Source organism: Diceros bicornis, chromosome 4 (genome assembly GCF_020826845.1).
Source record: "Diceros bicornis minor isolate mBicDic1 chromosome 4, mDicBic1.mat.cur, whole genome shotgun sequence".
Lineage (NCBI taxonomy): Eukaryota > Metazoa > Chordata > Mammalia > Perissodactyla > Rhinocerotidae > Diceros > Diceros bicornis.
Window position 1 is genome coordinate 92,589,375 of NC_080743.1, and position 288,358 is coordinate 92,877,732.

The window sequence follows — 288,358 nt, forward strand, 5'->3', positions numbered from 1 at the left end:
TGGGTTGAGACCTGAAAGATTGCCATCAATCCGGGTAGAAAGCTGGGAGAAGAGTGTTTCAGGTAGGGTGAATAGCAAGGGGAAAGGACATGAGGCATAAATAAGTTTGTCCTGTTCAAGGAACATAAAAACGGGTCAGTATGGCTAGAAATAAAAGTATGAGATATGAGATAAGAGAAACAGGCAAGAGCAAGACCATATATTGTCTTTCAGGCTATTGTAAGAAGTTCAGATTTTATTTTAAATTCTGTGGAAAGGCTCTATATAAATGGAGATATTTCAGCTCAATTTAGGTTTTACAGTTGATTCCAAATTCAAAACCTTAGAAAATTAAAAGAAAGACGAAAATGTGGATGTTCCATATTAACTATAGGGACAATCACATGTGGGAAAGAATACAGATCAATATTTCCAGAAATATTCTTGCTATAGTTGGTGGAAAATGACGGCTGATTTTATTTTATTAAATTGGGGACTTTAATAAAGAAATTTTTCCTTGGTATAATTCAGTCATACAATTAATTAATGATTATCATCCAACAATGGCTGCCTTCCACATCTAATCATTTGGCCCAGAGTGTGTGAGTGACTGATAGAGGGACAAAATGGAGGTACCAAGATGCCTTCAGTTCTTACTTTCTCATCTGAAAAGTTCAAGTAGACTTCAGATGCAAAGTAATGAGACTAAAAAAACCAGAAAGAGGTGAGTTTTGAGTTAAGCATAGTAAATCCTAGGGATTTTTGGGAGGTCAGGATGGGTGTGTGATTGGTTTTAGGTAGATTTAATTTAAGTTCATGATTTAGCAATCATGAAGTTGGATGTCTTGTGCAAGCAACAGACAAAAATTGTGCTTTTATAACCTCCTCTATACAATGGAAAAAACGTTACAATATTCATAGTGCTATCGAAAGTATTGGATAATAATCACCACAAATTCTAGAAAAATAGCTATGTTGCCTTTACTAACATACTCTAATCTTAAAAACAAAAACACCAGGAGATAGATGTTATCCCCACTCTATAGATGAGGATGCTGAAGCACATAGTCTTAAAGACTGGCTTAAGATTCTGCAGCTAGGGCCAGCCCCATGGCTTAGCGGTTAAGTGCACGTGCTCCGCTACTGGCGGCCTGGGTTTGGATCCCAGGTGCGCACCGACGCACCGCTTCTCCGGCCATGCTGAGGCCTCGTCCCACATACAGCAACTAGAAGGATGTGCAACTATGACATACAACTATCTACTGGGGCTTTGGGGAAAAAAAGGAGGAGGATTGGCAATAGATGTTAGCTCAGAGCCGGTCTTCCTCAGCAAAAAGAGAAAGATTAGCATGCATGTTAGCTCAGGGCTGATCTTCCTCACACACACACAAAAAAAGATTCTGCAGCTAGTTAGCTTTAAACTAGTAAGTGTTAAAGTCTAGATTTAAAACAAAATCAAATCTACTGCCACTACCCCTCATCTTAAAATTTAAAAAATTTATCACCATAAATTGTAGGGGAAGCTTCTGTGAGCAAAGGAAACCATCAACAAAATGAAAAGGCAACTTACTGAATGAGAGAAAATATTTGCAACACATGTATCTGATAAGGGGTTAATATCTAAAACATATAAAGAACTCAAACAACTCAATAGCAAAAAAACTCCCAAAGAATCCAGTTAAAAAATGGGCAGAAGATCTGAATATACATTTTCCCAAAGAACACATACAGAAGGCCAACACGTACATGGAAAGATGTTCAACATCCCTAATCTTCAGGGAAATGCAAATCAAAACCACAATGAGATATCACCTTACAACTTTTAGAATGGCTATTATCAAAAAGACAAGAGATAACAAGAGTTAATAAGGATGTGGAGAAAAGGGAAATTTTGTGCACTGTTGGTGGGAGTATAAATTGGTGCAGCCACTATGGAAAATAGTATGGAGGGTCCTCAAAAAATTAAAAGTAGAAGTATCATATGATCCAGCAACTCCACTTCTGGATATGTATCTGAAGAAAATGAAAACACTAACTGGAAAACATATCTGCACCCATATGTTCATTGTAGCCTTATTTGCAAAAGTCAAGATATGGAAACAACCTAAGTGTTTATCAATGGATGAATGGATAAAGAAAATGTGGTATCTATATAATGGAATATTATTCAGCCACAAAAAGAATAAAATTTTGCCGTTTGCAACAACATGGATAGACCTTGAGGGCATTATGTTAAGTGAAATAAGTCAGAGAAAGACAAATATCATATGATATCACTTATATGTGGAGTCTCAGCAAACAAACAAAAGCAAGCTCATAGATACAAAAACAAATTGGTGGTTGCCAGAGGTGGGGGCGGGGGGGTTAGGCAACATGGATAAAGGGGGTCAAAATGTACAAACTTCCAGTTATAAAATAAATAAATCATGGGGATATAATGTACAGCATGGTGACTATAGTTAATAATACTGTATTGCATATTTGAAAGTTGCTAAGAGAGTAGACCTTAAAAGTTCTCATCAAAAGAAAAAAAATTTTTTTAACTATGTGTGGTGATGGATGTTAACTAGCCTTATTGTAGTGATCATTTTGCAATATATACAAATATCAAATCATTATGTTGTACACCTGAAGCTAATATAATGTTATATATCAATTATACCTCAATAGGAAAAGAAAGACCACAAAAAATCACTTTTAGAAATTAAGTAGAGCAAATCTTAAATAAAATAGTATTGCTTTTATCTTTAAAAATATATATGAATTGTAGACAAATATGTTAGTTTGAATGGCTCTGTATGTGATTTGTTTGAATTATGCTCTTTGAAAACTATAATCTAATTATATTCCAACCTTGCTTAAAATATAATGTAGACTCTCAGTTATATACAGGATAAAATTTGGACCCATAATGAAAATTAAGCCCTATCAAAATCTACAAGACTAGTCAGCACTGATTTCAGAGGTTCTTAACCTGAGGTCTATGTATTATTGACTGCAGTATATTGTGAGCCATCTGCACTTAAATGTGAAGGTATGTGTATGTGATTGCCTCCAGAATCCCATTGCCTTCGTTAAGGAGAAAGTGACCTAAATTACCTTAAAATCTCAGATCTGTTCCCTGCGTCTGCTAACACTCCAGTCATATGATAAATAAATCATTAGATAAGGAAAAGCAAAGTTATTTCACAAAATGGGATTATTTTGTGGTATAGAGGCAATCTAACATTTAAACAACACTAATGACCTAAAATTGGGTACCGTTTAAACTAATTACTAGTGGCTTATGAGATAATAGGAAATTGAGATCCATAAAAATGGAGGCTGCTGTGTTTACTTCAGACTTTAGAGCTATTCCCAGATGTGGAGAAATGGAAGGGTGAAAGACAAAAAGGAGAATTCTAAACACGCTGTGAACGTATCACTGAAGGAAAACATAGGCAATCCCTTAGATGAGTTCTAGTCAGATACTAGGTTCTCAAAACTGCAGATTCCGAGGAAGAGTGAGAAATTCTCTGCTAAGGATGGCTACAGATCTGAGTTTTTCACGGTGTCTTAATACATCTAATTACAGTCATGCCACACATAACAACATTTCAGTCAGTGATGGATTGCGTATATGACAGTGGTCCCATAAGATTATATTGGCGCTGAAAACTTCCTATTACCTAGTGATGTCACGGCCATCGTAACATCATAGTGCAATGCATTACTCATGTGTTTGTGCGATCCTGGTGTAAACAAAGCTGTGCTGCCAGTCATATAAAAGTATAGCACATACTATTATGTACAGTACATAATACTTGATAATGATAATAAATGACTATGTTACTGGTTTATGTATTTACTATCCTATACATTTTATCATTATTTTAGAGTGTACTTTTTCCACTTATATAAAAAAAATGTTTAGGGACCAGCCCTGTGGTGTAGTGGTTAAGTTCAGCACACTCTGCTCTGGTGGCTCAGGTTCATGGGTTTGGATCCTAGGTGCGGATCTACATCACTCATCAGCCATGCTGTGGCAGTGACCCACATACAAAATAGAGGAAGATTGGCACAGATATTAGCTCAGGGTGACTCTTCCTCACCAAAAACAACAACAACAACAACAACAACAAAAGTTTACTGTAAAACAGTACACTGTCTTACACCTGCAGCAGCCTGATACATCTTGTGTTTACTGAGTCTCTTGATTGCATTATTTTCTCTTGTGCTTGATTTAATCTGGCATTGTTTTGTTCAGCATGGCCCCTAACTGTACAAACTGCTAATGTTGCCAGTAAGAGGCTACGTCAAGTGATTGACCTGCAAATGAAATTAAAAATGATTAAGGACTATGAAGGTGGAAAATCAGTGACAGTTATTGCTCACCGGTCAGGAATGTCCCATTCCACTACAGCTACAATCTTGAAGAACAAGAACAAAGTGATGGAAGCTGTTAAAGGATCGGTTTCATTGAAGGCGACGAGATTAACAAAAATTCGAAAAGGGCCTATATCAGATATGGAGAAACTTCTAATGACCTGGATTCAAGACCAGACACAGAAGAGTATCCCTCTCAGCGTGAAGATGATGACAGCCAAAGCAAGAAGATTGTTTGTGATGTTGAAAGAAAAGGCTGGACCTGACTGCGATATTGAATATACTGCTAACTCTGGGTGATTTAAATGATTAAGAATTCTTATTGATTACATAATATGAAAGTGAATGGTCAATTTGCAAGTGCTCCTGCGAAGGCAGCTAAAGAACTTTTGGAAAAGTTGATTGTGCAGAAAAGTTACTTGCCAGAGCAAATATTCAATATGGATGAAACCTCCCTATTCTGGAAATGGATGCCTGAAAGGACTTTCATTTATAAGGAGGCCAAGTCAATGCCATGTCTCAAGGCTTTAAAGGACAAGATAACGTCTTACTTGGGGGCAATGTTGCAGGTTACAAATTGAAACCCTTTGTGATCTGGCACAGTGAGAACCCCAGGGCCTTCAAGCATACCAAAAAGCACACACTGCCAAGAACAATAAGAAGTCGTGGATGACCCAGATCCTCTTCCAAGATGTCCTCCTGAATTGCTATGCTATGCCAGTGAAATGGAGAAGTACTGTTTGGACAATAACATACCTTTCAAGATTTTTCTTGAAGGATGCTCTAGGACATCCTTCTTTTATTGGTGATCTTCATCCCAATATCAAAGCAGTGTTTCTCCCTTATATATACATGAAATAATTTTTTTTAAAGATTTTATTTATTTATTTTTTTCCCCTCAAAGCCCCAGTAGATAGTTGTACGTCATAACTGCACATCCTTCTAGTTGCTGTATGTGGGACGTGGCCTCAGCATGGCCGGAGAAGCAGTGTGTCGGTGCACGCCTGGGATCCGAACCCGGGCCGCCAGCAGCGGAGCGCGCGCACTTAACCGCTAAGCCATGGGGCCGGCCCAAATGAAATAATTTTATTTCACAGTAGCATTTAGTAGTTAAAGATGTAAACTATAAACCCTAAAGCAACCACAAAAAACCCCAACAAAACAAAGAGGTATAGCTAATAATCCAACAAAGGAGATAAAATGGAATCATAAAATATACTAAATTTATCTAAAAGAAGGTAAAAAAAAAAAAAAAAAGGAAAAAGTTGGGCCAGTCCCATGGCTTAGCGGTTACGTGTGTGCGCTCTGCTACTGGCGGCCCGGGTTCGGATCCCGGGCGCACACCGACACACCGCTTCTCCTGCCACGCTGAGGCTACGTCCCACATACAGCAACTAGAAGGATGTGCAACTATGACATACAACAATCTACTGGGGCTTTGGGGAAAAAAAAAAAAAAGGAGGAGGATTGGCAATAGATGTTAGCTCAGAGCCGGTCTTCCTCAGCAAAAAGAGGAGGATTAGCACGGATGTTAGCTCAGGGTTGATCTTCCTCACAAAAAAATAAAAAATAAATTTAAAAAAAAGGAAAAAGTGAATGAAGAATGAATGAGACAATTACAAAACAAATAGCAAGATGGTGGATTTAAAACTCTACCATATCAATATCACAGTAAATACAAATAGGCTAAACACTCCAATTAAAAAGTAGAGATGATCAGATTGGATTAAAAAATAGCAAGACTCAACTATATGTTGCCTACAGGAAACTTACTTTAAATATAAAAATATGTAAAGAATATTATAATAAATACATCATACCCACCATCTAGTTTAAGAAATAAAATGTCACAACTACAAGTGAAACACCCTATATACACTTCCTTGATGCTTTATCCTCTTTTCATCACAAGGTAAACAGCATTCCAAAGTTAAAGCTATTGCTTTACAATTCCTATGCATTTTCTTTGTATTTATTTTTACCACATATGTATATGTAGTGTCTGTGTGTGCATATATATTCTTAAACTTTATATAAATGATATCAAAGTGTATGTAGTCTCCTGCAACTTGCTTTTATCACTCAACATTATGTTTGTTAAGATTTATCCTTCTTGATCAATGAAGGTCCAACTTAGTGATTCATGAAATGTGCTCCTGGACCAGCAGCATCAGCATCACTTGGGAAATGCAAATTCTTGAGCCCCACCACTGACCTCTTGAATCAGAAACTCTGGAGGTGAGGGCTGATAATCTGTGTTTTAACAAGTCCTACAGGTGATTATAATGCATGCTAAAGGTTGAGAACCATTAAAATAATTTATTTATTTTCACTGCTATATAGTATTCCACTGTATGAATATACCACAGATTTTTAAAAATCCATTATCCTGCAGAGGGATATTTTGACTGTTTCCAGTTTTCCCTATTACAATGCTACTTACAATGTAAATTCTTGCATATGCCCCCTGTGTGTACACCTGTAAGAGTTTCTCTAGGATACGAAGTAGGAGTAAAATTGCTGGGTTGTATGCTATGCTATCTTCAAATTTACTAGCACTGGCCAAATTGCTCTCTAAAGTGGTTGTTCTGTTTTAAAACTACTACTACTACTGCTACTACTACTAGCAAATACTTACATAACATATACTACATGCCAGACATTGTTTTAACTGCTTTTCTTATATTAACTCATCAATACTCACACTAGTCCTCTTGAGGTTGGGGCTATTATTATCATCATTTCAATTTTACAGATGGTACCAAGATGTTAACTAACTTGTCCAAAGTCAAGCTGAGCCAAAGAGGCAGAGCCAGGACTTGAAATCATGCAAAATGTCTCTAGAGTCTGTGCTCTCAGCCACAGTGCTGTGCTGCCTCTCCTGCTAGCAGTGTAGGAGGGTTCTTGTTGGTCTATATTATCATTATGCTTGGTGTTTCCTAACTTTAAATTTGTTTCCCCAATTTGATGGGTATAAAAAGGTAATTCACTGTGGTTTAGATGTACATTTCTCTGATTAGTAGTGCAATCAAGGCATCTTTTCATAAGTGTAGTTGGCGTTCAGGTGTCTTCTATAAATTGTATGTTGTAAAAAATATCTTCAAAGTGACCTTTTGCCTCTTCCATAACATGAGAAAATGGTAACGAGGAAGGTATAAAAATGTTAAGGAAGGCTGCCAGCCAATGACTGCATTTTTAATCCCTTGGCCAGGATAAGAGCAGTCCCCCTATTTTTGTAAAGCTATGATTCATTCTCCAACCCAGTGCAATCTGGACTGTGCTTTTGCTAATTCTATTTCTTTTTGAAGTGGAACACTTCAATGTAAATCAACCCTTTCTATTTATGTCAAGGTCTAGAGAACTCCATTTAGAAACACAAATACAATAAACCTGGTATTTACAACAACTAGAGGATTTTTGTCACTGCCAGTAGGACTATGCCCTTGGGGAGCCTGCATTTCTAGTTGAAAATACCCCTAAAATAGATTTTACCTGGATTGGGTGTGAGGCACTAGCAATAGTCAAGGAATTCATCCGGGGTTGCTGAGTTTACCTTATAGTCTTTCAATTAGAAATTTGTCTCATTTGCCATATATTAAACATTATGCTTGGACCCAAGGTTTAGCAGTAAACAAGACCCATAGGGTTCCTTGTTTTATGGGATTTTCATTCTCAAGGAGACAGACATTCTAAAATTAAACCATGAATTACACAATTAATATTTTAATTACAATTGGTATAATTGTCTGAAAGAGACCTACAGTGGGCTAGAGAAGATATATAGTAGGGATCCCAGACTTGGTCTAGAGGGTAAGGGGAGGTGTGGTGGGCAGCCTCTAAGATGGCCTCTGTCTTAGTTCAGGCTGCCATAACAAAATACCACAGACTGCGTGACCTAAATAATAGAAATGTATTTCTTACAGTTCTGGAGGCTTGGAAGTTCAAGATCAAGGTGCCAGCTGATTTGGCTTCTGGTGAGAACTCTCTTCCCGCTTGTAGATGGCTGCCTTTTCACTGTGTCCTCATAGGGCAGAGAGAAAGAGATAAAGGAGGGGTGGGGGGAGAAGGAAGAAGAGAAGGAAGGGAGAGAGGGAGAGAGCTCCTCTCTGGTGTCTCTTCTTATAAGGATATTAAATCTGTTGGATTAGAGGCCCACCTTTATTACCTCGTTTAACTTTAATTACCTCCTTATAGGCCCTATCTCCAAATACAGTCACATTGAGAGTTAGAGCTTCAACATATGAATTGGTTGGGGGGACACACAATTCAGTCCCTAATAGCCCCCAATGTTCTCAACCTCATGGTATTCATGCCCTTGTGTAATTCCTTTCTTTGAGTGTGGGCTTCACCTGGTAACTAACAAATAGAATATGGTAAAAGTGATGGAATGTTACTTCCAAGATTGGCTTACGAAAGGACAATGGTTTCTGTTGTGGATGTCATCTCCCACTTGCTTGTTCTGAGGGAAGTCAGCTGCCATATTGTGAGGTGCCCTATGGAGAGGTCCTCTTGGCAAGGAACTGAGAGAGGCCTCTGGCCAACAGTCAGTGAGGAACTGAGGCCCCCAATCCAGTAGCCCATGAGGAACTGAGACCTGCCATCAGCAACAAGAGTGAGCTTGGAAGCAAATCCTTTCCCAGTTGAGCTGTCAGATGAAACTGCAGACTTTGCCTATAGCAAAGACCTTGAGGCAGAAGCATCCCGCTAAGCCATGCCTGGATTCCTGATCCACGAAAATTGTGAGATAATAAACGTTGGCTTTTCTAGTAACTAAATTTTGGGTAACTTGTTATGCAGCAATAGATAACTAATACAAAAGACTTTCTTGAGGGCGTGACTCTTAGGTAGGAGCATGAAAGACTATGGGAGTTACTAGGTGGCAGACTTGGAAGGGAGGGAGGAGTGTTCTAGGCAAAGACACTGAAGCCAGAGGGGCAAGGACCGCTTGGCAAGAGTGCACTGAAGAGAGCGGCATGGGACAAAGCTGGTAAAATGGGAAAGGGCTTTGGTAGGGAAAGGGCTCAGGAACAGAGTAGGAGGACTGAGCACAAATCAGACCATGAGAGAGTATCTTCCTAGATCCTTAGATGCATCCAGAGAATTATAGGGTGGTAGAGTGGAGAGCACTATGGTGGAGCCAGGAGACCTAAGTCCCAGGGCTAACTCTGTGATCTCAAGCAATCACTTGGTCATTCTGGTCTTCATTTTTCTCATCTGTAAGATGAAATCTAAATCCTTTACAAGTCTCAGTTAAGAGTTATTAGTTATATGAAACCTATATGAGGAAAACTATAAGATACTCCTGAAAGAAACAGAAGTAGGCTTGAGCAGAATGAAAGACATTCCACGTTATTGGATAAGAAGACTCAATTTCATAAAGATGACAGTGCTCTATAAGTTAGCAAATTTAATGCAATCCAAGTAAAATCAACATCAGAGTTTTGACAGAGCTAGATAAATTGATTATAAAATTCATATGGAAGAACAGGCAAATGAGAACAACCAGAAAGAGCTTAAAAACAGAAGCGGCAGGGGCCGGCCCCGTGGCGTGGCGGTTAAGCGCGCGCTCCCGCTGCTGACAGCCTAGTTGGGATCCTGGGCGCGCACAGATGCACCGCTTGTCAGGGCATGCTGTGGCGGCATCCCACATAAAGTGGAGGAAGATCGGCATGGATGTTAGCTCAGGGCCACTCTTCCTCAGCAAAAAGAGGAGGACTGGTATGGATGTTAGCTCAGGGCTGATCTTCCTCACACACACAAAAATAACAATAATAATAAAAGAAGCAGCAAAGGGGAGGGCTAACCCTAACAGATATTATTAAAACATGTTCTAAAACCTCTATAATTAAAACTGTGGTTTTGGTGTATGAAAGATGAATGCAGTGGGGTAGGAAATCCAGCAACAGACCTAAGAACATGTGGAAATTTAGTATGTGATAAAGGTGCTACCTCAAATCAGTGGGGAATATATGGACTGTTGCATAAATGATGCTGATACAACTACGGAAAAAGATAAAATTGGATTCATTCCATATAAGGATTTGGACTCCACTGCAGTCTCAGCAAAGGCCTCTGAAGACCCCATGGGAAGCTCTGAAGCTGGGTTGGCCCCTCAGAGTTGTCACAAGTTAGGCAAAGGGGTTGGGTCTTTATACCCCACAACTAAGTGTATCAGAAGTCTAGATGCAAATAATAAAGCATAAAAATAGTACAAGAAAACATGGATGAGTTTCTTTATTAAAAGTGGAGAAAAACTTTCCTGACTATGTCTCAAAATCTAGAATAAAAAAGATTGATAAAGTTGGCTGCATAAAAAATTTTCCATGGGAAGAATATTACTAATGAAGTAAAAAAAAATGACAATTAGGAAAAAAGTACTTGCAATATACATCACAAAAGATTTATAATGTAATATATACATGGCTCCCAAAAATGGAAAAAAGACAAATAATATAGATAATTGGGCAAAATATATGAACAGGCAGTTCACAGAAAAAGACATGGCCCTTAAACACTTGAAAATATGTTCAGTCTTGCTCATAATAAGATAAAGGCAAATTATAGCTATAATAAGACCTATCAGATAGGCAAAAGTCCAAAACTGGACAACCTGCTTTGTTGACACGACTGTGGAGGCATTCTCATTCATGGCTGGTGTGTGTGCAAAATGATAAAACTTCTATGGAGAGGGATTTGACAAGATATAGCAAAATTACATCTGCATTTACCTTCTGACCCAGCAATCTCACTATTGCAAGGATATACTTGAGGAAATAAAAAAAGTTATGTACAGAAATAAAAAAAAAAGTTATTCACTGCAGGACTCCTTGTAATAGCAAAAGAATGGAAACAACCCCAAAGCGTCTCAATAGGGGACTGATTGAATAAACAATGGGATAGCCACATAATAAGGATTACACAGCTATAAAAAGAAATGAGGATGATCTCTGAATACTTACACAGCACACTTTTCAGGATATATTGTTAAGTGACAAAAACTAAGTAAACAGTGTTTATAGCATGCTAACTTTGATTAAGAAAGGAAGAGAAATATATATAATGTGTGAGTGTATATGTGTATATGTGTATTTACTTATATTTAAAAAAATGGGAAGATAAACTGTGAATTAATAAAAATGTTATCTAGAGGGGAAAGGAGGGAACAGAGAGGTTAATGATAGAAGCCAGATTTCTCTGAAAGTATTGAATTTTTAATTTTTATTTATTAAATGTTCTTAAAAATTAAAAAATTCACTTAAGCAAAATCTATTTTTATTTAAATAAAATTTTATTTACTTAAAATTTATTTTTTATTTCAACAAAATTAAAGGCATTTTATTTAAATGTCTTTAACAATTTTAAAATAAATTTTAACCAAGAGAAAAAAAGCAATGTCTAAATATTGAAAAACAAATGGACCTAACTGCAAGTCAAATTGGTGGCATATGAATCCTGTAATGCGCCAGCCAGACATCCTTCAGGAATGAGGGACATAAGCCACCAGCCACTAGAAATGCTGTTGACAGATCTCAGCTATCAGCCTTTTCTGGGAAGCACTTTGGTTGAAGAGAGCTGCCTGCCCATGGTCTCACTCCCTTCCTGGGATAGCCTGTAGCCAGTGACTGATGCAGGGGTACAAAGGCACTTGGGACAATTCTGAAGGGCCATCCCAACTTCAGAGCTCCCCAGAGGGCCTGCCTAGGCCTGTGTTGAGACTACATTGCAGACAACTTCTCCCTCTGCCCTGTTTCCTTACTTTTCTTTCTGGCTATTGATCCCAAGAGCACGCCCTAATAAATTTCTTGCATGCTAAACTCCATCTCAGAATGTGCTTTCTAGGGAACCCAACTATAACAGTTGGTGCCAGGAATGCCAGGAGTGGTTCAAGAAGCAGTCACTAAGATGGGATTTTTGGTGTTGGGTCACCTGCTGCCAGGCTAGCAAAGAGGATATCATCACTGGTGGTAGAAAGAGGACAGATGGTCACTGACACAATTTCAGTGCAACTGTTAAAGCTTTCATTATTCGCAATATGTATATTCTGGTGGGAGGAAACACTCTAGTGGGTGCAATGTATCAGGTGTTAGAGATATACAGAAAAAATATGGGTGTGATACCGAGCAATGAGCTTGCTCTGCTTGCTCCATCTGAGCCAATTAATCACAATGAGTTAGAGATCGAGAAATGAAGTTTAATTAGATTAGCCGGCAAATCAGAAGACAGGTGACTAATGTCTCAAAGACCTATCTCCAAAGATTACAGAATCTTGAGGCACTTATATAGGGAAAATAGGCAGTAAGGAGAGGGTCCAGGATGTTGGTCTCCAGGTGTGATGGGCTCCAGGCATCACATTGTTCCATTCTTCTGGCAGCTGTGATGGATATCTTGTAGGTGTGTTTCCTGCCTGTGGTCAGCCTGTTCTTAGAGAGAAACTCATAGAACACAGTTTTTAATTTATCAAGCTATTGGGGAGTACATATGGAGGCAGAGGCCATAAATCAGGAGAGCATGTGAATTTTTTAGAGTACATGCAGAGCAGCGAGTAGTTACATGGAGGAGGAGCTGGGGCCATTTGGTGTAACAAGATGGCCTCACTTATGCTCACTTACAGGTGGGTTGTTGCTAAGCTCATTTGGTGCTATCTAATGAAATACAGAGAGCGATTAATTGGCTATTAAAAACTAAGTATAAAAGCCAAAGGATTTCCTAGGTAACAAATACAGAGGCTCTCATCTTCTGCAACTGGAGAACAGGAAAAGCTGAGGACCAGGTGCAGGACTTAATCATAAGAGTAACAGAGCCTCAAAGAACATTAAACTCTCAATATCGGCAAGTCTGCTATGCCAAGAACGGGTTGCTAGTTGGGAAAGAATGGGACCTTGACATACAGAATGGGGACATCTGGGTTCATGCATCCCAAAATCTTTAATTCCCAAAGATCCCTGAACCCTCTGAGCCAAAGAAGTGGCCCCCTCCTCCCTAGGGCTAGAGTTCTTCCCTTGCCACAGGACAACATAAACCCTTTTCTAGCAGCAGCCCTACCTTCCCTTGGCTAGGCTTACCACTAGGCTAATAACTAGAATTAAATCACTAACTAACCTGGCTGGAGATATGCTGGGCCCGATAATGAAGGAAAGGAACTATAACCCAAGGAGCTCAGGATCTGGCTGAGTACACACGGGACTGAATTCAGAGGGTGCTGGATCAAGGAGGATAGAATACAAAGTTGAATATGGGAGATTTAATTAATTTGGAAGCACTCTCCTGGGATACAGGGTTTAACAACCTGGCAAGGATCTTGGAGATGGTGCAAACCCACTGCTAGAATGGCTTCATAATCATGGAAAGTGATGGCCCATGCTGAATGAGGTAAAGATAGAAGGCAGTGGAACAAAGGATTAAAAAGTTCAGAGAAGTGAGCATGCTAGAGTGGATATACTGTGTAAGCCTGGAAAACTGACCAGGCAATTATATTCCACGGGAGGGACCAGAGAATACACCATTTACCAAAGGAAGGTGCTGGTGAGAGGGGTACCCAGAATCACTAATAAGTTCAGTAGTAACTCTCCTCTGTAGACCATATTGATGGTAGGAGATGCTGATACAGAGCTGGGCTCACTGATTGCAGTGGGGATGTTAGGATGGCCCCACTTCCCCTACACACACAATAGAGGCCAGGTGACATAACTTAAATCATCAGAAGTCAGGCAGATGCAACTATTAGCATGAGTGGCAAGGTCAAAGTGTAAGGAGGGGATCTATTAGAGTTACAGAGATAGTTAGTCTCCAGCCCCTCCAGAGCTCCAGCTGATGCTGCATGGCCTAAGGCCCCACCATAAATCACATTGTTAGCATAGACTGTGTAGCATAGCCCAAGGCCCCCAGGTAAACAAGACAGGCAGGACATTCCAAGGACTTAGAGATTACCTCCCAGAAACTGGGGGAAAAGGGCCAACCTTTCTTTGGACTAAGTTAATCCTTTTCTATTCATTTTCTCACCAGCACTTGTCATCTGCATAAGCCTCTATCCTTCATACCCACTTCAGATCAAGCTGGGTGTCTGAGCATTGCTGGAGAAAATCACTTGACTGTGCAGGTTGGGGTCACTTCAAATTCGTGGTCTTCAACCTCAATCACCTCTTCAATGCCACTGAAGTTTTCACTTGTTTTGCCAAATCTTCATGCTATTCTCAAGCCCCTCACTTATCCCTTCCTCCCTCAGTTTAAGCATCCTTAGTTCAAGGCCATCAAGCTTGGTTTTCTTCAACTTCCAATCCCATTATCTAGAAAAATTAATATATCCACACCACTGTTACCTTTTTCACTTCAGTATTAGAGGACCAAGTGAAGTTCCTTCTGTTTGAGGCCAACCTGCCCATCTACACCTTAATCTTTTACCCTCCAGTTTCCTTTAGGATTTTACCTCATCAGTCACCTCCTTTCTTTTTTATTTTTTTTTATTTTATTTTTTTTCCCCCAAAGCCCCAGTAGATAGTTGTTTGTCATAGCTGCACATCCTTCTAGTTGCTGTATGTGGGACACGGCCCCAGCATGGCGGGAGAAGCGGTGCGTCGGTGCGCGCCCGGGGTTCCGAACCCTGGCCGCCAGCAGCGGAGCACACGCACTCAACCACCAAGCCATGGGGCCGGCCCAGTCACCTCCTTTCTTAATCTTCTCTTTCTACTAGTTCCTTGCTACCATCCTATAGGTACACTCAGGTTTCTGTGATCTTCTCCCTGCCAAGACACCTCCCTTGACACCTTGTCTTTCTTCAACTTCTGAGCAATCTCTTTCCTCCATATCCTATTCAAACTTCTCAAAAGAATAGTGTATACTCACTGCCACCACTTCCTCATTTCCAATTATAGTTGTTAAATCAGTTACCATGATGTTATATCTGACAAATACCAAAATTAACTTACATTAAAAATAAAGATATTTCTGGCATTTAGAGAGTCTTAAAAAAGCTTTTTATTCTAGCTTCTTCAAAGCTAGACTATTGTGTACTCAGTGGTTCTACTTTCTCACCTCTCTCATTCACTCCTCAGTCCACTGCAATCTTGATTTTGCCTACCACCCTTCACTAAAACTGATCCCACAAAGGTTATTCCTAAGGGCCAAATTCCATTGTCATTTTTTTCAGGTTTTTTTGAAACTATTTCCTTGGTTTCTATGTTGCCACACTCACCTGGGTCTGTTCATTCTCTGATCATATCTTCCTCTGCCAACTCCTTAAATGTAGTTGTTTCCCAGGGCTCTGCCCTCAGCCCTCCATTCCTTTACTCACTCACCTTAGATGACTTCATCCTCTTGGAAGGTTTTCGATAACATTTTATATGCTGATGACTCCCAAATCTATATTTATATCCCAGTCTTGTCTACTGAGCTTTAGATTTAAATATATTTTGGCTGGAGGCACACATATTTCTACCTCTACTTGTCTAAGGCTGAACTCATCATCCTGATTCTAACACTGCTCGTTTCAAAAATCTCTCCTAGTTGGGAAACCACAAGCCACCTTGTCACCCAAGATAGAAACCTGGGAGTCATTCTTGACTTCTCTTTGTGCCTGCAGTCTTGTCCCCCTCCAAACTATTCTTCACGTTGCTGTCTGACCTTTTCCAATCCTTCTAACCACATCTCTTGCCTCTCTCTCAACCACATATTCTCCTGCTATTTTAATATACTTAGGTATTCACTAATGTACTTTGCTATTTATTTTGTGCCTCCATGCCTTTTTACAAATTTATTTTGGAATGCCTTCTTTCACTTCTTTGCCTGTTGAATTTCTAGGTGTCTTTTGATTTGGGATTTTCACTCTGCAATCCTCTATCATATTATTTATTATCCCAAGCTTTGGGTCATCTTATAAGTATGCCTTATAGAATTATATTTAAGTCATGGACACAAAGATGTTGAAATGGAGAGGATGACAGAACACTAGGGCATCCTACTAGAAACCTGCCTCCAGGTTAACATTGATCCGCTAACCAATAATATTCAAGCACAGGTGTTCACAAGCACAGTGAAACACCTAACAGCAATATTATCCAGCCCAAATTTCATGTATTTACCCCTAGGGATAGCATGTTTCTAAAATAAAGTCATACTATATTTCCTCCTTCCACATTATGAGGCATTGATGTTACAAGTAACAGAAATCCAACCCTTTTTTGGATTAATTTAAAAAAGTAATTTATTGACTTACATAATTGAAAAAGGAGGATAAAAAATGTTTTCAGGCATGTCTAGTGGCTCCAGGGCTCAACTTATGGTATCAGGATTCAATCTCACGTTTACTTCTTGGCTCTTTCATTGCTCTCTCAAGCTTTCTCCACATGGTGGCAAGATGGCTACCAGCAACTCAGCCTGAGCTCCTCTCCTCATCAACCCCTGCTGGAAAAAGAATGCCTATTTACTGACTGCTCTGACAAAAATTCAGGATTAGGTTTGATTATACTGATCTGTGTTCCATGTTTTTTCCTGACCCAATCACTGTGGCCCAGAGTGTAGAAAACACTGCCTGGCCAGGACTTGATTTGGAGTGGGATCGGCCCCACCCAAACCACATGGGCTCAGAATGTGCCAAAGGGGTTCCCTCCTAGAAAACTGGGTGCTGTAACCAGAAGGGGAATGATGGGCAGGCAAAAACAATGGATGCTCAGTACCTCCTCCTCTACTTCTCAACCGTGGAGATTAGCTATATGTAGAAACAGTTTTTTAGTCACACACTAGGAATGGTGTTAATAGAATCTAATTACTGCCAAAAGAACGGCTCAAGATAGATTATTTTGAAATTAAATTATCATTTTAGACAGGCATCCTCTAATATTTATTTAGTTTATAGTTAACCAGTGGCAATCCTGTGATGATTTAAACCAGACTGACCAAGGTTCAAATCCCAGTTCAGCCCTTTCCTAGCTGTGTAGTCTTAGGTAGTTGACTCAACTTGGCTGAGCATTGGTTTCAAGAATACTAATACCGGGGCCGGCCTTGTGGCTTAGCGGTTAAGCGCGCGCTCTGCTACTGGCGGCCCAGGTTCAGATCCCGGGCGCGCACTCACACACCGCTTCTCTGGCCATGCTGAGCCGGCATCCCACATACAGCAACTAGAAGGATGTGCAACTATGACATACAACTATCTACCGGGGCTTTGGGGAGAAAAAGGGAAAAAAAGGAGGAGGTTAGCTCCGGGCCAGTCTTCCTCAGCAAAAAGAGGAGGATTGGCATGGATGTTAGCTCAGGGCTGATCTTCCTCACAAAAAAAAAAAAAAAGAATACTAATACCACCTTCACAGAGTTGCTATGAGAAATAGAGATTATTTATATGAATCACTTAACATAGTACTCAGCATATAATAGGACTTCAGTCAATAACATGTAATTATTAATATAGCACATTAAGTTACCTTGGAGTAACTTTCTCAACTAGTTTATCCTGTTATTTCATTAGAAATTAACATTGTATAAAGAACATGATTCCTTGTCTATAAACTATGGAATTCAAGAAATATAATAATAATGAAAATAATTTAATTTCTATTCGGAAGCCCCATTCTCCTGGAGTGGCAAAAATTAATTTCGATCAATTTGGAAACCTCTCCCCTGACTATAATTTTCCGGAGCTGACCTAATTTCCGGGGGCTTGCATAGTGCTTATCTCATCTGCTCCTTAAGTCATCTGTACACCAGGACTGTCTTATCTGGACCTCCATCATTAGTACTCACAGGTTGTTGCTGAGATGTCACTTGTCACATCCATTTGGCCCCTTCAGATCCAATGGCTCTTTTCAATACTCTCATGCCAAGCTGGGGGTGGGGGGGGCGGGGGGATGAGAGTTAGAGGGGATCATGGGAGTCTATCTGCTGCATCTGGGCCACACTTGGGCCAGGAATCTCCTTCATAAAGCTGTTTCTCACCTAGTCTACCTAAACGAATCATGCAGTTGTTTCTGACAACGGAGTTAAGTAGAGAACAGAGCCCCTTTGCTTTCAGGTTTCTCAGACCTGTTTAGTGTCTTCCCACCCTTTCTAGCACTCAGAAAACTAAAAATAATCTTTAGGAACTCTAACTTTTAGTTATTTAATTCCATTTAAGACTTTCAAGAAACAGTTGTGTTTGGGAATTCTTCACATCCAATGAAGATTAATTAAAAACAGAATCAAGCACAATCATGAATAAGTCATTTTCCATGCAGATGTTTAAAAAAAACCCCAGAACCAAAGACTATGAAAAACAGACCATATTAAACGTGAAATATCTAAAATGTCTTGTTCTTCCACCAACTTCAGTAGGAAATGAGTGTTCAGTAGAGCAAATGTGTGTATGGTGATTGCAGGATCAAGCTAGCAGCTGACAAAGCTTCTAGACTATTGTTCCTGTCTATAATGTCAAACTCTAAAATTTTGACTACCACAACTTATTTGAATAACAAAATTTTAATGATTACAGTTTTAAAAATTTTCAAATTTATTCTTGTATTCCAGATGTTCAGATCTATGATAGTGATATTTTGCTTGGGCTGTAGGCCAAATATTTATTGTAAAACTAGGCTATTCAGCCTTCGCTCAAATGTTCAGAGCTCCTCTAAAATATTACCTCCCCCTTAACGATTTCCTTGTAGAAATAGGAAAGAAACGAACGTTTGCCTTCACATTTGTCTTCAGTACAAAAACTTTCCGGTCTTCGCTCTGTGATGGATGTGAACATTTACATAATTCCTGGGTAAGCTCAGCCCTTCTCTGCTGGTTTCTTTCGATGTCCCTGTCCCAGCTCCACCCGCTGCTCCCTTTTTAAAAGTCTATTTTGGGTCTTAAAAATTCCCGAATCATGAGAGAGATGGTTTCCAAGCTCCCTCCACGCCTGCCATAGTTGGCACTTGTGAAGTCTCAGGAAACGCTACTTGTTGGTGACAATGACCCTAAACCATAGGAGAAAGATCCCCAGTAGACTAGAAAATTAAGCAAGCTGTCCGTCATAATTATAATATTTCATAGTTTTAGAATGCATTTAATGCATTTCGTTTAAGGCCCAAAGATAACAGTAAGATGGGCCGGCAACCAATCTACATACCTTATTTTTAAATTTTATTTTTCAAAGTGTAAAATAAATATAGACCATATTGCACAAAACTTACAAAATAAAGAAAAAACCCGCACGCCACCGTTCGAACACAGCGATGTTAATCATTTTGGCGGATCCCTCCCTGTTTGTCCCCTCCCGCTTCCCGCACCTTGCAACCTTGACCTTCGCGCGCAGCCGGAACCGCGGCGCTTGGGGCGGCGCTCCCGCGCGCGGGTGCGCCGTCGCCATGGTAACCGCGGGAGCCGGGGGCCTGGGGAGCGGTGAGTCCCGGGGTCCCCGGGTCGGGGGCGGGGTGGGCGCTGCGGGTAGGGCTAAGGGGCGGCGTGGTGGGGCGATAGGCGTCTCCCGGCCAGGCTGCTCGGCAGGGGCGGGAGGGCAATGGGCTTGCGCCGCGGCGTCCTCTGGCTTTGCCTTTGCTCTGAGCTTTGCGTGGCGGGCGCCCGGCGGACAACCTCGGGGGCTCCCCGAAGGTCCCTCGGGGCTTCGACCGAAAGACGACGAACTCTGGTGCCCAGAGTACCAGTGCCCCCTCCGCCGGACCTCCTGGGTCCCGCGGCCGGGCCGCTTCACCCTGTATCCTCTTCCTCAGGCCTTCCCTTTGTTTAAGCCTGGGCACCCAGGGCTGCCCTTGGGTACCATCTCCTTGAGCTAGGACTTAGAATCCTCAAGGGACTACATTTTTTGAAGAAAAAATTCAATTCGCTTAAAAGGCCGTTAAGATTTATTCCTCTACCACAACTTCACGCTGCCGTGCCTGCCTCCTTGCTCTTTATTTATGCTACTCTCATTACCTAGATTGCCCTTTTCTCCTTTTGAGACGCCTACTCTTCAATACTGAAGTGTCACCTCTTCTGGGAAGCCTTTCCGGAAGCTCCCCACCCCGAGTCTAATTCAGATGTCCACCCTCTTGACTCTCAAAGCACCCTTTGCTTCTCTCCATTGTATCCCATATCTCACTCTGTCATTGCTGATTTACTTGTGTCTTCCCCACTAGACTGTAAAGGCCAGTGGGGTAGGGACCATATCTGTGTGATTTTCTATTTTTAGTGCCTTAGCAGCCTCAAAAGAGTTCATACGTCATAGTTAAAAGGAAAAGTTCATGGACTTGTTTTCTCACACTAATTCAGTAAGGCAGAGCTGGTGCTCTTCTCATTTCACAGATGAGGAGAGTGACTTCAGAAAAGTCGCATAATAAATACACACCCAAATCAGGACTTAAAGCATGGGCCTTCTGACTCACAGTCCGCTATGCCATTCTTCCTTTCCTCTCCCCTCTCCATGCCCACGTTCTATATGAACTTTTGGTTATGTGTAGTGGGGTTGCAACTTTGATTCATATTATAACTTTTATGGGCAAAGAAAATGTAATTTGTTTTTGTCTGTCACTGATCTAGTTTCGTGAGCACTCACTCCTTGATTATTAGGAAAAAAATAATTGAAATGTTCAATTGGTTTTAAAGTTTGGCTCAATCTGTAATTGGCTTCTTTGGCTGATGTTTGATTTCTCTTATACAAAAACGTTTAGGTTCTCAGATAACTTATCCCATGATTCTTTCCTTGAGACGGTGTTCTGGTGTGTGGATACATGTGGATGGCTGACGAGATCTATAGGGAAGTGTCTGGGGTCCCTCTGCCATGTGTGAGCTCATGTGCCTTGTGAACAGGTCTCTCCTGGTTTGGTCAGAACTCAGTAGCCCTCCCTGGCTCATGCAGTTGCACTGAGCTCTTGCTGTGACTTCCTTTCTGCCCTGGCTGGGGTGGTTTGCTCCCAGTTCTCCCTCCCTACAGAGCTTCCTCACTCTGCTGTAGCAGCCAGGCGTGGGGTGCAAGCCCTCTCAGCCAGACCTTCTGCTACTTCTAGGTCTCATATAAGTCCTAAAGCAGCGGTCCTCAAACTTTTTGGTCTTAGGACTCCATTCCACTCTTAAAAATTATTGATCCCAAAGAGCTTTCCTTTATGTGGGTTATATCTATCCATACAGTAACCATTATAAATATGGTAAGAATTAGAAATTAAAACTGAGAATTAAAAAAGTGTTTATTAATTCTTTTAACAAAAATAAACCTATTGTATGTTAAACATAAATTACATATTTCTCATGGAAAAGAACTATTTTCTAAAACAAAAATATTAGAAAGTTGAGTTAAATTTTTTCAATATGTAGAATATTGATAAAAAGAAGAAAGGAAAACATATTATTATGATCATCCTATTAGTACTCACAGTAAATGTACTTTAAAATATTCTAAAGCTTCTATGTTATAAGAAGAAAAAAACCCATAGAAAATAGAATTCCTTTGCTCTGTCTTCAAAAGACAGAATATGATGAAGGACACAATCAGCAATAGACCACCAAACACATGACAGGAGAGTTTACTTTTATTTTCCTAATTGCATAATGTCTTTTAAAAGTCAGGCCTAAGGATGAATGCCCTGGGAGACTTATTTTGTCCTTTTATTTCAGAAAGGCTGATCCCAATTCAGTCTACATTTGGCCTGGAACAGTCTTGAGGGTTTGACTGTAGACTGGAGTGGCTTGAGGGTTAGCCCTAGTCCAGAGGTTCTCAGAGGTGGTCTGAGGAGTCCCTGGGGATTCCTAGACATTTTCAGGGAGTCTGCCTGTCCAATGTCTTCATGTTAATTCCTAGATGTTATTTGCCTTTGCACTCTCCTTCTGTCACGTTACAGTGGTTTTCCAGAGGCTACATGACATGCAGTATCACAGCCTCACACGTCATCACAGTGAATGCAGAAGCAAATATGAGAATCCATCTGTCTTCTATTAAGCCAGACATTAAAGAGATTTGCAAAAATGTAACTCCACCCTTCTTATGAATTTTTTCTTTGTAAAATAGTTATTTTTCATAAGCTATGTTTTTTATGTTACCATGTAATTGTTTTAAGATGAATTAATAAATATTTTAAAGATTTCTCAGTTTTAATTTCCAATATGGTAAATATTGGTAGATATAACCCACATAAACAAAATTTGGGAGATTCTCAATTTTTAAGAGTGTAAAGAGCCCTGAGATCAGAGAATTTGAGAACTGCTGCCCTCATCATGCTAGTTCTGGGCTGATATGGAAATTAAGCTCCATTCAAAGGTGTATCAAGGGTAGCTTTGAGTATTTTGGTCTGAATCGTATTTCCAGATTTGATCCAGTTTTTCTCCAAATCTCTGAATTAACCTGGATCAGACTGATCTCTAGATGCAGAATAATCTGTCTATAATCAAGTGTTTGGTGGTAGTAGAGTAGAAAATCATTTGCTTAGACTCTACATAGGAAAACTGTGTATTAAAAAAAAAGAAATAGCATTACCATCTTTTGCTTCATGGATACTTTTGCTGGAAGATGGATGATGTAATGATGATGGTAGGTTCTGCTTACTGAGTGCTCACCATGTGCTTGGCACATGCATCCTCTAATTGATTTTAATTCTCAGAACAATCGTATAATCTAGGTTCTAGTGTTATTCCTACAAGAGATTAGGTAAATTGCCCAGTATTATGCAGCTAATAAGTTGCAGGGTTGGATTGCGAACTCAAGTCTTTCTGACTTCAAAACCTGTTGGTCTTGGCTGTTAAGAAAAGCAGTGGGAATTGCAAGCCTGGTGTTAAAAGTTATTGAACACATGTGACATGTCAAGAATTGTAGTAAGTCTGAAAGTGACACGAGAGAGACATAAGGCTTGCCCCCATCCAGTTTACAATCTAATTGACTAGATGTCTTACATACTTGAAACAAATAGAAAATAATATAATGCCATATTTGGCAAGTTGTATGGTACAGACTATATATAATTGCCTGTGAAGTTCCAGGGAGGGAGAGGCTCAGGTGCAATCTAGAGTGGAGTCAAGGCAAGTTTTAGGAAGAAGGTAGGTTTATAGTTTGGCCTAAAGAGGATTTGGTTAGTAGGAATGGAGGGAAAAAAAGCTATTTTAGGCCTCGTAGCAAGAATATGTATGAAATACAGATAGGATTTTCTCAGTATCTTCAAGGTCTCATGTCTGGGCCCCTGCTAGGCCAATGAGGGAAGGCATTCCCAACACATCCTGCCTCTATTCTCCAAGGTTTCAGTATGCGTATTTTTAGCAGGAATGTTCCAGAATATTACAACAATATTAATAGGGTGACAAAATAATTCATTTTGTAATGGACACTTTTGAGAGTGAAAGAGGATGCTATTAAAAATTAGACCAGGGGCACAGATGTAACTGGAACTGTCCTGGGTATGTTGGGACATTTGTCACCCAAGCTATTAACCATAAACATATGCTGTCTAACTTCTGTTAGAGCCTCTCTTGTTGATTTCCTGGTATAGTCTGCATAGTGGTTATTCAAGATTAATGAATGTTCTTTCATATTGTGGTTGCAACCCATTAGTGGGTCATGAAATCAACTTAGTGGGTGGCACCCAGCCTTAAAAAATAGAATGGGAATAAAAACATCAGTATATTATATGTAATAAGGATAAATGGTATTTTGCTTAGTTATATATATGCAAATATATCCATATATGCAATGTATCCAAGACAAAAGTGTGCATTACTACTGAACAATAAATTATTTGGTCACTCTATTAATAGAAGTTATATATATTTACATATAGAATTAAAATATGGTATCATAAACTAATATATTCCATATATTATAATAGAAATATATAATACAATATATATAATATATAAAATAATACATATATATATTTGGACAGGACATCCACCTCGTGGTCTAAATTAGCTGTGCAAGCTCCAGCCGTCATGCTTGTAATCCAATGAGAAGAAATTATACTTTACTATACTACATATCTACTTACATTTTATTGTCTACTACTTGGACGTATGGGCACACTATGTTGCAAGAGAGACTGGGAAATGGTTTTATTCCAATACAAATGTTGGTTTAAAAAAAGTGTGGTTAAAAGAGAAGGGAATGGGATTTTCTTCCTAATGACGGGGAGATTAGATTTTGGGGCAGACAGCTGTGTCTGAGTACTGTATGGGACCCACCTGATCATTGGGAGGCTGGAGATGAGCAGGAACCAAGGGAGCTCTGGAGAGTCAGACCACAAACCCCACAGCCTGTTCTCACAGCAGGAAGTTTGATCAGTACACTGCTGCTGGCACTTCTGACGAATGACCTTCAACTAGCCTCATGTCCTTGTGTCCCTTGTTCAAGAGTCAAGATCCTGGTCACTTATGTGTGGAAGTGAAAAAAACCGAACTCATAGATACAGAGGAGAGATTGATGGTTGCCAAGGCAAGGGTTGGGGGACAGGCAAAATGGGTGAAGGTGGTCAAAAGGTACAAACTTCCACTTATAAGATAAGTACATTCTGGGGATATGCTGTACAGCATGATCATTATAGTTAAGAATACTGTATTGAACTGAATACAATACTGTGTTGTAGATTTGAAGTCGCTAAGAGATTAGATCTTAAAAGTTTTCATCACAAGAAAAAAATTTTTTTGTAACTATGTGAGGTGATGGATGTTAACCTAACTTATTGTGGTAAGAATTTTGCAGTATATACAGATATCAAATCATTATGTTGTATACTTTAAACTAATACAATGTTATATGTCAATAAAAAAATGATGCAATGATTAATAACAACAAAAAAATAGTCAAGATCTTGGGATTGAGCAGCTGATGGGCTGAGCCTAACTTGCATGCTTGCTGCCAAGTTTGTGCTGAGATGGAAAGAAGGAGGCTCTTGCCTCTGTGGCTTTTGTAGTGGGAAGTCAGCTTTATCTTCCATTAAAAGAATTCTTTAAGAGGAGAAGTCAAGATGGCGTCGTAGGCAGACTATGAACTCACCTCCTCCCGCGGACGCAGCCAATTTACAACTACTCGTGGAAAAATTAACCCTGAGACAGAACTGAAAACTGGATAAGAGGAACTTCTGCAACAACGGACAATCCTAACTGAGGTAGAAGAGGCAGAAACTCCCTTCTGGAGAGGAAAAATGCCGCCTTCACAAGCCGCAGCGCCTCACGGCTGCCCGGGAGCAGCCCAAAGGTACGCAGCCCTCCCTGGAGGCTCAGGGCCCTGAGCTGGGGAGGGCCCCCACTGTGGGCATTTTGTGGACCCAGCACAATTGAGACGAGTGGCATAATATCGGACTTTGCCTGCTACTAAAACATTGGGGAGTACCCCCAGAAAAGCTGGTTCACAAAGAAATTAAAACCGGCTCTTAAAGGGGCCATGCACAAACTTACCCGTTTCAGAAAGCAACCTAAAATCACCAGAAAGAAAGGTACACAGTGCTTTGGTGAAAAGAGACTCACTTAATAGGCCCTGTGTGCATCTTGGTGAGAGGTGAGACCTCTCCAGGGACTGGGACATTGGCGGCGGCCATTGTTGTGGCCTGGTGTGGGCGTGCTGACACAGACACCGTTGGAGTTCTCCCTGGGGCCTGCTGGCCCAGGGTCTGCCCTACCCGCTAGAGCACCGATTTAATCCAGCTCAGCCAGAGTGGGCAGCCCACCCTAGAGACTGGCCCCACCCAACAACAAGCCCTCAGGCAACTTGTGGGCCTGCATAGATTGGTGACTGGATTCTCTGCAGCCTGGCAATTGAGCTGACTTCAGTGGGGCAGGGCGTGCACAAGGAGCAGGTGGAGAGTGTGGGGCAGTGGTGGAGTGTGTGGGGCTCATGCTGTGGAGAGACTGGGTCTGCTTGGGGGGGTTGGGGCGCGCACACGGGGCAGGACTGTGTTGACTGTGTGTGTGGACCTGTGGGCGGCAGGGCTTGTCAGCTGCATAAGACTTGTGCTTCTCAAGGACCCACATAGGGGGTTTGCTCCACCTTCCAAAGCCTGAAACAATTGGGTGCTCCCGTGCCTGAGGCCAGCCCCACCCAGCTGTAATCCTCAGAGAGCTGACAAGAGACTTCAAGGCTAGAGGCTTATAGCAATTGTAAGGCCCTGAGCCTAACAACCTGCCACGCTGGGGGCCTACTCACTTAAAAGAAATACTGCAACACAAATGTGATATTAGAACTTGCAGCCAACTGTGCTGGGGCTCCCCACACCTGATAAAGAGACTGAAGGGCCCACAACAACTACAAGCAGCTGAGCATTACAACAGCTGGCCAGGAGCATAACTCGGCCTCCCTGGGCACCTACAGGGAGAGCAAACAGGCCACAATAGAAGGACACACGTAGCCCACATAGGGGTCACCCCTGGAACATTGAGAACTGAGGGAAGCACACGGCAGGCCTCCTAAGCCATCACTTACATAAGGTCACCTATCCAAGAGCAGGAGACGTAGCTGACCTACCTAATACGTAGTCACAAGCACAGGGAAAGAGGCAAAATGAGGAGGCAAAGGAATACATTCCAAGTAAGGGAACAGGACAAAGCCACAGAAAAGGAACTAAGTGAAACAGAAATGAGCAACCTACCTGACAGAGAGTTCAATCAAAGAATGTTAAGGATGCTCACTGTTGTGGGGAGAAGAATAGATGAACTCAGTGAGAATGTCAACAAAGAAATGGAAGATATAGAAAAGAACCAATCAGAAATGAAGAATACAATACTGGAAATGAAAAATTCACTAGAGGGACTCAAAAGCAGAGTAGAGGATACAGAAGAACGGATCTGTGAGCTGGATGAAAGACTAGAAGAAATTACCCAAGCTGAACAGGTAAGAGAGAAAAGAATTAAAAAGAGTGAGGACAGTCTAAGGGACCTCTGGGACAACATCAAGCACACTAACATCCATGTTATAGGTGTCCCGGAAGGAGACGAGCGAGACAAAGGGGCAGAGAATCTATTTCAAGAAATAATAGATGAAAACTTCCCTAACCTAAGGAAGGAAACAGAAATCCAGGTACAGGAAGCACAGAGAGCCCCAAACAAGATAAACCCAAAGAGGCCCACACCAAGGCACATCATAATCAAAATGTCCAGAATTAAAGATAAAGAGAGAATCCTAAAAGCTGAAAGAGAAAGTCCAGTTACATACAAAGGAAACCCCATAAGGCTATCAGCTGACTTCTCAGCAGAAACCTTACAGGCTAGAAGAGAATGGCATGATATATTTAAAGTGCTAAAAGGGAAAAACTTACAGCCAAGAATACTCTACCCAGCAAGGTTATCATTCAAAATGGAAGGAGAGATCAAAAATTTCCCAGACAAGCAAAAATTAAAAGAGTTTGTCACCAAGAAACCAGTGCTACAAGAAATGGTAAAGGGACTGATTTAAGGGGAAAAGAGAGGACCACAAATAGAAAAATTATCTATTTCCATGGTAAGAGGTTAATGGATACAAATGCACAAAAAAGAGGTTAGATATGATATCAAAAACATAAAAGGAGGGAGGAGGGGAGTTAAAGAGTAGAGCTTTCAGACAGAGGTCAAACTAAAGTGACCATCAATTCTGTATAGAAGAAGGAAGGAACAGAGAAGGACTACTAAAACACTGAGAAAAAAAAAGTTAAAAAATGGCAGTAAGTACATACTTATCAATAGCTACTTTAAACGTCAATGGACTAAATGCTCCAATTAAAAGGCATAGGGTGGCTCATTGGATAAAATAACAAGACCCATATATATGTTGCATACAAGAGACACACTTCAGACCTAAAGACACTCACAAACTGAAAGAGAAGGGATGGAAAAAGATGCTTCATGCAAATGGCAATGAAAAGAATGCTGGGGTAGCAGTAAGCATATCAGACAAAATAGACTTTAAAACAAAAACTGTAAAAAGAGACAAAGAAGGTCATTACATAATGATGAAGGGAACAATCCAACAAGAGGATATAACACTTGTAAATATCTACGCACCCAATGTTGGTGCACCTAAATATATAAAGCAATTATTAACAGACATGAAAACAGAAACAGACAGTAACACAATAATAGTAGGGGACTTTAACACTCCACTTACACCAATGGATAGATCATCCAAACAGAAGATCAATAAGGAAACATTGGCCTTAAATGATACACTAGAACAGATGGACCTAGTAGATATATACAGAGCATTCCATCCAAAAACCGAAGAATACACGTTCTTTTCAAATGTGCATGGAACATTCTCCAGGATTGATCACATATTAGGCCACAAAACAAGTCACCATAAATTTAAGAAGATTGAAATAATACCAAGCATCTTTTCTGACCACAACGGTATGAAACTAGAAATCAACTATAGGAAGAAAATCAGAAAAGCAACAAATACGTAGAGATTCAACAAAATGCTACTGAACAACGACTGGGTCAACGAAGAAATCAAAGAAGAAATCAAAAAATACCTGGAGACAAATGAAAATGAAAATACGACATGCCAGAATTTATGGGATACAGCAAAAGCGATTCTAAGAGGGAAGTTTATAGCAATACAGGCCTATCTCAACAAACAAGAAAAATCTCAAATAAACAATCTAACAATGCACCTAAAGGAACTGGGAAAAGAAGAACAAACAAAGCCCCAAATCAGTAGAAGAAGGGAAATAATAAAAATCAGAGCAGAAATAAATGAAATAGAGACCAAAAAAACAATAGAAAAAATTAATAAAACCAAGAGCTGGTTCTTTGAAAAGATCAACAAAATTGACACACCTTTAGCTAGACTCACCAAGAAAAAAAGAGAGAAGGCACAAATAAGTAAAATCAGAAATGAAAGAGGAGAAATTACAACAGACACCTCAGAAATACAAAAGATTATAAGAGAATACTATGAAAAGCTATATGCCAACCAATTCGACAATCTGGAAGAAATGGATAAATTCTTAGAATCATACAACCTTCCAAAACTGGATCAAGAGGAAGTAGAGAATTTGAATAGACCAATCACCCGTGAGGAGATCGAAACAGGAATCAAAAACCTCCCCAAAAATAAAAGTCCAGGACCAGACGGCTTCCCTGGTGAATTCTACCAAACATTCAAAGAAGACTTAATACCTATCCTTCTCAAACTCTTCCAAAAAATTGAGGAGCGGGGGAAGCTCCCTAACTCATTCTAAGAAGCTGACCTTACCCTGATACCAAAACCAGACAAGGACAACACAAAAAAAGAAAATTACAGGCCAATATCACTGATTAACACCAATGCAAAAATCCTCAGCAAAATACTAGCAAATCGCATACAACAATATGTTAAAAAGATTATACACCATGATCAAGTGGGATTTATTCCAGGTATGCAGGGATGGTTTAACATTCGCAATTCAATCAATGTAATACACCACATTAATAAAATGAAGAATAAAAATCACATGATCATCTCAATAGATGCAGAGAAAGCATTTGACAAGATACAGCATCCATTTATGATAAAAACTCTGAATAAAATGGGTATAGAAGGAAAGTACCTCAACATAATAAAGACCATATGTGACAAACCCGCAGCTAATATCACCCTCAATGGTGAAAAACTGAAAGCTATCCCTCTAAGAACAGGAACCAGACAAGGATGCCCACTGTCACCACTCCTATTTAACATAGTACTGGAAGTCCTAGCCAGAGCAATCAGGCAAGAGAAAGAAATAAAAGGGATCCAAATTGGAAAGGAAGAAGTGAAACTGTCACTATTTGCAGATGGCATGATTTTATATATAGAAAACCCTAAAGAATCCACCAGAAAACTTTTAGAAGTAATAAACGAATATGGTAAAGTTTCAGGATACAAAATCAACATACAAAAATCAGTTGCATTTCTGTACACTAACAACGAAGTAGCAGAAAGAGAAATTAAGAATACCATCCCATTTACAATTGCAACAAAAAGAATAAAATACCTAGGAATAAACTTAACCAAAGAGGTGAAAGATCTGTACACCGAAAACTATAAAACATTTCTGAAAAAAATTGAAGAAGACGCAAAGAAATGGAAAGATATTCCATGCTCTTGGATTGGAAGAATTCACATAGTTAAGATGTCCATACTTCCTAAAGCAATCTACAGATTCAATGCAATCCCTATCAAAGTTCCAATACATTTTTCACAGAAATAGAGCAAAGAATCCTAAAATTTATATGGAACAACAAAAGACCCCGAATAGCTAAAGGAATCCTGAGAAAAAAGAACAAAGCTGGAGGTATCACACTCCCTGATTTCAAAATATACTACAAAGCTATAGTAACCAAAACAGCATGGTACTGGCACAAAAACAGACACACAGATCAATGGAATAGAATCGAAAGCCCAGAAATAAACCCACACATCTATGGACAGCTCATCTTTGACAAAGGAACCAAGAACATACAATGGAGAAAAGAAAGTCTCTTCAACGAATGGAGTTGGGAAAACTGGACAGCCACATGCAAAAAAATGAAAGTAGACCCTTACCTTACACCATACACAAAAATTAACTCCAAATGGATTAAGGACTTGAATGTAAGACCTGAAACTATGAACCTTCTAGAAGAAAACATAGGTAGTACGCTCTTCGACATTGGTCTTAGCAACATATTTTCAAGCACCATGTGTGACCGGGCAAGAAAAACAATAGAAAAAATAAACAAATGGGACTACATCAAACTAAAAATCTTCTGCATAGCAAAGGAAACCATCAACAAAACGAAAAGACAACCTAACAATTGGGAGAAGATATTTGCAAACCATACATCTGATAAGGGCTTAATCTCCAAAATATACAAAGTACTGATGCATCTCAACAACAAAAAAACTAACAACCCAATTAAAAAATGGGCAAAAGACCTGAACAGACATTTCTCCAAAGAAGATATACAGATGGCCAACAGGCACATGAAAAGATGTTCAAAATCATTAACTATCAGGGAAATGCAAATCAAAACTACAATGAAATATCACCTCACGCCTGTCAGAATGGCTATAATTAACAAGACAGGAAACAACATGGGTTGGAGAGGATGTGGAGAGAAGGGAACTCTCATACACTGCTGGTGGGAGTGCAAACTGGTGCAGCCACTATGGAAAACAGTATGGAGATTCCTCAAAAAATCAAGGATAGAACTACCATATGATCCAGCTATTCCACTGCTGGGTATTTATCCAAAAACTTGAAAACACCAATGCGTAAAGATACACGCACCCCTGTGTTCATTGCAGCGTTATTCACAATAGCCAAGACTTGGAAGCAACCTAAGTGCCCATCAAGGGACGAATGGATAAAGAAGATGTGGTATATATACACAGTGGAATACTACTCAGCCATAAGAAACAATGAAATCCAGCCATTTGTGACAACATGGATGGACATTGAGGGTATAATGCAAAGTGAAATAAGTCAGAGGGAGAAGGTCAAATACCATATGATTTCCTTCATTAAGTAGTAGATAACAACAACAATAAACAAACACATAGAGACAGAGATTGGATTGGTGGTTACCAGAGGGGAAGACGGGGGGAGGGAGGAGGGCGAAAGGGATAATTCGGCACATGTGTGTGGTGATAGGTTGTAATTAGTATTTGGGTGGTGTACATGATGTAATCTATGCAGAAATAGAAGTATAATGATGTACATCTGAAATTTATACAATGTTATAAACCAATGTTACTGCAATAAACAAAAAATTAAAAAAAAAAAGAATTCTTTAAATTGGAGATTGGGATTCTTTAAGGAATTGTGTGTGTGTGTGTGTGTGTGTGTGTGTATGTGTGTATGTGTGTATGTGTGTTGGGAGGGTGGAAAGTTGGATGCCAGGCACTCAAAAGGATTACAAGTTTCCTCTCTATTTATTCTGTAAAATGCAGGAATTGAATGAAACAATCTCAAAGATAAGATAATTTGGACCAAATCTTATGGTGGAGTCATAGTTGATTGGCTAACTCAACTCCCATCCATTCTCAACCCCATCTACCTTGTTTGCTTCCATTATAGAGGCAGGAAAATCCAGAAACTTGCTTTTTTTTTTTTTTTTTCTTTGCTTCTCTTAAATATAAGGGCACAATCTGGCCTTTGATGTATAATTGGAAGTTGGGGCTTGTTAGGAAAGGTTTTATTTTGCTTTCCTCTTAAAAGGGATGGATGCCACTAGTATCCTCTGGGAGGATTTCCCGTGTTTCCCGCCGTGAACGCAGATGCGATGGCAGGAATTATGACAGCCATCTTGTCAACATGAGGCAACAGGCTGATGAAAGTCTTACACGCTATGATGGAATAGGAAGATAGAAAGATCTTGGATCTATATTTTTGAGCTGCTGAACCATCTCCACCTTTAAATTTCTTGTTACGTGAGAAAACAATCTCCTACTTCTAAAAGTCAATCTTTTTATTTTTCTGTTATTTATATTTCTATTATTATTTCTATATATTCAATCAAAGAATTCCTAACTTCAACATCTTACATGTATTATACACAGTTAGTGAGGGAAGAGATTAATGTAGGGCTATAGTAGACAGAGATGTTATTCTTTTTAACTAGATTTCTCTTCCTTCTGACTTCTGAATGACCAAATCTTGCCCATTCTTTATGGCTCAGCTTAAATGCCATATTCTTTACTAAATGTATGATTCCGTTTATCCCATTTCCTGCATCTTTCCTCCCCACCTTGTAAACACTATCCTGAATCTTGTGTTCAATCTTGCTTTTCTTCTTTTTTTAAAAATAGTGCTAGTCCATCCACTTGTATTCCTAAAAAGTCTATTTTAATTTTAATTGCTTTGAACTTGACAAAAATAAATCTTTACATGTATAATCTTTTGGATTTACTTTGTTTTGGTTAATATTATGTTGCTAAGATTCATTCATGTTATCGTGTGCCTTAGTTATTGATTGCTGTCAACAGCGTACATTTAGTACCTCACAGTTTTTCCTGGTCAGGGATCAGGACACAGCTTAGCTAGATCTTTTACTTCAGGGTCTCTCAGGAGGCTACAATCAAGGTGTTGCCTGGGGCCATAGTTATCTCAAGGTTCAACTGGGGCAGATCTGCTTCTGAGCTCCCTCAGTGGTTGTTGGCACAGTTAAGTTCCTTGTGGGCTATTGGACTGAGGGCTTTGGTTCCTTACTGGCTGTTGGCCAGAGGTTGCCCTCTGTTCCTTGAAAAGTGGCCCTCTCCATCATAGCACATGAGAAGAGCCAGGGAGAAAATACCAGCAAGACAAAAGTCATCTGTGGGAACCGAATTATGGAAGTGACATCCCATCACTGTGGCTTTATTCTCTTCCTTAGAAGAAAGTGACTATGTGTAGCCTGCATTCAAGGGGAGAGAATGACACAAGGGTGTGAATACCATGAGGTGGGGTGAGGGGCATTGAGAGTCATGTGAGAAGCTGCCTAGCACATGGTATATCCCTGTAATTTATTCATTTTAACTACTACATACTATTTTGTGTGGATATGCCATAGTTTATGCTCCTATTCATGGGCATTGGCCCCCTGCCCCCCAGGATTTTTGCTGTTATGAACAGTGATGCTACAAACACTCTTATACATATGAGGGGACCATGCTACTCTTCTCTGAATCATTCCTAGTTTAATATGTGTTCTGCCAGTGTGAGCACTATTGAGACTTCCTTGATTAATTCTACCTGGAATTAATCTCCTCCCTTCTAAACTCCCATAGCACTACATCTCTTATGATACTTACCACCTGTCACCTTTTACTACACTTATTTTGTGCATGTCGTATTTTCTCCTTCGAAAAAGTTGTCAAGGGCAAGAAGTAAATTGGATTCTTCTTTGTAATTTACATGGTGTCTACACAGCACTTAGTATATTAGTAAGCTTTCAGTAAGCGTTACTGAGTGAATGAAGTCTGTCTAAATGTCAGTGCCTAATTTTAAAGGTCTTAATAATCTGGCTCCAATGATCCAACTGTGTTTGTCACTTCTCCCGAACATGGACCCGTGTTTAGGCAGGTGAATCTCTTTAACCTGCTCTTTCAATCTTTTCCTAATGAATTTAGCCCACATTGATCTCTTTCTTCTCCTGTTCCTATTGAATTTACTGTTTACATCACACATTCAGCATTTTAGTATATATTCAGGTAGTGTATTGACTTATAGTAGGTGCACAATAAACTTTATTGATTGAATGGATGAAGTATCTTATTTTATAATTATTTTCAGCCAGTTAAGTATTTTCATTCCATCTATATTGTCAGTTGACTGATCAAATAAATAAATAAACATTTATTATTACTGATTTGTTTGAGTAGATTTCTATTACTTTTTGTTTTTGTCTTAGATATTTTTGGAGTTAATGGAGTCAGAAGGACCCCAAGAGTCAGAGAGTTCAGAAAAATCAGTGTTTTTCTCACAGCTAGAAGAAGAAGATGAAGAAGATGAAGAAGATGAAGAAGAAGCCAAAGAGCCAGAGGAAACAGGCGCCTTGAATCCCCTCTTACAACCTGCTCTAACGGGAGATGTAGAAGGTTTGCAGAAGATTCTTGAGGATCCTGAGAACCCTCATCATGAACAGGCCATGCAACTACTCTTGGAAGAAGACGTTGTTGGGAGAAATTTGTTGTATGCAGCTTGCATGGCTGGGCAAAGTGATGTGATTAGAGCTTTGGCGAAATATGGTGTGAATCTGAATGAAAAAACCGCCAGAGGTATTTTGTCTTTTTTCTCTCGTCAGTATTACCTATGACTACCTAAAGATGCTAGTACTATCTTTAAAGTTGGGTAAATTTGATTTGCCTGCTTTATATTTTGCATTTATTGTATATGTACACATATACATGAATGTATGTGTGTGTATACATGTTGATATAGTATAGCATAGTAGTTAAGAACAGAGACTCACTGTTTATTAACTGTGTGACTTGGGCAAGTTACCTAATCTTTTTGTGTCTTTGTTTCTTCATCTGTAAAATGAGGTTAATAATTGTATTTTCCTAAGGGGTGTTATGAGGATTAAATAAGATAATAAATATAAATATCACAGTACTTGGCACGTAGTAAATTGGTATACAGTAGATGCTCAGTCATATCATTATCTCTTTCCTTTGAAGATTTATTAGTTTTTGCAGTCATTATCTAATTAGTTCTTTTAATTCAGTGACTTTTTTTTTTCAAGTTGCAAATGTAATACATGGTCATTGTAGAAAATAAAAGAAAACAATGATCTTTAGCAAATAGGGAATATACATTTTCTTCACACTCACATGAAACATTTTTAAAAATTGATGTTAGGCCGTGAAGTCTTAGCCAATATCAAAGAATCTGTAGCATGCAGTCTTTGGTCTCTGACCACAATAAAATAAAATTAGAAAATAGTAACAAAAAGATGACTGAAATCCCCTATAATCTTGGAAACAAAATGCTTTAAATCATCTGTTGGTCATAGACAATATAATAGGAATTATGAAGTATTTAAGTGGCAACAGGATCACTATGTCAGAACCTGTGGAATACAACTAAAATTAAAATTCTAGTTTAATGCGTACATTAGAATATAAGAAACACTGAAAATCAGTAAGCAAAGCATTTAACTCAAGGAGTTAAAAAAAGAACAACTGAGTAATCCAAAGTAAGTAAAAGAAAAGAAATAATAGAGTAAAATAATGACACTGAAAATAAAGAAACAATAGAGAGGATGAAGAAAACCAAAATCTGGTTCAATGAAAAAGACAGAATTGAAAAACCTTTGATAATATTTGATAATTTTTTATATAATGTCAGAGAGAGAGCATAAATAATATTTGGAATTTTAAAAGTGGAGCATTTGCATAGGAAAGACTAAGATTTAAAAACATTATTAGAAAATGTTATAGAGCTGGCCCCGTGGCTTAGCGGTTAAGTGCGCGCACTCTGCTCCTGGCGGCCCGGGTTCAATCCCAGGCGCACACTGACACACCGCTTCTCTGGCCATGCTGAGGCCGTATCCCACATATAGCAACTAGAAGGATGTGCAGCTATGACATACAACTATCTACTGGGGCTTTGGGGGAAAAAATAAATAAATAAAATTATAAAAAAAAAAAGAGGTAAACATTTAAAAAAAAAAGAAAATGTTATAAACAACTTCATGACAATTGAAAACTTGGATGAAATGGATGATTTTCCAATAAAATATAAATTACCAAAATTGATTCAAGAAAGAATTAGAAATCTTGACTAGAACAATGGTTATTTAAAAAAATAGATTAAGTAATCAAAATTTGCCTCCTTTCCCCACTCCCACCTAATTTCAGACTCAAATTTTTTTTATTGTTTTTTGTTTTTGTTTTTATTCTTTTTGTAAGGAAAATTGGCCCTTCGCTAACATCTGTTGCCAATTTTCCTCTTTTTGCTTGAGGAAGATTGTCCCTGAGCTAACATCCCTGCCAATCTTCCTCTATTTTGTATATGGGACACTGCCACAGCATGGCTTGATAGGTGGTGTGTATGTCTGTACCTGGGATCCGAACCTGCAAACCCCAGGCCGCCAAAGCAGAGTGCGCAAACTTAACCACTATGCCACTGGGCCAGCCCCAGACTCAAATGTTTTTAAAGATAAGGTCTACTAACACTTTAAGGGAAGGGTGATCTGTAGCTTATGCAAATGTTCCAGAGAAGGAAAAGCTGCTTAATTTATTTTATGAGATATAACTTTCATAGCAAAACTAGTTAAGGACAGTACTAGAAAGGGAAATTATAGGCCAATCTTATTTAATACCATAGATGCAAACATCTTAAATAAAATATTAATGAATCTAAGATTCTGTATTAAAAAATTTGTTGGACTAGGTTGGGTTTATCCTATCAACTCAGGATGGTTTATTTTTTTTATTTTTTTTATTTTTTTTATTGCAGTAACATTGGTTTATAACATTATATAAGTTTCAGGTATACATCATTATATTTCGATTTCTGTATAGGTTACATCATGTTCACGCAGGATGGTTTTAACATGAGAAAAAATATTAGTATAATTCACTACATTAAAAAATTAATTGAGCAAACCACATGATCATCTCAATAGATGTAGCAAAGTCTTTTGAAAAAAATGTAGTACTCATTCATGATCAAAGTTCTTAGGGAGATAGGAATAGAAGAAACTTTCCTTGAGGCTCTCTATCAAAAGCCTGAAGCAAACTTACCTGGTATTGGATCTTTAGAAGCATTCTTTAAAGTCAGAAAAAAGACTATGATATTCACTATTATGGCTTCTATTCATCATTATAGTGGAGGTCCTAGCAAGTGCAGTAAGACAAGAAAAATAAATAAGGGAAATACCACAGTACTGTGTTGGAGCTGACTTTTACCAGGTCTTGTGAGCTGAATGTTAAATTTTTTTTTTTTTTTTTAAAGATTTTATTTATTTATTTTTTCCCCCCAAAGCCCCAGTAGATAGTTGTATGTCATAGCTGCACATCCTTCTAGTTGCTGTATGTGGGACTTGGCCTCAGGATGGACGGAGAAGTGGTGCCTCGGTGTGCGCCCGGGATCCGAACCCGGGCCACCAGCATCGGAGCGCGTGCACTTAACCACCAAGCCACGGGGCCGGCCCTGAATGTTAAATTTTCAAGAGTTTTGTGAATTGGTTGATATCACATTGGTATTGTCAAGCTATTGGTGGCTTGAAGTTGGCCATACTAGGAGTACAGACATCATGGAAATTGGCTAATAGTACAAATCAGGGCTTTCCCTTCAAAGAACTGTTTGTTAAACATTTACCGGCACATTAATGGATATAAGGATTAGAGTGAAAGAAACATGACTCTCATTATTCATAGGCACATAGATTTAAATCCAAGGGTATCTACTAACTATTGGTACTAATAGAGTTTAGCAAGAATATGAACATAAGATCAATATCCCAAATCAGTAGCTTTCTATATACCATCAACTATCAGAGAATGTAATAAAAATAAACATCTTATTCACAACAAACCTATAAAGAAATTACGAATAAATCTGACAAAAAAATTGCAAGACATTTATAGCAAAAAGTATAAAACCTTATTGAATTACATAAAGAAGACCCAAATTATATCTGTTTCAGATGGTGAACTGAAATATGGTAAAGATGGCAATTTCTTCCAAATTAATTTATCAATCTGGTTTATATCCCAGTTGGTTTTTTTTTTTTTTTTAATGCAAACTGAGAAGCTGACCCTAAATTTCAGTGGAGAAATGATGAACTATTTAATATATGTAGAACATTGGTTATTCATCTGGAAAAAAAGTTAAAATAGATACCTACAATGTACCATGCACAAAAATCAATTACAAGTCCATGCAAGATATGAATTGGAAAGCAAAATTTTGAAACTTTCTGAAAATAAATAGAGGAGGATTGTAATATTCTTGAAATTTTATAGGATTTCTTAAAATGAGTCACAAGAACATAACCATTAAAGGATAAGACACCATTAAAAGATAAGACCCAGACTAGAGATGTTTGCAATACCTTCTCAACTGCCAAACAATATATCTATATAAGGACAGCCTACTAATAAGAAGAATTCATCCCAATAGAGGAATAGGGAAAGGATAGGCGCAACCAATTCATGGAAGAGAAGCTCTCATGGCCAATAAATATGTGAAAATGTGCTCAACTTCACTATTAAAATGCAAATTTAAACAATGAACTACCACTACTCATCAGATTGACAAAAATTTAAATATCTGACAGCATTAAGTATTGGTGAAGAAAAGGGAAATGGGAACTCTCTTACTCTGCTAGAGGGAGTGGAAATGTAAATTGGTACAACCACTTTGAAGAGCGTTTATACAAAGTTACAAATAGACATACCCTATGATCCAGAATTCCACTTCTAGATATATATCTTTGAGAAACTCTCACACATGTTCACAAGGAGACATGTCCAAGTATTATTATTCAAGTATTGTTTGCAGTAGTGAATAATTGGAAATAATCTAAAACAATAGAGAGATGGGTAAATACATTATCATCTATTCATACAATGGAATATTACACAACAGTTAAAAGGAGTGAACTAGCTCTTTGGGTATAAAATGGATAACACTCAGAAACATAACATTGAGACAAAAATCAAGGAACAAAAGGATTCTATAATGGATTGGTTAATACTATCGATTTTAGAGCCTGGGTTCAAATAGCATCGATTTTAGAGCCTGGGTTCAAATCCTAGCTTTGCCACTAACTTAGCTATATGACTTGGACGAATTATATAATCTTTCTATGCTGCAGTTTCTTTATCCATAAAAATAGGGATAATAGTAATATCTAAAAACAATACTACATAAAAGAAAAGGAGAGCCCCAAATCAGTATATGACAGTGTGCCTCCAACACTGTTCAAGGGAGGTGATGTTCTGACTAGTTGACATGAGTATTGCCATCCTTTTGTTAGGTATTTTCCAATGTGTGGAGATAGGTGTACAGTCTTTCAGAGTACTTTTGATGAAGTATTCCAAGATAATCCAATTCTTTACTCTGATTTCATGCTCACCATGAAATCTTTTCATTTAGCAGACGAGATTCCCAAGTAAGTGTTCAAGATGCATCCTGGTTTCTTCTTGCTACATATAACAAAATGCCAGAGGAGAGAGATATATTGAGATAAGGACTGGTAAATTAAAAGGAACAAGGACTTGATGATTTGGAAAATTCTAAGCTCATCTAGATAGCAAAGACATTAAAATTAAGAGATTCTGGTGCTGGCCCAGTGGCGTAGTGGTTAAGTTCGTGCACTCCGCTTTTGTGGCCCGGGGTTCGTGGGTTTGGATCCCGGGTGCAGGCCTACACACCACTCATCAAACTATTGCTGTGGCAGCATCCTACATACAAAATAGAGGAAGATTGGCACAGATGTTAGCTCAGGGACAATCTTCCTCACCAAAAAAAAAAAAAAAAATTAAGAGATTTACTGTCAGAAAAGCATACTCTAGAGAAGAAGCTGAGTGTCTGACTCTACAACCCTTTGTTGACATGTTGGAAAGATCAAAAGGTCATAGTATTTAGGCACAAGAGATTAAGGGCATGGCGGAGGGTATCCCTTTAATCAAACCAGGGAGCATCTAGAAACTTAAGTGCATTGTCCCTCAGCCATCTCAGCAGAAGCCAAAAATAGACAAAGGGATATGTCAAAAGAATTTGTGAACTTGGCTTCTGTCTAATGGAGTGAATCAAATCGCTTTCACTTCCATGGGAGACCTATAATTTCTTGAGAATTTTATAACAGCAGAAACACTGCCAGCTTGGACTGAAAGGGACAGAGAGAGTAAAAATGAAGGAAGGCTGTTGGACCCCCAACATTCTACTATCAGGAAGCAGGCTGACAAACTATTCAGCTGCAAACATGTGCTACCTTTCGTGAAAAAGGAAGGACAGCTCAGAGGGCTGAGAGCTCAGAGGATGAAGCCAGGAGCCCAGAAGGCAGAGCTGAGAACCATGGAGAACTATCCCCAGGTTTTGAAACCTAATGGAGTTTACCTGGCTCAATTTCACAACTCCTTTGGACTGCCGACTATGTTTTACCTTCCATTTTCCCACTGTTTGAACCAGAATGCCTATATCTTTTATCCTATACCTATCCCACTGCTGTATGTTGGGAGAAGACAACTTGTTTCTTTAATTTCACATATCCACAGACGGAGAGGAATTGTGCCCCAGTAATTATGTTTAATGGATTATATCCAGAGCCTCATCCACACATGTTTTAGATGATTTTGACGGTGAGATTTGAGGCTTTTGAGCTGATGACATTTAGATGAGATTTTAGACTTTGAGTTGATGTTGTAATGAGATGAGACCTTTGGGACTGTCGGGGGAAGAGGGAGAATCTCCCTCCGCCCTTTCCCTTAAGGTTCTTCTGGCTGGCCAAATAATCAACAAGACGGGTTAGCAGGAGAAAATAATACCAAGTTTAATAACATGTATACATGGGAGAAAGCAGGGACACTGTGTTTCTCAACACAATAGCAGAAATTCTCGTCTTAAATACCATGTTCAGCTAATGACAAAGGAGGATGTTGGGGGGGGGAGTCAGTTACAGGAGATTACCACTAAAGCACAGTAAACAAGAGTAAGGTTATTATGCAGATTTAAGTCATCACCTTCCACATTGATAAGTCACTAGAAATGAGCTCATCCCCCTCTCTTCTCCAAACAGAGAGGGAGATACCTTTACAAATGGAGATTTCCCTTATAAATGTAAATGTCTGTCTGGCAACTCCTTGCAGGGCCATCCAAAGAATGTGGCCAGAGACAGAACTTCTGATAAGAAGGGCTTGTTGGTGCTTTTTCTATTCTAACATCTATTTTACATTACAGCCATCAGATGGAAGATCTGTTCCAGGAAGGAGGCACCATGTCAAATTCTTTAGGCAGTTAGTGGGGGAGGTCAAATGTCCTTCAGAGAAAACAATCAAGGTAAAGAGATATATTTCAGGGTGGCCAAATTTTGATCTCCCACAGGACCTTGGGCTGGATTGAATGTATTTTGCATATGGGAGGGTTGTGAATCTTTGGGGGCCAATAGGTGGGCTCTGGTAGGTAAAAAAAATAGCTCACTCCAAACATGTCCATGCCCTAGTCCCTGGAACCTGTGAATATGTTACATTACTTGGCAAAGGGACTTTGCAGGTGTAAGTAAGATTATGGACTTTAAAATAGAGAGATTAACCTGGATTATTCAGGTAGTCCCAATCTAATTACATGAGCCTTTAAAAGCAGAGAAGTTTCTCCAGCTGGGGTTAGAGGAGATTTGGCAAAAGAAATCAGAGAGGTTTGAGGCGTGAGAAGGACTCTTGTGGTTGCTGGTTTGAAGGTAGAGACAATGAGACGAGGAATGCAGGCAGCCTTAAAGAGCTGAAAGAGGCTTCTGGCTCACAGCCAGCAAGGAATCAGAGACCTCAGCCCTCCAGCCTCAAGGAACTGAATTCTGCCACCGGCCTGAATGGTCTTGGAAGCCGACTTTTCTCGAGTCTCCAGATAAGAGCCCAGGTTGGCCAACACCTTGCTTTTAGCCCTCTGAGACTTAAGCCAAGGACTCAGCTGAACTATGGTGTACTTAGACTTCTGACCTACAGAGCTGTGAGATAATAAATGGCTGTTGTTTTTAGCTGCTGAATTTGTGGTAATTTGTCTTGGCAGCAAAGAAAACCAATGCAGAAATCTTCACAGCTACATCTTCTGATGCTATTTGTTTCCAATGTACACTTTTTAATAGGGAAAGGAATGAATCAAGCAGTACATTCCATGAAGACAGTTCTCTAATGGAAAGTATGCATGAACTGGTCAACCTAATTATACCAATCAATTTGGCAATTGTTTTAGTTATTACTGAATCATTTAATCAATAATGAATTACATTAAAGTTTAGCAGTCAATTTCTTGTTTGGTTGGTATGATTCAGTTCCCATGAGATTGTTCACTTGAGAGAACAGATCAAATCGAGGGTGTGTGTGTGTGAACATTTAAGTTCTACTCTCTTAGCAAATTTCAGTTATACAATGCAGTTATCAGCTGTAGTCACCATGTTATATATTAGATGCTCAGGCCTTATTTATCTTATAACTGAAAGTTTGTACCCTTTTACTAACCTCTCCCTATTTGTCCCACCCCCCAAGCCCCTGGCAACCACTTTTCTACTGTTATGAGTTTGACTTTTTTTTTTAGATTCCACATACCGTGCAGTATTTGGCTTTCTCCGTCTGACTTATTTCACTTAGAGTAATACCCTGTGGGTTCATCCGTGTTGTTGCAAATAACGGGATTTCCTTCTTTTTTTAAAGCTGAATAATATTCACTGTGTGTGTGTTTGTGAGCACTAGTGATCTATTGGAGCATAAGAAGCCATTGGCTTAGAAGTAAAAGACTTTTAGATGAAGAACTGCAGTATAGATGTTTCTATAAAAGATGTTTGTTATTTATTTGTGGATGATACTCAGGTATAGGAATAGGAAGGAAGAAAAATGGTTTTCAAGGTTATTGATTATTCATGTTTGCATTCAGGATTTCCTTTCCTTTTAAATACTGGGGAATTGGACACTTTTGATCCAAAGGAGGGAAGATGAAACAGTTCTTACAGTCTCAGCTCTCTGTACTCCTGACTTCTGGCCCCTTGGGAAGTGCATTGTTTTCTGACTGAGCCGAGGAGAGGCCTCCGCAGTTTGCAGTTTATTGATGATGGAACCTCCTCTGGTTCTGACAAGGCTTTGGTCACTAAATCTGGCCATACTCAAACAGGCATGATCAGAACTAATTACTGTTTTCAACTCTGTCTTTCTATACAACCAGCAAATGTTTATTAAGGGTGGAGGAATAGCCAGGCCTTGTGCTGGGAACTGAGGGTAGAAAGATGAATGAATTCAGCCTTGGACAAGTTCACAGTTTAGCAGAAAACAGATATGTGAATAAATAATTACTTTGTGGTAATTATGGTGGGTACAGGGATAGCTAAGAGGAGAGATAAGTCCACTTTACCTGGAAGTGTTGGACATGGTCAGGGAAGGTTTCACAGAGGTGGCAACATTTATACTGAGTCTTGAAGAATGACCAAGAGTGACCAAGGGTTTACCAGACAAAGGAGAGATGAGGGATAGGACGTGGCAGGCAGTATAGTAATTGCAATATCAGATTTTAGTGTTACAATATTGCTGGTATTCTGCTATATTTACCCACTATTTTAGGTAACTTAAATACTGGTCTTTTTATAATTATAATAGTATTATTTGGTATTCTAAAAAATATGAAATCTGAGTCATTTATGGGTTGAGAACAATATCAATGATTTAATTGCTCAATGTATACAAAAAGACAAACTGAAATCTATAAATTTAAATGGCCCGTATTGTGATATTGCAAAGTTTCTGTTGTAAAAATAATGCTTAAGTTCAAAAACTTCCCAAACAAGTAGGATGTGAATCTCATGGTCTTGAAATTGATCAGGAAATTGAAATGAAATCTCCTTCTGTACATAAGGAAACTAAAAAAACCAAAAACGACAAATATGAACCAGCAATGTTTTCTTTGGGGAAAAAAATTACAGCTTATTCTCAATAAAAAGATTCCCTACCAGCAAAAAAGCAAAAAAGCTGTTCAAAAATATCTGTGTCTCTCTTTTCAAATTAGAGATGAAATAATTTGAAGGAAAATATTTGGTGTTAGTTTATAACTACTTCCAAAAATGTTGATTGAGAAAAACTTCAATAGCTGAAAAAATTTGTACAAAAATATCCTGGTGATACCATTGACACACTTTAAAAAAAAGCAAATAATGTATCATTTGCAATTTTCATGATTCATTACATTTTCTTCATTGTTATAGTGTTTGGTTTTTTATCCTTAATTTTTATTAGTTTTGTCTGACAATTTATATTGCTAATAGAATGACAATGTATAAGTAACATTTCTATTTGATTGTTATGCTTTTGTTTGATATTTTATCTTTATACATTTTCATATTTAAAATGTATTAAATAGTTTCAGTAATTAAAAAGATAAATTCTGAATGTAGTTTTAAAAATAACAATATTAATACTAAGTAAACATAAAATTTATACTGGTATTATTTTATTCCGCTATTGTAATTACTGTTTCAGGCAGAAAAAGACAGCATGTACGCAGTTATCAGAGGCTTGAAATAACATGATTTAGGGAATTCAAAGAGTCTGGCACTGCAGGTGGTAGGCAAGTTGTGAGAAATGTTCTAGATAGGTAAGGATTTTTGCTCCATAGCCTGTTACTTGTTCTTGACTATCATCATCTCAGTTCTTGGATTTTGACTTTATATTTGACCTTTATTAATTTATAGCAACCTTGAGAAAAGTACTTATCCTCTTTGTGCTTTTGTTTCCTTATCTATAAATGAGAACAATACAGTGCCTACTTCATAGGATTATAGTGAGGATTAAATGAGTTGATACTTGTGAAACACATAGAACAATGCCTGCATAGAGGAAAAGATTCCTTTTCTTCTTGTCTGATCTTTTGCTTTACTATGAACTACCTGTTCAGTTGACTCTGTGTTTAGTAACCAGTAGTCTTCCACAAAGAGGTTATTTTTCTCTTAAAATCAACCTCAGTCCTTCCCAGGTCCATTTATGGTTTCTTTCTTCCTGCTGGGATTTCCATCATGTAGCCTCCTGTGTCCCTTCCTGGGATCCAAAACTCATTGCCAATGTTATAGAGAACTCTGGGAAAATCTTTTTCTGGTCTGGATGCTTTTAAAATTATCTTATTTATTTATTTTTATTGAAGTAGAGTTGACATACAATATTGTGTTAGTTTCAGATGTACAACATAGTGATTTGACATTTATATGCATTACAAAATGATCACCATAAGTCTAGTTACCATCTGTCACCATATAAAGTTATTACAATATTATTGATTATTTTCCCTATGCTGTATATTACAGATCCATAACTTATTTACTTTATAACTAGAATTTTGTACCCTTAACCCCCTTTACCTATTTCGCCCAACACCTCATCATCCTTTTCTCTGGCAACCGCCAGTTTGTTCTCTGTATCTATGAGTCTGTTTCTGTTTTGTTTTGTTCATTCATTTGTTTTGTTTTTTAGGTTCCACATATAAGTGAAATCATATGGTATTTGTCTGTCTCTGTCTGACTTATTTCATTTAGTGTAATACCCTCTAGGTCCATCCATGTTGTCGCAGATGGCAAGATTTCATTCCTTTTTTATGGCTGAGTAATATTCCATTGTATATACATATACCACATCTTCTTTATTCATTCTGTTGATAGACACTTGGGTTGCTTCCATATCTTGGCTATTGTAAATAATGCTGCAGTGAACATAGGCATGCATATATCTTTTTGAATTAGTGTTTTTTTTTTTAAATTTTTTGTTTATTGCGGTAACACTAGTTTATAACATTGTAAAAATTTCAGGTGTACATCATTATACTTCTATTTCTGCATAGATTACATCATGTTCGCCACCAAAATACTAATTACAACCCATCACCACACACATGTACTGAATTATCCCTTTCACCCTCCTCCCTCCCCCCTTCCCCTCTGGTAACCACCAATCCAATCTCTGTCCCTATGTGTTTGTTTATTGTTATTATCTACTACTTAATGAAGGAAATCATACTAGTGTTTTTGTTTTCTTCAGGTGAATACCCAGAAGTAGAATTGCTGGATGGTATGGTAGTTCTATTTTTAATTTTTTGAGGAACCTCCATACTGTTTTTCATAGTGGCTGTACCAACTTACATTCCCGCCAACAGTGCTCGAGGGTTCTCTTTTCTCCACATCCTCATCAATACTTGTTATTTGTTGTCTTTTTGATGATACCCATTCTGACAGGCATGAGGTGATATCTCATTGTGGTTTTGATTAGCTTTTCCCTGATGATTAGTGATGTTGAGCATCTTTACATGTGTCTGTTGGCCATCTCTATATCTTCTTTGGAAAAATGTTTATTCAGGTCCTCTGCCCACTTTTTAATTGGATTGTTTGTTTTTTGATGTTGAGTTGTATGAGTTCTTTATATATTTTGGATATTAACCCCTTATCAGATATATGATTTGCAAATATCTTCTCCCACTCAGTAGGCTGCCTTTTTGTTTTGCTGATAGTTTCATTTTCTGTGCAAAAGCTTTTTAGTTTGATGTAGTCTCATTTGTTTATTTTTGTTTTTGTTGCCTTTGCCTGAGGAGACAGATCCAAAAAAATATTAAGACAGATGTCAAAGAGTGTACTGCCCATGTTTTCTTCTGGGAGTTTTATGGTTTCAGGTCTTACATTTAAGTCTTTAATCCATTTTGAGTTTATTTTTGTATACAGTGTGAGAAAGTGGTCCAGTTTCATTCTTTTGCATGTGGCTGTCCAATTTTCCCAACACCATTTATTGAAGAGACTGTCTTTTCCCCATTGTGTATTCTTGACTCCTTTGGTGTAGATTAATTGACTATATAGATGTGGGTTTATTTCTGTGCTCTCCATTCTATTGCACTGATCTATGTGTCTGTTCTCATGCCAGTACCATACTGCTTTGATTACTATAGCTTTGTGGTATAGTTTGAAATCAGGAAGCATGATACCTCCAGCTTTGTTCTTTTTTCTCAGTAATGCTTTGGCTATTTGGGGTCTTTTCTGGTTCCATACAAATTTTAGGATTCTTTGTTCTAGTTCTGTGAAAAATGCCCCTGATATTTTGATAGGAATTGCATTGAATCTGTAGATTGCTTTCTGTAGTATGGACATTTTAACATTAATTCTTTCAATCCATGAGCATGATATAATCTTTACCTTTATTTGAAATTAACTTATTTAAACGTTTTTATTCTCCTGGGAAGGCAATGGGGTTAATGTACTACAAGGATCTGTGTATTTCTTTCTAGAAAACAGACCATCTCCAACAAGGGGAAAAACATGTAAAGGTTGCAAATTCCTTGGTAAAAGCCTGTTTGTTTAGAAATCTTGTTTTAAAACTATGTATATTAAAAATAGGGAAAAAAATTAGATGTTACGCTGTCCCATAACTTAAGCCTTGAGGAAAGCAATATAAGGTGCCAGAACATCTCATTTGGAATGGGAGTGTCTCGCTCCCCCAGCAAATCAGGGGTCTTGGACCATTCAGCTGATCAAAGACTTCCGTCTTCAGGCAGAAGGCCAGAAGGCAAGAACAACAAGAATGGTGTCTGGGTATTTCTTGGCCCCCCATTTTGTAGGGGATAAAGGCACAATACAATTCTTGGGTTAGTCTCTGTCTCTTGGTATTTTGAAATTTCTCACTTGTTATCATATTGAAACCGGCAAACAGCCATTGATTAAGCAGCTAGTAACTATGGGGGGTCAGAATTGGCCCCCACCCCCACTAACTAACCAAAGAAGTTTGAGGTGGGAGGTCTGCCCCCAGAACAGGCCATTACCATCTCAGGTGTCTGGGTGGATCCATGCTTATAAGCCCATTCTTAGTTCTGGTTGCCCTCTATAAACGACATTTATATTTGTAAAGAAAATCTCCATTTGTAAAGGTATCTTCTTCCCTGTACCACGAAGAAGGGGGGTGGCCTTACCTAGAAACTTATCAGAATGGAAAGTGAGGACTTAAATCTTATATAAGATTATAAACTTACCCATTGTTAACTGTGCTGTTTAGGCAATATGCTATCTGACTCCCACTAGGTTTCTGTAGGTAACATCCCCCTGGAGCTGGGGTCACCATGATAATGGGTGTTTGAGCTATTTTTTTTCAGGAACTGAACCACTTGTCCACTTCAGGCTAGATTTAGACCACCAACACATCAATTGGGCCCTTTTGACGGCAAGAGGTTGGAACTCCAGCCTCAGGGTACGCTAATACCGCCATTCTGTGCGCATGTGTCCTTCAAAGAGGCATGAAGCCTGACTACGCTTGCGCAGATCATCAATTACCTCATCTCTCCTCATCTCCAATCATTTCAGACCACCTTGCCCCCTTCCCCGTAAATACCCCTGAGTCTCTATTTTCAGGGAGGTGGATTTGAGACTTGTTCTCCCGTTTTCCTCACTTGGCTGCCTTGTGATTAAACCCCCTCTCTCTGCAATCTCATTGACTCAGTGATTGGCTTTCTGGACGGCGGGCAAAAATGGACCTGGTGCAGTAACAATATTAAAAAAAAAAGTTGGGCCAAAGAGGGGAGGTAGTTCTAATTTGGGCTGATCCTGTAATAGTTCACTTCATGCTCCTTTGATTCCTTACTCCTTTATTATCCCTTCTGGTTATGATATCCTCAGGACAGAGAGTTTACAACTTGGTCTAAGACAGACGCAGGATTGTGGGAATGTGGCAAATAGGGAGCCAAGGAGAGGTTTCTGGAAGGAATTGGAGGAATCATTCTTTTTCCCTACCCTAGCCAGTGGCAAACAGTTGGGTGCTATTTCCTTCTCCTTATAAACCCTTTATTTGGCAACAAACCTGGGTTTGAATCTTGCTTTGGCTACTTACTACCAGTGTGGTCTTGGGCAAGGTATAGTCTCTCTGGCCTTCACTTTCCTTTGTATCTTTTAATGGGGCTAATAATACCTACCTCATAGGGTTATGGGAAGGATTAAATGAAGCAGTAGCACATAAAGTACCTAGTACTTAATAGATTCAATACTTGCTAGTTCATTCTTTTGCTCAAATCTTACTGTAGTAGTAGTACATGCCTCTCTGGCCAGTTAAATGAGTCATAAATATATCCTTGTGGGTAAGTTAAAACAATGAACATTTTTTTTAAAAAACAAGTTTTTTTTTTTGAGGAAGATTGGCCCTACGCTAACATCTGTTGCCAATCTTCCTTTCTCCCCACAGCCCCAGTACATAGTTGTATATCATAGTTGTAGAGTCATAGCTCTTCTTTATAGGACACCACCTCAGCATGGCTTAATGTGGTGTGAGTAGGTCCGTGCCCAGGATCCGAACCGGTGAACCCTGGGCCACTGAAGGAGAATGTGCGAACTTAACCGCTATGCCATGGGGCTGGCCCCAAAACAGCCCAGTGGCGCAGCGGTTAAGTGTGCGCGCTCCGCTTTGGCGGCCCAGGGTTCGCAGGTTCGGATCCCGGGCGTGCACCGATGCACCGCATGTCAAGCTATGCTATGGCGGTGTCCCATATAAAGTAGAGGAAGATGGGCACAGATGTTAGTCCAGGGCCAATCTTCCTCAGCAAAAAGAGGAGGATTGACATTGGATGTTAGCTCAGGGCTGATCTTCCTGACACACACACAAAAAAAACAATGAACTTTTGACTTGATTTTTCAAAACCACTCTGAAAAAAATTTAAAAACACCTCCCATGTTTTTCCCCTTTACAATTATACCTCATGGTAGTCGCCTCAGTAAGTCTAAGATATAACTTTCTAATTTGATAGGTCATAATTTCAGTTTTAATTCAAATGATGAATTGCCAAACCAAAGGCATATGCAGTTGTAATCATTTGTATGATTGTGTTAACGATAACGCTAGAATAATTAGAGCTTGATGAAAATTCCTTAGACCAAGTCATGGGTATAATTGTGTTCCAAAATAGATGACTGCTGGGGGACTGCCGTCTCCTAGAAGATGTTGAAGAGCTCAGGCTTCAGACTGCCTGTGTTGGTCTCTTGCGTCCATCACTTACTGACTGTGTTCCTTGGGCAAGTTTCTTAACCTCTCTGGACCTCAGTTTCCTTATGTGTAAAGTGGGGGTTATAGTAGTTCTGACCTCATAGGGTTTTTATGAACTAAATGAGTTTGCTATATGTAAAGCGCTTAGAATAGTGCCTGGCCCGTAGTAATTGTTCAATACTTGATTGCCATTATGATCTTCTGCTCCATAAAATAGACTAAACAATGTAATTATTTGACGTGACCATCTTTTTACTATTTGTTAGGTTATACACTCTTACACTGTGCTGCAGCCTGGGGTCGTTTGGAAACTTTGAAAGCACTTGTGGAATTGGATGCTGACATAGAAGCTTTGAACTTTCGGGAAGAAAGAGCTCGAGATGTTGCTGCTCGGTATTCCCAAACTGAGTGTGTTGAATTCCTGGACTGGGCAGGTAAGGAAGCTCACAAGATATTAGCAAACTGACTGATGCATTTTCCTGCTGAGTTATATACAGGCTGTGTCTTCAACAAAGCAAAGAGGTGATTAACATTTTCACCTATTAAGATGTTTTATTTGTAGATGTAACCACAGTCACTGTTGGTGATAATATGTGAAATCTGCCTTTTTTTTTTTTTTTCTCTATTTACAGTTGACCTAAAACATTGTACTTACTAGAAACTGTACATATTGGAAGCTGGTTGATTTACCAACTTCTAACAATTTCACCAATAATTTTCTATAGGAACATATGTATAATATATGTTCAAGACCATTTTCTGAGAAACCTACTGGAATGGACCATTCCTTAAATGTTTATTTTTTATTTTATTTTTTTGAGGAAGATCAGCCCTGAGCTAACATCCGTGCTAATCCTGCTCTTTTTGCTGAGGAAGACCAGCTCTGAGCTAACATCTATTGCCAATCCTCCTTTCCCCCCCCCCCCCCAAAGCCCCAGTAGATAGTTGTATGTCATAGTTGCACATCCTTGTAGTTGCTGTATGTGGGACGTGGCCTCAGCATGGCCAGAGAAGCGGTGCGTAGGTGTGCGCCTGGGATCCGAACCCGGGCCGCCAGTAGCAGAGCGTGCGCGCTTAACCGCTAACCCATGGGGCCAGCCCTTTTTCCTTAAATGTTTAAAAAAATGCCATATTTGAGTAATATATTTGATTTCCCAGGTGGAAACAGTTGTAATAATTTAAAATTATTTGCCAGGCAAAATTAATCTATGGTGTTAGAAGTCAGAATAGCAGTTACCTTTATGATGTGAGGGGGACTTCTGGGGTGTAATGTTCTTTTTCTTGGTCTGCTTGCTGGTTACATGATGTGCTCATTTGTGAAAATTCATTGAGCCGTACATTTATAATTTTTACCCTTTTCTGTATGTATGTTATGCTTCAGTCAAAAGTCAAAAAACCATGTGCTATTTTGAGTTTTACTAATATGTTGCTTATGTCATTTCCACAGCCTTGTAAAATATAGCTTAGAGATTTCAGGAAGATATACCTTTATAACTATGTATGTATACAGACATTGGTTAAAAAACTAGTACTTATGAAGTTCATGGCATTCATTTTGCAGTTATCTGCATTTGTGTTTTTAGCAAGCATTTATTAAATGCCTGCTATAAGCATAGCATTGTTATAGGTACAATTGTTGTTCCTGCCCTCTGGACATTTGTTAGGTGGGAGATGATAAGCTATAGACACATCCTACAGTTAACAATATCAGAAAGACTATGATTAAGGCTTAAAATCAGCAGAGCAGGTGGTACATGCTGTGGGGTGGTCAGAGAACATGAAGTCAGAGCATGCTGGAATTGAGCTGGGCCTTGAACAATGGGTGGGATTTGAATACACAATGGAAGGGGAAAAGGTGTGAGCAAAATCTCAGAGCTGGGAATGAAAATGTCATGTTGGGGAACAGTGACAAAATTGCCTTACTGGAATAGCAAGTCATAATTTGCACAGGTAGGGTACAGCACAGGCAGAATAGAGTAGATACATGCGCTCTTGAATCAGATTGTTTGAGTTTAAATACTGGTGTCTCCACTTGAAACCTATGTTTGGATAAGGTACTTAAGTTCTTTATGCCTCAGTTTTATTTTCCAGAAGGGGAAGCCAATAATAGTTCCTACCTCTTGGGGGTTGTTGTGAGAATTAAATGAGATGATATAAAGTACTTAGCACAATTCCTAGTGTGTGATCAGCACTTGAAAAATGCTGTTATTATTATAGCCAGATTATACCCTTAAATGCCAGGCTAATGTGTTTTCATCTCATTTCTGTAGACACTGAGAGCCACTGACAGTTTTTATGTAGAAGAGGAAGAGGATGAAAATGATATTTAGGAAGATTCATCTGGTAGCAATAAGGAGCTTGCTTATCAGTAAAATGTGGAGGAGACTGGGAGAATTAATAGAAATAAGGAAATTGAAGAAAGATAGCACATTTGGGAAGAAAAAGATGAGTTATACTTTGTGGATTATTTTATAGGTAATTGTCTACTTGTACTGCATATTTTCTAGGGGCAATATTTCTATCAATACCTTCAATTTTTGATTATGTCTATAAGCAAAAAGAAAAATTGCAAAGAATTTAATTGATCCCCCCATGTATAGTTATTGTAGGTGAAATTCACGTTATATAATTTAAAATCCATTTTTGAAGAATGACCCATGGTACTTAAAAAACACAATCCAGGGACAAATTTTGCTGTAACTCTTCTGAAAAGAAACAGTTTGGGGCTTATAGGTTTGGAGTTTCACTGGTTTCCTTCTCCCTTTTATCCTCCTGGTTAGTTTGGGTCCTTAGTTTCTTGGGGGAATTATATCTAACATTTCCTAGTGATGAAGATAAAAGAAGACTATGAGGTCATAAACTAGTATGCTGTTTCTGGATCAGTGATGGAATTGTAAGGATTGGAGCTTCATGGTAATGTCGCTATGGAGTGTAACACAAACTACTCAACGTAAAAGTTAACATTTGTTGAATTCAGACTTAGCGAGAATATAAACCACTTCCATGTGTTGTTCTGGTGATTAGAGTAGGCGTCACCTGGAGACTTTTAAGGGGCTGAGGACTCCCTACATCAAAGAGTCTCCTCCATATTGCTAAAAATTCCACTATTAGAGATAAATTTCTTTGGGTTTTCAAGGTTTGGAGACTTTATAAGTATTCAAGAGTCCTCCATTAAAAGAAATAGATATCAGTGTTCTCTTAGAGGAATTGGTTGACAGTTCAGAACTCCGAAGGGATGGAACAAACATTTATGGAAATATGGGAGTAGGACTGTGCTAAGGAAGAGTGGAGGTAAGGAGCAGAGTCTGGAAAGTGGAACCATAAATAAATTTTTTAATAGTCCACAATAACTCAGAGCAGGCACTATTCTTTTCTGTTATAAAGACTGTAGAGTTACCTATTACTGTTTCAAGGATTGTTTTCTAGAAGTTTTTTTCCTCCCTATACTGATGAGAGGTATGTTATAGCTCTGGTATATTTTTCTGGGATTTTTCAACGTTTTTAATCAAATCTTCCGTCCTAGTCTCAGACAAGTATCCCAGTTTTTGTTTGGAAAATATGGTAACTGTACTTTTTAAAATTGAGGTGGCTGATCAACGAAAGTCTGGAAGACTTTTTAAAAATTGAGGCATCTTATCAACAAAAGTCTGAAATTTAAAAAATGTTGATACTTAATTCATCATTTATCATACAAAAGTGGAAAAATTTATACTTTAAAAAATTAATCTATTCCATGCTATTTTAGCAATCTGAGATGGGAAATTACAAGTCTCCTTGTGGCCATCAAGTTTGCTCAGGAACATAAGAAAAATCACGTTATTTAAACTAGAGATTTATTGAAACACTAAACCAAGATTCTGTTCTACAGATTGGTTAATGGTTAGTAATCTAACATATTAAGAACAAAATACTTAAACATGAAGCCATGATAGTATACAATCTTTTCCCCATTACTTTAGTAAGTATGGATACTTATTCTTTTTAGCTGAATAGAAATAACTTTTCAACTCAAACTTCTTTGAAAGTTTCAGTAAAGAATGTGACAAAAAATTACAGACTCTCAAAGAACAATTTTTATTCTTATATAAGTTCTATCAATAGGTTTGTTGTGTAATCTTCATATGGGACTGAGCTACCTTTGCGTATGGATATCTTCTGGCTACTCTCCCTTCAGTCTTCTTCCTCTTTGGTTTTCGGTGCTTGACTTTCTTAGCTGGCAGATAAGGGGATGACTGATTCAGATATGTGGTCATCATTGATGTTTTAGCCATCAGTCTGCAGAGTATCTGGTCAATGTCATGGAAGGACTGGCTTTCTAGATCATTACCAAGTGTATCTAAGGAGGCTTGTTTTTTCAGCTAAAAGGAGAAAAACAAACGATATAGATTTTTTTCTTACTGTAGTTCAAATTAAATTTGTTTTCTGGATATATACACTTAAACTCCAAACACAACACATTACTTATTTATACAAAAAAGGAGTTATTATAGAAGAAAGGTATAAGTGCAGAAAAAAATGCTCTTTTGTATATGCCCCCATATCAGATTATAGTGATCATTATCATCATCAGCAAATGTTTAGTAAGTGCTTATAAGCTTTCTGTAGGGAGAAATTATTTGCATATTAGAAAAATATTTTCCTTTACTAAAGAGTCTCAAGGTATAATGCAACAAAATCATAGTCATTTTATAATTATCTAATTGTTGTGAAGGTCAATGAACTTTTAAGATTGCTTCAAAATTTGGTGTCATTGGCAAAGTGGGAAATTAGTTTGAGTGCCATTTCGCAGAAAGTTATCTTAACATTAGAAATTGGTTTACAGTCTATTTAAAAAGTACATGCCAACTCTTGTATACTTAGCTTTCTTAAATAGATCTGGAAGGGATCTAACAGATTATTTGTTCCAGATCCTTCATTTTATAGATGAGGCAGCTGAGAAAGATCAAACAACTTACCGAAAGGCCCAGAGAGATAACTTCATTTCCTATACATTCTACTCATTCTACTTCCTTGATGTGTTTTGTAACTTGAAATGGAGAGGTTGGACTAGATTATTCTAAGGACCTTCTAATTCAATACGCATTAGTTGAGCACCTAGTATGTACAAGACACTGTGCTGGGGGTGAATGGTGGGGGTGGAGAGACGTTACAAAGAGGAATAAGACATGGCACTTTCCCTCAGAAAAGCTGATAATCTTAAGTTTTAAACTCTTTGATGGTCTATAACTATTACTATTTACATCACTAAACTCACCTTTTTTTTGTGTTTCTTCCATTTCATCCACATGTAACGCACAGATAAAACAGAAAGGATTAAAGAAAGAGCTTGCACTAAAGTATAAGTGAGATGTAAACAACCCTGAAATATATCCATATTAGCAAAATTGCAGCATAGTTTGTTCAGAGGGTAAGGTAGACAGTAAGATGGAGAAGGCTTAAATTTCAGATACTGCATTTCTTCTGGAAGAATTTCCCATCCAACCTTTGTCCAGATGGTTCCATCACAAATGCAGAAACTCTCCTTGAAGAAGCAGATAAACAACAAAGGAAAAATCAGGGATAGTCCTTGAATGGACATCTTTCTTTCTCAATTGGGAAAAAAAGTCTACAGCCAAAAAATTCGTCAAAGACAGAGCAGAAATGCCTAGTACTAGTTCACGTGGTGTGCCAGTAAAGGCATTGAAGATAATCTTCCTAGTCAGCCAGATATAGACTGATGATCATTGTTACATCATCAGGCATAGTGATTCAGGGATAAATCCAGTGATGTCATAAAGAACCACATTGGGACTAAAAGGTGTCACCTAGCCAATCACGTTGGGTTTCTTAGGGATTCTTTTTCTTGCTTTCTGCCAGAATGGTTTGAGCTTCTTCAATTTTCTGAAAAATGAAGACTTTACTAATATTTTACTAACAAATTCAAACTGTAATCATATTAATAGACTTTCATGGAAAGAATTTACCTATATTCCTCTGACCCTTCTGAAGTATGGCAGTTTTACATCTACTTAAAAAATAGCTATAGTTATACCATTTCACACAACCTAGCGTCTGCTTCTATTTTTTCAGGCTGGAATATCCTCCCCGTCAAATGGTTAGGCAAATATTGAGTGTCTCACCCTTTTAACCTGTGTCCTTTTGGTGGCAGTGTGGTATTATCAGGTAGTGGGTGAGGGGTGGGGAAATTGGCATGGTATGTGAAAAAGATGAGATGGTGAGGTGGCATGGTATATGATAAAAAGATGAGACATAGACCCTGCCTTGAAGGAGCTTACAATCTAGAGGTAGAAGAAAAAACAAGATAATAAAAATTACAAGATAGACTAAAATGAGAGCTAAATCAAATCATAATCATGTAACAGTTGATAGAGCAGTGAGTTCTACCTGGGGGAATTAGGAGTTTCACAGAAGTATGTATAAGTAAGCTTTGAAGAGTGAGTAGAATTTGGTAGGTGGCAATGTGGAGAGGGCATCTTAGGTTGAGGAAACATAATAAGCAAAGAAATTTTGTGTAAGCATTCATACAACAAATATTTATTGAGTATCTCCTATGTGCTAAATGCTGTTCTAGGAGCTGAGTCTACATACATAACAAGGCACAAAACAGAATCTTTATGTTCATGGAGTTTACCTTCTAGCAGGGAGATGCAGAAAATAATATCTATCTAAATCTATATATAATCCTTGGCGTGCTATGGAGAAAAATAAAGCCGTGTGGTAAGGGGGTTATGAAGTTGCCAGCAAGTGAATGAGTGAATATGTGCCTTATTTCATAGAGGGCAATCAGCAAAGGCCTCTCTGATAAGGTGATGCTTGAGCAGAGACCTGAGGAACTGAAGGAGTGAGCCATGTTGACATCTGGGGGAGAGGGAACAGGAAGTAAATGATGGATGGACTCCTTGATGAATGTTGGAAGGAATAAAGCTGGAAAGATAGTTTGTGGCTGTATAGATTTTGGAGAGCCCTCTATTTTATTCAGTAGTCAATAGGGAGTTATTTGTAGAATTTTGAGGAGAGGAGTGACATAATTATAAACTTATTGAGTGCTTTACTGTGTGCCAGGCACTGTGCCAAGATATTTGCATGCATTGTACTACATTTTGTTTAATCCTTACAACAACCCTATGAGGACTTCCATTTTATATATAAGGATACTGAGGTTAGAGGGGTTAAGGTATTGCTATGGTCTGAATGTTTGTGTCCCCCCCAGAATTCATATGTTGAAATCCTGATGCCTACTGTCATGGTATTCGAAGGTGGGGCCTTTGAGAGGCGCTTAGGACATGACAGTGAAGCCCTCATGAATGGGATTAGTGTTCTTATAAAAGAGTCCACACAGAGTTCCCTAGCCCCTTCCACTGTGTGAGGACACAGTAAGAAGGTGCCAGATATGAAGGAAGAGGGCTCTCACCAGACTGAAACCATGTTGGTGCCTTGATCTTGGGCTTCCCGGCCTCCAAAACTGTGAGAAATAAATTTCTGTTGTTTATAAGCTACCTAATGTGTGGTATTTTGCTATAGCAGCCTGAATGGACTAAAACAGGTGGCGTTAATAGGATGCTTGCAATAAGCTCCTTTCTCTACCAAGCCACCCAAAATAAATATGTGCTCTCAGTAAAATCAGAGTGCTGATTATACAAATGCAGTTTCATGACAAGGCCCTTAGTCCCTTCTTCCAACTAATTCCTCCCCTAGACTCCATCCTATGTTGAAATTCTGGAAACACTATCTACTCCAAGTCACCCAACTAGTGGAGCCCAAACCTAAACCTTGGATTCTAGTTTAGGTAATTAATTCTTCTTGCAATGTGAATGATGGGTTTGAAGCTGTGAAGGGCTGGAAGCAAGAAGATGGTTAACTGATCTGTATATGTCAATACTATCCTAGGTGTGGGTCTGAATTTGACTATGGAAGGTACTTGTATTATGTCTACTTTACAGGTAGGCAGATGAGGCTGAGAGAGATTGTTAGGTACTACAGAGACGCAAGTGAGCTTTAGAGTGATTTCACTAAGTCTCTCAAAAATTGCTGTTTGGAGTTTCATGAGATTATGTATACTGATTATAGTAGGCTGGATAATGGCCCCCCAAAATATCCAGGTCTTAAACACTGGAACCTGTGAATGTTATAGGGCAAAAAGGACTTTGCAGATATGAGTAAAGATCTTGAAATGGGGAGATCGCCCTGAATTATCCAAGTGGGACCTAAATGTAATCACAAGTGTCCTTATTGTAAGTGAGAGGCAGAAAGAGATTTGACACAGAAGGAGGGAAGGTGATGTGATGATGGAAGTAGAGATTGGAGTGATGTACTTTGAAGAAGGAGGAAGGAGCCACCAGTTGAGGAGTACAGGCAGCCATTAGAGGTTGATAAGGCAAGAAAATGGATTCTCGCCTTAGAGGCCCCAGAAGGAATCAGCCCTGCCAACACCTTAACTTTAGCCCGGCAAAACTGATTTCAGACTTCTGGCCTCTAGAATTGTTAAGAGGATAAACTTTTATTGTTTTAAGCCACCAAATTTGTGACAGTTTGTTATAGCAGCCACAGGACACGAATACATCAGCCTGAAATTAATTTGGGGCTAATGTACAATTTACAATATTCAGTTGTTCCATCTAGGAATATGGTCAGTCTTTCAATTTATTTGTCTTTTATTTCTCTCAAAGTGTTGTAATTTTATTTAAACAGGTCTTGCAAATTTTGTGATGACATCACTATGGGTGCTATAGTGAATGGGATTATTTTAAACACCATGTTTTTGTTTTTTGTTTTTGAAGAGGAAGGCTATTTTCAAATTTATTTTGAAGGATCAAGAGGGGTAAAGCAAGTGATAGTTTGTCTATTGGAAATGGTTTTTTTGTTTCTTTCTCCTGAGTAGATGTGTTTATAGAATATGGTCTCTCTGTGATCAGGTGTCATGTTTTATGTTTATTTGTTCTTGAAAAATTTTAGCACAGTTCTAGGAACACAGTGAGTGCCCCAAAGTGCTGTGCTAGTTGAGTGTTATCTTTCTTCATTGAAAACAACCGCAACAAATTTCTTACACACAATCTTTATAAAGCTCTGGATAGATAATAGCACATTACAAAAAGCAGAGCATATTTTTTGGTCTTTGTCTTATTATTGTGCATTTTGCTGTCCTATTCTCTCAGATGCAAGGCTGGATCTGAAAAAATATATTGCAAAGGTCTCTGCAGCTGTTACAGACTCAGAAAAGGGACCAAGGAAACTCTTTAAGGAAGACAAGGTACTGCATTGTGATTATTGCTTGTTCTGAAGTCTTTTGACATTTTTGCCTTGTATCTTTAATTTCTACACTAATGCTCTAGAGGTAGGTGGTGGTTCTTACTGCTGTCTTTTCCCTCTCTCCCTCCTTTCCTTCTTCCTTGCCGTCCTTTCTTTCTTAATAAACTGCTGATAAGAGATAAACTGATAAAAATTAAATGAAATAGTATTAAAGAGTAACATAGAGATGTACTAAGTTTCACACCCAACAACATGAGTGAATGTTAGAAATGCAGTGTTGAGTGAAAAAAAAAAATCACCAAAGACTACATAAATTTTTGTAAAGCTCAAAAGCAAGCAAAATCAAACTATATTGTTTAGGGATGCCTCCGTATGGGGTAAAACAATTAAAAAAGAAAAGCAAAGGTATAAGCACAGATTGTGATTATCTTTTGGAGGCTCGCAGGGGATGGAATAGGGGCAGGGCACAGAAGTGGTGTTAATAGTACTGGCAGTGTTCTGGTTCTTCTGGTGACTAGTGGGGTCCACTGAAAGTCATTTCATTATTTTGCTTCGAAATTTAGATATACATCATATATTTTAGTATATATGTGTACATTCATTACATATTTTTTTTGAGGAAGATTAGCCCTGAACTAACATCTGTTGCCAATCCTCCTCTTTTTTGCTGAGGAAGATTGGCCCTGGGCTAACATCCGTACCCATCCTCCTCTACTTTGCATGGGATGCTGCCACAGCATGGCTTGATAAGCGGTGCATAGGTCTGCGCCCGGGATCCAAACCTGTGAACCCTGGGCCACTGAAGTGGAGCATGCAAACTTACTATGCCACCGGACCAGCCCCCACGTATTTTTTAATGTATCAAATTTTACATAATGGTAAAAAAAGATACACAGATATAAAGATAGCTAATTGTAATTATAAGCCAGCTTGCCACATTTACTGTATACTAAGTACTACATGTGGATTAGTTTATTGCTTTGGATGTATACACACACAAAAGATATATTCAAGGTATCAGAAATGTGTTTTGGTTTTAAATTATTTCCTGCATTTCTGTGCATGATGTTCTATGAATTTTCTGTGACTTATAATTCTGATGAAAAAGAATTAGCTGTTGCTAAAATTGTAAGACATCACAGGTCTGAGAGCATGATGAGTTATACATTTCTCTTGTGGTTTGTCAAACACTTTGCAAAATCTCTTGTGAAACAAAATAGAGGCAAAATTCTATTAGAATAGCTGTTGCAGCTCTTAGATATGCAAAACAAAACATTTCTGGCACAAACAGTACTTTATTGAACTAGTTACTACAAAAGTTTTAATTTCAATTTTTAAATATTTGGTTATTTGAACTAGAAAATATTATGTACATATAGTAATAAATAAAATTGAAATGTCTTAAGCAAACAATAGTTTTCTCTTTGCCATTTCCAGTCTTATTACCCTGTGTTCTAATAACAATTTTGTGTTAATTTCACCATGCTTTTCCCTTCACTTATATAAACACATGTATGCACACACATAGTTTTATGAGAGATTTTGTTTTTATAAAATAGGATCATACTATACATATTCTTTAATTTGCTTTTTTCCTTTTAATAATATATTATAGACAGCTTTCCAAATCCACTTCATTCTACATACTTCTGCATATACTACTGCTTATTTAATAATGTGAACAGAACATACAATAAATGTATTCATTTTTGTTTTTTATTACAAACCATAGAACAATTAACATCTCAAATCAGACACCAGCAGTTTGCTGCTCAGGTGCAAAGAAATGGTTTTGCAGTGCAAATTGAGAGGGTTTCAGTGAGGTGGAGCTCTTGCATTTCTTGTACCACCTCCTCCTGTGAACCATCTGGGAAGGAATAAAATATCAGCATTGCCTCTTGAATTGCCTGCAGCTCATACTATCCGCCTATTCTTTTCCAACCTTTGCAAACACTTCTCTATCACATGGCTCAATGAAAATAAAGAATTAGGGAGAGCTTGTAGACTGGGCCAAGGCTTCATGACCCTAGATTGTGAGTTTTATTATATTCACATTCCACTAATGTTAGAGCTGCCCTGTCCAATATAGTACCCACTAGTCACATGTGACTATTTAAATTTGAATTAATTAAAATTAAATAAAATTAAAAATTCAGTTCCTAAGTCACACTAGCCACTTTTCTGGTGGTCAAAGGCCATGTATGTCTAATGGTGACCATATTGGACAATGCAGATATAGAACATTGCCATCATCACAGAAAGTTCTGTTGGACGGTGCTGCTTTAGAGATACTATAGAGTTTTATTTTTCAATAAATAAGTGGAAAGTAAATTCTCTGTTTCTATCTCTAGAATACCATCCTCAATGCATGCCGTACAAAAAATGAGTGGTTAGAAACTCATTTGGAAGCTTCCATTAATGAGATTTTTGAGCAGAAGCAACAGTTGGAAGATACTGTGACTCCTATCTTCACAAAAATGGCTACACCACGTAAGTTTTGGATAAAAAGTAGTTTGAATGTCAGAAAGGATGAAAATTAGGCTTTAAGCTGTTATTTCTGGGATATTCTGACTTTAACAATCTTCATTAAGTCGTCATTAACCTTGTTACAAGCACTAATCTGTAATATAACTCCCTAATTTCATTAATAGTATCAATATTAATAACTAAAAATAATAACTGAATTCTTTCTATGCAGAATATCTAATACTAATCTTATTACCATCATTAATCATTTAATTTTATATAATTTACTGTGCCTTTGATTTTGACCAATGATTTTCAACTAGGAAGGCATACCCTCCTAGGAGATTGAGTGGCAGAATTTGAAAAAGCATTTTCAGTATTATAACTCTATATTTTGAAAAACCTATTGTGGGAATACTGTTCTGTGAATGGGGAAGGTGCACTATCAGAATCTTTGTGGCAGGTGTACCTAAGATTTCTAAAAATATCAGCTTTTTTGAGATATAATTCTCATACCATAAAATTCACTATTTGAAAATGTATAATTTAGTGGTTTTCAGTATATTCACAGAGTTGCATAATCATCACCACTATCTAATTTTAGAACATTTTACCACCCCAAAAGGAAACCCCATACCCAGTAGCAGTCACTTCCCATTCCTCCCTCCCACAAGCCCCTGGCAACCACTAATCTACTCTCTATCTCTATGGATTTGCCTGTTCTGCACATTTCATAAATAAAATCGTACAGTCTGTGGCCTTTTGTGTCTGGCTTCTTTCATTTAGTGTAATGTTTTCAAGGTTCATCATGTTGTAACATATATCAGTATTCTTTTTTATGGGTGAATAATATTTCCTTGTATGGATTCAAATTTATCCATTCGTTAATGGATGGACATTTGAATTTCCACTCTTTTAACTATTATAGACAATGCCACTATGAACTTTCTTGTACAAACTTTTGTGTGGCCACATGTTTTCATTTCTCTTGGGTATATACTCAGGAGTAGAATTGATGGGTCATATGGTACCTCTATGTCTAACCTTTTGAGGAACTTCCAAACTGTTTGCAATTTTCTATTCCCACAAGCAGTATATATGAGGATTCCAATTTCTCTACGTCATTATCAACATTTGTTATTGTCTTTTTTAAATTTTACGTTAGCCATCCTAGTGAGTGTGAAGTGGTATCCTAATGTAGTTCTGATTTGCAATTCCTTAAGTATTAATGATGTTAATCATCTTTTCATGTGCTGACTGGCCATTTGTATATTTTCTTTTCTTTGGGGTAATGTCTATTTGAATCCTTTGCCCGTTTTTAATTTGGGCTAAGAGTTCTTTATGTATTTTGGATACAAGTTCCTTATCACATATATGATTTGCAAATATTTTCTCCCATTCTGTAGATTATCTTTTCATTTTCTTAATTGTGTCCTTTGAAGCACAAAAGGCTTAAAGTTTGATAAAGTCAAATTTATCTGTTTTTCCTTTTGTTGCTTGTGCTTTCAGTGTCATATCTAAGAAACATTGTCTAATCCAAGGTCACCAAGGTTTACTTTTATGTTCTTTTGTAAGAGTTTTGTAGTTTTAGCTCTTACATTTAGTTCTATGATCCATTTCGAGTTATTTTTTGTATATGATATGAGGTAGGGGTCCAACTTCATTCTTTTGAATGTGGATATCTAGTACCTAAGATGTTTGTGTTTGTCAAAATGGGCTGTGGTTTTTTAAAGGTTAAGACACTTAATCTAGTCTAGGTAGTATGGCAGAATATCCCTGGCCATCTGTACCTAATGTCTACTGAGCATACACATAGTACTCTTTTAGGTCCTTTCAAGGGAGATAGATACTTTACACTGTTCTTGTCTTTAAGGAGTCTGCCACCAGTTTGTGAGTAAATACGCATACTTGAAAAGATAAACTAAGTGCTGTGTGTGTTCAGAGAAGCCTAAGTATAAAGAGAAAGCATCATGAAGCAAGATGAATTGCCTGAAAGGATGGATAGCCAGGGTGGAATATGAAGGGAATTCTGGAATGAAAGCACAATATGATGATGAATGGTTCAAATGTGGGAATAAGGAAGTGGTCAGTATCCATCTGGCTGGTTGTAGTTGAGTGTGTTAAGGAACAGTAGAAAATAAGGTTAGAAAGTTAACTTGTGGTCATTTCATTAAAAGTACTGAATTGTATAAGCTTAGAAGTTTAGGCTTTATTTTCAGGGCAGTGGTTTGCATTAAAGGCTTTGGGGTAGGAGAGAAGAGGGATTAAGTAGGGGAGAATAATCGGGCTTTCCTTGTGAAATGGATTAGAGAGAGAAGAGACTAGAAGGAGTGAGACACCAGTATAGTCCAGGAATGAGATGATTAAGACCTGAATTATGTGGTTATACAGTATGATTCCCACCTTCTCCCCCTGCTCCACCACTACTGTTAGCCTGGCCCAATAACATCCTTCCTTTCCTTCTCACCTCTGAGGAAGAACTGCCTCTCTCCCCAAGTCCCTTATAGCCCCTCCAGGCACCCCTGTATCTTGCACCTTCATATTACAGAAGTGTTAGATCTTGATGGAACCTCTGAAATGACCTCTTCATTTTACAATGAAGAAAGTGAAGACGAGAGGTTAAGCAGTTGATTCAAAGTTACTCTATTCAGTGGCAGAATTAGGAACAATAATATTGATTATATGGGAAACGTGACCTCAAAGCTTTAAATATTAGAAAAAAAAAAAAGGGAGAGGGGAGAAGACTTGAACTGACTGATGTACCAGCACCAAGGTTTAGTTAATGATTGGTTCAGGCTAAGACATTCTGATTTATTTCACACCCATTGTTTTTAAAAACTGGCTTCATTTTTGTTTTATATTGCAAGCTAATTAAATGTAATTTTAAAATCTGCTTCCTTTCAGGTCAAGCGAAAAGTTCCAAAACTGTAGTCTAAGCCATGGTCAGAAAAGAAGTCAAGGTTGTACCTTCTACTGAACATATATTTTATAAAAGGCCACATTTTCTTCTAAGATTTGTAAAGGCAAATTCATTCATGCCAGTTGAAGTTAAGAAAATAGATGTGGGGTTTTATAAAAATGTTTAAGTATGAAATTAAATCACTCTTGTTTTACCCTATTCAGCATTCTTATGTCCAGACTCTCTGGCCTTGCCTCTGCCCCCTCAAGTGCAGTCCCACGTGAGTTCCGCGTGCTGCTTCCATAGAGCACTTGGGTATGGGTCACTCACAAAGACTATATGGAAGCTTTAAAAGCTATTTAGAACAAGGGAAGTCTCTGTTGCCACAGTCGGAGGCCTGCAGCAGCCAGGACCCCCCGCCGCTGCCACCGCCCCTGCCCAGCCTCCTGCGCCATGCCCTGGGAGAAGACCTTCAAGCAGCGCCACGCCTTCCAACAGAGTAGAAGATGTCCGACTTATTCGATAGCAGCATCCTACCAAAATCCTGGTGATAACAGAACGATATAAGGGTGAGAAGCAGCTTCCTGTCTTGGATAAAACCAAGTTCCTTGTACCTGATCACGTCAATGTGAGTGAACTCATCAAGATAATTAGACGGCGCTTACAGCTCGGTGCTAATCAAGCCTTCTTCCTGTTAGTGAATGGACACAGCATGGTGAGCATTTCCACACCGATTTCTGAAATGTATGAAAGTGAGAAGGATGAGGATGGATTCCTGTATGTGGTATATGCCTCTCAGGAGACACTTGGGATGAAATTGTCAGTGTAAGACTGGAAAAATGCTCCTGTTCTAGAATTTTTTAAACCCTTACCAAGGAAAAACAAAGAGATGTTACCAACTGAGATTGATCAGTTCATCTAATCACAGATCAACAGAACAGTAGTGTTCCTGCCTAGGAGTTTTAGGAAGTTGTTTTTGTACTTCAAGCAGAAAAACTGAGCTCCAAAAGAGCACATTCAGCTTTGGAAAACTGTTATTATTTGACCTAGGCTGTCTTGTTTTCAAATTTAGAAGTTTAAAAGTAAAACACTGCATTCTGAGTTGCCAATAAAATAGTCTTTGAAGTTATTTTAATACTCTTTCCCCAATAAGAACTTGCAATTTGAGCATTCAGAGACATTGTCTCCTCTCTAGGTTCACAGAACCTGCCAACTTTTTATAGAAGGGTTTCTACTCAACTAGAGAAATCTCCGCAAGAGGATCTTCGAGCATAAGTTGTCAAGCGTAGCCCCCACAAAATGCATTTGCCATAATAGTTGGCAAAAAGCGGGGTAAATGGGGGTGTCTGAGAAAACTCTGAACTGCTGCCTGAGGTTCCTGATTCCTAATAAGTATACCGCACATCAACGCTCTTGCAGTGTTAGTAAGTTCTTCTTTGATTTGTTCTCTAGATGGTTACACGCAGAAAAGCACCGCTGCTCAGTAGGAACCCTGAATAATTTATAATTTTGGTCTAGTTTCTCAAAAGGCCCAGAGAAAAAAAAGAGTGACCTTTCTTCTGTTTTGGGTGTTCTTTAAGAGCCCATACTAGTGCCTGCTTGGGTAAATAAACAAGCAGTTGTATCAGTTTCATGCTTTAGGACAGTGGTAGAAATTATAGAATACCAAAACTGAAAGCATTAACATTCAGATGCACTTCCTCTCCCTTTTGGCTTAAAGCTGTAGATGATCCATGTTTTATGTTAAGTGTGTGATTAAAATATGTTATTAAAAAGTTACCACATTTTTAAGAGTATTTCAGTTATCACTGTTAGGTCGAACAACCATCACAATTCCCCACTAAGTGCATGTCAGTTGTAAAGAAAACATAGCAGAAGGAGCCATACGCTCTTCCAGATATTCATGTCCAGAGTTAAACATTCTCCAAGTCCAGCTAGAATAAATGACCAATGCTTCCTACTACTTGCATGGGGTTTGTATTTACTATTTTCGCAGGGGTATCACAGACCACTTAGACTGTAATGTAGCAGGTCACGATTTACCCTTGTCTACGATTTACCCTTGTGTATTTAGATGTGTGGAATGCCTGTATCTGTTGGTGAAGGTTATTTTCTGTAATGGAGGGGAAAGCAATATTACTGCATATGGGCCCTCAACCCCCAACCTCCCGTCAACTACTCTTCCTGCAGCCCGCATCTGTCCACATGGCTCACTTTTAATATGTATATTTTTACATTATGTAAATTCTTAATCAGCCCTTCTTGTTTAGATTGTGTACATCATTATATCTGACGTTCTTGTAAATACTGTTTGATCAATACGATTCCTGTAAGAAATTCTGCTTTTTTAAAAAACAAAAATACCATGCTGAGAGGGGTGACTTACATCCCACATTAGTGGGTGATTACTGTATTTATAGGATCTTTAAAACAAGTACATTTTTAATGAACTAAGGTGAATAAAGGCACAACTAAAAACTCTAAAAAAAAAAAAAGCTCTTTAGAGAATCTAACAATTTTCTGTGTAATTGAGGCGGGAAATTTCCATTCAACTGAGGAATTCTGTTGAAAAGACATATTGGCTATTTCCAGAGGGAAAAATTGTTCTCCTTCTCTCACAAGGAAAGCTATGGGATGACACTCTGGAGCAAGGAAATATTAAGAATGGTTTGAATCAGGTCCTCTGCTTATATAACTATTACTTTTTATATCCAAATTACAATTCACCTGTAAGGTGGGCTATAGTCTCTTAGTAAACGTTCTTATTTGTTTATCATTAACCTCCGTCTGTCTTTAAATTAGTACACTAATCTGTTTAGTTTTATATTTAGATTTCCCCTATTCTGCAGGTTTGCAATACAGATATTGTAACTGGACTCCATGCCATTTTTCCTTCTGATCTGTTTTATGTTTCCTAGGTTTAAATATCATTGTTGGTTTCATATTAGTGATTTGGAATGTCTTTTTTTCTAGTTTATCTAAAAGCCCCTGAACCTTCTACTACTCTGTGACTTTCTGGAAAAGTTTTATAGAAAGAAAATGTTAAAAAAAAAACCAAACACATTTATTCGTTGTTCCTATGACTTTTTCTTCCTTGCCATGCTCTGAAAGCTAGTTTTTTCTTATGGAGGGGAAGGCAAAGAAAGGAGCGATTCAGTAATTCCTTGACAGCTGACATTCTCAACCATGGTTTTGAGATAACTGTTTTAAATTTGTCTCACAAATTTTAAAGTTTTGAGATCTTTTTAATGTATGAGCAATAAGCAAAAGCACAGGGGGTAACTCTCACTCTTCTCTCTGGTAGATCCAGTGGGTGTGTATAGGGTTGTGCAAAGAAGGAGATCTGTGTTTGTTCCGAGGACTGTTAATACTATGCACTGTGAAAAGTCCATTATCTTTAGGCACTGCAGTTAATTTGGGAAAAGGCCAGGTGCCATTTTTGTTCTTTCTACTCTAATTCTACATTTTCTGAGTCTTGATCTTGAATATGACATTACTTTCCAGGCATGTGGTCCTGGTGATTAGAGAAGGATTCCTGAATCTCACTTCAAAGATCCCTAGATAAGACAGAGGCACTTCTGGAGACCCCTAGTATGAAATAAACCTCTCTCCTTTATTCTTCTTTCAGTCCTTATCTTCAAACTTTTTGTAGCTTTTAATATATTTGCACTTGCTGTCTTCTTGAAACTCCTTATATTGGCACTTTTGTGTCATTATGGTTCCTTTACTTTCTTACAAACTGCTTTTCTAACTCTTTCACCAGGTGCTATGGTCTGAGTATGTTTGTGTCCCCCCCAAATTCATATGTTGAAACCTAATGCCCGTGTGCTAGTATTAGGAGGTGAAGCCTTTGGGAGGTGCTTAGGTCACAAGGGCAGAGCCCTTATGAATGGGGATTAGGCCTTTAGAGAAGAGGACCTAAACAACTCCCTTGCCCCCTGCACCATGTGAGGTTACAGCGAAAAGACAGCTGTCTAGTCTAGGAAGCGGGCTTTCAGCAGACACTGAATCTGCTGGCACTAGGATCTTGGATTTCCCAGCCTCCAGAACTGTAAGAAAGAAATGTTTGTTGTTTATAAGGTACCTGGTTTATGGTATTTTTGTTATAGAAGCCTAAATGGACTAAGACACCCAGCTCCTCTTCTTGATCTTGCCTCCAGCTGTGGTAACTTCTCAAAAGTCAATCCTATCTTACAATTTTATATTTCAATTATGCCTTAACAAAGCTGGCGGGGAAGAGTCAATCCTGATCCTTAGTGATGCAATCTGTGATTCTCCATCCCATGACCTTTTCTATCCCCATTTTTAGGAAGAACTAATCCCTCCTTTGAGGCACCCATAGTGCTAATAGCCTTGTAATATTCTATTTAATTGTTTACATGTTTGTCTCTCCATGTGAACTGTGAGCTTTTTGAGGGTAGGCGCTTTGTCTTGTTTTTCTTCATACCTAAAGAGCCCATAAGATAGCAAGTTAGTACATAGCAGTTGAATGAATTCTCTTTTGGTGCTCCCTTATTTATAGAATTTGCTCATCTTCATTCATTTCTATAGCTTGTTCACCTTCATAAAAATGACTCCTGGATCCTATCTCCATATCTTGCTTGTACCAGTGCCCCATTTCAACTCCCACTCCTCCAAGAGACGTCTCACGTATCCAGCATTATGTCTGTGTAGCTAGTTTCTTCTCTGACCTATTTTCTGATCTTCATCTTGAATGCCATATTACTTTTTAGGCATGTGAACCTGGTGATTACCAAGGGATCCCTGGATCTCCCTTCAAAGATTCCATTGATGTGAGAATCTGAATATAGATTTATATCTACAGATCTATAACTTTAGTATGTTTTGAGAGATATAGTACTTCTTGTGACCCATTGTTGCATTGCGTTATAGATATATTCATAAGAGAGTTAAAATGCCCTATGCTTTGAGTTTGAGCTGTTACACAGGTAGCTGCATGACTTTTTCTGAACATGCAAAGAGTAATTACAAAGTGTATACTAGTAAATCAGATCATTATTTGAGAGGTGCTCAATCAAAGGCTAAATTCAGTGTTATGGTAACTTCTAAATAGTGGTTCCAAGATGTTTGTATTTCATTGACTGGAAAAATGTAAAAAAATAAAAGGAGGAGATTGATGTGACATCATTAAGAAAACAACTGCTATCTGCTATCACTATCATTTAATAAAAGACATTTTAACACCACAAAAGAAGGGAAGGTATGACCAGTGTAAGTACCCTTTAAGTTGAATAAATTGTTTTATTAGGGACTTTTATGTTGTATTTTTTCATTGTGCCATCTATGGTGGGACTTTTATCATGAATCACAACTGGCCTATGATCCAGCCTTTACGAACTTCTGCTCTAGATTAAGCTAAAGCAGGCAGACTGCTACTTAGGTTAATGTGATGCCCCAAATTGTAAAAGGCTAACAATCCACCCCAGTGTTTGATCTAATATGTGATAGATAGATTTTGTTTTCCAAGATAGCCACATCTCCTATCCCACATGCTTTTCTGACAGTATGATCATGACATTCCTTACATAGAGAGGTGGGTCTCTGTTCTCTCCTCTTGAATCTGGGCAGGACTGTGACTACAGTGGAAGTAATTCTATGTGATTTCCATAGATCATAAAAGATCATAAAAGGTGATGCCTAACTCTCTTGAGATGCTCGCTCTTGGAAACCAGCCTGTGGAGAGACCCATGTGGACAGGAACTGAGGTCCCAGCCCGCAGCCCTGGCTGAGCTCCAGCCAGCAGTCATCCCCAACTTGCCAGCCATATGAATGAGCCATCTTGGAAGTGGATCCTCCACTCGAGCCACTGCAGCTGACGCTGTATGGAGCAGAGACAAACCTCTGTTGAGCCTTGTCAAAATTGTAGATTTAACCTAAATAAATGATTGTTGTTGTTTTAAGCTACTAAGTTTTCTGTGTGTTTGTTACACTGCAATATATAACATACACGTTTTGGAACTTGGAAGTGAGAAAGTGACATAAGAAACCCTAAAATATGTGGCATTGCCTTTTTGGGATTGGGTGGCAGGCAGAAGCCAGAAGAGCCTAGAGGAGAGAGTTAGTGAAAACCTGCAAGGCCTTAAGTAGATTATTAGCAGAATCTTTAAGGGCCTCTAGGTGGCCATTAGTACGAGTTTAAAGGAAAGAGAGGAAAATGTTATTAGAAGCTGGAGAAAAGGGGCCCTTGTTATGTGATGGTGTTAAGTTTGGCCACACTGTTGTCAATGATCCTGTTAAGGATATTTCCAGACAGTGTTCAAGTGCCACCTCTTCTACTAAAACGTGAGAGGAGAGAGATGAGCTGAAAAGGAACAGTTCAGTTTTCAAATAAAATTTAAAAGAAATATAAAGAAGCCAATACTTGCTGGGTTTGAAAATAAAATAGTTTCTCATTCCTAGCCTTTCTAGATGGCACAAAGTTCTCAAACTAAGAAATAGCCTCTGAGAAAAGATAAAATCTCAGGTGGGATTGTGAGGTCATATGTTAGGCCTCAGAGATATCTAAGGTGGTGCCTCATGGAACCTTTCAGACTTGAGGTGGGCTTGCTCAGTGCAACTGGGAAGATGGCCTCCAGCTGCTCCAGGAAGTCATCATCACAGCTAAACCCAAATGGAAAGCCAACAGCTTTCTCCCAATAGATGTATGTTTATCAAGCTGAGGAACTATCTGATTGGTCCTGTCTGAGTCCTGTGCCCATCCCTGAACCAAGCATAGTATTAGGGAGTTGGGAAACTATGACTAACCAACCTGTGTTATGTGGCTGTCTCAGTTGGATAGGATAGTTTATTATCAGAAGATGGGGTTGGGGGGAAACACACTGGGCAGCCTCTCAACCCTCAACTCCCAAAGCTACCAGAGTCTACTCATCTGGCTCTACCGAAATATAAATTTGAAATATAAATTTATTATTATGCTTTTTAAAAAATTTAGCTCTATGGGAAAGATTGTAATGTAGAGAAATTTGATCATCTCTGTATTTTATTTATGTGCTATCTCTAGCTCTTGTCTATATGTAATCTAGAACTGACTGAATTTTGTCCAAATTTTCTTGAGGGATGGGAGTTTTTCTAAAAACCATGGAGACTCTGAATTTTGAAATGTAAAACTGCATGAGTCTTGCCTGTAGGGTCTGGGTGAACCAAGTGAGCCTGAGAAGACAGCAGGAGGATGGGAATTAGATAGAACCTGCAAGGACATTACTCAAAATGATCTTAGGCAGTGTAGTTGAGGAGAGATATCAAGGTGGCAAGCAGTACAGATAAGGTGAAGATGAAAATGGGAGAAAGGGTAGCGAACCTGGTAACTAGCAGAGTTAAGTAAGGGCAGGATGGGAAAGAGTAAGGAATAGGTCTCTCAGGAGATAGCCTGTGAATAAGACAACTTATTTTTTTTTTTGACACAGTCCTTGGGATTTATGGTAGGGAGGGGCCCAGTGGCTTAAAAGAACCGTACCAGATAACAACCATCACCAACAAAATGTTGTGAAGCAAATATTTGGGGGAATGGTGTGTGGGTGCCAAAGGTGGTTGTTGCAGTCAGGAGCAGATATACAGCTGTTAACTGAAACTGTATCATCTCAGGTAGGAATTGGGACTTTCATTTGTCAAAGGTGCCTTGATATGTAGTGATGGAGAAGGTTGAAGATAGATTTAGTAATCTCACTGCTATAGTGTTATCCTTGGTGCCCTGGGGAAGAAGATTTGATTAGTGTGGGATAAGAATGAGAGAGTAGAATTTCATTGTCACAAAATAACTTCCTTGAAAGTAAACTACAAATTAATGATGTTTGTTTAAGTTTACACTGTATTTGTTTTTAGTTGATTAGATTTGAGGCAAAAATATCTTATGTTAGGCATCACACAATTTGGGATGCATTTGTCCTCCTATGAAGAATGAGTGATATTAGTTCTTCAAATTAAGGACCAAAAGCCAATCACAAATAGGAGTTAAAGAGGAAAATCGGAGTGAGAAACTCCCATTAAAAAGAAAGGAGAGGTAGAAAAAGAGACAATGGAAAGGATGAATGAAAAAGTCAAAGGGGAAACAAGGCAGTGTTGAAGAGGGTTAGGGTTGAGGAAAGAAAAACAGAGTATGTATTTAAAACAACTTGTAAGAGGAGGTTCTGTCTACGTAGACCATTTCAGCTATTATGTCGGGCCAAGAAAAATCAGTTAAAACAGTTGGGAGTATGGACACAGCTTGAGCATTAAGAAACGCAAGCTTCCCTGGAACTGGGATCACTTAGGTTCTCCTGGATTGGGGATGGGGATAATGTATGTAGCCAATCAGAATGAAAGTAAGTTGTCAAGAAACCAATAGGAATTAGGCATGGAAATGGCTTTCGGTGTGATATCAGTTGGCAGTTACTGTCCCTGGCAAACTGACGCAGAGCTGAGCATTATTCTTTGTGATTTCGAGCATTATTCTACCTCCTTAAGGTAGGTAAGGAGAATAAAAGACATCATCTTGATTTCAGCTCTGAACAATATCTCCTTGGCAGGAGATATTGCTGGTCTTGGTAGTTTGGAGAACTTCATTTGAGAGTGATGCTGTAATGACAAGTGGGGATAGCAGGATTTGAAGATGCCACTTGAGGGACAGGTGAAGTGACTTGAAGATGTAACATTTTGAATCTCATTTCTGGCCCACCCTCTGCCTCACACCAGAATCATTGTGGCTCGTAGACCAAACAGGTATAAAACGAAGAACGAAAGATGAGCTCTAAATATTATTGGGAATATTTCAGGAAACTCGAGGAATTTTTAGGTTAAAGCTAGCTGCAAGGAAAAATAAAACAATGAATCCTTCTCAGGACCACCACATAGATTTATGCAGGCTATGTCCTACACAAGGACACCGGCTGAGGGTGGGTATGGGGCTGAAATCCAGCCTGTTATTCACGTGCTGAGCCACCCTGTTAGGAAGAGGGACCTTTTCTTATTCACTTGAAGGCACCATATGATCAAACCTCAACTTTACTCTTTTTCTTGGTTTTTAGGTTATTCACCCCCCTTCCCATCCCCAATCTTAACTGGTGTGACTCCACTTTGACCTCATTTCCCATTTGCCCTTTTGGATTTGGAGGGGCCTGAGAGAGGAAAAAGGGGTCATGGGATTGCAATAGTAAAAGGGAATTCCAGCATGACTTGTACCCATGGAGAAAGAGTTCCTCCTCAGGGAGTTCAGTTCATGAAATATTTATGGAAAGCCTATTTTGTGCCACATACTGTGTGCACAGCCTTGAGGAAAATTAACATTTAGCCCTGGCCCTTGAGAAACTCACTGTCCAATGGGGAAGGCAAACATGATCATATCATAATGGTGAGTGCAAAAATCAATGCAATCCCTCCCCCATACACATGTAGCAGGGTGAGGAAGAAACACTGCGGTTAGTGTTTCTGTAAAATATTCTTGGAGCAAGGGTGGAACAGGAGGTGTTAATGTGGCAATAAGAAATGCGCTCAGATCTGAGTGTGGTACAATCTTAGGTAGAAAGAATGTGGATGCATTGGGTCCCACCAAGTCTCATTTTCTCCTTTTTGCGTATTATAGCAGGTTAGTCTGTAGTAGTGAAAGTGTCAATAATAACTCATGTGAATTCATCAAATTGGACAAGAAGAGCAGTGGCAAAATGAACTCTTCCTTCTGGGCTCAGAGAGAAGGCAACAAACCTGATTTACTCTGCGGAAGGTCAGCTGACTATACTTTTAGAAAGGAGCATTTCATAACGCTTCTATGTTCCACTGTTGCTTTGGGAGGTAGGTGGTTGTTCTTAAATCTCATCTTTCCTCTGCCCTCTGAACCTTTTTCAGTGCAGAAAGTGATCACAACTACGTTAAAAGAAGGGGTCCACTGAAATGATAAGATGTGAGTGAATGCTGTCAGTCTAGCTTCATGTAATTATAAGTAACATCTATACTGTGTTCATTCAGTGACATTTGCTGAGCACAGCAGTGTGGTAGGCATAAGGAGGAAAAGACAGTCCTTAAGGTGTGTAAGGAGAATAAGACAGGCCTTAATCTCAAGGAGCCCTCTCATGGGGGAGACAGGCAAACAAATAATTACAATGCAATGTTGCCACTATAACTCTAGAGGCCACGAATCTCTAGTAACGAGGAGGAGGGAGAGCCTTCTGCTGCCTGCCTGCCTGCCAGGCCTAACTTGACCAAAATATCAGATGGGGGAGGGCGATTAGGGCACATAGAGCCCAGACATCCAATTCGCAATTTGCTTAGTTGACGTCATCAACTTTACCCATTCTATCATGGCCTTGGATGTGACTTTTCTTTAGGGAGGATGCACCACTCACCCACCCCCTAATGAGGCATTAGGAAAGGCTTCACTAGTAAGGGCCTCTTAAACAATGATGAAGAATTCAGTAGATTTGGTGAATGATATTCATGCAGATAAAATAACATATTCAAACGCAGGTGTTTTATTCTATAATTCAATGCTACTGATTAGAGAAAAGTTTCTAATCATCTTTAAAAATTTTTTATTTTTAATAAAATAAGGGAAAAATGCCAGCTGTTTAAAAATCCTTTCTGAAACTAGGAAGACTATAAAGAAACAAACAATGAAACAAACATGCATTAAAATTTTACTCATTGTATCAGGGAGTGAAATTGCTTTCTCGAGAGTCTTTAAAATACTCACTTAGTGACCTCAGTCCCTTTTGGTACTACGAGATGCTGGTGACTGTGTTTCCCTGGCTCTCGACCCTTGATGATTACGTAGAGACAAGTGCTCCGGCAGTAAAGCGCACTGCAGAAATACTTCCAGAAACATTTCTGTTTCTGGCCTTACACATAAAAATTAGTCAATAAATATTTACTAATTTGGCTTGACCTATAGCTGGAACGCAGGAAATACAGAATCTGGGATGCATGTAGACAGAGAATAACAAATATCTTTTGTTACTTGTCTGGTGAAGGCAGTTTTTCCTATGGTTAGAGCTCAGAAGTACTTCTGATTTTTAGGAAATCTAGAGAATATATGTTGCTGTAGTTTAGGATGAGTAATTATTAATATAAGGTGTACTATGTAGATAGAAGGTTTGACTTTTCATAATCTCTCATCATCAGATCCATAGGTAAGATCCGTACAGTGATCCTAATGTGCCACTGGGTGGGGCAAATGGGAGGTTGTTGGAACTTCAGTATTTTCCAGATTCAGCTGGGAGTCATTCCTCATTATGTGTGTCTTACACTGAGAGACAGCGTTTGTTACAGCTGTCAATTAATTAGTTGCAATGATATGACACAGAGAGGAAGTTTAAAATTAACTAGAAAGAAGTGATATTAAATTGCTTTGAAACTATACATTAAGTCTAAACAACACATTCATGTATTTCTTTAGGACTTCTGAGGGCGTGTTTGAAGAATTCTGAAGTCATTGTCCTGACAATTCTTTCCCTCTCAGGATTTGTGATAGGATATCTGGCCTACAATTTTGTCGAGGTAACATACGTACAATAAATCACAGAATAAATTAAAGAATAATGAGCAAAAACAAGATCCACTCCCACCCTCCCTCCTGAATGTATGGAATTTTTTTTTTAATGTAAATAGCTCCTGAAAAAAATTTGTCTGGTATAAAAAATTTTGAAAATGAAAAAGCATACGATAAAGGAGACATAAATTAGAGAAGCTTAAGATAAAGCACTAATTTGGAAGTGAGGAAAATTTGATTGCATTCTTGTGTTCATCATCTGCCTTTGGAGCCTGCTCCTTTTCCGTCCCCTGCACACATACTGGCTGCTTCTGTGCTATTGTTTTCAACACCTGTGGAGACTCGAGTTATAAAAGGCAGCAGTTATTGTCACGATGAAGCCTGGTTACTCTTTTCTAACTGCCAGAGTAAAGGGAAAACATGCATCATATAATATGTAATATGGATACAAGAAAAATTTCATAAATTTATTAACTTATTAACTCAATTTCAAACACACAGCAGTGTGGTCAATAACCATTTGTCTCCACTCATTCTTTTATTTTTAGAAATGGAGACAATGCTTGTACCTCGCTAGGATTGTCAAAGCCTCCTGTTATTCTTCTGAAACACAGCCACTACTACTAGCTAACATCTTTTGAGTGCTTACTATGGGCAGGCTCCCTTTTAAGTGCTTAGTATTTATTATTCTGTTAACTTATTATTAACTCGAGTTAATTCATTCATCCTCACAGCAACCCAATGGAAGTAGTTACTCTATTCCCATTTTATAGATGAGAAAACTGAGGGACAGAGAGGTTAAACAAGGAAGATTAAACTATTAATTGGCCCCAAAACTTTTTAGGAGGCTATATTTACAGCACTTCCATCATCGTTGCTGTGTTTTCCATTCATTTGTGTACAGCCTTCATGATTTATTTCCTATATACGCAATCTGTACTATTATCTGCATATTATTTTTCTCTTCTTGACTCACTGACAGACTTTAAAATCCTAAGCAAATATCTGTGAAATCACAAGTACCTGTGCAAGTTTCTCTTTTCCCTCTTAATGCAAATTATAATAAATATCTAACAGTCAAATAAAAAATACTTATCTTGTGAACTACCTAAAGTCATCTCAGGGATCACCAATGGTAGGGGTACCACTTTTGCAAACACTGATTACTGACCACAAGCAATGTTCATGTAACCCAAACTCACACCATTCTCTGGTGAATAGAGGACTATACATATAACTTATTTGGACACTTAGATCAAGAAATCTACCACAACACAGTCAGGACTGGCCTCGTAGATAATCTCTCATCAGTTGGAAATTGGAGTATTCTAAAATTACGATGATTGACATAGCATCAACCTAATTGCTAATACCACAAATGGCAGCAAACTAATTTCTTGTTTGCCTTTGTTACTTTAGGTGCACCAAATTGTCTACCCTCTTCTAAGAACACCAAGTTTTTCACTTTATTGTTATTTTTCACCTTTAATTATATTTATGGCTGCTTTGGATGTGGACTTTTATATACTCAAGAATATGCTTTGGCAGGTAAGAACACATTTTAAAACAAATTGTGATCAATTTTTGCTTATTCATGTTGACAGAGAATGTGACTGTCTATAAAGAAGATTAATAATTCACAAAACTCACATTTTCCATTGTTTTACCCTCCTCTTTCTGCAGAACCGCTAATGAGAGAGAGTTGAGGGGAGGGAGAAAGAAGGAATATTTGCTGAGTGACCACTGTGACTAGGCATTGAGTAAATATCATCTCTATTTTACATATAAGCAGACTGTGGTTCAGAGTCACAAACAAGGCTGATAAATGGCTGAACCTGGATTCTAATCCCACATCTGACATCATCTCCACTGTATCTGTCGATTTGCCCATTTTGACTGCTAAGGTTGTTTTATTTGTGCCTTCTCTTTCTTTTTTTTTTTTTAAATCGTGTATGCCAGACTATATTATTTTTCCTTTCAAAGAACGTTTTACTTTCTTTGGTTTTATTCTGTTCTTTTTCTAACATCTTGAGTTACATATTAGTTGATTGATTTTTAGCTTTTCTATTTTTCGCATTTTGTCCATTTGAGGTTTTATATTTTCCTGTAACTACTCCTTTAGTTTCATCCGACATATTTTGATTTTTAGTGTTTTCATTATCATCTCAATTTTATTTTATTGTAAGTAAATTTTATTATACTTTTTTCTTTGACCCACTAATTATTTAGAAATTGTTTAAAAATGTCCAAGTGTGGCTTTTTATTTTTATCACATTGTGATGATAGAATGTGCTTTGTATATCAACTCTTGTGATTTGTGGAGATTTTCTTTGTGGCCTAGTAAGTGATCAGTTTTCCAAAATGTTCTATATTTGCTTTATAAGAATGTATATTCTCTAATTGTTGAGTGCAGGGATCTAAATTTGTTCAGTAGATTGTTTGCTTCCTGATGAAGTTTGGTCCTCTATATCTTTGCCAACATTGTTTTTCAGCTCAGGATAACAAGCTTCCATTATAATTGTGGATTTATCAATTTCTCCTTGCGATTCTGTCAGGTTTTACTTTATATAAATAGAGGCTCTGTTATTAAATGCCTACAAGTATTCTTATTTTCATAGTTAATTTTTTTCACATTATTTAGTTACCCTTTTGTCCCAAATAATGCTTTTTGCCTTAAGTCAATTTCATCTGGTTTTACTATAGTTATACTAGCTTTCTTTTTGTTAGTATTTGCCAGCTATAATTTTTCCATCCCTTCACTTTCAAGATTTTGCTGTCCTTATGTTTAGGTGCCTTTTTGATAATATACAGTTGGATTTTGTTATTTTATCCAGATTGAGAATCTCTACTGTTTTTAAAAACTAGTTTGATATTTATTGTGATTAAAAATAGATTTAGAAGGGCAAAAGATTTTAACAGATTTGAGGTACCAGGGAGGGTATATGGATGGAAAATAAGTAGTTGGAAAGATGCTCAGCATCGTAAGTCATGAGAGAAATACAAATTAAAACTGTAATGAGATACCACTACATACATTAGAATGGTGACAGTAGCAATGGTAACAAATCTGATAATACCAAGTGCTGGTGAGAATGCAGAGAAACTAGAACTCTCGTGCATTGCTGGTGAGAATGCAAAATGGTATAGCCACTTGAGAAAGCAGTTTGGAAATTTCTTATGAAGTTCGACATACGCGTGCCATATGACCCAGCAATTCCACTCCTATGTATTTACCCGAGAGAAATGAAAAACTTGTGTTTACACTAAAACCTCTGTGTGAATCTTTATAGCAGCTTCATTGATAATCTTAAAAAATCTGGAAACAACTCAAATGTTCCTCAACCAGTGAATGCATAAACAAATTGTGGCGCATCTTACAATGGGATTTTACTTGGCAATAAAAAAGGAACAGATTATTGATAGGCACAACATGGAAGAATTTCAAATGCATTATGCTGAGAGAAAGAAACCAGACTCAAAGGCTATGTATTGTATAATTCCATTCATAGACCTTCGTTCTAGCAAAGGCAAAGCTATAGGTTTAGAGAACAGATCATTGGTTGCCAGGGACTGAGGACGGGGGAAGAAATTGACTACAAAGTGGCAGCATGAAGAAATTTTGGGGGATGATGGGTCTGTTTTTTTGTTTTTTTTTTTTGCTAAGGAAGATTCACCCTGACCTAACATCTGCTGCTAATCCTCCTCCTTTTCTGCTTGAGGAAGATTAGCCATGAGCTAACATCTGTGCCAGTCTTCCTCTATTTTGTATGTAGGTCACCACCACAGCATGGCTAACCGGTAGTGTATTTCCGTGCCTGGGATTGGAACCCGCGAACCTGGGCCAGAGAAACGGAGCACACCAAACTTAACCACTATGCCATGGGGCTGCCCCTGTTTTGTTTTTTCTGTTTTTGTTTTTTTGATTGAAGTCATAATAGTTTATAACATTGTGAAATTTCAGTTGTACATTATTATTTGTCAGTCACCATATATATGTGCCCCTTTACCCCTTATGCCCACCCCCCAATCTCCTTCCCCTCTGGAAACCCCAGATCTGTTCTCTTTGTTCATGTGTTTGTTTATCTTCCATATATGAGTGAAATCATACGGTGTTTGTCTTTCTCTATCTGGCTTATTTAACTTAACATAATACCCTCAAGGTCCATCCTTCTTGTTGCAAATGGGAAAAATTTGTCTGTTTTTAATGGCTGAGTAGTATTCCATTGTATATATGTATATATACCACATCTTCTTTATCCATTCATCGGCTGTTGGGCACTTGGGTTGCTTCCATGTCTTGGCTATTGTGAATAATGCTGCAATGAACATAGGGGTGTATAACTCTCTTTGAATTGTTGATTTCAAGTTCTTTGGATAAATATCCAGTAGTGGGATAGATGGGTCATATGGTATTTCTATTTTTAATTTTTTGAGAAATCTCCATACTATTTTCCATAGAGGCTGCACCACTTTGCATTCCCACCAGCAGTGTATGAGGGTTTCCTGTTCTCCACATCCTTTCCAACATTTTTTGTTTTTTGTCTTGGTAATTATAGCCATTCTAATAGGTGTAAGTTGATATCTCAGTGTAGTTTGGATTTGCATTTCCCTGATGATTAGTGATGTTGAACATCTTTTCATGTGCCTTTTGGCCATCTGTATATCTTCTTTGAAAAAATGTGTGTTCATATCCTCTGCCCATGTTTTGGTCGGGTTGTTTGTTTTTTTTGTTTTTGAGTTGTATGAGTTCTTTATAGATTTTGGAGATTAACCCCTTGTTGGATATATGATTTGCAAATATTTTCTCCCAGTTAGTGGGTTTTCTTTTCATTTTGTTCCTGGGTTTCCTTTGCCTTGCAGAAGCTCTTTAGTCTGATGTAGACCCATTTGTTTATTTTTTCTTTTGTTTCCCTTGCCCAAGTAGACATGGTATTCAAAAAGATCCTTCTAAGACCAATGTCAAGGAGTGTACTGCCTATATTTTCTTCTAGGAGTTTTATGGTTTCACGTCTTACCTTCAAGTCTTTAATCCATTTTGAGTTAATTTTTGTGTATGGCAGAAGATAATGGTCTACTTTCATTCTTTTGCGTGGGGCTGTCGAGTTTTCCCAGCACCGTTTATTGAAGATACATTCCTTTCTCCATTGTATGTTCTTAGCTCCTTTGTTGAAGATTAGCTGTCTATAGATATGTGGTTTTATTTCTGGGCTTTCAATTCTGTTCCATTGATCTGTGTGTTTGTTTTTATACCAGTACTATGCTGTTTTGATTACTATAGCTTTGTAGTATATTTTGAAGTCAGGGATTGTAATGCCTCCAGCTTTGTTCGTTTTTCTCAGGATTGCTTTAGCTATTCAGAGTCTTTTCTTGCCCAATATGAATTTTAGGATTCTTTGTTCTATTTCTGGGAAGAATGTCATTGGGATTCTGATTGAGATTGCATTGAATCTGTACATTGCTTTAGGCAGTACGGACAACTTAACTATGTTTATTCTTCCAATACACGTGCATGGAGTATCTTTCCATTTCTTGATGTCAACATCAATTTCTTTCAATAATGTCTTACAGTTTTCATTGTATAGGTCTTTCACCTCCTTGGTTAAATTTATTCCTAGATATTTTATTCTTTTTGTTGTGATTGTACATGGGATTGTATTCTTGACTTCTCTTTCTGTTAGTTCATTATTAGAATATAGCAATTGCACCTGATTTTTGTAAGTTGATTTTGTGCCCTGAAACTTTGCTGTAGTTGTTGATTATTTCTAATAGTTTTTGATAGATTTTTTTAGGGTTTTATACATATAAAATCACGTCATCTGCAAACAGCAAGAATTTTACTTCGTCATTGCCCATTTGGATTTCTTTTGTTTCTTTTTCTTGTCTAATCACTCTGGCCAAAACCTCCAGTACTATGTTGAATAGGAGTGGCAAGAGTGGGCATCCTTGTCTTGTTCCTGTTCTCACAGGGATGGCTTTCCATTTTTCCCCATTGAGTATGATATTGGCTTTGGGTTTGTCATATACGGCCTTTATTATGTTAAGGTACTTTCCTTCTATACCCATTTTGTTGAGAGTTTTTAATCATAAATTGATGTTGGATCTTGTCAAATGCTTTCTCTGCCTCTATTGAGATGATCATGTGGTTTTTATTCCTCAATTTGTTAATGTGATGTATAACATTGATTGATTTGTGGATGTTGAACCATCCCTGCATCCCTGATATAAATCTCAATTGATCATGGTATATGATCCTTTTAATGTATTGCTGTGTTTGGTTTGCCAGTACTTTGTTGAGGACTTTTGCATCTATGTTCATCAGTGATATTGGCCTGTAATTTTCCTTGTTTGTGTTGTCCTTGTCTGGCTTTGGGATCAGGGTGATGTTGGCCTTGTAGAATGTGTTAGGAAGTGTTCCATCTTTTGTGTTCAATTTTTTGGAATAGTTTGAGAAGGATAGGTATTAAATCTTCTTTGAATGTTTGGTAGAATTCTTCAGAGAAGCCATCTGGTCCTGGACTTTTGTTTTTTGGGAGGTTTTTGATTACTGTTTCAATCTCTTATGATTTACTATTCAGATTCTCTATTTCTTCTTATTTTTTATATATATATATTTTTTTACTTATTTATTTTTTCCCCCAAAGACCCAGTACATAGTTGTATGTCATAGCTGCACATCCTTCTAGTTGCTGTACGTGGGACGCGGCCTCAGCATGGCCGGAGAAGCGGTGCGTCGGTGCGCTCCTGGGATCCGAACCCAGGATGCCAGCAGTGGAGCGCGTGCACTTAACCACTAAGCCATGGGGCCGGCCCTCTCTATTTCGTCTTGATTCAGTTTTGGGAGGTTGTATGAGTCTAGGAATTTATCCATTTCTTCCAGATTGTCCAATTTGTTGGCATATAGTTTTTCATAGTATTCTCTTGTAATCCTTTGTATTTCTGTGGTATCTGTTGTAATTTCTCTTCTTTCATTTCTAATTGTATTTACTTGAGTCTTCTCTCTTTTTTTCTTAGTGAGTCTGGCTAAGGGTTTGTCAATTTTGTTTATCTTCTCAAAGAAAAATCTCTTAGTTTCATTGATTCTTTCTACTGCTTTTTTGGTTTCAATTTCATTTATTTCTGCTCTAATTTTTATTATTTCCCTCCTTCTGCTGACTTTGGGCTTTGTTTGTTCTTTGTCTTGTTCTGTTAGGTGTAGTTTAAGATTGTTTATTGGAGATTTTTCTTATTTGTTAAGGTGAACCTGTGTTACTATGAATTTCCCTCTTAGGACAGCTTTTGCTGTATCTCATACCAGTCAGTATGGTGTATTTTCATTTTCATTTGTCTCCAGATATTTTTTGATTTCTCTTTTAATTGCTTTGGATGATCCATTTGTTGTTCAGTAGCATGTTGTTTAGTCTCCACATCTTTGTCACTTTCCCAGCTTTTTTCTTGTAGTTGATTTCTAGTTTCATAGCATTATGGCTGGAAAAGATTCTTGATATGATTTCAATCTTCTTAAATTTATTGAGGCTTGCCTTGTTTCCCAGCACATGGTCTATCTTTGAGAATGTTCCATGTGCACTTGAGAAGAATGTGTATTCTGCTGTTTTTCAGTGGAGTGTTCTATATATACCTATTAAGTCCATCTGGTCTAGTTTTTCATTTAATCCACTATTTTCCTTGTTGACTTTATGTCTAGATGATCTATCCATTGATGTAAGTGGGGTGTTGAGGTCCCCTATTTTTATTGTGTTGCTTTTAATTTCTCCTTTTAGGTCTGTTAATAGTTTCTTTATATACTTTGGTGCTCCTGTGTTAGGTGCCTATATAAGTGTTATGTCCTCTTGGTGGAGTGTCCCTTTTACCATTATATACTGCTCTTCTTTGTCTCCCTTGCCTTTTTTATCTTGAAGTCTGCTTTGTCTGAAATAAATATGGCAACACCTGCTGTCTTTTGTTTGCCATTAGCTTGGAGTATCGTCTTCCATCCCTTTACTCTGAGCCTGTGTTTGTCTTTAAAGCTGAGATGTGTTTCCTGGAGGCAGCATATTGTTGGGGTTTGGTTTTTAATCCATCCAGCCACTCTATGTCTTTTGATTGGAGAATTAAATACATTTACATTTAGAGTGATTATTGATATATTAGGACTTAATACTGCCATTTTATCACTTGCTTTCCAGTTGTTCTGTATTTCCCTTGTTTTTCATCCTGTGTGTTTCCGACTGCCAATTGAGTTTGGTGGTTCTCTATGATGGTTTTCTCAGTTTTCTCTTTATTTATCATTTGTGTCTCTGTTCCGACTTTTTGTTTAGTCTTTACTGTGAGGTTTGTATAAAAAATCTCGTGGATGAGATAGTCCATTTTCCGATAGCCTCTTATTTCCTTTGTCTAAGCAGGTTCTATCCCTTTCCTCTTCCCCATCTCTTATTGTTGTCACAACTTATTCCATTTTGTATTGTGAATTTGTGGTTAAAATGAAGTGATTATAGTTATTTTTTGTTTTCCTTCCTTTGTCTTTACTGTTATAATTAAGTGTTTGCTAACCTGTTCTGATAGAGGGCTTCAGTTTTCTGATTTTGTCTTTCTATTTATCTCCTTGCTCTAGGCTTTGTATACCCTTTTTTTTTTTTTTCCAGGTATGAGGGCCTTCTTGAGAATTTCTTGTAGGGGAGGTCTTGTGGTGATGAACTCCCTCAGCTTTTGTTTATCTGGGAAAGTTTTTATTTCTCCATCATATCTGAATGATATTTTTGCTGGATAGAGTATTCTTGGCTGAAGATTTTGTTCTTTCAGAATTTTGAGTATATCATTCCACTCTCTCCTAGCCTGTAAGGTTTCTGCTGAGAAATCTGCTGAAAGCCTGATAGGGGTTCCATTGTAGGTTATTTTCTTCTGCCTTGCTGCCCTTAATACTTTTTCTTAGTCATTGACTTTTGCCAATTTTACTAATATATGCCTTAGAGAGGGTCTTTTTACATTGATGCAATTAGGAGTTCTATTGGCTTCATTTACTTGAATTCCAGCTCCTTCCCCAGGTTTGGGAAGTTCTCAGCTATTAGTTCTTTGAACAAGTTTTCTGCTCCTTGCTCCCTCTCTTTTCCCTCTGGAATACCTATAATCTTTATGTTGCATTTCCTAGTTGAGTCAGATATTTCTTGGAGAATTTCTTCATTTCTTTTTAGTCTTAGTTCTCTCTCCTCCTCCATCTGAAGCATTTCTGTCCTCTAAATTACTAATTCTGTCCTCCATAATATCAACTCTGTTATTTAAGGACTCCAGATTTTTCTTTATCTCATTCATTGTGTTTTTCATCTCCAACATTTCTGATTTGTTTTTTTTTTAACAGTTTCAATCTCTTTTGTGAAGAATTCCCTCTGTTCGTTAATTTTATTCCTGATTTCATTGAACTGTCTTCCTGAGTTTTCTTGTAACTTGTTGAGTTTTTCTGTGATAGCTATTTTGAATTCTCTGTCATTTAGATTGTAAATTTCTGTGACTTTAGGATTGATTTCTGGGTACTTGTCATTTTCCTTCTGTTCTGGAGTGTTAATATACCTTTTCGTACTATTTGATGGGGTGGATTTGTGCTGTCACATAGTGGTCGTATCTTGTCACAGATTCCACCTGCTGCCACTGGGTGGGGGGCAGTAGCTGTGTATTCTGAGCCCACTGCAATCCCTGGCAGCTATTCCTGTCCTTTGGAAGCTATGCTGACAGGGACCATCTGCGTTTTCCCACTGGCCATTGCTGCTTTGCACACATAGGCACGCAGGTGCTCTGGCAGGTGTCCCTTGATCTGGCTGACTGGCCAAGCTGGTGAGCCAGGTGAGAGGAGAAGCGTTCTTTCTCATGTCTGATCCCAGGAGTGCTCCCACTCTGCACTCACTGTCTGCCCTCCTAGGCTGCTCAGCTTGGAGAAGACACCCCTGCAAGTAATTGCTTAGCCTCCTCAGTGTGGAGTGTTCCCAGGGTCTGGGAGGCAACTCTGAGAGCGAAGGTGTTTCTGCAGAGGGCTAGTTCCTCCCCTACTCCTCTCAGAGCCATGTGCGGTCCCATGCCCTAGATCGATGCCATTCGGGGAGGGAGAGGAGATCCCCTTACCTCTTCCGCTGCCTCTTGGGGTGTCCAGCACCTCCACCTTCAGATGGCTATGTGGATCTCTCAGATGTCCTTTTTGTTCTGTGGATGTCCTCTGTGGGTTTATGAATGTCCTTGTTGTATCTTAGTGGGGAGAGTATAAGGGAAGAGCTCACTCTGCCATGATGCTGGCGTCACTCTCCCTGTTTTGTTTTTTAATTGTGGTCATGGTTACATGACTGTATGCATTTGTCAAAACTCATATAACTGTACACCAATGAACAAATTTTACTGTATGTAAATTAAAGATAAATTAAAAAAAAGAAATAGATTTGGATGTATTTCTTCCATATAACTTTATACATTGTATTTACCATGATTTTCCTTTGCTTTTTCTCATTCTTTTTTCCTTTCTCAAGCAATTAAGTTGATTCAGTTTTTGTTTTTTTTTTTTTATCCTTTTTGTTCCTTCTCCTTGTTTAAAAGTTTTACATTCTATTTCTATTTTTGAGACAGGCACTGCAGATTGCCTATCCAGTAGTCATTCTCCCTTTCTTCCTCACTAACAGAAACTTATTATTTTTTGTTTGGTATGGTAGTGGGCCCAGTGTGAAATACTACATTTCTCAGTATCCCTGACAGATGTGGTAACCTCAGAAAACAGTTTGGCCAATGGAAAGTATAGAAAAGTTTTCTGAGTAAGGCTTCTTCTAGAAATCCCTTAATAAGGGGGTTAAATCAGCCAGCATGTGCTTTTTGCCCTATGTTTACCTCTCTTTCTGCCTGGAGCCCTGCCGATCAACACTGAGGAAACCAGGAAATATTTTACACAGAAGCAGGAGAAATATGTATTCTCTTTTAAGAGCATTTTGATGTTGAGAACTATTCAGCTGGAATAGCAACAAGAAAGATTGGTGAATTGGTCTTTTAACAACAAAGGTAGAATCTTATTTGTTTGGAAGGCATGATTTCTTTGGGGCAGGTAAACTAAAATACCTTTTAAAGTTATCTTCCAGAGTATAGTAGTCCCCCCTTATCTGAAGTTTGCATTCCACGGTTTCAGTTACCCGTGGTCAACCATGGTCTGAAAATATTAAATGGAAAATTCCAGAAATAAACAATTCATAAGTTTTAAATTGCATGCCATTCTGAGTAGCATGGTGAAATCTCTCTCTCTTCCACTCCGTCCTGCCCAGGGCATGAATCATCCCTTTGTCCAGTGTTTCCGTGTTTCCACACTGTATATGCTACCCATCCATTAGTCACTTAGTAGCCAACTGGGTTATCAGATCATCTTTTGAGATATCACAATGCTTGTGTTCAACTAACCCTTACTTTACTTAACAATGGCTCCAAAGTGCAAGAGTGGTGATGCTGGCAATTCGGTTATGCCAAAAAAGAAGCTGTAAAGTGTTTCCTTTAAGTGAAAGGTGAAAGTTCTCAACTTAATAAGGAAAGAAAAAAAATCATATACTGACGTTGCTAAGATCTACATAACTTTTATTACAGTACATCGTTATAATTGTTCTATTTTATTATTAGTTATTGTTGTTAATCTCTTACTATGTCTAATTTATAAGTTAAATATTATCATAGGTATAATAGAAAAAAACATAGTCTGTATAGGGTTTGGTACTGTCCATGATTTCAGGTATCCATTGGGGGTCTTGGAACATATCGCCCCTGGATAAGAGGGGACTACTGGAATTATATAAAATATATAACCAAGATCTGATTCTTAAGTAAATGCAGTCACGTCATCTTTAGATGTTAAAATCTAATACCAAGTTATGAATTGATTTCACAGGTCTTCCTAACTGGATTAATTAGCTTTTCTACTGCACTCATCATAATTGGATATGTGGTTCTGAAATTCAACAAGGATTCATGGGATTTGCAGTCTTGCCTACTCTTTAGCATGACCCTTGGCATTACAGATCCTATTAATTCTGTGAATTCACTGAAAACTCTTGGTATGTCAGATTAATTTTTCTCTCTTATCTTGAAGATATGAGGATAAGTTATTTTCTTTTGCTTATATTTTTCTTGCATGAATTGTGCATCCAGCATAGTAAATATTTGTGCTGTTTTTCTTGGAAATGGAGCATTGATTGACTTGAAGGATGCAATGCAAATAAGTCAACCCAGGATCTGGGATAAATAGTGCCAAGTATAATCTCAAAGGATTTTTTTCAAGAAGAAAATGTAACCTTTCCAGAAGGTAGTAAAAATTAGCATTCTTATTCCATTCCACTGAATTCTAAGCCACAAAGCAGAGACTCTGTTCTACGCCTAATGAAACTTTTCCGAGCCTTGCTACCTCTTGTTAAAACTGCCTCCATTTTGGAGCAGCTAACCTTGGGCAGATGGTGGAGGAGGTTGTAGTTTATTTAAAAGAAATGGGGTAAGAGTATAGTCTGGTGAATACGTTATATGAGAAAAGCTTATTTCTAAGAGGGTTTGGGGTCCTGCACTATTTCCCATTTTATTTGGTAAAAGATGATTTCACTCTAAATTATCCCCCTGTTGTCACGTTTTATTAACACAGCAGTAAAATCATGAAATGGTTAGATGCTATGGTGTCTGTTTTTGACTCAGAGATATTTTCCTAACCAATTTTAAGATATCGGTTATATTTAGTGAAAATATATTGCTTTGTGATTGGAGTGGGAATCCTCCAAACTTTACAGCAAGTGATATTCCCATTTTTACACCCATTTATACATATAGCTGGGAAAACATAGGAAGTTTTAAAATGCTTTTGGGGTGATATTCCAAATTGTCACAAGATATTTCTCAAGGACTCTGATCCTGTCCTCTTTTCTTGCTCTCTCTGTTTTTCCTAAGTACAAATTTTTCCTATTTTTTCTTCATCTGTCTTTCTGTTTTAGCTATTTGTATTTGCTACTGGTTTTATTCACCTCATTCTCTTCCTGCTCCCTTTTCTGCAGTCTCTTGACTGCACGCGGCTATAATAAACTATAAACTTTAATTATCTGTTGCAGTTTCTATATTCAAATTTTTTTTTCAAAAAAGGTGTCAAATAAAAAGTCTTCTATTTCTTGGAAAGAAATCTAGCCAAAAGATATTAGTTGATGTTTTCTTTATGTCAAAAACTCTCAGGTGGTACATGTGTCCTGGATCTGATGACATTTTTTCCTAGTAAGACAAATTTGATTCATTTTTTGGGGGAAAATCACTCTCACTTATTATTAAGTGGCAGAGCCACCACATAGGCCCTACATGTGAATTAGGTAAATGGTTCTTTCTTCAAAATGGTTTACTTCTGATTGTCATAATACGTTAATTTTTAGGGAAAATATTTTTTGCTATATGACTAAAATTATCATAATAATGTACAAAACTACAGTTCCTACAATGAGAATGGTGCTTCTTTTGATGTGGTGCCCATATGTACTGTAAAACCTGCACAATCTAACTGGAGGTGGACTGACCCACTGAAAAAAGTAGTGGATGTTCACATGCAAGTTAAAAGGAACTTATCTATTCATTACCTGTTTTAAAAGAACAAATTGAGATCAAACTGATACCGAGCAATGGGCTCACTCTGCTTGCCACAATCTGAGCCAATTAATCACAGCAAGTTAGAGATTGGGGGGCTCCCATTTGAGTCTTTGGGTGAATACTCATTAGTGCAGTCGTGAAGAAAATGCGCAGGGCTGAGAAAGGAAAATGCTTGAAGGAGCAGAGGGAACAGTTCCTTTCCTGTTTACTACAGCCAGAGTGGAAAAGCCCCATAATTCATGACCCATCAGGTAGAGGCCTCAGTAGAGAGGAAGATTAGCCTTAGACTAAAGGCTGCTCTGGCACTACCTCGCAAAGCTTAAAAGCAAGCCTCAAAAGGGTCTGCATCCCAGAGCAAAGCTCAAGAACATGTATAGGAATACACAAATATACAGCACCTAATAAGGCAAAATATACAATTTGTCATCTGTAATTAAAAATTACCAAGCATGCAAAGAAGCAGGAAAATATGACCCATAGGTAGCACAAAAATAATACATAGAAACAGACCCAGCAATGATGCAGATGATAGAATTAGTAGACAAAAATATTAAATTGGTCATTGTAACTATATTCTGTAGGTTCAAAAAGTTGGAGGAAAGATTGAGTATGGGGTAGAACCTGCTCCTATCAGCTTATGAGAGCCAACTGTTAAATAATCAGGACTTTTGCAAGCCAGTTGTAAAACCATTGGTAGCTTCAAATTGGTTATGGTGGAAGTGTTTACATATGGAATTGGCAAATGTTACAAATCGGGCCTTTTTTAATTTTGAAGAGCTAGTTCATCAGCACACCACTGGATATGGTAGATATAAAAGACACCTAAATCAAACTTATAGAGATGTAAATCACAGTATCTGAGGCGAAAATATACTGGATGGAATTAACATCAGATTAGACACTGCAAAAGAAAGGATTAGTGAATTTGAAGATGCAGCAATAGAAACTATCCAAAATGAAGCACAGAGAGAAAAAGACAGAAAAAAATTAACAGAACATTAGTGAGCTGTGGACAACTTCAAGGGGCTTAATATACAAGTCTCTAAAAGAGAGGAGAGAGAGAGGGAGGAACAAAAAATTATTTGAGGAAATAATGGATGAAAAATTTCTAAAGTTGATGAAAAGTATAAAGCCACAGATTTAAAAAGCTCAGCTAATCCCAAGTCTAAGAAACATAAAGAAAACTGCACCATGTCACGTAATAATCAAATTCCTAAAAATCAGTGATAAAGAGAAAATTTTAAAGACAGCCAGAGAAAAAAAAGACACATTATATACAGAGAAACAAAAATAATAATGACAACAGACTTCTTTTCAGAAACAGTGCCAGCCAAAAGATAGTGGAGCAACACTTTTTTTTTAATTTTTTTTTTTTGGAGGAAGATTGGCCCTGTGCTAACATCTGTTGCCAGTCTTCCTCTTTTTTCTTTTTCTTTTTTTTTTTTTGAAAGATTTTATTTATTTATTTTTTCCCCCCAAAGCCCCAGTAGATAGTTGTGCATCATAGCTGCACATCCTTCTAGTTGCTGTATGTGGGACGCGGCCTCAGCATGGCCAGAGAAGCAGCGCGTCGGTGCGAGCCCGGGATCCGAACCCGGGTCTCCAGCAGTGGAGCGCGCTCACTTAACCACTAAGCCACGGGGCCGGCCCCCTCTTTTTTCTTTTTTCTCCCCACAGCCCCAGTACATAGTTGTGTATCATAGTTGTAGAGTTGTAGCTCTTCTATGTGGGACACTGCCTCAGCATGGCTTGAGGAGTGGTGAGCAGATCTGTGCCAGGATCTGAACCAGCGAACCCCAGGCCACCGAAGCAGAATGTGTGAACTTAACTGCTATGCCACTGGCCTGTGGAGCAACATTTTTAATGCACTAAAAGAAAAATACTGCCAGCTTAGAATTCTCAGTGAAAATATCTTTCAAAAGCAAACATGAAATAAAGACTTTCTTAAACATATGAAAGCTGAAAGTATTTATCACCAGCAGACCTACACTACAAAAAATGTTAAAGGAAGTCCTTCAGGCAGAAAGAAAATAGTATCAGATGGAAATTTGGATCTATATAAAAGAATGGAAAGCACCATAATTGGTAAACATATGGCAAATATAAGACTTATTTTCAATCTCTTTAAAAGGTAATTAACATTTAAAGCAAAAATGATAGCAATCTATTGTGGAGTTTATTTATCTGCCTCTCTATCCTTTATGTATGGCTTACATCCTTAGGATCATGAGTTGGCTGCTCAAGTTCCAGCCATCACATCCATATTTCAGGCAGAAAGGGGAAGAAGGGCAAGGTCCAGAAAGGTGCTCCTTTCAGCTAAGTCACCTCTCCTCCTAAGAAATTTCCCAAAAGTCCTACTCAGTTACTTCTACTTATATCTCAGTGGCCACTCTTAGAAGCCCTGGAGTTGGAGAAAAATGGTTGTTTAGCCTGGCACATTGCCACCCTGAATAAAACCAGTTTTGTTACTAAGAAGAACAGAAGATGATACTGGATGGGCAACTACCAGTCACTATCACCCTACTCATAAATTATACATCACTAGCCAATTAATTTAATTATGTTTTCCATTAAACCTAACTATTAGTGAATGTTAAGTGCCAATAAGATTTTGTACTTAATTTTTTTATAACAGCTTTATTGAGATACAATCCACATACTAATAAAATTGATGCTTTTAAAGTGTACAATTCAGTGGTCTTTAATATATTTACAGTTATGCAACCATAATCACCATCTAATTGTAGCACATTTTCATAATCCCCAAAAGAAATCTCATACCCATTAGCAGTCACTCCTTCCTCCCTCATCCCCCAATCCCCTGGTCACCACTACTCTGTTTTCTATCTATGGATTTGCCTATTCTGGACATTTCATATAAATCAAACCATATGTGATTTTTGTGTCTGGCTCCTTTCAGTTAGTATAATGTTTTCAAGGTTCATCCATGTTGTAAAATGGATCAGTCAGTACTTCATTCCTTTCTGTGACTGAATAATATTCCGTTGTAGGGACAGACCAGGTATGTTTATCCATTCATCAGCTGATGAACTATGGGTTGTTTCTACTTTTTGACTATTCTGAATAATGCTCCATGAAGATTCATGTACAAATTTTTGTATGGACATACATTTTCAATCCTCTTGAGTATATATCTAGGAATAGAATTGCTGGGTCATATTTTATAGTTATTTCTAAAATGTGATTCTTTTGGAGTCTAACGATTCATGCTTATTTAAGCTAAACTTAGTGTCCTGAGAAGTGTTTCATCTCATTCTGAAGCTCAAGTATGGTTTGAGGTCATGAACACTTCAAGGAGTGCTATTGTCATGCACCTTTGCCATTGGAGATATAGGAGGCACAACAGAGAAGTTAAAAAGTGGTGATTATGATTGTCTTACAGATCCATCCCAGTCATGGCTGCCTTCTTTTTTCCTAGCATATTCCTTCTCTTCTATTTTTGTGTTTCATGTGCAAGAGCATCATTTGCATGTACTGTATTAAATTATATTTTATATTTCCTTTTCCAGGCATTTCCAACATACATGCTGATATCATTAGAGGAGAATCAATGATCATCTGTGGCCTCACATCCATTGTTTTTGGAATTTTTCGGACCAACTTATTTCACATTTCCACGTTTGGGGGTAGGAGCATTCTTTTGTCTGTATATTTTCTAAAATCATTCTTCTTTGGTGCATTTCAATTCATACTGAAATTAAAATACATTTAAGATGTCTTCACTTTACTGCTTTTCCTGTACTTTATTCTTGGACCGATTAAAACAGTATATCAGGTAACAAGAAAATAATTACCATCTATGTGTTTTTTTGGACTTTAAGGGGGGAAAGAATGTTAAAGAAGTTATTTAATTTCCCTCAATATGCATGTGCACATGTGCATGTATGCACATACACATGTGTCATCTGGCTCAGATTTACTTCTTTCCTGGATCGATCTGGACCTCAACGAGTGGATGTTAAGAATCAACTTGGTTCTGGATTTGAGTCTGAGGGTGAAAGCAGAATGGTTCAAGCAGTATTGGAGAGTCAGGTCCTGGAACTGACACTAGTCAGATTCATGTGGTTAAAGTTCACCGGGACATGGAGCCTGTTGCCTTGCGACGTTTCCAGATGTGGTGTAGTAGAGAAAAAAAGGGGGAAAAATCACAGTATGAAGAGGGAAAAAGTGTCCTCCTGATATGTTTATGTGATAGTTGTAGGAGAAGAGAAGTACTAAAAGGAGAAAGAAATATTGGTGATAAAGAGAAGTTGGCAGTTCTTCTCAATGGGGGAGCCATAGGCATTTGGGGTGGGACAATCTTTGTTATTTAGGACTACTCTCAGCATTGCCTGATACCTGCTTACTAACTGCCACTGTTGTCCCCAGTTATTGTGTCTACAGAAAATTTCTCCTCTCCATTTCCGAAATGCCACCTGGGCTGGGGGCAGGGGTCACAAATGGACTGCAGATTGGTAGGGACTCTGGACACAGTTTGCTTGGCCTTGGCATAGTTTGTAAAAAATTTGAATTTGGAGGTGCTTTGGTTGGACGTTCACTCTCCAGTTTGTCACAGGCTTTTCACATTTATGGTCCCTGCCAGGCTCCTGAGGGCAGTTGAGTCCGCTGTCCCTGGATTGGCAAACCTCAAGCTGCAGACTGTAAGGGAAGTATATCCCCAGAGAGCCTCTTTTGCCAGGCTTTCATGGGAAACTCCCGTCTGCTGAAGAACAAGGTCCCCACTCGAAATCTGAAGAGAAAACCAAAGTACATAGACCCAAATGTCGTCAGTGAAAGAATCAATAAACTTATAGTTCAGCTTCTTTTTCTTTTCTTATTTTCTTTGTCTAGAGTTACACATAGTTGTGAGCCTTTCCTTGGACATTTTGGGAAGCATAATATGTGGATATTGGTGTGCAAGAATCATTGAGTTTATATTGACTGACTATTTTAGCAATACACGGACTAATGTCATTCTTTGCATTTCGATGGTGTACATGACTTTCTACATTGGTAAGGCAGAAACAAATACAAAAGTGAACTTTATGCATCTTTGTTTTCCCTTGACCTCAAATCCAGTTGCTTCTTTCCAACTACTTCCCCCTTGTTGTGGTCCCTCTGTGCATCTTGTCGTATTATCTTTCTGCCACCTCTAGCTCTTTCCTGGTTTGTTAACATCCCCTTAATTTCAACTCCATGTCCCTTTTCTTTGCATTTCTCCTATATGTGCTAGCTCTCTTATTCTTTCTTGAACCCCATCTTTTAACCTTACATTTAGTCACTGGCAGTCCCCTGCAAGAGGAATCAGCACTGAGCTGATTTCTGCTCTGACACTTAGCAGCCCATCCCTGAAACAAGAAAGTTGGGCGAGATGCTCCTGAGGTCTTTTCCAGCTCAACGGTCTTCAATTCAATGGGTACCAAATTGAGGGTAGAAATGGCAGCCCTTCCCTGAGGCTAGGAGGCAGGAAAGGAGGGGAAGAAATGAGGGGTATTTGTATTTGGAAGAGAAGCAGGAGGGTGGACTAATAGCAGGTGTCAGAGTGCCCAGCACTGGTAGACCTTCAACAATCATTTGCTAGTTTAATCCAGTGATATTGGGACTTAAAGTTTTTACTGGCTTAAGGTAACCAGTCCCCAAGAGCCATGATAACTACGGCAAAATGGTCAAATTCTGCTTCTTCTCTCACCTCACACAGTGGAGCAATTTCCTTACATGAAAGACCCCAGGTTTCAAGAGGTTAATTACTCCTCTTTTCACCTCCGGTTACCTAAAAGCACTGCTTCCTCTACAGATAAATTGCCACTGGGTGTTGTCCGCTGCCCTGAATCAGCAAAGCTATAGAAAACATTCACTGAAGGGTCATTTCCTTCAACTTTCTCCTTTTTTTTTTTTCCTCCCCTGCGAACCTTTAATGAATGCCTTAAATGTCTGAAGAAATTTTTTGAAATTTAATATTTGCATTTCTTCCACTAGACCATGAGTTCCTTGAGGGGAAGGCTGTCTCTTATTCATCTTTTATTTGTTCTCTTTTCTGTGTTCCCCTAGCCAAGCCTAGCACTTGCCATACACCCAAAAGTAATTTAACACATGTTGGTTGAATAAACCGATACTAGTACTTGAAAAGCTTTGGAGTTAAGCAGACATGAGTTCAAATCCCAGCTGCACAATTTTTTAGTTTGGTGACCTTGGAATATTACTTAACCTCTCTAAAGTTCAGGTAGTTTCCTCATTTATAAACGTAGTATAGGGGCTTGCCCCATGGCCTAGTGGTTAAGTTCGGCGTGCTCTGCTTCGGCGGCCTGGATTCACGGGTTTGGATCCTGGGCGTGGACCTACACCACTCATCAGCCATGTTGTGTCAGTGACCACGTGCAAAGTGGAAGAATATTGGCACGAGTGTTAGCACGGGGCTAATCTTCCTCAAGCAAAAAGGAAGACTGGCAACAGATTTTAGCTCAGGGCAAATCTTCCTCAGCAAAAAAAAAAAAAATTAAAGTGATATAAATTTATAGGGGTATTGCAGGCATTAGTGAGATAATGTGGGTTATGTGACTCATGCTGGTGTGCTGGAGACAGCACTTACTGGCTCACAAGAGCTGATTGTGCACATCTCTTCCCAACACTATGCTGAAGTGGTATAGCGATTGGTAGCTTGAAATTGGCCATTGTGGGAGTATTTACACAATAGAAATTGACAGATACCTCCAATCAGTGCTTTTTTTTTTTTTTTGTAACCCGCAGAGAGCTGGTTTTAAACATTTACTAGCACGCCACTGGGTTCAAGGTAGGGCCGCCAATACATGTTGATTCCCTTCCCCTTTCCTTCTAAAAACTGGAGGTGCTTCCAGTCAGTGCTTGAGAAGCCTGGTAGAGATTCTCCTTCACAGCTCTCAGAAGGAGACACTGCTGCCAAAGCCTTGACCTTGGACCTCTAGCCTCCAGAACTGTGAGGCAGTAAATTCCTGTTGTTTAAGACACTTGTGGTACTCGGTGACAGCAGCCCCAGGAAACTAATACCCCTCCTTCTTTCATTACAGTTTCCTCTGCTTCAGGAATTAAAAAACAGCTTTGGACAGTCCTTTACTCTTACACTTAATCAGTTCCTAACAGCAAAGTCAGTAACAGGCACCATTATAAGGGGAAGTTCCATTGCCAGAAAGCTAAACATAGATAAAATTCTCATTTACACATTCTCTTATGTTACGTTTCTGTCATGTTATCTAATTATATTTTTTTCATTCACTAATGAACACACCGTCACCTGGCCTAAGTCCAGGGAGTGTCTGATTGAGGTTAGAGAGTCACCTTTTTGAGCCTATATAGTGATTTCCATTTTTGTCTCTATTGTCTTAAATTCATGAAATCTGGACTTTTAGAAATCACTTGTATTGGCACATTCTTTCTTTTTCATGAAATAAAACAGTCAAAAAATTGCACAGACATTGCTACAAGGACAAAGGATGCAATGCTTATGGAACATTGTTGGTTGACAGGTAGTGCGGCTGGAAATATTAATGTATCAACCCATGGAAGAAAGTTTGAATTTAGTGTATGAAAGGCACTTTAAGAGAGTCAATGTATAATTCATGAAAGACAGGGGGTTATATAAAAGTCTAGGCCAGAGGCATGCCAAGAGAGGTGATGGGAGGGGTCTATCCTAGCAGGAGGATTAGTTTACCAAGTGACATTGTTCAGAATTTCTGGGGAATGGAGATAATAAAAAGCAGACAATTTTTAGTCAGTTTTCTTTGTTTTAAAACTCCCTACGAACAATGCTTCCCCTTCTTGCCTGCTCCTGCTGTCTCTTCTTCACGGTGTCATTGGTCTAGGCTACAGATGTCCAAGGCCTGTAGTCATCACCCTAGTTAGTATATTCTAGTTAGGAAACATCCCTTCCTGAATGCTGTTGCTTTTAAGGAAACAAAAATCTCTTTGATTCTCCTAGAGGAGGACATTCACTTTTTCTAGACCGGAGAGAGACAGAGATTGATTGAAAGAGCCACTTGTCTGCAGCATCAATTTTCTGTGATGATTTCTTTCCATTGAGTCAGAAAAACTTTACAACTCTATTTTTAACTCCTTGGGTTTATGCTAATGAAAATTACTTCCTTTATAACATGTTCCATGACTTTTCCCCCTCTTCTGGAACATTTAAAATACAATTTAATGTAATAGCATTTGTAATTTTTTAAAAACTTTGTTTTTCTAATTATAAAAGTAATACATGCTCATTGTAGAATTTTGGAAAAATTCTGAAAAGTCAGAGAAGACAAAAAAATCACCCATAAACCTCTGTTATAAATTTAACCACTGATACATTTTGGTGTATGTTCTCAGCCTTTAAAAAAAATACATACAGATATTAATGTATGCATTCACCCCACATATTCCTATAACATTGAGATTATACTAAATAAGATGATGTCGGTTTTAAAATAAAGTTATTTAGTGGTTTCCTGATAGGTGTTGTCTCTGAGTGACTGTTACTGAATATGATAAGCTTTAAAATTCAGTAATTCTAATTATAGGGAATTGGAAATAAGATTTCGAAAGACAGTTCCCAGCGGTACTAGTTTTATTATCGTTGGTTATTTATATTAAATTCAGTTAAATAAGTAGATAAAAAGACATCTAAAGTGGACTTGAGTGATTAGATAAACCAAAGAATAAAAAAATCCACTTCAAATTAACAAACAGTATTAATTTACTAAGCAGTAAAGTGAACATATAAAAACAATTAAGAGCATAAGGATAATGATTATTTTAAAAACGTACCGAGCACTTTTCATGTTACCTAATTTAAAGGCTTTTTTCTTTTGAGGAAGATTGGCCCTGAGCTAACATCTGTTGCCAATCTTCCTCTTTTTTTTTTCTTCCCAAAGCCCCAGTACATAGTTGTAGTTCCTTCTATGTGGGACACCACCTCAGTATGGCTTGATGAGCGGTGACTAGGTCTGCGCCCAGGATCCGAACCAGGAGCCCTGGGCCACAGAAGTGGAGAGTGCGAACTTAACTGTTATGCCACCGGGCTGGTTCCCCATGTTACCTAATTTAATCCTCACGACAACTCTATGAGGCATTATTCTTTTACACCCATTTTACAGAGGCAAGAACACAAATGGAGAAAGGGGAGGTCACATTCCCAGAGTAACCAGCTCTGCCCTGCTCCAAAGTGCTTCTGTTCCTACCTTGCCTGTTCTTTCCCTTCCTTTCTGTCTGTTTATAATATGCTATTTGAAGGCTCTGCAGCCTGGGACTGTTGGTTTTTATGATATTCAAACTTTTGTCATAGTTGGTTTTCCTGCCTCAGACTACATTTGTTCAGAGCCAAAGGAGTTGCAATTTTAGGGGAGTCTATATCAGGCAAAAGGACAGCAGGCTGCAGGACCTGCGGTCACCATGGAAGCACTGAGTATGGACCACGACCCCTAGGACATGCAACACAACGTCCCTGAGGGGCTGGGCAGAGGCTGTGAAACTTCTTTTTCCATCAGCCCTAACCGCAGTGATGATCTACAGCAAAGTTGACAAACTGTGGCCCGTGGGCCAAATATGCCTATTTTTATACAGCCCGTGAGCTAAGAATGGTTTTTACATTTTAAAATGATTAAAAAAAAAAAACCCGAAAAAAGAATATTTTGTGGCATGCAAAAATTATGTGAAATTCAATTTTAGTGTTTGTTATTTATTTGACACTCATTCATTTACGTATTATCTGTGGCTGCTTAGGCACTGCAGCGGCTGAGTTGAGTAGTTGGAACAGGGACCGTATGGCCTGCAAAGAGTACATATTTACTATATGATCCTTTACAGAAAAAGTTTGCCGACTGCTGATCTACAGGATTAGGCCAATCCCTTGAGGCAACTTTCCAAAAACTACTACTCTTAAAGTTTCCCGCCAATTATTCACTTAAGATAAAGTACTTCAGTATGCAGATTTGAAAGCAACTAACTTTATTCATATTTTTTCTCCACAGTGGAATTTTTGGGAATGTCAGGTATGGTTGCTTTAATCGCAGTAGGACTGAATTTGGATTCCTTAAGCTTTAAACCGAGGATGGAGTTCATAATTACTAAGTAAGTGTTCTAGTATGTATTTGGTATAGATCTCATAGAATTTTAGTGCTTAAATGGTTCTGCCTTCACGGACACTAATAAAATTCCCTTTTTATAACTTTTTTCTGCCTTTTAATATTTAATCTCACTACCAGTTATATTTGAAAAGAACTTAAGGTACCAAAAATTATTGACATTGATATTTCTATTATGAATAATGTGTCAGTGGCTCAGAGACCATACTGCTTTTTATGCATATCTCTTTGATAAAAATTTACTTTGAATTGTGGGAAGTTTAAAAAATACTATATTCCTTTGTTTCCTTCATAATGACCTGAATGACAGTATCCCAATATGGGAAGAGCTAGAAAAGAAAGGTAGCAGAAAGATTCAACACCAGCAAAACTCTTACCTCCCCTTTACACCTGGTAATGCAAGGTGTCATATGGACATCTCTGGACAGACGGAAAACCATTTGCCTGTCTTCTCAGACAAATGAGTTAGCCTTTCTCTGAGAGACTGGGCTAAATTACAGAATTGTTTCAGAATTATTTAACACTGAATCATAGTCTAGTGTAGAAATTCTCACATCAGAAGAAAGCAAATGTTGAAATGAGAAAACTAAACCATAATCTTGAGTTTTCCCATGAAGATTCATTTCTTTACTGTAAAGGACTATCCATTCTTCTGAAATTATGTCCTTCCTACTTTTTGAGTGTTTAAAACGATATTTCTTTTATGAAATTCCAGTGATAGAAGATGGTACTTTTTTTTATAACTCTACTTGGCAAAAGAAAAAGATTGGCACCTGTAACTATACTAGTTTTGAGGATATGTGAATGACAATTTACGAGTTGTTGAAATCCAGAAGCTTGGGAAGAACCAGTTCATAGAACATATACTTTTTGTCTGAATTTGGACAGTTTCCTAAGCTCAGTCATACTGTCTGTCAGCATCATTATAACTTACTATTCAATCCATTCAATTGTTTATTCTGTCACCTATTAAACCAATCCTTTCTTAATGTCTCCTGTGGCCTGGACATTGTATCTTAGGTTTGGAGCCATGAAAATAAGTCCCTTCTCAGAAGGTGCTCATTGTTAAGTGGTGGACATGTTTATGTGAGAAACTAATACTAAGTGTAAATAATTATATGTTTATTGGGATACTACTATATGTAAAGCATTTTTTTCAGGTCCCATGGAGACATTTAAAAAAGTATTCTACTCAGTCAGTTACTCATCATTTGTGAATTTTCAGGAAATGAAGCATTGGGGTTTGAGACTCATACCTTTCCCTTCTAGGAGCTCTGAATCAATTGAATCAAGAGATAGGATTCAGAGTATCTTCTTGACTGGAGTAATGCTGTATCAGGGAACATGGTTTATATCTGCAGCTAAAATGAGGCTTCCTAACACTTCTGTCCAAGTGTAGATTTTGAGACCCACCTATAAGGAGACTGGTTTGTGGGACAGACACGCTCACCCAGTCAGCTGAAAGGGAAAGTCTCAATAGAAGGGACCAGGAGGAGGCGGGACTTGAGAGCTGCCTGTAGAAATCAGACCTGGCCCTGACCTAGGCCCGTTACCACATGGAACCAGAACAGCCCCAAGCCCTAACCACTGTGTTCTGGGCTACTCAGTAAGAGCCTTTGGGGGTGGGGCTAGGCGTGTAGATTTTTGGAAAGCAATCTGGGTGGTTCTAATGCTCTTCTCTGCTTAAGAATCATGGTGGTGTAGACAGTCGGCACTGTAGGGATTCAGAGGAAGATCATTTCCAGTAAGAGTGCTTTGGATGGTTTTGTGAAGAGTATGAATTAGAGTTAGCCTTACAAGGGTGTTAGGAATTCTGTAGATGGGAAAGCAGACAGGAGAGACTTTCAAGGTAAGGGATTTTCCTGCAAATCACAAAGGGAGAAGTTGTGCAGAGGGTGTTGAGGTGATCCAGTCACCTATCACAAAGTCAAGGTTAGCTAGGTGGATCCTTGCAGCAACCTCAGCTCTGGGTTTAGCTGTGGCAGGACTGACAGCTGATATGATACCAGCTGATATCAGTGAAACTGTCACATCACCAAGCTGGGGGCGTGGGGATCCTTATTTTTCTAACTTGCTCTTGCTGTTCTGTTGTGAGAGGCAGCCCCCAGGTTGGTGTGATGAGGGTAATGGGCAATATGGAACTGGGTGTATCTTAATTCCAACAAAAGACTTGTAAATGTTGATTGTAACAGTGATGGAGGCAAAGACCTCTGCTAAGGCAAGAACGGCAGATATGTGGTACACGCTTTTATATGAAAAAGAAACTATTTAAAAAACACATTGTTGAAAATGTGATTTCCTTTCCATTCATCCTAGGTTCCTCATAATGTTTTCATCTGTATATCAACATTTAATATATACTTTCTTTGGCATTGTAATTGGGTGTGGAGAAATGAAGTATTTTGGATTTCACACTGTAGTTTTCATGCTCATCTTATTTACAACAGTGAATCTTGTAAGGTAAGAATTATATTTTAAAGTTTGCTCACTGGACTTAGGTTCTTGAGCCCGGAATTATAATTGGGAAGCAGTGGGTTATAGCAAAAAGAGCTCTGGACGTGGAGTTAGGAAACCTGGGTTGTTGTCAAGGTCCTGACAATAGCTTGCTGCGTGACTGGGGTAAAGTCTGTTTACTCTTCAAGTTTCATCTGTTAAATAAGAAGGGGCAGAACAGCAGCATCAGGATAACACATGAGCTTGATAAAAATGAAAATTCATGGGCCCATCCCAGTTCGCTGAATTGAATCTCTGGAGATGAGGTCCAGGACACTGTTTCAACATGCTTGTTAAAGTTTGAGCATCACTGGACTAGATTAATGGCTTCTAACACTTCTGTTGACTTTCCTCATCATTTATTATTATCATAGCTATGATAAAGCCATTTATTAATATGTATTATGTCATTAATATTAATACAACTCTGTGAGGTAGGTGTTATATTATATTGCATCATTTCACAGATGAAGCCCAGAGAGGTTAAAAACTTGCCTAGAGTCACCCAACTTGTAAGGACAGAGTTTGCATTTAAACTTGACTCCAACAAACATGCTGTTTCTAGAATGACATTTCCCACTCGTGGTAGTTGTGTCTTCCATAAGAATTCATGACAGTGTCTCCAAAAACATTGTCATTTCCACTCAGGATAGGCCTGGCCAAGGGAGCTTACTTTATAAGTTGTTCTCATGGAATATTGCTTCTATTGACTCTGAAGGCACTGCGTGCAACTCAGATAGTCCGTCCCACACAGAAAGATGTGTATGCAATTTATGTTTCTTTCCACTGTGGGAGCTCATGTGCAAGTTGAGATTGATCACAGAGAATGAAGAAAGATATAGGGCTTTCTGCACATTATTGGACTCAGCTACACATTCATGATCTCATTTCATCTTCATAACGACACTAGGAAATAAGAATTATCATCTTCATTTTATAGACAAAGAAACTGGCCAAGAAAGGCAAAGTACCTTGCCCAAGGTCAAATGGTTAGTGAGTGCCAGAGATTTTGTGTGAACTTATGGTTCCATCTCACTAGAGGAAAGGCTTTAATGGAGGTAGTCATCCTAAGGGGCCCTCAAAGTATGGGTGGGCTTTCCATAAGAGACTTGTTGAGAAAAACATTTCAGAGAGGATGCGCCAAATAAAGGCCTGGACATAATAATCATTTCTAACATATACTGGGTGCTCACTACATTCAAACATCATTCTAAGCCCTATGAGTGTTGCCTCATTTACTTGAGTCTTCATGATAATCCTTTGAGGCAAGTACAATTATTATCTCCATTCTGTAGATGAAGTGATGGAAGCTTAGGTTAAATAACTGGCTTAAGTTTACATAGTTAGTAAATCTGAACCCAGGTAGACTGACTCCAGAGCCTTTGCTATACTACTTCTCTGCTTTTGGTATCAGGAAACGACATAAGTTGTTCTATTTTGGCTGGACTCAATGGTATTTTAGAGAAAGATTCTTTAGTAGGGCTGAAAGTGTTGGTAAGAATTACTTTGCAAAAGGCTTAAATGCAAGGAAGAAAAGTTTGCCCAAACGAATTGTATACATTATAGATGGTAATTGTAGATTTTCTGTTTCTCAATGACAGGAATTCTCAAATTGTCTTGTGAAGTTCTCAACTGAGCAACTGATATACACTGTATTTTTTGAGGCTGAGAACACGTCAATTTTATTTCTGCTGAAATCTCATTTGAAGGACAGCACTGATATTCTTTTGATGCAGGCCCCCCAAAGATAGATTCTAAATTTTGGCACAGCATCCTGTAGAAAAATGATTTATAGAGAAAGATGGCATAAATTGAAGTTATTTATGTGATATTTAGTGTATGATTCTTGTGGAAGCTCAAGAAAAATTTGGTTGAGCTAAGATTATTAACATGTCTACAATAAGTTTACTTTTTGGCTATGACATGCATGTCCTCTCAGCCTAATTTCTGAATCCAGTCATGGCCTTCCAGTGACTAGATTGAGCTTGTCAATGTTATTTGAAGAAGTTTCCTTGCAGGAATTTACTACCAAAATCCAAACAGTACGCAGTAGTGTTAATGAAAATTCCTTATATTTGTGTAGAACTTCTAGCATGATTTTTCAAGATTTGAGTATTATATGCAAAATTTAGACAGTAGATTTGGTTAGTTCCAGAAAGTTTGAACAACAGATCAATAAACTGGATTATTTTATATGAAATTAAAAATATGAAATTTTATATGAAATGTAATATTTAGTGTATAATTTCAATGTGAATAACATTAATACACAAGGTGTGATTTAAAAAAAACGTTTTTTTCTCCACAGGTTGCTAACTGTTGTGTTAGTGAGCCCTATTCTGATGCATTTGAGTTATGACTATAATTGGAGATGGGGAGTTGTGATAGCATGGTCTGGAATTAAAGGAATTTTTAGCTTACTCTTGGCTCCTGATATTCATAATCTGGCTGAACAAAAAATAGAGTCACCACAAATGGTAGGAAAACATCATGTCTCATGATTATTTATATTTATTTATTTTTATTTATTTTGTAGCACTTGTCATCTTACCCAATAATAAAGTTAACCTTTTGTTTTTTGGTGAGGAAGATTTGCCCTGAGCTAACATCTGTGCCAATCTTCCTCTATTTTGTTTGGGTCGTCACCACAGCATGGCCGGCAAGTGGTGTAGGTCTGTGCCTGGGATCTGAACTGTGAACCTGGGTCGCTGAAGCAGAGTGTGCCCAACTTAACCACTAGGCCACAGGGCCAGCCCCTAAAGTTAACCATTTTTTAAATTAGATTTGAAAAATGCATTCTTTTAAGTAGAAAGCAACTTTCAGAGGAAAGTTTATTTATGATGACAGTGTGAATGTGACCAAAAATCAAGTAATTGTTATGGATGTGGGAGTCAGATGGACTTGTGATCGGATCCTGGCTCCACCATTCACAGGCTGAAAGACCTTGGACAAGTTTCCCAGACTTGTGGAACCTCAATTTCCAGTTGGGGATTGAGGTGATGCTTAGTCAAATATCTGACATTTAGTAAATGCCCAATAAATGTTATTGAGCATGTAAATGCTGTTTTTTGATAGCTGTCAGGAAGCATGAAAAAATAATACCCTATCTAGAGCATTCCAATCCCTATAGCTATTAGAGCAAAAACTGAAATGCTGGTTAAATATACTAAGAGAAGAAAGATTTTGTAAATTTTTGAATTAAGGATCTAGTTATATTTATGTATTTAGGCCTAATTTTTAAAAATTAATTTCTTGAGAAATTTTGGCAGAAGATTACAGATACTGTAATCTTCTGCCAAACCAACAAAATCTTCTGTAACCAACAAAACTTGGTTTCCTTTCCAATCTCTCAGAGCCTTTTCCCCATGGCTAGCTGGTGGATTTCTGGGCAATCTGGTGGTGGCAGCGTCTTGGTGCTGAGACGCCAGGGAAGATCCAAAGAGCCCGGTGCATCTGCTGACAGCATTAGGGCACCTCGTCATTTGTGACAGTACTGTGTGAGCTAGCTGGAGAAGTTGCTAGAAATCCCCAGAACACCCCCACCACCTCCCAGTCAGATGAATTCCAAACCTGCTTCTAGGAGGGAGAAAAAGCGCTTGAATAATGTGATTTAAGAACACCTGCACACCTCCTGAGGAACTTTAATCTGGAGGTAGACGTACAGAGTTTCCTGATATTATCCAATTTGCAGCTCAGGATTTTCTCTTCTTTGCTATTTTCCTCCTGTCCTAGAAGACCCCAGGAGTACGGTATTTTTCAAATATCTTCTTTTTGGGAGCAACTATTACCCTCTCCATCTGGCATGTGGAGAAATCAAAACAAAGAGAATAGCATGTTAGGTCAGGGAGTCAGATGCCCTAACTCCCAAAAGAGAAGTCCTCTTTTTAATGGAGTATCATATTCCTCACCATCTTTCCTGTGGATTTACACTTTACACCTGTGGACGTGGTCTGGGAATTAAATTTGGAGTTCAAACAAACCTGTGGTGTTCAAAGACTTTGGGTCCTTCCATGCTCCAAAGGAAAAGTATAATAACCAACATCTGAGCTTCTTCAGTTTTTGTTTGTGCAAAGAATTGGCCTAAAACCAAGTCAATGAAATATTAGCTAACATTTGACTATGGTTTTGTAGTGTTTCCCAAATCTGTCTGATGTTAAGAATCCCTTTGATGTCACCCCAGACCTACACACACAGAATCTGTGGGGAAGAAGCGTGGGAGGCAGTATCTTAACGAAGCACTTCAGGTGCTTCTAGTTTTCAGTCAAGTTTGGGAAACACTCTCTGAAGGACATACTGCTATTAACTCCATTTTTCAGTGAAGGACACAAGGCTCAGAGTGGTTAACTGGCCCCGAATTACCTGGCTAATAAATGGAAGAGCCAAGGCCTACAAATGTGCTAGTGTTTCTGCACGGCATCTCTCCAGACCCCACCACAGTTCCTGCCTGCTTCTTCAGAGCCTCTTGTGCCGCTGTAGCAAATGCTTGTGGCAGGTGCACACTCCTGTCCCACCTGTGGTCAGCACCGCCTGCTGTTGCTGAGGTTTCTCCCCACCCTGCAGGTTCCACAGCCAGGCCTGTGATGGCTGCCACCTTGCTGGCTTTGCGTGGCTGCTGCTGAAAGCAGCAGCTGTGGAGAGCTCTTCTCTTAATGCTCTTATCCCTCCCAGAATCCACAAAATCTATTTTTTTCTCATTAAGATTGAAAACTAATTTCCACCCCAGTGTATTACATTCAAGCAATATCTACAAAACAACTACAAAATTTGCCTCAATTTGGACAACTGATTAATGTTTTGGTTCTAACTATTTGTATGTTTTGTTTTTAAGTTTATATTGTATATACAAGTAATATCGTTAATGACTATGGGAATAAATTCATACATGATGACTTATTCAGCCAGGACATTAGGTAAAGTATATCTATCTTTCATTAGTTAACTGGGGAGAATAATGCAAATAGATTATTGTTGGGGGTCAGGGGGACATTTCTTATAGAGCTCCCACCTGTGGTTATGGAATTGATTATGAAATCATTCATTTTCATTCACTCATTATTTATGGAATATGTATTAATTGGGATATTAGTTCAGCCAGTTTAACAGAAATCACATTAACAGTGGCTTAAACAAGATGAGGGTTTTTTTCCCCCCTCCATTGAAAAGTCTGGAAGAGTGGGATGGTCTGCTCCATAAAGTTGTCCAGAGATCCAGGATCCTTCTCATTTGTTGCTCCTCTACTCCCTGGAGTGTTGCTCATATCTGCTGGGTACAAGCCAGCTCACTACCACTATATCTTCAATCCAACCAACTGGAAAGGGAAAATGGGGGAGGTGGCAATGGAGGGTAAGCAGCTTCCTTTTAAGGGCACAATCCAGAATTTGTATATATCATTACCACTCACATCCCATTGGCCAGAACTTAGTCATATAGGCACACATGGGCAAGGGAAGCTGGGAAATATTATCGTTACCTGGCTGGCCACGTGTTCAGCGAAAACTCAGAGATTCTATTGGTAAAGGAAAAAGAGGAGAATGGATATTGGGAGACAATTAGCAGGCTCTGCCACAGTTGCCTATTTCTAGAAGAAATTTGAGGCTATTGATAATAAAATGCATAAATATGATAAAATAACAAATAGATACATGGTCAATAGAGAAATCCAGGATGAGATAATCAGTGGCTGTGGGGTCAAGGGGGTAGTGGGAGGGCAGGGGTGGGATTACCCAAAGTCTTAGAGTAGGACCTTAGTATCATCCCATATCCCATGGCCTGGTCCTCAGCTTTGCTGGTGCAGAGAGCTGATTCTGTCAGGGTATCCAGAATTGATTGACTGCTGGAGATTTACATACACTGCACTCACAGGAGAATATGGATAAAGCAGAAAATCAATTTATTAATTTATAATGAGGAAATTTCTTTCTATGTCTGAAATAATTGTGATCATTATTCAGGGTATTCACCTTTAACACCAATTTCCTTGATAAACCAAATTAGTAATTAGAAGGTTTCTTGGAAAGCATGGAACTAATGAGAGGTCAGTGGAAGTATAATGTTGAAGGAAAATTCTTCTAAATGGGCAAATAGCTTGGTGAATTTACCCTATCCTACGCACAAGAGACATCACTTCTCTGCTTGTGTCTTTTCACAGGCCTGTCCATTCCTGAAACTATACCCCATCAACACTATTGCAGAACTTCCTGTGACAGCCCACCTCAAAGCCAGGGGCTCTAGTATGTGAATAGGGCTAGTAAATGGGGCAGATTTCTGGCAACTCTCTTTCCCCTAGTTATGGGTTTGTTCTTATTTGCAGTGGAAAAGTGTGCTTGGATCAGCAAAAGCCTACACTGGAGCATAAGTGAAGTTAGTTCGATCCCTGAAGGCTTGCTCACATCTCCCTTACCACCAATTTCCTTTGGCTCCCAGGGATCCAGACCCACTCTGCTCTCTTTGCTTAGGATACAACATCTAGGTTTCTCCCATGCTTTCTTCCTTGTGCTTCCTCCTACTCTGATACTCAAAGGCAAGACCAACAAGGGGTTTTACTATCATGGTAATGTTTTTTTCTTCTCTTATAAATTTTTGATTGTGTTAACTAATTCTCAGAATTTTCTTTAATTTATTAGGAAACAAATAAATTAGCAACTTTATCCTCTCAGAATCAATGCTCATCCTTTCTAGAAATACTATCTGGCACACGTTTAACAAGTATTTGACAGAATTGAGTTTTATCGTAAGAGTTTCAAACCAACTTCCTCCACTGGTCTAATGCTTTTAAGAGATCCCTCCTTATACTCTTCCAGGATCCTCTTAAACACGGAGTTCATTCAAATGTATTGGTGCCACCAAGTGGTCCACATATACTCATGTTTCCCCAGAGCAACTGGAAAGTGGCTGTTGCTCCATCATATGGGTAGGATGTAATGAGGCAAATGAATAAATTTTCTCCTTGTGTGATCTCAGCCATGGGAATTTTAATTTTATTTATTTATTTATTTATTCCCCCAAAGCCCCAGTAGATAGCTGCATGTCATAGCTGCACATCCCTCTAGTTGCTGCATGTGGGACACGGCCCCAGCATGGCCAGAGAAGCGGCACGTCAGTGCGCGCCCGGGATCTGAACCTGGGCCGCCAGCAGCGGAGCGGGCGCACTCAACCGCCAAGCCACGGGGTCGGCCCATCAGCCATGGGAATTCTAAATCCAAAACTGACACCTTCTAATTCTTCAGCATACAGTCAAATGCATCTTTGCTTTGGACCATAGTGAACTGAGAGGGATATGCCTCCAGACCTCTTTGAATCTCCCAAATTTCAACTACTATTATTGTACATAGTGGCCTGAAGAGAAGGCAATAAAGCTAAACTGAGACATTTAGAAACCATTTTAACTCTTTATTTTGTATACAATTACAAAGAGAGAACAGTTTTATTGAGATGGAATTCTGAGTGAGTAGTCTAAGCTCACTCACTTATTAAATTCTTCTTTTTGGTCGGCGAGCCTCATAACTGTAACTTCGAATTCATACCTCAAGAAAATACAAACAGCTGCAAGTTCTGGACATGTAGATTTGCTGGCCAGGAAACAGAGAGGTTAGATCTGAGGGATCCCTATTGCAGTGGCCTTTAAATTTTATTATGTATAAGAATCAGTTGGAGAACGTGTTAAAATGCAAATTCCCAGGCCAATCTGATTCTCCAGGTATGGGGTGGAGCCCAGGAATTTGCATAGTTTAATAAGTAACCCTTCTACCTGTGGAAGACACAGGTAGTTTTCTACACTTTGAGAAATAGTGATTGGGTGTCTTGAAATAGCGAGTCATGTCTCTAGCGATAGGGAACGAAAGGAAACTTGTAAAACATTCTTTAGCAATTGAGAGAGATAAAGGTGAGCTATACAGCCAAAAGAAAACAGACAGTTGGATAATCTTCTGGAAAATTTTAGGCAAAAAGTTGTCCTTGCTCTAAGCACTCTGGTTTGGCTATGCAGGTGATGCCAAGATCTCACTACGTCATGCAACATTTTTGCTTCCCCTTGCCGTCTTTGCAGTTTTCTATTAAGACACTTGCTTTTCTTTGTCACAGGTTTGTGTGCTATTTCCCTTCCAAGACAAATGGCCATGCAAAATGCCATTAACCACATACAGGAGATAATACAGAACACAATCACTTTATTTAAAACAGAAAAAATTTTGACAAATGTTAATTGGACGTTAGTAGAAGAAAAAACGAAGATTGAATACAACATTTCTGTGAGTTGATACCTGGCAAAAAATAGTCCTCCTTTCCCTCCCTGGGTCTGCCTCTCTTGCTTTAGTTTATATAAAAAACTTGATTCTGCTAATTAAATGTCAGAAAACTGAGGGGGGATATATTTGCTAGCTTTGCTATCTTGGTGAAAAGACTCCTTTGTATTCTCTCTCTAAAGAGAAGGTCTTGGTGATCTAGCCTTATTTGACAAATATAGGAGAAGTGATGTTTTTACAAACTGGCTGGTTGAGTAACTATGAATGGCCTCTGCCAAGCTGATGTTTCCAGTTGGTTGAGGAACTATGTCTCTCCTCGTAGAAGTGTTATAAAAAGCAGAAAGCAGGGGCCGCCTGGCAGCGTAGCGGTTAGGTGCGCGCTCTCCACTCTGGTGGCCAGGGGTTCATAGGCCCGGTCCAGGGCATGCACCGAGGCACCACTTGTCAGGCCATGGTGTGGCGGCATCCCATATAAAGTAGAAGAAGATGGGCACGGATGTTAGCCCAGGGCCAATCTTCCTCAGCAAAAAGAGGATGTTAGCTGAGGGCTGATCTTCCTCATTAAAAAAAAAAAAAAAAAAGCAGAAAGCAGAGGCCACTTCAGAAAGCAAACAGGTTTGGGGAAGAATTTGGCTTCTAAATCTCCCCAGATGGATAGTTACTCCACCACAATTGAAAGCAGCATTTCTTACATGGAGAACCTTATCCAGTATAGTCCTTCATTTTAGCAATTCTGATTTGAGTTATTGGAATCTTTGTTGAGTGAAGCATTTGACAGCTCCTAAACATTTTTACTTATTTTTTAACTTTATCTCTGTGTGTTTTTAAACTTAGTCTGATACTGTTCAGTTTTCCCACGTTTCACATGATAAAAAAGAGAAGGAAGAGTCCCCAACGGATGAAGTTTTAATAGAAGAAGCCAGACTGCATGTAGCTATAATACAAATGGTTGGTACCGTTCACATAATCTGCTTTTTCTTTTCTTTTCTTTTTGCAATACTTTTAATTCTTACATATGGCTTTCAGGTGACTAGAAAATTTTGTTTCGCCTTTGATAGTCTATTAGTTAAAATGTATGTTTTAAAACAAACAAGTTTATGATAGCTGTTAAAATTTATTTTCGATTTATGAAAGTTAAAAAATAAAAAATTTAAGCTTTACATTCAAGTCATAAATCCTATTATTCTAAGTCTAGCAAATTTTAGCAGTTCACTTTTTTCTTTCTTTTATTTTATTGAGGACATATTGGCTTATAACAGCAGTTCAATGTTGAGGGGTCTTTGAATAATGTTTGGTGCCATTTACGTACTTAATTATATGTCTTCGAATATTTGAAACTGCTTTTATAAATTTAATATATTTGAGTTCCTTTTATATAAAATTCTCTCAAGTGTTCATCTAACTCTTGTAAATCTAATAAGTTAAAATAAATCTAGTGAATCAAAAATTCTCTTAAAATATTTGATTAAAAAATAATAAAATAAAATATTTAAGATTTAATATTCAAATGTTCTAATATAAATCTAGGAAGATTAGAAGGTAAAATCAAGTTTAAATCAACTTATCAAATTGCACATTTTAAATTAGAATTATATTCTATTAGGATAAATTTTATTTAAAATTACAAGTATATAAAATACTCATTATGCCCAGAGTCCTTCTTTTTTACTTTCATTTTAAAACTTATTATTGTGAAGAATTTCTAACATATACAAAAGTAGCTATGATAGTGTAATGAACCCCCATGTACCCAACATCCAGCCTTAAAAACCATCCACACATGACCAACCCTGCCCTATTTACACTCTCATTCACTCCTCCACCTTCCATATTATTTTGAAACAAATTCCAGATAGCATATCGTTTCAGCTGTAAATATTTCAGTATGTATCTCTAAATTTTAGTCTTTTAGAAAACATTGTAAAATACTAATATTGCACCCAAAAATTAATAATAATCCCTTAATAGCATCAAATATTGAGTGGATCAATTTTCCAATTATCTCATAAATGCATATTTTCAGTTTATATTTTTAAATTGGATTTCAACAAAATTCACATGTTGCAATTAATGGATATATCCTTTAAGTCTCTTTTAATCTATAAATTCCTTCTCATCTTTCATTTTTTTCTGTTGAAGAACATATTTCTTAATGCAAAAATATTAATATATATTTTCATTCTTTTAAACATTTCTATACTTAACTAAAAATGTTCTCAGAGTTTGAAAGGCTCTTACCCAGAGAGTAAAGTATGGTCACAAATTCTTTGCAAAGCCTCCTATTAAGAGGTGGTTTCTATATCTCCCCCACTCCCTGCATTGAATTTAGGTTGTTCTTGTGACTTGTTTTGACCAATAAAGTGTGGCAAAAGTGACTTGGGGAATATTTTGGAGCCTAGGCCTTGAGAAGATTTGCAGCTTCCACTTTGAATACCACCCTGAGATTGTCATGTGAGGAAGGAGGCCTAGCCTCTGAAGAATGAGAGGCCACGTAGAAGTAAACTGAGGCACACAGCCAAGAGTCAGGACCTTACCACCAGACTTGTGAATGAGAAGCTATATTAATTCAAGAGTTAGGCAATAGACGTAACCTCTTGATGCTAAAAGATGCAAAGAATTTGTGACCATATTTAATGTACCACAGTGTGCTCACTGGTCACAAATATTTATACCCCTCCTCCAAGCAAAATACACTCATCCTTTTCTAAGACCTACCCGAAAGCTTCATCCTATTATGATGTCACACTCAGGTCTAGCATCTCATGATTTGCATTTGGTCTAGGTATGCTGAGACTCCTGGGTTCCGTCTCCTTAAGTATGGTTCCCTTTGATCCAGAGACCTGTGAACTTAAAAGACAAGTTATCCCTCTACCCCCCACCCCCCCATTTCTGTTCAAGAAGAGGAAGGACATGAAGCACTGATTAATCACTGGTCCATGGCAATTTTGAAATCCAGCTGGGCATATAAATTAGTTCTCCTCATTCTTTCCATTTCCATAGGAAATAACCCATGTTTGTAGGGGAGCAACCTTCGTTGCCTGATTTCTGCTGGTAGAAACTTGGAGGTTTCTATTCATTTAGAACTGTTTCTGTCTTTTCTGGTTCAATATGATACAATTTCCTTAAAAACTTGTGTTTTTCTCGATGAATCTGATTATAGTCTCTTCCACTCTGCAAATCCTTTTCACAGACAGGCCACATGTCAGACAATATGAGTCTGAGAATGCCTTTAGTCTGCTTGAGAGAGTAGACTAAGTGCCACCTTTAATCTTTCAGTGGTCTTAACAAAGGGTCTTCAGCCACACCTGATCTGATCTGGATTTAATTTGATCTGGAACCTGAGGCCACATTTTACTGGCAGCATTCTATATTTGATCTTTACACTTGGGTCTTTTTTGCCAGCCGGAGAGACTGCAGATGTGAAACAGATTTAGTTTCCAACCTGGCAAATCATGGCCTCTTTCTATTTTCTCTAATTTTTGCTTGAAGATTGAACTGTCTTTCTTTGCTTTCTCTCTCTCTTCCCATGCCTTATCATATGCAGGTAAAAATTTGACACTTTCAATATTTCTAGAATATTAGAAATCTAGAAATCTCCTTAGCCAGATTAATGAGTTCATTAGGTACATCTTCTACCTTCCAAGTTGCCTCAGGTGACAGTATTGCCAATTGTGCTGCCTCTTCAGAGCACATAGCTGCCTCTCTCCAGTCTCCTACACCGGTTTTCTCACTGTTCTTCCAGCTGCCACTAAGAGTTTCCTCACTGCCCTTCTAGCTTCTGCTCACCACCCAGCCCCAAAGCTAATGTCGCATATTTTAGCTTTTTGTTATGGAGACTCTCCACAATTGGTAATGATTTCTGTTTTGGTTAGCCTTTGCTATGTAACGAACCACCCCAAAACGTAATGGCTTAAAACAACAATGGTTTTTTATTTCCCACAGTTCTGTGGGTTGGCAGTCTGGATGATTTTGTTGTTGGTCTCGCCTGGGACCAGTCATGTATGCAGTCATCACATAGCTCAACTAGGGTTTGAGGGTCCAGGATGTCCTCACTCACAGATTTCGCAGTTGACTTTAGTGTCTTTCAGGGCACTTTGTTTCTCCTCCATATGGCCTCTTGTCTTCCAGTAGAGTGGACTGGGCTTCTTCACAGCATGGTGGTTTCTGGGTTCCAATACGGCAAGAGGAGAAGCTTCAAAGCCTCTAAATCCTAGGCTCTGAAACTTGAATAACATAATTTTTACCTCCATCCTATTAGTTAAAGCAGATCACAAAGCTATCCCAGATTCAGTGAGTGAAGAAATAGACCTCACTTCTTGATGGGAGGAGCAGCAATGTCAGTTGCAAAGGGGCATGGACACAGGGAGACATGATACATTGGGACCATTGTTATAATGATCTACCACATTTAGTTTTTTAAACCAACAATCTCCTGTGGGACCCATTCTATGTTATCTTTTAATGGCTTTCCTGAGAGTACCCCCTACTAGCATTCCTCCTGCTTTTGTGACCCCTTTCCTTTTTGGTCTCCTCCGTGGGCTCCTCTTTTTCTTTTTATTCCTTTAATGTTGGTGTTCCTCAGGACAGTTAACTCTGTCCACCATTCTTTATAGTCTTTATAGTCTCTCCTTTGTTCTCAGGTACACTCATGGATTTAGCACTATCCATGAATGCTCTTCAAATCCATATTCTTCCTTCCAAAACTCTCACTATCTTCTCTTTAGACTCATGAATCCAACTGTAGATATCTCTATCCCACTGGGTAGATATCTCTTGGACATTTCACTGGTACTTAAATCCACATTGAACTCATCCCAAATCTGCTCTTGTATCTCCTGGTCTCAGTAAATGGGATCATTACCCATGTGGTCACTCAAAATCAGTCCTCTCGCTCCCTCCCTCTCCAAGATCTATCAATCTTACCTTCTAATTATTTGTCAAATACATCCTTTTCCATCCTTGTGTCTCTTAATTTAGGCCATCACAATCTCTTGCTGGTATCCCTGCCTCCAGTATTTCCACTCTCAAATCACAGTGACTTTATCTAAAAGACAGATGGGTCTACACCACCGTCCTGCTTAAAATCCTACAATGGGTCCTCAATGCCTACAACATTTTCCAAAGTGACTTCCAAAGAATACTTGCTCCACAGGATGTTAATAGGGACTTCATGGAAAGAAAAAAAAGCATCAGTGCTCAAGTTAATTTGGAAAATGCTGGTTTAAACAAAGTTAAACAGGTTTCTTATGGAATTTCTTGTAGAACTTCTCAGAGTTTTTAACATGCTAATGTGCATTGAGCCTCTCCAAGAGGGAATATTGAATGCAACATTTTTCTCCCTTCTTTGCACACCACATTTTTTTTGTAGGGATGGGGGTTCAAGGAGTATCTCACAGGATTAGTTTATCACATTCTGGGAAAAGCTTACCTATGAGATCAAGTCTATGCATAACACACAAGGTCTTTTGTAATCTGGCCCCTCTTTCTCTAACTGATTCTATCACCATTCTCTGCCCCACAACTTGTCCTTTACTGCACTCACCATGCTGTTTCTCATCTCTGTGCATGTACTAAAGATGCCACTCTCTGCTCACCCTTTCCCCACTCTGTTCCCTCCACCCCCATTCTTCATCTGGATAATCATGCTTATCCTTAAAACTCAACTGAGGTGTCATCTCTTCCAAGAAGGTCTCTCTGACCCCACCTCCACATCAGGTTTGATTAGTGCCCTGCACTTACTTTTATCCTCTTATATTTTCTACACTGTTTTGTAATTCTAAGTGTCTAACTATTCCCCTTCCCCCAGTAGATTATGAGCTCCTTAAAGCCTTGGATTATATCTCTAGTGCCTTAGCATAGAACTTGGAATAGAGTAGGCATTCAATAGACATTTGTTAAACAATGACTGACTAAACAAACATTCCATCATATTAGTATATCATAATTTTCTTGAGCCAGACCTATTTCTCTATGGGCAGGGCTGGAAATACTATAGGTATAATAACTGCATATATGCCTCAGAGCTGAACCTCTGGGGCATACCTTTTCTTATAGTGGGCATCATCCCAGGACCATAATGGAAGCTTACAAAAGGGAGAAATCCACCAAGTGTCCCAGTGGCCCTCAGAATAAGGATAACCTGGCCATTACCCTTTTACCATTTGGAAGGTAGCTTCAGAGTTCATGTGCTTTATCCACCCATATGTTATGGATAGATCATTTTTCTGTTTCCTGGAAAAGGAGCTGTGAATGGATGACTATTACCTCGAGAAATAAGTGGCATGGATTTCCTCTTTTCCTGTAGTGACTATCATCCCTACAATTGTAATACTTGAGAAAATATGCTAAATGTAATGGAGTTTGGTAACGACATTTATTTATAAACAATGGATAAGCAAGAGTATATGGTCAGCATGTGAGGACGGGCGTTTAGGCAGTAGTCCCAGGAGGTAACTTTAACCTCTAAGTTTAGTATCAGTGGCACCTAAAAGGTGTGATTTTTCTCTTGACTTTTTTTGGAGGGGTTAACACAATAACACAGTCTAGATACATCTATAAGATGTTTTATGTAAGCCTCATGGTAACCACAAAGAAAAAAAAATATAGTGGATATACAAAAAATAAAGAGAAAGGAATTGAAGCACATCACTACAAAAAAAAAAAATCACAAAAGAAGACAGCAAGAGAGGAAGAAAGGAAGAAAGGAAATAAAAAAAAGTCAGAAAACAATTAACAAAATGGCAACAGTAAGTCATTGTCTAACAGTAATTACTTTAAATGTAAATGGATTAAATTCTCTAATCAAAAGACACAGTGGCTGAATGAATAAAAAAATAAGGTTCAACAATATGCTGCCTACAAGAGACTCACTTAAGTTTCTTTTTTTTTGTGAGGAAGATTAGCCCTGAGCTAACATCTGTTGCCAATCCTCCTCTCTTTGCTGAGGAAGATTGGCCTTGGGCTAACATCCATGCCCATCTTCCTCTACTTTCTGTGGGATGCCTGCCACAGCATGGCTTGATAAGCGGTGCATAGGTCTATGCCTGTGAACCTGCAAACCCCAGGCCGCTGAAATAGAGTGTGCAAACTTAACTGCTACGCCACTGGGCCAGCCCCCCTTACTTAAGTTTTAAGGACACATATAGGCTTAAAGTGAAGGATTGGAAAAAGATATTCTATGCACGTGGTAACTAAAAGAAAGCAGGGGTGGCTATACTTATATCAGATAAAATAGACTTGCAGTCAAAATTGGTCACAAGAGACAAAGAAGGTCACTGTATAGTGGTAAAAGGGTCAGTTTATCAAGAAGATATAACAATGGTAAATATATGTGCCCAACACTGGAACATTTAAATATTTAAAACAAATATTAACAGAAATGAAGGGAGAAATAGCAATACAAAATAGTGAGGGGCTTCAATACCTTGACTTCCAACATTGGATAGATCATCCGGACAGAATATTAATAAGGAAACAATGGACCAGAATAATACCATAGACCAAATAGACCTAACAGACATATACAGAACATTCCATTCAACAGCACCACAATACACATTCTTCTCAAGTACACATGGAACATTCTCCAGGATAGATCATATGTTGGGCCACAAAGCAAGCCTTAAAAAATCTAAGGAGACTGAAATCATATCAACTATCTTTTCTAACCACAAAGGTATGAAACTAGAAATCAATAACAGGAGTAAAACTTAAAATTTCACAAATACATTGAAATTAAACAACACACTCCTAAATAACCAATAGGTCAAAGAAGAAATCAAAAGGGAAATCAGAAAGTATCTTGAGATAAATGAAAATGAAAATACACATATCAAAACTTATGGGATGCAGTAAAAGCAGAGGGAAAGTTAATAGTGATAAGTGCCTTCATTAAGAAAAAAGAAAGATCTCAAATAAACAACGTAACTTTTTACCTTAAAAAATAGAAAAAGAAGAACAAAATGGGCCCACACTTAGCAGAAGGAAGGAAATAATAAATATTAGAGCAGAAATAAATGAAATAGAGACTAGAAAGACAAGAGAAAAAAATTAATAAAACTAAGAGTTGGGTTTTTGAAAAGATAAACAAATTGACAAACTTTTAGCTAGAATAATGAAGAAAAAAGAGAGAGGACTCAAATAAACAAAATTATAAAAAAGAGGAGACATTACAACTGACACCACAGAAATGCAAAGGATCATAAGAGGCTGCTATGAACAATTATATGCCAATTAATTGGATAACCTAGAAGAAATGGATAAATTCCCAGAAATATAAACCTACCAAGACTAAATCATGAAGAAATAGAAAATCTGAACAGACCAATAAGAAGTAAAGAGATTGACTCAGTAATCAAAAACCTCCCAATAAAGAAAAGCCCAGGACCAGATGGTTTCACGGGTGAATTCTCCCAAATATTTAAAGAAGAATTAATAGCAATCTTTCTTTTTATTTATTTATTTATTTATTTATTTAGTGAGGAAGATCAGCCCTGAGCTAACGTCTGTGCTAATCTTCCTCTTTTTGCTGAGGAAGACCGGCTCTGAGCTAACATCTATTGCCAATCTTCCTGCTTTTTTGTCCCCCCAGTAGATAGTTGTATGTCATAGTTGCACATCCTTCCAGTTGCTGTATGTGGGACGCGGCCTCAGTATAGCTAGAGAAGTGATGCGTCGGTACGTGCCTGGGATCTGAACCCGGGCCGCCAGCAGCAGAGCATGTGCACTTAACCGCTAAGCCACGGGGCTGGCCCAATAGCAATCCTTCTTAAACTCTTCCAAAAAATTGAAGAGGAAGGAACACTCTCAAATTTATTTTACGAGGCCAGTATTACCCTGATACCAAAGCCAGATAAGGACACTACAAGAAAAGAAAAATAAAGGTCAATATCCTTAAAAAATATGGAGGCAAACATTTTCAACAAGATACTAGCAAACCAAATTCAACAGCACGTTAAAAGTTTCATGCCCCATGATCAAGGGGGATTTATCCCTGGGATGAAAGGATAGTTCAACATCCACAAATTGATCAATGGGTGATACACCACATTAATAGAATGAAGGATAAAAGTCATATGATCCTGTCAACAGATGCAGAAAAAGCATTTGGTGAAATTCAACATCTTTTCAGGATAAATACTCTCAACAAATTGCATATAGAAGGAACATAACTCAACATAATAAAGGTCATATATGACAAACCCACAGCTAACATCATACTCAATGGTGAAAAGCTAAAAGCTTTCCTCTAAGATCAGGAACAAGACAAGGTTGCCCATCCTCACCATTCCTATTCAACATAGTCCTGAAAGTCCTAGCCATAGCAATCAGGCAAGAAAAAGAAATAAAAGGCATCTGAATTGGAAATGAAGAAGTAAAATTATTTCTATTTGCAAATGACATGATCTTATGTATAGAATACCCTAAAGACTCCACCAAAACACTGTTAGAACTAACCAATGAATTTTCAGTAAAGTTGCAGGATAAAAAAATCAACATACAAAAATCACTTACATTTTAATACACTAACAATGAACTCTGTGATAGAGAAATAAAGAAAACAATACCATTTTTACAATAGCATCAAAACCAATAAAATACTTAGGAATAAATTTAACCAAGGAGGTGAAAAATCTGTACACTGAAGACTATAAGACATTGATGAAAAAAATTGAAGAATACACAAATAAATGGGAAGATATTCCCTGCTTATGGATCAGAAGAATTAATATTGTGAAAATATCCATGCTACCGAAAGCCATTATAGATTCAACACAACTCATATCAAAATTCCAATGGCATTTTTCACAGAAATAGAACAGTCCTAAAATGTGTATGGAACCCACAAAAGATCTTGAATAGCCAAAGCCAATCCTGAGAAAGAAGAACAAGGCAGGAAGCATCACAATCCCTGATTTCAAGGTATATTATAGAACTATAGTAATTAAAAGAGTATGCACTAGCGTGAAAACAGACACAGACCAATAGAGCTGAATTGAGAGCTTAGAGTTTATTCTGTATACCAATGCATATATAGTCAACTAATATTTGACAAGGGAGCCGAGAATATTTAATGGGGAAAGATAGTCTTTTCAGTAAATGATGTTGGGAAAACTGGATGTTCAACATGCAAAAGAATGAAATTGAACCTCTGTCTTACACTACTCACAAAAATTAACTCAAAATGGTTTAAGATTTAAGCATAAGACCTGAAACTGTAAAACTCCTGGAAGAAAACATAGAGAAAAAGCTCTTTGACATTGGTCTTGGCAAAAAACTTTTGGATATGACACCAAAAGCACAAGCAACAGAAGCAAAAAGAAAGAAGTGGGACCACATCAAACTAAAAAGCTGCTGCACGGCAAAAGAAACAATCCACAAAATGATAAGGCAACCCATGGAAGGGGAAAAATTATTTGCAAATTATATGTAAGATAAGGGATTAATATCCAAAATAAATAAGGAACTCATACAACTCAATAGCAAAAAAACAAATAATCTGATTAAAAAATGGGCAGAGGACTTGAATAGACATTTTTCTGAAGAGGACATACAGATGGCCAACAGGCCATACATGAAAAGGTTCTCAACATCACTAATCATCAAGGAAATGCAAATCAAAACCACAATGAGATATCACCTCACACCTGTTAGAATGGCTTTCATCAAGAAGACAAGAGATAACAAGTGTTGGTGAGGACATGGAGAAAAGGGAACCCTTGTGCACTACTGGTGAGGATGTAAATTCATACTGTCACTATGGAAAATGGTATGGACATTCCTCAAAAAATTAAAACTAGAACCACCATATGATCCAGCAATCCCACTTCTGGGTATATATCTGAAGGAAATAGAATCTTGAGGAGATATCTGTGCTCCTGTGTTCATTGCAGCATTATTAGCAATAGCGAAGATAGAAACAACTTAAGTGTCCATTGATGGATGAATGGATAAATAAAATGTGGTATAATATATATACAATGTAATATTATTGAGCCGTAAGACAGAAAGAAATCCTGCCATTTGTGATAACATGGATGGACCTTGAGGGCATTATGCTAAGGGAAATGCCGGATAGAGAAAGGCAAATACTCTATGATATCATTTATATGTGGAATCTAAAAAATTCATAGAAAGAGAGAATAAAGTGGTGGTTACTAGGGGCTAAGGGGTAGGAGGAATGGGGAGATGTTGGTTAAAGTATAGAAACTTACAGTTATAAGATTAATAAGTTCTGGGAGTCTAATATGGTGACTATAGTTAACAAAACTGTATTACATACTTGAAACTTGCTAACAGAGTAGATCTTAAATGTTCTCATCACACACAAAAAAATTGTAATTATGTGAGGTGATGGATATGTTAACTAACCTTATTGTGATAATCATTTTGCAAAATGTATCAAATCATCACGTTTACACTTAAACTTCCACAATGTTATATGTCAATTAGATCTCAATAAACCTGAAAAGAAAGAAAAAAAAAGAACACAGTCTACTTTTCTCTCTTTGTAGTTCTTTGTGAGGCTGAGATGATTAGTTCCCCTTTGAATTAATACTTCATACTGTCTATTCTGCTGTGGAAAGATGATGCTACTGATGCTATTTATATTACCATAGTAAACTCTTCGAGTTGAATAGATTTTGAGTTTCCTGAAGCTAGGAACCTTTGTATCTTGTATAACATCCAGGACAGTACTTTGTAAAAAATTATTCAGTAAATATTCAAATTGAATGAAATTTATTTCCTGTTACAGAATTTTTTGTAAAAGTATATATTCATATATTGAGTTCAATGATAATAGTGAGGGCTATGTAAAGGTCAAGCAGAGTATATTACATTAATGTTTTTGTCCTTGTAATTTTTATTTAAAATTATATATTTAGAGGAGCTTTGAAAAACAGTGTAACGATGGAATCCTCAGTGTAGAGGCAGCCCGGATATTAATTGGTGCAGCCAAAAGCTATTGTCCCATCCAAGGAAAGTAAGTGTAATATTTCTTTAATTGATATTTCCAAAATTGAATGGGTACGTGATAAAGAATGAACAAACTGAGAGTTAAGTGTCCAGATTAATCTATATATTTATTTTGTCTATCTTCATCTGTCTGTCTGTCCACCCATCCATTATCCACCTACTTCCTATTTTACTTGTTTACATTTTTTTCCCTGAAGGTTCATAACGTTGATGACATTAGGAGATTCTGGAGGAAGATCTGACTATAGTGTAATTATATAAGAGACTAGGGGAGCCATGAAAAAGAACCCATGACGTTTCAATTACTATTATAGTTATTTTGTCTTTATATCATAGTCACTAAATTACTGGGGAGGGGAGGTAGGGAAGCCTGGAGCCTACCTTTAGACTGCTCCCTTCTCCTAGGGTGGAGCAGGCTCTGGAGGAATTGACCCAACTGATGGAGCAGATAAAGGCAATTAAATCTGGTGGGAGATATATTGATATCTGGTCACAGTCCTGGCAAACATTAGAAAATGGATGGTCTAAGACAAAGCTGTGGGGCAACAATGATAGCAGATCCTATCTGGGTGATAGTTAACATTTCAGCAGCCTGGTAACCTACTGGGAGATCAAGCATCAGTTCCTAGACAAAGGTTGGGAAGAGTAGGGCCTTGGCGAGTCTTAGGGTCTTGGCGAGTCTTAGGTGAGGCAAAGCATGACAAAGGGAAGCTTGATTTCAAACCCGAAAGAATTGGTCTGGAGAAACTTTAATTATGTTCTACCTCAGGTCAGGAATGGTTCCAGGCAGCAGGAGTCGCATTCTAAAAATGTTCCTGTACCGTGACTGTGGGTGGGTAGGTGGATGGATACAGAGGCTCAGGACTGAGCAAATTTAATAGACCCGTATTGCATTTATATTTAGTATAACTTTCTCTTTCATATTACCCAAAAGTATAGCACTTGCTTTTTATTATAACATATATATATTTCTTCTGTTAGATTCATGAGTATTTATGATGTTTCAACTTATGTAAGAGCTAGAAGTTGGCTTGTGAAGTTTAAAAACATGTTAACTTTCTTAGAATATCATAAAGATGAGGCATCTCTTGTTCCATTTGGGTAAGTATTGTGAACCTTTAATAGCAAAATTACTTGAAAATATGACTTTTTCTACGTTATCAGAATAGATTACCTTGATTTTCCTTATTAAAAAAAAAACAGCTAATATTATGGTCAACTCTTATTGATTGAGTGGTAAAGGAGCATAGTGCTTGCTTCACTTTCTCCATTCTGTTCCAGCAACTTCCTTGACACCTCAGTTAGAAAGTAGGCAGGAAGAAGAAGGAAAGGATGGTCATATTTGGAGTCTTCAAGTTTTACTTGCCATCTGTTAGGGTCATATTACATACTGGGCTGCTTTCATATTCTTCTGGGTATAACATTGAGCAGAGGTGAGCAATATCAAACTCATGCACTAGATATAGCTCTCAATTTAATTTCATCTGTGCCATAGGGTGGTTTTGTTGATGTCTATAATTAGGAAAAACACAACATGGCCTTCATAATACCTGTAAGCAATGTTCCAAAATTTCACAAATGCAAATTTTACTTAAATTGTGTAGACTCTTTGCTTTGTTATATAAGTTGTGAACTTATATACTTTTTAGAGCAGGAAGACAAGGTTTTTCTACTAATAGAAGACATCAAAACAAGAAGATACTAGGAACATTAATGCTACTAAATTTTAAGTGGGTGTTAATATACCTTTCTGATAATTCTGCTAATATTCTGATAATTTTTTACTTTCTTCCATTTATTAAGTTTAAAGAGAAGTATAAAAAATTAAAACCCTAGGGTCTTGACATATATCTAGGTAACTTTTTGTTAGGATCTACTTTAGATGGATTAAAAAATTAAAAAAATATATTCATGGTAATTATTGAATAGAATATTTTTTTCCTGCTCTTAATTTTAAACAATGCTGATGTTTTTTGTCTAAATTTATTTGTTTCTTGCTTTTGAAGTATGAATCTTTGCATTCTGTCCTATTTACTATTAGCTTTGATTTAAAAAAATTCTTCCCATCCCTCATATAGATTAACATATTTTTATCTTTCTCCATTATGATTTTTATGTATAGAAAGTATATTTTAGATTTTTATCTATTGTTCTACATTATTTATACTCTTCTTCAAATTAATGTTAATGATTTGTTTAACCAAATGTTGAATTTCAGATCTTTATTGTTATAATTTTAAAGTGATCTGACATTTTATATGATCTCTTTTTTTTCAGGAATAATAAATTTCTGATTTTTGTACATCACATTGTATTTTCAGAAGAATTTGAATATACAGGACATATTATAAGATTTATGTACATTTTTCCTATGATAATGCATCTATGGCCAATGGCAAGAGAGTTAAATGTATCAGGACTGATATTAGTAAACTATTATTTTGTAATTTTATATATATTAGAATCAGCATTGAAGGTATGGTTTAAAATAGAAATGTATCCTACAAAAAGAACAATTCAGATATTTTGAATCTATATCTGTCATATTATGGAAATAATTTACTACTAGAATCCATTTGCTATAATAGTTGATAGGATCCCAGAATTTTAGTACTCTTTTTGAATATTCTGAGTTTAATAATGAAATCAGTATAATAATCACAGTCTTGGATATCAGATAAGATAAATGTCATAAAAGTGGAGAGAATCTCAAAGATCAGGTAAAAGAGAATTAAAAATCCAGACATGGATGTTTCCCTCAAATACTCTCTGTAATGATGCAAAAAATAAATAAGTGAATAAAACCAAATTGGTTTGTTAGATCCTTGTCATAATATAAAATGAGAACTACTTTTTAGGATAAATGCTTCAAGGATTATTTATCAGCATTACTGTTTTCATACTTTAATTATTACTAATAGTGTTGCAATGAATCTATTTACTGCTAGGTTTCATTGTTTTTGGCATTCCAGCTTCATTATCGATTATATACATTTTGAATCAAATTATAATTTTTGATGTTGGAGATTAAAGAGAATTATTTTGGAATTCCAAATGAATAACTTAAAACCTAACTTTTGGAATATAACTCATTTGTAGTTGAGGATTTAACTCTTACTTTTTAAGATCTCTTCCTCCCCACATCATTGTATAGGTGCTGTGAAATGACTTACATTCTATATATTTTCTAAACAGATAATAATTTTGAAAAGGAAATATTTTCGTCAACATTGGAACATTTTGGAATTTTTTATCATGCTTATTGGAATTGTTGATATCTTTTGTATATACTTTGTCAGATTGAGACCGGACAACTTGATTCTTGTTCAGATTATAGTAATAATAGGATATTTCAGAATAATTAGGTTTATTCCTCTCATCAAGGTAAAACGTCACATTTTTAAATATTGGGTTTTTTTCTATACTGTTTGTTAAATGAGTTAAGAATCCTCATTGTTTTGAAAGAAAGGAGACGCTGTCTCTTCTTTCTACAGGTATCTGCTTGGTTCACTCTCTCACCTCCTTTTTCGTTTTTTTTTCTTTCATTTTTTGCTGAGAAAGATTTGCCCTGAGCTAACATATATTGCCAATTTTCGTCTTTTTTTCGCTTGAGGAAAATTAGCCCTGAGCTAACATCGGTGCCAGTCTTCCTCTATTTTGTATGTGGGTTACCGCCACAGCATGGGCACTGACGAGTGGTGTAGGTCTGTGCTCGGGATCTGAACCCGTGAACGCAGGCCACCAAAGTGGAGCATGTGAACTTAACCACTACGCCATAGGGCTGGCCCTTCTCTCACCTCCTTTAAGTCTTTGCTCATATCTCGCCTTCTCACAGAGAAGCCCTTCCCTGAGCACTCTATGTAAAACGGCAACCCACCCCCCATACTTCCAGCTTCCTACCCCATCTTCCTGAACCCCCTCCACCTGCTTATATTATTTTTTCCCCATAGCACTTATTGCCTTTTTGCTGTGTGTTGTATGTACTCTCCACGTGGTAGGGATTTTTGTTTTGGTCTTTGTTTTAACCTACAGCTCTAGAATGGTGCCTAGTATATAGTAAATCCTTAATAAATATTTGTTAAGTGAATGAATGAAAATGTTGATGTCACTTGAAGGTAGATTTTCAGATTTTCAGTCTCAGCTCTTAAGCCTCCTTTCTTTCTTTCCAATGGAGTTACATTATAAAATCTTTTACCTTGGGAGCTTTAGATGATTTCACTTGCCACTCCATTTTTTGAGTTATCTGATTCTTGTTACATCAAACAAGTAAGTATATTAGTATGTATTGAAGTTATAGAGGCTTAACATTAAAAAAAAACTGCTGTAAAAACCCTGAAGGCAAAAGGCATACATTAGAATCCTCCATCTAGTCCCCATTCTCCAAGAAATGTAATAGTTATCTTAAAGGCAGAATTGTTTGAATGCCCAGACTTGTGCTTGTAGACTTTCTTTTTTGTTCCTCCCTGGATTCAACATTGTTACCAAGCTTTAGTGTTCATAAGAATTACTGTACAGAGTTGTAGATGCAAAACCTGCTGTAAGGGGTAATTGTGATTATTTATGATTTTTGCCTTATGAGCCAAGTTTAGAGCGAGTGCCCGCGTGATGTATAACTGCATCATAATACAAACTCCTCTAGAAATCAAGATGTGTAGATGAGGCTAAGACTTCAAGTGGAAGGTAGAAGCTTCCTGAGTTTTTATACAGAGATCTTGTGCAGATGAATGTAAAATAGTTATTTTAGAAGTAATACTTTGCAAAAAGTCTCTCTGAGTGAAATAACGATTTAAAGATGTGTTATTGTGGAAGTCAGCTTTATTTACAGTGTCCCCTTTGCCACTTCTGTCCAGCATGCTCTGACAAATCTCAATGAAGTATATTTGAAGAATTAATATAATCATGATTAGCTTTTTAAATTGAGCACTTACTATGTTCCAGGAACTGTGCAGAGCACTTTAAGTCCATTATCTAATTAAATCATTAAAATAGCCCTATAAAGTAGGTGTTACCACTCTCTTAACTTAGGTGCCCCAATAGCCAGTCTCAGCATAATGTGGCTTTCAAACGAAACAAATCTGTATTGGAAAGCTTAGAAGAATATTGGAGATCTTTACTTTAGATCCTCTTAGGAAGAGCTCAGGGGACGTCAGTGCATCATGGAATAAAACTTTTTGTAAAAACCCTCTTTAATATCTCTCCCTCTGCCCAAAGTTTCACAACCAAAGTGGCTAAAAAAAAAAAAAACCTTGAGGCCAGCCCCATGGCCTAGTGGTTAAGTTCAGCGTGCTTTCCTTTGGCGGCCTGGGTTCAGTTCCCAGGCATGGACCTACACCACTTGTTGGCAGCCATGCTGTGGTGGCGACCCACATACAAAAAAGAGGAAGATTGGCAACAGATGTTAGCTTAGGGTGAGTCTTCCTCAGCAAAATAAAAAGAAATCTCTCCTTTCTCTGCTCCTGTAATTCCTTCACTATGACGTTCTTTTCCTGTTCTCAACTTCCTCCTTTTTTACCTGGTCCCTCAGCATCTGCCCCATGCTCTGACGTGACTCTGTCTCTGTGATTGACTGCGTTGCTTGTGAGGAGCAGCTCCACTGGAATTCTGTACCTAGGTATTATTATCCTCATTTTACAGATGAGGAGACTGAGTCCTCAAAGTCACTAAGTAACTTGCTCAAGGTGACAGAGCTGGTGAGTAGAAGAGGTGGTATTTGAACCCAGGGAGGTTTATATTTAAAATCTCATTCTCTTCTGTCACCACACTCTCCTGTCTCAGCTTATGATTCGAGAAATTAGAGCCAAGAAGGATCTTAGATACCGTTAAGTTCCTTTTCTTACAAGTGAAGAAACTGAGGTGCAGAGAGAGGATATATTCGGTTGGTAACTATCACCCAGGGTACAGGACCACCACTCTTGTCTTCTGAAATCTGAGGGTATGGAGAATGGGAGAAAAGGCAGTGGTAGTGACCTCCCCTTAAAGCTACAGACACAGTTATTCACTGAGTTTTCATTACTTTAGATAGTGGCTCTCAAACTTAAGTGTGCATAGACTTGTTAAAGCATTGATTTCTGGGCCCCATTCCCCGAGTTTCTGGTTCAGCAGGTCTGGAGGGGAACATGAGAATTTGCATTTCTAACAATCTCTGGGTGTTGCCATTGCTGGTCTGGACACACTTGGAGAACATCTGCCTTAGAGGGCACTTTTCCTTATCAAATTTTCAGGGTTTTTTTCCTCTCCATTATTGCAGATGATAATACCACTACTGATACATATTGTAGATGTACAGATCAAAAAGCGCCTCAGCTTGATGTATAGTATTACAAAAGGCTATGCCAAAAGTCAAGAGGATACCAAATTTTTAATAGAACAAATTTCTAGCCGAGAATCAATAAATCAGGTGAGAGACAACCACTGGTCATTGGGGAGAAAAAATCACTTAGATGTATTCATTTCTTTTAAGACCATTTCTACATGTATTTGACCCAATAGATAAATTATAGCAAGTGAAGGTGATTCAGTTGTTTATTATGCAGAGAAGCAGTGAAGAGTCCTGGTCTTAAAATTTCAACTATCATTATCAAACTCATTTATGACCCTCATAGAAGAAAATCTAGTATTTGTTTTTATTTTCTGAGATCAGAGTAGAGATTCTGTCTGTCTTTGTAACACTCTCTAAAAGACAGGGCACTTCGAAAAGCTTCCTGTAGGAGCTGAGACTCGAACAAGGCTTCAAAGAAAGGGTAGGTCTGAAGTGAAGAGGAAGAGAGAGGGAAAGTGAACAAAGATTTGACAGTGAAAACTTGAAATGCTGGTACTGAGGCATGGATGAGTAGTAGTATTTATTTTTTATCTTTCAAGACCCTTCTCATTTCCAGGCAGTTTGAGGTAAGTAAGGAGATGAGGACAGAGCTCACTAGGAACTAAAGATGGAATGAATCACCTCCTAACCAGGTTCCCTCCTGCCAGTCTGTCCACTCCAGGCCACCCTGCCCTTTCGCAGAGTAATGTTCCTGAAAGGGCTATTTTAAATTTCATATGTGATTTTCAATGGCTCTGCATGGCCTAAAGGGTAAGGTCTTTGAATCTATCTGAGGGGGGAGGAGAGAACACAGAAAAAATGGTAAAAAATAATTATGCGTAATTTTACAACTTGAAAATAATATAATGAAAGAATTTATCCCTCCCAGCCCTTCTCTCTACCACTTCCCAAAGACAGTCCCATAGTAACCAATCCTGTGTTAAATTCCTTTACTGCTTGGCATGTAATTTTAATAATATGCATATATATTTAATTCTTGATTTGTTATCTCTAAACAGCCTTTATTTACTCTCTGCCATGGAATATGAGGAGATTAGAACATCCTTCCCCTTTAACCTTTTCTTTTTCTCCCTGTCTTAAATTTTTGGAGTTATTATTTTTAACAGGGAAAAGATTTATAACATTTACATTCTATTCTGTAAGTATAAGTAAGTCTTCATTCTTTTCAATAAATGACTCTATACATGGAAAACCAAAAACCAACCTTTACTTTGTTATGATTATATAAAAACTGTTCACTATAGAACCTATCTTTTGATTCAATCCATAACAAAGGAAACATGATGCAACCTTGTTAAACATTTACTACTTGAAAGAGACTCTTCTAAGTGAAACAGTCAAATGGATGAATTTGTTTTTAAACTATCTTCCTTCTCTTCCTATAGGTTGTATTCCTCAGCCACTCTTTCTGGAGTCCTCTGTGAGCCTCCTTTTTACTTTCTTTTTTACTATGCTGGATTATACCCATAAGTAATTTTTTTCATTTGGACTTATATGTCCAAAAATCTTTTTACTTTGCTCTCATAGTTATAGTTTGATTCTCCAAAAGCATTTTCTTGCAGACATTGCCCCTCTATATTCAGCATTGCTGAGACAAGTCTGATTTTACTTTCATTTTGTAGGTGACTTTTTTTCTTTCTGTTTAGGGGCATTTAGAATTTTCTCTTTATCCTTGGAGTTCTGAAATTTCACCAGGATGTGTCTAGATGTGATTAAAAAATTTTTTTATCCCATGCAGCACTTGGTGGGGACTTCATAATCTGAAGATTGCCATCTTTTTTCCCATTACTTCTTTGATTATTTCCTCCTCGCTATGGTTTCTATTTTCTCCTTTTGGCACCCTTTTAAACAGACTTTTGAATGTCTGGATTTAGTCTCTATTTCAACTTTTCTCATAACTTTCAACTCTTTCCTCTTTGCCATGAGAACCCCTCAGCCTGATTTTCCAAGTTACTAATTCAGTCTTTAGCTGTGTCCATTCTGCTATTCAGCCCATCTATTAAATTTCCTTTTTCCTTTTTAACTAAACACTTTTTGATCTCCAAGAACTATGATTGGTTCTTTTTCATAGCCACTGTTACCTTTTTTTTCTTTAACAAATGTGATATTCTCTTGAATCTGTACTTTAAAAATTTCTGTTTCCTGTATGTGTTCTGCTTTTTTGAGGTTCATTCTTCTATTTGTCGTGTTTGGTTCTTATCTTTCATTCTGTGTTTTACATCCAATGTTTGGTGATTTTGGGTTATATTTTCATATGTGTAGATGAGAGTCTAAATTGAACAGTATCAACAGCTGAAGGTATTTTCTCAGCCCAAGTGAGACTCCTGATGTTTAATCCAACAATGAATTTAAATCCTAATTACTAAAGCCCTAGCTCTAATGACTGTCCGTGTATATATAATCAGCGATGGGCTGGGGGTTATGTCTTCTGGTTGTTGTGCTTATTTTTTGTGTTTTGCTTATTTTGTGTTGTGCTTATTTGTTGTTCTGGTTGATGGGACTGTTAGTTCCCTCAGCCCATCAACCAAGAAAGAGAGGCTCTTTCCTTATTAAATTCAGGAGAGGGAAAGAGGCTGTAATGATACCTACTTAATATTTTTATTTTTAATTTCTAAAATACATAAAAGATATATTGTTAAATATCATTAGCTCTTAAGATTTTCTTTTATAAACAGGGACCACTATAGGAAGAGTATACCTGAATTTTTGGAAGGCATGTGACATCTTTCACGATATCCTTATAGATAGGATAGAAAAATATTACCTAGATTTATCAAAGGAGTATTGATTATTGGATCAAATATTAATGTGCAACAGAATTCTATCCTATTGATTTACTTTGAATATTGGAGAATAAAATTAAAAGAACTACTGAAAGTCTAGAATGATCTATATTAGAAAGAACAGAGAGCTATTCAGAGGAGAAAAGATTTAAGAAACAGGAAAAGGAGAGAAGGAAAAAAAGAGCAAGTGAGGGAGTTAAGAATGTGTTTTGAGGAATTTGGGAAGAGGCATTGAGATTTGAGGGCAGTTGCCTCCAAGTGTAAGAGATGAAACAAATTCCCCTTTGGCATTTTAAAAGGAGACTTCAATAAGGATTTAAATGGCTTTTTGAGATGTGTTTAGATATCAAACTGGTGTTTATTCTGAAAATGACATGGTTTAAGAAACTGGCCAGTGGCAGCTCATCTTTAGAGAAGTCACATGTATGTCCAGGCTTTCGTGATTATATTTTCTTTGTAGGCAGGAGTCGGTCCCTATGCTCTCTTGTGCAAGGTCATTCTACAGCAGTTTTACAGAGTTGCTGTAGGTCCAGTTGGGTATGAAGGGGGCTTAGCTGCCATCTATGTGCCTATGCAAGCAGGGCTGGACCATGGTATGTGGATGCTGTGAGCAGGCTAATAGTTTGGTACCTTCCCAATATTGATTCTGTGTTATCAAGTGAGAAGAAACAATTTAATAAACATTGTATACCTCATTCTTATATTCAAAATGAGGGATTTAATACATGTGCTTTTTCTAAACACAAAACAACAACAAAAACTTAACTAACTGCTTAAACTTTAGATGACAAACCAGTTGTTCCCTGTAAGTAGCACTATGCCATGCCTTATTTGGGTGCAGAATTTCAGTCATCTGTACCTACAATCCTAGCAAACTGTCAGTTGTTTGGTGCCAGGGCTGTTGGTGTAGGCAACTGCAAACTGCAGAAAGACTGCAAGCTAGAGGGTAAACTCCCTGAGGAGCGATGCTTGGGACGTGGTATTTGACAAGTACCTATTGTGTGATTGACCAGAGATTGATTAGCCCTGGAGTGGAGTTGTTTCTTCAGTTATGTCAGGAGTTATCTGTAGGAAACAGGAACTAATTGACATCATATTTTCTCATTATTCCACTTGTTTTTGTGCTCCCAACAGACTGGCTCCCTAAATAGCTGCTCAGTTGACTACCCCCTAATTGGGCTCTACCTATGAGAACTCTCCTTGGTGCATGGTGGAGTGCACACTAATCTTTTCTGAGGAAATTAGGCACAGTAGTTATGCAAACTACTGAGTGCACAGCATTTATTGTAATTTGAGTGTAAGCATGGGGAAAGCAGCAGAATTGACACAGGGAAGAATTGAGACAGAAATCTCCCCAAATCGTAAACTATGTGAGATTTCTTCTACCATATTTCTTTTTCGCAGATTTTAAAGCCACAAATGCACTTGATATAATAAGAAATTATTGTTTTTCTTAAATTCTTACAGAAATTATATGAAATTTTGGAAACCAATAAAAGAGATGCTGTCAAAGAACTAGGTAGGTAGTTGCAGTATCTGATTTCCTGAAATCATACCTTATTATTCCATAATTTAACCAAAGGAAGACAAGTTCATGCTTTCCTTCAATCATTCATTCACTTATTCATTCAATGAGCATTTATTGAGCACATGGAATGGGTCAGGTATGCAAAAAGTGCAGAGCCTGCTGGAAGGTATGAGCATATCAATAGATAATGGTAGAAAGTTAGAGGAGTCCTATTATTTGCTATGGGAGCATAGAGGAAAGAATGAGAAGTGTGGAAAGGGTATTAAGGTGGCAAGGTTAGATTCCTTCAGGTTGTAAGAAAGACATGTGAAGATTACCTTTGACAAAGGGTGTTTTTATTTTTGTCTTGCTTTGCTTTGTTTGCAAGGATACTCAGGAATGTGGGTCTGCAAGGGTTGTCATTTCTTTTTTTCTTTTTTTTCTTGTGAGGAAGATTGGCCCTGAGCTAACATCTGATGCCAATCCTCCCCTTTTTTGCTGAGGAAGATTGGCCCTGAGCTAACATCCATGCCCATCTTCCTCCACTTTATATGGGACGCCGCCACAGCATGGCTTGACAAGCAGTGCGTTGGTGCGCGCCTGGGATCCGAACCTGCGAACCCTGGGCCGCCAAAGTGGAGCTCGAGCACTTAACCACTTGTGCCACTGGGCCGGCCCCGGGATGTCATTTCTTGAGCATCTACAGTCACTCTGCTTGAGTTGAAGCACACAGCAGGAGCCCTAGGATTTTGTACAAAGCTCCTTGGGTCTGCTTTCTTCATAAGTGGGCTGTGGGCCAGTCTTTCACTGTGTGCAGACGTATCTGGTAGAAAGCCTGGCATATGGTAGGCCCTTAATAAATAGAAGTTATTGTAAAAGAAATAAAGTAAAACCACTTTGTATTCATAACCACATTGTAAGAAGCCACATGAATTTATGAGGATCATACTTTCCAAATCAAAATTGAAAGAACATGGTCTAGTGAATGAAGTTGTAAGTTTGCAGACAATAGGTTGGAATATTTTGGCACTTCCCAGGAAATCCAGGACCCATTGTTGCCATTTACATATGGGCAGATTTTTATTTCTGTGCTTTTAAAGATTAGGGGTCTAGGAGCTGCTGTCTTATATTATGTTTTAGATGAGTATGGAATATCACAAAGTTTTCTTGATTCAGTCCTGTAAGAGCGCCTGTTCCCATCTGGTTACTGCAACTGATTATCGAATGCTAATTATGTTGGGAATTGTGTTAACGGCTTTATATGCATTATCTCATTTAATCCGTATAATTACTCTATGAGGCAAGTACTATTTCATCTACATTTTGTAGATGATGAAACTGAGGCTGGAAAGGTTAACCTGCCTGAGGTCGTATGGTAGTAAGTGGTAAGCTAGGTCTCAAGCCCAGTATCTGACACTAAAACCTGCAGCTCTTGGTCATGCTAGCCGTCATTTTACTGGTCAGCTCATTTCAGTTAAAAAAAATGATTGAGTACCTTCCAGATGTCAGGCCTTGTGCTCAATGTTAGGATTACAAAGATGAAACAGATGTAGTTTTAGCTTTGACTCCCAGTTCAGTCCATGACTTCTCATGTTCATTAAAGAGGAAAAATTGTGCAATTTGATCTCAGAAAGACCCACCAGTCAAAGTCCAGGGGCTCTTTCATTAAGTCATTTATTCATCCACCCAACAAAAATTATGTAATACGGAGGATGAGAGAAAAGTATAAGTAAAAATAATAATACCACAATGTAATGAGTTCCAGAGGGAGATATGTAGGAGATGCCATGGGGATAAGGCAAAGAGAGTGATTTTCTTCCGGCTGGTGGGGGAAGCCAGTTTTCAATTTTCTCATCCATTAAATGGAGATGAAAAAACTCTAGTCCTACAGGGTTTACAAGTTCTGTATGAAGTAGGAATGAAAGGATATTACATAAATACTTTGGAAATTATACACTATTATACAAATATTGGTTATTATTGTGGTTATTACATTGTTTGCTTGCTGATAGTTTTATTTGCTTCAGGACTCATAGAGCATGAACACCGTGATGTCGTCATTGCTTTGAAGACTAGGCAGGCAATCCGGAACGTGATTGCTAAAGCTCTGAAAAACCTCACCTTCCTTTGGTCAAGAGGCATTATTGATAAACATGAGAGCGTCGTAATGAATAAGGTAATAAACCAATTTTCCATATTGCTTGATTTCATGAGCCCAACACCTAAGCCTGCATTGTTTCTTTAGCAGAGTGTAATGAGTGAGGGGGAGTGGGAAAAAGGTGATTAACCTCAGGTGCTGACTCTGTAATTGCCTACAGCCTTTGTTAATGACAATGGCAACTACTGCCAATGCTACTTGGTGCACTCCATGTCAAAAGTAGTGGTTGCAAGTAACAGAAACTAACCTGCGCTAGGTTTAGCAAAGCAGTGAGGTTGGGGGATTTATTCTAAGGACATGGAGTGCCTTACAGAACCCACAGTAGCCAGACCATGTGGCCAGGCCTCAGGAAGGGACTTGAACAAGGACCTAAAAAACTTCCCAGAGTCTCCATTTCCTATCAGGGTTGCCCTCTGTGGCATCTTCTTTTGGCTCCCTCTAACAAACTCAGTAGATTTTTCTGCTTCTCTATCAACTCGTGGAATATGTACTGCCCAGTCCCACAAGCTGTGGAAAGGAAGGTGAGTCGCATAATGTTAACATGGTAGGGAGGGGTCCAACTTCTGTGTGTGTGTGTGTGTGTGTGTGTGTGTGTGCGTGCGTGTGTGTTGATGAGGGTCAGAGAGGGGGAAGTTCTGAGAGGAGAGGAACAGGTAAGACATCCTAATCGGTTAGCTGATAAATGGACAAAAGGAAAAATTATAAATGTCTTTGCAAAAAATTAGGAATATAAGACAGAGGAAAAAAATGTTTAATGTTTAATCTTACCACTCTATCACATCCACCATCTAGACTGTATTTGTGCAAATAAGAATGTTCTTTCTATTCTATACAAGGGTCTATCTGCTTCCTAGCATAGAGCAGAAAAATGGAAGTTCTGATCCCACATTCTGTCTGTGTTGCCCACTGATAAGCTGTTCCTGGTTGTCACATCGTTTTCCATGTCACTGGGAGCTCCTGGGTGTGGGCCACCATGCAGTGTCATGCATCATGCACCATATCATTCCCTGGACATAGTCCCCTCTCTAAGACCCCAGAAGGGAAGTGGATATGGGACAGGCCAGCTTTTCCCTTTATGGCTCTATCTCTTTAGTCTCTGTAACATCATGTCAAAGGACTAAATGGGTAACATGATTTCCCCTTAGTGTTGTCAGAGGGAAGAAAGGGGCTACTTTACAGTATTCTTCAAGTTACACCTCTACATACATTGTGTTTTCTGTTTTTGCAATTTTTTCATTTATCACTTTGAAGGCTAAGATCCAATTGAATGTTTGAGACCCATTAATTAAAGTAAATAAATAATAGCCCTTATCAGGAGAGAGACTTTTTTTTCCTTATAGCTTTGTTTAGAAAGGTAATGGATAAATCATTCATTTGATAGTGACTTATTGAATGCCTATTAATTATCTAATTGTCAGCCACAGAAATTGATAATTGATAATTATCAATCCCACGTCATAAAGAGCTAGGTAAATCTATTCAATTTCACTGAGTAAATATATGTTGGATATCTACTATGTGCCATGGACTCTTGAGGAAATTGGGATACTTAATGATACAACACTGACTCCCAAGTCCATGGGCTCTTCCTCATTCTTTCATTTAGTCATTTATTCATCCAATCAACAAAAGTTACATAATATGGAGAGTGAGACAGATAAGTAGAAATAATAATACTGCAATGTAATGAGTTCTATAAGGGAGATCTGCAGGAGATGCCATGGGAATAAGGCAGATAAGTGATTATCTCTTAGCTGGTGGGGGAAGCCAGAGAAGGCTTTTCAGAGGCTACAAAACTGGAACTGTATCCTTCAAAATTAGAAGGATTTAGAGAAGCAAATCATACTCATGAAAAAACGTTGAGAGAACATGGCATTAAATTGTACAGTAATCAATTGTGAAGTTGAGAAAATTTGAGATTAAGACAGTAGAATATGGTGTTAACTGAATTATAAAGATGCTAAATTTAATATGAGTTAATATATCAGTGAAAATAGTAATAAGGGGAGAATAGGCACAAAAAAAGTTTAGAGGATAATTTAAATAGAGCGAGAGAAGCTGTGAGTCAAAATCAAGTTTAAATTTGCATAACATAGTTTATTTAGATTTCCTTAGTTTTTACCTAATGGCCTTTTTCTGTTACAGGATCTGATCACCATTATTTTGATTGTTTTTAGGTACTTCTTACAAAAATAAAAGCACTGAATAACTTTCCAATGGCAATCCCGCCTCCTACTCCTGAAAAATATCTTCATAATATCCTTTGGCTGGAAAATAAAGATATTCTCATTCAGTTCTTCAAGGTAAAGTTTCAGTATTCTATTCTGGCTCAGGTTTGATGCTAATTATTTTCCATTTTTTCCACTCCCTAATGCAAGATCAACAAAAAAGCATATCCAAAGCAAGAATCCTGTAATGGCCAATGAAGGGTAAGTCAAAATAGAAGCCCAGCAAAACCCAGAAGAGTAGATTTCATTTTAAGCCTAAAGGACAAAGATAGTGTTTTACAATGGCTTATCTGCTTAGGGTGAGCTATCCATGTTACCTGATTGTAATCAATCCCATCTTATTTTACGTTGTCGGGTCCTGGACTTCTAGATGCACATTCTGGAAAAGACTTTTTTTAGAGCAAAGATCTCAAATTTAAATTACTATACAGGCCAGCCAGATAATATAAAAGTAAAACCAGCCAGGTGTAGTATTATAGGGAACAGTGAGGACTGTGGTATACTCAAGAGTTCATGCTCTGTCTAAAGTCAGCTGAGTGTTGCTATAGGAATTGGACTCTTTCAACAAATATTTATTGAACATCCTCTGTGGGCCAGAGACTTTTCTAGGTTTGGGGATATGGCAGTGAACAAAATAAAGGAAGTCCCTGCTTTCATGGACTTTATATTATATGGATGGAGATGGACAATAAACACACCAGTACATAAATATGTAGTCTGTCAGATGGTGATAAATGCTGTGGAGAAAAGGTGAGAAAAGGGACCATGGTTGGGCAGCTATTTTATATGGGGTTGTCAGGAAGTCTGCCCTAATAAGATGACATTTGAAGAGAGATCTGAAAGAAGTGATTGATCAAGCCATATAGATATCTGGGAGAAGAGCATTCCAGCCAAGTGCAACGCCCTGAGGTGGAGTGTGCTTGGTATGTTCAAGAACATCGCAAAGGCCCTTGTGGCAGGAGCAACGATGGAGGGAAGATATGAAGCCAGAGCAGCTGTAGAGAGCCTGAGAATGTAGGAATTTGTGGCCATTGTAAGGACTTTGGCTTTTACTCTGAATTAAATGGAAACTGATTGGAAGGTTTTGAACAGAGAAGTGACACGATCTAACTTACATTTAAAAATGACCACCCTGCTGCTGTGCTGAGAATAGGCTGTAAGGGGTCAAGGGCAAGCCAGGGAGACCAGTTAGGAGTCAGTTACAATAATGCAGGCAAGAGATGATGGTGGCTTGGACTAGCGAAAGTGGTGAGGAGTGGTCAGACCCTTGATGTATTTTGCAGATAGAGCTGATAGATGCCGATGGTGGGAATGTTAGAGAGAGAGAAGATGACTTCTAGGATTTTAATCTGAAAATAGAATGGAGTTACCATTTACTTATATGCGAAAGAGGAGACTATGGGGGGTAGGGGCAAGAGTTTGATTCTGATTAAGTTAAATTTGAGAAAGCTATTAGACATCCAAGTGGAGATGTTGAGTAGATAGTTGGATATATGACTGGAATTCAGGTGGGAGGCCAAACTGGAGACAGACATTTTGGAGTTGTCGGCATAGAGATAATACTTAACGTCTTGAGACTTGATAAGATAACTTACGGAGGGCCAGCCCCGTGGCTTAGTGGTTAAGTGCACGTGCTCCGCTGCTGGCGGCCTGGGTTCAGATCCCGGGCGCGCACCGACGCACTGCTTCTCTGGCCATGCTGAGGCCGCATCCCACATACAGCAACTAGAAGGATGTGCAACTATGACATACAACTATCTACTGGGGCTTTGGGGGAAAAAATAAATAAATAAATAAAATTAAAAAAAAAGATAACTTAAGGAATTATTATGGACATCTAAGAATTGAGTCCTGGGCTATACAACATTTAGAGGTGGGGAGATGAGGAAGAATTAGCAAAAAGACTTGAGGATAGAAAAAGAGATCAGATTTGTGGTTACCAGAGGCAGGGGGTAGGGGCTGGGGGAATTGGATGAAGGTGGTCAAAAGATACAAACACACAAGTTATGAGATAAACAAGTCCTGGGGATGTAATGTACGACATGATGACTATAGTAAACCCTGCTGTATGGTGTATTTAAAAGTTGTTAAGATAGTAGATCCTAAAAGTTCTCATTACAAGGAAAAAAATTTTCTTTCTGTGACTATATGAGGTAATGGATATTAACTAAACTTATTGTGTTAATTATTTTGCAATATATGTATGTCACGTCATTATGCTGTACACCTTAAACTTATACAGTGCTATATGTTAATTATATCTCAATAAAACTAGGAAAAAAAAGAATCGAGTAATCCATCAGGTAGGAGGAAAACTAAAAGAGTGGTGTCCCAGAAGCCAAGTGAAGAAAGTATTTCAAGAAGGAAAAAGTGATCGACTATATCAAATAAGGCTGAGAGATCAAATAAGATGAAGACTGAAAATAGACTATTAGATTTAATAATGTAGAGGTCAGATTTTTGAAAAAAGACAAACCATAAGTCTGAATTTTTATGTGAAATTTGCAAATTTGTGAAATTTGGCAACCAATTAAAAAATTTTAAAATACTGTGCAGACCAAACAAAATACATCTTTGGACTGGACGTGACGCCCCCTAGACCACCAGTTTGTGGCTTTGGTTTTAAATGCCTATTGTATGAATTATAAGGTTTATAACTCTTTCATCAACCTGTTAAAACCTCTGTTTGATTTTTGGAATCAGGAAAACTGTGACAAAAAAATGATACTCGCTTTACCACAAATTTGGTTGTACCATACCTTGTGATCTAGGCATGAAGCCATATAAGGCATCTGTTTGTCCTTAATAAGATGTTTTCCTTGTTTTCTAGAAAGACAGTAATCATAGTGGGGTTCTGCTGAGCTTTGAATATCTGATTCCTTTTATGCCATTCTAGTGTTTTCTTCATGCCAGAAATTTTTGAATTTTTCATTTGAAATTGATTTCAAATTTAGTTAAATTAAGACTCTTTTGGTTGAAAGTAACAAAAACCTACCTGAACTAGTTTAAGCAAAGGGGAAGTTTACTGAAAAGATATTGTGGTGCTATACAGAAACTAAGAAACAGTTGACTAACCTTGAGCAGGGTGGGAGTCAGACCAGCTTTGGGACATCAGTGGTAGGAATTTGTGGACCCTTCTTCCAGCACTTGGCTGTGATGACTCAGTTCTCAACTCCCAGGCTCTTTGTCCCTCAGTTCAAATTCCTGAGAGAGAAATCCAACTGGCTTAGCTTGAATCAGATGTCCAGCTTCAGGGGTGCAAGTGTGGCTGTGAGAAGGAGGAGGAAACCTGATGGGCAGGGGCTGTTGGAGGTAGTTTAGAAAATAGATCTCAAATAAATGGGAGTGGGAGGTGGTCTTAGCCTGGGAAGAAGGTATCTAAATGGTGTTTATTATAATTTGCATCCTGTTCCATTTTTTAAAAATCCAATTTTAAGATAAAATTAGAATTATTACCTAAAAGATAATAATTTTCACAAGTATAATGAACCAACCATTCAGCAGTGAATGGGGAAGAAATGGGAAAAACAGTGAGAAGATAACTCCATAAATTACTGATTCACAGCCACCTGAGGTGAATCTACCACGAGGGCACAACCTTCTTCCCTTCCTGAACTTGCCCTGCCTCTGCAAAGCTGTTGGACTTCCTCTACCCACTTAGAGACATCCCTTTACTGACATCTCCAAGTGGTCCTTTTCCTTAATATGTTGGTACTCGGTAGCCATTTAAATCAGATTTTACCAGGGTAAAAATTGTGATGAATTGGGAGCACATGGGCATTATTCTCATTAAGTACAGACCAAGGATTGTGTGGAAAACTAAAATCCACTTAGTAAACAAAACAACACCCCTTTTTGTAGACTGTAATTTCAAGCTTGGTCTCCATCACAGCTATAGTTAATTTTCACTACTCCTCCTCCCTTCTTTCATCCTCCAACTGGTGTGGTTAATTAAAAAGGTAGTAGTCAATAAAGATAAGCTGGAAGACAATGGTAGAAAACCAAAGTCTGAATAATACCTATGCTGGGTAACTGGCTTTAGGCGAGCTTTTTAAAAAAATTGTGAAGTTGTCTATGCTTATTTCAACACTGTCGAATAATTCAGAAGTACATAAAATGAGAAGTGAAAACTATTCACTCCCCCACCCCACACTTAGAGATAACCATTTCCATATTTGGAAATATGTTTCCTACACATCTTTGTAAAATGCAAACCTGTCACCATAATTCTCCTGTTACAAACCCTTCAGTGGTTCCCCCTGGTTTTGGGAAAAGCCCAAACTCTTTAATGTGCCGATGAGACCCTTCAAGACCTGGCTCTGGCTCACCTCCCCAGTCCTGCCTCCACCAGGGCTGCACTATGACTTTCATGGGCCCTAGGCACTTTTGCCTTACTGTCCCTCTTCCTCCATAAAGTAGTACAAAAAATTATACTTTATGACTATGTTAGGATAAAGATGAATATATTAATACTAACTGTTTCGGTATTAAAACATTTTCCTCTACCTAAACGTTCTTTTATTCCCTTCTGATTTTGAAAGGAACTAAAATATTGTTTTGAGTCCCTACAAGTATTGTGAACCATAGGCACTGTGTCCATTGAAGCCTAAGGGATAACTCAGCCCTGGTCTCCACCCCTCCCTGCCTGAGACGTATTGAATCTTCTGCTTACCCCAACTGCAGATATTCTATTTGCTTCTGGATCTTTGCATATACTAAATCCTCTGCCCTGAATGGTCTTCAGCTCATTGTATCCTGGCTATTGGTTGATCTTCCTTCAGGTCTCAGCTCAGCTGTTCCTTCCTCTGTAAAGTCTTCCCTGGATACCCAAGACATGGTTCTGTGGTCTTTCTGGATTTTTCCAGAGCATCCTGTCCCTAACTCTTTTGTCAGAATTAACACACTTTACTGTAAACATCTACCCAACCTAACGTTTATTGGGTGTTTCTATCCGTCACTGTGTGAGGTCCTAATCTCAAAGTCTACAGTTTGCTTGCTTCTCCCTTTCTTTCTAAAAGTTAATGAGATATGTCAGCATGTTAAATTCATTAACAAACCAAGGAATATTGTTTGTGTTTTTATGCTACTTGAAAACCATTTTAGTTTTTAAAATCTTATTTCTACTTAGAAAAGTAGGCTATGGAGCTTTTGTATTGACTTTTCTTTTCTTTTTTCCTCAGGAAAGAGCAAAACTTGCCTATTTTGATTATGGAGATGTCATTTGTAAAGAAGGTGAAATGCCACAAGGAATCTACTTAATTATTTCAGGACTGGCAGTTGTAAGGGACTCTTTATTCAATTTCAATTCTGGCCCCCAAACTCATGTACTTTCTCCTACAGTCTAGCAGGAGAATGTATCGTTAATCATATAATCTCACAAATATTTAATTATCAATTTTGATGAATGCTGTAATACACATATAATATATAATGCTATTATATATATATGTATAGCCAGCCCTGGTGGTCTAGTGGTTAAGATTCGGTGCTCTCCCTGCTGAGGCCGGGGTTCATTTCCTTATCAGTGAACCACACCACCCGTCTGTCAGTTGTCATACTGTGGCGACTGTGTGTTGCTATGGTGCTGAAAGCTATGCCACTGGGATTTCAAATACCAGCAGGGTCACCCACGGTGGACAGTTTTCAATGGTGCTTCCAGACTAAGACCAGGAAGAAGAAAGTGCCCACCCACTCCCAAAAAAACTTTCCATTTTTTCAGTGAAGCATTGTCTGATACAGCGCTGGAAGGTGAGAGGATGTCGCGAAAGAGACCGGGCAGGGTTTTGCTTTGCTGTACACAGGGTCGCTAGGAATTGAAATCAACTCCATGGCACTAACGACTAGCAAATTTATTCTTTACTGAAAATGTATTTTGAAATATGTAATTATAACATAAAGAGAAATTTAGGAACCAAGAAGTTTTCAAATTTTTAACATAATCTCTTTTCCAAATGAAACCATTTCTGCTCAGAGTGAACACTACAGCTGAGAGATAATGATAATAACCAACATCTAAAAGGTGCTTCCTATTTTACAAAATGCTTTCACAGTCATTACTTATTCCTTACAATAATCCTGGGAGAAAGCAGTCTTTTCCATGATGTTCAGATAAGGAACTCAATACTTGGAGAGGTTGAGTTACTCACCTAAAGGTAATGAGAGTCAAGAATAAGTGAATGGACTGTAATGTCAGATCCTCACAGAATCAAATAGGATGAGGACCAAAAATAATCTGACCAATAGGAGGATTTTGGTGACCAGAGAGAGAGAAAGAAGTCAGTAGAGTGAGGAGGACAAGACTCCTTTAGAATCTGAATACTAGGAGCTGAATACATGGGTGAGCCCCAGCTTATGACTCAAATAACTCCTAGATTCTAGATGTTGGTTATGAGTGACAAACCCTTATTGTAGTGTGAATAATATATTTGGCTTTCTAATTTTAGAATGGGTATTTCAAACCTTAAAAATACCAAAATTGATCATGGAAATAAACCATTATAATAAATATAATACTAACACATGTATAGCACTTATTAAGTGTCTGGCACTTTTCATTCATCATTCACTCATTCATTCAACAAATATTTACTTCATTACTACCATGCAGCAGGCACTGTTCAATCTAGGCATGGAATTGAGAAAACACACAAAAATCCCTGCCTTCTTAGAGTTTACTTTCTAGTAGAGGCATAGAAAGAGATGGGACAATGAACAAAATAAATAAGTTAAATATATGGTATATTAGAAGTGACGGAGAGGTGACGAGGTCTGTTGTAATTTTTAAACGGGTGGTCAAGAATGGCAATACGTTATGATATTTATAACAACCCTGTTTTTCACATGAGAAAACTAATGCACAGAGAGATTGATTCACTTGCCCCCCAAGGGCACATGGTAAAAGGTCAAGGAGGGCTGTGAGCCCATGGAGTCTGCCTCCAGTATCTGTGTCCTTAGCCATTATACTCTGCTGCCTCCATTAGAATCCATGTGCTTAGCTCCTCCCATATGCTGTGTTCCCATTAGAATCATAACAAAACTATACTGCTACCAAAATTTATTAAATATGTCAAATCAAACATTTATTTACTTATTTATTTATTTTTGGTGAGGAAAATTCACTCTGAGCTAACATCTGTTGCCAATCTTCCTCTTTTTTTGCTTGAGGAAGATTAGCCCTGAGCTAACATCTGTGCCAGTCCTCCTCTATTTTGTATGTGGGTCGCTGCCACAGCATGGCTTTATGAGTGGTGTAGGTCCACGCCTCAGATCTGAACCCGCAAACCTGGGCAGCTGAAGCGGAGCATGCCAGACTTAACCACTACGCCATGGGGCTGGCCCCTCAAATCAAACATTTAAAAGCTACAAAATAACATGTTCTTTTGGGAATTTTCCTGCAATGACTGAACTGGCTAAGGCTTCTTAACATATAAGTCCAATGATATTTGGACTGAAGATGTGATATTAGTGTTCTATAAATGCCATAACAAATTACCACAAATTTAGCAGCTTAGATTTATGATCTCACAGTTCTGTAGTTCAGAAGTCCTATGCGCTTAGCTGGTTTCTCTTGTTTAGTTTCACAAGGCCAAAATCAAGGGGTCTGTAGGGCTGCACTCCCTTCTGGAAACTAGGGGCAGAATCTGCTTCCAGGCTCATTGAGGTTGTCAGTAGAATTGTTCCTTACAGGTTTAGGACAGAAGTCCCTGCTTCTTTGCAGGCTGTTGACTAGGGCCCACCTCTAGCTCCTAGAGCTCCTGTTTGGTCCTTGCATGCAGGCACTTACATCTCAGAGCTAAGGCACATTCAATCTTTCTTACGATGGTCATCTCTCTGACTGATTCTACTTCCTTTTCTACTTTTGAGGGCTCAAGTGATTACATTGGGCCCACCAGGATAATCCACTATCATCTCTTTAAGGTCAGCTGATTAGTAACCTTAATTCCATCTGCAAAGTCCCTTCACAGTGGTACCTAGATTAGTGTTTGGCTGAATGACAAAGAGACAGGAATCTTGGAAGGACTCCTTTAGAATTCTGTCTACCATAGGTGTTATCTTTTTTCTGGGTTTATAAAAAGCTGAGTCATTCTTCATTGCTCAAAGGGCCTTTGAGCTGCATTCAAAATTAAATTAAAAAAATTTCAGTCTTTTGGAAGCATGAATGCCTCTGAAAGTCTGAATGGTAATCACTAGCAGAGGACGCAATTTTCAGAGCACCTTCCTCAGTGACCCTTTGTTCCCTGTATCCTGTGTCCTGAACAACAGCCTTTCTCTTTGATGTTTACAGCTAAACTTTCTGGAAAATTCTGTAATCCTTCTGCTTGATTTCTTCCGCTTCCGTCTGAAATCTGATACTTTTCTTCTTCCTCTACCCATGTCTACCAGTTCTTTTCCCTGATGTGACTCAGCTATCCTGTGCTCATCTTAAAAACTTTTTCTGTTAATGTCTCATGGTAATTATTCTTAGGCATTTTAAAGAGAGACAAGGCTTTTGCTGAAATCATGGCTTGGTTTGGAGGCATATTAATTCATGATATCTGTTTTATGCATCCATGCAATCAAAAGTTTTTTTCCACCTGAGGCACTGGCCCGTTATGGTAAGAATACCTAATAGAGTATAGAGTGGGTAACTGCGTTAGTTGCAGACTGCAATTACTTCTTTTGGTGGGATTTTTATATAAGGAAGGTCTAAGTAGAAATGTGTAAATAGGGGTCATCTGTAAAGCTAAAGACTGGAGACAAACCTTGCCTTGGAGAGTTGAAATGTGCAAGAAACTGTGATTTTTGTGAAGCCCCATTTGTCCTTCACACCTGAAAGGATTCATAAAGAATCTTTTCCTTCCACTGTAATAATTGCAAGAAACAGCGGGAGCTCTTATGGTTTGGTCAGCAGTTTTTAATTTTGTATTTCCCTTTGCACATTTTTTTTTCCCTTGGCAGTTGCATAGTTCACCTCCTACCTTTGGAATAGACAGTAGCCTACAGCCTGATAGAGAGTCCAAAACCATGTTTACAGAGTACTGTACTAGTGGCGACATAATTGGAGAGCTGAGCTGTCTGCTTAAGCGTGAAATTGAGTATACTGCCATCTGTGAAACTATTTTACAGGTAAGAAATTGGTTCTATATATTGTGGGTTATTAATTAATTCTTCCTCAAGTAAATAAGGAATGCTAGCATCTTTTCTTCCTTCGGGTTCTGATATCTTACTTAGTCACCCAACCAGCTATTGTGAGGCAGTATAGACTAGCTGTGAGAAGGCAGATTTAGTGTCTCACATCCTGGGTGTGGGATCTGGAGCAAGGTATTTTAACCTCTTTGAGTCTTTGTTTATTAAAGGAGAGACTATCTAACTTTTGATGTTATGAAGATTAGGAAAATACCTCTGTCAAGCGCCAGGCATGTATAGGTGCTCAATAAATGGCCGCCATTATTGAGCAGCGTTTTTAAAGAATACTTGTTTGTTTTTAAACTCTCTTTCTTCCATTTTTCACTTGCTAAATACGAGCCTATGTATTCAACAAGTAAACAGCCTGATATTCCACTAGCTATGGGGGATTCAAATAGAAATGAGCTAAAATTCCCGCTGACAAAGAATTCTCAAGCTTTTGGGACTGTTAGATGCAATAGAGCAGGGTCCAGAGTCTTAGGGGTGTGAGGAAAAGAGGGAATGTTGCTTTATCAATTTCATACTACTTCACTTCTGGAAGAGGATAGAAGGCATGAATTTATTCACAAGACTGAAGTGAATTCATTGAAGTTCATTTATCTTGGATCCTGAAAGAGTAGTCTTCCTTATTCAGGTAAACCATGTGCCTCTGGAAACAAATACGGTAAATGAGCCCACTTTACCTACTGTGTCAGTAAAAACAGATAAGTTTGTGTGTCTTAGTTCCTAAATCTTGGGCTCATGAGCCATATCCCTTATCATAGCTGTTGACTGTTATGAATTTCCTATTATTAAGTCTATAGCTTTAATTGGACTGTAAATTGTATTATCTTATACATAGCAAACAACCTCTCCACAATACAGTGCTTTTAAATGGCAGAGTATCATAATCATACTAGAGTTGATAGTTTTTCTAAGAGGTTAGATGAAGATAAAATCTACAGGCATCTTGTTTTCTGATGGTCTTGTAATTTAGTTCCAAATCAAGCTTGCTGCTCGATACCTTGTCATTTCAGGCCTGCTTTATCTCCCTGGAGGATTTATATGAAGGCTTTGATGTCTTCTGGCCATCCCTGGAATATAAAATATGGCTAAAGCTTGCTCTCAGTACTGCCTATCAGTATTTTGAATCAAGTCTCATTGATGAGGTAAGTTACATGATTAAAATATGAATGAACCTTAATTTACTGTAATTTTTACAAAATGCATTTCATATTTTTGAGACAAAGACAGAGAGGAAGGTTATGTCCGATTTTCTAAAATTAGATTTCAGAATTTTAACCACTCTCTTATCCTGACTTCCGGCAGGTCATCAATCCTCTTGTCACAGCTAATTTTCCCAGGATACCTGCAGTCATCCCTTTAAAAAAATAAAGTAGATTCAGGGGCTGGCCTGGTGGTGTAGCGGTTGAGTTCATGTGCTCTCCTTTGGTGGCCCAGGGTTCACAGATTCAGATCCCAGGTGTGGACCTGCGTACTGCTTATCAAGCCACGCTGTGGCGGCATCCCATATAAAGTAGAGGAAGATGGGCATGGATGTTAGCCCAGGGCCAATCTTCCTCAGCAAAAAGGAGGAGGATTGGCAACAGATGTTAGCTCAGGGCTAATTGTCCTCAAAAAAATTAAATAAATAAAGCAGATTCAGCAAATATTAAATAGGTAGATCCCCAAGAACCAAGCGTAGCATTAATTAGACTTAGTTAACGAACATGTGGTCTGGTGTTTTATTATAGTCTACTCTATTTACCTACATTAATACAAATCTCCTGCCCTTTCAAAATCTTTATTGAGTTACCTGAGCCTCTTCTATAAACTTTCTCTCCAAAAAGTAGTAGTTCAAGACTGTTCTTGGACTGGCACAATTTACAATCCTATATTTATATCCTATTTAATAATTATTTGAGCCCCTGCTATGAGTCAGGAACTGGGGAAGTGACAGACTTGAAGTTCAACAATATTGACTGAATTGAGAGACTTCGTGTAGCTGTTGGATTAAAAAATTATCATGTCTCAAGAGAATGAGAAGACAGTCCACACGCTAGGAGAAAATATTTGCAGAAGACACATCTGATGAAGGACTGTTATCCAAAACATACAAAGAACTCTTAAAACTCAGCAATAAGAAAACAAACAGGGGCCAGCCCAGGGGCGTAGTGGTTAAGTTTGCTTGTTCTGCTTTGGCAGCCTGGGATTCGCCGGTTCGGATCCGGGGCGTGGAACTATACACCAATCATCAAGCCATGATGAGGCAGCATCCCACATAGAGCAACTAGAAGGATGTACAACTATGACATACAACTATCTACTGGGACTTTGGGGAGAAAAAAGGAAGAAAGGAGGAAGATTGGCAACAGATGTTAGCTCAGGGCCAATCTTCCTAAAAAAAAAAATTAATTAATTAAGAAAACAAACAATCCCCAGTCTTCCCAGCAGTGGGGACAGCATCCAAAACGTGAATTTCCCCAGTTGGGGCAGGGTTGCCTGATCCGAGGTTTCAGAGCAGACCACTAGCACACATGCCAGTACCAGCAATCAGAAGCTGTGGCCCCTGCCGAGCCCCAGCATACATCCTGAAGCTTCAGGAGATAGAGTGGTGCCGGTGACCCAGCCTCCTCCTCCTCCCCTGGCAGTGGCGCTGGTTTCTCCAGCAGTGGGGACAGCAACCAAAATATGGATTTTACCAGGAGGAGCAGGGTGCCCTGACCTGAGGTCTCAAAAAGCACAGTGGTGTGCACCAGTGACCAGAGACTGCAGGACCAGCAACAACACTTGTGGCTTAGCCCCTGCTCCTCCCCCAGCAGTGGCGGGTGGCACCTGCAACCTGAGGCTTTAGGAACCACAGCAGAACCTGAGACCCAACCTCTAGTAGTGGAAACCCTGACACCCGCTCTACCAGCAGTGGGGGCTGCATACAAGATCCTAGGCCTCCAGCAGTGACAGCAACACCTGTGAACCCAGTCCCCTGGACAGCAGTGCTGCCAGCACCTCCAGATAACCCACGAGCAGCAGTGCAGGTGGTGCATGGGCAGCAGCACCTGAGCCTGTGGAGATCCCATGGAGATCAAATAGGGGAACACGAGACCCAGGTGACCCCAGAAGCAGCAGAAGCGCTTGCAGCCGAGTGACCCTGCTGGCAACACCTGATAGTGCAGCAACATCAAAAACAGCAAGGCACCAGCAACTTCAGAGGCACAAGCAGCACAAGAAGGGCACAAGACAATGCCTCTGGCAGAGGCAGTGGAGGGTGGAAAGTGCAGGCTCTCAAATACAACAAGCAGCAGCTCAGAACCAAAGGAACCAAAGACGTACCCAAATAAGAAAGGTGGTTACTACCACAAATGTGCTGGCAAAGGATCAATTGATAAAGTACCATGAAGAACTACAGTAACACTGCAGAACAGAAGGAGAATGCCAACTCTCCAGAAACCAAACTTGAAGTTACATAAGATTACAATCTAACTGACATAGAATTCAAAATAGCTGTCATGAGGAAACTCAACGAGTTAAAAGAAAACTCAAAAAGTCAGTTCAATGAGCTCAGGAATAAAATTAGTGAACAAAAGGAGTACTTCACCAAGGAGATTGAAACACTAAAAAAAAAAAAAAAAAAAAAATACAGAAATACTGGAGATGAAGAACACAATTAATGAGATGAAAAATAAAGTAGAAAGCAATAAAAATGGAACAGAATATATGGAAGAGAGCGTTAGTGAGCTCAAAGATAGAAATCTAGAAATTATTGAGGTGGAGGAGGAGAGAGAACTAAGATCTTAAAAAAAACAAAGAAATTCTGAGAGAATTGAGAACTATCTGACTCAATTAGGAAAAGTAACATAGGGGTAATAGGCATTTCAGAAGGAGAGGAGAGGGAGAAAGGAGGAGAGCTTATTCAAAGAAATAATAGCTAAGAAATTCCAAAACCTGGGGAAGGAACTGGACATGCAAATACAGGAAGCTAATAGAACTCCTAATTATATCAATGCAAAAAAGGCATATAATATTAAAACTATCAAAAGTCAATGACAAAGAAAGGATATTAAGGCCAGCCAGAGAGAAGAAAATAACCTACAAAGGAACTCCCATCAGGCTTTCAGCAAATTTCTCAGCAGAAACCCTACAGGCTAAGAGGGAGTGAAATGTTATATTCAAAATGCTGAAAGACAAAAACTATCAGTCAAGAATACTCTATCCAGCAAAATTATCCTTTAGATATGATGGAGAAATAAAAGCTTTCCCAGACAAAAAAATGCTGAGGGAGTTCATCACCACTAGACCTGCCTTAAAGAAATGTTGAAAGGAGCCCTCCTACCTGAAAGAAATAGACAGACAGAATCAGAAAATTGTAGCTCTATATCAGAATAGATTAGTAAACACTTAATTATAACATAAAGGATAAACGGAAAGAAGGCATCAAAAATAACTATAACCACATGAATTTGGTCACAAACTCACAACACAAAAAAAGAATAATTTGTGACAACAAAAATATAGAAGGGGAAGAGGAAAAGGACAGAACCTGCATAGGCTAGTGGAGATAACAGGCTATCAGATAAAGGACTATCTCATCTATGAAGTCTTTTATACAAACCTCATGGTAACCACAAAACAAAAAATCAGAGCAGAGTCACAAATCATAAATAAGGAGAAAACTGAGAAAAACATCACAGAAAACCACCAAACTGAAATGGCAGTCAGAAATACAAGGGGAAAAAGAAACAATGGAAATATAGAACAATAGGAAAACAGGAAATAAAATAGCAGTATTAAGCCCTCATATATCAATAATCACTCTAAATGTAAATAGATTGAATTCACCAATCAAAAGACACAGATGGGCTGGATGGATTAAAAAACAAGATCCAACAATATGCTGCTCCAGGAAACACATCTCAGCTCTAAAGATAAACAGAGGCTCAGAGTGAATGGATGGAAGATGATACTCCAATTAAATGGCAAGCAAAAGAAAGTGGGTGTAGCTATACTTATATCAGACAAAACAGACTTCATGATAAAAAGGATGACAAGAGACAAATATGGGCATTATATAATGATAAAAGGAACTTTTCACCAAGAAGACATAACACTTGTTAACATATATGGACCTAACACAAGAGCGCCAAAGTATATAAAGCAATGATTAACGGACCTAAAGGGAGATATTGACAGCAACACAATAATAGTAGAGGACCTTAACATCCCACTTCAATGGATAGATCATCCAGACAGAAAGTCAACAAGGAAACAGTGACCTTAAATGAAACACTAGATGGACTTAATAGATATATATAGAACATTCCATCCCCAAACAGCAGAATACACATTCTTTTCAAGTGTACATGGAACATTCTCAAAGATAGACCATATGTTGGGAAACAAAGCAAGCTTCAATAAATTTAAGAAGACTGAAATCATATCAAGCATCTTTTCTGACCACAATGCTATGAAACTAGAAATCAACTACAAGAAAAAAGCTGGAAAGTCACAAATATATGGAGACTAAATAACATGCTACTGAACAACTATTGGATCAATGAAGAAATCAAAGGAGAAGTCAAAAAATACATAGACAGAAATGAAAATGAAAACACAACACACTATAACTTATGGGAAGCAGCTAAAGTGGTACTAAGAGGGAAATTTATAGTAATATAGGCCCACTTCAAGAAACAAGAAAAATCTCAAATAAACAACGTTACACTATACTGAAAAGAACTAGAAAAAGAAGAACAAACAAAGCTTAAAGTCAGTAGAAGGAAGAAAATAATAAAAATCAGAGCAGAAAAAAACGAAATAGAGACTGAAAAAACAATAGAAACGATTAATGAAACTAAGAGCTGGTTCTTTGAGAAGATAAACAAAATTGACAAACCCTTAGGCAGATTCATTAAGAAAAAAGAGAGAAGGCTCAAATAAATAAAATCAGAAATGAAAGAGGAGAAATTACCACAGCAATACAAGGGATTGTAAGAGAATACTATGAAAAGTTATACGCCAACAAATTGGATAACCTAGAAGAAATGGATAAATTCTTAGAATCATACAACCTTCCAAAATGAATCAAGAAGAAATAGAGGGCCGGCCCCGTGGCTTGGCAGTTGGGTGTGCACGCTCTGCTGCTGGCGGCCCAGGTTCGGATCCCGATCCTGGGCGCGCACCGACGCACCGCTTCTCCGGCCATGCTGAGGCCGCGTCCCACGTACAGCAACTAGAGGGATGTGCAGCTATGACATAAGACAATGTGCTGGGGCTTTGGGGGGAAAAATAAATAAATAAAATTAAAAAAAAAAAGATAATTTTTTTTTTTTTTTTTTTTTTTGTGAGGAGATCAGCCCTGTGCTAACGTCCGCCAATCCTCCTCTTTTTTTTTGCTGAGGAAGACAGCCCTGGGCTAACATCAAAAGATAATGTTTTTTTTTAAAAAAAAAGAAGAAATAGAGAATCTGAATTGACCAATCACAAGTAAAGAGATTGAAACAGTAATCAAAAACCTCCCACAGACTTTATCAGACTAAAGAGCTTTTATAAGACAAATGAAACCAGAATCAAGATGAACAAACAACCAACCAGCTGGGAGAGAATATTTGCAAAACATACATCTGACAAGGGGTTGATCTCCATAATATATAGAGAACTCACACAATTGAACAACAAAAAAACAAACAACCCGATCAAAAAATGGGCAGAGGAAATGAACAGACACTTCTCCAAGGAAGATATACAGATGGCCAATAGGCACATGAAAAGATGCTCAACATCACTAATCATCAGGGAAATGCAAATCAAAACAACACTAAGATACCACCTCACGCCCGTTAGAATGGCTATAATCACCAAGACAAAAAACAACAAATGTTGGAGAGGATGTGGAGAAACAGGAACCCTCATACACAGCTGGTGGGAATGCAAATTGGTGCAGCCTCTATGGAAAACGGTATGGAGATTCCTCAAAGAATTAAAAATAGAGATGCCCTATGATCCAGCCATCCCACTACTGGGAATCTATCCAACGCACCTGAAATCAACAATCCAAAGAGGCTTATGCACCCCTATGTTCATTGCAGCATTATTCACCATAGCCAAGAAGTGGAAGCAACCTAAGTGTCCCTTGACTGACGATTGGATTAAGAAAATGTGGTATATATATACAATGGAATACTACTCAGCCATAAAAAAAGACAAAATCGTCCCATTTGCAACAACATGGATGGGCCTGGAGCGTATTATGTTAAGTGAAATAAGCCAGAAAGAGAAAGACAAACACTGTATGATCTCACTCATATGTGGAATATAAACCAACACATGGACAGAGAAAACTGGACTGTGGTTACCTGGGAAGTGGGGGTGGGGGGTGGGCACAAGGGGTGAAGGGAGTCATATATGGGGTGATGGACAAACAAAAATGTACAACCCAAAATTTCACAATGTTAGAAACCATTAAAATATCAATAAAAAAAAAAAAAAAAAAAACCTCCCACAAAACAAAAGTCCATGACCAGATGGCTTCTCTGGAGAATTCTACCAAACATTCAAAGAAGACTGAATATCTCTCCTTCTCAAACTCTTCCAAAAAATTGAAGAGGAGAGGATGTTTCCTAACTCATTTTTTTGAGGCCAACATTACCCTGATACCAAAGCCAGACAAAGACAATACAAAAAAAGGAAAATTATAGGCCAATATCTCTGATGAACATAGATGTAAAAATCCTCAACAAAATATTAGCAAATGAAATACAAAATACATTAAAAAGAGCATACCCCACAATCAAGAGGGATTTATTCCAGGGGTGCAGGAATGGTTCAATATCCACAAATCAATCAATGTGATACAACACATTAACAAAATGAAAAATAAAAATCACATGATCAACTCAATAGATGCAGAGAAAGCATTTGACAAGATCCAATATCTATTTATGATAAAAATTCTCAATAAAACATGTATAGAAGGAAAGTACCACAACATTATAAAGGCCATATATGACAAACCCACAGCTAACATCATACTTAATGGTGAAAAACTGAAAGCCATTCCTCTGAAAACAGGAACAAGACAAGGATGCCCACTTTCTCCACTCTTATTCAACATAGTACTGGAAGTTTTAGCTAGAGCAATTAGGCAAGAAAAAGAAATAAAAGGTATCCAAATTGGAAAGGAAGAAATGAAACTCTCACTATTTGCAGATGACACGATTCTATATATAGAAAACCCTAAAGAAGTCACCAAAAAAGTATTGGAAATAATTAACAAATACAGTAAAGTTGCAGGGTACAAAATCAACATACAAAAATCAATTTCATTGCTGTACACTAATAATGAACTAGCAGAAAGAGAAATCAAGAATACAATCCCATTTGCAATCACAACAAAAAGAAAAAAATACTTAGGAATAAATTTAACCAAGGAGGTGAAAGGCCTATACACTGAAAATTATAAGACATTAGTGAAAGAAATCAAAGAAGACATAAGGAAATCGAAAGATATTCCATGCTCATGGATTGGAAGAATAAATGTAGTTAAAATGTCCACATTACCTAAAGCAATCTACAGACTCAATGCAATCACAATCAGAATCCCAGTGACATTCTTCACAGAAAGAGAACAAAGAATCCTAAAATTTATATGGGGCAACAAAAGACCCCAAATAGCCAAAGCAATCCTGAGGAAAAAGAACAAAGTTGGAGGTATCACACTCTCTGACTTGAAAATATACTACAAAGCTATAGTAATCAAAACAGCATGGTACTAGCACAAAAACAGACACAGATCAATGGAACAGATTTGAGAGCCCAGAAATAAAATCATACATCTACGGACAGCTAATCTTCGACAAAGGAGCCAAGAACATACAATGGAGAAAGGAAAATCTCTTCAATAAATGGTGTTGGGGAAGCTGGACAGAATGAAAGTAGACCATTATCTCACACCATACACAAAAATTAACTCAAAATGGATTAAAGACCTGAATGTAAGATGTGAAACCATAAAACTCCTAGAAGAAAACATAGGCAGTACACTTTTTGACATCGGTCTTAGCAGTGTCTTTTCGAATACCTCTCTACTCAGGCAAGAGAAACAAAAGAGAAAATAAACAAATGGAACTATATAAGACTATAAAACTTCTGCACAGCAAAGGGAACCATAAGAAAACGAAAAGACAACACACCAACTGGGAGAAAATATTGGCAAATCATATATCCAGCAAGGGGTTAATTTCCAAAATATATAAAGAACTCATAAAACTCAACAACAAAAAAATGAACAACCCAATCTAAAAATGGGCAGAGGATATGAACAAACATTTTTCCAAAGAAGATACACAGATGGCCTACAAGCACATGAAAAGATGTTCGACATCACTAATTATTAGGGAAAAGCAAATTAAAACTACAATGAGATATCACCTCACACCCGTCAGAATGGTTATAATTAACAAGACAAGAAATAACAAGTGTTAGAGAGGATGTGGAGAAAAGGGAAGCCTCATATGCTCCTGGTGGGAGTGCAAACTGGTGCAGCCCCTATGGAAAGCAGTATGGGGATTTCTCAAAAAATTAAAAATAGAATATCATATGATCCAACTATCCCACTACTGAGTATTTAGCCAAAGAACATGAAATCAACAATTCAAAGAGATTTATGTACCCCTGTGTTCATCACAGCGTATTCACAATAGCCAAGACGTGGAAGCAACCCAAGTGCCCATCAATGGAAGAATGGATAAAGAAGATGTGGTATATATATACAATGGAATACTACTCAGCCATAAAAAATAAAATCATGCCATTTGTGATAACATGGATGGACCTTGAGGGTATTATGCTAAGTGAAATAAATCAGACAGAGAAAGACAAAAACCATATGATTTCACTCATGTGTGGAAGATAAACAAAGAAACACATAGATAAGGAGAACAGATTCATGGTTACCAGAGGGGAAGGGGGTGAAGGGAGGGTGAAAGGGGTAAAAGGGCACATATGTATGGTGATGGATATAAACTAGTCTATTGGTGGTACACTGTGTATAGACGATGTAGTCTATACAGAAGCTGAAATATAATAATATACACCTGAAATGTACACAATGTTATAACCCAATATGACCTCAATAAAATAATTTAAAAAAAAAGAAAAAGAAAACAAACAATCCAATTAAAAAATGGGCCAAAGATCTTGACACTTCACCAAAGAAGATATAGAGATGGCAAGTAAACATATGAAAAGATGCTCCGCATCATATGTCAGAAGGGAAATGCAAATTAAAACAATAGTGAGATACCACTACACACACTAAAATGACCAAAATCTGGAACACTGACAACACCAAATGCTAGTAACGATGTGGAGCAACAGGAACTCTCATTCATTGCTGGTAGGAATGCAAAATGGTACAGTCACTTTGGAAGATGGTTTGGCGGTTTCTCACAAAACTAAACATCCTCTTACCGTACAATCCAGCAATTGCACTCCTTGACATTTACTTAAAGGAGCTGAAAACTTATGTCCACGCACAAAGCTGCACACAGATGTTTATAACAGCTTTATTCATACTTGCCAAATCTTGGAAGCAAACAACCAAGATGTCCTTCAGTAGATGAGTTATCCAAAAAAAACTGTGGTACATCCAGACAATGGAATGTTATTCAGCGCTAAAAAGAAATGAGCTATTAAGCCATGAAAAGACATGGAGGAAACTTGAATGCATATTACAAAGTGAAAGAAGCCATCTGAAAGGCTACATACTGTATGATTCCAACTATAGGATACTCTGGAAAAGGTGAAACTACGGAGACAATAAAAAGATCAGTGGTTCCTAGGAGTTGGAGTGGGGAAGGATGAATAGGTGGAACACAGAGGATTTTAGGGCAATGAAAATACTCTGTATGATACTATAATGATGGATACATGTCATTGTACATTTGTCCAAACCCACAGATTGTACAACACCAAGAGTGAACCCTAATGTCAACTATGGACTTTGGGTGATTATGATGTGTCATTGTAGGTTCCTCAATTGTAACAAATGTAGCACTCTGGTGGGGGACGTTGATAATGGGGGAGGCGATGCACGTGTAGGGGTAGGAGGTATATGGGACATCTTGGTACCTTCCTCTCAATTTTGCTGTGAACCTAAAGCTGCTCTAAAAAAATAAAATCTTAAAAAAAAAATAGCATGTCATGCTAAAGCAGTCATGTTTCTTTTACTATGTGGCAATAATAATTTTCAGAAAAATTTTAGCTGAAGGGTAAGGAGAATTAGATTCTTCTCTTCTCTTTTCTTTTGCCTTGCCTCTTCATGAGAAGTAGGACCAGTTTAGAGTCTAGTACGAAACTCCACAGGAGAGAATTAGGACCAATAAGTAGCAACTATACGGAGTCAAACTTGACTCAATAATAAGGTGAATGTCCTTTTATTTTATTTTTTTAATTCACAAGGAACACATATTCATTATATAAATTAGAAAATACAGATACAAAACATAAGAAAATAACTTTCTAACCCAATTTTAGTCTCCGGAGAATCTCTATTTAGCACTTTGGTTTATTTTCTCCTAGTCTTTTTCCATTAAAGAACTAGCCATTTAAGATTTTTCTAGAACCCGTAGGCACTGTAAGATTATGCTGCATCCTCCTTCTCTAAACCATACAACTCAAAATTTACATGCATAAAAAAACCAAAATAGCTTTTTCTTGGATTTCTCTGGTTGCAACGTTCTAGATAAGTTTGCTAATTTTGTTATGTTTTTGTTGCCCCAGCTGTGCTAGTGCATTTGGCAATTAAGTGTTTGATTTGTCTGCCAGGGACCAAGGTCTGAGGGCTGGGTCCTATAGCTGTGCATTTCCTGTGGCTGGAGATGTTCAGAGTGAGCTGACGGCCCCTCAGGGCCCCGTCCAGGAGATTCCTATCATTGGACTGACCTCTAACCTCCTGTATTAGTTTGCTGGGGCCGCCGTAACAAAGTACTACAAACTGGGTGGCTTAAACCACAGAAATTTATTGTCTCACGGTTCTTGGAGCTAGAAATCCTAAATCGAGGTGTTGGCAGTGTTGGTTCCTATTGAGGGCTGTGGGCAAGAATCTGGTCCAGGCCTCCCTCCTTGCTTGTAGATGGCTGTCTTCATCTTTACACCGAGTTCTCCCTGTATGTGTGCCTGTGTCCAAATTGCTCCTTTTTTTTTTTTTGTGAGGAAGATTTGCTCTGAGCTAACATCTGTGCCCATCTTCCTCTATGTTGTTTGTGGGTTGCCGCCACAGCATAGCTTGATGAGTGGTGTATGTCCACCCCCAGGATCTGAACCCACAAACTTGGGCTGCTGAAGCCCAGTACATCGAACTTAACAACTACGCCACCAGGCCGGCCCCCAAATTTCTCCTTTTTATAAGGACATCAGTCATATTGGATTAGGTGCCCACCCTACTCTGGCATGGCCTCATCTTAACTGAAACAATTATATCAGCAACAACCCTATTTCCAAATAAGGTCACATTCTGAGGTACTGGGGGTTAGGACTTCAATGTATGAATTTGGGGGGGACATAGTTCAACCCATAACAGCTCCCTTCCAGCTCTAAAGTCTATGCTTCTGAGCCTTGAAGTATGACTCAGACTCAGTGCCTTGCATTATTTGGTTATTCTTCGTTCTCTTGTCAAGTGGGATGTTTGCTTACTGCTAGGTAAGACCTACGCATCTTTACCACTCTGGTCTCGTGCAAATGGAAATCCACGAGGCGTAGCTGACCACCCTGCTGTGGCTGAAATCAGGCTGGGCAAGCACATCTGGGACCGCTCAACAGGAGCAACATAAAAACTCTGAGTTCATAATCTTGTCAGAGGCCATGCTGAACTCTAAGTAAATTCTGTCTGTTGGTCCCAGGGTCCATATGCCTTTTGACACCCTCAAAGAACTCAGCTAAATAAGTGAATTTGCTTTCTTCTTGATACCATGTGTCATTTTGTATGATTTATAGAAAAAATGTAATTCTATTGTAGGACTTAACGTTTCAGAAGTGTGTGGCGCTCAATCTTGCGTGTGTGAAGACTTTATCAAGCTACAATGAAATGACTATTGATAATGCGACCATGAAATTCGTTATTGTTGTGTACGGCAGTGTAATTGATACTAAGACAGAGGTACCATATCTTGCACCTTGCGTTTTACCTAAAACCTGTGAGCAGGTAAGGAGGATCCTTTCTAAGGAGTCATTTGCTTTTCCTGGTGCCCCATAAGTGACTTTAAAACTCAACCGACCACCTTAAAAATAAATTTAACCTGTAAAGACCCTGCAGTTCTCATCCACCCTTAACAAAAGAGTCAAAACATACCCAGAGCTTCTGTGTACTGTTACACAGGTTGTGCCCTGCACAAGGGTGTGACCGAGGGGCAAGTAGGGGCTGGAATCTGCCTGTTCTCTGCTTACCAAGCCATTTGCCCTGGTGTGAGGCTGTGCCTCCCCAGAGGAAGGACAGGGTCCATTTTTCCTAGTGCACACCAAGGCAACAACATTGTAAGCTAGTGTGGCTCTAGAAGTGTCTGCATTGGTTGATAAGAAGAGGGTTGAGTAGGGGACCCACTGCTTTGTTGCCACAATAGGGGCTGCGGGCCCAACATAGTGAGCCCTGGGCCTTATCATTCCATGCCTTTGTAAGGAAGGGGGAAGTGTGAACACCTGGGGCATAACGGGATAGAAGATCAGAAGCAAGGTCCCTTATGGGCCACCTGCCTGCCTGCCATTGGACCACAGGGTGACGGAGGGCAGAGCCCAGGAGGGGGGAGGACCAAAAGGCCTGAGAAGAGCTGACTTCTATTTAATCTGGTAGTAAGCTTCTCCCCTTTGGAAGAGACCCATTCTGCCTGTTCAGGCTGGGAAAGGTCATTAATTAAATGAAAATTTACGTCCTAGAAAAGTTAGCAAACTTCCCCTTTCATAATGTTCTTATTTAGTACCTCTCAACAATTCAGAAGATAAAGTTAATTTAAATGTTTTTTAATGGAAAATGAAAATCTCTTCAGCTTTGAAGGAAGGGGTGGATGAGGCAGGGGACAGTGGGAGCAACACCCACAGTTTAGTTTGTTAAGACACCAGGGTTTGGGGTCAGGCACATGGCACTTGGATTCAAAAGCTGACCCCGATGCCCACCAGGTGTGTGAGCATAGGCAAGCTGCCTTCTGACCCCCCGGTTCCTCATTAGTAAGATGAGGATAGTAGCAGCAGCCATCTCATAGGGTTAGTGTGAGGATTAAATGAGATAATATGTGGTATCTAGAAATGATAGTTATAATTGTTACTTGTATGCTATTTGCATTCTGGAAGGGCAGATTTTGTGACACATAGGCCAAAAGCTCTAAGAAAAGAAAACAGTCCTGCACCTGGGAAGGCTTGACCCTTGACCGTCAATGCAGGAATAAAAGGCACTCAGTGGATGCGGGGGATTCCTTGCTTCCAAACTAGGAATCGCCAGTCTGGTTACAAGTAAGGTGTAGAAATTTCCTTTCTGATGTCTATAAATACGCCAAAGATAATTTTCTGGTCCAAGTCTTCTTAAAGCAACATTAAAGAGGATTTGAAATGAAAAAGATGGAGCTTAGGCTGGAGGCCCAGTGCTAGGTGTTAGCTTATTTCTTATATTCTTTGGAAAGTTTAGGAAGCAGCCAGCTTAGAGATCAAAGAATGCTCTTTTGACTAGTGTTGACTTTTCTGTTTAGGTTCAGGGAACTTCAGATTTATGCAAGCTGCTGGTGATCCAAGCATCTGAGCCTGTCAAAAATAAGAACTCCAAGGGCGTGGGTAAGGGATAGTGCATTAGTGGCAGGAAAACCATTGAGAAGGAATTTTGATACATGTAAAATTCATTTAATTCTAAGAAAATGATTTGAGAGCATAGTGTGGGTTTATCATCAGTCCCCATCTTTGGGCTCACCCTGACTGCCACATGGCTTGTGGGAGGTCACATAAGAAAGACTTCCAGACACTGAAATCCAGGTGGCTCATTCCTCTCTCATGTCCCTCCCTCCACACCAGGGGAGAGCAGCCAGAGGAGAGCAGCTTCTGTGTTGGACTCTGTTCCTGCCACATAGTGCTGTTGGCAGCAGAGCAGGAATGGGGAGGAGATAGACTCACTCTCTGCAGGCCCAGATCTGGGGAGCTGGTTTGCTTCCAATAACCAAAGGGAGTATGGAACCTGGCCCGTGCTTACTGAGTGTTCCAAACCATGGTCACAGCCACATTCAAATGACTTGCTTTGAGGTGCACTTTGTAGTCACGAAGTAAGTCACTAAATGTATATTAGCACCCAATTGCTGTATTATACAAAGCATAATACAGCATTGTATGGTGCTAAGCAATATACAAAGAAGCCTTGCTCTAGAGAAAATGCATCAAGATCTTTCACTCAAAGCTCAGCATCCCTGCCTTACCAAGCCCCATCTCACCACTCTCCCAGCTGCCCCAGCTGGAAAACAGTCATCCTTGATTTGCATCTCTAATGGGCACCACCCCAGTGTTTACAATTCATGTGACCTGCTAGCTTAGGCATTATATAATTCTTAATGAATTGTTAATTCAGGGGGAAGGGTTTACATGATTTCAAATTGTGTGCATAAAGTGACATTTTATTAATATTTTATCTCATTATTTCTCATTTGCATAATACTTATAAAATGCAACCCCACTGTGTGCTGGGCACTGTGCTAAATGCTAGTTAGTGAGTGAGCCAAACAAGGTCTCTGCCGTCATGAGAGGAAAGGCAGACATTCAATAGGCAATTCCACTTCTCCCCTAGAAGCAAGTTCAACCTCAGACATTCTTATGGCTCACTTTCCATGCCCTGTTCTAGGGTCATATGCATCACCATGATTTTGGGAGCTCCCTCTGCTCCCAGATCTCCTGTCCCAACTGGCTGACACTGAGATGACATTCCCTCAGCCCTCACAGTCTCTTTAGGTCAGCCACTCTGTTGCTTCCACAGCACTCTTGGGGCGCAGGAGTCTATGGCAAGGCTGGGAGCTCAGGCCTTGTGTTAGGCCCCTTTCGGCACCCTGAGGGCTATTGAGTCAGAGATCTTAAGCACTTCAGGAAGCAGGGCACAGGTCCCTATTGTTCCTGTGCCTGTAGGCCTGTCTCCTTCCTTAGGCCCTCTGGAAGCATTTTTAGATGAAGGGGAACACATCACTCTGTATTTCCCAATGAATTTGGGACAAAAGTCACAAATGTAGGCCCATGGACTGGATCCAGCCAGTACAGTGGATTTGACCCACATACACTTGTTAACATTTTAAAATTAGTTGCCAAGTAGAAACATCCATAAATTTCACACTTAAAAAAATTCAGATTTTGAGCTTTTCTTGAAAAAATCTGAAGGTCTGTCAACACTTGGTCCTCATTCCTGTATGTGGCGACAATCAGACAGGGCCGAGTATCAGCTGCCTCCTACAGAGAGGAAGCAATGCTCTCCAGTTTGCCACAGTCCACGCTGCTCCCTCTTGTCTTATATACAGCCCACTTTAACCATGTGTGTGACCTCCTTGCTCTCATTTGAGTTTGTCAGCCCTTGTACTAGGCTTTTGGGAAACTATTAACAAAACCCTGAGGGAAGAAAGTAAAGAGCCCACTTGAAAGAGGAGAAAGCAAATTGATATTTCAAAATATTTTTGTGCTACTTTTACTCTGAAACGCTAATTCAGCTTTTCTGTTTGATGCATGTATTTGGATTGGCTCAGCCAACACTGGTCTTCGAATGACCAAGAGAGAATATAACTGGAAAAGATGAGGTAATAAACTCAACACTTTGATTAGATTTTTATTATTGTGAATATTAAACTCCACAGCTGAAACAAATTGTGAAGTCAAGTAGCAAAATGTAGGTGGAGAGAAAAGAGACTCAACGGCAACTCATTAATTTGGAAAAACTGGGATAAAGCTTACCTGAATTACTTAAAAATTAAAATTATAGAATTTTTTTTTGTGTATGTGAGGAAGATCAGCCTTGAGCTAACATCCATGCCAATCCTCCTCTTTTTGCTGAGGAAGACTGGCCCTGGGCTAACATCTGTGCCCATCTTCCTCCACTTTATATGGGACGCCACCACAGCATGGGCTGACAACGGTGCACACCCAGGATCTGAACCCAGGCTGCCAGCAGCGGAGCGCGAGCGCTTAACCGCTATGCCATGGGGCCGGCCCCCTATAGAATATTTTTGAAAGACATAATTTTGGCCCAGGTCCCTCCTCTCCCAATTTTCCCCTCCTCATCTCCTTCCCCTGAGGTTTAGTTCAAAAGTAGGGATCGATAGGATTAGGGATGGGGAGGGACATCATCATGTATACAGTTAGATATTAGCATCTAAATATTGATGCTTCTCCCTTTGGAGTCTGCATTCCCTATGGATGTGTGGGTGCTATGCAGGGGGTATGTGAAGCCACAGGCTGATCGTGGGCATCTTCCTAGAGTATCAATTTTACTTGACGATCTTTTAAAGGGAGAAAACTTATTTAACCACTAGGTTGTTTAAAAAGTTCCTTTAAATTAAAACACACGTTATGGAGTAGGATGACAAATTTGCATGAATTTTTAAGATAAAACAAGAGATTTCAAAACATTTTATTATGAAGAGTCAGTTAGGTTTTGCCCTGACATTTTTTCCTACTTTCCTCAGCAATTAGGGCTAATTTAGAAAAGTTTCAGAAGTGCTGGAAATCATGACTAGAGTTGAGGAGGGAGAGGGGCTAGTCACATTGGGCCAGGACACAGTAGAGGCAGTATCCTGCCTCTGGTGGCGAGAGAGGGCCCTGGAAGACTCATTATTCAAAGGGTCTTTGTTACTGCTGAGTGGAGTGGAGGAGAAGACAGCTCCGATGGGGCGATAGGGCACAAGGCAAATGCAGCAGTGGGCCAGGTAGCAGTAATAGTGCCAAGGACGGGGTTCAGGGGCCTTCAGCACCCTCCCTCCCCCAGTTGCCAAATCACCCCAGATAAATACGCCTTCTAAGGTAAAATGATATGCTGTAGACGTAAAGCTTCAAGAGAAGTCCCTTAGCCCACCACATCCCCAACCAGATAGTCAACCTAAGACCCTTCTAATAGAAATTCTGGTCCTGCCACTGTCATCTATGACAATCAGGGTGTTTTGCAGTGTGTTAGTTGGGGAAAGGAAAGTTGCATTGAGCAAACTTATGGGTAATGGTTCCTTTAAACAAAGCAACTTAGTTTTTTTTTTTAGGCAGGCTTCCTAGGGTCTTCCTCTTCTCTTTCTTAAAGGGACCCTATTTCAAATGGGAAACCTAACTGGGAGTCAAGAAATTGGCTCCTCATTTGTCACTGTCTTTTCCAGGCCCCATTATTTTAAAAAATTCTCATTCTGATTTATGAAAAAAGTTTTCAGTTACCTTGCAATCAGTCACAAAGGTAACTGGAATTCAACTCTCCTAACATTTCTCTTCTCCTTAAGTGCCCCTTGACAGACTACTCGAATTGAATTAACGTAGCATTTCTTTACAAGATAACCTTTGATGGTGCAGAGATGCACATGTATTTACTTATAATGTATCACTCAAAGCTCTTAATATGTAAGATCTTTTAGAGGGAATGTTCCAGATAATAAAATGGAAACTTTTCAGTAAGTTTTCTGGTTGCATTTAATAGTAAGTTTTTCCTGAAATGCTCATAGTCTAATATTTTACTTTTGACTTTCTTTTATAGTTGGAAATAGAATCCCTCTTTAGAAAAGGATATTAACGGCACTAATGTGATGTGTGGAGTCGGGTTAAAGTCTGAGCTAATATCCTGGTTCAAGTGCTGAAGAATGATCTGGCAAGGAGTTTACTTAGAAGTTGCTGAAACAATTTACTGCTGCATTTATTTTACAAGCAGTTGATGGACTGCTATAAATTCTCTAATTTTAAGTAGTTGCATTATACATGAGATGTTAAAAAGTTCTTCCGGATAATATATCCTAAAACAAATGAGACCCTGCTTCCAGCTGAGAGCCAGTTACAATAGAGTACAAGTTATCAAAAACATGTTACTGTCTAGAGCATAGGATCTATAATTCTGATTTATGATATTGCTATAATTAGTACCTCCCTAACATTTTTCATAGTAAAGTTATTCCCCTCCCATTCCCAATTTAGTAAATATTGAAAAAAGGAACAATCTTAGTAATGTTCCACAATCTTAGTTACTGAAAGCAAAGTTTAGGAGAAATTAACACTCTTACATTGCATAGTAATGTTTGATATCACTTTTCATTTTATTTTTAAAAGTCAAATAAAGTTGAATTTTATACTCTGTTTAATTATTTAGAATCCATTGTTCCTTTTCATCTCAACAAGACTTTGAAAGAACACATGATTCTCTACACTAGGGAAAACCAACCATAATAGAGGTAATAATAAAAGGAAATACAAGAGAGTAAGTCAAGACTAACTATTGAGAACCTTCTGGATACCTAGGGTAATAGGGTAATATTTGCCAGAGTGGTCTGCGGGGCACCTGTGTCAGCAAATATCGGGTGTGGCTGCACATCACAGAAACCTGGCCACCATGGCAGAACCACATAGGGTTTAATTTTTCTGATGTAACAAGATGTCTGCAAATAGAACAGGACTGGCGCAGCTGCTCGAGGAAGTTATCACGGACCCAGGCTCCTTGTAGCCTCCTCTTCTTTCCTCCTTGGCCTGTGACTTTTACCCTCACGGTGGCAAAATGACATCGGTAACTCCAGGCATCCCACGTGCTTTTCAGTAGGGCAAGAAGCTTTTTCTTTACGAGGCTTTGCCTTTTATCAGGAAGGGACCCCATCCCAGGCCAGCACTGTCACATGGCCACACCAATCTATCATCTTAAGATGAATTTTAACTGGCACCTCACCTTGCCACCCTTAATACAACCTGTGTGTTTTTGGTAAAGAATAAGGGGGAGATGGATATTGGGTGTGCAGTGTCTGCTGTACTCTGCACCACAATCACCTGAGTTGCTACAAATGAAGAATTTCTGGCCACCTACAGAGTCAATCTCTGAGACAGACTACTGGGCTCTGCATTTTAAACACGGTTCTCCTGTGATTTAATGCATAATGAAGCTTGAGATCTACACGTATAGGGGATAAAGAAGTAGCAGAAAACAGATGTCTCCACAATCTCGCTTAGGAGGCACATTAGCATATATTTGAAACAACTAGAGGACAATACTTCATTCCATGCATATCAGTTAGGATGCTTTTGACCTCAAGTACCAGAAAACCCAACTCAAAAAGGCTTAAACACTAAGGAAATTTATTATTTTATGTAATATAAGTCAAGAGGTAGGATGGGTTTGCGGTTGGTACTCAGTGAAGATAAGGAAGGATCAGATTCTTTTTTCTCTCCACTCTGCTGTTGACTTTACGGCCTCCTCATTCTATGGCAGGTTCCCCACTCCCAGGTTGTAAAGACAGCTGCCAGCAGCAACCAGTGCTTTATGTTTTCTCCTTCATATTCGGTGGCAAGACCAAAAAAAAAAAAAAAAAAATAAGGCTTCCAACTGCTCTCAAGAATTCCAGAAATCCCAACAATCCTCTATTTGTGTCTCATCTCCAAGAATTGAAGTCCATGACCATTTCTGAACCAATCACTGACAAGAAGGTGGTGGTGACCTTTTAACCAGTTAATGCACTCTTTATGCTAGAATCAGTTGTCAGTATTTCCTCAATTTCCATTGCCCCAAAGGGGTGAGGTCAAATGGAGTAAATCACTATGCTAGTTCACTGCACCCAGTAATTGGCATCTTGGCCATTTAGATACAGCCACCGTGGCTCCTTACCCCTTTGCTGAGCTTCTGCTCAATGCAGATCCCTACCCTTAGAGTGGAGATTGGAGGTGAGATCAGAGTTGGGGCAAGAAGACCACACAAGGGCCAAAAGTTTATCACTTTGCTAATCTTAGAAGACTATTCTAGCCAAAGCATTTGCTGATTTTTTGAGAAGTCACATGGACTGCCTCTCAAATTCCTTATGTTTCTCATAGCCACAACGGTCATATATTAATTCAATTTCAATTAATACTTCTTTGGATGTACAATGCAATTTTTTCCTGTACTCCCTATGAAAACTGAGAGCAACAATTCTCGATAGGGGAACTCTAGTCTCCATGCCCAAAAGTGTATTAACATGTATTTAGGATCACTTCTTCCCTGGAAATGCATATTCATTACGTATTTTATATTTGGAAAAGAATACTTGCACAGTCTCATGGCTGCTTAGCGATAGAGCCAGAACTCAATCTGAGGGTATGTGGCCACCTTTTCTTCGAGCTTTTTCAGTTTTTATGGTGATATCATCTATATGGGTAGAGTAGAGGTAGCCAAATAAATCACCAAGGTTTGGCTGTCTGAGTTAGTGATGAGGGGCGCAACAGGTTTATTGGGGGAAAAGATGATGAATTTGATTTTGAATTTGCAAATTCAAAGGCAAATGTTCCAACGGTTGGTAAACATATGACTCAAGTTTGAATTAGTGTTGGAGATTAGACTTTGAACTGTTACTATAAAAGAAAGCTGAAGTCAGACTCTCAGGAGACAAAGACTAAAGAAGGCAAGGAGCAAGCGAAGAGAGCAGTGAGGAACCTAACAGTTAGGGAGGTGACATGAACCAGGAGCCAGGGATTAGTCATAAGAGATGTGCTATAAGAAGACCAGATAGTATTCGTTCTTTAAGGGCAAAATAGATTGTGACTCAGAGAAGAGGTGAAAGCAGGACCAGTCCCCTTAGGTCTCTTTCAGACAAGCATTCCCCAGGATATTGTGTAACTTGGAATTTTCACCTATACTCTCAACCTTCTTAGTGTGACTCAAATTTTACATGTGGAGAAATCAAGGCAACTAAAGGCTTAATGTCTTGTCTGACACATGGCACCAGGGACTATGTTTTACATTATTCTACTCAATAAACATGTAGAGGGCTACATGCAAGAGATTATACCAGGTATGGGACACTTCTTTCTAAACCTAGGACTTATTAGCACAGTATAATAAGTCTGAGAGACCATGAGTACAGAGTGATTAGAAAAGCAGACCTGTACCATTATCCTCAAGATTCATATTCTTAAGCCCAGCAATCCCACTAAGGCATTAGGTAAGGAGAGCTCTTTACAGCAGGGGTCACAAACTCAAGGGACAACAGGACCCAGGCACGTAACAGGATGGAGCAGAGTGGGCTGAGATGTGGTGAAATCACGTGTCCGTCAGCTGCTCCTCCATTTCCATCACATGAAATTTCATATATGCATCTCTGGAGAAAAGTACCAATGCCAATCCTAGTAAGAAGGAAACCTCTGCCCTCAGGACATGAGTCTAAACTAGTACTTCAAACTGTGACAACAGAATTCGCTGATCCAGTTTTAACAAAGGATTTATTTACTGACCACCCCCCCCAATTCAGAAAATAGCCTCCCCGATGCAAGAACAGTTCTACAATAAACCATCGTCAATCACCCGCTCCTCTCTTCCCAAGCCGTGCCCTTCCACGTGCACCCAGCACAGAGCAGACTGACCTGGGAAACACTCTGTGTGAAAGGCACTGTCATATTGTTCACACCTTCTGCCTCACCTCCCTGGCAGGCAAGTGGAGCCTTTTCTGTAGCCTCCCTCTCTGGATAAAAATTTATTGAGAAATTTTCTTTATAGCAAATTTTTTAAAGATCCCTCCCTCCTACCCCCGCTGTTCACCTCACCTATCTCCTGGAAAAGTTCAGAACTGAAAGTTTTTTCCCCGGCTGTGATTAAAACACTGAAGATTGAAGAACATCCAGGTTACTCTAAGTTCTTGGGTTATATAATTAGTTATCTACAGAGGAAGTTGAACCTCAAGTTCTGTTGCTCCCCAAAATGGGTAACAGAAGAGAGGATTTGATTAGAACAGCTGAAAAATTTATAGTCATTCTATGATGAGCAAAGCAGACCTTTTCAACCTCGTTGACACTACCTCATTGATCACAAACCCTGCAGAGAGCCAACAGATGTGAGTCTCAAATACAGAATATATTTCAAAGAGAGATAGCAGAGTGCTAAGATATATGAACATAAGGGCATGCTGGTGAAGGCCCAGAGTAAAGAATCCCAAGAAATATTTAGTGCCATTTTCATTTAATAAGCCATTAGTAGAGCAACCTTAAGACCTTGGCTGTGATCACACGAGGGTGTTTTTGTGAAATTGCTGCAGGAAAACAGGATTGGCAGCTGGCGTCCTCTGGCTCTTTGTGCTCAGCGAGCAGCTCCAGCACCAACTCCTCGGAGAGACCTATGGCTGTGGGGTGTAGCGGAGGTATTTTTTGCCAGATGGGAGCTCTTTGGTGAAGACTCCTTTAGGGAAAAGTTTTTTGGCTTCCTCTTCGGGGATGGTGGGAAGGACCATCACGCTATCTCCATTCTATTGAAAGACATTGAGAATGGTGAAATTCAGAATGGTGAAATTCAATCTTATAGTGAAGCCTAAAGGCAAGGAGTAACTGTACCAAAGTAGCTACAGGTGCTAAGGAGAATAATCAAGTATTCTTGACTCTCTCCCCTCCCAGGAATTTGGTTTCACAAGTTGATCTTTGACACTTTGGTGAGGGAAGTATCTCCCCATCTTAACAAGAAATAATCCTGTTTCAAACCCAGTAATGGCTTGTCACATTTTAAAATTTTAATTCTAAGTCCTTCCCACGGCCTACAAGGTCCTGCGTGATTGAATCCTGCTTCCTCTCTCATCCCTGGCCCCTCAGCCCACCTCCTGCTGCTGCTTTTCCTGGCACGCTGGCTCTCCTTCTCTCCCTCGAGCATGCCAAGCTCACTTTTAGGTAAAGCTCCTTAACTGTTCCTTGTGCCTACGTGCTCTTCCCTCACAAATATGCATGACTTGGTCCCTCGCTTTCTTCATGTCCTTCCCAAAGGTCCCCTAAGAGAAAGGGCTTCCTTGATGACCAAGTATAAAACCAACCCTCCCACAGCTGGGCTCCCATTCTCCCTGCCCCTGCTTGATTATTCTGTCACCCTTGTCGCCACCTAATATGCTATAAACTATTTTATTGTTTGTATCTACCCACTTGAATGTAAGTTCTAGGAGGGCAGGGACTTTATATTGCTCACTGCTATATCCATCCACAGTGCCCGCTGTCTGGGCTCAATAAACATATGTTCAATGAATGGATACAAAATTTAAATGATTTGCCCGTCAGAAAAAACAAAACAACAAAACCTGGTATTCAGGTTAGCATATTTTAAAAATGTAGCAACGTTAAGATACTCTTGTGATATTATTCATGTCTTACATATCGCAAAAATCCTAGAGATTCAAAGTTTATGAATAAGTTTCAGAGAATTCTACATGGGTTTAAAAGACTGAAGCTTAAGTGAAATGAAATGCTTCATGACATTAATACACCAAATAGTTTTATAGCCATCACTTAAGTGGCCAATCAAGGTTTTGCTATAAATATCTTGCCACCGGGCAAAGGTTAAAGGTTTAAAAAAAATCCTTTTTTAGGAAAAGGAATCATTCTGACCAATTAATTTGTCCAAATAATCTAAAGAAAGAAAGCAATATAGGGAGATTGTGTTTTACATGAAAGGTGTTAAAGACCTTGAAAATGGCCTCTCAGCAAATCTTAACTCAGCCAGGAGGAAAAATCCTCCCAGCGTACTTGCATGCCAGAAACAGAGCCCTGGGTAACACAGACCCTGAGGGTAGCCATTTAGAGACAGGTCCCACAGGCCTTCCAGGCCTACTGGGCATCTGCCCTTTTTAATTAACATCTTTACCTTCCAATCCACTGGGGTGGCAACCCTCTTTTCTGCTGTCAGCTGGAGAGAGATAACTACTCTGAGAATCTCATCAAAGTTCCTGCCAGTCGTAGCAGGGTAGAGGATAGACAGCTTCAGTTTTTTATCAGGACCAAAAATAAACACCTGCAAAGCACACAGATGCATAAATAGAAAGAGTTCTTTGAGTGTTTTTGATATTAAAGCCTCTTAGAAAGCTCTTCAGTCATTAAAAAAGGGTGTAAAACAAAACAATGGCAACTGCCCCCCACCCCCTCCAATATCTGTTAATCTGGGTGGTGGGAATACAGATAATTTTCTTCTCCATGTTATTTTCCTAAACTTAGAAAGGAATTATATTTGGTTCTGCTGTCCAAGTAAGAAAAAGTGATATGCAAATTGAATTCAGGAAGGCCTCAGGAAGGTAGTGTGTTAATTAGGGATGACTATCATAAAAATAATACTAATAGAGTTGATACTGGTCCTCACAGAGTTGTACATTTTTGCAGATGAGGGACTAAGTCTGTTCTCTTGTGGGTAAGGACAGAACAAATAGGAATTCAAAACCAGAGCTGCCTTATGACTAAGGACATAACCCATCACTTTAAAGAGAGGGCTGGGCTGGCCCCGTGGCTTAGCGGTTAAGTGCGCGCGCTCCGCTACTGGCAGCCCAGGTTCGGATCCCAGGCGCGCACCGACACACCGCTTGTCCAGCCATGCTGAGGCTGTGTCCCACATACAGCAACTAGAAGGATGTGCAACTATGATGTACAGCTATCTACTGGGGCTTTGGGGAAAAAAAAGGAGGAGGATTGGCAATAGATGTTAGCTCAGAGCCGGTCTTCCTCAGCAAAAAGAGGATTGGCATGGATGTTAGCTCAGGGCTGATCTTCCTCACACAAAAAAAAAATAAATAAATAAATAATAAAGTGAGGGCTATCAGGAAAGCTAGAGAAAACATTTCTCAATTCTAGATGACATTTTAGGATAACTACTTATTTTTCTATTGATTTCCAAAAGCTATGGATTAAGCAGCTTAAAAATTTGGCTGAAAATTTTACTTTGGCTCAGCATTTAGATAATCAATGAGACTGCCACCAACAGTTATTTCCTAACTGGAGATATTCCCCTTTTTCCTCTAGTTGGTCTCAGCATTTACTTGGACATATAGCCTGGCCAGTCATAATGACTGGATTTCTACATAATGGATTTCTACAACTCACCACGCGAGCTGTCACAGGCATGCCCTTTTCGTCCTTCTCTGCTGGGTCCAGCATGCCCAACAGGATGGCAAGGTCTCGATTCTTATCATCAATGATGGGAAAAGGTAATGTTTCTTTGGGTTCCTCACCATTGTAAGCATTGATATCCTGAAATGCAGGTGAAAAGGGAAAGAGAAATCTAAACCAGGCATATCCTCTGAATTCCATCAGTGAACAGCCATCATCTCACAAGACAGGGAAGAGGACTATAATGATCATACTTTTCTCTAAGCAATTTTAATAGGAAAATGAACGAATGAACACTCCTCATCTCAACTGTACATTGACAGGAATAACAGTAGGGTATAGTATGTAGGTTATAAACATAGACACTTTTCATGCCCAAGTCTCTTAAAATTTGGCATGCTTTTACTGCTTTGAGAAAGCAGCATTAAACTCTTTAAAAGTTGAATAGAGTTAGATCCCAATCCAAGGTGCGTCTGGGTACCTAAATGCTGTAAAAAGCATCAGAAACAATGGATTCATTGAGTCCATCACATCTAGAAATAATACCACATGCAAAGATAATTATATAGATCTGGTCCCTGCCTCAAAAACATCCTGACTCAGACATTAAGCTACTGTAAGACAGATATTAAGAAATAAAACTCGGGGCCGGCCCCGTGGCTTAGTGGTTAAGTGCTCGCGCTCCAAAACTGGCAGCCCGGGTTCGGATCCCAGGCGCTCACCGACGCACCGCTTCTCCGGCCATGCTAAGGCCGCATTCCACATACAGCAACTAGAAGGATGTGCAACTATGACGTACAACTATCTACTGGGGCTTTGGGGAAAAAAAAAAAAGGAGGAGGATTGGCAACAGATGTTAGCTCAGAGCTGGTCTTCCTCAGCAAAAAGAGGAGGATTAGCACGGATGTTAGCTCAGGGCTGATCTTCCTCAAAAAAAAAAAAAGAAATAAAACTTAAGGCGAACATAAGAATGGAGAGTTGAATGTATACTTCAAGGACAAGTCAAAGGGAAATCTCCTATGGGTGAAAAGGCAAAGGTAAATTTACACTAGGGTGAAATCCACATAGAAAAAATGAAGCATTTCAAGTCTGAACTAAAGGACAATAATGTACTCACCTCCTCTCTCTACCCCCTCAGCTCCCCTAGTAAAACTTCATTCATTTATTCACTTCTACTTTTCCTATCCCTGGAAGGGTTTTTTGGGGGAAAAAAAAATCTACCTTCATTATTTCCTCTAGCATTAATGCAGCACTTGGTAAGTACAGATGAGTAAGACATGTGGAATACAGATAAGACACCATCTGGTTCCTGCCTTCAAAGGAACTTCTAATTTGGTTAGATGATTCCCATATGAAGTAGCAGCAAACGCAAGGCTATAATATATAAATGTCAGATTGCAAGTGCGGAAGCATACTAACACCCCCATTTGTAGGACCATTGAGTTAGCAAAGTCTTCAAGAAAGGGGTATGACTTCTATCTGGGCCCTTAAAGGATGGACAAGATTTTTATACAGAAAAGGCAGGCATTCTAGGAAACGGAGCAATATTAATGAAACACGTAGGCAAGTCTGAGCATAACCTATTGATTGGCGAATGAGGAACTTATCTGGGTTAAGTTTTAGGAAGCAATGGAAAAGAGGACTGAAAGACGGAATAAGGTCTATTTACTATGTGGAGCCTTGAAAGTAAAACAGAAGTTGATGGCATAGCAGATGTAGAACGCTTGTGGATTTCTCAACAGAGAGGTGACAGGATAAAAGTGACATTAATGAACTAGAAATGGATAACAACACATTTTAACATCTTCCTTAATTTTATTATCTTAACTTTCCTTCCCTTCTGCTGTCACTGGCTGCCTATCAAGTCACCACAACTAAACAATAATCAATATGGTTCTACGCTATGGCAGCTTGAGATTTCCTCTATAACCAGTTGTGTGTCAAAGTTTGGGTACTGCCTCTGATAGCTAGAGCTTGTTTCCTATTCAATGCAGTGGCAATTTTGAAAACTTCTAAGGCAGAAGCTCATCAGCTAAAATGAACCTGGGTATGCTCCTATGTTTTAAAATATTATACACTCCTCCTTCAGTGATCTGTGGTTTTAATTATTGCTATGCCGTAATTCTCAACCCTGCCACTTGCATAATAGGCATTACATGACACCCATGAACACCAAAGAACTATACGCTTTGGCTTAACTTTATCCTAAATCAGGCTAATTTCTTCTCTCTATCATCTAGTATCAAAAAGAGCACTGGTGTGAGGTTCAGATCACACTGCCATCATTTTCTAGGATGGCAATCTTGAGTAAGTCCATCCAACTCTCTGAGTGAAATGCCCTTCCCTTTTCTCCTATACATGATTTTTCTAATCTCAGACACTTAGGATTAACTGGTATGAAATGGCCAAGGGATGTAGCCCAGGAGGCCAACTCACAAGCCAGTACTACACCTTTTATTCAGTTGCACGTGAAGTGCTTGACATAGTGCCTAATACACAGTAGGCTTCCCTCAAAAGTTATCCATCATTATTTAGTAGCACATGGTAGCAAAATCATTAAAATGTTCTCAAGTTAAGTTTAGACCACAGATTTATTGTCCAAGTAATTCCTTTTGTTGAAAGTAGACAATTCCTTCAGTTCATTCATTCAACAAATACAGACCAACCACCCAGGATGTACTGAGTACTGAGCCTTGTTCCTGCAGTGTGCAAAACGGGAGTCTCCCCTGCTGAGCCTCCACTCTGGTGGGGAGAAACAGACAAACAAGATGAGAAATATGCAGAGTATTTTAGATGGTGACAAGTGCTAAGGAGAAAAATTAATCAGAGGGGGATGAGGAGTGTGGAGGGAGCTATAATTTTAGATAAACAGGCCAAGAAAAGCCTTCATGAGGTGTCATCTGAATCAAGACCTGAAAGAGGTAAGGGTAAGCCACAAAGATACCTGGGGAGTCTTCCAAATAAGATTCTGGACATATTTGGAAGCAGAGCAGACAAGCTTGCTGATGACTCAGACGTGCGATGTGAAAAAACAAGAGGACTTGAGGATGGCTCCTGGATTTCTGGCCTGAGCAACTACAAAAATGCAACTGCTATTAGCTGAGATAGTGAGCCCTTGGGATTAAGAACAGGAGCCAGTTTTAGACACACTAGGTTTGAGATACTGGGACATCCCAGGGAAGATGCCAAGTAGGCAGTGGTTGTGGAAGCCAGGAGAGTCTGGCCTAGAGATGGAAATTTGGGAATCACAGCATATACATGTTAGTGGATGTGCTCACCAAGGGAAAGAGTGTAGACCAAAAGAGAAGAGGCCCAAGAAATGAGTCTAGGGCAACTTCAGCATAAATTAGGGGTTGGGAGATGATGAAACTCAGTCTGAGCATGAGCAGCAACAGCTACAGATGTGGTGTTCTGGAAGCCGAGAGGAAAATATTTCAGCGTATACAGTGATCAGCTGGGTTGAAAGCTGCCGGCAGGCCAAAAAAGATGATGGCTGAGAACCAACCATTGGATTTAGCAAGGTGTGGAGGTCACTGTGCACTCCAAGTCAGGTTTTCAAATAATCAGTGAGGTTTGAATCTGAGGTTTACTTATACCTTCACCTCAAAAAGTCCAAGCTACTTTCTATGATTTATAACTTGATCTATAACCTTGAAGCATATGCCAACTGGCACTATACCTTGCTCCAGGCAAGATGGTCTTCAACACTGTCTATTGAAAGAGCAATCATCTTAACGTTCCTCTTGGCAAATTCTGGTGCCAGCTTTGCAGCTCTGCCAAGCTCCGTGGTGCACACTGGGGTAAAGTCCCGAGGGTGGGAGAAGAGAATGCCCCATCTGAAATGAGGAAAAGAAGGTCAGAACTGAATGAAGAGGTTATCATCAACATCACATCGAATGAGAAGTCACAAATCCTAGATCAAAAATGACTTTCTTTTTTAAATGAATGCTTATGAAGACAATTACTTTTAAACTTTTCTGTTGAGGAATGCTTTTTGATCTTTTTACCTCCAGAAAAGCCTATCTTTAAAGACCAACTCAATCAAAGATGAAATTCAACATGATAAATACTTAAAAAGACTTGAAGTTAAAGGTGTTGCTTCCTTTAATAGCTAGAGAGCCATCCCAACTCCTTTTCAGCTAATAAAATCTGTGCTACTCACACCAAGTAGCTTACAGAAATAACTTTTTTCCCTTTTTACCCTCTTCTACATGTTTTCTAAGCACAGAGACCTTGACATTCAGCTCCAACAATGGATGTCCCAATATGCCCTGAATCTAATCAAATGCCTGACTGCAACAATAAGTAGATTACATAATCGGAAATAAATAGGCTCCTGTCCCCGCTTATATGTAAAATTAAAGTCCACACTCAGCTTCTTTGAAGTGAATGCATATAAAATCTTTTGTAAAACTATTTTACTGATCTAACCTGCCAAACAGGACACCTAATATTCGTACCCTGACAAAAAAACAGCACTTTAAGAGTTTTACCTATCTCTTCATTTGCAGTTTCTTTTTCTTCTTGCTTCAGACCAAGCAGGTAGAAAACTGACAGCCTAATGTAGATTTCTAGAACTACACATTCTTAGGAAATACTAATATTTAAATCATCATTGCCTAAGGTTAAACTTGTATAGATTTTAAGCACGCTTCAAGCGAAGAGTCACCAAGAAACTTTGGAGTACCATTTCCTTTTCCTTGGCAACAGAAACTACTCTGTCAACTGAAACGGAAAAGTTAACACTCAGTTTTCCACACTCCCATGGATTTACAACACTGAAGCAGGTTCCTAAACTAGTAAATGACTAAATCTAGTCTAGATGTCAAGCTGACCTCTACTAGGTTTGCCAAGTTTCCTGAAGCACAAAGAACAAAGCAGAGACGAGGGTACCTCCTTCCCACTACTCAACTTCCAAAGGAAAAGACCTTCTTATACAAAAATGATGGAGAGCCCTATGGCAAGACTGGGAAGAGAGAGGAAATATTTTTAGGACTGGGGAGGGGTGTGGTATGTTTACTTTTTTATAAAGGGTAATGAGGGACATATGTCTTTTGAAATAAATAACTTAGCTATGTGTAAAATCTAGGCCTTAGATTCTATGGAAAAGGATCTAAGTGTCAGATGAGACTTAAGGGAAAGTCTCCAGAAGCTGAGGAAAAATGAACTGCGCACTTCTTCCTGTATTGTTAAAGGGGCGATGAATTAGAATTTAGGCATTCTCTTTGCATTGTGAGTCAAGAGGCTTATTTTGCTGAATCACGCTAAGGAGCTCGTTCTTAAGCCACTTCACATCCCCTCCTCCCTCCAAAGCCAAACTCCAGTTTACCACAAGCTAGGAGTAGGATAAACTCTGAGAATGTCTTAATGTCTTACTATAGCCTGCCTTCCCCTCTAGGTCTCCCTACTGCTTCCTGCTCTTACGAGTAATTCAATTACATTATCCCATTTCCTTCCTTCCTCATTTTCAAAAGACAAAAGGTTTCCTCCTTTAAGGGAAAGGTCCCCACTCACTAACCCCAAGAAAACACATGTTTTGTTGGTGAAGATGTACTATGAAGAAGCTGCTTCTACCACATCTGTACAGCAACAATGATAAGGCTCAATTCACTCACCAAATGCAGCCCCCCAAAACAATTAGTTGTTCCCAATTGTCAGGGGTACGGGTAGATACCTGTAATGTTTGAAATTATTTTAATTTTTTCTCCAAAAAATACCTGGAACAAAAACTGACAGTCTGAATTGAGATCACATACAGAATGGAGTCTGGAAAAATTATATTAGGCAAAAATCCATGTATTATAATGATATGAAGGGCTCAAGCTTCTTTTCCCAAAGTTTGGGAATACTATCCCATGCCTGACCCAAGGCTGACCTGTATATCATTTGTTTATAGATGCAGATATTTTTCTCATGTTCCCACTGGTGTCTCCTTGAGAAGGTACCACTTTTAACCAAATCAAGATAGATCCAGAGGCCCATAACAATGACAGCAAACCACCCCCCCAAAGTAGGGTTAGCTTAAATAGTTACAGCATTCATAAGTATTGCTGTAGTAAGTATGCTTTATGTTAATATTTGACTTTAATCCATACAACCTAAGAGTTCTGGTAAGATTTTATGTTTTATAGAGGTGAGAGCTGTGGGTGGAAATGGGAAGGAACCTACTCCATATCTCATGGGGTTTTGGAGAAATACTAATACTTAGAATTCCGAGTATGAGACTGGCCTTAGTCTGTATTTCTGAAGTCTCTTCCTGCCTTTAAGGTCTGAATGTTCCATTTCTCATCCCTTTTCTAGCCTAGTCCTCTCTTTCAGAAAGCTTAGCTTTTCCATTAATCAGTGGCTGGAAAATGGACTTAAGGAGTCGGGTAAGCCTAAGGTCTAAGAATCTCTCCCAGGTTCTCTGTATAGCCCTGTCCAATCATTGATTAATCTCATCAACTTCCTTCTCTCTCTGTCTATAAATATATATATATACCTGGACACTGTATATAAAAAGGATACAAACCGGAGAGGAATTGCTAAGCCTTAGAACACCACATGTCCTGGGGCTGCTGGAACTCCAGGATCACAATATAACTAGACACATCTGGGATGTTTCAGATGAAAACTAAGCAACTTAAAGTTTGCTGATTCAGGAACTGTAAAAGCAGGGCGGCAGCAATTTACTCCTAGTTATAAAGGAATGACTAGCAAGCTAGATCATGGCTCGCGAATTTGGCTATGACCAGCAAGGTTACGTGCTGCAGGCAGCAAGGCAGAAAGGGGAGGGGCACCACACTGGGAATCAGAAGGTCTCAAAGTGGGGAGGTACACGTGTCCTGGCGCCTGCGATGGCCTACCCTTGCAAGACCTGGTCACTGCAACTGAAAAACCTCGGAAAGCCCTTCACTCAAAGTGTTGGAAGCTCTGGAATGAAGGGCACACCTACATACAGAGTCGTCTTGTTTCCTCCCAAAGCTGTTACCAAATCATATCCCGGCCACTGGAGGAGGCTCTGGACAAAAAGTCTTTCAGCCACTTATTTGGCAGCTGGTGGTTTTAAATTTTACGTTTTGTGCCAAGAAGCCTGCAAATGCCACTGCAGCAAGCGGAACCCTCAGATAACGCGCCGGGCCCTCCCCGAACTTTCGGCCAGCAGCAGTGTCCTCTGACGCTGGCCTTACACACTCATCGTCCCCAGGGAGCAAATTCCAGAACGGAGGGAGGGAGGTGCGACCCTGGGCACGAGTCCCGGGAAGTGACCGCCGATGCCTCCTGGCTCCTGCCCCCACCGGGCCTCGGCCTGACCACGCTCTTCGCACCGTTTTCCAAACCGAGTTAAAGAGACAACAAACCCTCCTCCGCAACGGCCTTGCGCTCCTGGGACCTGAGGGAACCCAACTCGTTCCCCACCCCCTTCCCCGTCCTGGGCCAGCCCAGCCACGCCGGGAGGCGGGAGGCGGGAGGCGGGAAGGGATCGAGCGGCCGGCGCAGGGCGGGCACGAGGGTCGCCGGCCCCCCGCAGCGCTCCGCCGACGCTGGGCGGGCGCCACAAGGCGAGAGGCACGTGCAGGAACCGGTGGGGGCAGGAGGCGGGCGGCGAGTAGCGGGCTGAGCGGTGAGGAGGACGGAAGGCAGAAGAAATAGGGAAAGCACGTCCGAGGCCGGGCGTAACCCGAGGCCAGGGCAGGGCTGCCAGGTAGCCACTTACGAGTCTCCCAGATAGTCGTGGAAACGGATGCGGCCGACGGTAGTATTGGCCTCGAAGTTGGGAGCCTCGTCCCCGAGAAGCAGACCTCCGGGCATGGCGGCGGCGGCTGGTGCTGGCGATGTAGGTGCTGGCAGCTAAGTGGGTCTGCGTGGGGCGGGCCGGAGGCGGAGTGGGCGGGGCCAAAGGCGGAGCCTGGGTGGGCAGGGCCGCGGCGGGAGCGGTGGGCGGGGCAAGGGGCGGGACCGGGCCGCAGGCAGGTGGGCGGGGTTGCGCCGGCGCCGGCGCGGGCGGGAGCGAGGGGCGGGCCTCTGATCTGTCCGGGTCCTGTCGGCGCTGGCGCGCGTCTACGCTAATGTGTTGTCGCCTCCTGGGAGGCTTGGGGGTGCCCAGCGTTTGACCCTGCAGTGCATTTGGGCTTTGGAGGAGAAAGGAAGTAGAACGAAGTAGTAAGGGGAACCCCAAGGCGGAGAATCTTGGGGGCGGACAGGCCCCGGCAGCCGTCTCCCAGCTGCCCTGGGCAGCCGCAGGAGTCCGCGGAGACCCTCGGCACGCCCTCACGGCCCACTCCCGACGGAGGTGTCGGGCTACCCCTCCACTCCCTCCTCTGTCAGTGTGCGCGTCTGAAGTCCTGACCGCCCCAGTCAGCCTAGACATCATGAACTCTCTGTGTACCAGAGGATGTGGCAAGACCGAGACATGTAGGAGACCTTATGTTAGAGGAAGTGGCTTTCTTATTGCAACAAAAATTCCAGCACTCATGTCAGTGAGTGCTTGGGGGAATATGACCAAACTTTTTTTTATGTCACTCCTCCCTTCCACAGTTCATTATGAACCATAAAATATTCAACACAATCATCCTGAAATCTAAGTATAAATTTTAAAACATACTTATTGTGATCTGTGTGCAAGTCAACTCTGCCACACGAGGAGGTGGGAAGTTTAGATTCATGTATTTGCTTTTTATGAGCCAAGCACGAGGTAGCCAAGATGACTGTTCTCTTGCAGCTTTCATTCTAGTGCGGGAGACATAATCAAACAATAATTAAACAAGAATATAATAGATAGCAGTAAATCCTATTCAGAGAAATAAAATAAGGTTATGTACTAGAGAGTGCGACTGGGGTACTGCTTTGGCCTGGATGGTCTGGTCTGGGAAAGCCTCCAGGAGAGTGTAGGTAAACACATATATAGCACGTAGTAAGTGCGTAGTAAGTGCTCTGGAAATGGTAGCTGTTATTGGGATGATGCTAATGGTTTATGCAATAACTCTTGCTTTGCCTACTATGTGCTGGGTACTGTGCCAGGTCTGGTGATACAATGGAGAGATACAGTTCTTGCTCTTACAGGGAAGCAGACTTACAGGCAGTTATGATAAAAATGTAGGGTAAATACCGATAGGGGGATGGTGCCAAATGGTTGGAGTTCAGAAGTGAGAAAGATCATCTGAAGGGAGCTCCTCAGGCTTAAGGAAAGCACATGGTAGTGTTAAGAGAAGTAATTCACATACTGCGATTTCAGTTTCCATCATAGTGATGTTTTCACGTGTATCTGAGTGTGTGTGTGCATGTTAGCATGTTTACTCAGTTCTTCTCTGAACAAGGACTTGCAGTAAGATTACTGGTAAAATGTCTATGTACTTTAGAAAACTCTGCAAAGCTACTGTAATTTAATCTCTAAACTAATTTGACTCCAAGCTTTGGTTTTAAAAGTACTATGTCTTAACTCCTTTTGTAGGGGAGAAAGAGAAGGAGAGGGAAAGAAATTTGACCTTAGGGCGCTATTAATAATGTTGTGGAGATAGGCTAGAAAACACAGATATACCACAAATATAGAGAATGAATACAGAAACAGATTATTGATCTCTATAAAAGGCATAATTATAGAACTGCCTGTTGTAAATTAAGCAAATACAATAAAATAAGATAAATGCCTGTTGGAATGTACAGTGCTGGAGGTAGCACCCTGGCAATCCTCTTGCACCCTGCAAACTTGTTTGCTTTAGCCTTTGCAGCGTTTTAAATTCTTTTGAATTAGCTGTGAACATTTAAAAAACATGATTTTTCACAAAAATATCTGGATTTTTCACAAAAATATCTGGATTTCACACAGAAAGAAAAGTCGGAAGAGCTTGCCACACGGGGCCCATGTTCCACTTGGCAAACAGTGACTGGAGAGTGGTCTTCTAAGACTGCATATGTTCCCTGTTTATTCAGAAGGTCCCCCAACACTTACTGACAGTGTCTATTGTCATTTTAACCCCACTCTTGCACTGTTAGTTTTCTTAGAGTAGAATTAGGAGGAAAATGAATCCTATCCTATTGTATCCCTATCTCTGTCAAAATTTTTGTTGTTGTTGTTATTTTTTTTTTAATTAATTTTTTTTTTTGTGAGGAAGATTAACCCTGAGCTAATATCCATGCCAATCCTCCTCCATTTTGCTGAGGAAGGCCGGCCCTGAGCTAACATCCATGTCGATTTTCCTTCACTTTATATGGGACGCCGCCTCAGCATGGCCGGAGAAGCCGTGCGTTAGTTCGCTCCTGGGATCTGAACCCTGGGCCACCAGCGGCGGAGCGCGTGCGCTTAACCGCTACACCCAGGGGCCGGCCCCTCTGTCAAAATTTTGAAAATGAAATGTTGACTAAGGGTCATATGTTTCAAGGAGGAGCAAGATAGAGCACATTTCTTTGTCAATTTAAAGAAGTTCCCAAATACTCGATTTGCAAACAAAGTCGGAAGAACGTTGTCTGTCCTGCCTGGCCTTTGTACGTAGCTGAATTTAACCTCAGTACTACAGGAAGGTAGGTGCTCCGTGGACAGAGCCCCTTTCCAGAGGGAAAAAGTTAAAGCTATTTTCCCAAGGGCTAGCAAGAAGTGCCATGGGAAAGGAGGAAAGGAGGAGGGGCAAGGGCAGCGTTCCTGGGAGAGACCAGGAGGTGGACAAGGGAGAGCTAGGCTAACGGCAGGATTGACTTTGCTGAGAGGGTGGAGGCTCTGATATCAGAAAAAAGTGTTTTCAGGCAGCTGTCAGGGTTGGGAAGAACCTTGAAGTCCTTAGAATTAACTCCCAAGTGACGGGAGGAAGGAAGGGATTGCGGGGATTTTCAGAGGGCTATGACACTTGGCTGATTGATGGTCTCTTCTGCCTTACTATTTTGGGCAGGTTGAAGGAAAAGGGGAAGAAATTGGCAATGGCCATTTGAAAGAATGACAGTGCATTGTGATTGATGTCTCTCTCTCTCTCACTAGGTGGTGAACTCCTAAAGGTTTGACCATGTTTTATTGATAAATATTTGTGACCTGTTAGACATAGTGGGTGTGGTGGGGCTAGATTGTCCAAAGTATTAGAGAAGCATTTGGCTACTTTCCTGCAGCCACAACAGCAGTTTCTTGTCTGCCTTCAGCTGGGAATACAAGAGCGATATGTCCTAGTTATAATTATAGCTAAGTAAAACTTCTTATGCATGTGGGAGGAGATATATAACACTTGAAATTAATGTTACGGAGGTGAGATTATGTTTTTAAAAACAATTCTTATAAGCTTTCTTATTAAATTTGATTGTCTTTTCAAAAAAAAAAGAAAGAGGGCTGGAGCCCAGGAATCTGTGCCTATTGATCAGGGCAGTGCTATCAGCCTGCTGTGTGAGTGGGGCTGGTCAACTCTCCCCTGCTCTTCTTTGTCATCACTCCTCCCCATCATATCTACTACGGGGCATCTACAATCGGGAAAGAAAGCAAATTGGGAAATGTGGGAGTAAAAATGAAAAAACTACAGCTTCCAAAATGCTAGAATGATGAGTAGCTCTCAGAGGGGCTTTAGAGTAGAAAATTCTGACACTACTTTTCCCAGATAAAGCACCCCGAAAGTTTACTGTTTACCCTGAGACTGTTTAGTAAATTTCAAAAATAATAAATTTGTTTGTAAATGGTTAAAGGATTAGATTTAAGAACATGGTATAATAATTTGGTAACTGAAGACAAAAAGCCAACTTGGAATAGCTTGAAGGATGGTGAGTTAAGTAACCAATTCTCTCATCTGCTTTTTGTTAAACATAAGAGGCCCCATAGCACAAAGGGAAGAATTTATTATTTTTATGGAGTGGGCAGTGAATATAAGTTTGTAAAGCTTCATACCTGTATATATACGGTGACTGTCATAGAGAGGAAAGAGGGAAAAAGGAAAAAGAGAGAGAAAAGGGAGAAAGCAGGTAGCAAAGAAGTCCCAGAAGCTGGGAAGGAGAAGAAGAAAGAAAGAAAAATGGCAGGAAGAGAAGTGTTTCCGAGAGGAACCAATTTGAATGCCTGCCTTGCCCAGGCTTCCTCCTAAAGAAAGCTGACTGCATGGCCTTGCCACTCTGGCTGTGGCCCTCGGTGTTTGCACAAGACTGGGTGTCTGGCCCAGAGGCAGTCACTTCTCTTGGTGACTGAAAATGCAAGATAACAGATTCAGTCAGCAGTTCACAGTAGGGGTAGAAGCTGAAAGATAGTCAGGTAAGGTAGTAAGCAGAAGCCATGAGACAGCCAGGAGAAGAGTGGAGAGTGGCAAGAACTCCAGAGGCAGAGCAGCAGATGACGGATGCTGAAGGGTGCAGGATAACCCACCTAGGCATTAAAGCTACACTGGAAAGCAATAGCCTGCTAACTTCCAAACTCAGACTCTTTGAGGCCTAGTACCGGGGGTGAACTGAGGGTGGGTGGTGGGAGAAGTCCTCCCCAGGTACAGGCACTCAACCTACGCATTTTCTGAGAATTTAAAGATAATAATAATAATAATCAGTCTGCTTGTTATTGTCACCAAGATCCGGCACTTCTAAGCAATGTTAGTGATAAAAATACTCCTCCCAGAGAAATCTTGATGTTAGTCTAAATTCTAAACAATTGCTGCAGTTACTGTTGGGTTTTAATGACATATACATAAGCTGAAGATTCTCACATTTCAATTACTTATCCTGTAGTAAAAAAAGTATTCTAGGGTCGGCCCAGTGGCATAGTGGGTAAGTTCGTATGCTCCCCTTTGGTGGCCTGGGGTTCACAGGTTCGGATCCTGGGCGTGGACCTACACACCGCTTATCAAGCCATGCTGTAGTGGCATCCCATATAAAGTAGAGGAAGATGGGCACATGTATTAGCCCAGGGCCAATTTTCCTTAGCAAAAAAGAGGAGGATTGGCTGCAGTTGTTAGCTCAGGGCTAATCTTCCTCACGAAAAAAAAAAAGAAGTAAAAAAAAAAAGTTCTACATAGAAGTTAATTTGAAGAATTCTCCTTTATATAGTCAGCTCTCTTTATATGTGGGCCTCATTCATTTCAAGAGTAAATTGGTTGTGGTTCAAGCTGTCATGCAGTGCAGTTTCTGTCTCAAACTCCTCAGGTAATAATTCCTGTATTTAAGCAGTAAATTTGAAGTAAACAATGATAGCTCAGTGATTATAAAGTTAAAGTAACGAATTTATTTTATTGTGAGTGGCCACTTGGAATTTTTGTGTTTAAAATTTAAAATGTGTACACTGAAAACTGTAAAACATTGCTAGAAGAAATTAAAGAAGATACAAATTAATGGAAAGATATTCTATGTTCATGGATTGGAAGACTTAATATTATTAAGATGTCAGTACTATCCAAGGTGATCTACAGATTCAGTGCAATCCCTATCAAAATCCCAAAGGTATTTTTTGCAGAAGTAGAAAAATTCACCCTAAAATTCATATGGAATACCAAGGGACCTTGCATAGACAAAATAATCTTGAAAAAGAAGAACAAATTTGGAAGTCTTACATTTTCTGATTTCAAAACATATTATAAGGCTACAGTTATCAAAATGTTGTAGTACTGGTGTAAAGACAGACATAATGACCAATTGCTGGTCCTTTAGTGTTTTGTTTTTCCGATTTAAAGAAACCTTTTTCTTAGCCATCTATAACTTATAGCAATTTGGTATAGTATATCTTTGTGAACAAAGATGAAACAATTACTTTTTCTCTCTACCTGATCTCTCCAGAATTTGGAAATTCTTATTAACTATTCTTATTTTCACGGCAATATAATTATTTGTATAAGTTCAATAAGAACGTGTTCTCCTTATAAGAGGACACACTGGAAACATTGGTTATATCACCCAGGCTTTGACTGGAATGTTGTATTTGAGAATGATGTGCATAGAATCAGATGTGACCAGACAGATTTAAGGAACTAAGGTTGACTTTAGGGAACCAATAAAGCCCATTGGAAAAACACCCTGGTACCTTGCTTTCAGGGTTCTCACCTTACAGGTGAGTAAGGAAGGTTACTTCCTGGCAGGCCCAGGAAACTTGGGATATTTTGGGGACCTCAAGAAGAGAAGAATTCACCCAAATTCATAGGAATTGGAGGCAAAGTCTGACGGAGAGTCCTCAGGTTGGCTTCCTAGCTTCGAGAGGCTTTTAAAAGTCTAATTTGAGATTCCTTATGAAAAGTTCCAGCAAAGCAAACTCAGAAGACCTATGTGGTCAGTCACTATTTTTGCTGTGCTTATGTTAGTAATCAGGCCAGGTTTAATGAGACTAGACTTATTTTGCAAATAAATTAGTCTTACTGTAGAGAGCAAAATTATGTATCAGTGGAAAATTATAGCATACCGTTATGGATATTAGGTTCTGGCCCTGTTCATTGTCTTTGAGATTTTATCTACCTATAAACTGTAATGGATCCTGAATTATTCTAATTTCCTTCAATATCTGGCCACAACTCTCCAAACTAACATTTCTAACTTTTCTGCCAACCTTCTGACTTGGAATCACTAAGAGCTAAAGCTGCCCTTTTCCCAGAGCCCTACAAGCTGTAGCTGGATGAGTTGATACAAACTTCAGAGAAATCACTGTAACAGATGTGGTGTATGGACAACCTTCATGCCTGCTGCTGTGCGGGCCACTCAGAAAGTTCACCAGAACACCCCATGCCATCACTAGAGGCATACAAACTACAAATCAGGAAATTCATCAGATTGCCACTATCATCCTCACTCCACTCTCGAAAGATGCTTCAAGCCCAATATCTAGAAATCTTCTCAACTGGCTGCCCTCTAGACTAAAAAATTGTATTTATAATTTGCTCCAACCGTTAGCCTTTGTTACCATAGAAATGCCTCTTGTTAAATACCTGATTGCTTGTACCATATAGAGGCCTAACTTAGGTGGAAACCTACCTGCAACACTGTCTCCTAAAATGAGACACAACTGTTTAACTGGACTGATCTATTCCTAAGACTAAGAGACTGATTCAATAAGATATGGACAATGTACTTAGATTTGTTCTTTTCTGCATGTTCCAATTTATGTTTTTCTCCCCTTTTACTGATCTCTTATCTCACAACTTCTGACTCAACTCTCTCCACAGTTTCCAACTCAGCCTTTAATACATGAAACTTTCTGAAGGTAAAGTTTTAGATGGCAAACTGAAGGAAACCAGAATGTCACCCAAAATATTCCTCTTTGACTTAAAAATTATTTTAAGCTGAAAGCAATTAAGAAGTAGCAAAGCCGGGAAAAGCTCTCCCTTTTCTTCCTAAAGTCAGGATATAAATTCTCCTTTTGCTGGAGACAGACATTGAACAGCTCAGAAATGGTACCAGAGGAATCTACAAACGAACCTTACTTCATTAGTTTCCTCACATGTATTAACCTTCCCACAGCTTGCTGCCCTTGGAAGCCTGAAACCATTTTCGTTTGTGTTGCCATTTCTCTACAAATTTATTGTTCTTTGTTGAAGATGCAGATAAGCCGCAGTTCTAAGCAGGTATCTATCCATCCATCCTCAGTGCAACCAGGTGCCTTGGGGAAGCTGACCTCACCTCTAGCTCCAGAGATAGTCCTAACTGGTCCAAGATGATCAGTATCAGCATTCCCTGGAAACTTATTAGAAATGCAGATTATTAGACCCCATGCCAGACCTACCGAACCAGAAACTCTAGGGATAGGGCCATCAATATGTGTTGTAACAAGTCTTCCATAGGATTCTGATGCTCTGGACTAAAATAATACCATGCCTTTTGCTGGGATTGGTTCAGGAATGGGCATTCGATCAAACTCTTGCTAATGAGACATAACATCCACTAGAGGAACTTCTGGGAAATGTCCTTGCTCCTAAGTGAAAATCAAAGGGAGTCAGTTTTTCATCTTCCTCTGGAAATTGTGTCTGGGTACTTGGAAAAATTGCAGTCATGTTGCTACAAAACTGGGAATGACATAACACCAAGAGCGTCAAAGCAGAAAGATGGAAAACATCTGGATTCTTAATAACATCATTGAACTGCAACTCGTTCTGAAACTTATTCTGCCTCTAGACTTCCTGCTGAGGCAAGAAATATCCTTATTATTAAAGATAATTTGAGTCAGGGTTTCTCTAACTTGCTGTCAAAAGTATGCTATAGTCTGATAAATGAGACTTGCTAATATTTTACTTTGGATTTTTAAATTTATATTTGTTGGTGAAAATGACCCAAGATTTATTTTATTTTATTTTTGCTAGTATTGTTAGCTTTTAGTATCAGGATTAAACTTCTTTATAAAGTAAATTGGGAAGCTTGTCATAATTTTTGTTTTCTGAATAATTTAAATAACTCAGGAATTATCTATTCTTTAAGATATGTTAGACTTTCTGGTAACAATCTGGAACTAGTGCTGTTTTTGAAATTAGATCTTTTGTTACATTTTGAAGTTCTTCTCTGATTATTGGGCTAATTTTCTCTCTTTGTAAGCCAGTATTAGTAATTTATATTGTCCTAAAAATTTGTCTATTTCATGTAGATTTTCTAATTTATTGGCATATGTTGCAAATTTTAGAACTCTGTTTTCAGTCATATTCCCTTTCTCATTGTATATATTTGTATTTTCTCTACCTTTTTTTTCTTGGTCAGACTTACTAATGCTTTCTGTGTTGTAGTATTCAAAGACAAAACAAAAACAAAACTATTGTTTTATTTATCAGGTCTATGCAGTGTTGTTTTGCTATATTTTCTAGTTCATTAATTTATAATTTTATTTTTATTAGTTTCTCTGTTGGTTTATTTAAAGGTTCTTTTTTTTTTTTAGTTTCTTGAATTGAATGCTTAGGACATTTATTTTCAGTTTTCTACATATATTAATAAGCTACTAAAAGCTCTGAATTTTCCTTTCAGTTAAGGCATTGGTGTTGTCCCATAAGTTTTGAAATGTAGTGTTTTTTATTAATTTCTAAACATTCTGTATTTTAGCCTTGATTTCCACTTTTTAAAAAAATTTTTTAATTGATTTTTTCCCCCAAAGCCCCAGCAGATAATTGTATGTCATAGCTGCACATCCTTCTAGTTGCTGTATGTGGGACATGGCCTCAGCATGGCCAGAGAAGCGGTGCGTCAGTGTGCGCCCGGGATCCGAACCCGGGCCGCCAGCAGCGGAGCGCACGCACTTAACCGCTAAACCATGGGGCCGACCCTTGATTTCCACTTTAACTCAAGAATTATTTAGAAACCTGTTTTATAATATTCATGTGATTAGATTGGGTTTGCTATCTTTTTCTTATTAATTTCTTATTTTATTGCAATATGATCTGTACCTTTGGAAGCATATTGAGATTTTATTTGCAACCTAAATGTTGATAAATGTTTATTGATGCTTCATGGCCATTTAAAAGAATGAATATTCTGTTTAAAGGATGTGACAAGTATCTATCTATATACATCTGTCTTTCTCTCTACCCATCTATCTATGATTGCCCCCCCCCCACCATCTACTTAAGTTTATTAAAGTCTTCCCTCTTCTGTTTACTGTTCCTCTTTCTACATCATCATTGGTCCTTCCATTGGCATACAATGGAATGTATGGTCATTCCGTTAGCATACGAACATACTCTAGGACAGTTCTTTCCAATAGGAATATACTGTGAGCCACATATGTAATTTAAAATTTTATGGTAGCCACGTTAGAAAAGTAAAAAGAAAGAGGTAAAACTAATTTCAATATATTTTATTTAACCCAGTATATACAAAATATTATCATTTTAACATGCAATCAATATAAAATTATTAATGAGATATTTTATATATTTTTTGTACCAAGTCTTTGAAATCTGGTGTGTAATTTACACTTATAGCACATCTCAATTTGCACTAGTTACATTTCAAAAGCTCAATAGCCACTTGTGACTAGTGGCCACCACATTGGACAGCTCAGTTTAAAAGTCCTACCTTGATCCAGCATTTCCTCCTGCTACCCCTCACTTCTCTATTCCTCCCTCTCTCTTCCTCTGTCCATTAAAACTCATCTTGTTAAGTCCAATGGAAGCTTTTCTTTAGTTTCAATGTCTTTGACTGAGTTGAGCACTTTTTTTAGGAGATGTTTCTTTCTCTGCTTCCACAACACCAAACTCCGCTGATTTTTTTCTCCTCTCTCACTGGCTACTCTCTCTGTCTCCTTTATTGGCTCCTCATCCCTTCTCTGATTTCTAAGTGTTAGAGCTTCTCAGGGCAGAAGCTCCCTTGACCCTTTTATATACTACAGTTTCTCTATAGATGATATCGTCTAGTCCTGTGACCTTAAATAACATCTATATGCCAATGATGCTCATTTTTATCTCCAGCCAAGCTCAAGATATGTATTGTCTTGTATCTGCCCCTTTGAAACTTTGACCTGAATGTGTCATAGACATATTAAATATGTCTAAAATGTAATTCTTAATTCTCTATCTCCCCCACAAAAACAAACTACTTTGATACACGACTGAATAGCCCCAGTTTTCCCCTTCTCTCTGGAAGAAGGTTATTATGACTCCTCTTTCTACTCACCTCCCACAGGAGTCTTAACACCCAGTCCGAGTGATTCTGCTTCCCAAGTGTATCTTGTAATTGTTTGCTTCTCTCCATCTTTACTCCTAGCTTCTGTATTCAGGTGTTCCAGTTATTAATTTATGTCCCCTTAGCTCCAAATCCACCTTTCTTTGTCCTACTTTATGATCCTAGAGCTATACTCTGCAAACTACATTTTTTCTCTGCCAGATAGATTTATGTTAGGTTCAGCCAGTTGGGAGTGGAGGGTGGAAGGGATTCTCAAAGCTGGAGAAGGAAGAGGTATTTATCTTCTTCCTTTTTCTTTTTTTTGGTCCTATGACAGGAATGGATCAGCATGCAGCTGGCCTGGGCAGTATTCCTTGTGGTAGTAGATTCCTCCCATGGCTCCCGTGAGTAAGTGTCCTCCAGAAAGTTTTTCCTTCATCCCAGCGGTGGGTGACGTTTCTGCAGCAGCTGAGCCATCCCATAGAGGCCTGAATCAGCCCGATGCAGCCCTTCTCTACATTTTGAAATTTCCTCCTTGTTTGCCTTTCCCTCAGCAATAAGAGTGATAGCTGTGGTCTGCAGTTGCCGCCTCTAAATACACCAAAAATTCTCTTTTACCCTTTTCAGTAGTCAACCACCTTTTTACCAAGTGAACAGTTCTTTATATTTCGCTTTCCTTGTTTGAATTACTGTGTGGTTTCTGTCTATTGACTGGACCCTGACTGAACTAGAAATTGGTACTAGGAGTAGTCCTAGGAGAAAAACTCTGAAAGATTGATTTTGGGGGTTGGTTTGGTCTGAGCCCCTTGCCAATGGGACGTGCAATGCGGGTAACACATGACATTCAATGGCATCACCGTCAAATCATCACATGTGGTTGATTGGATGAAATGCCACTAAAGCATGTGCTTTGGGGGCCCAAGTGGCTGCTGCATTTGGCTCTTGTGGCAGTATTGATCACTGCAAAGACCATGGTGTAGGATGGATATTTCTGAGTATAGTGGAGTGCTTACAGAAAGAAAATAAAACCTCAGGTTCTTAAATTCTTTGTTCAATTCTTGGTCTGAGAACCAGACAGCTTCCAGGAAGCCCTAAAAGGATCCTTTATTTCTTGTAGTCACAGGGCTTATATTATTGAAAATCAAATGCAAAACTTAATTGTACAGGTTGCAGAATTACATCAGTTGAAATCACAGCCTTGCCAGGTTTCCCATGTGAAAGTTAGGCATTGATCAGAAAGGAATGAGATCTCAAAATGTGAAATGGAGAATTCTGCTTAGACTTAAATGAAGTGGAGAATCTCGAGTCACTCTGAGTCTCCCTTGCCTGCACTTCTGTATCTGAGGAGTCTTTCTTTTTCTCTCAAAAATCCTGTAATTACCTCACCTAGAGCAGATACCTCACAAAAGAGACGATGCCCATCCTCCTTGAAACCTACCCCAAACAGCTCCTATTGCCATTAGACCTGTAACTAGGGTGAAATTTCAGCATGTCCTGGTGGCCTGGAAGTGGCAGCAGGTCTCTGAGCATAACTGGCGCTGAGCCCAGGGTCCCAGATTTTTCCTTCTTCTAGGGAGTCACTTCTTGCTCTGCAGAGTGAGTCTGGGCGAAGATAACCTCAAAACACACTAGGCTCCAGATTCTCAATCAGTGTCTTTCAACACCCTGGTTTCAAAAACTAAATTTGAGAGGTAATTTTCAGGCTCTTAAATAGAAGAATTCTCCTTAAAGAAACATATCTGTGGTGACTATTGTTCAATTCCAAACCTGTCAGCATTGTCTGTTTGCTTAGCTTTCAGACTGTATGGGCGATACTTAGGTGGCACATAAATCTTGGATGGGAGAAAGGTGGCATTTGGCAGAGGTAGTTTCTCTTTCTCTGAGATTTGTTCTCCTGAACTTTCTGAGCACGGAGTCATCTTTAGCAAATAGCCGTGAATTAGCAGTTGAAAGAGATCTCTATACAGTTCCAAGGAGAAGGACTGTGGGCCTGTGGTAGTCCTTAGATACTAAGTTCAAGTATCCTTAAACTAAATTCTTTCATTTTACAGAGAGCTAGACAATTAAGCCTATACAAACAAAGTGTTTATATGTATTATCCAGTTGCTGACACTCTTTCCCAAGAGTCCCCATGGGCAGATAGGTTTATTTTGCAATTAGTAATCGAAACCCTTTGTGAAATTTTGACTGGTGGGTTGGAAGCCCAGAATTTAATCTTATACTGTTGGTTTTTCTTGTGTGTGTATGTATACCACTTGGTAAGTGGTCAGTTCTTGTCAACAAGCATTCAGCCTTCATTTCCATCTCATGTTAGTTGAGAGTACAATTCCAATGAAAACCAAACCACAGATTCAGGCCCAATGGGTAACTGTTAACTTTGCTCTGTTCCGTGGCCCTGTCTCTGGGATCAACACCTTGGTCATAAGGGAAGCTGGCGGATTCCTCTCTAATGTGGCTGAAGATATGTGGCCAATTCGCCTCTAGTAGAGGGTAAACAAACAACAGTACACACTTCTGGCTGGAGGAGCCAGGAAGGATTATCATTGGTGCTGCCTATTTATAGAAAGACACATCTGCTTGATATTTAGAGACTGATTTAATATTTAAAACTATTTACAAAGTTAAGTTATTCATATATCTTGCTTCCCTCCCCTTTTTCCTGCTTATTCACTCATTCATTCATCCATTCAACAAGGATTTGCCTCTCTATGTGCAAGATGTTGTGCAAGGTGCTGGTATAAGGCCTCAAGCTTATAGTATAATGCTCTTTTTCCTTATCTCTTCTCTATTTTTTCATCCCTTTGTTATCCTTTTCTCTCTGAACATTTCTTCTTCCCCATCCCTTTTTTCTTTTACATTATTATCCAAGTGTATGATTAAAATAATTTGCTGCCTTTTTTTTATTGCAGTAACATTGGTTTGTAACATTATATACCTTTCTGGTGTACATCATTTTATTTCAATTTCTGTATAGATTACATCATGTTCACCACCCAAAGACTAATTGCAATCTATCACTGCACACATGTGCATAATCATCCCTTTCACCCTCCTCCCTCTCGCCTTCCCCTCTGGTAACCACCAATCCAATCTCTGTCTCTATGTGATTGTTTGTTGTTGTTTTTATCTTCTACTTATGAGTAGTATTTGACTTTGTCCCTCTGACTTATTTCACTTAGCATAATACCCTTAAGTTCCATCCATGTTGTCACAAATGGCTGGATTTCATCATTTCTTATGGCTGAGTAGTAGTCTGTTGTGTATATACACCACATCTTCTTTATCCATTCGTCTCTTGATGGGCACGTAAGCTGCTTCCGAGTCTTGGCTGTTGTGAATGATGCTGCAGTGAACCTAAGGGTGCATGTATCTTTAGCATTCGTGTTTTCATGTTCTTTGGATAAATACCCAGCAGTGGAATAACTGGATTGTATGGTAGTTCTATCCTTGATTTTTTGAGGAATCTCCAGACTGTTTTCCATAGTGGCTGCACCAGTTTGCAATCCCACCAGCAGTGTATGAGAGCTCCCTTCTCTCCACATCCTCTCCAACACACGTTGTTTCCTGTCTTATTAATTATAGCCATTCTGATGGGCGTGAGGTGATATCTCATTGTAGTTTTGATTTGTATTTCCCTGACAGTTAATGATGTTGAACATCTTTTCATGTGCCTGTTGGCCATCTGTATATCCTCTTTGGAGAAATGTCTGGTCAGGTCTTTTGCCCATTTTTTAATTGGGTTGTTAGTTTTTTTGTTGTTGTATGAGCTCTTTATATATTTTGGAGATTAACCCCTTATCAGATATATGGTTTGCAAATATCTTCTCCCAATTGTTAGGTTGTCTTTTCGTTTTGTTGATGGTTTCCTTTGCTGTGCAGAAGCTTTTTAGTTTGATGTAGTCCCATTTGTTTATTTTTTCTATTGTTTCTCTTGCCTGGTCAGACATGGTGCTTGAAAATATGTTGCTAAGACTGGTGTCAAAGAGCGTACTGCCTATATTTTCTGATAGAAGTTTCATGGTTTGAGGTCTTACATTCAAATCTTTAGTCCATTCTGAGTTGATTTTTGTGTATGGTTCAAGATAATAGTCTGCTTTCATTTTTCTGCCTGTGGCTGTCAAATTTTCCCAGCACCAGTTATTGAGAGACTTTCCTTTCTCCATTGTATGTTCTTGGCTCCCTTGTCGAAAATTAGCTGTCCATAGATGTGTGGTTTATTTCTGGGCTCTTAATTCTATTCCATTGTTCTGTGTGTCTGTTTTTGTGCCAGTACCATGCTGTTTTGGTTACTATAGCTTTGTAGTATGTTTTGAAATCAGGAAGTGTGATACCTCCAGCTTTGGTCTTTTTTCTCAGGATTCCTTTGGGTATTTATGGTCTTTTCTTGTTCCATATAAATTTGAGGATTCTTTGTTCTCTTTCTGTGAAAAATGTTGCTGGAACTTTGATAGGGATTGCATTGAATCTATAGATTGCTTTAGGAAGCATGGACATTTTAACTATGTTAATTCTTTCAATCCAAGAGCACGGAATATTTTTCCATTTTTTTGTGTCTCCTTCAATTTCTTTCAACAACATTTTATAGTTTTCAGTGTACAGATCTTTTACCTCTTTGGTTAAGTTTATTCCTAGGTATTTTATTCTTTTTGTTGCAATTGTAAATGGGATTATATTCTTAATTTCTCTTTCTGCTACTTTGTTGTCAGTGTATAGAAACACAACTGATTTTTGTATGTTGATTTTGCATCCTGCAACTTTACTGTATTCATTTATTATTTCTAAAAGTTTCTTGGTGGATTCTTTAGAGTTTTCTATATATAAAATCATGTCATCTGCAAATAGTGACAGTTTTACTTCTTCCTTTCCAATTTGAATACCTTTTATTTCATTCTCTTGCCTGATTGCTCTGGCTAGGATTTCCAATACTCTGATAAATAGGAGTGGTGAAAGTGGGCATCCTTGTCTGGTTCCTGTTCTTAGAGGAAGAGCTTTCAGTTTTTCACCATTGAGAATGATATTAGCTGTAGGTTTGTGATATATGACCTTTGTTATGTTGAGGTACTTTCCCTCTATACCCATTTTATTCAGAGTTTTTATCATAAATGGATGCTGTATCTTATCAAATGCTTTCTCTGCATCTACTGAGATGATCATGTGATTTTTAGTCTTCATTTTGTTAATGTGGTGTATCACATTGATTGATTTGTGGATGCTGAACCATCCCTGCATCCCTGGAATAAATCCCACTTGAATGTTGTGTATGATCTTTTTAATGTATTTTCTATTCTATTTGCTAGTATTTTGCTGAGGATTTTTCCATTAATGTTCATCAGTGATATTGGCCTGTGATTTTCTTTTTTTGTGTTGTCCTTGTCTGGTTTTGGTATCAGGGTAATGTTGGCTTTGTAGAATGAGTTAGGAAGCTTCCCTTCCTCTTCAATTTTTGGAAGAGTTTGAGAAGAATAGATATTAAGTCTTTGAGTCTTTGGTAGAATTCACCAGGGAAGCCATCTGGTCCTGGACTTTTATTTTTTGGGAGGTTTTTGATTACTCTTTTGATCTCCTTACTGGTGATTGGTCTGTTCAAATTCTCTGTTTCTTCTTTTTTTTCTTGGTGAGGAAGATCAGCCCTGAGCTAACATCCATGCCAATCTTCCTCTTTTTTTTTTTTTTTTTTGCTGAGGAAGACCAGCCCTGAGCTAACATCTATTGCCAATCCTCCTCCTTTTTTCTTTTTTCCCTTTTTCTCCCCAAAGTGCCAGTAGATAGTTGTATGTTATAGTTGCACATCCTGCTAGTTGCTGTGTGTGGGACACCGCCTCAGCATGGCATGACAAGCGGTGTGTTGGTGGGCGCCCAGGATCCGAACCTGGGCTGCCAGTAGTGGAGCGCGCACAGTTAACCGCCAAGCCATGAGGCCGGTGCCTCTCTATTTCTTCTTGATTCAGCTTTGGAAGGTTGTATGATTCTAAGAATTTGTCCATTTTTTCTAGATTATCAAATTTGTTGGCATATAGCTTTTCATAGTATTCTTTTATAATCTTTTGTATTTCTGAGGTGTCTGTTGTAATTTCTCCTCTTTCATTTCTAATTTTATTTAGTTGAACCTTCTCTCTTTTTTTCTTGGTGAGTCCAGCTAAAGGTTTGTCAATTTTTTTTATCTTTTCAAACAACCAGCTCTTGGTGTCATTGATTTTTTCTATTTTTTTTAGTCTCTATTTCATTTATTTCTGCTCTAATTTTTATTATCTCCCTCCTTCTACTGATTTTGGGCTTTGTTTGTTCTTCTTTTTCCAGTTCCTTTAGGTGCACTGTTAGATTGTTTATTTGAGATTTTTCTTGTTTGTTGAAGTAGGTGTGTATTGCTATAAACTTCCCTCTTAGAACTGCTTTTGCTGTATCCCATAAATTCTGGCAAGTTGTATTTTCATTTTTGTTTCTCTCCAGGTATTTTTTGATTTGTCCTTTGATTTCTTCATTGACCCAATCGTTGTTCAGTAGCATTGTGTTTAATCTCCACATATTTGTGGTATTTCTAATTTTCTTTCTATGGTTGATTTCTAGTTTCATACCATTGTGGTCAGAAAAGATGCTTGGTATTATTTCAATCTTCTTAAATTTATTGAGACTTGTTTTGTGTGATTGAGACTTTGTTTAATATGTGATCAGTCCTGGAGAATATTCCATGTGCATTTGTATTATCTTTTTTATTTATTTATTTATTTATTTATTTATTTATTTATTTATTTATTTCCCCAAAGCCCCAGTAGATAGTTGTATGTCATAGCTGCACGTCCTTCTAGTTGCTGTATGTGGGACTCGGCCTCAGCATGGCCGGAGAAGCAGTCATTGGTGCGCGCCCAGGATCCAAACCCGGGCTGCCAGCAGCGGAGCGCACTCACTTAACTGCTAAGCCATGGGGCCAGCTCTCCATGTGCATTTGAAAAGAATGTGTATCCTTCAGTTTTTGGATGGAATGTTCTGTATATATCTACTAAGTCCATCTAGTCTAGTGTGTCGTATAAGGCCAATGTTTCCTTATTGATCTTCTGTTTGGATGATCTTTCCATTGGTGTAAGTTGAGTGTTCAAGTCCCCTACTATTATTGTGTTACTGTCTATTTTTCCTTTTATGTCTGTCAATAATTGCTTTATATATTTAAGCACTCTTATGTTGGGTGCATAGATATTTACGAGTGTTATATCCTCTTGTTGGATTGTTCCCTTGATCATTATGTAGTGCCCTTCCTTGTCTCTTGTTACAGTTTTTGTTTTACAGTCTATTTTGTGTGATATAAGTATTGCTACCCCAGCTTTCTTTTCATTGCCATTTGCACGGAGTATGTTTTTCCAATCCTTCACTTTCCGTTTGTGAGTGTCTTTAGGTCTGAAGTGTGTCTCTAGTATGCAGCATATATATGGGTCTTGTTTTTTTATCCAATCAGCCACCCTATGCCATTTGATTGGAGCATTTCGTCCACTGACATTTAAAGTAGCTATTGATAAATATATACTTATTGCCTTTTTTTTTTACTTTTTTTCTGGATGTTTTAGTAGTTCTTCTTTGTTCCTTTCTTCTTCTCTTGCTCTCATCCCTTGTGGTTTGATGGCTTTCTTTAGTATTATGTTTGGGTTTCTTTCTCTTAGTTTTTTGTGTACTTATTATAGGTTTCTGGTTTGTGATTACCATGGGGTTCATATATGATAACGTATGTATGTAGCAATCTATATTAAGTTGATGGTCTCTTTAGTTTGACCTCTTTCTAAAAGCTTTACTCTTTTACTCCCCTCCTCCCACATTTTATGTTTTTGATATCATATCTAACCTCTTTTTTGTGCATTTGTATCCGTTACACTCTTATCATGGAAATAGATAATTTTTTCCTATTTGTGGTCTTCTCCTTCCCCCTTAAGTCCCTGTAGCATTTCTTGTAGGACTGGTTTCTTGGTGATAAACTTTAACTTTTGCTTGTCTGGGAAACTGTTTATCTCTCCTTCCATTCTGAGTGATAACCTTGCAAAGTAGAGTATTCTTGGCTGTAGGTTTTTTCCTTTTAGCACTTTAAATATATTGTGCCACTCTCTTCTAGCCTGCAATGTTTCTGCTGAGAAGTCAGTTGATAGCGTTATGGGGTTTCCTTTGTATGTAACTTGTTGCCTTTCTCTTGTGGCTTTTAGGATTCTCTCTTTGTCTTTAATTCTGGACATTTTAATTATGATGTGTCTTGGTGTGGGCCTTTTTTGGTTTATCTTGTTTGGTGCTCTCTGTGCTTCCTGTACCTGGATGTCTGTTTCCTTCCTTAGGTTAGGAAAGTTTTCAGCTACTATTTCTTCAAATAGATTCTCTGCCCCTTTGTCTTTCTCTTCTCCTTCTGGGACACCTATGACACAGATGTTAGTGCGCTTGATGTTGTCCCAGAGGTCCCATAGACTGTTCTCGTTCTTTTTAATTCTTTTTTCTTTTATCTGTTCAGCTTGGGTGATTTCCTCTAGTTATTTGTCCAGCTCACTGATCCATTCTTCTGTATCATCTACTCTGCTTTTGAGTCCCTCTAGTGAATTTTTCATTTCCAGTATTGTATTCTTCATTTCTGATTGGTTCTTTTTTATATTTTCCGTTTCTTTGTTGATGTTCTCACTGAGTTCATCCATTCCTCTCTCACGATCAGTGAGCATCCTTAACACTCTTTGTTTGAACTCTTTGTCAGGTAGATTTCTCATTTCTGTTTCATTTAGTTCTTTCTCTGAGGTTTTGTCCTGTTCCCTTACTTGGAATGTATTCCTTTGCCTCCTCATTTTGCCTTTCTCTGGGCTTGTATCTACATATTAGGTAGGTCAGCTATGTCTCCTGATCTTGGTGAGGTCACCTTATGTAAGAGATGCCTTATGCGGTCTAGCAGTGTGCTTCCCTCTTGTCAGCAGATCCAAATTTTCCAGGAGTGACCCCCACGTTAGCCACGTGTGTCCTTCTGTTGTGGCAGGGTTGCTCTTGCTATGGGTGCCCAGGGAGGCTGAGCTGTCCCCCTGGCTGGCTGGTTGTACTGCTCAGCTGTGTGTAGCTGCTAGGGACCCTTCAGTCTCTTTATTGGGTATGGGGAGCCCCAGCACAGTAGCCTGCAAGGTCTAATAGCACATTCCTGTTGTAGTTTTTCTGTTAAGTGAGTAGGTCCCCAGCGTGGCTGGTTATTAGCCTTATGGGCTTGCAACTGCTGTAGGCCTCAGGCCTATAGGCCTCTTGTCAGCTCTCTGAGGATTGCAGCTGGGTGAGGCGGGCCCCAGGCAGGGGAGCACCCAATTGTTTCAGGGTTTGGAAGGTGGGGCCAATCCCCCATGTGGATGTTTGAGAAGCACAAGTTTTCCGCAGCTGACAAGCCCCACCACCCACAGCGCCACACACACTGTCAACACAGTCTTGCCCACTGTGTGCCCCCTGACCCCCTGAAGCAGACCCAGTCGCCCCATGGCAGAGGCCCCACACACTCCCTCAATGCCCACACACTCTACCAACTCCTCATGCATGCTCTGCCCCACAGAGGTGGACTCACTCACCTGGCAGCAGAGAATCCAGGCACCTGCCTATGCAGGCTCACAAGTTGCCCGAGGGCTTGCTGTTGGGTGGGGCCAGTTCATAGGGTGTGCTGCTTGCCCTGGCTGAGCTGGATTAAGTCGGTGCTCTAGTGGGTGGGGCAGACCCTGGGCTGAGAGGCCAGTGGAAGAACTCCAATGGCGTCTGCCAACGACTGTGTCAGCACACCTGCACTAGGTCACAACAATGGCTACTGCCAGTGTCTCAGTCCCTGGGGAGGTCTGAACTCTCACCAAGATGCACCCGTGGCCTATCAGGTGAGTCTCTTTTCACCCAAGGACTGTGTACTCTTCTTTCTGGTGATTTTAGAGTGCTTTCCGAAATGGGTAAATTTGTGTGTGGACCTTGTAAGAGCTGGCTTTTTTTTTTCTTCTTATGTCCATTAGCTTTTCTGGAGGTATTCCACGTTATTGTTAGTAGCCAGCAAGGCCAGATATTGTGACACTCCTCTTGGTTGTGATGGGTCCAAAAAATGCTTACAGTGACAATGCTCTCCCTCTCAGGTCCCCCACTCCTCCAGGGAAGGCTGCGTACCTTTGGATTGCTCCCGGGCGGCCATGAAGTGCTGCGGTTAGTGAAGTTGACTTTTTTTTTTTTGTCTCCAGAAGGGAATTTCTGTCTCTTCCACCTCAGTCAGGACTGTTGCGTGTTGCAGGGATTCCTCTTATCTAGTTTTCAGTTCTCTCTCAGGGGTAATTGTTCCAAGAGTAGTTGTAAGTCTGTTGTGTCCATGAGAGGAGGTGAGTTCAGAGTCTGCCTATACCACCATCTTGACACCAATCCAATTTGCTGCCTATTATGATACAGCTGACTCAAATCAGGAAGATTTGAGTTATTCTTAGAGCAACGGTGGGCCACACTCCTGCATTTTACCTTGGTCACTAACAATACCTCCTTGTGGGACAACTGGAGGCATGGGTGCAGTACAAGCAATACTAGCCTCCCTGCCGAGATCAGTTCCATGATGTTGGACTCTAAGCTCTAACCATCTGCTCTTTCAGATTTTATCTACCTTCGTTCTACTCCAGCGTAAGTAGAACTCCTGCTTCCCTTTGAGTTTTAGAGTATTCTCTCTGCCCAGCTACCTTGTCCATGTGGAGTCTGGAAAATTTAGTCACACAGAGGTATGTCACCCAATGAAAAGAGTTTGGAAGCTCTCTAGTAAGCACAGTCTGTGAAAATGTAAAGGCGTGTAGTTACTCTTCACCTAGAATGGACTCTTGAGAGTTAAGGACTCTGGCTTTGTATTTTCTTGTGGCTGCATGGAACGTGATCTGTTTTAATTGCCCAATAAATCTGTTCTGATTATTTAACAATATTTACTGATAGCAGTGAATAAAAACTAAGAAGGTAGGCTGGGTATTTCAGTGGTCAGGTGGACAAATTCTGTGAGAACAAACTTTTCCACCTTCCTTTCTAAACTGGAGTTTGTCTTGTACTTCAATCTTGGGTCCTAAATTGGAGCCCGAAACAATGGGTCAAAGGAGGAAATAACCACTGAAAATAAACAAGGCCAGAGATGGGACCTATGCATACCTTAGGTTCTTTCATGATATGTGTTTAGTGAGGACATAATATTTAGATTATCTTGGCCCAGACTCACTCTGCAGAGCAAGAAGTGACTGCCTGGAAGAAGGAAAAATCTGGGAACCTGGGCTCACCAACAGTTACACTCAGAGACCTGCTGCCACTTCAAGGCCACCAGAACATGCTGAAATTTCACCCTAGTTGTGGGTCTAATGGTGATAGGGAGCATTTGGGGTATGTTTTAAGGAGGATGGTCATCCTCTCTTGTGTGAGGTATCTACCTCAGGTTAATTACAGTGTTTTTAAAAGTGGGGGGAAAAAAAGCTCCTCAGATACAGAAGAGCAAGCTACTTTTTTTTTTAAATTGAGGTATAATTGACATACAACATTATAGAAAAGTATTAACATATAAGAATAACAATATTAATTCTTCCAATTCATGAGCACAGAATATTTTTCCATTTATTTGTGTCTTCTTCAATTTCTTCATTAATGTCTTATAGTTTTCAATATATAGATCTTTCACCTACTTCGTTAAATTTGTTCCTAGGTATTTTATTCTTTTTGATGCAATTGTAAATGGGATTGTCTTCTTATTTTCTCTTTCTGATAGTTCATTATTAGTGTATGGAAATACAATAGATTTTTGTGTATTGATTTTGTATCCTGCAGCTGTACTGAATTTGTTTATTTGTTCTAACAGTTTTTTGATGGAGTCCTTAGCATTTTCTATATATAATATCATGTTTTCTGCAAATAGTGACAGTTTCACTTCTTTATTTCCAATTTAGATGCCTTTTATTTCTTTTTCTTGCCTAATTGCTCTGGCTAGGACTTCCAATACTATGTTGAATAAAAAGGGCAAAAGTGGGCTTCCTTGTCTTGTTCCTGATCTTAGAGCTTTTCACCATTGAGTATTGTTTTTCTTTTTTCAATTTTAATTGACTTCTGCTCTTACCTTAATCATTTCCTTCCTTCCTTCTTCTTCTATTTCCTTCCTTCTAATTCCTTGCTTTGGGTTTATTTTGCTCTTCTTTTTCTAGTTTTTAAGGTGCAAGATTAGGTCATTAATTTGAGACATTCTTCTTTTCCAATATAAGCATTTAATACTACAAATTCCCTTGAATCACTGCTTGATGTGCCTCCCACAAAGTTTGATATGTTATATTTTCACTCTCATTCAGTTTTTCCCCTAATTTCCTTTGTGGCTTTCTCTTTGACCCATGGGTAATATAGAAGTGTATTGTTTGATTTCTAAATATTTGGAGATTTACTAGATATTTTTATTTTATTAATTTTTAATTTAATTTCCTTATGATCCAAGAAGATATTTTGTATAATTTCACTTATTCTAAATTTGTTAAGGTTTGTTTTATGTCCCAGAATATGGTCTTTCATGGTGAATATTCCATGTGCACTTAAAAAAATTGTTTTCTGCTGTTGTTGGGTAGAATGTTCTATGAAGGTAAATTATGTCAACTGGTTTATAATGGTGTTCATATTTTCTATATTGGTACTGATTTTCTGTCTACTTCTGTCAATTACTGTGAGAGGAATGGTGAATGTGGATTTATCTACTTCTCATTTCAGTTCTGTCTGTGTCCGTTTTAAGTTTGGGAAGTTCTCTTATTAGGTGCATACACATTTAAGATTGTTATGTTTTTTGGTGAATTGACCCTTTTCTCATTATGCAATTTCTTTTTTTATCCTTGATAATAGTCCTTATTTTGAAGTCTACTTTGTCTGGTATTAATATAGCCACTTCACTTTTCTTTTGATTAGTGTTTGCATGCTGTCTCTTCTTCCATCATTTTATTATTAGCCCATTTGTGTCTTCAAAGCCAACTTGAATTCCAACCTAAAGGAAAAAAACTTGACATTTCATTAACTCCTATAAGCTTATCATAAGTGAAATAACAATTTCAGTTAGACTTTTTATACTAACGATTAATGGGTCAGAGATTCCATGATTACATTTGGGATCCTAGGTCAGGATTGTCAAGGATATAACTGATTTAATTGTCAAGGAAAGAGGGTTGAATGTATTTTATTTAACAGTGAACTTGATTTATAACTTTAAAGTATTTGTACTTTTGGCATGTGAACCTCTCTAAGTATTCTGTCCTGGAGCTCAGCAAGTATTGGGGTAGGCCTGTGGGAGACTCCCCTTGTTGTGCTAGGCATTAACCTTATTATTTTAATTGTTTTTTATTTTCTGTATTTTATGATGCTTTGACAATTTAAGGCCTTGCTGACTGGCGAGAGTCTACCTCTCTCAGGGTCAGCTAATTCCTAGAGATAGCACACAACTTGCCTATGAGCATGCTTTTGATATAAAACCAACCATTCCCAAGTCCATACCCCAGATTCACCTCTTTTTATCAGGCTCCTGCAGTCTGGGACACTATCTCACTGGACAGGGCTAGGTACTGGATAACTAGGTGTCATCCCTATAGCCCAGAGAGCCCACTGAAATTACTCAAACTATCCAATCCTAAGCTTGCTCAGCTGCTTACCATGCCTTGCCCATTCCTTCCTGCGAAAACCATAATAAAGGCTTTTGGCCATGCTTTTCCCTCACTCCTTCTGCTTCTTGACTGACCCTGGTGCTTCCCTATATGGCCATGTGTGGTGTGGCATGCCCCTTGTCTTCAGAACTGTGAGTAACAAACTATATTTTTAGTGGCAAGTATCCCCTGATCTATGATCCTCATCATATCTAAATAAAACAAAATCCTGGGTACATTTTAAAAGACCTTTAGTTGCTGAATCATGGGAGGGTCTAAGGCATACCAGGGGCAAGGTCGAGTGGTTGGGATGTGGAGGTGGAGGCATTGGGTAGGGGATTTGGGGTACCAGGTAATTAACATCTGGTAGGAATGTAGTGGCAAATACTGGCTGAAAATAGCCCTGAGTATAATCCTTTACTTCATTGATAAATCAGCTGGGTGTCTGATGGTTAGCTAGGGATAAAGCTGAGAGTACAACTGGCCAAGACTTTCTTGTCTTGTCATACTACCCTTTTCAGAGAAGAGATTGCATCTTATATGCCCATTCATTCTCCTCAGAAGATGCTTATTGAGCTCTTAGTAAGTGTCAAAAACCAAGACAGAAGAAGCTAGAACTAGGTGTTGATGAGAAGCTAGTAGAAGGGGTATAAATGATGGCTCTTCTTCTTCAGGAACTAAACATCTGGTTGGGAAGAAAATATATAATGGGTACATACACACAGAATGCAGAATAAGAGACATACAGTTAACCAGAGCCATGGGAGCCCTGATCCTGAGGCTGAGAAGTTGGAGAAGATCTCAAGGAAGAGGTAGGTTCTGAGCTGGTCTTGAAATGTGGGAAGGACTTAGGAAAGAGAGGAAGGCAAAGGGCTTCTCAGCCTCAGGGAAGAACAGCCAGAGCAACTGGAGCTAAGAAGACATGAGCCTGGGAACAGTGCTTAAGCCAATGCTTGGGGAACAATGCTTAAGCCAGTCTGGGCAAAGTGGATGTTACTGGAGATGAGTTGGAGAGGCATGGTGTGGAGGGCTTTGATGAAAGTGATGACTGAGGAGGGCTGAGCTGGTAGTAGATGCAGTGTTTGGTGCATCACAGGCAGTGAGAAGATATTTTTCTGGCTGAAGAAGTGCAATCTTTATACACAAATGCCAACACCAATGAGAACTTATTTGCGTGCTGGTTTTCCTTCATATTTGTAATGTCAACACAAATAATCCATAATCATCTATAAATCAAAATTGGGGTGAGTTTATTATGAGCCAAATTTGAGGACCATATAGCCCAGGGCCTTCCTTCCCCAAGGAAGGAAGGGCACCAAAGAAATGGGGTGTACAGAGCAGTTATGTACCATCAAAGACCATGTATCACATATGATTGCAATGTCCCTCTTACAATAGTCACAAGATTGCTTATCCTTAAGGAAGTGCCAATGTGGGGGAAGTTACATCCTTATCTTAAGGGCATTTGTTCTTGTCTTTGGGACATGATAAATGCTTGAAGCAGATATACAATGCATATTCAAAGGCCACAGTCAGACCCTTTTGGAAAAATAAGGTCAGGCCGAATTATTTTTACACCAAATGGCTTCCTCATATACTCCAGTATGTCCTATTGCTTGCCATTTATTTATCAGTAAAGAGGCCTCCTTCCTTTCCATTACTACTACAGCTTTTAAAATCCCATTTGATCTGAGCAGCCAGCCTTTTCCCATGTAACTGGATGAGAGGTGGTGACTTTCCTCAAGGGGTGTATGGGAGCTGGCTTGTACCAGTTTGTGAGAGCAGAATACTAAATTTTCAGAAATTTTGCAAGCTGGTTGTTAAATATAGCCATTATTAAAAATTGAATTACATATACTTACACTTAAATGTTATACTATAAACAAAGGTAAAAATACTCAAAACATCACTTTCTGATTATTTTACCTCTATTATCTCTCTCTCGAGGTTTTTTACATCTATCGTATCTTTGTAGTGGAAATACTATATGACAGTGGGCTTACTGTGCATCTACTCCCAACTCAGTGCCCAGTGATGTCACTTTGGCAGCTTGAAATTGGTCATGACAGGAGCATTTACACCATAGAAATCAGCAAATGCTACGACTCAGAGGTTTATGCTCCCTACCCGCTCTGCCCTCAGACCCAGTTGTTAAACATTGCCAGCACGCCACTGGCTTCCTCTCATTCCTCAGTTTTCCAGGCTGCTGTACAAAGTTCCCTCTCCTACTTTGGAGCAGTTGGCAACTCCAGCATCTTGATCTTTCTTTTTGGAGCTGCTTCGTGTGGAAGAGGGACAGGACCAAATTCAGCAAACCTGGAAAGAGCGCATCAGCCCCCTCCTCAGCACTCTACCTACAGTCATTTGTGCATCCAGAAGAGATAATTAAGTTCAAGCAGATATGCGGGGGCTTGTCTAAAGTAATACAATCCTAGAGCAGGCACCCTTTTATTCTTTCAAGTTTCATTAATCTCCAGGGGGAACATCATAACACTCGTAGGCACAAACACACATCCACGTACACCCACACATAAAAAAGTAAATTTTTATTTTAGAGTGAAAAATAGAAAGCGTTCAAAGCATCTACTTTTAAAATTAACGCTAAGAGTTCTCAAAACAAGTAATAACAATTTATCTTTGGACTTAATTTTATAGCCTTTGGATGACAGGGGATGGGAGGCATAAGGAAGGGCAGGAAATAAGCCTGAGGTAGAGAATGGGAAGAGAAATGAGAGGGAAGAGGAAAAAGAATGAAAAAGAGGAAAAAGATGAGAAGAAAAGAAAGTGTGCAGAGAGCTGAAATCTGGAAAGCACAGGCCGGAGGAAAGGCGGGTCGTGGGATGAAAGACGAGGTGCCCGCGGTGTGGTGGTTGGGGCTCTGGTTTCACTGCACCGAAGGGCAGGAAAGGAGTTACCCCTGCTCTGAGCAGCACCCTAGGGGGTTAGCAACAATCTGACAAGTAGCTGTTATTCTTATTTTCCATCTTTATTGTTTTTTTAAAAATTTTTATTTCTATTTTTTTTTCTGAGGAAGAGCGGCCCTAAGCTAACATCTGCCAATCCTCCTCTTTTTCCTGAGGGAGACTCACCCTGGCCTAACATCCACACCCATCTTCCTCTACTTTATATGGGACGTTGCCACAGCATGGCTTGACAAGCGGTGCATAGGTGCGCGCCCGGGATCCAACTGGCGAACCACCGGGCCGCAGCAATGGAGCACGTGCATTTTTTAACCGCTTGCGCCACCGGGCCAGCCCCTATTGTTTATTTTTGACAATGAGAGTATTTTTGCATGGGATCTTGAACATCGTCACCTTGTGATTAAATTATTTAGATTTTAAGATTTTAGTAATTTATATTAAATTATATAAATATAGTCTGTATCTTGCCCTGATGGCTTTTAAATGTGACAGATTATATTGTATTTAAGAGAGTTTAAAACGTCTCATTTCACAATGTCTATAGATTACATCTGGAAACAATGTTTATTTAAAACTAAATCTGTTTTTAGTCTGTTTGGGACCTGGTGTGTGGAACACACAATGCAAACAAATAAAATGAGGAAGGACAGTTCAACAGGAGGCTTCACTGGTTTATTGTTTATTTAACTGCTTTGAACAACATGCTTGGTTCTTACTTGAATGAGAAAGTGAACGCGGCCCATTCATCCATGAGGATGAAAATTATGTTCTGGTTGAAGCTTCTGCTGTTGGACAATACTGTCTCATCTAGCATGGAAGAATAACATCATCTTCAAGCAGAGTGGAATTAAGAATGGACAGAACTGGGTTTCCCACCCAGAAGGAGGGGAGGTTTGAGTAATTCTAACCACGAGCCCTCTAGGACCAGTTCAAACTGACCCCATCTTATTAACAGAAAGTTTTTCAGGGGCAAGCCCCAAATTTGCAAGTCACATAGCCAGAGTATGCACAAAGAAGACGACCTTGACCCGAAATGATGCTGGAACCAAAGATTCTCCCCCCATGGAACCAAAGGACTGGGACACGTCTGGAACTTGAAAGTAGGACTCTTATCAGAGGCAAGGGATCCGTTGTCCAGGAAAATCCGGTGTTAAAGCCCCTTCCACACCTTACCATAAATGTTTAAACCTTACCATAAACCATCAATGTTTAAAGCCTGCCAATTGAAACATTCCCCACCAGCATTTCCATGTACCAGCCTGTTTTCCCTAACCTCTTAAATTTCACCCCAAATCCTGAATTGAGGAGATAAATTTGAGAGCTTTTGCCTCCTGTCTCCTTATAGGGCGATCTTGCAGTAAAGCTTTTTTTTCTTTTCTCAAAAGCTGATGCTGTAGTAATTGGCTCTTTATGTGCGTTGGGCAAGAGAACCCCAATTTTGTGCAGTAACATAATTATTTACAAGCTGTGTGTTTGGTTGGGGGGGATTGTGCGCCTCCTGGTCACAAGCAAATCTGCACAATCTTTCAGCAGCTTTTCCAGTGGACTTAGCCTGTGTCCCAAGTGTCACTGACTGGCATCCAAAGCAATAATTGGTGGCCTTTAACTTCTTCTAACAACTTTCTTCTCTCCCTCCTTCTTTCTCTTGCTCCTTGTCTCCTGACTTCTGTGAGGGGTAGTGGGATTGCAGGATATGAGTGACACCCAGGGGCATCATCCACTCTCTGAGGAGACCAGGTAGATGGAGGCCACTGGTGTCCCCTTTAGCACACTCTGCAGATAGCCAGCAATTGAAAGGAAGGCAGCTGTGATCAGCAATGGCAGAGTCTTATTTTGGGATGGTAGGGGATTCTGGAGAAGAAATCCAGATGTGCCACTGAGTCGATAGGAATTGAATGTCGTAGGTAGAAAATGGCAGAGCAGAAGAAAGAAACAAGAGGATGCAAGACTGATCATGAGATAATTGGGGCGAGAAGAGTCCTGCTGGTTGTAACAATGTCAGATATCTGCATGGACAGCGTGTTTTGATTAGAAAAAAGACTCTTTGTCCTGAAATGTCTTCCTCAGTAAAAGTCAAGGAGATGAGTTTGGCGGGGCACAGGAACTCAAGTCTACTCCACCGCATTGTCGGGGTCCCAGGACTGGTCTGCAGAACTCAGATTCACCTTCTGTAACAGCTTCTCCTGGCTGTCAGCCTCCATGCTCTCTCTATCTCTGAGTTCCACAGCATGTCGGCTCAGCCTGATGTACTGATGGTGGGAAGAGTCTCAATTGTTTTATAGGCACGAGTTTTTAACTTTATTAGGTCAGGGATTGTGTTTTATATTTCCCTTGTACTCCCATTTATTTGCCACCGAGTAGGTGCACAAAAATACATGCTAAATGGAAATATACAGTGCAAAAAGCTCTGACTTGGAGGCGGATGAGCTGGACTTTAATTCGATTTTATATGCGTTAGCCCCATGAGCTTGGGCGTGACGCTGACGTTTCAGCTCCCTTGTCTCTACACAGAGTGGAGTGATCTCTGCTCTACCTGCCTCACTGGGTTAATGCAAGAATTCACGAAAAATGTGAGTTTCCTTTTGTGAACTGGAACTAGTATAGAAATGTAACACATTCATCCTTTAGGTGTTTATTTAGCTGTCAGCTTCACCCTGAGAACTTCCGGTTCTTTAGCTGCATTTAGACTTGGGGAAGTGAGAGAGCCCAGGCAGTGTGACTGGCCCCAAGCCTGGACCTGCCTTTGCCTGTCACGCCCTGCTGTGTGGACAAATTACTAGCAGAGTCTCGACTGTTTTCCTAAATACAGATTTTTACTGCAGGCGCCTAGAGGTCAATGTAGCAGAGGTGGTACAAAATTGGTCTCTGTTGTCTATAGGCTGCTGCAGGTTACTTCTCTTGCTTATTTATTTATTCAGCAAATTGTGTTAGATGCTGAGGAATCAGAGATCAGTTAAAAAAAAAAGCTTACAGTCCAGTGAGGGAGACAGAACACAAACATATAGACATATAAATATATGATTATAAATTGTGGTAAGTGCCAGGAAGGAAACAAATAGGGAGGATAAGGAAGAAGGAGGCATACTTGGAGCATTAGAGGTCTCCTCTATTGGCAGGGACCTGAGGGACAAGACAAGTCAGCCCTGCAGAGAGCTGTGATAAGAACACTCTGAGCTGAGGCCACAGGAAGGCCCAGAGGCTAACCAAGTCTTCTAAATGAAGAACTGAAAGGTGGCAGGTGGGGCTGGAGTCTAGGGCAGAGAGGAAGAGAATGGCCCAGAATGAGTTGGGAGGGTGGACTCAGGCCAGGTCATGAGTGACTGAAAACTGTGGAGCATGTAGTTTTAAAATCACCTCATTGTCTGAGTCCAGGACATTCTCAGTCTCAAAGCCAAACTCAGAATATTGCCTTTGGTGCTCACACTATTAACATAACCATCAAAAGCTGGGAGATATTCTTATCTCTCCCCTCTCCCTGACGACCCCATCCTGTATCTAATCTGTCAGCAAATCCTGCTAATTCCATCTGCAAATATCTTTCCAAATCCATCTACTTCCCTTCATCTCCACTGTCACCGCCCTACATCAAGCCACTGCCCCTCTTGCCTGGTCTACTGTAGAAGCCTTCTAGGCAGCTGTGTGCTGGCAAACTGGCACTTGAGGGTGGGGAGTGGGGAAGCCCTGATCTGTAGCATTTGCAAGTTTCCTTGGTACAAATATTCACACCACGGCCTGTTTCAATCTACTAACCTGATGCCGCTAAATGTGGCCTTGGGAAGATATGTGCACGCTCAACTTTCTTGAGCCAGAGCAAGCCAGCAGCAGCACACCACCGCTTAACATTCCTGCCCCTCCTTGCAGCGCTCGCTCCCGTCTGTGGTCCATATAGCAACCAGGTCATCTTTCTAAAGCACAGACCTGATCGTGCTCCTCCTCTTCTCAATGCCTTCCCACCATGTTTTGACTTTATCATGACTCGGGTAGAAACTTCTTGAAAGGAGAGCCCAGACCTGGTCCTGGATTCTTGTCAAGAATTTTTGACCAAAACATGAATCCACAGCCAAATCTCAGCCCTGAGTCTTAGACTGAGTGATCTCAGCAACCCCTGAAGTGGGAAAGTGGCTCCTTTAGTTTGTTAAAAGACTTTGCAACCCTAGGAAGGTGCATAAGTAAATAACGGCAAAGTGAATCAAACCTATGGTATTAATACTTTTGTACTAAATTAGGAATAAGTTGGTAATCTCTGTGGTAATGTATGTTTTATTAATTAAGATTTTTAAAAAGTTTTTCATTATGATCAGACATATTGCTTTGGGATTTTAAAATGTTTCAAAGTATTTTATATTAGACTTATGATATTGATTTGAAATATATAAAAAAGTTAAATTTATGAATAATGATTACATGTTTAAGATAACCTGATTGGTCACATATATGTTTGATTTCTTAGATTTGAGGAGTTGCGCAAGTACTTTTGTTACCAAACCAAGTGGGTTCGCCTCCTGGCGAGTTAAATAAGACTCTACATCAGTGGAAGTTGTCTCACAAAGTAAAGTATATTTGCAGCAAATAGGAGACCATGAGGACTCATTTCCAAAGTCATAGCATCCCCGAACACAGGGAAGCAAGGACCTTTATTTTGGATGGGGAATGAATATTCAAAAAGGAGAGGCGGGTATTTGCTTACACTGGCTCAGTTGGGAAACATGCTTCCATATACACTGCAGTTTGCAGTGATAAGGCCTAAGCTCCTCCTGGAGAGATCTTAGCATTAAAAATAAGGCAAAGGTCATGGGCATAACTCTTGTGGTGAGGCTTGGTCTGGTTCAGGGTGGTTAGTGATTGCATCTCCTTAACATATAACAAAAGGGGGAAAAAAACAATTTGCAAAAACAGTTAAATGCTTCCAAATCTACCCTTGAGTTCCTCTGGGCACTTAGTCATTGACACTTTGACAGTTTTTTGCTTTTAAAACTGCCTTGTTAGGGGCTTGAAGAGATTGACGTGATCAGATGCATTGTATTTGTCAATATGTCAATATAATTTAAAATGTTTAAAAAACAAACTACAAGTAAAAATAGTTCTTATTTTTATAACAACATTATTCAATTTATACATAGTATAATAATTTTAATTTGAATCTAAAGTTTTTCTAAGCTAGGTTTTAAACTTTTAAAACTAGTTTTAACTTAAAGACTTTTTAAACTAGTTTTAAAATTTACAACTTTAATAAACTAAATATCAGTTAAAAGACAGGAACCTGTCAGTGCTCCTCTCGGTGTGCAAGGCTTCTCTCTGACATTAAAACTTCAATTGCTGCTCCTATATATGCAGGGGAAATTTCTGGAAGGAAAAAAGGACAGTGGCTACTCCTAGGCAGGAAGGAAGATTTACATTTTGTTGTATAATCTTTTGTACTGCTTACATTTTTTAAACTATATGTCTGATTTCTTTTTCAATCAGAAACAAAAACCAGTTAAAAAATGGCCCGTGGAGACGTTGGGATCTAAGGCTAGAAGGAGAAAACCTCCTGATAAAAGGGAGGGGAGGGAGATAAGATGAAAGTAGGTCACTGAGGGGAATAAAAAGAGGTGGAGTGAATTGTTTCATATAAAGAGTGCTGAAGTCTTACAGACTGCGCAAATAAATATTTGAGCCAGCTAAACTTTTTCATCATTTTACAAGTATTCCATTGACTCCACCCAACTTGCATGTAGCATTCTCTCCATTTCCCAGTCCTAACACTGTCCAAGGGTGGATGTAGTTCATGCTTGTGAACATCTTCTGGCCTGTGATGTATATTCGATCATTATGGATCTCGCGAGCCTGCTACAGCTGAACATTAAAAGAAAAAAGTGAGAGGGCTGTCCTCACCCATCTCTATCGTGCTGGCATATCTTTCAGTGCTTGACATCTTTCAGTGCTTGACACACGGTAGGTGCTCAATAAATGTTATTTCTCTCCCTAGATGCAGTGCTTGATTTCTTGAAGGCCTTAGGCTTAAGCTAATGGACATGTCTGCCCTGGGAAGTGCTGCAGGCAGGAAGTGCATGTGGTTCAGAGGTGGGGCAGGACTCTGGGGGGGTGGCGTGGGTGTCCAGATAGTGCCTCTCTGGGACAGTCTGAACAGGCCAGCGGGTGCCACTTTCTCCTCTTCAGCAAGAGAAGTAGAATATTTAAGTTAAATCATAGGCTAATAATAACTACTAATATTTGGCCAGTGCTTTACAGTTTACACAGTACATTCATATAGATCTTCTCATTTAGTTCTCGCAACAATCCTATGAGGTCACCCATTTTATAAGAGAGGAAACTGAAACTCACTAAGTGGTTTACCCAAGGTCAGACCATTGATCATGGAACAAGGACTCCAATCCAGGTTTTCAGACTTTTAATTTGATGTTCTTTATATTAAACTGTCGGGGGAAGAGGGAGAATCTCCCTCTGCCCTTTTCCTTAAGGTTCTTATGGCTGGCCAAATAATTAACAAGACAGGTTAGCAGGAGAAAATAATACCAAGTTTAATAACACGTATACATGGGAGAAAGCAGGGACACTGCGTTTCTCAACACAATAGCAGAAATTCTCGTCTTAAATACCATGTTCAGCCAACGACAAAGGAGGATGTTGGGGGTGGGGGGAGTCAGTTACAGGAGATTACCACTAAAGCACAGTAAACAAGAGTAAGGTTATTATGCAGATTTAAGGCCTCACCTTTCACATTGATAAGCCTCTAGAAATGAGGCCATCCCCCCCCTTCCCAAAACAGAGAGGGAGATACCTTTACAAATGGAGATTTCCCTTATACATGTAAATGATTGTCTGGCAACTCCTCGAAGGGCCATCCAGAGAATGTGGCCAGAGAGACAGAACTTCCGATAAGATGGGCTTGTTGGTGCCTTTCCTATTGTAACATTTATCCTACATTATCTTTACAGCCATCATGATAGATCTGTTCCAGGAAGGAGCCACCATGTCAAATTCTTTAGGCAGTTAGTGGGGGAGGTCAAATGTCCCTAGAGAAAACAACCAAGGTAAAGAGACAGATTTCAGGGTGGCCAAATCTTGATCTCCCACAGTACCCTTAGGGGATGATCCTTCCAAATGAATGGTAGCAACACATTTTTACAGATGGTGCTGGTAAAATAACCTGTTTAACTCTTTGCAGCCTTTCAGAGGACTCACAAAAGCCCCAGCAGGGCAGCAGCTGAAGGTCAAATGATAGTCAACATCCTTTAATCTACAGTGTACCTTGTCAGATTCACTAGTAAGAAAGCTTCAGCTGTAATTGCTTAAATTCCTTTCATAATGAGAACATTTTATTACTCCACTGAAGAGTGTGTGCCAAGAAATTCTGTACTTAAAAATCAGTAAGTAAACCAAATAGCTTTGACACAGAATAACTTCCCAAAAGAAGATGGCTGTGGTTCGATATACAGATTCAACAAACCAACACTTAAAACTCAAAATGAAACCCAATCTTTTCTTCATTTATACCATAAACTGATATAATTTCAGTGTGGATTAGGGAATTAAAATTTATACATAAGATATAAAACAAATAGAAGTACATATAAATGACTAGAAGAAAATATACACTAATAGTGTATGATCTTTGAATTGTAGGACTTTGTAAGCGTAAATGAAGAAACTATAAAGAATATATTTGCATGGATGGAAAAATTTTAAATTCTGTGTATCAGAAAATGTAATAAACAAAATTAAGGGGCAAATGACATACTGGGAAAAATACTTCCATGTGGTAAGTCAAAGTGTTATTATTCTTAACATAGAAAATAGGCAGAAGATAACAGTTCACAAAGAAAGAAATACAACTAGCCAATAAATATATGTAGAATCATTCAACCTCATGAAAAGTCTAAGAAGTGCACATTAAAGCCATAATGAGATACTTTTTTATCTGCTTGGATTGGCAAGGGAACATTTTCAGTCTCACATGATGCTGGTGGATGTGAAAATTTTCTGGAGGTAATGCAGCAATGTGCATTAAGAGCCATAAAAATTCTTATTCTCTTAAAGTTAACAAGAAACTTGCTGGATCTGTATGAAGAACACCAACTTAAAAAGTTTTTTGTGTATTTATTTTTACTGTGGGAGATAAGCATGTTTCTGCATGTAAAGATTCAGTTTTGTAAATGTATCAATTCTCCCAAAATTAATTTTTAGGTTTAATGCAATTCCAATGAAAAGCTCTAGTAGGATTTTATTTTGGGATGCTGATGGAAATTGATAAAGTGATTTTTCTTTTATGTTTTGAGTAAAGCATTTTCTTGAGGTGCAGAAAATTTTATTATGGAAGAATAAATAGGAAAATAAGCCAAGAAGATTTTAAATAGGAACAATAAATAGGAAAGATGTATGCAATGGGATAGTAATATATATTACAAAGCCACAGAAACGAAAGACAAGGGTGGCACTAGAAAAGACAGCCACATAGTTCAAACAGAATAGAGTGACCACATATACAAACCCTAGTGTATGTGGGAATTTAGCACTTGATAAAATGTTGAAAACCATTATTATTCAAAAGGTAGTGCTGGCTCAATGGAGAAACTATTTGGAAAAAAGTAACAATAAATTTTTTACCTAGTAGCATATAGTAAAACAAATCCCCAAATGGAATTAGTTAAAAGAGAGGAAATGACACTAAAAAATTAGAAAATAAAAATGAATGCCTATATGATTTTGTAGTGAGAAAGGCCTTTTTAAATAAACAAAAGTGATAAAGGGGAAGATTGATAGAACTGATTACACAATAATTTAAAACTACCACAAGCTAAATTAATAAGCAAATAACTATTCACAACAAAAAAACCCGTGAAGTTAAAATCCTTGAAAAAGAAAAAGCCTGGAGGGCTTGTCCATGACCAGCCAGGTTCAGGAATTCACTAGAATGGCTACAGAACTCAGGAAAGCACTGTGCTTATGATTACAGATTTATTCTAGTGAAAGGAAATAGAGTAAAATCAGTGGAAGGAAGAGACACACAGGGCCGAGTCTGGGAGGGCTGCAAACACAGGGCTCTGGTTGTTGTCTCCCCATGGAGTCATGGATGCCATCGCTTTCTGGCCACGAGGTGTGACAATACACACAGAGTATTGCCAACCAGGGAAGCTCACCTGAGCCTTTGGCATCCAGAGTTTTTATTGGGACTCAGTCACATATTGTCTGCATAGCTGGTTTTGTCTCCCATCCCCTCCAGGAGGTCAGACTAATCTCTTTAGTCTGTTTCCTTCAGTTTCAGTTCCTCTGGAGGTCAGAACTGGTACAGCATGGCTCAAAGCCCCGTTATAAATCACATCATTAGACTGTCTGGTGGCCAAAGCCCCCAGGCAAACAAAGACACTCTTATCAGGCAGGGCCTTCCAGCCAAGTGCAAAGGCCAGAGCTCTCTTTGGGAAAGACTAATTCTTCACTACACAGAAAGAGACCTATCTCTTTTGCCTATCTGGTTGACGATGTGTAGCAGATGCCGTCAGTGCTGGGACATTTCCTGGAACATTTGAGCACACTCCAGTGGACTTCTAACTGCCAGTCTCTCCATCTCTGTGCCTGAGAACTTTTTAATTTGAAAACTTTTTTTTTAAACTATGGAAAGCCCTCTGCCCCCTCCCTTCCAGCAGCCCTCACTTAATGACTCTTGGAGTTGGTATGTAGTTACTTTGCCCCGTCAGGTGGGATAATTCTGAGGCATTTCACACCACTTCCAGAGTTCTCTATGAGATTATGCTCCAGTAGTCCCCTGTGATAGCCGGCTTAGTAACACGCTCTTTATTGGCTGCCTTTGCTTCTGGATACCACCTACCCATTTCCTTCCTTATACTTTACTACTCAAATAAACGTCTTGCACTTGAATCCTTACCTCAGGATCTACTTCTAAGAGACACCAAACTAAGACACAAAATTTAAAATGAAATTCAGGGGTGGCATGAGTATTTGGAATAGATATTCTAATCCACTCCTTTGTGGAGTTTAAATTAGTCAACCTTTTTGGTGACTACTTTGGAAATATTTATCAAATAGCCTTAAAATGTATATAGTCTTCAACTTAGTAATTCTACTTCTGAGAATGTTTCCTGAGAAATAGCTAGGGATGTGTACAAGGTTTTCTTTTTTCTTTTTTAAACAATAAACTACTTTCAAAATGAGGAAAAGGACAATAAATAATATCCTTCATAGGTAAAACTTTTTTCTCACATATTTAAGGTAGGATGCAGTGAATAATTGCTGCGATTTTCCTTTCACCAGCAACTAACAAACAACCTTTAAAAATTTTTCTTCAGATTAATTTTTGTTGAATATAGCTGTCAGTTAGAAATTATTAGATTTATTGTACACTCTATTAGTCTGCTCATGCTGCCATAACAAAATGCCATAGACTGAGTGGCTTAAACAACAGAAATTTATCTTCTCATAGTTCGGGAGGCTGGGAAGTCCGAGATTAAGGTGCCGGTGGATTCGGTACCCGTGAGGGCTCTCTTCCTGGCTTGCAGAGGGCTGCCTTGCTGTGTCCTCACAAGGCAGAGAGAGTGAGCTCTTTGGCGTCTCCTCTAATAAGGACACTAATCCCACAGGCTCAAGGCTCCATGCTTGTGACCTCGTTTAACCTTAATTACTTCTTTACTCCGAATACAGTCATATTGGGGGTTAGGGCTTCAACATGTGAATTTTGGGAGGACACAATACAGACCCAGGCATACATTAATAAATAGCTCAGTTATTTAGTGGTTCCAGAACTTTCTTCTTTGCTCTGCCTTGGCCATTTCCAGCTTCCTGGTTATATCTGTTAATGAGTATCTCTAGTAGGCACAGCCCTGTCTTCCATTGCTTTCTGGAACCATCAAAATAGGGGCATTTGATGCCATTACCCCAAAGACTCAACCTTGCTTCCTATCATGTGGCATCAGAGTGCCAGAAATGATGAGTACCTGTGAATCTTAGAGTCTCAGCAGACCCACAACCTTCCATTTGCTGTTTCCTCCTGTCCTGTTTGGTTGGTCCAGCCTGTAGGTGAAACCTCAGTATTGCTCGTGCCCAGCATGCCAGTTTTCCACCAGGGATGAACTCTAGGCCATTTGACCAGGGTCCTGTTTACTTAGTGTTTCACCGTCTCCTCCCAGCAGAGAGAAACACTACCTTCTTGTCCCTTTATTGGCCCTCAGCTGCAACGTGCCAGTTCATCTGCCTTTAGTGAACCAGTCTCAGCTGAGCTTTCTTCCCAGGGGAAGGCTGGCTTCTAAAAAGATCCTTTTTGCCAATACTACTTCTTTCTGAACAAAGTATTTCACAGTTGACAGATTGATTTCACATCATTACTTTGCATGCTGTCCTCCACTGACAGTATTCCATATCTCGGGGTGCATGGGACAAAAAGAGTATTCAGGACCGTAACCTGACGTTGCTGTTTGCTGAAGTTTGGAGCTGAGTTTAGATCCCAGCCAAGTGCTTACATGCAGGTGACCTGAGGACATTACCTAATGTGTGAGCACCTCTGACCCTCACAGTAGAATGGGCTACATGCAAATAAGTAAGGTAACTTATAAAAGACACCCATCATGGGGTTGGTGCTCAAAAAACGTTAGCTTCCTTTCCCTCCACTTGTAAGCAACGGCCTCATGGCGAGGACATACAATACCAAGAGCTAGAAAAGCTGGGAACTTTCTGTGGGAGGCAAATGTGAAAAGGGAGGCCAGATAAAGGGAAAGGACTCTCTCCCAGCCTCCTGCAGCCTGTGATCCAGGCCATGGAGACACATGAAAGGGAACTGAAAAGAGCTGGGGCTCCCCTCTGTGCTGGCCATGAGAAGGCCTTCCTGGAGAAAGGGGAATGTCAAGGTGAGTTGTCAGGTCTTGGGCTTATTTTCTCCACAGACTTGTTCTCCTCCAGCTTCACTTGTGACCAAAGATGTCTCACGAACATAGGACTGGTGTTCAAGCTCAGTAGGGAGCCCTCTGGTCAGAATATGTATTTGATGAGAGCAGCAAAGAGAAATAAGCAGGGTGTGTCAATGCCCTGAGAGTGTCTGCAGGAAGTAGGGGGAAGGGAGCCATGAGGATTGATAACTAATACCTAACAGCTAACACCTAACACAGTGCAGAAAGAAGATGCCCTCCACAATGAGGACTTGGTGCATAATAAATACGAAACAAGACACATCACTTTTTAGGAATATGCTATAAAGAGGTGTTTGGGGATGAGGGGTTGTTCCCCAGTGAAGAGCCCAGTCCAAACTCAGAGACCAGCTTTCTCTCAGACACACTGCTGAGCCTGAGGCAGTTGGACCTTTATCAGAAAACTGCAGTTAGAACCAGAGTGTTATAGACTGAATAGTGGCCCCCACACCCCAATTCATGCTGAAGCCCTAATCCCCAAAGTGACTGTATTTGGAGATGGGGCGTTTAAGGAGGTAATCAAGGGTAAAGGAGGTAATAAGGTGGGGCCCTGATCCCATAGGACTGGTGTCCTATAAGAAGAGGAAGAGCCACAAGAGAGTTCTCTCTGCACACAGAGGAAGGAGGACACAGTGAGAAGGAGGCTGTCTGCAAGCCAGGAAGAGAGGCTCACCAGAAACCAACTCTACTGACACCTTGATCTCGCACTTCCAGCCTCCAGAACCCTGAGACGATAAATTTCTGTTGTGTAAGCCACCCAGTCTGTGTTATTCTGTTATGGCAGCCCTGGAAAACTAATATACAAAATCTTTAATGGCTTTACCTTCCCTTATATTTTCTTGCCTTGTATCTAATTAAGATATTACATGTGCATGGTAACTGTTATGATGATGATGTAGTTGCTTTTTGGTCCCTGCTGAACCTCACATAATTTGGTTTGTGGCGTTTTCTCTTCTTTTTATACACAAGATCACTTAGGAGACCTGGCAGAAAAATTGGTGAGTAAACAAACAATTGATGTGCTGCAACAAAACAGGATATTTTGATGTAGCCAATTTGACCATTAACCTTTCACTTTTTTTTATCACCTAGAGCTGAACCAGTAGAAGCTGCTAGTGAGGCCCAGCACGGGAGTGGGAGTGAAAGATAGTTTTTTAAAAGTTATAATTTAATGTTTGGAAGGTTTTGGCATCATGAAATCGGGTGAGTATAAAGATGTGCAGGCATTCAACCTCATAGGGACCAAACAGGGGATGCCAACAAAGACCCTCTTCTGCAGAGGCTGGCACCCATATCGCCATCTAGGTAATCAATACAGAGCGTCTGAAGAGAGTGGCATGGATCATACAGGTTTTTATTTCAGGACATCTAATCTGGCAGACAAAAGAAGGAAATACACGTAAATTCTCAGTGTCAGGTGCTAGGTGTGCTCTTGGCTGGGAGAGCAATCCAGTAGGCCCAAAGCCCAGGGGTCAAGACAAGGCTCCTCTTCTATTGCAAGGCTAATAGTTTTTGCCCCAGTATGCTGAGAGTGCCCTCGACTGCTCAGCATCTTACTCAAGAATGGAGTGGAAAGACCTTTAAGAACCTTAACCTGGAAGGCACCACAGTATTTCTGAATTTCGAACCCAATTTGAAGATTATTATTTAAAAAAACCGACAGGGCTGGCCCAGTGGCTTAGCGGTTAAGTGCGCGAGCTCCACTACTGGCGGCCCCGGTTCTGATCTCGGGCGCGCACCGACACACCGCTTCTCCGGCCATGCTGAGGCCGCATCCCACATACGGCAACTAGAAGGATGTGCAACTATGACATACACCTATCTACTGGGGCTTTGGGGAAAAGAAAGGAGGAGGATTGGCAATAGATGTTAGCTCAGAGCTGGTCTTCCTCAGCAAAAAGAGAAGGATTAGCACGGATGTTAGCTCAGGGCTGATCTTCCTCACAAAAAAAAAAAAAGAAAACTGACATATTTTTCTTAAAAAAATGATTGTGTTGGGTGACATTCAGAATGTAAAAGTATTCTCCAAAGAAAATTGGAAACAACAGTAATTGATTCACTTTAAGTCTGTAAATAAATATTAATTTACCAATGTAAATAGCATGCTTTTTAGCTCTTTGGAGGATAGCAATGGGGAAAAATGAAAAACAATAATTTAGCAATTACTGGCTAAACCAAATTTTAAGAAATCTAACTAAGATGAAAAGTGAAAATTCAAAATTCAAACTTATCCCATTGGAGGCTGGTAATTCACATTATAAATTAATTCTTCATTTTACAAAAGACTTCAGCATAGGCCTAGGCTTGACTACCAATTATCCTAACCCCAGCAGAGCTTGGAGAACCTGAGACAGTTAGGGGTTTGTGGGATCTTTGGGCACTGGGGGAAGAGTGTCTTATCTTGAGATTTTTCTAGGATTAAGTACACAGCCTCTGAGTTACATCTGACCTAAATATCACAAATTATATAAATGTTGGGGTTGCATATGTCTTATAACACAATTATTTGTACATACAAAGGATGAAATTAGTTCCTGCAGTGAACACCTCCATAGTCTCTTCATCATAATACATTACCATTTAAACGGAATCCTGTTTACTATGTGCATACTTTTTTAAGGAATCTGTTAAGGTATGGGAAAGCCAAGTTAATTATTCTTTTTTTTTTATTTTTTTAAATTTTTTAAATAATTTTATTTATTTATTTTTTCCCCCAAAGCCCCAGTAGATAGTTGTATGTCATAGCTGCACATCCTTCTAGTTGCTGTATGTGGGACGTGGCCTCAGCATGGCTGGAGAAGCGGTGCGTCAGTGTGCGCCCGGGATCCTAACCCGGGCCGCCAATAGCGGAGCGTGCGCACTTAACTGCTAAGCCACAGGGCCAGCCCTAATTTTTTTAAAAATTAAAAAAAAATTTTTTTTGTGAGGAAGATCAGCCCTGAGCTAACATCCATGCCAATCCTCCTCTTTTTGCTGAGGAGGACTGGCCCTGGGCTAACATCTGTGCCCATCTTCCTCCATTTTATGTGGGACGCTGCCACAGCATGGCTTGACAAGTGGTGCGTCAGTGCGCGCCCAAGATCCAAACCCTGGCTGCCAGCAGTGGAGCACGTGCGCTTAACCTCTATGCCATGGGGCCAGCCCCCAAGTTAATTATTCTTATGACAAACAACATTAAGAAGGCAATGAAACCCCTGCTGCATCCCTTCCCCACATAGTCCTTTCCCCTTTCTTTGCTAAAAGTGTTTCTTCTGGCATTCCCTCTCCTAATCCATAAGCCATTAAACGTTTTTCTCAACTATGCCAAGTTTCATAACATCTCAGAGAAAGTGGAAGACTTGATACAAGTTGTTGTTTATGTTAAACATGTGTTACCTCACAAAGATGGGGTTCTCCTACCTGATGAGCATAAAAAGCCAATTATTATGGAATCAGCTTTTGAGGAGAGAAAAGAGCTTTATTGGGAGGTTGACCTGCAAGGAGATAGGAGGCAAAAGCTCTCCAATCTGTCTCCTCAATTCAGGATTTGGGCTGAAATTTAAGAGTTTAGGGAGAACAGGCTGGTACATGGAAACACTGGCGAGGCAGGTTTTGATTGGAGGACTTTAAACATTTATGGTAAGGTTTTAAACACTATGGTAAGGTGTGGAAGGGGCATTAACACCAGATTTTCCTAGGCAACGGACCCCTTGCCTCAGATGGGAGTCCAACTTTCAAGTCCCGGTCATGTCCTGGTCCTTTGGTTCTGCAGGGGGGAGAATCTTTGGTTCCAGTGTCATTTTACGCCAAGATTTTCTCCTCAGTGTGTGCTCTGACTACATGACTTGCATTTTTGGCTTGCCCTTGAAAAACCTTCTGTTGATATGATGGGGTCAGTTTGAACTGGTTACACCTACAAATGTAAAAAAAGATCAGTGACCAACAGGAGTGCATTAAGGAAACAGTTGTGAATTCTGCTTCTTTCTTATGAAACAAAACATATTTGTGCACCGTAGAGCTAGCTGGCTGGGTAAATAATGACATTTCAAACAGCCCTGCTGTTTTTTCTCAGAGCTACCTGAGTATTGGATTCCCCTTCTGTGTTCTTTGACCTGAGTTCCTTTGAATAGTGAGCTTAGCAACACTTCTGTTGTTAAAACCACTTTATTGAGGTAAGATTGAATATGAAAAGCTGCACATAATTAATGTGTACAACTTAATGAGTTGGGAGATAAGTATACACCCGTGAAACCATCGCCAGGATATATGCCATAAACATATCCATCTCCTCCAAAAGTTTCTTCCCATCCTATTTACTTATTTATTTGTGTGATAAGGACACTTAACATAAGATCTACCCTCTTAGCAGGTTTTTAAGTATATAATGCAGTATTGTTAACTCTAGGCACTATGCTGTTTAGTAGATCTCCAGGCCGGGAGTGGAAGGGGTGGGGCGGGCTTGGGTTTGACTCAACAGCTGTGGGCGAGGCCCTCCACACTATCTTGAGGACTGTGATAAAGGGTAAAAATAAAGTGTAGCCCTTGAGTGGGCTTCCTGAGGAGTAGCTATTTAAGTATAGGATCTATTTGACAAAGCAGCAGCTGCCAGCTTCACCCCAGCACCTCCCTGAAAGCTCTTGCTAAGGCAGGGAGCACCTACATCTGCCACTCTGTGGTGATGTCAATTTACAGTGTGGTGGTTCTCCAACAAAGATATTGGAGGAGGATTGGAAGACACTGCTAAAGCTCCATAAGACATTTTTTTCATGCTCACTTAAAAACTAAAGCCACTAAGTCAACTTCCTCCCTCCCTCCCTACGCAAGCATTTGTGGAGTACATACCATGTGCCAGGCACAGTGCTGGGTGCTGGGGACTCAAAGGCGAACCTGGGCTTTTTCCTCATGGGCAGTGGAGGTTGTGGCTTAGCCTGTGCCCAGTGCTGGGTCTCAGCCTTTTGAGGATCAATTCCTCCTTTTGTTACCGGATACATACCCAGGTTCTTTACCCGCCACACAAGAGGGGCCAAATAAAACTGGAACGCCAGGCTTATGGCAAGGAAAGAGTTTTTATTTCGAGTGATGTCAGCCAGGAGATGAGAGCTCTCAAATTTGTTCCGTCTCCCCGAAAGATGGGAGGCAAGGGGTTTTAAAGGTTGTGAGGAATGTGGCTGCTTGCAGGGAAGGGGAGCCCGTGGCCTTGCTGGTCAGCGCTTTCCCACCAGCCTGCGTTTCGCCTTGTGAGGCTGCTGGCAGGGAGGAGGATGGTGAGATGAGGGAATCCCGGTGGGTGTCCTTCAACCGTCTTCCTCTCCCTGGTGGATTCCAGCGCCAGGAAGCCAAGGAGTTGAGGTCTGAGAAGCTTTAGCTTGTTGATATCAGTTTCCCTGTAACAAACCTCAAGAACTGGTAATTAGCTAAAACATCAGTGTGTAACCATGTACTACCTCCATTTGCCTTGTGGAATTCAGGGATACAAAGGCAAAAACAACCAGTATCTACACGTGAACAGACCCTAGAGAAGCAGGGAAGGGGAATGAGTGCTTTTTGGTTTTTAACCCCATATAAGCTGGGTTTAGTATAGGGGAACTGATATCAGGGCCAGTATCACTTTGACTATGTTTCCAAGAGCCACAGAGACCTAGTGGAGTCTAACAAGGGACAGGTCCCCTCCCAGCTTCTCTCTCTTCACAAGTGAATGCCTCACTTGAAACTGGAAGTCTTTCTATTTATTTAGCACCTAATGCATGGTAAGAGAATTCTGGGTGCTTTTTCTCTTCTGTTTTGGTTGGGAGTAAGTTCTTAAGCATGACAAAGATCATATGGAGAGATGAGGGACTATGGGAAAGGGGAAAAAGACCATTCTCTCTCTTTCTGAAAAAAAGAAATTTTTCATAGAAATGTATTTTCGTAATATTCCCTTTTAAAAAAATGTTTTAGTGTGGAAAAATTTAAATATGCATAAAAGTAGAGAGAATAGTATAATAAACCCCCATGTGCCCTCTGCCCAGCTTCAACAATTGTCAACTCATGGCCTAATCTGGTTTCACACAGCTTCTCACCTGTATTATTTTGAAGCAAATTTAATATATTATTTCATCTGTAAACATTTCAATATGCAGTTTTAGTAGATAAGGATTCCTTTAAAAAAAGTAATCACAATACAATTAATTCACCTAAATTACCAATAATTCTTTAATATTGTAAACCATCTAGTTAGTATTTAAATTTCTAATTGTCTCATAAATGCATATGTGCATTCTTTACAGTTTATTAGTTTGAATTAGGATCCAAATCATCTCTACATTTTGTAATTTGTTACTTTGTCTCTTAAGTCTCTTTTATTCCATAGATTTTCCCCCTCCATATTCCTCTGTCTTTTATTATCCTTGTAACCTGTTGAAAACTGAGAATTTCATCCAGTGGATTTTGCTGATTTGACCCCCGTGGTGCTATTTAACAGAGTCCTCCGTTCTCTGTTTCCTGTAAATTAGGAGTTGCATCTAGAGGCTTGGTCAGATTCAGGTTCCATTTTTCTGTCAAAATGACTTCATAAGTGGTGGAATCATCTCTCTCTCTCTCTTTTTGATGACATTCTTTATAATGTCACTGTGGTTTCTGAGCTTGGTTAGAGCCTGTAAGACATGGTTTTTCAACCTCAACACTATTGCAATTTTGTCTGGATAATTCTTTGTTGGGGGGGCGGCTCTCCTGTGCGTTATAGGATGTTGAGCAGCTTCCCGGCCTCCGCTTACGAGATACCAGTAGTACCCATCCCCTGTTGTGACAATCAAAAATATCTCCAGACATTTCCAAATGTCCCGTAGGGAGGGTGGGGCAAAATCACCCTTGTTGAGAACCACAGCTGTAGATGAACCATCAGTTCTTCTTAAAGGTTATCTGTGCACAACTTTTAATTGTTCAAGTGCTAATCAATTGACCACAAGGCCTTGGCCATTCACTACACCTGTTGTATTAGTTTCCTCTTGCTGCTATGACAAACTATCACAAATATACTAGCTTAGAACAATACAGATTTATTATCTTATAGTTCTGAAGGCCAGAAATCTGAATTGGTTCCACTAGGCTAAAATCAAGGTGCCAGCAGGGCTATATTCCTTCTAGAGGCTCTAGGACAGAATCTCTTCCCTTGCCTTTTCCAGCTTCTAGAAACTGCCAGCATTCCTTGACTCATGCCCCTTCCTCCATCTTCAAAGCCAGCAGGGTAGTAGCATCTTCCAATCTCTCTTTATCTGACTCTCTTGTATCTCTTTTATAAGAACCCTTGGGATTACATTGGGCCCATCGGAATAATTCAGAATAAACCTCTCACTTTAAATCCTTAACTTAAACCATCAACAAAACGAAAAGACAACCTAACAATTGGGAGAAGATATTTGCAAACCATACATCTGATAAGGGGTTAATCTCCAAAATATATAAAGAACTCATGCATCTCAACAACAAAAAAACTAACAACCCAATTAAAAAATGGGCAAAATACCTGAACAGACATTTCTCCAAAGAAGATATACAGATGGGCAACAGACACATGAAAAGATGTTCAAAACCATTAACTATCAGGGAAATGCAAATCAAAACTACAATGAGATATCACCTCATGCCCGTCAGAATGGTTATAATTAACAAGACAGGAAACAACATGTGTTAGAGAGGATGTGGAGAGAAGGGAACTCTCATACACTGCTGGTGGGAGTGCAAACTGGTGCAGCCACTATGGAAAACAGTATGGAGATTCCTCAAAAAATCAAGGATAGAACTACCATATGATCCAGCTATTCCACTGCTGGGTATTTATCCAAAGAACTTGAAAACATCAATGCGTAAAGATACATGCACCCCTGTGTTCATTGCAGTGTTATTCACAACAGCCAAGACTTGGAAGCAACCTAAGTGTCCATCAAGGGACGAATGGATAAAGAAGATGTGGTATATATACACAATGGAATACTACTCAGCCATAAGAAATGAAATCCAGCCATTTGTGACAACATGGATGGACATTGAGGGTATTATGCAAAGTGAAATAAGTCAGAGGGAGAAGGTCAAATACTGTATGATCTCACTCGTTAAGTAGTAGATAATAACAACAACAAACAAACACATAGAGACAGATTGGATTGGTGGTTACCAGAGGGGAAGGGGGGAGGGAGGAGGGCGAAAGGGATAATTCAGCACGTGTGTGGTGATGGGTTGTAATTAGTATTTGGGTGGTGAACATGATGTAATCTATGCAGAAATGGAAGTATAATGATGTACACCTGAAATTTATACAATGTTATAAACCAATGTTACTGCAATAAACAAACAAAGAAACAAAAAATCCTTAACTTAATCACAGTTGCCAAGTCCCTTTTGTCATGTTAAGTAACGTATTCACAGGTTTTGAGGATTAGGACATCCACATCTTTTGGAAGCCATTATCCTGCTCTTATACCCATATAACTGAGAGTCAGAAAGAGTGGAAAATTCATCAAGAGATTTACAAAGAGTGGTTTTAAAAGAAAAGAGGACAAAAGTGCATAGAATGTAGGAACAGTCATGACTTGGTCACAGTCCCCAGGCTCAGCCTTCTTGCTGCTGGTTCATAGAACCTCTGTGGACACACAAAAGGCTGTGTGTGCATTAGCCATTTACCGTCTTATTTCTCCCTTGAACAGGACTGAATTTCTAACTGCTGTTAAAGAAAAACCAGAGCTAGACATAAAGCGGTAAAACCAGATTTTATTTAGAAAAACCATTGCAATAGGGGAAAAGAGATCTCAGGATAGAACTGGGCTCAATTCTGAATACAATAAGGACAAATGGGGACTTATAGCCAAGGAGCAGGGTGGGGATCAGTGGATGGAAAATTACTAAGAGGAAACATCAGGGGTAAGGGGAGATTCTGGCTAAACTGACCTAACAGGACTCTTGCTAAAGACAAGCCAGGGTGATCAGACATCGCCTGGGGATGGTCGAGGATGAGGAACTGGGTTAGATATTGAGGGTGACCAGATATGGAGGGTGGGAAATTCTGGCTAAACTGACCTAGCAGGATTCTTGCTAAAATTGGACAGTGCAGAGACAGACATGGAAGCTTAAAACTCAGGGGCTAGTGGAGAAGAGAGTTGAGGGGAGCCTGAGTAGAGTTTGGTCAAGTGGAGGATCTTGGTCACTGCTCAGTGCCCTTTCTTATCTGGTTTACATTTCTGGCCCCTCACAGTGAATGTGTCCCAAATGGATTCATTGACTTTCTTCCAAGCCTGCTGCTTTTTTTCTCTTCCCTTGTGTTAATGACACTACCATCCTCCTAGAGCCCAGATTTCAACCTCTTTCTTTACCTCATCTCATACATCAATTATTTGCTAAGTCCTAGGGATTCCATTTCCATGAGAGCTTTTAAATTTATCCTTTCTTCCCTATCCCCACAACCATTCTCTTATTTCAGGCCTTTAGATTCTTTTCTTGGATTATGAAATAGTCCGTCTAAATTACCCCTAACCAGCCTCCATGGCTCCACTTTCTCCTCCCACTTTATCCATCAATTATAATAATAGCTTTCCTTTTTTTTTCTTTTGTGAGGAAGATCAGCCCTGAGCTAACATCTGATGCCAATCCTCCTCTTTTTGCTGAGGAAGACTGGCCCTGGGCTAACATCCATACCATCTTCCTCTACTTTATATGGGACGCTGCCACAGCATGGCCTGACAAGCGGTGGGTCCGTGCGTGCCTGGGATCCAAACCTACTAACCCTGGGCCGCCGCAGCGGAGCACATGCACTTAACCGCTATGCCACCGGGCTGGCCCCAATAATAGCTTTTCTTATGGAGCACTCTACGTATGTAATCTCATTAATCCTCAAGAACAATTCTGTGAGCAGAGTTGAGCCAAGGGGCAGGCCAGAAGGGCAGATGTTCAAAGTCACAACCTATAGGGGATACCAAGACATGGTTAAGAAGTGGAATTCACTGGGAACTCCTATTGAAGGGTCTGTACCCAGTTCAAAGAAAGGAGAGGACTCAGATAAACTACAAGGTATTGTTTGGTTGGGTGGAACATTGAAATTGCTTGGGACAGTAGAGGAAAGACAGGGGGTTTCTACCTGACTCAGTGCTCAGCCTCTCCTTTAAAGAAAGTTGAATAAATATTTAAAGACTATCTGATAGAAGGGACATCACATTATTACATGCCTGGGGACCCACCTGTCTGGTCACATTTTACAGATGAGGCAGCTGAGGTTCAGCAGATTTAAGAAATTTTCCCAAGTTCGCATAGGTAGTAAATGGCAGAATTGGAACTTTGTCTTAGGACTCCAAAGTTCCATGTTCTTTTCATCCTATGATCTGTCTTCACTTGTGTTTGCAACTTAATTTCCCACCCTTTTCTTCATATCTCTAATGTTGCAGTAAAAGCAAACTCCTCAATCTTCTTTGCTGGACCTTGAACTTTCCCACCTTTATGTCTTTTTGTCTGTGGTTCCCTCTGCCTCCTGGAATGGCCTAGAACCCATCTTCCTCTCTGCAAATTCTGTCCTCCTTGTAAGCCCAGGAGCAACACCATTGCCTCTAGGAAGCCAACCCACCTGGAAGTGATGTTATTCTAATGAACCATAGTAGCCCATACCTTGTTTATGGCTGTTTCCACTTTATACATTTTATTACAGTTATCTATGTATACGGCTTCCTCTCTTAGTGAATGTATTGTCTGTGAGGGCAGCTCTGTGTCTAATTCATCTTTGTGCCTCCCACAGAGCCTTGCCCATCGGAGGCACTCAAAAAATATGTATGGCATAAAGGAGCAAATACAGAGATGCTTCAACCAGAATTGTCTATTTCTCTCTGGAGGAGAGAAGTATTTGGCAAAATATAATATTAAAGCCAGAGATGTGGAAGGTGGGTGTAGTTTTGTTTTACTTTGCTTCTGTGCCTTTGTACAAATTGTTTCTTCTCCATCACACATGGGATGCTCTCCTTCCTATCCCACATGCTTTCACCAATTCATAGCTACCACTCTCTTCAAGACCTGGCTCAAAGCCTAGCCCTTCCTACAGGACTTCTCTCCTGAGTCCAGGCCACTATGGTCGCTCTTTACCCTGTGGTCACAAGGCACCCATACAGATTGACAGTTGACAATCATCAAATCATTGATCATCATCGTCAATCATCAAACTGTTATTGAGTACTTGGTATATGAAAGGCTCTGTGCTGTGTGCTGTGGGGGAAGTCAGGGAAAGCTTTATAGGGGAAAGGACTCAAGCAGGGCCATGAAAGCTTGTTTTTTTTTGTGAAGAGGATCGGCCCTGAGCTAACATCTGCCAATCCTCCTCTTTTTGCTGAGGAAGACCGGCCCTGGGCTAACATCCGTGCCCATCTTCCTCCACTTTATATGGGACGCCGCCACAGCATGGCTTGCCAAGCGGTGCGTTGGTGCGCGCCAGGTTGGAAATGGCAAACCTCCGGGCCGCTGCAGCGGAGCACGTGCACTTAACCGCTTGCGTCACCTGGCCGGCCCACGTGAAAGCTTTTTAATTAAAGAGGAGGAAAGAAAGGGGAAATAAAATTATGTGTGACACTGAAGCTCAATTTCTACTCCTCCTGTTACTGGCTATGTGATCTTGAGAAAAATTTTTCAACCTCTTAGGGAATCAGTTTCCTCATATGTAAGATGGGATAATAAAATCTACATTAGGATGGGTATGAGAATTAATGTGACAGGCCTGTATATGGGTTGGAACTCTTTTGGTTGTGAGTGATATTAATACAGTTAATTAAGATACGAATGTAACAACACCTTCAGTGGTCAGTATATGAAGCTGACAAACCTCCTTTCTTCATGTTAACAATCTCTTGTCTTGAGGCATCCACCTCTTGCACAGCTTGGCTGAAGATGGCAGAAATCTTCCATTTGGTCTTCCTTCTACAGGGGACCAGAGTTGGGTGTCTGTCGGTCTAGCAACTACAGACTGCTCAGTAATTGGCTGGTTTTCCAAGGGAGAGGGGAAGTAAATTTTTTCCATCTCCCTTGCACACACTGTTGTTTTAAGTCTGTGCCTTTGCTTAGTGCCTCTTCTACCTGGAATGTGCCATCTTCCCAGCCTTAGCCAGGCCAACTCTCACTGCACCAGTACGAGGCAGCTGAGGTGTCACTTGAGGAAGTTTCCCTGACCCCTGTTTGACCCCCTCGACAGGCTTAGGTTCCCCTTGTCTGTGCTCCCGTGCTGCACTGGGCATCACTCTCTCATTGCACAGTTACCACACCGTACTGTGAAGACCTGCCTCTCTCATCAGACTCTTCCAGCCCTTCAAGATTGGCACATAGCACTCATTTATTAACCAATTGTTGAATGAAGGAGTAGTCTATCTCCATTCTCTCCCAGTGCTATCTTTTTTCCTCTGGGCACCACCATTCCTTCTCTCTTTTTCTGTGTTGTTTATGGATTATTAGTTAAAAAACCACTTCCTGATCTGACCATCGATATTGTCCCCAAGTATTAAAAATAAAGGTAACACTAGCTCACATTTACTGAGCACTTACTATTTGTCTGGTACTGTCTCATGTATAAACTCCTTTAAATATTGTTTTTTCTGCTAGAGATTAATCTTGATCTTGTGGAGATGTACCGTCCTGTGACAGTCCCTCCAGAGCGCAACAAACCCTGCAGTGAGACACAACCTGGTGAGAGCTATTATCATTCAAATCTTAGAAGATATGACTACAGAAAACAACAAAAAAAAGGAGTGCTAAACGTGATATCCTTATAGTGCAACGACACTACGTTTTTTTCCCATGTTTAGGTTTAAATTACGGTATTATGTTCCAGGTAATTTAAACCAGAAGAACAAGTTGGAGTGTACTGTCGTATTTAAACTTCGGTGCACTAGAAGTAGCCTTGAAAGAGTTATAAAAACATGAATACCGTGTGAAAAAAAAGAGTGAGGTTTTCATAGTTTTTTCAAAAGAGGTAACTATTGAGGAAGATAGATTTGGGAACATTAGTCATAGGAATTCGCCTTTCGGTAAATCCTTCCTGTCTGGGAAGAGAAGCTTTTCTTCTAGTTAGCTGGGAAGGGTGACAGGGTTATTTTACCAGAGATGGAAGCAGCTGGCAGCCGAGGAGAAGTCCCTGGACAGACAAGGAGGGGGCAATACAATAGGGAGGGAACAGGGTCCAGGGGGCCCAGGGGTCACAGCTCAGTGACACTGCTTACCGGTCGTTAGCTTCGGTCAAGTTGCTCATCTTCCTGGAGGCTAGTTTTCTTATCCATAAAAATAGGGGTCCGGTTGCCAATTTTACCCAATAAAAATACAGCTTGCCTAGTTAAATTTGAATTTCAGATAAACGACAATTTTTTAATACAAATATGCCCCATGAAATATTTGTGTCCCATGCAATAAGTATGTCTTTAATATTGCATAGGACACACTTACACTAAAATAGTATTCATTGTTTATCTGAAATTCAGATTTAACTGAGCATCCTATAGTTTATCTGGCAACTCTAAATGGGGGGTGATATGAATAATTATCTTGTAGGGCTGATGTGAGGATAAAATAATACCACATTGAAGTCTCACCACAGTAACTGGTGATTAGTCAAAATCTGAACAAATGGATGTTATTGGTATAATAATCTTAATAAAGGTTTATGTATTATTATTTTTTTAAATTTCAGCTTTATTGAGGTATAATTGACAAAAAAAATTGTAAGACATTTAGAGTGTACATCCTGGTGATTTGATATATGTATACATTGTGACAGGATTCCCCCCATCTAGTTAATTAACACATTCATCACCTCACATATTTATCTTTTTTTTCCTTTTTGTTAGAACATTTAAATTTTACTCTCAAGAAATTTTAGTATACAATACAGTGTTATCAACTATAGTTGCCATGTTTTACATGAGATCTTCAGAGCCTATTCATCTTATAGCTGAAAGTTGGTACATTTTTGCCAACTTCTCCCTCCCCACCCTGCCAACTGGCAACCACATTTCTATTTTCTGTTTCTATGAATTTGACTTTTTTTTTTTTCATTCCATGCATAAGTGATAACATACAGTATTTGTCTGTCTCTTTCTGGCTTATTTCACTTAGCATAATGCCCTCAAGGTCCATCTATGTTGTTGCAAATGGCAAGATTTCCTTCTTTCTCGTGACTAATATTCCATTGTACATATATATCACATCTTATTTATCCATTCATCCATTGAAGGGCACTTAGGTTGTTTTTATATCTTGGCTATTGTGAATAATGCTGTAATGAACATGGGAGTGTTGATATCCTGTTTTCATTTCCTTTGGATAAATACCCAGAAGTGAGATTGCTGGATAATATGGTAGTTCCATTTTTAATTTTTTGAGGAACCTCTGTACTGTTTCCCATAGTGGCTGTACCAATTTATATTCCCACAACAGTGCACAAGGGTTCCCTTTTCTCCACATCCTTGCCAACACTTGTTATCTCTTGTCTTTTGGGTGATAGCCATCCTAACAGGTGTGATGTGATATCTCATTGTGGTTTTATTTGCATTAGCCTGATGATTAGTGATGTTGAGCACCTGTTCATGTACCTGTTGCCTATTTGTATATCTTCTTTGGAAACATGTCTGTTCAGTTTCTCTGCCCATTTGTAATTAGATTTTTTTTTTGTGCTATTGAGTTATATGAGTTCTTTATAGATTTTGGATATTAACCCCTTATCAGATACATGATTTGCAAATATTTTCTCCCTTCAGTAGGTTGCCTTTTCATTTTGTTGATGGTTTTCTTTGCTCTACAGAAGCTTTTAGTTTGATGTAGTCCCACTTACTTTTGTTTTTGTTGCCTTTGCTTTGGTGTCGGTCAAAAAAAATCATTGCCAAGACTGATGTCAAGGAGGTTTTTCCCTACGTTTTCTTCTTGGAGTTTATAGTTTAAGGTCTTATGTTCAAGTCTTTCATCCATTTTGAGTTGATTTTTGTGTATGGTATAAGATAATGGTCCAGTTTCATTCTTTTGCATGTGGTTGTCCAGTTTTTGCAACACTATTTATTGAAAAGATTGTCCTTTCCCCATTGTATATTCTTGGCTCCTTTGTTGAAAATTAATTGACCATGTATGTGTGGGTTTATTTCTGGGCTCTGTATTTGTTCCATTGGTCTATGTGTCTGTTTTTATCCCAAAACCATACTGTTTTGATTACCATAGATTTGCAATATAGTTTGAAATCAGGAAGTGTGATGCCTCCAGCTTTGTTCTTTTTTCTCAAGATTGCTTTGGCTATTCAGGATCTTTTGTGGTTCAATACACATTTTTGGATTTTTTTTTTCTATTTCTGTGAAAAATGCTGTTGGAATTTTGATAGCAGTTGCATTGAATCTGTAGATAGCTTTGGGTAGTATGGACATTTTAACAATATTAATTCTTCCTATCCATGAGCATGAAATATCTTTCTATTTATTTATGTCATCTTTTATTTCATTTATTTCATGAATGTCTTATAGTTTTCAGAGTTTAGATCTTTCACCTCCTTGGTTAAATTTATTCCTAGATATTGTATTCATTTTGATGCAATTGTAAATGGGACTGCTTTCTTAATTTCTCTTTCTGATAGTTTGTTGTTAGTGTATAGAAATGCAACTGATTTTTGTATATTGATTTTATATCCTGTATCTTTGCTGAATTAATTATTAGTTCTAACAGTTTTTGGTGAAATCTTTAGGGTTTTCTATATTTAAGACCAAGTCATCAGCAAACAGAGACAGTTTTACTTCTTCCTTTCTGATTTGAATGTCTTTTATTTCTTTTTCTTGCCTAATTGTTCTGGCTAGGACTTCCAGTACTATGTTGAATAGGAGTGATGAGAGTGGGCATCCTTGTCTTGTTCCTGATCTTAGAGGGAAAGCTTTCAGCTTTTCACCATTGAGAATGTTGTTAGTTATGGTCTTGTCGTATATGACCTTTATTATGTTGAGGTATGTACCCTCTATTACCCACTTTGTTGAGAGTTTTTGTCATGAAACGATGTTGAATTTTGTCAAATGCTTTTTCTGTATCTGTTGAGATGATTATATGATTTTTATCCTTCATTTTGTTCGTGTGGTGTATCACATTGGTTGATTTGTGGATGTTGAACCATTCTTGCATCCCTGCAATAAATCCCACTTGATCATGGTATATGATCCTTTTAATGTTGTTGAGTTCAGTTTGATAATGTTTGGTTGAGGATTTTTGCATCTATCTTCATCAGGGATATTGGTTTGTAACTTATCTTTCTTGTAGTGACCTTGTCTGATTTTGGCATCAAGGTAATGCTGGCCTCATAAAATAAATTTGGAAATGTTCCCTCCTCTTCTATTTTTTGGAAGAGTTTGAGAAGGATTGGTATTAATTCTTCTTTAAATGTTTGGTCGAATTCACCTGTGAAGCCATTTGGTCCTGGTCTTTTCTTTGTTGAGAGGTTTGTGATTACTGATTGATTCTCCTTACTAGTAAATGGTCTGTTCAGATTTTCTATTTCTTCTTGATTTAGTCTTGGTAGGCTGTATGTTTCCAGGAATCTATCCAATTCTAGGTTGTCTAATTTGTTGGTATATAATTGTTTATAGTAGTCTCTTCTGATCCTTTGTGTGGTTCAGTTGTAATATCTCCTCTTTCATTTCTAATATTATTTATTTGAGTCCTCTCACTTTGTTCTTGGTAAGTCTAGCTTACCAGCTCTTAGTTTCATTGATCTTTTCTATTGTCTTTCAGTTCTATTTCTTTTATTTCTGCTCTGATCTCTGTTATGTCCTTCCTTCTAATAACATTGGGCTTAGTTTGTTCTTTTTTCTAGTTCCTTCTGGTGTAAAGTTAGGTGGTTTAGTTGAGACCTTTCTGCCTTTTTTTTTTTTTGAGGAAGATTGGCCCTGCACTAACATCTGTTGCCAATTTTCCTCTTTTTTTCTTTTTTCTCCCCAAAGCCCCAGTACAGAGTTGTGTATCATAGTTGTACAGTTGTAGCTCCTCTCTATGGGATGCCACCCCAGCATGGCTTGATGGGCGGTGAGTAGGTTCACACCCAGGATCCGAACCACCGAACCCTGGGCCGCCAAAGTGGAACATGTGAACTTAACCGCTATGCCACTGGGCCAGCCCCTCTTTTTTCTTAATGTAGGCATTTATTGCTATGAACTTCCCTCTTAGAACTGCTTTTGTTGCATCCCTTAAGTTTTGGTATGTTAGATTTCCATTTTCATTTTCTCAGGGTATTTTTTAACTTTTCTTTTGATTTCTTCTTTGACCCATTGGTTGTTCACTAGCCTGTTGTTTAATCTCCACATATTTTTGATTTTCCCAGTTTTATTCTTGTTTGATTTCCAGTTATACTGTGGTCAAAAAAGATGCTTGATATGATTCTTCTTAAGTTTATTAAGATTTGTTCTGTGGCTTCACATATGATCTATCCCAGAGAATGTTCCATGTGTGTTTGAGAAGAATGTGTATTCTGCTGCTGCTGAATGGAATGTTCTGTAAGTGTCTGTTAAGTCCATCTGGTCTAACATGTAGTTTAAGTCCAATGTTTTTTTATTGATTTTCTGTCTGGACGATTTATCTGTTGTTGAAAGTGGGGTATTGAAATCTCCTACTGTTATTGTATTATTATCCATTTCTCCCTTCAGGTCTTAATATTTGCTTTATATATTTAGGCACTCCTATGTTGGGTGCATAAATACTTACAAATATTATATCCTCTTGTTAGATTGACCCCTGTATCATTATATAATGACTTTTTTTGTCTCTTAATATGGTCTTTGTCTTAATGTCTATTTTGTCTGATATAAGTATGGCTACCTCAGCTTTCCTTTGAGTTCCATTTGCATAGAATATCTTCTTCCATCCCTTCACTTTCAGTCTGTGTGCATCCTTAAAGATGAAGTGATTCTCTTATGGGCAGCATATAGCTGAGTCTCATTTTGTTATCCATTCAGCCAGTCTATGTCTTTTGAATTTAGAATTTAGTCTATTTACATTTAAAGTAGTTATTGCTATGTATGGACTTACTACTGCCATTTTGGTAATTGTTTTCTGGCTATTTTGTAATTCCTTTGTTTCTTTCTTCTTCTCTTGCTCTCCTTCTTTGTGGCTGGATGATTTCCTGTAGTGGTATGCTTAGATTTCTTTCTCCTTATATTTTGTTTAACTACTATAGGATTTGCTTTGTGGTTACCATGAGGCTTATATAAAACATCTTATAGTTATAACAGTCTATGTTAGGCTGATAACATCTTAGCCTCAAATGCACACTAAAGCTCTATATTTTTACTCCCTTACCTCCCCATTTTATGTTTTTGATGTCACAATTTACATCTTTTTACCTTGTGTATCCATTAACAAATTATTGTAGTTATAGTTATTTTTTAATATTTTTGTCTTTTAACCTTCACACTAGATTTATAGTGTTTTACCCACCTCATTACAACATTAGAGTATTCTAAATTTAATTATATAGTCACCTTTACCAGCAAGATTTATACTTTCATATGTTTTCTTGTTACTAATTAGCATTCTTTCATTTCAGCTTGAGGAAGTCCCTTTAACATTTCTTGTAAGGCTGGTCTAGTGGTGATGAACTCCTTCAGCTTTGCTTGTCTGGAAATATCTTTATCTCTCCTTCAATTCTGAAGAATAACTTTTCTGGGTAGAGTATTACTGGTTGGCAGTTTTTTTGTTTCAGCACTTTGAATATACTGTGCCACTCCCTTTTGGCCTGTAAAGTTTCTGCTGAAAAATCTGCTGATAGACTTATGGGGGTTCTCTGGTATGTAACAAGTTGTTTTTCTCTTGCTGCTTTTAAGATTCTCTCCTAGTCTTTAACTTTTGACAATTTAATTTTGTGTCTTGGTGTGGGTCTCTTTAGATTCTTCTTATTTGGATCTCTATGGGCTTCCTGGATCTGGATATTGGTTTTTTCCCCCCAATTTAGGGAAGTTTTCAGCCATTATTTCTTCAAATAAATTTTCTGCCCCTTTCTCTCTCTCTTCTCCTTCTGGGACCCCCGTAGTATATATAGTGGTCCACTTGATGATGTCCTGTAAGTCCCTTAAGCTATCTTCACTCTTTTCATTCTTTTTTCTTTTTGCTCCTCTGTTTGGATGAATTCCACTGCCCTGTCTTTGCTGATCCCTGAGTTTGTTGATCCTTTTTTCCACTTGATCTAATCTGCTGTTGAACCCCTCTACTGAATATTTCACTTTTTTTTTTTTTTTAATAGAAAAGTCTTTTATTTCTTGGGTTGGGCGAAGAGTTCACAGCTGTTCATTATATATTAATTTAAAAAGCAAAGTGAGATTGTTCCATAGATATAATTGACCCAGGATAATGATTGATTTAATTTTTCACACTTGAAGTTCAAGAACCATGTCTAAATTTAAAATATAGAGATGTACTTTTTTTGCATAAATTTATGCTTACGTCAATGAGTTTCAACGTCACTATAGAATCAGTCAGATTTTTAACTAAGAGTTTATTCTATCACAGAATAATAGAAATGTCCTGGAAAATGGTTACTTAAATGGAAACTTGTTGTTAGTTTTTCTTTAAATTCTTTTCTTAAATTAGAAGAAAATTTGTGTAACCAATTGAACTGTGGAATTTTCTCTCAAGCTACTATTAGTTTTCTAATCTTTGCATTATGTGTTTTATATTTTTATTCAGAATGATAAGCTTACTTAAAGACTTTGTTGAGTCTGATTTTTTTTTGATTGATGGAGATTCATTATTCATCACATGTGTTTTTAATGTGAACTTGAAGCAAGGACAAACTCTTCACTTCTTCTATATTGTGGAAAAATTTCTGCATGATTTCATTTAAAAGGAAGCCAAATTTGTAAGTTTTTTTTAAGGTAACAAACAGATTTATTTTGTAGTGTCTACAAAATTCTAATTTCATAGAGTCTAAGAAAACATATTCAATCATTTTAAAATTTGATCAGTTATACTGTTTAAGATATTTTGCTTCTTCAGCTTGTAATTAAAATCTCTACTAATAGGAATAATACCAAGTATTATTGATAGGAAAATAGCTAATGAGTATTTGTCTGACATTTCTACAGGATGCAGAAAAATATAATTTAATTATCTTGAAATTCTTAACTCTTCGAGTCATATTAATACAACTATTTGTGCACAATACTAATCTTTAGTAAAACAACTAGTTACTCTTATTCTTATTTATAATACTAACATTGGTTTCCTTTTTCTATAGGATGCAGAAAATATGTATTTTATTTATTTTTTTAAATTTTTTCTTTATTGCAGTAACATTGGTTTATAACATTGTATAAATTTCAGGTGTACATCATTATACTTCTATTTCTGCATAGATTACATCATGTTCACCACCCAAATACTAATTACAACCCATCACCACACACATGTGCTGAATTATCCCTTTCGCCCTCCTCCCTCCCCTCTTCCCCTCTGGTAACCACCAATCCAATCTCTGTCTCTATGTGTTTGTTTATTGTTGTTATTATCTACTACTTAATGAAGGAAATCATATGGTATTTGACCTTCTCCCTCTGACTTATTTCACTTTGCATAATACCCTCAATGTCCATCCACGTTTTCACAAATGGCTGGATTTCATCGTTTCTTATGGCTGAGTAGTATTCCATTGTGTATATATACCACATCTTCTTTATCCATTTGTCCCTTGATGGGCACTTAGGTTGCTTCCAAGTCTTGGCTATTGTGAATAACACTGCAATGAACACAGGGGTGCATGTATCTTTATGCATTGGTGTTTTCAAGTTCTTTGGATAAATACCCAGCAGTGGAATAGCTGGATCATATGGTAGTTCTATCCTTGATTTTTTGAGGAATCTCCATACTGTTTTCCATAGTGGCTGCACCAGTTTGCACTCCCACCAGCAGTGTATGAGAGTTCCCTTCTCTCCACATCCTCTCCAACACATGTTGTTTCCTGTCTTGTTAATTATAGTCATTCTGAGGGGCATGAGGTGATATCTCATTGTAGTTTTGATTTGCATTTCCCTGATAGTTAAAGATTTTGAACATCTTTTCATGTGTCTGTTGCCCGTCTGTATATCTTCTTTGGAGAAAGTCTGTTTAGGTATTTTGCCCATTTTTTAATTGGGTGGTTAGTTTTTTTTGTTGTTGAGATGCGTGAGTTCTTTATATATTTTGGAGATTAAGCCCTTATCAGATGTATGGTTTGCAAATATCTTCTCCCACTTGTTAGGTTGTCTTTTCGTTTTGTTGATGGTTTCCTTTGCTGTGCAGAAGCTTTTTAGTTTGATGTAGTCCCATTTGTTTATTTTTTCTATTGTTTCTCTTGCCTGGTCAGACATGGTGCTTGAAAATATGTTGCTAAGACCGACGTTGAAGAGCGTACTGCCTATGTTTTCTTCTAGAAGGTTCATAGATTCAGCTCTTATGTTCAAGTCTTTAATCCATTTGGAGTTAATTTTTGTGTATGGTGTAAGGTAAGGGTCTACTTTCATTTTTTTGCATGTGGCTGTCCAGTTTTCCCAACACCATTTGTTTAAGAGACTTTCTTTTTTCCATTGTATGTTCTTGGCTCCTTTGTCAAAGATTAGCTGTCCATAGTGAATATTTCACTTCATACAACAAATACAATATTTATTGTATTCTGAAGCTTTTTGATTTTTGTTTGGTACTTTTTTATATATTGTCTTTGTTGAAATTCTCATTTTGTTCATGGATTATTCTCCTGACCTCAGTAAGCATCTTTATGACCATTATTTTGAACCCTCCATCTTGTAAAGTACTTATCTCCATTTCATTAATGCCTGTTTCTGAAATTTTATCCTTTTCTTTTGTTTGGAATATATTCCTTTGTTTCTTCATTTTCTTTGACTCTCTGTTGGTTTCTATACATTAGACAAGACAGTAGCCTCTCTAATCTTGATGGAGTGGTCTTGTGTAAGGGATGAACCTTATTCAGCTCAGCCTGAGCTCCTGGTTGTCTCTCAAACCTTTGTGATTGTCCAAGCCACCTTTATTCTTTTTTTTTTTGTTTTTGTGAGGAAGATCGGCCCTGAGCTAACATCTGTCAATCCTCCTCTTTTTTGCTGAGGAAGACTGGCCCTGGGCTAACATCTGTGCCCATCTTCTTCCACTTTATGTGGGATGCCGCCACAGCATGGCTTGCCAAATGGTGCGTCAGTGCGCGCCCGGGATCTGAACCCGTGAACCCTGGGCCGCCGCAGCGGAGCGCTGGCACTTAACCGCTTGTGCCACTGGGCCAGCCCGAGCCTCCTTTATTCTTAGTGGCTTCTTGTAGCTGAGGATGTGCCAAGACCTGTTTATGTGTGGGTATTTTCTCATTTTCCCATGTGTAGGAGTTTCACTGAGCTAGTTTCTGGAATTCTTTCAGAGGGAATTGCTCAATGTGTAGCTGTAGATTTGGAGTGTCCATGGGAGGAGGTGAGTTCAACTATGTCACCATCTTGGACTGGAACCCTCTCAAGATCCTGCTCTTATCCCAGTTCTTCCACAAAAAACCTTCTGTATCTCCCAGCCTGCAGCAGCAAAGTCTTGGTTCTCAAAAGTAGCTTGTGCATCATGCATCTTTAATATCATTTCATTGTGCTGAGCAGACTGCTATACAAAGTAAGGTGTTTAAGAAATATTTTCCCTTTCAGCAGAGGCATGGCCCAGTGAGGCACTTCAGTGCCCGTAAAGGTCTTTAAATGGCAATTTGACATACAAGGAGCCCTTGGCAAAAAGTTCCTGACTCTAAATTAGGGGAAGGTGAATAATAATCAAAGTCTGGGAACAAGATTAAGAATTACATGAAACAATTGGAGGAGGGAGGAGAATTAGTAAATTATAAAATTATTTAATTACTGGGGAGATTTTCTTTAAAGTTTGTTCCCTAGGGTATTGTTAAAGAAAAAAAAATTATTCAATGACACTTGTTAAAGATGGTAAGGCAGACTTTACTCAGAACCATTGCAATAGGTATAGGGAGTACTGCAATGGAATTTTACAGTGGTGGAGAAAGATTGGGCTCAACTCCAAATACAGTATGGGCAATGGGCATTTACAGCCCAGGAGCCGGGTGGGGGTCAGTGGATGGAAAATTACTAAGAGGAAACATCATGGGTAAGGGGGGTTCTGGCTAAACCAACCTAACAGGATTCTTGCTGAAGACAAGCCAGGGTTATCAGCTGGGAGATCGTGGAGGATGAAGAACCTGATCAGATATCGAGGGTTATCAGATATCGAGGGTGGGGGTTCTGGTTAGACTGACTTAGAGGGTTCCTTGCTAAAACTAGATTTTATAAGAAGTGTACAGACGGGCCTAGGAGAAGGTTCAGGAGCCTGACTAAGGTTTGGTCAAGCAAAGACTTTTGTCAGTTACTGTTTTTAAATTACATTTAGTTTATGCAAAGTTAAGTTGATATGTTTGAGGTTTCAGGTATGTATTTCCTTTGTTTTGTTTTTAACCGGAGGGAAAGCATATTTAGTTTTATCTTAATATGTGGCCATATTAAACCTGATAGGAGGCTCTTCTGGCAAGGAAAAGACCTTTACTGCCACCTAGTGGCCATATCCTCTTACTGCAACACACCCAAGCGCAGCCCTGGAGGGAAGTCAGCGTTTGAACTTCACCAAATCCACTAGGCTGTGTCATGACCTTAAGAGCCACGAACGACTGTGTCCTCTCCCCCAACTCCCTCTTTCTCAAGGCTTGAGGTTGAGCATTAGCAGCTGGCTAAGGGAGGCAGAGCAGGGAAAATGGTGACGTCCGTGCCCTCCCCCTTGGCACTGTGGGTTTCCAAGCCTGAATTGACAAGCTGGAGAGGGAAGCTTTGCCTTGAGTGGAATGCTGATGATTACATTGAACTAGCCAAGACAAAGGACCTCTTTGTTTCATGGCTAAGAACAGCTAGAAAATCCATGGTATTTCTTAGCTCTCATCCAAAGGGCAAGGAAAACACTAATCCCGATAATGGAGTTGAAGGGACAAAGAAAAAGGGAAAAAATGTGCTTTTTACTTGCATCCTGTGGCATGCAGCTCATTCAACAAACATGTTTCAAATGCACAGATGTATCATGAGGGAAAAATCAGGGGGAAGGGAAGCACAGCAACACTGCCAAAGAACAGGCAAACTGCATTGCGTTTGGATCCCTGCTTCTCATCGTACACATGACCACACTGGGGTCAAAATCAGGGGAGCCGTGAGTCCAGGAAAAGTTATCAGTAGAGTCAGCTCCAGGGTTCAGAGGAAATCTATTTTTAAAAAATCTTAAAAAATCATTAAGTCCATTATAGCAGGAACGTGAGTGGGGTCTAGTCCTGGCCCTGAGCCAACCAGGGCAAGAAGACCTGTCTCCTTTTCCTCTCTCTTCCTCCCCTCACAGGTCTTCTATAGGCTGCAACACAGGTGGAAGCTGGTTCAGTTAGTGCCTCTCTCCCAGCCTTCACCGTCCTCTCTTTTCTGTGAACCCTCTGTCTTCTGCCTCCATGACCCCAAATACTGCCTAACCTTTGGAAACCGCCTGGCATTCAGCCCAGGCTTTCTCATCCCTAACTCCGTGAATCTTGCCCACCTCCCAGGGGGGCATTCATATCTCTGTTTGCAGGGGATGGTCCTGAGAGCAGGGCTGCCTTGCGAGGCCATCACACACCTGCCAGTGGCTGGGCTAGAGTGGGAGCCTGGGTCTCTGACTTCAAGTCCAGGCCTCTCTCCGTTATATTTGCTGTCCTAGCATCTCCGCCTTCTATTTCTGGCTTCCCGTTTTGGACTATGACGACTTTTTTGACTCTTTTTTTTTAGTGTGAAAATTTTCAAGACGCCCACGGGTGGAAAATGCACTCCCCCCAGCCAAATCAAACTTCACCAGATTCCTTACAGCTGTGTGCATTGAAATGAGTAATGAAAGAGCCCTCTGCTGCCTGTGGAACTTTCACACAGGGCACTGTTGCTGCCGCTCATCAGGACACGACCCTGCATATTTACATACTGGATGTCACCCCAAAAGCCCCCGGCCAGGGGATTTCCAGGATGTTATAAGAACGCAGCTCTGGGCCTTGGGAGGTGCACCATTTGTGCGCCATCCTGCCGCGCGCAGACGTAACATTGCAGATCCCACCCTCCCTCGCCGAGGGCTCTTCTCCCAGGAAGCTGTCCAGATTCAGTCATAGATTCATTGGCGCCAGCTGTGGACTGAGGTCCTGGGACCTGCTAGCCAAGGAATTCAAGCTCCTGCACGCTTGGAGCTTGGAGCCTGGTTAAGACAACGGACACAAACGCTGGGTAATTTCAGTCCCTAGCGTAGGTATGAAGGAGGCGTTCTGGGAGGCCAGAAGAGGGGCTCTAACTTAGGGGTGGTCAGGGAAGGCTTCCTAGAGTTAGTAATGACTGGGCTGTCTTCAACATTTTTTTAAAAAGTGCTTTTTTAAAAAAATCTAGTTACAGACATAATTCATCTCATTGCAAATAATTTAAACTTTATAGAAATATGTTGTTTTAGAAAAACTTCAGGGAGTAAAGAGGAAGAAAGAAAACTTGATTAGGAGGATTTCTACTCAATTGGAGATTGTGGCTTTCTTCCTGAAAAGGGAGTTGTGTGCATGTGTGAGGACATGGATTAGTGCCGACAAGGGGGAGGAGGAGACTCGAGACCTCGTCCCTGCGGCCAGGACCTCCTGCGGTAACACCAGCCGAGTGAGAAATCAGTCAGCCATGTACTGGGCACCAACCCGCCATGGGGCTCTGGTTTTTCTAACTTGATTTTTTAGTTTTAGCTATTGCTGTCTGATAACTTCAGAGTCACACCTCTGCCCACTCCTCCAAGTGATTATCAAGGTGTTTTCCTAAAAGAAATTGATCTCTCCCTAAAGAGAATGATGAGGCCAGGTTTAAGATATTAACAATATTTAACCTGCTACAATGCTGATAACAGCTCACATTTATTGAGGACTTGCTTTGCTCCAGGTGCGTGCTAAGCTTAATTACCTCACAACATTAATTCTCACAGCAACCTTATGGAGTAGGTGTTTTATTATTCCCATTTTACAGATGAGGCAACTAAGGTTATTACTTGCTCAAGCTACATAGCTACTAGTTGGCAGAGCCTGGGCTCAAACCCAGTCTCTCTGACTCCCAAGTCTATGCTCATGATATCCTGCTACATTATTTCTCAAACGTGTTTGGCTACAGAAGTGTTTCTCCATTGCGCACCCCTCATCTCTCTGCACTATTGTTACCATTCCATGGATCACAATTTGGGAAATGCTGCCCCAGGAAAATATTTTGCCCAGTCTGTAAGATAGAGATAATAACACAATCTCAGTGTTGTGAATATCAAAAGATGTTTCAGAAAAGGGGTGCTGAGGATACTTACCTTCCGCCAACAGTGTGTGTGTGTTAAAAATGACAGTTGTAATGTCCTCGATGCAATGAAGCAGTATTTTGGCTGGGATGACAACGAAGATGACAGTTACTAGGCCTGGAGACCCTCAGGCCCTAGGGGGCAGGGCCCTGCATGCTGTCCCCCCATGGTCTCTTTGGTCCCCTTCCCTGCTCTGCCCTCTGGTTCCCTCTCCTGTTCCCCTGCAGTACTTGTCTTTGTTCAGTTACCTCCCCCCAAGCTAGGGCCTCGTTCTGAAGTGCGCTACTGCCCTCTCAGGTCAGCCCCAGAACTCCTCCTCTGCAAATCTGACTGTGTCTTGAGCCCCAGCTATACGCCAGGCCCCTGATACAAACTGGTCAGGCCACCCACCTGGTGGCCAGGCCTGCATCCGCCCGGAGAACTATGCTGCCACTTCCCCACTGCCCACTGTGTCCCAGGGACAGACCCATGCCTTTGGAGATGAATCCCAACCTAGAAGATGCCTGAATTGGCTACACCTTCCTAGACTTTGATTTGGACAACTCACCAACCCCTCAAGGGGCTAATCTTTCAGCCTGGTTAATCCTTCCCTGCTCCCAGGATCCCCCCTGCCCATCGGACTGCTCTGGGCAGTGTTCCTGGCAGCCGAATTGTGATGTTCCTTTTCTCCTATGCACCAGTTGTACACAGCTGTCATTTTTCTTTCAAAATTTTAACAGTCCTGCAGATGTGTGCATTTGGATACAGCATACTAAAAACAAAACAAACAAAAACAGATACTCAGCCCACCTCCTTAATTCTACCTGGAAAAAGCATTTGCATTCTTTTCAATAAACGTCAAGCACTACTAAAAAGGGAAAAAAAATTCCTTTTACACAGTTCTCTCCTTGCACCTGTGAGGGAGCCGTTGTTACTCTCATTTCACACATGGAGAGACTGAGGATTAGAAAGGTTCAACCTCATACAACTAAGGGTAGCCAAGCCAGGGCCAGAACAATCATCCAGTGTCTGTCCCTCAGCCAAATGCTGCTCTTGGACCTGGGCCTTCAGGCTGGGCCTAGGGTCCTGGGGACCATCAAGGTTGGGGCCCTTTTCTTCTGGAGTGGCCCAAAGTGACAGTATAAGGTGATTCCAATTGATTTTGACGTGCGTAGGATCTCCTTGTTTTTGTTTTTTTGTGTTTTTTATGTTAGCCCTGAGCTAAGATCCATGCCAATCCTCCTCTTTTTTTTTTTTTTTTCTGCAAAGCCCCAGTAGATAGTTGTATGTTGTAGTTGCACATCCTTCTAGTTGCTGTATGTGGGACACGGCGTCAGCATGGCCAGAGAAGCGGTGTGTTGGTGCGCGCCCGGGATCCGAACCCGGGCCGCCAGCAGCGGAGCGCGCGCACTTAACAGCTAAGCCACGGGGCCGGCCCTAGGATCCCCCTGTTTTCTTCCCTTTGCTGTCCTGCCTCCTTCTGTTCCAGGGTTGATCCCACCTGCCTCTCTTCATAGGCGTCAGGATGCTTTTGGCTTTTCTCTGTAGCTAGTCCATGGGGTTCTTTGCTGTCACTCAACCGCCCACCCACTTGCTTGCCTCTTGACAAAGTACTGGTTGAGCCACACGCTAAGTGTTGTGGAGAGATGTAAAGAGAAATGTGAGATGTGGTCTTGCCCCTAGTAAAGTGTTAAAGAAAAATTATTCTGACACTTGTTAAAAATGCAAAGAAGACTTTATTCAACATTATTGCAATAGGTGAGAGAGATTGAACTCAACTTTTAATACAACAGTAGGGATTTATAGCTAACGAGCAGGGTAAGGGAGTGGATGGAAAATTACTGAGAGGAACCTGGTTAAGTATCAGGGGTGGAGGAAGAGGGCTTGATTGGATGTTGAAGGTGGGGGGATTCTCGACTAACTGGCTTTGAAGGATTCTTTGCTAAAACTGGGCTCAGCAGACCTAGGGAGACCCGGTGGAGAGGAGGGTTTGAAGGCGCTTGATTCAAGTTTGGTCAAGGAGGGAGTTTTTGTCAGCACTCACAAAGTGGTGTGTGCGTCAGGACCCGAACGCAGGACCCAGAATGATGAGAGTCAGGGGTGAGCAGAGTGCCAGCCACGGACACAGCTGGAACTCAGAGAGGCGCCAGTGGGTGTATGTAGGCTCTTCTGGCCCCTGGCTTCAGGGCTGACCTTGTGATAGTCACACTGGCTGCATCCCATGTTTGGTCATTTTTTACTACTCTGTGACATCCACCTACTTTTTATCTAGTGCTTTGTAAGCTTGCATTTCTAGAATTTGATACTTTCTACCACAAGTGAGACTGGAAAGTACAAAGGCTTTATTTAGACCTTGGACAAGAATTTTAACCTCATATTTCTCTTCAGCAATATTGGAACAATATCTTTTATGGACTGAATTGTGTACCCCAAAACTCATATATTGAAGCCCTAACCCCCATGTGACTCTATTTGGAGACAGGGCCTCTACGGAGGTAATTAAGGTTAAATGAGGGGGGAGCCCTAATCCAATAGGACTGGAGTCCTTATAAGAAGAGGAAGAGACACCACAGGTCTCTCTCTTTCTCCTTGCATGCACAGAGGAAAGGCCATGTGAGGACACAGTGGGAAGGTGGCTGGCTATAAGCCAGGAAGAGAGACCTCACCAGAAACCAAATTTTACAGTACCTTGATCTTGGACTTCTTGCCTCCAGAACTGTGAGAAAATAAATTTCTGTTCTTTAAGCCACCCAGTGTCTGGTATTTTGTTATGGCAGCCCTAGCACACTAATAAAATACCATCTTGTGGGTTTATTATGAGAGCTAAACATAACACAAGTTGAGGACCTAACAGCAATTGACACATATTAGTTAGCTTATTCCCTTTCCCTCCTGTCATGTGATTTGTCGGGTAGTAAAGGGCCTGTTTGCCACCAAACATCCTCCTTGTGACTGAATGATGACACGGTAAATTCAGACAGTAGAATCACTCCGTTGAACTCAAGCTTTGTTTCTCCACGTTGCAAGTAACAGAACCTTCACAAACTAGTATAAACTAAAAGGGGAATTTTCTGGAAGTATGCTGTTATCAGTTAGGGTTCCTGGTTTCAAGCAGTATAAACTAACTGGTTGATTTAGGCTGAAAAGGAACCATTGAAAGCCTGGTGAATCAGGCACGTGATTGTCAGGAAGGCTGGAGACCCAGGTATGGGGCCTTGCTGAGCAAAGGGCCTGACATCATGCCATAGAATGGTGCATGAGGACTGCAGGGCTGCACTACTGTGCATTGGCCGCTGTCGCTTGCTCCTCTGACACCTCAAGCGGTGCTATCTCCTTGGCAGAGCCTACATCATCCATCTGCATTCTAGCTGCAAGGAAGGCTGGGAAAGTGAGCATTTGGCATTTTCAGCATTGACAGTGGGAGGTGGCTCTGCCTCCCACCAAGATTCATAAGGTGGGGAACTTCCCTAAACAATAACAGGAGGTTCAAAATGCCAGATGGCCAAAAAGAATGAAAAGTTCCCCCACAGATACAGGGGAATCATACAAAGCCCCAAAATAGGAAGTGTAGCTTCACTCGTAGGACCAAGAACAAGGAATTGGAAAGCTGGGAGCTGGGTTACTCTGTATGTCTCTCTCTACTTTCTCTCTCTCTCCCTGAAGACTTGGTTTCCCTGATTCACGTGCTCATGGTGAGGGCCACCTCCATCCTGACTGTTGGAAATTAGTTGTCTGTCTCCCTAGAACATCTGTTTCCTCATCTTCCAGAAACATCTTCCATTTCAAGGGCCCCTCTACTGTCCACTCTTGGTCTGGGTGGGCTCCATCTCCAGCCCAAGGGATAAACCATATGACACAGGTCCAAGCCAATCATTGTATTCCCTGGCCACAGTGATTGATCTGGGGGTGGGCATGTAACCTAAGACAGCCTGGCACTTTTTAAAAAATTGAACTATAACTTAGATGTTGTAAAGTGTACAAATCTTAGGTGTACTGCTCAGTGAATTTTACATATTTATACACCCATGGAACCACCACTGAGGTGGAGTGATAGAACATTTCCAGCAGCCCAGAAGGCTCCCTTACAGTCACTCTCTGTCAATACTCCATCCAAAGATAATCACTATTCTGACATCTATTACCATAGAGAGAAGTTTTACCTTTTTTTTGAACTCTATTTAAATGGAATCATACAGTATATAATCTTTGGTGTCTGGCTTTTTTGCTCAACATTATGTCTGTGAGATTCATCCATGTCGTTTTATATAGTATTGGTTCCTTCTTTTTCACACCTGGTATGGTATTCCATTATATGAATTATACCACAATTTACTTATCTATTCTATCATTGAGGGACATTTGGGTTGTTTCTGGTTTCTATTAAATCATGTTGCTATGTACTTTATTGTATGTATCTTGGTGGATATAAGCACTCATTTCTTTGGGTATGTATCAGGAGTGGAATTTCTGGGTCATAGAAAAAAATACATGACTTTAATAGGTATTACCAAATAGTTTTCACAAGTGATTGTACCAATTTACACATCTACCAGCAATATATGAGACTTACAACTGCTCTACATTCTTGCCTATACTAATTGTTGTCAGCCTTATAAATTGTAGCCATTTTGGTTGGGTATCATGGTATCACATTTTGGTTTTAATTTGTATTTCCATGATGACTAAGGGTGCTGAACACTTTCATATGTTTACTGGCCATTTGGATATCCTGTTTTGTCAAGTAGCTGGTCAAGTGCCCATTTTTAAAATACATTGGGTTGTTGATCTTTTTTTTAATTATTGATTTCCAGCGATTCTTTATATATTCTGGATATGAGTCCAGATACAGACATTTGCTTGATATGTATATTGCAAATATGTTAGCCTAGCCCATGGTTTGCATTTTCACTCCCTTAGTGATATCTTTTTAGGAATATAAGTTCATTTTATTAATATTTCCTATGGTTAATGCTTTTTAACTTGTTCTAAGAAATCTTTGCTCACTCTGAGATCATGAACCCGTTAGTGACTTTTGAGGGAGGTAGAGGTAGATGGCTCCTTCTTTTTGTTGAATTTGAGGTTGTGAGGAGGTGAGGCTGAGGGGGTGAGAAATAGAGGCAGAAAGCAGACAGACTTGCAGGGTGGCCTTGAGGTGGGGCACTGTCAGAACAAGGCCACTCTGAGCTTCCCAGGAACTGTCCACTGTGGTTGTGGCTGAAATCGAGAGGCAGGCTGAGAGGATGCGGTGGAGCAACTGATCTCTGAAAATTATTCACTTAACTATTCCTTGATAAAGTCTTTATTGAGTGCTTATCCTGCAATGTGACATTCTCATGGAGCTTATATACCAGGTGGCTTTGGAAATTATTTAAAAACACTTTCTTATATTCCAGATTAGGAAACCAAGGTGAGGACATGATAAATAATTTGTCATCATAGCTAGGGCAGAGCCACTGCTAAACCAGAACCATAACTAAAGCCCAGGTCTCCTGAATTGGGCCCTCTCTCCTCCCCTGCCCCTGCTATCAGTCTGGCAAAGAAAGGCCTGAGGGGTGGTGTTCCTGAATAACATCCCGTTGGCTCAGGCTCAACGTAGACTAAGCCTGTCTCAGGTGGGTGGAGGTTTTCCTTTCTTCCTTTGACCTTGGGCAAATAGTGAGATCCCCTCTAGTCTGCAGTGGCAGAGACTTCAGGAAGCCCACACAAATCAAGAGGCCAAAGAGGACCAGTGTCAGCAGGGGGAAATCAGAGGGACTTCCCCCAAGTCCTTCCTGTTAAAGAAAGAAGCATTAGAGAACTTGGTGAAGGAAAAAACATCTCAAGGACTATTCCAGACTGAGTAAGAGTCTCCCTAGTGGGGCTGCTACCCATTTGGTTTTACCCTGGGACACTGGGCTCCATCCTGCTGTGGTCAGTTCCAAGAATCTGGGATTTAAAGCTGGACATATACAGCTTCAAGCAAGTCCTAGGCCAAGGCTCAGTTCCAAGGAGCATCAGGGTCTTCTCCCTGGTAGCAGGTGGGGAGAGGTGGACATTTGGATGCCTTGGTATTCACTGATGGCCTGCAGGACAGTGTCATGGTGAGATGGTGACTCTATGAGGCTTCTTCTGACCTCCTCTGCCCCGCCTCTAACTTGCACCCCGCTGACTGTAAAACCAGCACCACGAGGGCTCACTTAGACACGCTCATGACTGTTAAAGTATCGTCAGGGTCTTTATATTGACCGCGGAATGTTCCCTCACATTATTAGAGGAAGGCCGCACATATCAGCAGTCAGATGGTGGACTGGTGCCATGCTGTGTAAGAATCACCTTGTGGGTCTTGGTTTGGGCCTGGGAATGCGTGTGTTTAATAAGCCCTCCAAGTGATTATGATAAACACATGATTCTGACACTCATTTCGCTGTTTAGAGCTTGGGCTCTGACAGACCTGGGTTTCAATTCTGCGTCTGCTTTACCACTTAACAATTGTATTTTCTTGCACAAAAATAGCCTCTTGAGCCCTCAGTGTTCTTGTCTGTAGAATGGGAGATAGTAGTAATAGTTACCTCACGGTGTTCTTATGCAGAGTGAGTGAGATAATGTAAAGCTTCAGCACATAAAGCTGATGCAAAGGGTGTGTCACTCAGTAAGTCGTAATAATATTCGCTATTATTATTACTATTATGCTGCCTGTATATCTCTTTCACCTCCTCTCTCCATTGTTGTGGCTTCTTTTTATGCCCTAACTACGTATTAACATTGCTTAGTTATATAAAATGGCCCAGACTAATTTTACTTAATACAAACAGAACAAAGTGCATATTATTATTTTGATTTCATTAAGTAAAGGAAAGAGTACAGAGAAGTTAAGTAATTTGCCCCAAATCACATAACTTGTAAGTGCCAGAGCCGAGGTCTAAGCGCAGGACTGTGGGATTCTGCAGTTATTGCACAGCAGCGGGAGGAGACACTATCAACTCACGCCCTTCTCGCAGGCTTCATATTTTATGTTTTGAGTGTTTGTGTAGTAGTAAAGAAGGTCAATGAATTCATTGATCCACTTGAAGTTTTACCAACTCAACCTTTCCCCACGAAGAGGAGGCCAATGGATGTAAGAGGGCTGGTCTTTAATACCTGGCTGACCCGGTGAGGCCATGCTAGAAACGCAGAATCACTGGCCAACCTCAGTCTGAGCCTGAGTTTTAACAAGGTCACCAGGTTCAAGTCTGAGAAGCACTAAGAGGAAGCAGGACCACTGCGTGGAGTAAAGAGCCCAACCTAGGGAGCAGGGGTCCACGTGCTTGCACAGTCGACGTATTTTCCTGATTGAGGGAGTTGGAATTTCTAGCTGAAAATTATTCACCTTTGCTGAGGAGGAAAAGGGCTGGCTACGCTTAGACTGGTGTTGGCATTGGAAGTACATCTCTGCTACATCCATCATATAGGAGTAGATGTGCTCCTTCTCATTTTTACCCACATCCTTTGGCATACTGCCACCAGCATTGTTTAAATGCCAGCACCATGTGGGCTCACTTAGGCAAACGTCATTGGGGTCTTCATATTGACCAAGTCCCTCTTGAGAGCCCTAGTTCATTTTAGTGGAGAATGGTATTTAGGAATCAAAATGCGGACAATAAACATCTATGTATGTTTTCTTACATTGTTAGAAAAAGGCAGTAAAAATGTGATAGTAAAATCAGATCTTGATATTGAGTTACAATTTTTGCATAAGAAAATGACATGGAGAGCTGGTGACTGAGTGTATTTTTCAACTATTCTGGGCCCCGGTGACCTTCCGGTTGAACCACAAATTTTGAGCTCCGTTGTCGGTTAGTTTTACAGCTCACTGTTCTTTTGTGAGTGTTAGATCTGCAGCTGTGATAAAATTGTCATCATCTAATGTTTATGGCGGATTGTGGGTTTTTTAAGATTAGGGACTATGCGTTTTTTTAAATTTATATTTAAATTTTATTGAAGTATATCATGCATATAGAAAAGAACACAAATCTTAAGTGTACAGCATGAGGGAATGTGTAAAGGATATACACCCATGTACCCAGCACCTAGATCAGGAAACAGGTAATATTAGAACTGCAGAAGCTCCTCACTACTCTCTTCTAGTCTCTACTTCCCCTTTATCCTCCCACGAGGGTAACCCAAGTCCTCGCTTTTCTTACTATAGTTTAGTTTTGCATGTGGAAGCTATATTTTTATGTCAGAAAAAAATACTTGATTTAAAAAATATTATAAATCACTGAAAGCAAATGTCCTTCAGGCAATACACAATAGTGCAATTACAAATTCTGTAGTCTTTGGCTGTACCTGTATGAGTTGGAAGATTGTCAATTTAATTTTGTCTTACTTTGAAATAATTTAAAACTTAAAGAAAACTTGCAAGAACAGTGTAGTAACATTTTTCCTGGACCATTTGGAAGGAAGTTGCTGCCACTGATGCCCCATCACCCCCCAAATATTTTAGTGTGCAATTTCTTCACACGTGGACATCCTTCTATATAATGATAATATAACCATCAGAATCAGGAAAATACCATTGATACATTACACCCATATAATCTGCAGACACCATTCAAGTTTCACCAAGTCCAGGAGCATGTATTGCATTTAGTTGTCATGTCTCTTAAGTCTTTTTCCAGGTAGATGAGTTCTCAGTCTTTCCTTGACTTTCAGGGCCTTCACACCTTATAAAATTACAGGGCAGTTATTTTGTGGAATGTACCTCAATTTGAGTTTGTCTGATGTTTCCTCCTAATTAGATTTAGGCAATTTTTTTTTAATTTTTAATTTTTGGCAGGAATATCACAGAAGTGATGGTCTTCTCATTGCCTCCAACAGGTGGTGCACAATTTCAATTTGTTTTATTAATGGTGATATTCACTTTGATCACTGGATTAAGTATCTGCCAGCCTTCTTTATTGTAAAATATTCTTTTTCTCTTTAATTAATTGATTAATTTATTTATTTCCCCCAAAGCCCCAGTAGATAGTTGTATGTCATAGTTGCACATCCTTCTAGTTGCTGCATGTGGGACGCGGCCTCAGCATGGCCAGAGAAGTGGTGCGTTGGTGCGCACCCGGGACCCGAACTGCCAGCAGCAGAGCGCACGCACTTAACCGCTAAGCCACGGGGCCAGCCCTCTTTTTCTCTTTATAATTACTATTTTGTGGGAGATTCTTTCAGACTATTTAAGAATTCCATTCTGCATCAAATGTTCACCCATTACACATTCCATTGATTATTCTTGTCTGAGTCAATATTATTATGATTATCAGAGAGTGATTTTCTAATTCTTTCATTCTATATTTATTAGTTGGCATTCTCCTGTAAGGAAAAACTCTCTCTTCTCCTTGTTCGTCAATTAATTAATTAACTAATTCATTCATTTATATCAGTGTGGACTCATGGATTCCTATTTTATTCATTGGGTTCTAATCTGTTATCATCATTGTTTATCAAATCTATCATCAAGTTATCCCCAATTTGGCAGTGTCCCTATTATTCTTTGAGCACTTTCTTACTCTTGGGAACAACAAGATATTCCAAGCTCATCTTGTAATTTTCCTGCCATTTCTTCTGAGAATCCTAGTTCTCTTTTAGTGGAGAATGGTATTTAGGAAACAAAATGTGGATGGTAGGTATGTTTATCGCTATTGAGATGTCACTGCTCCCAGGTCCTCTCAATGGAGAGAGCCAGGGACACACACCCACACACTCACACCCCCTCACACACACATACACTCACACACACCCCTTTACGTCTATATTTATTTTTATATCTGTCTGTATATATTGACAAGCCTAAGTCCATACTGATACTGATAATTTTAATCACTAGCACAGAGTCATTCTAGTTTTCTCTCTTTCCATATTTGTAACTCCTTTTCCTGACTGTGAGAAAATGCTTCCCTTGATCCACACCGCTCAGGCTCTGACACTCCACGCCCGACTGTGCTAATATCTTCCTTGTCCTGCTTGGGCCCCAATACTTCATGCCAGGCTGTTTCTTCTGCTCCCCTAGCCCTCCGGGAAGCCCTCTTCACCCCACGGTGGCTTTGTAATGGGCCACTGCCACCACCTTTGTTCCCTTGCATCGACATCTGCCTTACCCACTCCGGCTTCAACAGCCTACACTGAGCTGTGTGGTCACCATCCTCATTCACTCCTGCTCTACTATCCTGCCTTGCCACTGTCATTGTCTCCCCAGCCCACCACTTGATCCTCTCCTCACCCTGCTCAGAACCTAATACCCCTCAATAGGCTGCTCTTACTGTCTTTCTACACGGATACCCTCCTCCATTGTCATAGCCCCTCTCTCCCCCCAGGAAGCTCTCCATAATTACCCCTTCAGGACTCCCATACCCTGGAATTCCACCCGTCATCCCCACTTGTCTTGCTCAGCCCCTTCGAATAACTTTTGGACTGAGTTATTTAGGACAGAAAGCAGGGTGGCAGAGACTGTCTCAGGGCCCACTTGTCCCTTAAGTACAGGAGACACATTGCCCGGGGCCCAGGATACTTTTAAGGGCCCACAATGATGTTGTAATTTTAATTTCTTTTAAATTCAGAAGAAATACTGAATATAATAATATAATAATGAATCCAGCCTGAATTACATTTATTTTTATACCAATGCAAAATAACATTTTTAATATTTTTTATGGAGGAAGGGAAAAGTGCCTAGGGCCCGTGAAAGTTATGATGTAGCCCTGCTGTGTCTTAATTAGCTTTGTAGGCCCAATTCCTTGTAGAGTTTCTGGAACCTACTAGCTACTCAATAAATATTTGTGAAATAAGTGAATGAGTAAGTGACCAAGCATTGGGGCTTATATTTCTTGTTTCTCTCATGGCAGACAAGAATAGAGCAGAGTAAATAATATTTGTTGATGGCCTGTTTACTAGAATGAGCATTCTTTCCCCCCGAGTAGTCAAAGCTCTCTGTATATTCATCCATTCATTCAAATATTTACTGAGTACCTACTGTATGTGAAGGCCCTGCTTCCTTTGTGGGTGAGTTTGAGATTGTAGAATGTCTACTTTAGTCTTAGGAGAGCAGAGTGTGTCCATAAGAATGAAGTGCTGAACTAACCAGCCAGTGTGGGGACTGAACTGACCCTGCTTCCTTAGCACAGCACTCAAATCCACGGGGCCCACAGGTCAGAATTGTGCTAAAATAATCCTCTAGCTCCCATAATACACATTCTCACTCCATGCAGCCTTTTCTATACCATTGGGATTAGCTAACTCCATCTTTTCTCAATATGAGTCACAAAAATACACACATCGTCATAACTGGTTTAGTTCCTAGTTCTGTCAGTTGATTTTTAAACAATAATAAAATCAAATCCGAGGCTCATGCTGAGAACTTGATGAGGTACAATGTGAGATGGATGAGATGGTTGGGGCCAGGATTGTTTACCATCTACTATTTTTATTGAGAACTTTCTTATTCCAATCTCACTAATTTAAATGTATCATAATTCAGACAGTGGATAAAGTTAAATTTTCCTCTGTACTGACTATGACAGGCACTTGGCAAACAAAATAATAACATAAACATGATTGTATAAGGAATGCTTAATTTAGTTAAAATGACACAACACTTTCAAGTACCCTCAAGTATTTTGGCACAAAAGCTTCCATTTGAACTCTTACTATTTTTTTTTTTTTTGTGAGGAAGATCAGCCCTGAGCTAACATCCATGCCAATTCTCCTTTTTTTGCTGAGGAAGACCGGCCCTGAGCTAACATCTATTGCCAATGCTCCTCCTTTCTTTTTTTTTTTTCCTCTTTTCCTCCCCAAAGCCCCAGTAGATAGTTGTATGTCATAGTTGCACATCCTTCTAGTTGCTGTATATGGGACGCTGCCTCAGCATGGCCGGACAAGCAGTGTGTCTGTGTGCGCCCGGGATCCGAACCCAGCCACCAGTAGTGGAGCACGCGCACTTAACCGCTAAGCCACGGGGCCGGCCCTGAACTCTTACTATGTTTTAGGTCAGTGGCTGGCAAACCGTGGCCCACGGGCCAAACCCAGCCTACCGCCTGTTTTTGTAAGGCCTGTGAACTAAGAATGTTTTTTACATTTTTAAGTGGTTGAAAAAAAATAGAGAGAAGAATAATATTCTGTGATACGTGAAGATTACATTAAATTCAAGTTTCAACATCTGTAAGTAAAGTTTTATTGGACCCAGCCACACCCATTTGCTTATGTAGTATCTGTGGCTGCTTTGCAATTATGAAGGCAGAGTTGAGTAGTTGCCCAGAGACTGTAGGGCCCACAAAGCCGAAAATATTTCCTATCTGAAACTTTACAGAAAAGTTGGCCTTCTCCTGTTCTAGGTTCTTGGGATACATCAGTGAAGAAAACAAAGATCCCTGTGTTGGAGGAGGTCATCAAGAGGACGTGACCGCCGGTTGACCCAATAGCTAGACTGGGCAATCAGAGGCTTCTTACCCTCTCCCCTGTCCTTGGAAGGTATGTTCAGCCCACCGTTCCCATAGCTGGAGCCATTTCAAGGACACAACCTTAAAAAAGTAATATGTTGTCAAGACCATCTGTACAGTATATGTGACTGAACCCCATCAGAGCCTCTATAGAAACTTTTAAGATCTTGGTGCGCAGATGCAGAGATCTACTCATCTTGTGGCTGCCCGAGACAAGCCTCGTAAGTTCCCTTGCTATTAAAACTGCTACCAATCTGGAGTGGTCTGCCTCTTCCTTTGGTCTCTCCTTGCCCTCCGTGTACAGGGCCGGTGTTGAATTACACTCAGGGAACTCTAAGGTTGCGAACCAACACCTGCCCTCAGGAAACTTACATTTAATAAGGGAAGACAGTAAACAATAAACATAAGAAATTATATATAGTATGTTAGAATGTGATAAATGTGGTGGGAGAGAAAGTAGAGCAGGGTAAAGTGGATAGGATTTTTTGTGGGGAGGAGGATGTCTCAATTTAAAAGAGAGCAATCAGGGTAGGCCTCATTAAAAAGGTGGTATGTGAGCAAAGACTTGAAAGAGGTGAGGAAGTGAGCCTCTAATGTGGGTGTCTGGGGAAAAGCAGTCTGGGCAGAGGGATAATGGTAGCTCCTCACAGGGTTGTTATGTAGATTAAGTGAGCTAATACATTTAACTAAAAATAGTGCCTGGCACATGGTAAATTCTCAAAAAATAGTTCTGTTTTAGTACCAGCTGGCTGTAGATGCTACTTTCCTCTCTGCAGTGGGCTGCTGTACTGAATTACTCTTGGTAGGTAATCACTATAGCAGAGAGAGGCTCTCCTAAGTACATGGAGTCCTGATAGTTTAGCTTTATCTGTCCCAGGATTAGCTCTCATCCCTGGGGCTTAGCTCTCAGGGACAGAGCTGTTCCCAGAGAATCACGATCTCAGGAGATATCATATCTGTGGTCTGCATAATCACAAAATACAGATCCCAGAGTCTGTGATCACACACAGGCAAATGGACTTGCCCCACCATCACACAAGTCAGCAGCAAAGCTTCAATAGACATGGCGTCTCTTGCTTCCAAGTCTAGTGCTCTCTGTCCTGGTCTGCACTCCACGCCCTGTAATAAGCCTACTTACACATCTTATTTCTTTCAGTAAAATTTCAGGTCTCTGTGCAGGGGCCATGTCTTACTCATTTTTGTTTTCTCCTTCAGGCACAAAACAAACAAAAAACCAAAACTGTTGAAAGAATACTCAGTACCTTAACTTGTTTGATGATACCATTTCAAATCTTAATCGCTGTGTTTGTAAGTCTGTCAGAAAATGCCAAAGTGGAAGTGAATGTCCATTGCTCCCTGTGCTTATATAAAGTCTGGGGAGATAAGTTGTCTCACAAAGTAGGGAGCTCCTAGAAAAGATACCAGACAGTTACATTTTCAAACTCCCTTATGTTGCTAAATATCACATGAAGATCCCGGAGCATAAAAATGCATTCTTGAGCTTTGGGCTTCGATGATCTCTGCGAGGCCAGCAGTAGTGTCGGGCTGCCAGATAAGAGATGGCATTTCCAGGGCAAAAAATTGGGCAGATGATGCAGGACAAATACTGGGTTATCCTTTGTCTTAGTCCAGGGTGGTTCTCCAAGTGTGGTCTATGGACCAGCAGCATCAGCATCACCTGAAAACTTGTTAGAAATGCAGATTCTCAGGCCTCACCTCAGTTTCACTGAAACTGAAACTCGGGGTGTGGGGCCCAGCAATCTACATTGGAACAAGCTCTCCAGGTGATTGTGAGGCACACTAAAGTTTGAGAGTCACTGGCCACTCTTCTGTCTTTATGGATTTCTGACCAGGACTCACCCTGCTCTGCCAAGTGCCTAAGCTATGTGTTGGGTGAGCTTTTTTTTGTAGAAGTTGGTGATGACCTTGAGGCAGGGAAAGCTCTCTGGGGAAAGTTGAGATTGTTATCACCTCTCCAGTTGGCTTAACACATTCCCTCTGACTGATGAAGGTGAGATACACACAGGCATGAAGAACAGCCCAGAGCATTACATAGTTAGGTCAGGTGTTGAAATAAAGGGAGCTTTTAAATCTTAAAATATTACCTCTGGTTGGGCTTTGGTTGTGGCTAGATAACATACACCAGCTGGGCTGTCAAAGGAATAGTGTGGAGTCCCTAAAGCTCTGGTCTGGTTTGGGCAGGCTATTTGAAAAATCCTCTTGCAAAGCGCGGAAGGCCAATTCATGGTAGGTGAAGTGGCTTCTCCAGGGTCCTATGGCAAATCAGCCTGTAGGAAGTACGGGTATCTATCATTGCAGGACTGCAGATGTGGTGTACCGTTGGCTGAGGTATGGGAAGAATAACCTAGGAATGCACCTTTGACTTAGGATCAAAGACACTGACAAATTTTACTACCCCTTCACCTTAATATAAAATTTCTGAACATAAGAAATGAAGCTTAGAATTTGAGACAAATGGTTAAAAATATCCTTGTAAAGAAGCCATGGAGCTTCAAGACAATAGTAACAAAGCAAGTGCAAGTAAACGACAGAGAGCTCTAGCTAGGACAACCTCTACCTCAGCCACAGTACAAGACAAAAATAAAGATGATCTAATCAGGTCTGACAAGCAGTTGACCACAAAATATGACATTACCAACATTTTTTGAAAAATGGATTTATTAATAAAGATGAGCCTTGCCCAAATATATAGTGTACCTTGAAATATAAACTAACAATAACACGAGGCCAGTTTGATTAGCAAGACCTTTGAAAACAGAAACATAAAATAACCATTTCAGTGATGTTTAAAGTCATATGAGCCTCAGGTGAGTATTTTACATTTCACCAAACTCACTGATGTGTTTTTTGAAGTCATTTTGAAGTTTCTTGCTTGTAATATCAAAAGACAAAAAGGTATGTACCATCGTGGAAAAGCATATGCTTCCTGTTGAAATATAAATGTCTGAAATAATTCAAAGGAAAAATGGCATGAAATTAAATTTCATTCTTTGTCAGAATATACTACTGGAAAATATGTGGAATATATTGCTACGTCCCTTATGAAGAAAGAATTATCATGACAAATTACTCAGTACGGGAAGCTTGCTATACAAATTAGATGAAAGTACAGATGTTTCTCACAGTCTCAGCTAATGGTAAATGCTAGATTTTGTTTCAGTACTGGAATTTGGGAAGAACTACATTGTTTTTTCCCCCAAAGCCCCAGTAGATAGTCGTACCTCATAGTTGCACATCCTTCTAGTTGCTGTATGTGGGACGCGGCCTCAGCATGGCTGGAGAAGCGGTGCGTCGGTGTGCGCCCAGGATCCAAACCTGGGCTGCCAGTAGCGAGCATGTGCACTTAACCGCTAAGCCATGGGGGCAGCCCCGGGAAGAACTACATTTTTGAATGAATTACTAAAGGAAAGATATACAGATATTAATTGTATATGATTTACTTAAAAACATTGTTCTATAGGAAAATTGTATAATACATAGCTTTTCCATACTTTTAAACTATCTTCTTTGGATGAGTGCTCAGAAATGCCACTCTCGCCATATTATCTATAATGCTATCAACTTTCTTTTTTGAAGATTAGCCCTGAGCTAACATCTGTTGCCAATCCTCCTCTTTTTGCTGAAAAAGATTGGCCCAGGGCTAACGTCCGTGCCCATCGTCCTCTGCTTTATAGATGGCACGCCTGCCCAGGCATGGCTTGATAGGCAGTGTGTAAGTCTGTGTCGGGGGTCCCAACCCGCAAACCCTAGGCCACCAAAGTGGAGCCTGCGAATTTAACCACTACACCACCTGGTGAGCCCCATGCTATCAACTTTTCACCAAGGTGTGGAAGAACATCAGGTGTCCACTGTGAGAACACAGGGACAGTCAAACTTGTGTACTCTGCCAGGGGGTTTGGACTTTATCCTGGCGGTACATGGATGAGATTTACGATTTTGGATGGTCATAGTCTGGAGGTGGCAAAGGATCTGGAAGGGGCAAGATCGGAGGCAGGGACAGTTGGGAAGCAGGGAAGATGAGCAGGAGGACAGGTGATGGTGCCCTGAACTAGGGACATGGCGGATGACACAGGAATAAAAGTGAGAGAATGTCAGGAATGACTCCCACGTTTCTGGCAGTAAGTTTTGGAGCAAAAACATTTGGAATAGATTTTTGGAAATATCCACAGCAGGCGGACTGAGCTTCCCGCCGAATTTTACTCACCGAGCTCCTTTCCTAGCATTTAGCTCTCGCCTCTTCCCACATCCGGGTATCTTCCCACATCCGGGTATCCTCCCACATCCGGGTATCTTCCCACATCCGGGCATCCTCCCACATGCGTGTGGCCTATTCCAAGCATCTTAGGAGGTTTGTGCGGTGGTGTGTGTCTGTGGCTGTTGTGCCCTTGTTTCTACAGCTGACCTCCAGCCGTGGGAGGGCGCTGCGGCCTCATTTCCTCTAGTGTTCCTGTTTCTGTCACATCCTTTTTTTTTCTTCAGTCTACCAACCAAACGTTCAATTCCCTTCAGGCTCTGAGTTAGGGAAATAAAATGGCTTGACTACAGAAAGGAAACTCCAAAATTTATGAGATTGTGATTCCAGGTCAACCATTGTATTTGGAGTGAAATCCCTTTCTTTAAGCAGTTTTAATGGTAAGTCATAAGTGTTTTTGTGAGATGTTTGTTTATAGTTAAGAAATATGGATGGTATGGTTATAATTTTTAAATATTATACTAAGTATAAGGCTTTTCCTCCTAATTTTGCCCAAAGTCTTTTGTATCCAAATTGCCTGACTTAGCAGTTATAGTGCCTGATTTAGCAATTATGAATGGGCTTTTCTTATATTGCTTGTCCAATCTGAGGAAAGCCCAATTTTTTGCCTCCTAAAAAGCCTCAGAATAAATTTCTTGAGAAATATTATTTTCCTACTCAGAGGACTTATCTAAATGTTTTGGCATTATCTCTCAATAAATATGTGTTCTATGAGCAATACTGAATGAATGAATAGGCTCTTGGGACTTACACTAATAATAATACAAATAATAATTACCAATTTGTGAGTGCCAGCCAATGTACTATAATTTACACCTATTATTTCTAGTCTTAAAAATAATACTGTAATGCAGATAGTTGCTGGGCGAAGGGGGTGAGAATGGGGTCTACAAATTATTATTTTTTCTTTCCCTCTCTGGGTTTCTTTCTTCAAACTGACCATACTAAAACTTGGTTTGGTTTTGTGCAAGAACAGTACTCTGTTTGTTAACATTTGTTCAAGTTTGGAAATGCTTTCATGTAAAATATTTAATACTTAAAACTATCCTGTGAGATAAATATTAATCTTCATTTGATAGACAAAGAAACTGAGACCCACAGGGTAAACAAGTTAACCATGGGGCTGATACTAGAGCCTAAGCCTTCTGACTCCAAGACTGGCTCTTTTTCTACTGCACTGTTTATATAAGTACTCCATTAATCATTTCTTTCAATACTAAGCAGTGCTTAGGCGTGCTAGTTGCACAGGATTTATAACCTCTTTCTTCTACCATGACATCTTAGTAAAGCATTTAAGGTGTTTGCTGCATACTGTATCCTATCCTCAAGGATCTGTCAGCACAGGCAGGAACAAAGAAAAAAAACTATTAACCAAATCAACAGGGGTATATAGAATTCCAGGGGCTTTATGAATCTCGTCCATTAAGGAGGGCATGGCTGTAATATCAGCTGTATTTGGGTTACAATTACGGAAATCCATTTTTATTCTCCAGGTCCCATTGGTCTCTGGTGTTGGCTAACATGGGGAGTAAATGGTGAGACAACAGGCATTATTTCTAAAGCAACTTGATGTTGCCTGCGGTGATGCCCTTGTTCTATTTGGCTTGGGAGGAAGAGCTGCCCCAAGGTCTTAGGGTTCTTTCTACAATGATAGCTCTTATTCTGTAGGTTGGGGCGAATGAGGGCATTCTGCCATGATATCCATTCTAATTTTATTCTCTTAAATTGGAGAAATAATTACAGGATATGTGAACTTCCTTGGGACTACTGTGAGGTGACATTGGGTTAGAACTCCATTTGTCACCTGATTGCTATAAGCTCCTGCTCAGACTGGTGTATTCTAGAGTGGTATTAAGAGTCCTAAGGAATTAGTATTAGCTCAGGGGTTGTAGCCAACATTCCCCAAAGATTTGGGGGTATTTTTCAGGTAAATGGCTGCAGGCCCATTTGGGCAAAGTTATGAAATTAAAAGGTCTGGATGCTTGAGTGTTCTAGCTTACATAAAGTATTGGTTTGCAAAGTCCTGCTTTTTATTTGTATTTTTGTAATGAAAGTCACTCAAAACTCTCAATTTTGTCCTTGGAGGCTCCATGATCTATAAGCCAGAGTTGGAGATCTCTGAGCATCAGGCTGCTGGTTACTATACATATTTCATGGTAATTGCTAGTCATCCTCACTCCATTTAGATGTTGGTTTAGACTGTCCAGCTGGGTCACCAGGCTGGTATGGGTTAGACTGAGTTAGACTGAGGAGGAGGAGGAGCTGGCTGGAATGTAGGGAGAGGGAGATACAACTGTGGCTTTCTGGGGTGGTGGGAGGGGAGGGAGATGAACCAGCTCAAGTCCAAGTATGAACAGGGTCATAGCAGATTTAATCTTGGTCTAAGACCCTCTAAGAGATTTAAGGGGGTGAAAGCAACTCTGGTAATATAGGGCTGAGATGGTATAGGAGAAAATTTTTTTTCTTTTTTTGCTTTCTAAGGAAGATGGACTATGCTAGTGGGAAAGCCTTAGATGTGTCGAACATCTTGATGAGTTTGTATTGGTCCTTTGGAAGAGGAACCAGACAGATACCTAATCTGGTGCACTGGAGAGCGAGAGAGAGAGAGAAAGAAATTTGAATCTGAAGATGTGGATGTGTAAACAGGGAGTGAGACAAAGGGTGCTGCACAGGGGACGTGAGACCAGGGTGAGAATCCTCTGATGGCAAGACTGCCTGGAAGGCTGAGGCTAGAAATGTTGAATATAGATTTTTAACATGTTTGCTGTGGTTGTGTACTCTTTAGTAGTCAAAGGAAGAGGAAAACATGACCAGTTCTATAATTTACAGTTTTTCATAAAAGAAGAATGTTGAAATTAGGTAGCTCATAATAACATTGACAAAGTGTTCTGCCTTTCCACTCTCTTATGAAGTTGAGAAATACAGTGATTTAGGTTTGAGAAGAGAAATAACTTGGAGGATAAATTTAGTTTTGTCTTTAGGTGACCTAAACTTGAGCAATAGAGAATAATGAGGACTTCTGCTTCTGGCAATATGGTGGACTAGAAGAAAGAAGGGGAAGTTCCCAAGGCCAAACTTGAGAGTAAAATGAAAACTTAGCAGAGTTTGTAGGTCTCAGTAACCAATGTGTTTGAGTTTTAATGGCCTCTCAAGGACAGGGGACAAGGGCTTAGGTCCACTGGAGATGAAATTGAGATCTCTGTGCATAAAGCAGAGACCTGCAGTGGCAACAACAACAGTGAACAGGGTGGACTAGAAAATAGCTGCTTCTGGCTGGGCACTGACTGAAAGAAAGTATTTCTCGATGAATGGTAATTATAGGGCTATTTTCACATGGTTTTGGGGTTCAAATTTATATTGTCCACATACTCTAGTAGCAACCAAACCAGTAAATTACTGTAAGAGTGAATCCATGGACACCTGGTAGAAGCAAGTGCAAAAATCTCTCTGGAAGGACATACCCTTAATCCAGGCCCTGCAAAACAAACCATAGAAGTAATCCCCAGGAACTTCAGATATTGGAATTGTTCAAGTCTTTAAAATAAATATGCTCAAATGAATAAACAAATCAATGAATGAATAAAAAAACATAAAAGAGAACAAATGGAGGAGATTAGGTATTTGAAAAAAGAATCAAATAGAACTTCTAGGACAATATATAGTAATTGACATTAGAAACTCAGTGGAAGGGTTAAATTGCAGATTATATGCAGTTAAAGAGAGATTCCTTAAGCTAGAAGCGCAGAAATAAGCAAGAATGCACCAGAGATAGTTAAAGAGGGATTCTTTCTTTGGCTAGATCAATATGTCTCTGTGGGTTACATTCTAGTTATATTGGCTTAGGAGCTGTTACTACACCTCCAAAGAGAAGAAAATGAGTTAGCTCTCTGATGTATTTAGAACTATCTTATTAGCTCAAAGATAAGGTGTTAAAAAAAATAAAGATGGAAATTTTCTTCTGGATTTTTCTTACCCTGTCATTGGCAGGTGGGCATCCAAAGAGAAGTGGGTGTCCTTGAATGCTGCAGTAATATCTGGAAGTGAAAACACACAGCGTATTTCCAAGGGTACGTAGAAGGAAGAGTTTGAAAGTGTGGTGAAATGACGGTATCTTTACTTTTTTTTATTTCAGAATTCTCAGTCAGTGTGCATAATATACTACCATTTGTAAAAAGAAAAAAGTGTGTGATGCATATACTTATATATGCATGTAACTCACAGGAAACTAGTAAGAGGGGTTGCCTCTGGTAAGAGGGACTGGGAATACATAGGTGTGGAAACAGAGACATGTCTCACTGTATATCAGTAATTCTCACACTTTTTAGTCTTAGAACTCCTTTAACTCTTAAAAATTGAAGTTACCAAAGAGTTTTTTGTTTATGTGAGTAATATGTCTATCAATATTTACTGTATTAGAAATTAAAACAAATCTTAAAAATATTTATTAATTAATTTAAAATTAACAATAATAAACCCATTATATATTAACACAAATACCATATTTTTCAATGGAAAAAACCCTATATTTTCTAAAACAAAATTTAGTGAGAAGAACGGCATTGTTTGACATTTTTTGCAAATCTTTTTAGTATCTGGCTTAATGGAGACAACTAGATTCTTGTATTTGCTGCTGTATTCAGTCTCTTGTGTCACACGTCGTGGAGCCTCTGGAGAACACCACTGTACACTTATGAGAGAAGCAGAGTGGGAAAGGCAAACAACATCTTAGCGTTATTATGAAAATAGTTTTCATTTTGTGGAACTATGAAAAGGATCTCAGGGACTCTGAGAGGTCCTAGGACTACACTTTCAGAATTGCTGCTGTATAAACTCTGAATTCTGTACCATGTGCATGGATCAGCAAGTCAAAATACATGCACACTTACACACATACAAACATCCATCCATGCATCTGCATATCTAAATGGACACATTTAAAGACTCTTTCTGGAAGGCAAAAAGAAGGGTAATTGGAAGTTGCTATGAAACAAGCGCACCACAGTTTTGATGTCAATGATACTGTCTCCCGTTTAAGAAAGGAGAAGCTAATATATAGCTAATTATTTTATCTAGTATTTATTGGGTGCTTATTAGCAGTGAGCCAAGAATTTTACATGCTTTATGTAATTTAATCCTCTCCTGAACCATATGAGGAAGGTACTATTATTTTCTTCACTTTATGAAAGAAGAAACTGAGACTTAGAGAAGTTCGATCATGTGTTCAAGATCATGCAGCCATTAGAATCTTGGTATGTCGAACTCTAGAGCATATCACTCTCAAAAACTAGAGGCTGAATGGTAGTCTTTTTTCTTTTTTTTTTTTTCCAGTTTTTAAAATTGTGGTAAAAAATACATAATATAAAATTTGCCATCTTAACTGTTTTTAAATGTACAGTTCAGTAGTATTAAATACATTCATAGTGTTGTGCAACCATCACCGCTATCCATCTCCATAATTCTTTTCATCTTGTAAAACTGAAACTCTATACCAATTAAACAATAACTCCTCTTTCCACCCTTCCCCCAGTCCCTGGCAACCACCAGTCTACTTTTGTCTCTATGATTTTTATTACTCTAAGTATCTCATATAGGTGGAATTATATAGTATTTCTCTTTTTGTGATGGGCTTATTTAACACAGTATAATGTCCTCAAGATTCATCCATTTGTAGCATATATCAGAATTTCCTCCATTTTTAAAGCTGAATAATATTCCATTGTAGGTATCTACCCCATTTTGCTTATCAGTTCATCCATTGGTGGACGGTGTGGTTGCTTCCACATTTTAGCCATTGTGAATAATGCTGCTATGAACAGAGATGTACAAATATCTCTTTGAGATCCTGCTTTCAATTCTTTTTTTTTGTTTTTGTTCTTTTGGGTGAAATCTGAATAAAGCCTTTAGTTACTATTGTTGTACTAATGATCTTAGTTTTGACAAATGTACCATGAATATATTACTATTGGGGCAAGCTGGGTGAAGGGAACTCTCTGTACATCCTTGCAACTTTTCTGTAAATCACAAATTATTATAAAATGAAGAAATCTTTGAAAATGAATCATAAGCTTTTAGTGGTGATAAATCTACTTTTAGGAAGATTCTTTTCATATGTAATCTAATCTTTACTACTCCAATATAAGCACATTTTGCTTTTTTTGTCTATTTCCTCTAAGTCATTAAGAACTTAGTCATTAAGAACTTTATGGCATTTTTATTTGCCATAAAAAATGTTCTTTCATGACTTAAAATTTGAGAATAGCAAGATCTCTTCACATATATTTGCATTTTTAGCAATTCATAGTATTTATCCAAAATTATGGTTCAATTTTAATCTCTTTATGGCCACTGAGTCCCATATTCTTTGGTGATACTGTCTTACTGGTATGTAGGCATAGCAATTTGACAATCATTATGATTGGCTTTATTTTTTTCAACTTTATTGAGGTATAATTTAGATAGAACATTATGTAAGTTTAAGATATACAATGTGTTGATTTGATACATGCATATTTTGCAGAATGATTACCACTCTAGTGTTAGCTAACACCTCCATCACATCACCTAATTACCACTTCTTTTTTGTGGTGAGAACATTTAAGATTTACTCTCTAAGCAACTTTCAAATGTATAATACAGTATTGTGGACTATAATCTGCATGGTGTACATTAGATCCCCAGAACTTATTCATCTTATAACTAGGAGGTTGTTTCTTTTGAACAACATCTCCCCATTTCACCTCCTCTCCAACCCTTAGTATCCACTGTTCTATTCTTTATTTCTGTAAGTTTGATGTTTTTAGGTTCCACATATAATGAGATCATATGATATTTGTCTTTCTCTGTCTGACTTATTTCACTTAGCATATGCTATCAAGATCCGTCCATATTGTTGCAAATGGTAGGATTTCTTTTTTATGGCTGAATAGTATTCCATTGTATATATACCACATTTTCTTTGTCCATTCATCCATTAATGAACACTTAGGTTGTTTCCATGTCTTGGCTATTGTGAATATTGCTGCAAAAAACGTGGGAGTGCAGATATATTTTTGAGTTAGTGTTTTCATTTCCTTTGGATAAATACCCAGAAGTGGAATTGCTGGATCATGCGGTAATTCTATTTCTAAGTTTTTGAGGAAACTCCATACTGTTTTCCATAGTGGCTGCACCAATTTACATTCCCCCTAACAGTGCACAAGTGTTCCCTATTCTCCACATCTTCACCAGCACTTGTTATCTCTTATCTTTTTGAAGATAGCCATTCTGACAGGTGCAAGGTGATATCTCATTGTGGTTCTGCTTTGCATTTCCCTGATGATTCATGATGTTGAACATCTTTTCATGTACCTGTTGGCCATCTGTATGTCTCCTTCGGAAAAATATCTGTTCAGATCCTCTGCCCATTTTTAAATTGAATTGTGTGGGATTTTTCTTTTGAATAGTATAACTTCTTTATATATTTTGGATATTAAGCCCTTATCAGATATATGATTTGCAAATATTTTCTCTCATTTGGTCGGTTGCCTTTTCATTTTGTTAATGGTTTCCTTTACTGTGCAGAAGCCTTCTAGTTTTTTTTTGTGTGTGTGAGGAAGATCAGCTCTGAGCTAACATCCATGCTAATCCTCCTCTTTTTGCTGAGGAAGACAGACTCTGAGCTAACATCTATTGCCAATCCTTCTCCATTTTTTCCCCCCAAAGCCCCAGTAGATAGTTGTATGTCATAGTTGCACATCCTTCTAGTTGCTGTATGTGGGACGCGGCCGCAGCATGGCTGGACAAGCGGTGCGTTGGTGCGCGCCCGGGATCCGAACCTGGGCCGCCAGTAGCGGAGCGCACGCACTTAACTGCTGAGCCACGGGGCCGGCTCAGAAGCCTTCTAGTTTAATGTAGTCCCACTTGTTTATTTTTGCCTTTGCTTTTGGTGTCAAATCCAAAATATCATCACCAAGACCACACTTGTTATGTCTTGTCATGCCACTCTAACAGGTGTGAAGTGGTATCTCATTGTGGTTTTGATTTTCATTTCCCTGATAATTAGTGATCTTGAGCACCTTTTCATATATCTGTTGGCCATATGGAAAAATATTTATTCATTTATTCTGCCAATTTTTGAATTGGAATTTTTTTCTATTGAGTTGTATGAATTCTTTATATATTTTGGATAGTAACCCCTTATCAGATATTTGATTTGCAATTATTTTCTCCCATTTCAAGGTAGTTTTTTAGTTTTGTTGATTGTTTCTTTTGCTATGCAGAAGCTTTTAGGTTGATGTAGTCCCACTTATTTATTTTTTCTTTTTGCTTGTGCTTTTGGTGTCAAATCCAAAAAACTGTTGCCAAGATCAATGTCAAAGAGCTTTTTCTTTATGTTTTCTTCTAGGAATTTTATGGTTTCAGGTTATGTTTAAGTCTTTTTAATCCACTTTGAGGTAATTTTTGTAAGTGATGTAAGATAGGAGTCCAGTTTCATTCTGCATGTGGTTATCCAGTTCTCCTAACACTATTTATTGAAGAGACTATGCTTTCCCCATCGTATATTCTTGTCATAAATGAATTGACCATATTTGTGTGGATTTATTTCTGGGCTCTGTATTTGTTCCATTGATCTATGTGTCTGTAACATAATGTTTTGATTGTAATGGCTTTGTGGTATAGTTTGAAGTCAGGAAGTGTGATACCTCCAGCTTTATTCTTCTTTCTCAGAATTTCTTTGGCTAATTGGGGTCTTTTGTGATTCCGTACACATTTTACAACTGTTTATTCTATTTCCGTGAAAAATACCATTGGGATTTTGATAGAGATTTCCTTGAAACTGTAGATGGCTTTGAGTAGTACGGACATATTAACAATATCAATTCTTCTGGTTCATGAACACTGGATATCTTTCAATTTATTTGTTTTCTTCAATTTCTTTCATTAAAGTCTTGTAGTTTTCAGTGTACAGATCTTCCACCCTCTTGGTTAAATTTATTCTTAAGTATTTTATTGTTTTTGATGGTATTGTGAATGTGATTGTTTTATTTCTTTTTCAGATATTTCACTGTTAGTGTATAGAAATGCAACTGATTTCTGCATGTTGATTTTGTATCATGCAAGTTTATTGAGTTCGTTATTAGTTCTAACAGTTTTTTGGTGGAGTCTTTAGATTTTTCCATATACAAGATCATATCTTCTGCAAAAAAAAGAATTTTGTTCCTTTCTTTATGATTTGCATGCCTTTTATGTCTTTTTCTAGCCTGATTGCTCTGCCAGGACTTCTAGTACTATGTTGAATAGGAGCAATAAGAGTGGGAACCCATGTATTGTTCTTGATCTTAGAGAGAAAGCTTTCAGTTTTTCATTGTTGAGTATAATGTTAGATGGTTGCTTGTAATTCATGGCCTTTATTATGTTGAGGTATATTCCTCTCATACCTAATTTGTTGCAGTTTTTCATCATGAAAGAATGTTGTATTTTGTCGAATGCTGTATCTGCATCTATTGAGAGGATCAATGATTTTCATCTATCATTCTGTTAATGTGGTGTATCACATTGATTGATTTGTCTATGTTGAACCATCCTTGCATCCCAGAGATAATTCCCACTTGATAATGGTGTATGATCCTTTTAATGTACTTTTGAATTAGATTTGCTAACATTTCATTGAGAATTTTTGCATCTATATTTATCAGGAATATTGTCCGTAGTTTTCTTGTAGTGTTTTTATCTGGCTTTGGTATCAGGTTTATGCTAGCATCATGAAGTGCATTTGAGAGTGTTTCCTCCTCTTCAGTTTTTTGGAAGAGTTTGAGAAGGGTTGGTGTTAATTCTTCTTTAAATAGTAGGATTTACCTATGAAGACTTCTGGTCCTAGACTTTTTTTGTTGGGAGGTGTTTGATTGCTGATTCAATCTCTGTATTTGTTATTTGTCTGTTCAGATTTTCTATTTCTTCCTGATTCTAAATTCTCCAGTCAAAGACACAGAGTGGCTGAATGAATAAAAAACAAAACCCATGTATATGCCTTCTATAAGAGACTCATTTCAGATGTAAGGACAGACACAAACTGAAAGTGAAGGAGTGGAAAAAGATATTCCATGCAAATGCAATCCAAAAGAAAACTGGGGTCGCTATACTTATATCAGACAAAATAGACATCAAGACAAAGACTGTGATATGAGACAAAGAAGGTCAATATATAAGGATAAATGGGTCAGTTCAACAAGAGGATATAACATTTGTAAATATTTATGGACCCAACACAGGAGCATCTAAGCATATAGAGCAAATATTATAAGACCTAAAGGGAGAAATAGACAGTAGTATTATAATAGCAGGGGACTTTGGTATCCCACTTTCATCAATGGATAGATCATCCAAAGAGAAAATCAGTAAGAAAACCTTGGCCTTAAATGACACATTAGACCAGGTGGACTTAATAGACATATACAGAACATGCCATCCAAAGCAAAAGAATACACGTTTTTCTTAAGCGCACATGGAACATTCTCCAGGATAGATCATATGTTAGGCTAGAAAAGAAGTCTTAGTAAATTTAAGAAGATTGAATCATATCAAGCATCTTTTCTGACCACAGTGGTATGAAACTATAAATCAATTGCAAGAAGAAAACTGGAAAATTCACAAATATGTGGAGATTAAACAACAGGCTGCTGAACAACCAAGGTCAAAGAAGAAATCAAAGGAGAAATAAAAAAATACCTTGAGAAAGTAAAGATGGAAATTCAGCATACCAAAACTTATGGAATGCAGGAAAAGAAGTTCTAAGAGGGAAGTTCAGTGATAAATGCCTTCATCAAGAAACAAGAATGATCTCAAATAAACAACCTAACATTACACTTTAAGGAACTAGAAAAAGAAGAAAAAATGAAGCCCAAAATTAATAGAAGGAAGGAAATAGCAAAGATCAGAGCAGAAATAAATTAAATAGAGATTAAAAAGACAATAGAAAAGATCGATGAAACTAAGAGCTGGTTTTTGAAAAACTAAACAAATAGACAAAGCTTTAGCTAGACTCACCAAGAAGAAAAAGTGAGAGGACTTGAATAAATAAAATCAGAAATGAAAGAGGAGTTGTTACAACTGATACCACAGAAATACAAAAGATCATAAGAGACCTTATGTACGATTGTATGGCAACAAATTGGACAACCTAGAGGAAATGATAAATTCCTAGAAACATATAACCTACTAAGACTGAATCATGAAAAAATAGAAAATCTGAACAGACCAATTACTAGTAAGGAGATTGAATCAGTAGACTTCTCAACAAAGAAAAGACAAGGACCAGATGCCTTCACTGGTGAATTCTACCAAACATTTAAAGAAGAATTAATAGCAGCTCTCAAACTCTTCCAAAAAATAGAAGGGGAGGGAACACTTCCAAACTCATTTTACAAGGCCAGCCTTACCCTAATACCAAAACCAGACAAAGACCACACAAGAAAAGAAAATTACAGGCCAATGTCCCTGATGAACATAGATGCAAAAATCTTCAATAAAATATTAGCAAACTGAATTCAACAATACATTAAAAGGATCATACACCATGATCAAGTAGGATTTATTCCAAGGATGCAAGGATGGTTCAACAACCACAGATTAATCAATATGATACACCACATTAACAAAGTGAAAGATAAAAATTGTATGATAATCTCAATAGATGCAGAAAAAGCATTTGATAAAATCAATAACAGTATGATAAAAACTCTAAACAAAGTGAGTATAGAGGGAACGTACCTCAACATAATAAAGGCCACATATGACAAAGCCATGGTTAACATCATACTCAATGGTGGAAAGCTGAAAGCTTTTACTCTGAGGTCAGGAACAAGACAAGGATGCCCACTCTCACCACTTTTATTCAACATAACATTGGTAGTCCTAGCCAGAGCAATTAGGCAAAGAAAAGAAAGAAAAGGCATCCAAATCAGAAAGGAAGATATAAAACTCACTATTTGCAGATGACATGATATTACATATGGAAAACCCTAATGACTCCACCAAAAAACTGTTAGAACTGGGGCCGGCCCGGTGGCGCAAGCGGTTGGGTGCGCGCGCTCCGCTGCGGCGGCCCAGGGTTCGCTGGTTCGGATCCCGGGCGCGCACCGATGCACTGCTTTGGCAGGCCACGCTGTGGCGGCGTCCCATATAAAGTGGAGGAGGATGGGCACGGATGTTAGCCCAGGGCCGTCTTCCTTGGCAAAAAAAGAGGAGGATTGGCGGATGTTAGCACAGGGCTGATCCCCTCACAAAAAAAAAAAAAAAAAAAACTGTTAGAACTAATAATGCATTTGGTAAAGTTGTAGGATACAAAATCAGTATACCAAAATCAGTTGCATTCTATACAGTAATAACAAACTATCCGAAAGAGAAATTAAGAAAGCAGTCCCATTTACAATTGCATCAAAGAATAAAATACTTAGAAATAAATTTAACTAAGGAGGTGAAAGATCTGTATGCTGAAAACTAGAAAACATTGATGAAAAGAACCGAAGAAGACACAAATAAATGGAAAGATATTTCATGCTTATGGACTGAAAGAATTAATATTGTTAAAATGTCCATAGTACACAAAGCAATCTGCAGATGAAATCCAATCCCTATTGGAATTCCAATGGCATTTTTCACAGATACAGAACAAACAATCCACAAATATGTATGGAACCACAAAAGACCCCGAATAACCAAAATAATCTTGAGAAAGAAAAACAAAGCAGGAGGCATCAGACTTCCTGATTTCAAACTATATTACAAAACTATAGTAATCAAAATAGTATGATGTTGGCATAAAAACAGATGCATAGATCAATGGAACAAATAGAGAGCCCAGAAATAAGCCCAAGCATATATGTCAGTTAATTTACAACAAAGGAGCCAAGAATATGTAATGAGAAAAAGACAGTTTCTTCAGTAAATGGTGCTGGGAAAACCGGACAGCTGTGTGCAAAAGAATGAAACTGGACCACTATCTTACACCATACACAAAAATCAACTCAAAATGGCTTAAAGCCTTTAATGTAAGACCTGAAACCATAAAACTCCTAGAAGAAAAGAAATGGTAGGCAACTTGGCATCAGTCTTGACAATGATTTTTTGGATTTGACACCAAAAGCAAAGGCAAAAACAGCAAAAATAAGTGGGACTACACTAAACTAGAAAGCTTCTGCATAGTAAAGAAAACTGTTAACAAAATGAAAAGGCAACCTACCAAACGGTAGAAAATATTTGCAAATCATATATCTGATAACGGGTTAATATCCAAAATATATAAAGAAATTATGCAACTCAGAAAAAATCCCACACAATTCGATTTAAAAATGGGCAGAGGATCTGAATAGACATTTTTCCTAAGGAGACATACAGATGGCCAACAGGTACATGAAAAGATGTTCAACATCATGAATCATCAGGGAAATGCAAAGCAGAACCACAATGAGATATCACCTTGCACCTGTCAGAATGGCTATCTTCAAAAAGATAAGAGATAACAAGTGCTGGTGAGGATGTGGAGAATAGGGAACCCTGTTAGGGGGAATGTAAACTGGTGCAGCCACTATGGAAAACAGTATGGCATTTCCAAAAACTTAGAAATAGAATTACCGCATGATCCAGCAATTCCACTTCTGGGTATTTATCCAAAGGAAATGAAAACACGAACTCAAAAATATATCTGCACTCCCACGTTTTTTGCAGCAATATTCACAATAGCCAAGACATGGAAACAACCTAAGTGTCCATTGATGGATGAATGGATAAAGAAAATGTGGTGTACACACACACATACACACACACACACACACACACACACACACACAGAGGAATATTATTCAGCCGTAAAAAATAAGGCAATCTTGCCATTTGCGACAATGTACGTGGACCTTGAGGGCATTTTGCTAAGTGAAATAAGTCAGACAGAGAAAGACAAATACCATAGGATCTCACTTATATGTGAATAAAAAATAAAAAAAACCTGGAACTCATAGATACAGAGAACAGATTGGTGGCTGCCCGAGGCACAGGCAAAATGAGTAAAGGTGATCAAAAGGTAAAAACTCCCAGTTACAAAATAAATAAGTCCTGGAGACTTAATGTACAGCATGGTGACTATAGTTAATAATACTGTATTGTATATTTGAAAGATGCTAAGAGAATAGATCTGAAAAGTCTTCATCCCAAGAAAAAAGAATTTGTAACTGTGTGGTAATGGATGTTAACTAGACTCACTGTGACCATTTCACAATATGTACAAATATTGAATCATTATGTTGTGTGCCTGAAACTAAAACAATGTTATATGTCAATTATATCAATGAATAAATAAATAGAAAAAAAAGAACTAAAATCTTAAAAAAAATAAGTAGCCAGCTAGAAAATGTAGGAAAATAGTATTATAGAAATGTATTAATTAATAAAAAATTATTTTTCTGAATTAAGTGATTGTATTTGTCAGCTTTCTTTAACTTATTTTTGTAGTTTCTTTTCTTTTTCTAAATAAATATTCGTTCTTTTACCTGATTTTATATTCATATTTTTTGTATTCTTTTTTCTTAAAAGAGGCCTCTCTTATGTAAGCTTCGGGCTCCACAAAGCCTGGCTCCAGCCCTGCCTGTCTGATATGGCCTGTGGATTCCCTTGAAAAAATTAGTTGTGTCAATAGTGATGCAATATTCCCATTTCCCTACATTTGTTGTAGGGTAAGAGAGAACAAGGAATGCCGTATACTCTTTTATTATACTTTAAAGTGATATAATTAGTCTAACTGTAATGTAATCCTGATGGATACCAATATAAAAATAACATGGTTTTAACTCCTTTGAAAAGTATCTTTATTGGTTTTTAAAATTACAAAAGTAACTCAAACTATTTTAAAAATTCACATTATACAGAAGTAATATAGCAAAAATAAATAAATAAAAGTCACCATCTAGGTTTGTGTAAGTACACTCTATGATGTTTGCACAATGATGAAATCACCTAATGATGCATTTCTCAGAACGTATCCCCATTGTTAAGCGGTGCATGATTGTATGTATACTCAAATAATATGTGTACATTTGTGTGTATATACAAATATGTGTGTATATATGTGTGCGTGTACCTATACATACATGCACACCTCAGCATATATGTACACTTATAAATATATTTAAAATTTAAAAAGTAAAATTAGAACAAAAATGAGATGATAAAATACTTGGTTTTTTTCTATCTTTTTTTCTCTGAACAATTTAGTGTAAACCACTTTCTGTATCAGTACATCTGTATCTACCTCACTCTTCTTAGATGCAAAATATAGATCCAATATAATTTGATTAGTCCCCTATAGATGGACATTTAGATTATTTTTATTCTTTCCTTATTATAAACAATGCTGCACTCAAATCCATACAGATATCTTTGTACACATTTATGAATGTTTCTGGGGTCAGATTCCTAGAAATTAATTGTCTGGATTAAAGGCTATGGACTTGAATGTTTCTGTTATTTATTAGCAAGTTGTCCTTCCCGAGTGATTGGCTTCCACATGGTTACAAACTCTTGTGATGAGTAGGGCCAGATTGCGATATGTGGTTGTTCTCAATGGGTTCAGAATGTGGCCCCTCAGCATTCTCTAAGCTTTTGGTCATATTCATGTAGCTGGGAGGCTCAGTGATGTGTGGGCAAAGGGCAGAGAGGCAGAGCCCCTGCGTCAGAGCTCTGCTTCTTCTCTATCATCCTGAGCAATTTTGCTTTGGCCCAAATTTGCAGATCCACCCAACATATCAAAAACCCTGCAGTTAACTGGACCCACCTATCTCAAAAGGCAGTTTAACACACATCTAGTGTAATTCAAGGATGCTCTGAAGGGATTTCACCTTCCATTTCCTCCTTTGCAAGAAGTTATCAAATTATTCCTGTACCCACATTCAGTAATCTCTCTGAGGTGAATTCCAATACACATAACTTTTTCCATCTCCTAGTATTTCCAGGCCTGTTGTCCTGCAGTCAGCTTGGCTAACCCATTTGTCTTCTTTGCCCATCGACCGTCACAGCAACCTGTGTGAGAAGCCCCCCTTGTCCTATCACCAATGTCAAGGGTAGGCATGTGTTGACTCGCAGCTTTCCTTGCAGCCTCGTTCTAGCTCACATATGACTTTAATAATTTATGTGGGTTATTACTTCTCCTCCACCCCCTAATTTCTCACAACTGGTTCCTGGCCTACTGAGTGAGTCCTGCTCTAAAGTTTCTTTTCCACAAGGGGCGCCTCAGCCTAGCTTCTTGTTTAAATTCTTTCCTATTTCTTTGGATCTCTTCCAGTGCAGTACCACAGCTAGATTTGCTATCCCCAGCTATCCATCCTTTGTAATGCAACAGTAAAAACCAAAGCAACAAGCCAATAGGACCTTTATTGCCAGCCTCAGGATTTCTAGCTCTCTTTGGTAAATATAGATCAAGCATGGTAAGTGGAATTAACCATATCCTTTTTGAAGGCAATCTTTGATCTTCAAAATTGCTGTATTTATTTTATCACTGTGCTTAGCTATTGCAGCCCACATGTAGTGGGAGGAAATATTTCAGTTTTAAGAGCTTGAAAGGCTTTTCTGCCAGAGTCAGCAGCGAATTGTCAGGCAAATAAGTTCTGAGGTGCAGCTTTGATGTTGAATACCCTCATTCGATAGGGCACAGGCTCTGAAGTGGGAAAATGTGAAAGACTAGAGAAAAGGTGTCTGTTTCATGGGCATATGGGTCTTCACCTGACAATAGGCACATTTTAAAAAAAGCCTCCAAACCAAGGAGATAGACATCTATCTCTTTCCAAGGGTGAAATCAGAACTGAATCTGTGTTATCAGCCAGGCTAGGTGGATTGGGGAGAGGCCAAGGTTAGTGGTTGGCAGCATGGCTCCTGGTCTGTATGGTCACCATAGCCAGACTGGACAGTGTGACAAATGAGTCATTGACCCTGTGGTTAAAGGGTCTGACCAATGTCCTTGGATTGACAAGCTTCTCACCCAGTGTGCTATGGATACTGGTGTGCAGAGAATGAGTTATAAAGATGCTGAGATGTGAGATGTTTACCCCTTACCCCTCTGAGTCCAGGTAGGACCTAGAGCACCAGGGAGCACCTGGGCTGCTCACCTCTGGCCTCAGGTAGCTTCTCTAATTTAAGTATGTGTTACAAATAGCATCATTTTCTCTGTGTGTCTTGAAGTGGAAAGATCGGAAACCCTGCCTTGGCCTTGGTAGACCTGTTCTTAAAGGCTAGTGGTTAAGGAAAGTGTAGGGTTGAGGCTGGATGGAAATGCAGCATGAGAAGGAAACAAGAAGGATAATGTGCCCAGAATAGTGCACTATGCTAATGTGAAAATAGAGAGGAGAGAAAGGAGAGTGTTTCTAGATGGTTGAGGAAGATAGCAGATATAGTGATTTTTTTTTTTTGCAACAGGGAAATAGTCCTTGAATTTTCCTTTTTAAAAATAATTCCTAGACTGTGAATGGATTTGTTTGTTTTTTCTTGTCTCTTCCATTAGACTATGAACTTCTTGAGAACAGGTTCTGTGTTTTATATCTTTTTATCCCAAACATCTAACACAGTGCCTATTAAATGTTTCTTGAAATGACCAGGCACAAGCTAATTGTAGAAGAATAAATTCATTCATTCATTCAACTCAACAAACATTTTGGAGCCACTGTTATGTGCTGGACTCTGGACATTCAGACGAATTAGAAATGCCATAGTCTTCAAGGAGTGCGCAGTTTAGAAGAGGAGACAGACAGGTACTACATTGTTACAGATGGCATAACAGAAGCCAAACAAGAGAATATTAAACACGAAGAAGAGAATGGGCTGCTAAATTTTATCGTGAAGAGTGGTTAGGAAACCAGAGGTGATACTTTAACTGGGTTTATTTTTAAAAGTTCATTTAAATATAATATACCCATAGTATACATGTATAGTAAATGTACAGCTTAATGAATTTTGGCAAACTGAAAACACTGTGTAAACCAGTGCCTCAGAAACACCCCTTATTTCCCTCCTACTCACTACCCCCCAAAATTAACACCTATTTGACTTCAAACAGCATAGAGTAGTTGTGCCTACAATTAGTGCTTTAAGTAACAGGAATCATACATGTGCTCTTTTGTGTGTGTTTTTTTTTTCACCAAACATTACGTCTGTGAGATTCATCTATATTTGCAGGTATAGGTGAGGATCATTCAGTCTCATTGTATAATATCCCATGGTATGAATATTAATTAATTAGTTAATCAATCTTTCCTACTGTTTGATGGACATTTCCAGTCTTTGTTATAAACAGTGCTATTATGAAATTCTGGCACATGTGCTTTAGTGAAGATGTATACGCATTTCTGTGGAGTATACCTAGGAGTGCAGTTGGTGGTTCTTATAGTGTTTTCCGCTGTAGTAGACACTTCCAGTTTTCCACAGTAGTTGTACTAAGTTATACTATGAGCAGCAGTATATGAGGGTTTTGGTTGCTCCACTTCCTTGGAACACTTGACATTTTTTGTCTTTTCATTTCAGCTGTTTTGGTGGCCACTCACATTGTAGTTTAGCAGACTTTTGAAAGATGCATTGTGTGTTATCAGGCAAATGGGGTGGGGAAGATCAGAAAGAGTGCTCAGAAAAGGGGGGCTAGTGGGAGTCCTCAGATGTGAAGCTCTGTGAGCCTGGTGAACTGCAGGTAAATCAAGTAACACAAATAATAGGTCTCCAAAGTATTGTTTGTGGTAAGAATTTATAGTAAAGTTTGTAGTAGAAATGGACTTGACATCAATGCGATTTGCTGTCAGCTGACGAGTCAAGCACAGTTATAGGCTTGCAAGCCCTGAAAGGAATAAACAATGGCATCTTAAAAAGAGGACTCTGACATTAGTGGCTTGTGTATAAGTACAGGTAAAAAAATTGATAACAATAATAAAAAAGGTGATGTTCCAATAGGCACTCGCCTATAAGGTGTCTTTGCCTAGGGAAGTAAGGAGTGCGTATCCAACACAGTACCTCCAGAGTGCTTCTGGCATCTGCCACACTATTTGGCAATGTGGCTGTGTCTTCCAGTTGCTACCACACGAATAATTCTTTCTATCATTTTTAGTAACAGAACGCGTACTTTTATTTCAGGTGGAAGTATTGTCAATATGCCCAAAGACCATATTTCCCATTCTCCTTGCAACCAAATTCTGGCCAAATGAAAATCAAGTGTAAATATTGTATGCCACTGCTGGATACTGTCCTCACCAGGGAGAAGATGTACCCTTCTTTCCCCATCCTCTTTCCTGATGGGGATGTGATGACTGGAGTCTGAGCAGCCAACTTGGACCAGCAAGTGGAAGCCACATACTGAGGATGACAAAAGGAACCCAAAAGCCTGATTTGATAAAGCCACCATTCCAGCCCTGAACTGCCATCCTCTGGATTTTTTTCTATGAGAGAGGAATAAACCTCTATCTTGTTTAAGCCAGAGTTATTTTGCTCTCTCTCTCTCTTTCTTTTTTTTTTGGTTATAATTAGCCCAATCAAATATTAACTAATAACTGTATATTAGGAAGAGGAAAGCTCTGTGTGGAAACCAGTGTGTGGGAAGAAAGGACGTGAGGTTTTAAGTATAAGCACTGCCTGGTAGCTCTCTATAATACCGTAGGCATGGGTTTGCATGGGATCTGATACTCTGCAAATAAGTCCTTGTCGAATTGAATTGTTGCCCAAACCGATATAAGAAGGTCATTGTATTAGTTTTCTATTGCTGCTGTAACAAATTACCACAAACTTAGTGGCTTAAAACAACCTTATTATCTCACTGTTCTGAAGGGCAGAAGTTTGAAATCAGTTGCACAGGGATAGAATCAAGGTGTCAGCAGGTCTGTTTCTTGTGGAGGCTCTAGAGGAGAATTCATTTCCTTGTCTTTTTCTAGCGTCTAGAGGCTGCCCACATTCCTTGGCTCATGGCCACACATTACTCCAACCTTTGCTTCCATCGTCACCTCCCTTTCTCTGACTCTGACCCTCCTACCTCACTCTTATTAAGGACCCTTATGGTTATGTTGAGCCCACATGGGTAATCCAGGATAATCTTCCCATCTTAATATCTTTAACTTAATCACATCTGCAAAGTAACATATTCACAATTGCGGGGATTGGGACATGTACATCTTTTGGGGGGCCCTTCATCGGCCCAACATAGTCGTGTTATAGCCTTGCCTTATCTATAGTGTGAGTTATTCTTTTTTTTTTTTTTAATTTTTATTGCAGTAATATTGGTTTATAACATTGTATAAATTTCAAGTGTACATCATTATACTTCTATTTCTGCATAGATTACATCATGTTCACCACCCAAATACTAATTACAACCCATCACCACACACATGTGCTGAATTATCCCTTTCGCCCTCCTCCCTCCCCCCTTCCCCTCTGGTAACCACCAATCCAATCTCTGTCTCTGTGTGTTTGTTTATTGTTGTTATTATCTACTACTTAATGAAGGAAATCATACGGTATTTGACCTTCTCCCTCTGACTTATTTCACTTTGCATAATACCCTCAATGTCCATCCATCTGTGTATTAGGTAGGTCAGCTACGTTGCCTGCTTTTGGATAGGTGACCTTATACAAGTGATGCCTTAGGAGTTCTGCAGTGTGCTTCCCTCAGTTCTCAATGTTCCAGGGGTAACCCCTATGTGGGCTACGTGTGTCCTTCTGTTGTGGCCTGTTTGCTCTCCCTATAGGTGCCCAGGGAGGCCGAGTTATGCTCCTGGTCAGCTATTGTAATGCTCAGCTGTTTGTAGTTGTTGTGGGCCCTTCAATCTCTTTATCAGGTGTGGGGAGACCCAGCACAGTTGGCTGCAAGTTCTAATACCACATTTGTGTTGCAGATTTCTTTTAAGTGAGTAGGCCCTGAGGGTGGCAGGTTGTTAGGCTCAGGGCCTTACAATTGCTATAGGCCTCCACTTTATGTCTCTTGTCAGCTCTCTGAGGATTGCAGCTGGGTGGGGCTGGCCTCAGGCACAGGAGCACCCAATTGTTTCAGACTTTGGAAGGTGGGGCAAACCCCCTATGTGAGTCTTTGAGAAGCACAAGTCTTCTGCAGCTGACAAGTCCTGCCGCCCACAGGTCCACACACACAGTAAACACAGTCCTTCCCCTTGTGCGCGTCCGACCTCCTGAAGTGTACCCAGTCTCTCTGTGGTGGGAGCCCCATACACTCCACCACTGCCCCACACTCTCCACCCGCTCCTTGTGCACCCCTGCCCCACTGAAGTCGGCTCAGTTGCCAGGCTGCAGAGAATCCAGTCACCAATCTATGCAGGCCCACAAGTTGCCTGAGGGCTTGTTGTTGGGTGGGGCCAGTCTCTAGGGTGGGCTGCCTGCCCTGGCTGAGCTGGATTAAATCGGTGCTGTAGTGGGTGGGGCAGACCTGGGCTAGCAGGCCCCAGGGAGAACTCCAATGGCATCTGTGTCAGCACGCCCACACCAGGCCACAACAATGGCCGCCGCCAATGTCCCAGTCCCTGGAGAGGTCTCACCTCTCACCGAGATGCACTCAGGGCCTATCAGGTGAGTCTCTTTTCACCAAAGCACTGTGCACCTTTCTTTCTGGTGATTTTAGGATGCTTTCTGAAACGGGAGTGTTTGCACGCGGGCCCTTTAAGAGCCGGTTTTAATTTCTTTGTGAACCAGCTTTTCTGGGGGTACTCCCCAACGTTTTAGTAACAGGCAAAGTCAGATATTATGCCACTCATCTTGATTGTGCTGGGTCTACAAAATGCCTGTGGGGGGGTGCTCCCGGCTCAGGGCTCCACGCCTCCAGGGAGGGCTGCGTACCTGTGGGCTTCTCCTGGGCGGCTGTGAAGCTGGCGGCTTGTGAAGGCGGTGTTTTTTCTCCCCAGAAGGGAGTTTCTGCCTCTTCCACTCAATTAGGATTGTCCTTTGTTGCAGGAGTTCCTCTTATCCAGTTTTCAGTTCTGTGTCAGGGTTAATTTTTCCACGAGTAGTTGTAAATTGGCTGTGTCTGCGGAAGGAGGTGAGTTCAGAGTCTGCTTACGCTGCCACTTGACTTCTCCCTCTGAGTTATTCTTATTAATGTGGGTCAGATGCTGGGCAGAATGGTGTGATAGAAGGAACAGTGGTTTGGAGTTAGCACACTTGAGTCCCAGAGTTGCTTCTAAGTAGCTGTGAGGCCTTGGACAAATCATTTAAACTCTCTTGGCTCTCATTTTTTAGTTTGTGAAATGAGGGTATTGGACTAGATCAAGGATGGCAAACACCTGGTGAGTGTACTGTCAACCCTTCCTCCTACACCATAACAGAGATGACTTGTTCAAGGCCCTTTCTCATGTGAGCTTGTTCCTAGCCTTCCAGACAGCCACTGCCAGGTGGCCAGAAGTGATACTGAGATGATGTCTATTTTCTCTCCCTGAACAAGATCATCTCTAAGGCCTGTGACCTAAGCTATTAAAACACATACACAGTTAAAACTCAACTAGCTCATCGTGGATCTTTGAATGCCAAAGCCAATTGATTCCTTTTCTTTTCAATATATTTTCTCTCCAAAATTTTCTCTAGACTATTAACTTGGCTAATCAGTATTTCATATGTCCTTGCTTTACCTCTGAAGAGAGAGGTTAGGAGCAAGAAGAGAAATAAGAGCCCTGAAAAGTCTCCTACATGTCTTATCAATCAGGTATAAATGAGAATTGCCCACAGGAAAACCCTGCCCTGCCACCACACCAAGACCCCATATGCTGCCAGGCTGTGCTAGCACTTACACCTACACCTATACTTATACCTATATATCTGTACTTACACTTACACTAAAAAGTTCACATCCTTTTTTTCACCCACTGATTTCCAGATGAAGCTTTCCAGATGAAGATGTTCTCTTCTAATATACAGAGAACATTGTAACAAACTATACTGTTTATTGCCAGACCCATAAGCTAGAAAGAGCAATTGGCAACCAGACATGACCAGACATGTGAAACATCTCACTGAGGGCAGGTGCAAAACATTAAAGACATGTAGCTTGGATCATGGAAAAAGCTGTGAGACAGGATATGAACTCACTGCTACTGGAAGGAGTATAATGTGAAAAAAAAAATACACAGCTAGACTTAAGTTGCTACGAGGAGTAAAGTCAGGCTATAGACAAACCTCAGAATAGTCAAATGATCAAACTGTCTCTAATATGTGGTTTCTGGAATGCATTATGAAAAATGAAAGGGCAATTTTCTATTAAGACAGTTGTCCGTTATCAGATTCTGCTCAGACTTGCTGAAACCTCTTTCAACTCTATTTTTGATTGGTAAGATTTTCCAAAGAAGAGGCAATCTTTCTGCTTATTCTAATAGCTTTTCTCATCAAAGTGGAACTTTGGATTGTTTCATTTCATAACCGCAGGTCAGGCAGATGGCTCTTCTGAGATCTGAGTTCCTCACTGGAAATTCTTGGTAGAGACACAGGGGTGCGGTGCCCTGGAATGGGCTGCCTTTCCTGAAGAGCTAAAACTTTCCTCCCCCTACATTAGGTATTTGCTATCACGTAAGCCTGTTTTATTTTCCTAACAGAACTTATTGGTATCTGAAATTCTTTTCTCTATCAGCTTACCTTTGAGGTGGCTGATGAGTGGGAGTGCTGATCTCAGTAGCAGGCTTGTTTTCTTTGGCCGATATAGTGATAGATATTGATTTTGAATCTGAATGTCTTTAAGGCACCCAGAAACTCTTTAGCTCAACATAATAGTCACCACTCCCTGTAGTCTCACACTTGGTTTCTTCACACATTTGAGTTCTCTGCCTAGTGTAGTAAGGCATTTGAGTGTGGGAAATGTGGCTTCCCTATAGCAGATCTCCTGGGAGACTTATAACTCCATGGAGTGGGGACCTCATCTGTGCCCTAGCAGGTATAATGGCAGGCATTCAACAAGTACATGTACACTGGGGTATAAAGTGAGAGGTTTTATTTCTGGCTCCTTCTAACTTGTGGGTCAAAGAGGGGGCGTTTTACCCTTTTCATACTTTCACTTTCTTGCCTGTAGGATTGAGTGGTGCAATGTTTATGGAATTGAGAGGGAAATGGGTACAGGCCCTGTTAAGGTTCTTTTGGAGACACCCAATCAACACTCTCCAGACAATGAGGAACTTCCTTCTAGGCAAGCTTTTGCAGAGAACTGAGCTGGCTTCTTAGGGAACAAAGGTTAATGAGTCTTATTGTTGTAAGGCCCCTCTCTGTGAGAGATGAGGTAATGAAGAGTCAGTTAGCATGGTAGGCAGAAAAATCCTCCTCCATCCCCAAAGATGTCCATGTCCTAATCCCCAAAACCTATGAATATGTTACCTTACATGGCAGAAGGGGCTTTGCAGATGTGATTAATTTAGGATCTTTGAGATAATCCAGGTGGGCCCAATGTAATCACAAGGATCCTTATAAGGGAAAGAGGGAGGCAGGAGAGTCAGAGTCAGAGAAGGCTATATGATGATGAAAGCAGAAGTCAGAGTGATTCCATTGCTGGAAGGGGGACATGAGCCAAGGAATGTGGGAGGCCTCTAGAAGCTGGAAAAGGCAAAGAACGGATTCTCCCCTAGAGCCTCCAGTAGGAATGCAACCCTCCCTGCACCTGGGTTTTAGCCCAGTAAGACTCATGTCAGACTTCTGACCTTCAGAAGTATAAGATAATAAATTTGTGCCATTCTAAGACAATAAGTTTGTGGTAATTTATAACAGCAGCAATAGGAAACTAATACAATAAGTCAGTATTAATTGATCATCTATGGTGAGCCAGGAACTGTGCTGTGTTCTCAAAATAATAGATAGACATGATCCTTAAACATACTTTAGTAGGGAAGGAAAACATTTAACAAATGTTTATAAATAATAGTTAAACAATTAGAAATGTGAGAAATGCTGCAACAGAGAAATTCAGGGTGCTCTGGGATCATAAAACAAAGAGAAACATAATCTAGCTTGGGGTGACTGGTAAGGGATGCTTAGGCTGAGATCCAAATTACGGGTAGTTATTAGCTATGAGAAGAGATCAGGCAAGTGTGTTCCAGGCAGAGGGACTGGAATGGGTGAAAGCCCAGAGTAAACATGGCCTGTTCAGGGAAAAGGAAAATCCAGTGTAACTGGCATGCTCAGGATGTAGGGAAGAAAGGTAGGAGATGAGGCTGGGAAGGTAGGCAGTCCGGTTAACACAGGCCTTTATGATCATATTAAGTTCATGTTAGGATTTTGGACTTTATTTTTCAAAACCATAGGAAGTGCCCAGAATGTGTGTTTTTCCAATGGGCTGCTGGGTGACAGAACTAGATTTTCTGTCTACTCTTTAGGTAGATGGAGAGCCATTTTGGCAGAGGCTTTTAGAGCTTAGCCATACTCTCTTTCCCTCTCCATTTTTTCTAGGAACAGGAGAATGTTTCACTTCCCTATCT

At 39.3% G+C, this 288,358-nt stretch overlaps 4 protein-coding genes and 1 pseudogene across 4 annotated transcripts; 3 read left to right on the plus strand and 2 right to left on the minus strand.

Annotated features, from left to right (window-relative positions):
- The first annotated feature begins 19,615 nt into the window (after positions 1–19,615).
- Positions 19,616–65,039, plus strand: ANKRD45 (ankyrin repeat domain 45). The gene is made up of 6 exons (XM_058540051.1): positions 19,616–19,689; positions 34,561–34,927; positions 50,608–50,775; positions 59,494–59,588; positions 61,939–62,077; positions 64,958–65,039. Exons 2-6 carry the CDS (start codon positions 34,576–34,578, stop codon positions 64,987–64,989), a joined length of 786 nt encoding a protein of 261 aa, XP_058396034.1. The 5' UTR covers positions 19,616–19,689; positions 34,561–34,575; the 3' UTR covers positions 64,990–65,039.
- Positions 54,407–55,919, minus strand: TEX50 (testis expressed 50). The gene is made up of 2 exons (XM_058540054.1): positions 55,596–55,919; positions 54,407–54,699 (listed from the first exon to the last, which is right to left on the minus strand). The coding sequence occupies exons 1-2, from the start codon at positions 55,917–55,919 to the stop codon at positions 54,436–54,438; spliced, it is 588 nt and encodes a 195-aa protein (XP_058396037.1). The 3' UTR covers positions 54,407–54,435.
- A 366-nt stretch (positions 65,040–65,405) lies between the features above and the next one.
- LOC131404894 (microtubule-associated proteins 1A/1B light chain 3B-like) lies at positions 65,406–65,781 on the plus strand (annotated as a pseudogene).
- An 8,770-nt stretch (positions 65,782–74,551) lies between these two features.
- Positions 74,552–161,791, plus strand: SLC9C2 (solute carrier family 9 member C2 (putative)). The gene is made up of 25 exons (XM_058540050.1): positions 74,552–74,732; positions 76,333–76,433; positions 77,845–77,973; positions 88,292–88,457; positions 93,540–93,656; positions 94,861–95,022; positions 99,990–100,089; positions 102,420–102,563; positions 104,905–105,073; positions 107,425–107,506; positions 110,676–110,842; positions 111,686–111,784; positions 122,722–122,819; positions 123,794–123,913; positions 125,090–125,288; positions 126,008–126,196; positions 129,060–129,209; positions 133,382–133,433; positions 135,449–135,597; positions 137,757–137,882; positions 142,988–143,086; positions 146,745–146,912; positions 147,989–148,120; positions 159,961–160,146; positions 161,675–161,791. The coding sequence occupies exons 1-25, from the start codon at positions 74,606–74,608 to the stop codon at positions 161,765–161,767; spliced, it is 3,324 nt and encodes a 1,107-aa protein (XP_058396033.1). The 5' UTR covers positions 74,552–74,605; the 3' UTR covers positions 161,768–161,791.
- Positions 161,792–169,961: 8,170 nt separating this feature from the next.
- Positions 169,962–180,798, minus strand: PRDX6 (peroxiredoxin 6). Its single transcript, XM_058540053.1, has 5 exons — positions 180,667–180,798; positions 176,650–176,806; positions 172,965–173,111; positions 171,742–171,888; positions 169,962–170,368 (listed from the first exon to the last, which is right to left on the minus strand). The coding sequence occupies exons 1-5, from the start codon at positions 180,759–180,761 to the stop codon at positions 170,240–170,242; spliced, it is 675 nt and encodes a 224-aa protein (XP_058396036.1). The 5' UTR covers positions 180,762–180,798; the 3' UTR covers positions 169,962–170,239.
- Positions 180,799–288,358: the final 107,560 nt, after the last annotated feature.

Bases quoted from the DNA above. Each gene is read 5' to 3' on its own strand.
- ANKRD45 (XM_058540051.1), top strand. From the start codon at position 34,576: ATGGAGTCAGAAGGACCCCAAGAGTCAGAGAGTTCAGAAAAATCAGTG. The intron at 34,928-50,607 runs GTATTTTGTCTT...ACTATTTGTTAG, and splicing joins GAATGAAAAAACCGCCAGAG to GTTATACACTCTTACACTGT. The intron at 50,776-59,493 runs GTAAGGAAGCTC...CTATTCTCTCAG, and splicing joins TGAATTCCTGGACTGGGCAG to ATGCAAGGCTGGATCTGAAA.
- TEX50 (XM_058540054.1), bottom strand. From the start codon at position 55,919: ATGTCCATTCAAGGACTATCCCTGATTTTTCCTTTGTTGTTTATCTGC. The intron at 54,700-55,595 runs GTGAGTTTAGTG...TTCTCCTTTTAG, and splicing joins GGAAGAAACACAAAAAAAAG to CTGAAAAAACAAGCCTCCTT.
- SLC9C2 (XM_058540050.1), top strand. From the start codon at position 74,606: ATGAACTCTTCCTTCTGGGCTCAGAGAGAAGGCAACAAACCTGATTTA. The intron at 77,974-88,291 runs GTAAGAACACAT...TTGATTTCACAG, and splicing joins TCAAGAATATGCTTTGGCAG to GTCTTCCTAACTGGATTAAT. The intron at 105,074-107,424 runs GTAGGAAAACAT...TTTGTTTTTAAG, and splicing joins AAATAGAGTCACCACAAATG to TTTATATTGTATATACAAGT.
- PRDX6 (XM_058540053.1), bottom strand. From the start codon at position 180,761: ATGCCCGGAGGTCTGCTTCTCGGGGACGAGGCTCCCAACTTCGAGGCC. The intron at 173,112-176,649 runs GTATAGTGCCAG...CCTGCATTTCAG, and splicing joins ACCATCTTGCCTGGAGCAAG to GATATCAATGCTTACAATGG. The intron at 171,889-172,964 runs GTGAGTTGTAGA...TGTGCTTTGCAG, and splicing joins TGCCTGTGACAGCTCGCGTG to GTGTTTATTTTTGGTCCTGA.